Genomic DNA, 250695 nt, shown 5'->3' with positions numbered 1-250695 from the left:
GGGCACGCAGCAAGATGTATGCAATGCTGCAGACAGGAGGGATTGAGTAGTTTTAATCTCCCAACTGGCCATAAAGGGGGAAAGCTCAGGGAGGGCCAGGGAGGAGCTGGAGAGTGGGGGCGAGGTGCCCCTCGCTCTGGGGCAGGAGTCGGCGCTCCGGGAGGGGCAGTAGAGATGGATAATGACACCTGGATGATGCCCGCTGATGCTCCCTCCCTCTCTCGCTGTCCCTGCCCACTCAGACCGTGCCCCGGGCTGAGACGGCCTCCAGAGGCTTCCCAGCGAGTCGCTTGCCCCGGTACCTGGTACCCGACGATCGCCCCTTTGCAGGGCGGCAGCGGCTCTGACCCAGCCCTGATTGAGGGCTCTGGGCAAAACCCCAGGCTGCAGGCCTAGATAAAGGCCTACAAAAGGTACTCGGGCTGCAGAGGGGCAGCCCAGAGATAGGCAGAGGCAGCTGGTCCAACCCCCCTTGCCGATGATGCGTGGTTTATATACTGCAGTCCGCCCCAGTGAGCGGGGGCTAGACAGTGACTGGCAGTAGCCACTGAGGCAAGGTGTGGTTAGAGGGTTGGGGGTTCCCCTGGGCCCCTGGACACCCAGATAGTGGGTTACTGCCGGGGGCAGGAGCCTGACGTAGAGGGGCACCGGGGTCTGGGAGGTACACCGGGACCAGCGGCAGGCGAGACACCAGCCTGTAGAGGGCACTTAGAGGCCGGAAGAGATCATCCCTCACCGGTGAATCGTTGCCCTGCGACACAGACTCTCTGTCTTTGCTGGGTCTGACTGCAGGCCTGAACCATTAACACTGAGCTAATTTTCCCCTGAACCAAGGTATCCCAGAAGTATCATAGCGAGGGGCGTTGTCTCCCGCCCAGACGGACGGGGAGGGAGCTGCAAACCCCTTACAGCCTCTCTTTCTAGTCTTTCATACTTTTTCTCTAAATATGTCAAAACACAAGCACGCAACCTTACCCCGGCCAAACACAGAAAAATGGGGACGGTGCCGGCAATGGGGACGGGGCGTGGAAACCTGTCAAAAACTATATGGTGATGAAAGCTATCGAGCGGTTACCTACTCACATGGGGTTGTCAGGGAGGGGTAGTACCTCTGATGGGGGAGCAGTCGTACTCCTAGGAGTAGCTCATCCACTTTGGTCCCCACTTGACAACACCCAGCTCCCACCTGTGGCTCCAAGTAGCTGTCAGGATGCGACAGCGGCCACACCCCGGAGACCGTCTCGACTGGCGGGCTAAACCAGGTGAGGGTAGCTGATGAGTATGAGACTCTCGGTGAGTTAGGGCCTGTCTACCCATTGCATGTGAAGGCTGGATCCGGCTGACTGAGGCAACCTGGTTCAACCTGGTTCAATGGTCAGGAAGGCGATGACAGCAAGCGTTGTGGAACGCTTAAGAGCACGACAAGACACGTAGGCGTCCTGGTCATCCACTGCGCCCTGCCCTATCTCCAGCCGTCTCGACTTCTGTCCTGCCACTGGATACAGATAGGAACTGGGAAGAGAGAGTGAGGCTGACGTCGCGCAACTCTCCCTCACTTTAATCCAATTCACGCGCAAGTCTCGACATCATATCATATCATATTACATCATATCAAGTCCTGTGGCGATGGGCGAGCGACGAAGCAGCAGGTGTGGATACACTGGGAGCTGTAGCCGCGGACCTGCACATAGGCGGCTCAGGCATAATGGTCGTTCCTCACTGACCGAAGCAGCAGTGGAGCTCGGCATCTTCTTGAGCGACTGAGCAGCCCTATTCAGGATTGCACTGCTCACCTCCGTAGAATGAGGAGGGGGCTAGAAAAGGTGCCCTAAACATTGCCTGCTTCACCAGGGCCGGCTTTAGGAAGTGCGGGGCCCAATTTGAACAGTTTCGACGGGACCCCAGCAGGGATGACTAAAAAAAAAGCCACTTAAAAAGAACCCTTTCATTTCTTCCATGTATTATTTATTTTCCATGACTATATAAATAATAACAAAATTATATATTACATACATTGCATCATATATTAATTAGCTGATTTTCACTTTCATATTAGGAAAATAATTTATATTTTGATAGTTGTACAACTGATTTTATTCAATAATGTTTATTTTATTAAAATTTATAAAATATTTCCTTATTAATATAAAATTGTGCCCTCCTCCCCCCCACCTCCCAGCGCCTCCTGGCCCGCGGAAACAAACCCTGCTTCCCCAGCGCCGCCCCGTCGAAACAGCTGTGGGCCGAAAAGGAAGGTTGGCGTGGGGGGGGAGGGGGGCGGGGAAGAAACGGCACACATAGGGTGACCAGATCACAGCAGTAAAATAGGACCTGACCCCTCCCCGCTCGGCCCCACCATCACACCCCTCTTCACCCCCTAGCCCCCCGCTGGCTTGCTGCATCCCTCCTAGTCAGTCCCCCACCCACCACTTGCCTCCTTTCACCTTCTCCCTCCCCTGCCAGAAACCCCCATGCCCGCCCCTAGAACCCCTGCTGGCTCACTGCTTGCCTCTTTACCCACCCGCCGCTTGCCCACCCGCTCGCCCCCTGTTAAGGCTGTATCCCTACTTTGAACTTTAGGGTACAAATGTAGGGGCCTGCATGAAAACTGCTAAGCTTATCTACCAGCTTAGCTCTGGTCCGCCGCTGCCACCATCTTAAGAATTCCCTCCCTGGGAAGCCTTGAGAAACCTTTTACCAATTCCCTGGTGAATACAGATCCAAACTGCTTGGATTTTAAACAAGGGGAAATTGACCCTTCCCCCCTCCTTCCTTTCACCAACTCCTGGTGAATACAGATCCAAACCCCCTTTGGATCTTAAAAACAAGGAGAAATTAATCAGGTTCTTAAAAAGGAGGCTTTTAATTAAAGCAAAAGGTAAAAATTATTTCTGCAAAATTAGTATGGAAAATAACTTTACAGGGTAATCAAACTTAAAGAGCTCAGAGGAATCCCCTCTGTCTTAGGTTTAAAGTATAGCAAACAAGGAAAGCACTCTAGTAAAAGGTACATTTACAAGCTGAGAAAACAAAGTAAATCTAAGACGCCTTGCCTGGCTTTTACTTACAATTTTGAAATAAGAGAGACTTGTTGAGAAAGATGGGGAGAACCTGGATTGATGTCTGGTCCCTCTCAGTCCCAAGAGCGAACAACCCCTTAAACAAAGGACACACACAAAAGCCTTTCCCCCCCAAGATTTGAAAGTATCTTGTCCCCTTATTGGTCCTCTGGGTCAGGTGTCAGCCAGGTTACCCGAGCTTCTTAACCCTTTACAGGTAAAAGGATTTTAGAGTCTCTGACCAGGAGGGACTTTAGTACTGTACACAGTATGGCTGTCACCCTTCCCTTTATAGTTATGACACGCCCCCCAAATTACAGATAGTGTTGGACGTTCGGTTCCACACTGGCTGTGATTTCTTCCTGGAGTTCTAGGAGAAAACAGAGTTAACAAGACACATGTACCTTTAGACATACTACTGATTATATAAAAACTAACAATATGTTTTATTACAAGAACAATTGTTAACCAGTTAACTCTGGGAAACTTTTCCGGGAGAGTGCATTAGCCACTTTGTTAGAAGCTCCCGAAATGTGTTGTATTTCAAAATTAAAATTTTGGAGAGCTAAACTCCACCGAAGAAGTTTTTTGTTATTCCCCTTGGCGGTATGAAGCCACTGTAGCGCAGCATGGTCTGTTTGTAGTTGGAAGCGCCGTCCCCAAACATATGGGCGTAGCTTTTCCAGCGCGTACACAATGGCGTAGCATTCCTTTTTGCTGATTGACCAGTGGCTTTCCCTCTCAGACAGTTTCTTGCTGAGAAACACGACAGGATGGAATTCTTGATCTGGTCCTTCCTGCATTAAAACTGCTCCCACGCCTCGCTCGGAAGCATCTGTGGTTACTAGGAACGGTTTGTTAAAGTTTGGGGCCCTTAGTACAGGGTCAGACATGAGTGTTGCCTTAAGCTGGTTAAAGGCCTTTTGACACTTATCAGTTCACTGAACTGCATTTGGCTGTTTTTTTCTGGTTAGGTCTGTCAGCGGGGCGGCGATTTGGCTGTAGTGTGGTACAAATCGCCTATAATATCCGGCCAAGCCTAAGAAGGATTGGACCTGTTTCTTTGACTTTGGAACCGGCCACTTTTGGATAGCATCCACTTTGGCCTGTAGGGGATTTATAGTTTCTTGACCCACCTGGTGCCCCAGGTACGTTACTTTGTTTTGGCCTATTTGACACTTTTTAGCCTTAACAGTTAGTCCTGCCTGCCGGATGCGCTCGAAGACTTTTTTTAGGTGCTCCAGGTGTTTTGTCCATGAATCAGAAAAAATGGCCACATCATCGAGGTAGGCAACTGCAGATTTTTCCAATTCTGCTAGGAGACCATCTACAAGTCTTTGGAAGGTGGCGGGTGCATTTCGCAACCCGAAAGGGAGTACATTGAATTTATACACCCCTGCCTGGGTGACGAAGGCTGACCTTTCCTTAGCGGGTTTATTTAGTGGTACTTGCCAGTACCCTTTGGTTAAGTTTAAAGTAGAGATGAATTGGGCATGTCCCAATTTTTCCAATAGCTTATCTGTGCGTGGCATTGGATAGTTGTCAGGACGAGTTACAGCATTTAGCTTACGGTAGTTTACGCAAAAGCGTATTTCCCCATCTGGTTTGGGAACTAGAACCACTGGAGATGCCCATGCACTGGTAGAGGGGCGGATTATACCCATCTGTAGCATGTCCTGGATCTCCCTTTGTATAGCCGCTTGGGCATGAGGTGACTCCCGGTAGGGTGGGGTTCTAATTGGGTGAGCATTACCTGTGTCAATGGAGTGGTATGCCCGTTCGGTCCGCCCTGGAGTGGCTGAGAAAATCGGTGCAAAGCTTGTGCACAGCTCCTTTATCTGCTGTCGCTGCAGACATCCCAGGGTCGTGGAGAGGTTTACCTCTTCCACGCCACCATTCCTTTTTCCTTCATAGTAGACACCTGCAGGCCACTTCGCGTCATCAGTTTTCTGGGCTGTAAACTGGCAAACATTTAATTCTCTAGAATAAAAGGGCTTAAGAGAATTAACATGGTATACCTTAGGCTTTATGTTGGAGGTGGGGGAGGCTATGAGATAGTTAACAGCTCCTAGGCGCTCCTGGACCGTAAATGGTCCTTCCCACGACGCTTCCATTTTATGGGCCTGGAGCGCCTTTAAGACCATGACTTGGTCTCCTACTTTGAAGGACCGTTCTCTGGAATGTTTATTATACCAGGCCTTTTGCTCTTTCTGAGCATCCTTTAGGTTTTCTTTAGCAAGGGCTAAAGAGTGTCGGAGGGTGTTTTGTAGGTTGCTTACAAAGTCTAGAATGTTAGTTCCTGGAGAAGGCGTAAACCCCTCCCATTGCTGCTTTACCAACTGTAATGGCCCCTTAACCTCGCGGCCATACACAAGTTCAAATGGTGAAAACCCTAAACTGGGATGTGGTACAGCCCTGTAGGCAAAAAGCAACTGCTGCAACACTAGGTCCCAATCATTGGAGTGTTCATTTACGAATTTACGTATCATGGCCCCCAAAGTTCCATTAAACCTCTCCACCAGACCATTGGTTTGATGGTGATGAGGGGTGGCAACCAAGTGATTCACCCCATGAGCTTCCCACAGGTTTTTCATGTTCCCTGCCAGGAAATTAGTTCCCGAATCTGTAAGGATGTCGGAGGGCCAACCTACCCTGGCAAAAATGTCTGCTAATGCCTGGCACACACTTTTAGTCTTGGTGTTGCTTAAGGGTACAGCTTCCGGCCATCGGGTAGCAAAATCCATGAAAGTCAGTACGTACTGCTTTCCTCTGGGTGTCTTCTTTGGGAAAGGACCCAGAATATCCACAGCTACTCGCTGAAATGGGACCTCAATTATGGGTAGTGGCTGGAGAGGGGCTTTAACCTGGTCTTGGGGCTTTTCCACTCGTTGGCACACCTCACAAGACCGGACATAATTAGCAACGTCCTTGCCCATTCCCTCCCAGTGGAAGGACTTCCCCAACCGGTCTTTGGTTTTGTTCACCCCAGAATGGCCACTGGGATGATCATGGGCTAAGCTCAAGAATTTTACCCGATACTTAGTGGGAACTACCAGCTGTCTTTGAGGATGCCAGTCTTCTTGGTGCCCACCAGAAAGAGTCTTCTTGTATAAAAGTCCTTTTTCTACAACAAACCGGGATCGGTTAGAAGAGCTGGGAGGCGGTGGGGTGCTCCGTGCCGCTGCCCAAGCTTTTTGAAGGCTGTCATCTGCTTCCTGCTCGGCCTGGAACTGTTCCCTGGATGCTGGAGACATCAGTTCCTCCTTGGACTGTGGACTGGGGCTTGGTCCCTCTGGAAGCGATGCAGGTGCTGGGGCTTTTTTCATTGACTGTGAACCGCTGTCCGCTGGTGCACTATGTGGTATTTCAGGCTCTGGCTGAGCCTCTTGGGTAGGGTTATCTGCTGCTTCCGCCAGTTTAGGCTCGCTGGTGCCCTCTGGCATTGGAGTTGTAGACGGGGTTGCAAGCGCTGGACTCAGTGCTGGCAATGGTTCTGGTGCTGGTTGCGTTGCCAGTTCCGGTTCTGGGACTGGGACTGGCTTTGGCTGGGTCTCTGGGATTGGATCCACTACGGCTGTTGCAGTCGTTGGCAGGGGATCCGGTTCCACCACCTGGTTTTGGGTCTCCGGTAACACAGACGGGGCCCTGGTGAACGGCTCAGGAACAGGGATGGGGGTGAAAGCTTGCTTAGCCTGGCTGCGGGTGACTATTCCCACCCTCTTGGCTAGCTTCACATGGTTGGCCAAGTCTTCCCCCAGCAGCATGGGAATGGGATAATTGTTATAGACTGCAAAAGTCCACATTCCTGACCAGCCCTTGTACTGGACATGCAACTGGGCTGTAGGCAAGGTTACAGACTGTGACACGAAGGGTTGAATTGTCACTGTAGCCTCAGGGTTGATGAGTTTGGGGTCCACTAGGGATTGGTGGATAGTTGACACTTGTGCCCCAGTGTCCCTCCAAGCGATAACCTTCTTTCCGCCCACTCTCAAGGTTTCCCTTCGCTCCGAGGGTATGAGAGAGGCATCTGGGTCTGGGGTTTTTTGGTGTGATTGGGGTGTAATGAACTGTAATCGGTTGGGGTTTTTGGGGCAGTGAGCCTTTATATGCCCCAGTTCATTACATTTAAAACATCGCCCTGCTAAGGTATCACCGGGGCGATGTTGGTTGATGGAGACTGGTGTGGTGGGGTGAGAAGGCGTCTGGGGTTTCCCTTGGGATGTGGGTGGGGCCTTGGGTTGTCCCCGGTGATAAGGTTTTGTTTCGGCTTGCCCCTTCTGATATTCGCTCCAACTGCTACTAGCTTTTTTCTTTTCTGTCACCTCCACCCATTTGGCTCCAATCTCCCCCGCCTCGGTTACAGTTTTGGGCTTCCCATCTAGGATGTACCTTTCTATTTCCTCAGGAACACCCTCTAAAAACTGCTCCATTTGCAATAGGAAGGGCAACTCTTCCGTAGATTTAACATTTGCTCCTGATATCCAGGCATCCCAATTTTTCCCAATGTGGTAGGCATGTCGGGTAAATGACACATCAGGTTTCCACCTTAGGGCTCTGAACCGCCGACGGGCATGCTTAGGTGTTAGCCCCATTCTGATTCTGGCCTTGTTTTTAAAAAGTTCATAACTGTTCATGTGTTCCTTAGGCATTTCAGCCGCCACCTCTGCTAAGGGTCCACTGAGCTGCGGCCTCAGCTCTACCATGTACTGGATTGAAGGGATGTTGTATCCAAGGCAGGCCCTTTCAAAATTTTCTAAGAAGGCCTCAGTATCATCGCCTGCCTTGTAGGTGGGGAATTTCCTGGGATGGGAAGTGGTACCTGGAGAGGAGTTGTTAGGATGGTCTGATGCACCCTGCCTAGTCCTTGCTGCTTCCAGTTCCATCTCTTTTTCTTTCAGCTCCATTTCTCTTTTATGGGCCTCCTGTTTGGCTTTTTCTTCTCTTTCTCTCAGCTCCATCTCTCTTTTATGGGCCTCCTCTTGGGCTTTCTCTTCTCTGTCTCTCAGCTCCATCTCTCTTTTGTGGGCCCCCTCTTTGGCTTTCTCTTCTTTGTCTTTCAGCTCTATCTCCTTTTCTTTCAGCTCCATAGCTCTCTTGTGGGCCTCCTCTTTAGCTTTTTCTTCTTTGGTAGTCATTTTCCTGGTTTTCTTGTGCTGGGTCACACCCCTCTGCAGTTGACTGAAACTGGGATGTACTTAGCTCAGGCTCCTGCTGAGTGCTGCTGAGTTAACAGAGACTTTCTAACAAGCTACTCCCGAGGATGTAACAAGAAAAAAAACACAATTCAGATTGTAAATTACCTTTACCAGATCAAAGTTTGCTCACTGATTGAACCGTTCTCTTAACAAAGGACCTTGTTAAAAAAAACTTAACACCTCTGCCTTCAGGCAAGGAGAGATAAGATATGCATCTACCTTTAGCTCTGCTTTCCAAGCAGCTAGAAGGAAAAAAAAATCTTACTGGCTTTTGGGTTTAAAACGATCCCACCGCTGCCACCATGTCAAGGCTGTATCCCTACTTTGAACTTTAGGGTACAAATGTAGGGGCCTGCATGAAAACTGCTAAGCTTATCTACCAGCTTAGCTCTGGTCCGCCGCTGCCACCATCTTAAGAATTCCCTCCCTGGGAAGCCTTGAGAAACCTTTCACCAATTCCCTGGTGAATACAGATCCAAACTGCTTGGATCTTAAACAAGGAGAAATTGACCCTTCCCCCCTCCTTCCTTTCACCAACTCCTGGTGAATACAGATCCAAACCCCCTTTGGATCTTAAAAACAAGGAGAAATCAATCAGGTTCTTAAAAAGGAGGCTTTTAATTAAAGCAAAAGGTAAAAATTATTTCTGCAAAATTAGTATGGAAAATAACTTTACAGGGTAATCAAACTTAAAGAGCTCAGAGGAATCCCCTCTGTCTTAGGTTCAAAGTATAGCAAACAAGGAAAGCACTCTAGTAAAAGGTACATTTACAAGCTGAGAAAACAAAGTAAATCTAAGACGCCTTGCCTGGCTTTTACTTACAATTTTGAAATAAGAGAGACTTGTTGAGAAAGATGGGGAGAACCTGGATTGATGTCTGGTCCCTCTCAGTCCCAAGAGCGAACAACCCCTTAAACAAAGGACACACACAAAAGCCTTTCCCCCCCCAAGATTTGAAAGTATCTTGTCCCCTTATTGGTCCTCTGGGTCAGGTGTCAGCCAGGTTACCCGAGCTTCTTAACCCTTTACAGGTAAAAGGATTTTAGAGTCTCTGACCAGGAGGGACTTTAGTACTGTACACAGTATGGCTGTCACCCTTCCCTTTATAGTTATGACACCCCCCCCAAAGTATAAAGCCTCATTCAAAGTCCCAGGGGTCACTATATTACTGCACACAGCAGTCAATCAGTGCAGTTGTAGATAAATCGCTGCATTATGCATTTTTGTATAACTTTTATATGACTTTGTATTGAACCTTGGTAATGTTATAGCTGGCCCCTAAGGTAGTATAATTAAGGTAAAAGAAAAATGTCTTTTTGCTAGAAGTAGAATAAAATCTTCCCCCCACTTTGTAATCAATTGACCTGAATGAATGAGGTGTGAATGAGGAAGGTGTGGAAGGCAGGCACTTCCAGACAGCTGCAACCCTTGGAGAGGGGCTGAGAGCCAGCCAAGGAGAGCTTTGCCCAGGGCTGAATGGGACAGAGTTTGGGTGCAGGGTCCGGGCTGGGGCATGGTGTGGGGTGCAGGATGGGTGGAGGGGTGCAGGCTCTGGGAGGGAGTGCGGAGGGGTGGATGCAGGCTCTGGGACAGAGTTTGAGGGCCGGAGAGGGGGGGGGGGGTGCCGGGGGGGAGGGGACTGCCATCACATGTGGCTTCCTTCCTCCCCTGCTGCCCCTCACCATAGCCTCGGTGGGGGATGGGGCTGCCCCTTGCCCAGTGTTTGCAGGAGTGGTGGCTGGGGGGAAACCCAGTCAAACTCTGGTTTTACTCTTTCGTTGATGGGTCACTTTAACCCCTTACAAACCCCTTCCCGCCTCTCTCACCCCCCTTTTCTACTGGGCTTATTTGATCTTTCTGGTGGAGCCAGATGAAAACCACAAACCCCAGCGAGAGCAACAGGCTGGAAGACTAGACTGAACCCACCACCCACCCAGCCTAGTCCATCCCAGAGCCCAGGACTGAGGGCAAATGTCCCCCCACCCCCGGGCCACCTGCTTCCACTCCTGGCCTCTCCTAGCGCCACCAGCGATTCTGTGTGCCTGCATCGGGTGGGATTTCAACCGGACCCCCCTCTCACTAAATTCACCCCTGTTTTGCGACCACTCTGCACCAAGAGCACCTTCCTTCCCTGCCCTAGAGCTGCTGGATGGCTAGAAAGCTGAGCTGGGTGTTTGATCGATCCGGAATATTATCGTGGCCCCCCCCCAAAAAAACTTAATGTCCACACAGCTTTGGGGGGGGATATTCCTCCCCCCCAAAACCGGTCTATTTTATTGTTGCAGGGCAAATGAAGAAGCCAGAGTAATGGAAATATTCAGCCCCTACAGTGGTCTTGCAGCAGGGGAAGCAGAGTTGATGGGAAGGGAACTGGTTTGGATAGGAGCCCCCGTCCCCCTCCTTTGCAAAATAATTTGGGGAGGGGAATCAGATCACTCCGTGCCTCAGTTTCCCTCTCTCGGGGGAGGGGGGAGAGATAAAAGTCTCAGCCTGCCGTGTTGCAGACCTTTTGCATTCTCCCCTCTGGATGTATTTGATTTCCTCCTCCAAACCTCCCTCTCTCTCTCACCTGGAATTCACAGCACTAAGTACTGGCTCGGGGCTTTCTTCCTGGGTTACATGATCCTGAGTTTAGTTTTGAAACAGACACAGGCAGGCACAAACTCACCCTCAAACAGCAACACCACCGAAAACCACAAAACCAACCCAATATTACAAACCTATGGGGAATCACGGGGTCAAACACTCACCGACAAACAGTCGGTTCAAACTGAGCAGTGAGTCCCCAGTAACACAGAGCTGCGCTAGTGATGGAAGATCTATTTTGTCTTCCCTACTTAGCACAGTTCAAAACTTAGCACTGACCAGCTGCAAGGATCCTGGCGGGCCCTGGTATGCTTGTAGCAGCAGACTCAATGTTTGGGAAAAGCGAGATATGTGCAATAGGCAATGTAGTTCCATCTGGGCACCAGCCAGCTCCTGTGCCCCAGAGAGCTCTCACAGCTCACACTGAACCAGGGACTTGGGGTATGTCTACACTACAGGATTAATTCGAATTTATATAATTCGAATTTAGGAAACCGATTTTATAAATTCGAATGTATTCGGCCACACTAGGCACCATTAATTCGGTGGTTTGCGTCCAAGCTACCATAGTAGCATCGATTTCCAGAGCGTTGCATTGTGGGTAGCTTTTACATAGCTATCCCATAGTTCCCGCAGTCTCCACCCCCCTTGGAATTCTGGGTTGAGACCCCAGTGCATGATGGGGCAAAAAACATTGTCGCAGGTAGTTCTGGGTACAGCCTCCCCCTCCCTCCCTGAAAGCAACGGCAGACAACCATTTCGCGCCTTTTTTCCTGAGTGAACTCTGCAGACTCCATTCTGCATCAAGCATGGATCCCGTTGTGCTCCAGAACGCAGTCTTGAACATTATAAACACCTCGCGCTTTCTCGTGGAGTTTATGCTTACACAGGACCAGAAAAAAGAGGCGAGGAGGAGGAGGCGGCGATTGCAGCGCAGCGACCAGCGTGATGAGGACATGGACACGGACACAGAATTCTCTGAGACCGCGGGCCCCGGTGCTTTGGAGATTATGATGTTAATGGGCCAGGTTATAGGCTTTGAACGCCGATTCTGGGCCCGGGAAACAAGCACAGACTGGTGGGACCGCATAGTGTTGCAGGTGTGGGATGATTCCCAGTGGCTGAGAAACTTTCGCATGCGTAAGGGCACTTTCCTGGAACTTTGTGACTTGCTTTCCCCTGCCCTGAAGCGCCAGAATACCAAGATGAGAGCAGCCCTCACAGTTGAGAAGCGAGTGGCGATAGCCCTGTGGAAGCTTGCAACGCCAGACAGCTACCGGTCAGTCGGGAATCAATTTGGAGTGGGCAAATCTACTGTGGGGGCTGCTGTGATGCAAGTAGCCAAAGCAATCACGGAGGTGCTGCTACGAAAGGTAGTGACTCTGGGAAATGTGCAGGTCATAGTGGATGGCTTTGCTGCAATGGGATTCCCTAACTGTGGTGGGGCAATAGATGGAACCCATATTCCTATCTTGGCACCGGAGCACCAGGGTACCCAGTACATAAACCGCAAGGGGTACTTCTCAATGGTGCTGCAAGCACTTGTGGATCACAAGGGACGTTTCACCAACATCCATGTGGGCTGGCCGGGAAGGGTTCATGACGCTCGCGTCTTCAGGAACACCAATCTGTTTAAACGGCTGCAGCAAGGGACTTACTTTCCGGACCAGAAAATAACCGTGGGGGATGTTGAAATGCCAATTGTTATTCTTGGGGACCCAGCCTACCCCTTAATGCCATGGCTCATGAAGCCATACACAGGCAGCCTGGACAGGAGTCAGGAGTTGTTCAACTACAGGCTGAGCAAGTGCAGAATGGTGGTAGAATGTGCATTTGGCCGTTTAAAAGGTCGCTGGCGATCCTTATTGACTCGCTCAGACCTCAGCCAAACCAATATCCCCATTGTTATTACTGCTTGCTGTGTGCTTCACAATCTCTGTGAGAGCAAGGGGGAGACCTTTATGGCAGGGTGGGAGGCTAAGGCAAATCGCCTGGCTGCTGATTACTCGCAGCCAGACACCAGGGCGATTAGAAGAGCACACGATGAAGCGCTGCGCATTAGGGAAGCTTTGAAAACCAGTTTCATGACTGGCCAGGCTACAGTGTGAAATTTATGTTTGTTTATCCTTCCTGAAAACCCGCTCCCTTTATTGACTCATTCTCTGTAAGGAACCCACCCTCCCCCTTCCCCCAGCTTGCTTTCAAAGGAAATAAAGTCACCATTGTTTAAAAATCATTTATTCTTTATTAATTGATTATAAAAAGAGGGAGAGAACCTGAGTGGGGTTTGGGAGGAGGATCAGCGGGAAGGAAAAGCCCAGTAAAAAAAGGTTAAGAAAATGGCAGCCTTTTGCTTGGGCTGTCCACTGGGGTGGAATGGGAGGGTGTACGGAGCCTCCCCCCCGTGTTCTTACACATCTGGGTGTGGAGGCTATGGAACATGGTGAGGAGGTAGGGGGGTTATACAGGGGCTGTAGCGGCACAGAACCTGAGTGGGGTTTGGGAGGAGGATCTGCGGGAAGGAAAAGCCCAGTAAAAAAAGGTTAAAAAAATGGCAGCCTTTTGCTTGGGCTGTCCACTGGGGTGGAATGGGAGGGTGTACGGAGCCTCCCCCCCCGTGTTCTTACACGTCTGGGTGTGGAGGCTATGGGACATGGTGAGGAGGTAGGGGGGTTATACAGGGGCTGTAGCGGCACTCTGTTCTCCAGCAGCCATTCCTGAAGCTCCACCAGACGCCGGAGCATGTCTGTTTGCTCACGCAGCAGCCCCAGCGTTGCTTCCCGACTCCTCTGATCTTCCTGCCGCCACCTCTCATCTCGAGCGTCTCTCCTCTCCTCACGTTGGTCCCTTCTGTCCTCACGTTGGTCCCTCATGTCCTCACGTAGGTCCCTCCTGTCCTCACGGTCACTGGCTTCTTTCCTATACTTGCAAACCGTCTCCTTCCACTCATTCAGATGAGCTCTTTCATTCCTGGTGGATTGCATGATTTCGGAAAACATCTCTTCTCTCGTCTTTTTTTTACGACGCCTTATCTGGGATAGCCTTCGGGAAGGAGGAGGGAGGCTTGAAACATTTGCACCTGCTGGAGGGAGTGAAAAAAGGAGAGAATTTTTTTAAAAGATACATTTTTCAGAACAATGCTTATACTCTTTCACGGTGTATACTATTCACATTACATAGCACATGTGATTTCTGTGCAAGGTCGCATTTTGCCTCTTAATATTGAGTGCCTGTGGCTTTGCTGCTAGAGATCACAGACGCAGGTCGGGGCAACAGAATTCACCTTGCATGCTGCCATGGTAAGCCACTGTCTTTAGGCTTCTGCGCCCTGCTTTCCCACATACCAAGCAAAGCCCGTTGTGCTGCAGTTTTCCTGTTAGCTTGTTTTCTGCTGCTGAAGGTTAACACCCCCCCCCCTCCAATTCTCTGGGATGAGTGCTTTCTCCCTCCCCCCACCGCGTGGCTGGTATCAGGGAAGATCCCTGCAGGAACCAAACTAACACCCCCCCCCCACCCGCCATGAATTCTCTGGGATGAGTGCTTTCTCCCTCCCCCCACCGCGTGGCTGGTATCAGGGAAGATCCCTGCAGGAACCAAACTAACACCCCCCCGCCACCCGCCATGAATTCTCTGGGATGAGTGCTTTCTCCCTCCCCCCACCGCGTGGCTGGTATCAGGGAAGATCCCTGCAGGAACCAAACTAACACCCCACCCCCCCACCCGCCATGAATTCTCTGGGATGAGTGCTTTTTCCCTCCCCCCACCGCGTGGCTGGTATCAGGGAAGATCCCTGCAGGAACCAAACTAACACCCCCCCCCCCACACCCGCCATGAATTCTCTGGGATGAGTGCTTTCTCCCTCCCCCCACCGCGTGGCTGGTATCAGGGAAGATCCCTGCTAGCAAAACGCGAAAAGCTGTGGGCCAATCCTCCCCCCCCCCTTTGCACTTGGCTAAATGCAGGGAAGGATTTCTTTTCAGCCACAGGCAAACAGCCCAGTAGGAACGGCCACCTCAGTCCCCTTAATTAAATTCCCTTATTTCAACCAGGTTACCCTAAGCGATATCACTCTCCTGAGGATTACACAGCAAGATAAAGAACGGATGTTGCTTGAATGCCAGCAAACACCGGGACCATACGCTGCCAGGCTCTGTCAGGCAATGATACCAGATTACTTGCTACTAGCATGGCGTGGTCAAGTGTCCTACCATGGAGGACGGAATAAGGCTGCACTGCCCAGAAACCTTGTGGCAAGGCTTTTGGAGTACCTCCAGGAGAGCTTCATGGAGATGTCCCTGGAGGATTTCCGCTCCATCCCCAGACATGTTAACAGACTTTTCCAGTAGCTGTACTGGCTGCGAATGCATCCCAAGTGCTCAGGGCAAATTAATCATTAAAAATGCTTGCTTTTAAACCATGTTTTCTATTTTAAAAGGTAAACTCACCTGAGGTCCCTTCCATGGGGTCATGGTCTTGGGTGCTGGCTTGGGAGGCTTGGGAGGGTACTTCAGTCAGGGTGAGAAACAGTTCCTGGCTGTTGGGGAGAACGGAGAGCTGGGTGCTCTCTGCCAGCTCGTCCTCCTCCTCCTCCTCTTCCCCTTCCACGGAATCATCAGGTGTACCTGATGAGATTATCCCCAGCTCGGAATCCACAGTCAGAGGTGGGGTAGTGGTGGCGGCCCCCCCTAGAAATGCATTTAGCTCAGCGTAGAAGCGGCATGTCCGCGGCTCTGACCCGGAGCGACCGTTTGCCTCCTTTGCTTTTTGATAGGCTTGTCTGAGCTCCTTGACTTTCACGCGGCACTGATCTGTGTCCCTATTGTGGCCTCTCTCCATCATGCCCTTGGAAATTTTTTCATAAGTTTTGGCATTTCGTCTTTTCGAACGCAGTTCAGCTAGCACTGAATCCTCTCCCCATATAGAGATCAAATCCAGTACCTCCTGTACGGTCCATGCTGGTGCTCTTTTTCGATTATCAGCCTGCATGGTTACCTGTGCTGATGAGCTCTCTGTGGTCACCTGTGCTCTCCACGCTGTGCAAACAGGAAATGAAATTCAAATGTTCCCGGGGCTTTTCCTGTCCACCTGGCCAGTGCATGCGAGTTCAGATTGCTGGCCAGAGCGGTCACAATGGTGCACTGTGGGATAGCTCCTGGAGGCCAATAACATCGAATTGCGGCCACACTAACGCTAATTCGAATTGACAAATTCGATTTTGGCGCTACTCCGCTCGTCGGGGTGGAGTACAGAAATCGAATTAAAGGGCCCTTTAATTCGAATTAAATGGCTTCGTTGTGTGGACGGGTCAAGCGTTAATTCGAATTAAGGCAGCTAAATCCGAATTAAAGTCGTAGTGAAAGGGGGCAGGAGATTGGAAGAGAAGGTGCCATCCTGGGACCCAGGAGACCCATAGTCAATTCCCAGCTCTGCCACAGATGCTCTGCGTGGCCTCGGGCAAATCCCTTATTCCCTCTGTGCTGCAGTTCCCTGTCTGTTCAGTGGGGGTAGCAGCCAGGCCCTGCCCTGCAGGGGGCGGTTAGAATAAATGCAATCGAGGTTGGACAGTGCTCTGATGCCACGAGGATGAGGGCCAGGATGGTGCCTAAGACAGACAAAAAGCAAGGGGGAGCTACAGAACCGGTGGTGAGAGGGGTTTGGCCTTTGACAGTCTGCTCTGGGTGCCTGGGCTGTCAGACCCCAGCCAGCCACTGGCATTGCCAGCCTCCCTGATCTCTGGTGCTGCTGCTCTCCCTGCTTCTAGGAGTCACTGCCTCCCCCTGGGCCGAGACTCCCGCAGCAATCATCTCCTGGGGCTGCCGTGGCACTGAGCGGCTAGCAAGGCCTGAGACTCAGCTGGGGTGGGGGGCTGCTCTTAAAGCAGCTTTTGTGTTGTTGCCGCGGTGGGAAGCAGAGATGGGGCCATTTTACATCCTATGGCCAAGGCGCCCAGCAGCTTGGGCAGGCGCAAAGAGCCGCCCGCGTGGGCTGGGAGCTGGGGGAGGGGAGCGTTCGGGATCCCCTGTTCTGCGCTGTCACAAGGAGGAGGAACCGGGATGGAACTGATTCTCCCACTCGGGGATCCGGAGACCCTCCCCCCCCCGGCTCCAGCTGTATGGATGCGGGGAGGGGCTCTGGCCTGGGGTCTGCAGGAGCTGGGACTAGATGAGCCCAGCGGTCCCTTCCGGCCTAAAGTCTGTGACTGTGGGGAGCGGAAGGTCCCTCCCATGACCTCGGTGGGGAAGGAGAGGCTCTAAAGCCCTGGCGAGGCCAGAACTAGTCTGGGCTGGGGCATCCCATGGCTGGGCAGTCACACATTGAGTGGCTTGTGACTCGCCTGCCCATTGTGACACGCCCCCTGCTGGCTGCCAAAGCCTGGGAGCTGGGGGAGGGGAGCGTTCGGGAACCCCTGTTCTGCGCTGTCACAAGGAGGAGGAACCGGGATGGAACTGATTCTCCCACTCGGGGATCCGGAGACACCTCCCCCCCCCCCCCCGGCTTGGGACAGTCCTCCTGAGTCTGCCGCTGGCCCCAGCAGTCCCAGACTGTGGGCAACTCCTCCCGCTCAGCCCTGCATCCCCCTCACTGCATCCCTCCCCGTCCCAAACCCCCCGCACCTCCATCCCCCTCACTGCATCCCTACACCGTCCCATCCTGTCCTGCCTCCCATACCTACCCATCCCTGTACACCTTACGGCGCTCTCCCACACATCCTCTCCACCTCCCAGTGCCGCCACCCCCATGTCCCTCACCCCCCAGAGCCCTGCACTCCATTCACCTCCATACACTGCTGCACTCCCGTTATGTCCCTATACACCCCTGTGCCCCCCCACATCCTCATGTACCTGTAGCCTTCTGCCTTCCGCTGTATACGCATCCACCCCACATACCTCCTCTCCTTCACTGCCCCCCCTCACCCCATCCTGCTCTCGTCCTTGGCCTCTTTCCCTCCCTATCCTCTCTCCTCCACACACACACCCCCGCATCTTTTCCCCTCCAGCCCACCCTCCTCCCTTCCCAGCTGGGTGATTTAGGCAGCCCCTGGAAGAGTGGAGTCCCCCCAGGCACCATCTTAATCAGAAAGAGAAAATAAAAAGGCACTAAAACCAGACAATAAATCTCAGCCAGCAGCCCGGGGCCCAGGCAGAGCAGAGTCCCCTCAGTGCCAGGCAGCCAGCCTCCGGCCCCTTCGCTTTGGGGCCCAACCTTCATGCCGGGCACGGCCGCACTGCAGGCCCCTGGGTGAGGGGCCCGTGGGCACTGGAAGTCTCCTGCAGCTAGTGTGACCAAGCGACAGAGGGAAGGGGGATGGAGTGAGCGGGTGCAGGGCCTCAGGAAGGGGCGTGGCAGTGGGCGGGGCAAGATTGTTCCGTTTTCTGGAATTAGAAAGTTGGCAACCCTACTTTCCTTCCCCGGATCCTACCTTCCTGTTCCATAAAACCCCTGCCCCTCCTTTGTTATGCAGTTATTTGGGGTATGTCAGTCCTTTACTGAGCTTTGTTTTATTTACTTTGTTGTCCCTTGGGTACTGGGCTTGCTAGCTGCAGTATTATTGATTTTTCTTACAAGACAGCATGCCTGTGTATCTGGCACAGTGAGGAGTCACTTTGAATGGTGGCACCAGGGAAAGAATCCAGGACCAGCCCATGCACAAGGGGAGCAAAGTTGCTCCAAATATTAGCAATAGCAAGCACCAGTGAGAGGACAGGGAAGAGGCTACACAGACAGTACAGGGATGCTAAATACACCAGGACATCGACTTTAAGTCACCAACAAAGGAGTTTTGCTCTAAGTCATCTTTGTTTTTTTTAATTCAGCTGATTGTAATCACTTCCAATTTAAAAATTAAAAGCTCCTTCCCATGCAGGATTCTCATTTGACTTTCAGCTGTGGATAGTCAGATGGTCTGTGAAGGAAATCTCATTTTGCATGTTGGGAAGATAGATGGAAATTATTGATTGACAGTTAGTGGGCTAGGGTTCTAATAAAACTTCAACCTTTTTTCTTAGTCCTACTCACTCCTATACAGTGGAGGGCAAGAGGCTGAGGGAAGCATATATAAGTACCCACCCAGTTTTTCCCTCCCTTCCTCATCAGTGTACTGACTCAGACACTATCCTTTTCTCCTAGAATCGGCCAGCCTGGAACTATGGGCCTATCCAGTTGGGGGCCCTGTATCTGATGGTGGCCATTGGCTCATGCTTCAGAGGAAGTAGTAGGTAGCTAATCCCCGTCTGCCTGGATAACTGCACTGCTGTTTGGTTCTGCTTTGCACTAGCTGAATTTAGCAAGAGTATTACACTGCTTTCCTTCCTCCTTGGCACTGATCTAATGCTCTGTAGTTCAGAGGGATGAAAGGAGTAGAAGAGGAGGAAGAGATGCTGCTGGCTCTTGCTCGTTAGAAGCTCTACGGCCCTTTATGTTCATTATCCTGGACAAATTCTGATTTCCTGGGCCAGTTTTAGGGCACTGTAAAGTCTGTGGCTAGGAGCCGCCTGATTTCTAGGGGATGAGGCCCAACGCAAACTCAGTTTACAAAGGAATGAGGAACAATGTTCTAACTCGCCTTCCAGACACGCCGCAGAATAGCTTACACCCAAACATTTAACTTCTATTTTGAGTTATGTATTGGTTATTCAGTTTAAATAAAGATCTTATAAAGGCTTTAGGTGTACTAACAGGGCATTAATATTACAACATGGCCCCGCTGGGATTTTACAGAAATCTGCATAGCTCGAAATCATTTCTAAAAACCGAGGGGTTTTTAAAGAAATTATGGTTTGGGGGATTTTAACCCTTTCCCTTCCCAAATGCAACATTCCTACTGCTCGTCAATTAGCACAAGTAATAGTGATTGTAAACAGAAAGTGACAGTGTCACTGTACCAGCTGAGTGAAGTGCAAAAAAATACATGTGGCATCAGTGGCAAAACATACATGAAAAAGGGAAGCCTGTATCTTGACTGATAGGCATAGTAAATTGTTTCATTACTGTGCCACTAGATGGCATCATGAGAGAAGACTGACAGTAGAGGCCATATGCAAGTAGAACTAGGAGACTTTATTTCTGGACAAATAGTTTATTTGCCAAAAAAAATGCTACTTTGGATTGACCATAACTATTTGCAAATTCAGGTTGAAGTGAATGAATAGTTTTGGCTGAAAAACATGAAGCAGAAATTGTGAAAATGTTTTGTTTTGATAATTGTCAATACAAAATGTTTTGACATTTTGTTTTGAAATTTAGCTAGATTTGTTTTGTTTTTTTATTTTATTTTTTAAAAAGGTAAAAACACCCCAAATCAAAACAAAAATAATTTCAACCGGAATGGAAAATCTTTTTTCCAGGTCTGTCACCCAACTGAAAAGTCAATTATTCTCTTAGCTCTGCATATAGGTGATGTGACGATACTACACAGCATGCAACAAAATATGCATCATATGGGAATTACACCCCTTCCTTCATGATAAGGCTGGTAACCATCTCCAAAGTAGCATTTCTCTCTCCTTGGGATCTCTGGGTTCTACGCAGGGAGGGAGAGGATGGGCAGTAAGGGGCCAGTGGGGATGTGCATTGTCCCCTCCACCTGCCTATGCAAAGGGTCTTCCAGTGTCACTTCCCCCCCTCCAGAGATCCCCATTTGATGGCCAGTGCGGGGGCAGCCACCAAAGGAGCAGGAGGAGAGGAGCTGTTCCTCCAGAGCCCCTGTGATCTGTAGAGTGCACAAATTGGACCTCTGGCCTGTTCTGCTGGGGTGGGTGGGAAAGTAAACCCCATCTTCCCCTGAAGGAGTAATGTGATGGGAAAATCAGATTTTTCTCTCTTCTCCAGATTTTGACTTGGTAGGTGCGAGTCTTACAACTGCACCCTTCACTTACCCTCTAAGAACGTCTGACCCACAGCTCTCCTCCAGGTTCTGCTTAATTATATATACCTCTGACTGCCTCCATTTCTTAGCCCTATGGAATTCCCCCATGAATTCCCACTCACCATGTAGAGAGCCAGAGCACTCCCTTGAGCACTATTTCTGCAGTGTCTGCATTTAGACAGAAGTTGGATCGAAAGAACAAACAAACCTTTCCCCATTTTTGGGTAGTGAATAGACAGCTGCTCTCACTGTTGTGGCAAATACAGCATTAAAATGTTCAGAGACTTAATCAGCCGAGCAGCAGTAACCTAGAGCTGTGGACAACAGCTGGGGCCTTGTGCTCTGCCTGTACCAAAGACAGATGGAACTGGCTCACCGTGACCCTTTTCTGAATAGCATAAGAAGCATCGATTGCCATGCCCAGTTCTCCCTGCTCCTCACAGAGAGAGACTGTCATGTGACCTTTCCACACCAGTGAGGGATAATCCACTCTGACAGTGATGGAAGTGCTACAGGCTGCTGTCAAAACGCTTTCGTTTTCTACCAAGATCATCTTAATCTAGTATATCAATCTGAGGTGTATTCCGTCTTCTGCTTCCTCATGATTTTTTAAAAGGGTGGGGAAGGAATCAGTTGAGGGCTGATCCCACAAGAAAATGTGGATTAGGGTTGTTTGTTTCAGAAATGTACCTGTAGTCTCTACAGAGTATCATTAAAGCATGCAGCACCCTGACACCTTTAAAAAGTAATTAAAGTTCAAATAAAGACACGATCTGTGCTCCTCAGTGGTTAGAATATACTCTTAAAGAGGATCTGATGAGCAGAGTTACACAGTAGGGATGGGATAGCATGTGAGGGAGAAGTGTCTCCTAGAGTCAATACAACTAATCCCAATATTAAAAAGGAGAAAATTTAACATCCCATAGCAATGGACCAGAAGCACATCACAACTGGAGTTACACGCATGTATCCATTAGAGTGGGGAGGGACACTGTAGTGAAACCTCAGATCCAGCCCACATCTCCATACAGGGGGCACGTTTCAGCTGCAGAGCCCAGGTTTGTAGAAATTAACCAGATAAATGGACTGAACCAAAACTCCAGCCAGTTCTACCCGCTCAGGGCTGTTCAGCTTTTGAAATCTGGATCCTGTCTTTGTGAGATCCCTATCTCCGCAGAAGGAAAAAACAGAGCCCCAGATCCAACTCCCACAAACTCTGGGGAAGTTCAGATGTGAATGCTGCAGCTCACATACACACTGATCCATTAGAGCAGCAGCAAGCTCAGCTTTTGAATATTAGCAGTTACCCTGTAAGAGGAAGCAGAGCTAGCAAGGGAAGGATATCCAGCTACAGCACCAGTCTGCCTGACTTTCTAGAGCTGACTTGAAAATTTTAAGTGTTTAGAAATAATTTTGATGCAATTTTTAATGACCCACTCCCCATTTGACAACCCGTTTGTAGCTGGTTAGATGTTCTTGAAAAATCTGAAATGTCAATGCAAACATTCACAATCCCCCCCTCCAATTTTCCGTTTTACCAGCTCTTGTATTATTTATACTACTGTGAGATTAAAAGCAGCCTTTCACCTGGAAGTGTCAATAGGGCTTACTCCCCTGCTATCATTTGGAGATAATTAGCAGCAACAGCACCTTCTACTACAGCTGAGTGAGGTGTGAAGTGTTGCTCTTACCTCAACAGCACTCTTCAGAGGAGCAGAGGTAAATGCTACAACTAGACCCTCACTGGGATTTTTTTTTAAAACACTGTTGAATTTCTCTCTTAATCCCCCTCTGGCTCCAGGCAGAGATAGCAGCTGCCCTGTTGATAGCTGAGAGATGGACTGCTTTAAGACCAAGATCTTAAAATAAACAACTGATGGCTAAAACTGGCTCCAAAATCCATATTTAGATGCCTGAAGTCCCATTGACTTAAAAGGGACTGGAGATCTGGCATAGACGCCAAGGTTGGGGAGAATTTAATGAGCCAAAACCCCAGTCCTTGGAGTGTTGTGCATCAATTCTGGTGGGTTTCAGATTCTGAAATAATTATGGATCAAAACAAATGCCAACTACTAACTTGGCTTTGTGGTACTGCAAGAATACCTGAATACTAGTGATGGAAACCCTCAAAGAGAGGCCAATGGTAGATAAGCATCCAAAGTCTGATACTGATGGGAACCAACAAAGGATGGGCAAGGCACTACCACCCTCTCTGGACACAGCTGCTCTCCCCAACTATGGTCCCCTTTACATGGAATGGTTGACCTGCTGCCCTTCCCTCTTCACTGTGAACAGAAAACATCGAGCCTGTTTGCACTCCCTCTAGCAATTCCAGGGACTCTCCGCTACTTTCTTTCCCAGCTGGGTGTTGCTTATCGCTCTTCCCTACCCCCAGCTGATTCCATACTTTCCCCATTACTCCTCCAATCCTGGAAGGGTTGGGGAAAGAAATCTCCCTCTCTGTCACTCACCTCTGAATTCAGGAGTGGCTGGGTGAATGGTGGAGGCACTGCTAGGTAGATGTACCACTCCACCCACTCTGCACTGAACTCCAGGGAGAGGAGAACCAAGGAGCAGCTGAGACAAACAGAGGGAAAACAGGTACCTGCCAGCCCCACACCTACTCAGCACAGCAGCCTCTATCTTCAGGAGAACCTCATTCCAGCCCTTTGCCCCTCAGCTAGCAGATATAACACTCCAATGGCTGGAATTGGGAACAGCTAGGGTTATAAAACCTGGGCCCAAGCATACCTATGAACATGACTAGGAGGCTATTCTATATAAGTTTTTATATCACGCTCAGCACTGTAGTATTTGAACACCTTCCAGTAGTGTATTCAGTAACATGACTCCACCTCTGTCACATGTTCTCTTATCCTTTCCCCATGGGGAGAAATGTGTACAGTGGAGTGTTTTGGAATTTTCTATTATATATACACATACAGTTATGTCTGTATTAGAGAAGGCCAGCTCAAAGAAATGCTTCTTGGACTTAGAGCAGAAGGTGGTGAGGTTTGTGATGGTCCTTCGTTCCTAGGGGAGTTCATTCTACAGTCGTGGGCCATCCCAAGAAAGCTCTGTCTCCTAGAGAACTCAAATTAAGCTGTAGGCTAACTGATGCCTGCTTATATATACAGAAATGTCTGTGCTTCTGAAAACACTGCCTGGTGTGCAGACCAGTTTGGTAGAAATGCAAATTCTCAGCCAGTCTGACATAATCTACTAATCCACTATGCCACTTAGATAGTCACGATGAAGTTTCAGGCAGTTTCCCCAATTTCAGACTATTAGTTCGGGATATCATTCTCCTCACTGAAATCTCTTTACCTGCCAAATCTTCTACATTGAGATGTTTTTGAGCTATCTATGGGGAAAGAATTATTCAAGATTTTAGAGTGGGAAAATTCATTACTTCAAACCTCCCTTCCCCCTGCCACTCAAATGGCTGAGTTGATTTTGTTCAGCTTTTCCAAAACTTTCATCTTTTGGGGAAAAAGTTAATCTGAAAATGTGAATAATTCAGACACTAGAGTATGTGAATATGATTTATAGCTGAACCAGTTTTGTGTCTGTTGCTATAATATTCGCTGCTAAACGAATGTTACAAAACAGGTTCCCAAACGATGGTCCATGGACCACTGGTGCACTTTAAAGCACTTATTGATGGCTACTGAGGTGGTATTGGCTTCTCACTTCCAGCTACTACACTGTCTTCAAAGAACTAGAAGTACCCAGTGTATTTTTCGAGCGTTGCTTTTTCTACATGAGCAATTGCCATAGTTGCAACGGGGATGTTATAAGATTGCTAATGGGAGGGGAGGTGTCCATGAGACACTCTCTGTTAAAAGGTAACCCACACTATGCCAAATTTTGTGAACCTCTACTATAAAATTAAAGCTTAGATCCTGAGGTACTTGTTCATCATTTCATAAGCAAAACTCCCATTTAAGCCAATTGGAGTTTTTCTGAGGAAGGACTGTAGGATTTGGGAGATAGTTTAAAGCATTTTGGGACAGACTGTAAGAAATATCCCCAGAGCTCAGACATTTTGTGATGGTGGGGCTGCCCTGATCCCTAGCATTGGGAAGACCCAGAGGGAAATTTTGCCCTAAGATGCACCGCCACAGATTCCACTTACTTCAGTGGGAATTGATCTGTGTATCTGAGAACAGAATTTTGCCCTGAAAGCATAGTGAGTCTGAAGGGGTCTGTTGCCAGCATGTAGATAATATACACAAAGGAGACATTGTGGGTCCCAGTTCCCTTTTGGTTCATCAGTAGTTAACTAGCTTTCTGAATTCCCACCATTCCTCCTTTCCCTTCAACTTTAAGCTGCTCTACACCAGCCTCGCATAGTGTTTGAACTGATGCCTGGCTGTCAGATCCTGCTGTCTTCCCTTTGCCCTTTAAGGGCCCAGTCCTGCAAGGTGCTGACTATCCTCAACTCCCATGGCTTTCAAATGGAGCTGAGGGCTCTCAGCACCTCACAGAATTAGGCCCTTTGAAGACAGAAGTGACTTTGCCTAGTTGGGCATGTGTTCCAATCCCAGCTGTTTCAAAGGAGAATGCTACCATCAGTTAGTAAATGCTGTTCACCACTGAGGCTGTTGGGGTTACATTTTGCTCCTCATCTGAGACAGTGGCTCTAGACAGGTCAATCTCGCTTTCTTGTTCCCATGCACTAACCTAGTGCTGTAGGATTTGGGACGAATTCACAACTCAGCAGAGGAATGTTTAAATCTTATTAAAAAAACTAATGAAACCATTTCTGTGCATGACAGAGTGTGTGTGTCTGCACCATTCTCTACACAGTCCTCAATGTTAGGCCTAAACTGCTCAGCCTTGTGTCCCTTTGATGCATGGGGCATTGGCAGAGGCCATCTCAGTGGCTAAGGACCAGGAGGCACAAAACTCAGTCTGGAATTTATCTGTGAGCTCCCATAGGCTGAGAGCTTTGGTTATTTGGATTTTTCGCACACACAGTGACAGAGCAGGCTTGACACGGATGCAAGTTTCCTTCTTGAAATGTGTTTCACAAAGAACAGTGATGAGTGGACATTAGCATGGATTTTTGTGTATCCCATTCCCCACCCTCACCCCTTATGCCCAATGAATGTTAGGAACACAACTGGGTGATGGTTAGGGACCTTTGAATCTTCCTTTAAAATGGGCCTACCAAAATTAAAAGGGAAACCAGTTTAGGCCCCATGTTTAGATTTTGTTAAATAAAAAAGGTGTTTACTGACTGTATATTGTTTGTACTTAGCCCCATAGCTGTTCAGGGCTTTTACAGACAAACGTACAGATTTGATGGCCCTTTATGGTCCCTGTGCTGAGGCATTTCCAACTGTCCTGGTCATAAAAAGTAGTCCACTTGGTGGGAAGTATTTTTGCTGGGCCTAGCCCCGCTGAGGTTATAACTTTAACAAGGGTTCTTGCAAGCCCCTGGTACGCCCAGGAGCAGCGCCAGGGTTTTTGGCGCCCAAATCCTGGTGCCCTAGGCGACCGCCTAGGTCGCTTAAATGGAAGCGCCGGCCCTGGGTACGCCCCTCCAGCACCTCACTGGGAGAAAGGGGGGGGGGGGAGAGAGAGAGAGAGACTAATAAATTGTTAATACCAAGTAGATCTAGTTGGGATATGACCAGGGATTGGTTATTGTAAACAGGAAAGAGCAGAGGTCTCATAAACTATAAACACCATGAAGACAATTTTAAATGCAACCCTTACACTATTGTTAGGCAAATGCAGATGAACAAATACAGTAATTGAATATTGTGACACTTGGAAGGAAGCTTTGAATTCCACTGATGCAGCACTCTGCAGTAACGGAGACTGTTCTGCCCTTAATCAGGGTCTTTGGGATTTTTGCAAGATTTTTTTTTTTTTTTTGCACTCTATTGCACCAGGAAACCCCCAGAATCTCTAAAGCCCAGCTCTCTGTAGCTTTCTCCATATTCTCACTTGTTTAACTTGGTTTGTGTTTTGGTACCAGGTGTTATAGGTTTTGTCTGTTTTCTTAATTATTATTCAGATGTTTTTAAATTCTGCAGCTGTCACCCACAGATGGATCTAGATCCCAGCAAGCAAAAGGTTATGTGGTGAATCTTATTATGAAGTCACAGCAGAGATTCTGTAGTTAAAGTTGACAGTTCCATATACAAGTCCTAGTTTTGGCCTCATTTCAGCCTGGGACTTCTCCTGCTTTGTGCCAGCCCAGAGAAGGGATGTTTTTGAAAAGTTTGCAGTTAATTGTATAAGCTGTTTTGAGCTACAGAATTTCAAAAAAATTACTTTTACTTTTAGAAAAGTTAAACCAGCTTTTTTTAAATGCACTCAACTACGGAGTCTGTACGCCAACCTTACAGTATGTATGAAGTCATGAATAAGTTTCAAAGCAAATTAGCTTCCAGATTTTAACTTTTTCAGGGTGAACTTCCTTATTGGAAGGAGCTCCATCAGATTGCCTGATGAAACTTTCAAGCTTTAACTGCTGTGTGGACGAGAACTCTAGTAAGCACAAAACTGTAGCTATGCTCCCCAGAGGCTTATAGCTTCTGTGAAGAATGAAATGGGATTCTTGCAACTGTAAGAGCTGTGGTGGACTAGCAGTCTAGGACCCCAAGTGGGGGAGAAAGGAAGACGAAAGTTACAGTACAGATCACGTGATTACTTTGGTTGGTTGTGAGGAAGTCTTGGTAGTTTAACAATTTATATTCACACAATTTAAAAAAAATCCCTGTTCTATTTCCATTTAAATAAAGCATCTGTCATGTTGGGACCACCATTGTTAGAGTGGGGCTTTTTTATACTGCTGCTCTTTCACCCCCAACTTTTCCCACTACAGGTTCCATCTCATGTTTTTCCTCCATTTCTCAACCATTCATTCACTGCTTCCTAACACCCTGACTCCACTACTGATTTAGCCCTTGCTAAATGCAACCCATTAGCTAACCCCTTCTCCCACAACAGCTCTCAGGTCCAAAAGTGCAGTCCTTCTCCTGTATAAAGGAATTAATCACAAAGGCTAATCCCCTCCCATGGTGCTCCTAACAGTTGCAACTACTGAGGTCTCTCCTCCAAGAAGAAATAAGGGCTGTTTTACAGAGTCACTCCCCTGGGAGCTGCTACAGTGCAGCTCCTGGGTGGGAGGGAGGCATTTGTTCTCTCCAAATCCTAAATCTGCAGGGAGCTCAGCTAGCAAATCCCCTGCTACTTCTGGTTGCTACTGGTCTGTTCTTGATTTGAACTAGCATTTTAGCATTTCTAATCCAGGATTGGCCTGGAGTCTCCAGAAATTATAGATTAATCTTTAATTAAAGATCATGTCATGTGATGACATCTCCAGGAATTCGTCCAACCAAAGTTGGCAACCCTACTTAGAAGTGAAAGGCTCTATCGCCCAGCCCCAGTCCCCTGAGCTGCCAATCTCTTTATCTCTTTGTTCATTTCTGTCGTTCATACACATGACACGACCAGCCAAACAATCAGAAAAGATTCATGTCAAGAAATAGCATGAAAACTACAGCTCTCAAAGGGGGAATGAAAAGATAATTCACCAAGGGAAGAGAGAAGAAATTCAGAAAAGAGTGACAATGGATATGTAACAATGTTATCTTAGTTAACACTGCATCCATTTCAGGCTCAGTACAATGGGGTAATGTTGGATTGAGTGTACAGCTCACAGAGGTTAATGGTACTGCCTTATGGAGGGAGTTATTCTGAATCACTGCTAATTATCTCTGGTAGCCCTCTTCTGGCTCCTACAGACTGTTAAAGGAGAATCATCTTGCCACTTTTAGCTTTTCGGCAGCTGGTTTTCTTTTCATACTTTGAGATCAGAAGCATAGTGTGGAACTGTTAATTATTGTTTATTTGTGCTATGTTCTTTCCTTTTGAATAATTCCCAGAGAAAAATGTTCGTGAAGATATTTTTAGGGCTAAAAATATAAATTAATAGAACACTATAGTTTAATAAAAAAAGTAACCTTAACCCTTGAAAAGCCAGGAATTCCACAGTTAAGGATCCAACACTCACCTTAACTCTCTCCTCTGTCCTCAGTCACTGTCCACAAACAGGCTAGAGACCTAAACCAGTTGCCACACAAAGCTTATGGTATGTCTAGCCTGTTGAGTATATACACCATACTAGTATAGCTTATCTCCTATTGCATGTGGATATAACCAGCATTCTCCCTCCTAACTGATATCAGTTACAGAGTGACTCCATCATGCATCTGGAGGGTGTCAGGCTGGACTACGTGCAGACACTAAGGATCCAGTGTGGGGAGGCCCCCACATTTTTCTGTCTATTGGCATTTTTAAAATGTCCATCACCAGTATCTCGCCTCTGGCAGTAGGTGGGTGAGGGGTCTCAGCTGATTGCTGCCAGTACAGCATGCAGACCCAGACTAAGGTAGCAGGAGGAGCAAGATAGGCACAAGGGGTGGGATTCACAAGGGGAAACTTAGAGTGCATGTTGCAGCACCCAACTTTTAGGAGCTCTGCTGCCAAGTGGAATTCACAACCAACTTAGGCACCAAGACTCCCTATACAAAGAAGAGAGAGGCACCTAAAAAGGGAGTCGCAGAAGCCAGCACATTGAAATTCACAGATTCCAAGGCCAGAAGGGACCATTGTGATCATCTAGTCTGACCTCCTTTATAACACAAGCCATAGAACTTCCCCACAATAATCCCTAGAGCAGCGTTTCTCAAACTTTAGCAACCCGAGGACCCCTATTTTGATTTAAAATTTATCAGGGACCCCCCAAGCCCTCCCCCCTCTCAGCCCTTGCCCCACCCCCTTCCAAGAGGCCATGCCCTGCCATGCCCCTTCTCTGAGGCCCTGCTCCTGCTCACTCCATCCACCCTCCCTCCATTGCTCGCTCTCCCCCACCCTTACTCACTTTCACCAGTCTGGGGCAGGTGGTTGGGGTGCAGGAGGGGGTGCGGGGTGCGGGCTCTGGGAAGGAGTTTGGGTGCGGGAAGGGGTGAGGGGTGCAGGCTCTGCGAGGGAGTTTGGGTGCAGGAGGGGGTGAGGGGTGTGGGCTCTGCGAGGGAGTTTGGGTGTGGGAGGGGGTACAGGGTCTGAGGGAGTTTGGGTGCAGGCTCTGGGCTGGGGCAGGGAGTTGGGGTGGGGGAGGGAGTGAGGGGTGCAGATTCTGGGAGGGAGTTTGGGTGCGGGCTCTGGGCTGGGGCAGCAGGTTGGGGTACGGGAGGGGGTGAGGGCTCCGGCCAGGCAGCTCCCGAAAGCGACTGGCACATTGCTCTGGCAGTGACTCCTAGGCGGGGGGGAGGGGGGTCTCTGCGTGTTGCCCCTGTCCGCAGGCACCGCCCCCACACCTCCCATTGGCCACAGTTCCCAACCAATGGGAGCAGCAAGTCAGCGCTTGGAGCGGGGACAGCGCCCAGAGACCCCCTGCAGCCCCCTCCGTCCCCCCCCGGCCTCAGGGATGAGAAACGCTGCCCTAGAACATAGCTTTTAGAGAAACATCCAATCTTGATTTAAAAATGGCCAGGGATGGAGAATCCACCTGACCCTTGGTAAATTGTTCCAATGGTGAATTACTCTGACTGTTAAAAATGTACACTTTATTTCCAGTCTGAATTTGTCTAGCTTCAACTTCCAGCCATTGTATTGTGTTATACCTTCCTCTGCTAGATTGAAGAGCCCATTATTAAATATTTGTTCCCCATGTAGATACTTATGAACTGTAATCAAGTCACCCCTTTTCTTTGTTAGACTCAAAGAGCTCACTCTGTTTAGCTTATCACTATAAGGCGGGTTTTCTAATCCTTTTATCATTTTTGTGGCTTTTCTCTGAACCCTTTCCAATTTATCAACATCCTTCTTGAATTGTAGGCACCAGAACTGGACACAGTATGCATGGGGCTGTTGACCAGTGAGTGCCTAAGCTAGCCAATAGGAAGTGCTGAGGAGAAGGTTGTGGCCTGAACTGCCCCTCAAAGGGCGTTAGGTCCCTAAATCCAGGCCAGAGGGAGGTTCTGCCCTCCACTTGGGATTCAGAGCTGTGAACCCTCTCTAAGCACCTAAGCTAGGTCAACTCTGTTTCAAGAAAAGCAGAGGAGGGGTGCCCCTGTTATGCCCTGTAGCCCACTGGTTGGAGCACTCACCCAGGAGGTGGGAGACACAAGTGTGTGGGCATGCAACTGTTCCTTTAACATGCCATTGTGTAGGAGCCTCTGCAAACACCTTTTTGGAAGTTACACATCAATCCCAGGGCTTGGTATATTTTTTAAATTCCATCTTGTAAACTACTTGTGTACATTCAAATCCCTGCCCCACCTCAGGCAGAGTGGGGATTTAAACCCCAGTTTCTCAGCTCCCAAGTGAGTAGTCCATGGCCCAGTGGTTAGGGGCAGTCTTTCTCATTGGGTTCTGTTGAAGCTGTTCTACTTTGTATGAAATACTTAAATCATCATTGGAGCAGGGAACCTGACCTGCCCATCTCCTAGGTAAGTGCCTAACCACTCTCATACACACTCTCTCTCTGTCTGTCTGTCTGCATTATAAGGAGACAGCACACTTGAGCCTAGATTATGCCGTGGGCTGAATTAGAGCACCCATCCACTTGGGTGAAGACGTTTGGTGTCACTTCATGCAGTGAATGGAGTAAAGATGAATTTCTGATTAAATCTGTGATGAACCAGAAGAGCATGTGAACTCCTTAGACAGGAATATTGACTTCAGTGGTAGCAGAGTTAGGTCAAAACAAGGTGCTTTTGAAAATCTCATCCATGAAGACTAAACTGGCCTCTCAATCCTACACTTGGGTTCCTCTAGGGTTGAGGTACATCAATTAGAGGCGGACTATGGTTTTGTGGGGCCCTTGGCCAGAGCAAGTGGGGGCCCCTCCCCATCCCTTCCGCCTGCAGTCCCCCTGCCCCGCCCCCGGCGCTCCTGCCAGGGAGCAGGCTCAGGGCACGGGGGCTTGCCCTGCTTTGCCCATTCAGTGCTCCTGCCATGGAGCGGGGTTGGGGTCCAGGGCATGGGGGCTTCCCATGCTCCCCAGCCGGAGCGCTGAGCAGGCAGAATGGGTCAGGGCATGGGGGTGCCCATTTTTCTGGGGCCTGCCCAACTGGCCGGGACACCTGGGCATGGGTCCCGTTGGCCTAGTGGCTAATCCGCCACCGCATTGGGTGGAACAGCTGTTCTGTGAATAAATAAAGGACTTCATGGCCGCGGATATCCACCTGACATTTTCACCAGCAGGGAGCTTACACAAGCAATTTACGAGATGGAATTTAAAAAACACACCAAACCTGGTGTTGGTTGGAGTAACTTCCATACAGATGTTTTCACAGGCTCATACACAATGGCATATGAAAAGAACACATGTATGCGCGCACGCACACACGCACACACACACTAGAAAAGCATGAGAAGGTGCTTTTAGCTAATGAAGGTGTTGAAGACAGTGTGGAATCTGCATGATTTTTTTTTTAAAATCCCCTATTTTTCCTTATGAAGCAACTAAGACACACTCCGGGGGAAATTATATAGATCTTGCCAAACCACTATTATAATGTAGTAACCAATGTTTAGGAACATTTCCATGTGTGTAGTTTAGAACTGATTAAAGACCCCAGACTGGAAGGAAGGCAATCTGTTTTGGTCACTGCCAGCAGAGCAGATGCTGTTCATGATAGCTGACTCCTCTGTTTCCAGCACATCCTTAGGGACACTGCTAGTGTATGTTGTGGTGTGCCGACACAGGTCAAGGACTGACTGTTAGGGGGGAGGAGAGAGAGGGTAATGCAGTTGATATTAGTGTCAGGAAGGCAGAGGACTCCCATTAGTCTTGTCACTCATTGGAATGAATTCAGGGGGCTGATCCCTTTTACACTAGTGTACCTCACTGATTTCATTGGAGTCACACTGGTACGAGATCAGAATCATGCACAGAGTCTTCTCCCTGTGACAGTTGCAATTCTCCCCCAGCAGCACCTTGATCCCCTCCTTAATCTTATAAGCACGCCTGGAAACAAGCTACAGTTCAGGAAGCGATCAAGAATTTCATTGATCAGAAGAAGCATGTCAATTACTGAGCGTAAGTGGAGCAGAAGGAAGAAACCACATGGTGGTAGCATCCTCAGAGGAAAGCATCCCATTGTTACCATCCAAAATCTTTATTTATCCCTCTAGTACAGTTCACACTGCAGTGGCACTGTGAGAGATTCCAACGTTATAGGGGCAGTGTGGATCTTTTTTTGAGACTTTGCCTTAACTAGGAAAAGGGGTTGAGTCTAGGCTGGGCTTAGCTAACACGTATTAGATAAACCTGATCGAAACTCAACCACTTTTCCTAGTCAAAACAAACCTGGAGTCTGCTCAAACCACATATATGGACCGGGCTTTAGTCTCCAGGGCCGGCTCCAAGTACCAGGCAACCAAGCACATGCTTGGGGCGGCACCTGGTAAGGGGCGGCCAATCTTGGGGTGGAGGGGGGCAGCGCGGCACGGCATTCCGCGGGGGGGGGGGGCGCTCCGGTGGCGCGGCGCTTGGCGGGGGGCGCTCCGGAGGCGCGGCGCTCGGCGGGGGGGGCGGGCTCCGGCGGTGCGGCGCTTGGCGGGGGGGTGGCGCGGGGCGCGGCGCTCGGGGGGGGGGGCCCTCCGGCGGCGTGGCGCTAGGTGGGGGGGGGGCTCAGCGGGGCGGCGCTTTTTTTTGCTGCTTGGGGCAGCAAAAAACTTAGAGCCGGCCCTGTTAGTCTCTGTTGCATATAGTGAACAGGCAGGTGCATCACCGTAACTGCAAAGTTCTCTGATACAAATTGAAGCTGTCCCAGTTCCCATCAGGGAGAATACCAGCAGGAGTTCCCTTGCCACCTCTTCCCCTTTGAGGATTCTCTCTACTTACCCAGCTAGTTCTCAGGCAGCTTATTTTGTTTTATGTTTCTTTTCAATATGGGAAAAGTAAATCAGAGAAGCAGAAGAATAGATCCTGCAAGTTCCTCCTTTCATGGTAGTATTGGCACCCCAGCACTGTGGGGGTCTCACTCTGTTTCTTGGTCACAGGGCTTCAAACCATTGTTTGCAGCTATCTCAGTCTGCTGAACACAAATGGAGCAGTCCCAGTGGTGCAAATATCTCTGACCCAGGTAGGTTGACATGTCACTGTCTTCAGTTTCTCTCTCTGAATCATTCCACTGTCCTTCTCCTTCTGCGCTCCCTCATTGACAAGGTGCTCACTGAGTCATGCATCCCCGTGGAGTCTAACAAGTCACTCCTGCCAGCTAAAATAATAATAATAAAAAACCACCCCAGCTGAATGGGAACAAGAAAGAGGCCTGTTAAGCCACTGCCAGCCCTGCCTGTCAAGACTAGGACAGCTCCAGCCCCTTTGTCTTAAGGATAAGGGTGCTTTAAAATTTTTTGAGTAAACTCTGCAGGACTTGGTTCAAACTGTTTCCAGAGCTCTAGACAGATTCTCCTATGTTAGTGTGGATGGTACTTCCATCCCCACAAGCCATGAATACTGCTGGCCCTGATTTTTCATATCAGAAGAGTGTTAGGAAAAAACTCTTGGATCCCTCCAAATGTTTGACAGTCAGAGACTCGGCCATTTTATACCAGAATACGGCAACAACACTTAAACTGTCTGTCCACGACTAAAGGCGGTGAGGCCCAATCTTTTGTCATGGAGAAAGCAAAGCCACAGGATGCCATTCCTTTCTTGCGCTCCTTAACGCCACCTGGACAGCTCTGGACGTCTGATCTGCACTTCCAGTCACACCAGTGCCTATGTTGTACTGTCACTGCCAGCCAACAAGACACAACTGCTCCCAAAGTGCACTCTCCTGTAGTTAACCATTCTAGGAAATCTGTCCCCATTAGTAGTGCTGCTGCTTGAGACCCCAGTGACAGTCAAGAAGATGGTGCTCTAAAAAGCTCCTACACATTTTCCTCCATACAGCTGGTCATATCCATCCATTCTCTCGCTGTGACTAGATTGTTTACTGAATGGTTACCTTAGGCTCCTAATTCATCCTAAAGAAACAGCCATCAGGGTTTATGGACACTTATTATTTGAGTACCTAGCGATGTGCTAGATGCTTCACAAACCAGGAAGAAACATGGTCCCTCTTCTGTAGTGTTTACAAATTAAACTCACCATGACAGACCAGTGCTCACCAAAAGTGCTCCAAAAAGGAAATAGGAAAAGGACAAAAGTGACAATAAGATCAAATGATTATGCAGCAAGGTTTATATACATCTTGATCTGATTTTTATTTTATTATATTCCCTTCCTCCACTTGTTTCTTGCAGGCAGAAGGGAGTTTATAGGAGGGTTTGAATAATAGGAGCCAGTTTGGGATTGTGGGATTAGCTGATGTTTCTAAAATGATTAGTTATCAGTGTCAACAATTGAAATGACTATTTAGGTTTCCGTTAAACTTTAGAGATGAATGGGGCAGCTCACACCTCTCAGAGCTGTTTTTCAGGCTGTCTGCAGATCCAGGAGGACATTAATATCTCAGTTACATCAAAAAGTTTTCAAGATTCTCTTTGCAACCATGAGGCTGGAAACATACGATCTTTAAATGAGAGGTGAGATTCTGGAGCACAGTTCTGCAGCAAGGAGTGAATTGATTGCAAATTCTGTGACCACTGAATCTCAGAATACAAAGGGTCTTGGCTGTAACTCCCATTCAGTGGGAGTTAGTCATCCGGTGGTGAGAGCATTATGCCCAGGAAGATTAATCACAATTGAGGATATGGTTTCCAGAGTCTATTGTACACAATGAAGCCTGAGACTCTCAGCTTGCAATACTGTTATATCCTTCGCTGGAATAGAACTTCATTAAAATACAAGTTCATGGACCCAGATCCTCAAAGGTATTTAGGGGTCTAATTCCAATTGATTTCCCATTGGGCCAGAGAGAGAGATTGAAAATGACTCTCTAGCCTGGTGATTAGGGAACCCAGTGGGAGACCCTAGATCCAATCCCCCTGCTCCATGACTCTAATTATTTATACAGAGTAGAACAGCTTCGAGACGAGAGACTGAGGGCACCCCACAGCAGACTGTCCTATTGCTCTCTGGTTAGCAGAGACCCCCATTCAAATCTTTTCTCCTCATCAAGCAGGGGGGAATTGAACCTGGGTCTCCCACAACCTAGGTGAATGCGCTAACTATTGGGCTAAAAGTTATAAGGTGGGACCTGATCTGGTAGGCAGCCGCTGAGCACACCTGCTGGATCAGGCGCCAGATGAGAGAGAGGTGGTCGAATGCCTGTCTCCCCCTGGTTTGTGAATTGCTCTGGGGTTAGGCAGGAGGTAGGTGTCTAGACGCCAAGAGGGAGGCAGCAGTGTGCATGCGGTGCAAAGGGAACTCTTGCCCTGAAAACTGAGGTGCTGAGTTAGTTTAGGCACCTAGAGGCTTCAGAGGGAGTTTTGTGGATCGCAGTGGAGCCTAAAACTGAAAGTGAGGGTCCTAAACTCAGATGTAGGCACCTGAGTACCTTTGTGAATCCTGGCTTTGTTGATTGATAATATCACTCACTGAGCTCTTCAGCAGCTAGCACATCCCGTCTGCTGCAGGTCCCTGTGCGACAGATATTACAACCCCATGCAGTAGCTTTGGGGAACACTGTATTAAATCGATTAATGGATTCTGCACGATTGTGTTCTACTCTATGGGGGACGGTTATCACAGCTCCTCCAGGAACAAATTGTGTGTGGTGATTACCTGTTGGGATTGTAAATGACTCCAGAGAAGCACCACCCCCTGGGGTGCTTGCATTTGCTGGCTCAGCCTGGGTTTTCCAGAGTCTCAGACAAAGAAAGGGCTTTTGATATAAAAAGACTGAATTTGAACTGGCTCAGGGCCTTCTTTCTGATGCAACAAACAGACAGGGCCTTCTGTCCAGACCTGGGGAGGGGGTGGGTTCTTGTAGAAGGTTTGGAAAGACTTTGGTCTACTAGGGGCCCATAAGACTGGTCAGTGACTCCTAGTACGTTTAGTGCATGTCTGTCTGTTTTATTTATTTATTTTTCTAGTTTTTTTCTGTAATGCTTTTATCTTATGAATAAATGTGCTTATTTAGAAAGAGCTGAGTGGTGACTTGTAATGCTGGCAATGCACTGGCCATAGCGCATGGAGAGAAAACAACATACAGGCACTGGCCATTAGGCAGACTGACTTGCTGGGGATATCACAGTGTGAGATAGGGAGCTGTGCAGCCTTTACGCCCCTGGTCAGAAGGGATTGGCACAAGGGTCCCTGCCCAGAGACAGGTGATGGCTGGAGACCTGAGATCTGACTGGGAACTATTGCAGTGGACCACTGAGGGGCAATACACATGTAGTTACCCTGAAACTGTTACAGTCCTGATGGAATCTTCATCTCCTTCGTGTCATTCACTGAAATGATCTATGCTGGAGACTGTCTGGCGAATCTCATGATGTGATCAAGGCCGAGTAACAAATGGGACCTGGGTGTGTCCATTTCAGGTTTTTTATCGCTGCTGCCCTCCTGCCTGCAACTGGAGAGAGTCCCTTTAATAAAAGGAACTCATTAGTAACCAATAATGTGTGCTGGCAACACAATCAGATTTCCAGACTTTGTGCAAAGTGCAGTTGTTTCCAAAGATAACTCTATAGTGATCTCAAACCAGCTGCAGCTTTAGCCGGATGGCCCGAACCCTGCTGTCAGTAATACCAACTCATTACATTATTGTGCAATTGTTAATTCTCAATAAAAACAGGTCTAGTTCTCCACTCTCTTTTTCCCTTCTGTAATCACTCACAGCTGTATAAAACAACCAAATTAGAATTCTCTACTCACTTACACAGTGGGTAGCAGTTTACATTCACTTAGCACAGGTATAGATGGCTATATAAGGCAGTGGAGAGTCAGACCCAATTTGTGGGATTAAAAAAAAAAACACTAATTGGTATTTTAATAACAAACAAGGTACTCGATTTTATTGGCAGATGGCAAATTGACAGATGGCAAACTGCTAGGGTGTACTAGCAAAATATAAGTGGTGAAACTGCAACTGAATACGGCCTTAGTAGATCCTCTCTTGCATATGGAATACAGTGCAGGGTATCTTTCCCAGGAGGAGATTATTGCCATGGAAAGGGGATTAGTGTTATTAAGATGATACTGTCACTGAAGAATCTAAATTATGGAGAGATTCAGGAAGTTGGGTTTATTCTGGGTGGAAAATAAGAGACGTCGGGATGACCTAATGTAAGGTTTTGCGATTATGAAAGAGATGGATAAGGCAGAGAGGTCACCTTATGGAGAGGGTCAGAATCAGGAGATGTGAAAGTGATGAATGAGGAGTGTAGCGGTAATCTGATGGAGCCATTCAATTTAAGTGATAATCGGCGTAAGAAACCAGTTACTGGGGAAGCTGACTGAGGAATCTACATTATTTGCTTCCAGGGAGAGGATAAGCAGTGTGCTGTGAAAAAGCAGGATGGTTGATTGAACTTAAATTAAACCAGGGCAGGCATATTGGGTTGGATGGCTTTCTCTGGTTCCAAACATTCCTCCCTGTCAGTATTGGGATGGCTGGCCTTTCTCTAGAGATGCTCCCAGCTAGAAGAGCAAAAGCTAAGATGGAATTGGGCAAAGGCTGGTATTATCTGCACAACCTCCACACCAGCATATACTAGTGCAGGGAGGGCAGTGTGTTTTGCTATCTGTACAGCACTGTCCTCCCCTCTTATGCCCTGTGGATGCCCCTTTTCTGCCTCTTAATACAACCTGGAGCTATATTACTGATCTCTGGGCCTCCTCTGTCAAATACCACAGTGAGTATTGTATGAGTGTGGTATAAAAGTCTGTATGGCATAGACTAGCCACCCATCGATAGACATGGTTAGAGAGACTAGCAGCCTTTCCTGCAAAATGGCTTTTGTTTACTATGCAAAGGGGATCTCTGGGGGCTTGAAGGAGGGATTCACGGTCTGCTCAAATGTCTCCCAGCAGAACTCAGGAAAACTCTACAAAGCTCATCCTCTATGCTCTTTCTATGGGAGAAGGGATCTGGCCTGTAGTTTGGAGCATGCTGTGTATTCATTAATCCCTCTGAGGAAATAAACGTTCCTGTCTCATCTCTGTGTTGAAGAGTTCACCTTACAATCCATAAAGGTTACTCCAGAAGGGCTCAGAGAATTGGCGGTTATTAACTGGCTGCCAAAGAAGACTATCTAGTACCTTCCACAGAGGCTTAAGAATGTTCTTCCATATTATAAAAACAGTGTGAATAGCACAATCCCTGGTAAGATCCCTAAACTCATTTCTGATCATCAGTCTGTTACCTGAAACTGCAACTAGCAATAAGAAAATCTGTCAAAGATGGTCCAGCAGTTGATGTTCAACAGGGCACAGAAACACCACCCAACGCTTTAGTACACAGACTGAAGACGAATATTGGAGCCAGCTGAAACTGAAAGAGGAATGTAAGAAGGCAAAGTGTAATTGGAACCTGACCAGGACGCAAGGACTGAATCCCTACTATTGCGAAAGGGACAATGGAACTCTTAAGACCACAAGTTCTCAAGACCATGGCTTCATGTCTCGCCAGAAAGCCTGCACATCCAACCGTGTAGCATCCCCTATCGTCATGCTGGGCATGTGCTCAGACAGCGCTGACTCAGAGAGAGGAGTCTGAGTCACTGACGGCACAATTACTTGCCAAAGGCATGTAGGGCAGAGGTATTCCACCATCTGTAACCACTGGTCAGCTTCAGGTCCCTTTAGAAACCTATTTGACATTAGGTTAGTTCTCTTCTCTTTTCAGCTGGACTCACAGACCAGGAGAGACAGAGTCCTCTGCGCTACAGACCCTTCATTTGTGATGGTTCCAGGTAAATGTCTTGATGTATGTTGAAATGGATCCCAGGCACTTTCTCTCCGGCCGATTGTTACCTGAAATGAATGTTGTGCAAATCGTAGGGCACGACCTAGTACCCCTAAATGCAAAAATACCCCCCCCCCACAAACACACTCCCGCTTCTGCAGTTGATAATTAACCCTTAGCTCTCATGTCCCCTAGAACACCAGCACTAAAATAAAACCTTAGACTCCCGCCCACTCCAAGAGCTCCAGAGGGGCCGCTGAGAGATCATCTGAACTCGGGATGGAAACGCCCCATTAGCGCGTTCGGTCCATTCCCGCCACAAGGGTCCAATGCTAGGCTGGCACCGTTAGGGGTCCGGCTCCCGGCGTGCGTCTGATCACATCTGTGGGCTTTAGAGGAAAGGGCATTAGGACCCTGAGGATCTCGCTCTCTTTTTCTGCTCTGCAGGACTGAGCCGTGAGAGCAGAGCTAAAACAAACAGCTGTGACTGTACGAGCCAGCCAAACCGAGAGAGGGAGAATCCTGTCACCAGCACCCTCCTCTCCCCCACCCCCCTTACACAGACCTGACCCGTCTCTCGCCTGAGCCCCAACCTCTTCTCCAGTTTATCAGGCTCCCACGCTCCACTGGGGCTTTCGGGATGAGGAGGATCAGGGCTAATGCCATTGCAATCCTGACTGTAGCCTGGATCCTGGGCACTTTCTATTACTTATGGCAGGACAACAAGCCTCATTCAGCAGCATCCAGCAGATCCCCTAGCAGCAGCGGCAGAAATGGGCAGAGATCAGCTGCGAGGCTGGAGAGCCACAGGGAAGATGGGACCATCCCCCTCACTGTAAGTGAGACGCGCTCGCAGAGCGGATCACATTTTAATCCTTCAGCAGCGATTGTTGCAGGGAAATTGCATTGCATGTTGGTGCTGCTGCCGGGTGAGGTGTTGGCAGGAACATTAATCTAGTTTGTCAGAGATTGGTGGGGGCTGGTGAATGAATGGGGAGGGGGGGGATACATTAGAGGAGGTGTTAGGTTTTCATGGGTTTCTTTATATTTATTTTAGCATTCTGGCTTGTAACCATGACAGCACTTACAATTGGGGAGCACTATCCAAAGGCTTGGAGAAATAGACTACCGCTGAATGTAAAGTGTTTGCAAGTCGTGTCCACTGGATGGCCAGGGTCTGTTTCTCTGACTGGGAGCTGGATTTCCTTTTTGGCTAAGAAAGGGGTGGATGAAACAGCCGTGAAGGCTTTTTGGGTTGTGTTCAAGCTGCATGTTTTAAATGAGGCCAGAAGGATTTGCATTTGCAGAAAACAGTTTCTTCGGTCCTGGGCTCCATGATCCTTGCTCTGGAAGGATTGTGTGGGTCAGGGCCCGGGGGAGTAATATTGCAACACCCACACTGCCATGTGGCGGGTTTGGTGGTCTCAGCTGCATCATCCATTAGTTGTTGTACATCCTAGTGTGAGAGCACAGCACAGCGTGCGAGCCTGGAAGTTAAAACTGAATTAAGCCAGAGGAAGCTCTCTGCTGTTAGACTCATGTTTCGGTTGAGCTCAGAGCGAGACAGGAGGGGTAGGCAGCCCTGGTTTATCCCTGCTGACATCCAGACTGGCTCCCTGCTTCCCACCTATTTGATTTCTGACCCCCGGGCCCCATTTGAGGCACTGTATCAAAAAGACCTGCACTCTGCTTTTCCTGGGGATGTCCAGGAGTTTGGCAGTGGGGTCAAATAGAGCTTCTGCTCTCCCTGTATTAGGGGAGATAAGAACCATTACGGTCTTTCGGTTTTTCCTCTTTCAGGCTACAAGGTAATAATAAAAAGCCACTATTTACTGTAAGAAATAATACAAATAACCAAATAAAAAATTCATTGAGTCCATTCTCAGTGGTAACCTGGGTAAGACCGCTCAGAAATTGGAAGATGTCATTGTTTATGTTTGTCTATGAATCATCTGGTTACACAGACATGGAAAGGAACAGAAACAGCATGGTCTAATAGTTAGAGCAGGAGCCTCGACACCAGGATTCTTGTCTTTTCTTAGTGACTTGCTTTGTAACTTTGGCCAATATCCCAGTTTCTCCATCTTTAAATTAGGGCTAATGTGTAACCATCACATGGGGGTCATAAGGCTTAATTTATTAATGTGTATAAAACACTATGAGATCCTACAATGAGAGATGCTTTAACAATTGGTGCATATGTGTATATATATATATATAATATAGAACATAAGAACGGCCATACTGGGTCAGACCAAAGGTCCATCTAGCCCAGTAGCCTGTCTTCCAACAGTGACTGTTGCCAGGTGCCCCAGAGAGAATGAACAGAACAGGCAATCCTCAAGTGATCCATCCCCTGTCACCCACTTCCAGCTTCTGGCAAACAGAGGCTAGGGACACCATCCCTGCCCATCCTGGCTAATAGCCATTGATGGACCTATCCTCCGTGAACTTATCTAATTCTCTTTTGACTCCTGTTATAGTCCTGGCCTTCACAACATCCTCTGGCAAAGAGTTCCACAGGTTGGCTTCCGTATGTTGCCTTATAACCAAGGAACTCTACAGGAAAGGTCATGTGGTGAAGGTGTAGGGCTAGAGTCAGGAGACCTGGGGTCTGTTCCTAGCTGGGCCCCAGAGATCCCAATTTCCAGTGTGCTCTTGGACAAGTCACTTTGCCTGTTTCATAGTTTTTCCATCTGTAAAATGAGGGAAATCATAAACTTAGCTACCTCTCCGAGGGGTTGTGTGACTTCATGCCTTCATGTTTGCAAAACCTCTTGAAATCCTCAGAGGGAAGATGCTGTAGAAGTGCCAAGTCTTATTATATTACTAATGTGTGGTATGTATGTGCGCATGCTCATAGACATACATAAATGGTGTGATGATAAACTGTAGTCATTATTATTAAAATATGGCATTATTGGTGGAGTACCATAAAAATTGTCATTAAAAAAAATAGGGATGGGTCAGCCTGACCTGGGCTTCCGTCCCAAACCCATTAATACAGAGGGATAATGCTGCTCTCTGCCTCCCCATTCCTCTCTGTAATTGGAGTCATAAGATTTGCTACCATACTGGTCTATCTACTCCAGATTCCTGTCTCCAGTAGAGGCCAATAGGTAATGGGAGAAAGGAAGGTGAAACCCCCCTGTAATGCACCTGACTAACTGTGCAGTGCTGTACATGGAATACTCCTTCCTGACCCCTGCAATGATCAGTTTGTACAAGAAGCAGGAGAATGGAAGCAGTCAGATCTTCTGAGTGACCATGTTTCTCAAATATATTATATACACAATGTACTTTCCTAAATGTTCTGTCTGCTGCTGTGAGAGTCAAGCCAATCAAATTCCGTATTCTTGCTGATGTGACCCCCTGCGGTGGCATTACTGTTGATTTGGCACCACAGTGAGAGAGTAACGGGACTTTACTGTGATGGAATGTGAATAACAAGCAGTCAGTCCCATTTGTAGCAGTCTCATTGGATTGCTAGAGACAGCTCTGGGAGGAGGTGAGGCAGAGGAATAACCGAGGAGCCAGTCTGGGGTGGGAGGGGGAAGATCTGTTGGCAGAGAAGCTGGAGAGCAGGGTGGTTGACATGCATTCCTGCAGGCTCTCTCCTAGGCACACTTGGCGTAGGTTGTGATTTTTCAAGGCATATAAAATGTGACGGTTTAGTTGCTTTTATACAGGAACAGAAGCTATTAATATATAGAGAAACAGGTGCTCCTGGCTCTGTAGTGCCTTCATCTCTGGTCTCCTTAAGGAGTTAATTACTTTGCATAATAAACAATGTCAACACTATTTGTTTACTAGGTGTATCTATTGGCTGTTAACTTTTCCAAAGTTCCAGGGTGTTTAGATCTACAGTTTTGGTTTGGCCGACTATAGAATTGTTAAGGTAAGCCACACAGTTTGGCTCCAGATTCAGATGTATCTCTGGTTTTTGTGGTTGGCATCTGGGGATTTGTTTGAGGCTCGTCCTAATGTGATTAAGATCCTTTGGAAACACATTGTTTTGTAATTTTAAAACCCTCTTTTTACTGCTTTTGTCTGCAAATCTCTTCTTCGGCCAAGTGAGTCGAGAAGTTCTGCTCTGTGCCGTTGCAAATCCCAGGTGAATGACATGTTTAAAAAATGGAAATGCCTTTGGGGACTCTTTTTATCCCCTCTTGAGATGGAAAATAAAAATATCTCCAGGTAAAACCTGCAGCTGACTAAATGGAGAATGAGCACGTAGCAAGGCCACTAAATAACTGCCTGACTTCTGATAGCCAATGTGAGCCTGAATTTCAAACTTGGGTGCCTAAAATTTTGAGTCTGCTATGGAAATCTCTATATCAACCCTAATCATTAGTGGGAGGTCAGGTGCTACAGTGATGGGTCTCCAAGAAATACCTTAGACTAGATAATGTTGGACACTCAAATCCCTGTTCTAGGCACAGAAGTTTTAAAATTTGGCCTCTCTGGGACAAAAGTCATCCTTGGTTTCATCCCACTGAAATCCAGGGCTTTGGAGCGGAGCCTGGAGCTGGAGCACAGACCGGTAGGTTTTTGCCCGGAGCTGGAGCGGAGCCGGAGCGGAGCAATTCAAAAATTTGATTGCTTCAAATCCCCGCTGAAATCAACAGATTTAGCTCCTCAGGTTTAAAAAAATAAATGAACATACTGACTAGGTCAGCTTTGGAAATCATCTGCAAAGCTGTTGTCCCTTTTGAAATAAACATGTAGATGGACTAGTAAAAATCTGCTATAGGCTATGTCTACACTACGCAGCTTTTAGTGACACAGCTGTGCCGCTACAGCCATGCCTCTAAAAGACGCACAGTTTAGCAGCTGTTTGTCAGTGCTCCTGCCAACAAAAAACTTCCACCTGCAACGAGCGGCGTTAGCGTTCTCCTGCAGACAAAGCACTGTTCACATCGGTGCTTATCGTCGACAAAACTTTTGTCTTTCACGGGGATGTTTTTTTTTTAACACCTCTTAACGACAAAAGTTTTGTCTTTCACTTGCCATTGTAGACATAGCCATAGTTACAGGCAAAGCTCAACTCCTGTGTGTCTGGCTCTCCAAATTCCCTCGCCAAAGACCACAAATGATCTGCAAATAGCTGGTGGTTGTTCCTGTAGGATGGGGGACCCAAAATACAGCCCAAGAGCCAAAGGCAAATGCTCAGTGCTGAGTTGCTGTTATTATTTAATATTAAATACAGCCCACAGAATGCAAAGGGGCAAGCTCACTCACATGCAGTTATCACAAAGTTATCTGCACCGCTGTGTAGTGATGAGGCGTGTGAAAATGAAACAGTTGCATGAAGGGGATCATGGCATCCCTAGAGAGGCTGTAGAGGGGGCCCAGCACCAATCCCAAACAGGCTAGCACAGAATAGTTATTGGGGTAACCGTGGGAATCCAGCCTTACCTGGCATCAGTGGTCCAGAAGGGCAGTGGATGCTATTGACTCGTAGGCGGAAAGAGCAGCAGTGAAAGGAGTGAGGTGCAGCCCTGCAGCCTGGGTACAGGTTGGGGGTGAATTCCAACCCTTCTTGGAGTAACCCACCCACAGCTTGATTAACCCAGACTAGTATGGGAAGGATTAAAAATTCACCCAAAATACATTCTCTCTGGCCACTCTTTGTTTTTAATAAACTGCAGGCTGAGAACAAATCAGAATCTGATCAGCTGAGCTGCAGGACTTGGTTGCTGGTGAATTGGGCCAACAAGCACTCCCTGTTCATCTCTCAAGGAAGGAGCAAATACCACAGTCCTGGATATTTATTTTTTATGTTTAACAACATGGTACTTTTCTTAGGAGTAGCCCTGAGGCTCCTGCACGTTGCTCACATGGCTCTCTCTGTTGCAGCGTTTGGGCTTTTCTGAAAAACAGCATTCCAATAAATGTGCCCTCCTTTCTCTTTCTCCCCAGTGGGATGATGTCTTCAGCTCCCCATAGGTTTCCCTTACACAGAAACTTTAAAATGGGTGATCAAAGGGTTCTTGGCAATACTTACACACTGAATTTCAATGGGTTAATCATTCGCCTCTTTTCTTCCATCTCTGTTAGCACAGATGTGATGGACGCTTGCTTCCCTTCCCAAAAGACTGAGAAAGCTGCCCAGTACATTTATGCCCTGTAAAATCCGTGGTCCTAAACGTGAGCCTTTTGAGGAGAGTAAAGCCACTGTTGTCACACAGCGAATGCCTGCATGTCAGGTACATGGGTGATGCACAGTTTTGAAAATGGAGCCTCGCTGCTGTCTCTCCATGTAGTGGTGGTGATGATGCAAAAGGCATAGTAATAATTTGCATTTCCCCAATAATCAAAGGCTGGGCATCTGGCCACCTTTACTTCCCCAGCTCGTGTAAAGTTTCTGGAGCATTAAAAGAACAGCTCAGCTAGACCACTGACTAGAGAATTACTGATGATTGAGTCGGGTGATCTTGTCCAGTGACGCTGGAACAATTTGTATAGTGGGGATGCTGAGAGCCTTTGAACCAAGCTGTGAACCCTGTATATGATGGAAACCACTTCAAGCCATGGGTGCAGCAGCACCCCTAGTTCCAGCATCTATGATCTTGTCTGTCCTGTAGGGCTGGTACAGGATTGTTCCCTATGGTTTATTCTCCCATACTCTTGTCCTATCCAGTTTTATACATCCCAAGCAATGTCCCTCACATCTCTTAGGAGACTATTCTACAGCTGATAGATCTCACTGTCTAATATTCTGTCTACATTTCCTTCCATAAAATCCCATTACTCTTTGGTGTGGTAGAAAGAGAGCCTGAGACATAAGGCCTTGTATCCATTTCTATTTTGTATCAATATCCATTTTGACCAGCCTAAATAATACATCTCCCCTGTTGGTGTTTAACAAATCCTTTACCCTTCTCTCCTTCCGTCTGAAGATTTCAAAATACTCTGCAAACATTAGTGGATTAAGCTTCACCACCTACTGTGAGATAGGGAGCAGTATTATCTCCATTTTACAGATGGGGAAAGCGAGGCATAGGGGTTAAGAGACTTGCCCGAGGTCACATAGTGAGTCAGTGGAAGAGTCAGGTAAAGGACACAGATCTTCTTACTCCCAGTCCTGCGTTTTAGCTGTAAGGCCATTCTCCCTGCTCCCCCTTTTACTATCCTCTTACACCCTTTAGATCCTGATAGATTTAACTGCAATTTAGCACTCTACCGATAATCAGTTCTATTTATTTTTAACAAACTATTGGGGAAATAGAGAGTGCGTGTGTGCATTTTAAAAAGCCCCCTGCTAGATCTGATACCCTCAAACTCTGATACCCTTACTCTTCACACGTCTGAACCAGCTATTTCTAGCTGACATTTACTGGTGCTCCTGAGCTCCCTAATAGTCCTGTGGAATGGTTATGTCGTCCCTCCCCCCCCTTCCCATTTGCTACTGTCAAAACCAGATATGATATTTCACTCACAACTGGGATAAACTGCATCTTTCATGGTTCAATAGGCGATCTCTTTTATTCTGCAGAGGTTTCTATCCCACTGGGCTCCCTAGGCTTGTGTGCCTGCCTGGAGGCAGTTCTTGTCAGTTTCAGTGCTGTAGCTATGGGAATACAGATGGCTCCCAAATAAATAAATAAAATAACTGCAAGAGAAAGAACTCCCTGTAGTGGCACTTTACCATGCTCATGAAATACAGGTTTTATTTCACGTCCTGCTGTGCTGCTGAGGAGGTAGAACCTAATAATTAAAAATATATCACAGCTCATAAAAGCGTCCTCTTGAGCTGGGGGAAATCTGGTTTCTGTAGAATTTTACTCTTCCTAGTTAATTTGTGCCTGACCGTCCCATAGTCAATAATTTGCCTTGTTGTCCCGGTTTAAGAATTTAACCAAGTTTCTTCTTCTACCACGCTGGGTCGATGAAAATTGATTTGCATCAGTACGTGATCATAAAGTGGCAGTCCCCGCCAGCCTGTTTGATCTCTTTAAGGCTGCTCATTGAATTTGCATTTTTGTATAAGATGTGCTCTACAAAGTAGGTGATCAGACTCTGGATTCGGAGAGAATCCAAAGCAGTTCAGGCTTTTGTGCAAACCTTTGAATGCCTCATAATATTCAGTGTCTTGTGAAATATTGATGTTTTTCTTAAAATGACCTTTTCCCCCACAGGAAACTATTTCTTCTCCTGCATCATTAAAGGAAAGAGGAATGTTGCAGAGTTCTTGGGCTCTTCCTCATGCTAGAATGCAGGACTGTCTTGAAGGAGGGTCTTGCTAAAACTAGCTTGCAGGAGGGGTTGTTCGGCCATTACCTGCATGCCTTCACAGATTCCACATTCTAGAACCTGGCCTGCTTTGATGGAGACCTATGGTTCGGATCTCAAATTCTTTCCTTCTTATAGCTGATTCACCAGAAGTCATAGGACTCTATGAGAACCATCCCTAGAGTCCAAGTCCTGGGTGAACGTAAACTGATCTGTCCATAGTGTGGCTAACTCTCCTGCCCATAGTTCTGCTAGTGTCCTTCACAGAATGCCTGTATCATCTGGATATGAAGAAGGGGGTTCTTCCCTGGATACTAGTAGGCTCACAAGAGCATTTTCCCCTTCTTTGGGTTTATTCCAGTAGTATAGTTGAGGATAAGCGTGTGTAAACAGAGTTTACCAACTTCTCATTTTAGGAATATGGCATTTACCACGGTCCAGTCTGGAGCACCAAAAAGTTTAGTTCACCTTCACCCACTTCTTTTTTTTTTTTTACCACTATACCGCTGGTCTGTCCTGTTTAATACTTGTTTGGGAGACCCCTCTGGGAAAGCAAAATGCTGATGGGAAACCCTCATGAAAAATCCAGATGCCACAAGAAGTTGCGTTGGTGATTCAGTAGGTTTTGCTCTTCCCTTGCATACTGGATGGGTGCATACATGTCCCAGTGCGTGAAGAAGCATTGTGCTGCTGGTGGAGGTACTGTCACATTCTGGGGTGCAATCCAGACCTGTGAGAGGTTGTGTCACCGCCTGCCCTATAGCCCTGAGTGCCTCCAAATGCTGTGCTGCCAAAGCTCTCTTGTCTGGACATTTCCCGCCAGCATACAAGCCTGCACTGAGTGTGGGTGAGTTAAGCAGCCCTGGTTCAGCGCTCTGACCCCAGCAGCCTGCCTACAATACCACAGTCCCTCTGGTTACCCGGGCAAGATGGACCCCACTGCCCCCCAATAGCAAATTTTCCCAAATCCATGTGCTCTGCAGTGTCCAGCCCTTTCCTGGAACACTCAGAGAAATAATAAGGTCCGTTTGCACCTTTAAAAAGACAAAAGAACATCACAGCTTATTAAATTAACTGGGGTAAATACACCCTTCCCTTCAAGTACAGCATTGACCTGGTTTATTGTAAAAAACAAGCAAACAAGTTTATTAACAAAAGGACATAGGTTAACTGATACCAAGTAGAAGAACTAAAGTTAGAAAGGATTACAAATAGATAAAATCAAATACACTTTCTAATGGCTAAGACCTGACTTAACAAGCTACAGTTTTTGGTCAAGGTAGTTTCCTTACCAGTCTTCCATTCCCAGAACTTTGACTCCCTTGGCTGAAGGATCCATTTTTCTAAGCTTGCAGAGCTCAGTCCAGTGATGTTGGTGAGATGTGAAAACGTGTACCCGAGCAGGCCTAGTCATTAATGTTTCTATGGCATCTTTTGCAAGAGTAGAGGTACTAGAAATTTCTGCAGAACACTAAATCGATCTGTGTAATTAAATTCTCCTTGTGGTTTCAACTGGATAAAGTATGCTACATTTTCTGTCCTGCAGATCTATGAGAGTTGCATTTCATCCCAAAGGTGGCTGGCTGCTTTTCAGAGGTGGTTGAAAATTTTTACCTCATGTGAAGGCCCATGAAGTCTGTGGTTTATTGTAGGCAGATATTCACTTCAGGGGACAAGGCCTCTAACACTTAAGGTTTGTTGTACATATTCCTGTTGTGGCAAGGCCCACGATGCTTGTGGTTTCTGCTGTCCTTTGGATGTTTCTCACAAACCACAGGTGAGTGAGCTATGCCAGCTCTGTAGAATAAGAATGGTTGATAAATGCGTCTCTGGGAGTGTTACTGCACAAGCAAGATTCTGTAAGAGTTTGACAGCTTTATATTTTATTTACAGTGTTTACATTTTGGAACTGTAGGAATGCTATTTGCCTAAATGGCAGAAAATGATTTCATATTTAATTTGTTTCAGTGGCACACATGGGGCTTAAAAAAATTAAAGTAAAATAAACAAAACAAACCCATCACAATAATTAAAAAAAATCCTGTCAGCTGTGTCTGAGGGCTTCCCTCAGTACCTTAATTCTGAATTCAAGTGGCTAGGTGGTTCTACCAATATTCTGTTCTTGGAGAGCATGCTGCTCTGCCTGTGGCATGATTTTTTGGTGAGGCCGAAGGTGAGGTGCTCCTTAAGTTAACCCCACAGTCTACTTATTATTTATATTTTGGCAACGCCTAGGAGCGCTAACCATGGACCAGGACCCGTTCATGCTAAGTGCTGTACAAACACAGAACAAAAGGATGATCCCTGCTCTGACCCTTTCCACCAAAGTGGGTGGGAGCGTATGGGTTAGGGAACACATCCATCACTTGCTCCAAGGTTTAGGCAGCTAGTGCTTCAGTAATCCACAGCCACTTCCCACGTGAGGCTCTCCCGATAGTCTTTGCCTCAGTCTGCAAAATGGCCCCCATCAGAGATCACAGTACTAAAACCTGGTAATACACATGCACACACTGGAGTCCGGAGCTTTCCAGTTTGCCCTACAATCCTGATTGGCTGGAGCATAGGTGAAGGGGAGGATTCTCAAATCCTTGGCTCTTTTAAAGGGCTACACCCTGCAATAGCATAGTCATTACATGTAATAACACTGAAATACCAGATCTGCTTGCAGGCACTGCAAAGTGAAGCATGGATCCTGTCTCTTGATGCTCACCTGAGGAGGATATGAACTGCCATATGCCTGAAGATGAAGTCAGGACAGGGAAAAAAAATCATTCTTTCCATTTTAACTGAGCTGTATTGTGGTTGTCAGTGTTGAAATATGACTTAATTATCCTTGCTGGAAAAACACAGCACAGCAGAAAGGGAGTAAAAGAAACAGAGTCACTTGTGCTGAGGATGAAAAAATATTCTGGCCATTTGCTTACTGTTCTTATTTGTGTCCGTGTCTTTCTCTACTGAGCTTCCATACCAGATAGGAAGTAATTCAGTGGTTGGAACTAGCATCTTCCTTCGTAATGGATAAAATAACTTTCTAAAGGAGAGGCTGACTAGGCCTGTTTCTGTTTGTCCTGGGAACTGCTGCAAAACACCTTTCACACCACAGGAGCCTCTCTAGATCCCATCTTCTAAGAAGTTCTACATGTCCCAGGGTCTAGCTGGTTCTAACTTGGTAACCCTTTCCCTCTTCTCTGACTGGCTTTATTCTCTTGCATTTTCCTTCCTTTCACTGCTTCAATCATATCTTCCAGTTTTTTCCTCCGTCTTGGGTTTCATGCCATAAAGTGTGATAAGGTGTGAATTGATCATTCTTAACCTGTACCTCAGTTAGGTAGAAATGAAGGATAAGAACATAAGAACATAAGAAAGGCCGTACTGGGTCAGACCAAAGGTCCATCTAGCCCAGTATCTGTCTACCGACAGTGGCCAATGCCAGGTGCCCCAGAGGGAGTGAACCTAACAGGCAATGATCAAGTGATCTCTCTCCTGCCATCCATCTCCATCCTCTGACGAACAGAGGCTAGGGACACCATTCTTACCCATCCTGGCTAATAGCCATTTATGGACTTAGCCACCATGAATTTATCCAGTCCCCTTTTAAACATGGGATGGTTTTGTGGTTAAGGCACGGGACTGGGAATCAGGAGACCTTGCTTCTGTTCCTGGTTGAACCGCAGTCTCAGTCTGTGACAATGGGTACGTCACTTAAACTATTCTATGCCTCAGTTTCCCCATCTGTAAAATGGAGCTGTTGTGAGGCTTAGTTCATGAATGTTTTTTAAGTGCTTCGGGTGACAGGAGCTATACAGGGCTGGCTAATAGGTGAACTTGTGTTGGATGGCATGAGAGCGGCTCAGCTGTATATGCTGTCATCCTAGATGCTATCTGTCTGAGCATTTCCCGTGCACGCTCCAGCAGGGTTAGAGCTGGTCCACATTTTTCCAGCAGGATGTTTTTGCATTGAAAAATACTGTTTCATTGAAATCAAAACTTTCCGTGGGAACGTGTTTATTTTGACTAAATTTCCTTTTGAAAAACAAGAGCTGGAAAAGTATTTTGATATAGTCGAAACATTTCAACCGTCTCAGAATGGAACATTTTGATTTTTTGTTTAGAAATGACTTTTTGTGTCAATATTTATTTTATATTATAAATTGTAATGTAAAAAGAGACAAAGTAGGAATGAAATGTTTGTTTTCTCAAAATGGAACGTTGCGATTGACCTGAAATGAATTGTTTTCAAAAAAATTCATTTCATGAGAATTTTTTTTGTTCTGATTTGAATGAAAACAAATTTTGAAATGCCGGAATTTCCTGTTGAACAGAAATTCCAAATTTTGAGCAGCTCTTACCAGGTTATTGGTGTGTTCACATCCCAAAGCACGACACCATCTAGTATGATTGTTGTAAGCCTGAGTGACTATAATATTGGAAACGGCTGCAAATCAGAACTGAGGTGCACTAGCAAAGCTGGGGGTGGGGCGGCAGATGGTGTCTCAGCAGCAGACTAGCAGAGGCTGCTGCAGGTCAGGAATGAAGTGCTTTGACAGAGCTGTGTGAAAAGCCAAGGACTGCATTCAAGAGGACTGACCGTTGCGGATTGACTGGTAAAGCTTACACACTGCCTGCTGGTCTCTACCATTCACTACTATAGATCACACTTTCACTTTTCTGAGCACCTTTATTTATTTATTTATTTATTTATTATCCAAAAACGGAAAAGAGGGACTAGAGCCTGGCCATTCCCCACTGATGCTCATGAGGCAAGATTGTGCTTGTAGTTGTATGCTGTTATTTAGACAGTGAGATGTGTGTGCACGCGCACGTATGTGTATACATAAAAATGAGAGAGAGAGAGAGAGAGAGAGAGAGAGAGAGAGAGAGAGAGAGAGGTCTTCAGGGCCCCATTTATGCAGAGAAATTGCCCATGTTGTGAAATATGGTTTCAGAGCATGGGCAATTTTCCAGTGCTGATTGAACCTAGCCGTTTGATAGGCAGCTGTGTGTTCCCTTTGGAATTGCCTTCTCTTGACTGCTTATAGAGGGATCCTTTCTGCTCTGACTTCTGCCATGTTCTTTTGAATTGGGTAATGCAAATCTGGCAGATGTGTCTGTTTCTAAGACCTGATCTACACTAAGAGTTTATGTCGAATTTAGCACCGTTACATCGAATTAACTCTGCACCCGTCCACACAACGAAGCTATTTAGTTCGACATAGAGGTCTCTTAAATTCGACTTCTGTACTCCTCCCCAACGAGGGGAGTAGCGCTAAATTCGACATGGCCATGTCGAATTAGGCTAGGTGTGGATGGAAATTGACGGTAATAGCTCCGGGAGCTATCCCACAGTGCACCACTCTGTTGACGCTCTGGACAGCAGTCCGAGCTCGGATGCTCTGACCAGCCACACAGGAAAAGCCCCGGGAAAATTTGAATTCCTTTTCCTGTCTGGGCAGTTTGAATCTCATTTCCTGTTTGGACATTGTGGCGAGCTCAGCTGCACTGGCAACGATGCAGAGCTCTCCAGCAGAGATTGCCATGCAATCTCAGAATAGAAAGAGGGCCCCAGCATGGACTGATCGGGAAGTCTTGGATCTGATCGCTGTGTGGGGCGATGAGTCCTCCTGGGACATCTCCACGAAGATCTCCTGGAGGTAATTGGAAAGCCTTTGCATCAGGTTCCTGGGGAGAGCGGCCTTATTGGGTCCTCCGTGGTAGGAAACGTTTCCGCGCCAGGAGACAATCAAGTACTCGGGTATCATTGCCTTGCAGAGCATGGCGGCATACGGCCCTGGTCTTTGCAGGCTTTCCCGAAGCATCCTTTCTTTTTCCGTCTCTGAAATCCTCATCAGAGTGATGTCGCTCATGGTGATCTGCTTTGAATTAGGTAGGGGAATGTTAGTATTGGGACTGCTTGCCTGTTCCTTTACAGAACTGTAACCGGTGGTTTACAGCCACGCGGTGGAGGCGGGAGAGGAGCAGCATACAGGGATCTTTCCCTGGGACAGCCGCGAGGGGGTGGGACAGGGGCAGAGTTCATGCTTGCCGGATTGCTGGCAGCAGGGACTGGCATTGCTTTGAACGTGAAAGGAGGCCAGTGCTATTATTAAAGTTTTAATCAGCCACAAGTCTACGGCTTACCATGTCAGCCTGTTACCCAAATTCTGCTGTCCTGTCCCGCTTGTCTGATCTGCACTGCAAGACCCCAGGCACTGAATGCGAATGCCGAAAATTCGACCTTGTCCTGAGTGCGCATGTGATAGGTGCTGTGCATGGTCTTGTTCACAGAGAAAGACTATGTTCTTTGTTCACAAAAAATTTTATCTTTCTGAGGAATTCACTCACTTTTTCCCATCCCACAGCTGCGACTGTCTCCCGACCAACCCTGGCATCACACTCCCAGAGGCTAGCGCAGATTAGGCGTAGGAAGAAGAGGACACGGGAGGACATGTTCTCGGAACTTATGGGCTGCTTCCGAGCCCAGGCAGCCCAGTAGACCCAGTGGAGGGAGAACTTGTCCCAAATCCACCGATCACACATTGAACGGGAGGAGAGGTGGCGGCAGGAAGACCAGCAGGAGACTCAAACGCTGCTTGGACTAATGAGGGAGCAAACGGACACGCTCCGGCGCCTTGTGGATGTTCTGCAGGACCGGAGGCAGGAGGACAGAGCCCCGCTGCAGTGTATCTCTAACCGCCCTCCCCCGCCACAAAGTCCCATACCCCCCTCACCCAAAGTCTCAAGAAGGAGGGGCGGCAGAGTCCGTGAAAACTCTCACTCCACCCCTGCAGACTGCTCAAGTACCAGAAGGCTCTCATTCCCCAAAATTTGATAAGTCCTTTCCTTCCCGCCTCACCCAAGCCCCCGTCCCAGTTTCATCCCCCAGTTTCATGTGTAGTTGCTAATAAAAAATAAGTTTCTGTTAATTACTGTTTCCATCATGTTCTTTTAGAGGAGAGTCTGTTTGAAGGGGGGGGAAGGGGGTTGGTAATTGGACAGGACAGTCACCTTTACCAGGGTACAGACGCGGGGGCAGGTTCAGCAGCAGGGCACACACACATTGCAGTCACTAGTTACCCTGGTCAGTCTGGGAGGTGGTTTTCATGTTCTGTGTGTGGGGGGGGGGGGCTATGTGACTTTGTGGTGGGAGAGGGCGGCTAGAGATCTTATGCAGCGGTCCTTATCCTGGATCACAGAGCCATGCAGCAGGGGATCTGTAACCGTCCTCCCCCTGCCACAAAGTCACATAGCCCCCACACACAGAGTCCCGAACAGGAGGGGTGGCAGGCTCCGTTGAAACAACCAGTCCACCAGTGCGGAGCCTGTCATTCCTGGAGTTTAGAAGCGTCCTTTGCATCACTACACTACACCCGCTCCCCACCACAGTCTGCGTCCCAGGTTCAACACTTTACCGCGAAAACAGTAGTAAAGAAAACGGTGTTCATTAACAAATTTCAAGTGATTTTATTTTTAAACGTGTGTTGGAAGGGGGGTGATGGGGTGAATGGGGTATGTAGCGGCAGAGGATAGTCAACATAAACTGGGTAAAGAAACGGGGGCAGGTTCAGCTTCTCTGTAAACAAACTTAATAGTCACAGGTTACCCTGCTCACTCAGGAACCTAGCTTTCAAAGCCTCCCGGATGCACAGCGCGTCCCGCTGGGCTCTTCTAATTGCCCGGCTGTCTGGCTGGGCGTAATCAGCAGCCAGGCTATTCGCCTCAACCTCCCACCCCTCCATAAAGGTCTCCCCCTTGCTCTCACACAGATTGTGGAGCACACAGCAAGCTGCAATAACAATGGGGATATTGGTTTCGCTGAGATCAGAGCGAGTCAGTAAGGTTCTCCATCTCCCCTTGAGACGTCCAAAAGCACACTCCACCACCATTCTGCACTTGCTCAGCCGGTAGTTGAAGAGTTCTTTTTCAGTGTCCAGGGCGCCTGTATAGGGCTTCATGAGCCAGGGCATTAGCGGGTAGGCTGGGTCCCCGAGGATGACTATAGGCATCTCCACATCTCCAAGAATTATTTTGTGGTCCGGGAAGTAAATACCTTCCTGCAGCCGTCTAAACAGACCAGAGTTCCTGAAAACACGAGCGTCATGAACCTTGCCCGGCCATCCGACGTTGATGTTGGTAAAACGTCCCCTATGGTCCACCAGTGCTTGCAGCACCATTGAAAAGTAGCCCTTTCGGTTAATGTACTGGCTGGCCTGGTGGTCCGGTCCCAGGATAGGGATGTGAGTTCCATCTATAGCCCCACCACAGTTTGGGAATCCCATCGTGGCGAAGCCATCTATGATGACCTCCACGTTTCCCAGGGTCACTACCTTTGAGAGCAGTAGCTCAACGATTGCGTTGGCTACTTGCATCACAACAACCCCCATGGTAGATTTGCCCACGCCAAAGTGGTTCGCGACTGACCGGTAGCTGTCTGGCGTTGCAAGCTTCCAGAGGGCTATGGCCACTCACTTCTGGACAGTCAGGGCTGCTCGCATCCGGGTGTCCTTGCGCTTCAGGGCAGGGGACAGCAACTCACAAAGTTCCAGGAAAGTCCCCTTCCGCATGCGAAAGTTTCGCAGCCACTGTGATTCATCCCAGACCTGCAGCACTATGCGGTCCCACCAGTCCGTGCTTGTTTCCCGGGCCCAGAATCGCCGTTCCACAACATCAACATGACCCATTGCCACCATGATGTCCTCGGCGCGGGGTCCCGTGCTTTGTGACAGGTCTGTGCCACTCTCACACTTCAGGTCCTCACCGCGCTGTCGTAGCCTCCTCGCCCGATTTCTCAGCATCTGCCTCTGGGAAAGGTGGATGATAAGGTGCGAGGTGTTGACAACGGCCATAACTGCAGCGATGGTCGCAGCGGGCTCCATGCTCGCAGTGCTGTGGCGTCCGCGCTGTCACTGACCAGAACAGTGCGCGAACTGATTTCCCGCCGGCGCTTTCAGGGAGGGAGGGCGGGAGTGACGGTTGGATGATGACAGTTACCCAAAACCACCCTCGACACATTTTTTTCCCCAGAAGGCATTGGGGGCTCGACCCAGAATTCCAATGGGCAGCGGGGACTGCGGGAACTGTGGGATAGCTGCCCACAGTGCACCGCTTCCAATGTCGACGCTTGCCCCGTTAGTGTGGACTCACAAAGTCGAATTACTGTCCTTAGTGTGGACACACACGTTCGACTTTGTAATATCGATTCCACATATTCGATTTAAGTAAAATCGAACTACTCTCGTAGTGTAGACATACCCTTAGCTACGTTCTACTTTCTGACTTGAAAGAAAAGAGGAGAGGGCTCGCTGTCTGCAGGGAAACGGTTCTAGTCAACCTGAAGAGGCAATGTTAAGACTTTCCTGGTGTGTTGTGGCAGGGCTCATGGTTATAAGATTTGACTCTCTGGATATTTGGCCTCCAAAAAGTCTCTGAGTGGTTTGGGTTAAAGCCGTACTTTCTCATTTAATTATATGAGGGCCAATAGTGACCACTCTGTTAAGGCTGCCTGAAGTTTTCCATTACCAGTCCCTTGTTTTCAATCTCTTATAACTTCCCAAATTTGTCACCTTTTGAGCTGAACGTTTCCAGTCTTGGTCTCTCCGTGCAGGTGACTATTTTTTTAAATAATAATAATAATGGTAATAATAATTAATAAGTTAATAATAATTTAAATAAAAGTTTAAACAGTTATTTTGGGGCACTGGGAAAATGGGGGAATATATTTTCCTCACTATTAAAGCAATACAAATTAAATCTTTTTTTGAACAGGCCTTGTGTCGAAACAGCTGTGGGCTGAAGCTTGGCTGGGGAAAGAGCTCTTATTGTGGAGAGGTGTCTTTGAGTGTTCCCATAAAAGTTCTTTTTGATAGACTCAATTATGAATCATTGAAAATCGCACTTTGTCCATGTGCAGAATGTTCTGAATGGATTTTCTCACTCACCTCAAAGTGCCTGGCTAACTTAAGTGCACGGTGAAAAATCTAGTGAATGGCACAATGAATGCGGTAAGCCTTGTGCGTTTTGTAAAGAGACGAGTGCATGGCTCCTAAGGCTTAGCTTACAGGAGAGGGGCTTTCTGGAAAGTGAATGGGATGGGGTGTTCCAGTGGAATTTAGCTAACTAATTCCATATAATAGAGTTTCTTTTTTACATCTATTTTTCTTAAGAAATTTCATTAGAGAACTGTAAAGATGGTAAAGCACTCCAATTAGGAATGTTGAAGTTATATGTGTAACCTTGTCTAACTCACGGCATATATATATATATAGCACAACAACATGGTAATTAATTACATGATCACATATTATTTCTCAAACAATATAATACAGGCTTTTGTACTGTCTTAGAGTATGTCTTTGCTGCAGAGTTAATTCAAGTTATCTGCATTTGAGTTACGTCTCTTACATTAGCCTAGCTTGCATGAGAGTGGCCACATTGAAATAACACTTGAGCTGCCGGGGCCTCCTTGGTGCTGCACTCACTTATGTGGCAGGCAGTAATACTTTCAGGGCCATATCCTATGGTTCCTTGCGCTGCGGTAAAATGATCTGCTCTAGGAATTCTTTCCAAGTGCATTATGGGAGAAGCTGCTTGTCTTTTCTGGGAACACGTGGGGAATTGTGGGAAGGCAGTGGTGCACTAGCAGCACTCCAGGGGCGCTAGTCTGTGTCCACCCTGCAGTGCAGTTCTTTTAGCATCTGCTGAGTTGTGTTAACTGAGGCTTTAGGCTATACCCCTCCTCCCCCCACCCCTACAAGCCACCACACTTGAGTTAAGGGGTTTTGTGTGTGGATGGGACTCAAGTTAGGGGCAACAATCAAATTATAACTTGAGTTAACTTTGCAAAAAACAATCCCCTGGATGCATGTGTGTTGCATCTGACAGTACTGTGTATGCTAGAGAGAGTCCATTTAAAGTAATTTTAAATGAAAATAAATTTAAACTACATACTATAGATTAAACACAGCCACATAGAGTAGTAGTGAAAACTTGCTGGTCTACTTAGGTCACCTAAGCTTGTCATTAAACTAGTTTTGTAGCTAACTTCCTCATGCTCCAAACTGCATCCAAAGAAATCTGTGCAGTTAGCTGAAAAGGAAAACTGTAGGCTGCAATGAGTGGCTGTGCTTAGGGCGTGCCTGCTGGGACGCAGCTGTGCTGGGACGGCTTCCTGCTTTTCCCCTCTGGTAAAGTCATCAGTGCAGCAGGTGTTAAGAGCTCTCCACCATAGAACTTGCTGGGACAACATGCTGAGTGGACATCTTTTGAGGCATAGGATATCCCTGGACTCCTTTAGATGAATCCTCTTACCATTTTGAATCTTTGTGTCTTAGTTAATGGGGATTTAGGCCTCTCAATTTGTCCCAACTCATCTCAATTTCCCCCCTTTCTTGTTAGATAAAGAATTATACTGTCACATTAAGCTTTAAAGGGGATTGGATTGTTGTATATCTTTTCTCTCTTCTAAATGTCTGCTAGGAGACCAAATGAATTAGGGGCAGGAATGGATAAAAAGATATGATCACTGTCTGCTGAAGGAGAAGAGGGCAATTAGATTCTCTAACCTTTTCTTCTCCTTTGCATTCTCCTTGCAGCTACTGCATTGGATACTCTTTGAGCTGCTAACCAGTGACAACACCATGTCAAATTTCCTATAAGTCACCCTCCACAATTACATTACACAATGGGAAGGATTCCTTGCAGTCAGCTGGGGGAGAATTCTTCAGCACAGGCACTGCATGGGCTACTGTAGGTGGCCCAATGCAAACCACCTCACCAGCCTCAGTATAAAAATGTGCTGGGGACATGACTGTGTGTTGGAATGGATTTCCCAAACTGCATGCTGTTACAGAGATTCTGGGATGCAGATTTTCCCAGAAGAGTCTGACATAATATAGAGTAGCCGACCCATGAGTGTCAAGCTGACCCCTCACCAGCCCAGAATCCAGAGGGCACAAAGGTAACCTAAACCACCCTGTGCCTTCCATCTCCCGGGCTTCTCCCATGCGTGCTGCAACTCCTAGAGACACAGCATGCAATCTTACTTAGTATTTATTGCTCAGTTTCTTCAGTTTGGTTCAGTGGAATTTTAACATTGAATCATTTCATTTAAAATGTAGAGATCTGAATTAAAAAGAAAATCTGTGGAAGAATCTTCACCAGTATTGGAAAACAGAATCCCAGGACTGCAGAATGACAGTTTAAAAACTCCCTAACTAGTGTAACAGCAAAATTGAGCTCTTGGAACATAATGCTACCATGTGCAATATTCATTTATTAGGTGCACCAGCATATCCTGAAATTGAATCTTGTGACAGATTAAGTGTTTGGAATCCACATTACATCATCACGTTTCTTATCTTGCTCTCCTGTAGTACTTCAGAATTCCACTAAATTATGTCTCACACTGCTATGCCTAACTCTCCAAAGTGGTGTGTAGAGCTTTCGTTGTGGCTTTTACAACTCTCTGGGACAAGGACAGAATTATGAAGCATGGAAGCAGAAGGGTATTTTGAAATATAAGCGCAAAAGATTCACATCTTTCCAGACCTGACTATGGCAGCTGAGTCTCAGTGGAAAAGATTTTAAAATCTTGGATCAGAATTTTCTTTTATCTAAAGGTATCAATTGTTCAGTATTTTTCTTCCAGGTAAACTCCAGGTCATCATCACTGGAAACATTGTTGTATATAAAAAAAGTTTGGATTGATGGTGTGAAAAATAAATCTTAGAAATAAAAATGACAAAGTAGATGATCTGTAAGCAAATTTATATATTCATATTTCCCACATACTTGTGTGGCTTATTTGTTTATAGTCTTCATGTTCAGTTGTGTTTTTTGTGTACCTGGGAATCTCACTTGGATCCCTTTTTAATAGAGATTTTTTTTAAGCATCGAGACTGGGGACCCCCTTGTACTAGGCGCTGTATGTGCAAAAGAGAGCCTCTGCCCTCCCATGGCCCCCACCAAATTTACAATCTACATGGACAAAGCAGACAAAGAGTAGAGGAAAGGAAGTGTTCACCTCCTCACCTTACAGATGAGGAGCGGCGGTTAAGTGGCTTGCCTGAGTTAGCACTGGAATTCAGTGCTGTTGCAGAACCAGCAATAGGACTCAAATTGCCTGAGGCTCAGTCCAGTGCCTGAAATGCAAAGCTATCCTTCCTTTCTAAGGCCGTGGCTAGGCTAGGAAAATAGGTCATGCTTAAAAACATGTTACCTAATATGTTTTAATTAACATTTTAAAATACTTCCTATTCAAGAGGAATCTCCACTGGCCTGCTACCATTGGAATCTGTTCCATTTGTGCTGGACCAGACCAGAAAATCTAGCCCCATGTATGCCATTGGCCTACAAGTATTTTCTCAGGCATCAGGGGTTGTGGTGTGGCTTACTCAAGGAGAATGTAAATGTCAGCTTCTCTACAATGCCAAAGGGAATGTTCTATCCACATTGCTGCACGGACAAATTTCTATCTGAAAGATCACGTGGCCACTAATCAGAAAGCAATAGTTTATGCGTCAGAAATGTGAAAATAGGTGGCTGTAGCTTCTGATTTCTATATCACGTTAGCTGGAACTAATTGGCATTCAACAGAGCATTAAACCAGGGACTTAAGGGTATGTCTACACAGCAAGTAGACACCTGTGGCTGGCCCATGCCAGCTGACTTGGGCTGGGGCTGTGGGGCTGTTTCACTGCAGTGTAGACATCCGGCCTTGGGCTGGAGCCTGAGCTCTAGGACCCTCCCACACATTATAGGGTCCTAGAGCCTGGAGCCCTGGACATATAGCAATGGAACAGCCCCGCATCCTAAGCCCTGCGAGCCCAAGTCAGCTGGCCTGGGCCAGCCGTGGGTGTCTAGTTGCTGTGTAGACATACTCTTACTGTCTCAGGATGTATCAGTTGAAGTTCTATCTGTAATTTTATTGTTATCTGATCATGGTGGATTATTATTGGCACTGTGCAGTGGTTAGTGGAGGAATAATTCCAGAAGGCAGTAAGTTTTAGATGCTTCAGTATTTGCTTATTGCTAACATAATGATGCTTTGCACTTACATATGTGCATGAAGATCTCAAAAAATGCTTTACAAAGATGGTAAGTATCATTCATTTTACAGTTGAGAAACTGGGGGCACAGAAAGGTTAAGGACCTGATTTACAAAGGTGACGAGCACTCGCCATTGATTTCATTTTCACATGTCTGTCCTGCAAATGATTTGATTGGCATCTCCCAGCTGGAATTTAGGCATAGTTTTGATTATCCATAGTTCTATGAAAAAACATGAGATAATATATCCCACTTGTGGCACGAAGGATTTCAGTGTTTCATATAAAAGGATGCTATTTCTCCAGATTTGATGGCTTTTGGATCTGGCATTCCAAATCCATTGCCTCTCCTGTATGTGTTACAAGGTGAAAGTTCTTCACTCTTGACTGGAACAAGATGAGCAATAGTAAGTCGTTTCAGGTATGTTTCACTGGCATCTACATAAAAAGACAAAAGTGTCAATGAGAGGCTTATTTACATAAATGTACAACTGTATTTATCTTTGAGCCAGTTTCCAGATTAGAGTAAAATCCCTCAGGTGAGCCATATGCCATTTGCACTGAGTTTTTAATAAGAAAAATGCAGCATAAGCACAGTTCTATCTCTCTCTCTCTTTAATATGGTGTGGGATAGGGATTCTGTACATCAGCAGAAGTGTGTATTTCACCCTGTTGTTGTTATTTACTACTTATACATATTGTGGAAGAGCCTAGAGGTCCCAGTCAGGGATAGGGGCTCCATGTGATCTCTCTGTGCTGACACCATTCGTTTTTCATTATTTTATGAATGTATTGAATAGCTGTCTTTGAGCTGGGATAGTTCCACGAGACTGTTCTTTGTTGAGGAGATTTTTAAAATTTGCACATTGAAAAACTTCTTCATCCCAAAAGTTAAAAATGTAAACTGTAGGGAGCAGTGGAATCTTAACAGCAACTCTTTTACAAAACAGATTTGCCCCTTCCCCAAGCCTTGCCCAGGGGGAAAAAATAGACTACCAAAGGAAAATCTTCCTCAAATGTAGTAGTTTAGCTTTGGTGCTAAGGTACCTACCAAATTTAATTGTATTGGACAAGGACTTTCAGTATTATGACACCCTAAACACAGAGCTGTTCACCAGAGTTTAAAAAGTCTAATTTCTTTTACCACTTTATAGCAAAAGAAGAAGAAGGGAAGAAGGAAAGAGATTAAATGTAGCTTACTGGACTCATCTAGTTGAAATCTAGTGCACAGCACTGAGCAGTAATTGATTAGACTTCTAATTTGAAAAGTTATTACAATTTTAAAGAGTAGTGTAAAAATGGCTCACTGACTCCAGGGAACTTAAAACAGGACTCCACATGGCTACCGGAGCTGTCGGGTGAGATTGTCAGAAGCACTCCACATTGGCCTAACTTTGCTCTCATTGAAGTCAGTGGGAGTTCTATCCCTGACATCAGTGGGAGGAGAGCACATTTGCAATCCTACCCTTAAGCGCTTATATTTATTATTTTAGTGGAAGTTTTTAGCCCTTTCCCTTGCAGAGACAGACATCAAAGTATAAACCAATTGCTAAGGAGACTTGCCAAGGGTCAAAAGAGAATTTTTCCAACAAAATTGGATCAGACAAGCTGAGTTTATTAAGACATTTTCAAAAATAAAAGGTTACCACATTTAAACACTGCAAGATTTATTTTTCCCCAGATCCTACCTGAGAGTTTGGGATGTGCCTGGACATGCCTCCCTGCTGTTCAGTGTCCCCCTACCTCCCTGCACCCAAGATGGTCTTCTAACCCCGGTGGCCCCATTTTTTGGACTTCTTAAGGTGTTCACTTTCTAGGTGACTCTTAAGAGATATATGTGGTGGTGGGACTGGTGAGAACACATAGGTTAGGGCAGGGCCGGCTCCAGGGTTTTGGCCGCCCCACGCAGACAAACAAACAAAACAAAACAAAACAAAAGCCGCGATCGCGATCTGCGGCGGCAATTCGGCGGGAGGTCCTTCGCTCTGAGCAGGAGTGAGGGACCGTCCGCCGAATTGCCGCCGAACAGCTGGACGTGCTGCCCCTCTCCGAAGTGGCCGCCCCAAGCACCTGCTTGGTAAGCTGGTGCCTGGAGCCGGCCCTGGGTTAGGGGAACAGGGGGACATGAATGGTGTCGGCAGAATAAAGGGCAATGGAAAAGAGAGGAAGCGGTGTGCAGCAGAGAGAGGGGAAATGGAGAAGGGTAGCATGGGAGACAGCAGAATGGGAGGCATTTCTCCCCTCCTACAGCCCGTAAGAGGCTCATTCGCACTCCAAACTGATACCCCCTGCAGCTTTGGAATGCTTGTTGGAGTCTTACAACTATTCTGCAAGCCTTTGCTGACTTGTCAGGGGACTTAACCTGCCCCTGGAGCCTTGTGGACAAACTCAAGATAGGGGTGCTGGATGCATAAGGGATGGTATACAAGAAGTACAGAGATTGTTGTGGGAGTAGTGGACAAACGGTGTTTCAATGCTGGCTTTGTTGGTGGAGTGAATATGGGGGAAAATCCCTTTGGCCTTGAGTCCTGTGAGCTGGACTAGGGCCATCACCAGAGTTAAACATTGGAATTATTATCAGCCTGAGCTTGTGTGCTAAGGAATGGATACGTGATACATATTACTAATGGAGCGGGAGAGACCACCTCTTCCTTACAGTGACAGAATGTTTCACCATATGCTTTAATTCAAGTTGAAGTAGTGATTGAAAAGTATATCCTAAGAGGTTTGTAGGAGCTTTTCCTCTCCTGATTTGGGATTAAAGGCTTGAGAGCAATTTTCTCTTACCTAAGATAAAAGTTAAGAGAGGGTAAGAGTAAAAGTCCCTTCTCCACCAGACTTGATATTCAGTAGGTCTTGGCTTTGAGGTCTTGGGAAAATAACTTGAGCACAAGTTATTTGACTCCAGTGGATAAGTAATTGGAACCTGTTTGATTTGGGAATATCTCTTCAGCTCTTTATTCTCCAGGAGAGTGGCTCTGTTACAACTCTTATCACTTGGAGAAATGAAATGGGAATTCCCAATAACTTGTTCTCAGAAGACGTGTAGTTATAACAATGCTGTATTCAGCCACCTGCCTTCCCAAGAGAGGAGTGGATTGTTGTGTGGTTTTTACGTCGCTTGAAAAGGAGCTGCCATTTGGGATCTGGTGCATTCTCTCTCTGCTCTGGAGTGGCCTAAGTATGGCTTTGCTGTGGGTTCTAATTTTGTAGCTTGCAAGTCAAGGGGCATGGACATAGCATTGTGGTGGATCTAGATATACCTTGTGAGAACAGGAGATACAGGTCAGTAATTAGAAGTAAATAGGAACTTATTTATACTGAATAGTCATTTGTTGTGAGGCAGGGGAGCACCACAATTTCTTTTTAAGTATAGGACATTAAAGGACAAGGCTGTCCTTAGAAAACTGGATAAGCCAAAACTCTCATATCTTAAAGGTAAACTGTATCAACTAATTAAAATAAATCTGCATGGGTTTTATATTTGCAGGGTCTCTTGTGCTGAAGGACCCAGGTGAATCTGAAGAGGGGTGTTGCACAAAGCTGAATCCTGGCCTTTCCCATAACTGAGAGTGGAATGAGAGTGCTGATTGTTAATCAGCATCGCCTCTCCAGTTAAGTGGAGAGAGCTGCAGCTATGATGTCAGCCTTGTTCAACATCCCTGATCAAGTTCTCCAAAGTTCTGGTCAAGGTCCTCCAGCTAAGAGAAGAGAAGGAGGACTCTGATATATTTAACATCAGAAGGAAGAAGAGTTTTAAAAAAAGTTAAGACCACTGTGTGGTGAAAAAGGACCAAAAAACTAGCACTGTTCTTGTTTTTGCTTCACAGTTCAACACTGAGAATTAGCCAGTTCTACAAGGTTGCCTGTGGCTACTGGTTGAGGTGGTCATGCTTCTGGAAGATGTGACAGGTCAGGACTTACGGGAGAAGCTGGTTTTGACCAGCATCCTCTTTGGACACCCCTGCCTGCCTGGTTTGTATGAGATGTGCCCTGCTTTCCCTGCCACTGGGTACTCCCAGGTGGAGATATCTGATTGGGGACCTATTGCCCCAGATTAATTCCTCTCATGCCAGTCAAATCCAGCCACAGTGCCAGCTCCAAGCATTGCTTGGTTTGTGGAGGGGAAGAGTCTATAGCTTGCCCAGTCCCATGAGAGTGCCCAGCAAAGGATGAACTTAAATTGCAAACAAGTAAAGGAACGAAAAGGGCTCTCTTGCCTCTTGGTTTAAAATTCTTTTCTTGGTCTAGGCGACTGCTTTATTCTGGGAAGAGGTGGAATTGGGGTGTGGAATGTGCACAGGGAGATGGTGGAATGATGTTTCACTGCTTTCCATGACAGAACATATCAGTCATTTGGGGATTGGTTCTGGTACATTGGTTTTTACGTTATAGCTGAGAAAAGCTCTTAAAGCCACAGCTCTGGTGGGTGATGAAAGACCCTCATAAGCTTGCTTTTTTAAAAGACATGATCAATTTTAAGATTTGGAACTGCTCTGGAATGGTAATTGTCCTGAGATGGGTTTTCACTCAGTGTCGGGTGGAGGATTTGGAGGCAAGAGGCTGCTTTTCAGCTCCAAGATCTCAGTTCAGTTCCAAATGCTGAATGGATAGCCTTGGATGAAATGACCTTGTTGCTTGAACAGCTACCGTGAAGACTTACAGTCCCATAGCACAGCCTTCAATGTGCAATGGGCAGGGTGCAAATAGAGGAGTGCCATTTATGACAAACAGAGGAATCTCCTGGATGAACCTTACTGAATTAAGTTTAATATCTTTGGAGTCTATTGTATTAAATGAATGGTTTACCTAACCTTGTGGGCTGAGGAAGTTATGTATTTCAATGGGATTGGTAAATACAGCTCCTCCAGGAACTGAGAACAGTCAGGGGTGATTAGTCAAAGTCACCCAGGTTGTAACATCTCCAGGGAAGCACCACCTCATGGAGAAATTCACATAAACTAGTTCAAACTGGATTCTCAGGGACCAACAGACCCAGAAAGCATTTTTGAATCAATAGCCTGGCGGTAAACTAATTGACTGTCCTCCTTTCTGATCCAGCAAATAGACAGGACCGTTAGTCCTGGGAGGGCCCCAATCTTTAGGGACGGCTTGGAAGGACTTTGGCCTGCTGAGGCCCCATAGGACTGTGTGCTTGTTCTTTTCTGAGCAAAGAGTGTTACAAATTTGAAACCACAAGAAAATCTCTGTGTGGGGTTTGAAGGCCTACTGACCTGCCAGAGCCCATGGTGGAGTCGGGATGATCTCTGGTAAGCTCATTAGCATGCATGTTCTTTTATTGTTTTTAATGTGTTTTCTCTGTATTGCTTTTACCTTAAGATTAAAATGTGCTTGCTTAGCAAGAGCTGTGTGGTAGATTAACTGTGGTGTTTACACTGTTAACAATCTCTGAAGAGAAGGCAAAAGAAGCCTGCTTAGGCAGCCTGTCTTTGGCTGGGATATCACAATTAAGACAGAGATCTGTTCAGCCTGGAAATACCCTACTCAGAAGAGAGAGAGAGGCAGGTCTCCATCCTTGAGAGGCAAGGACTGGGGAGCCAGAAGCCTGAAGTGGGTGCCCTTGCTGGATCATCGAAGGGGAAATACCTGTGTAGTTGCCCTGCAGTGTGAAACCAGTCATGAGCATCAGAGCTGGAGAAGACTGAATGGCCACAGGTTCTCCTACCCTGACCTCAGTTGCAGCTCTACTGTGTACGACTCCACTGTCCGCCAAGGAACACAGCCAGGCAGAACTCTAAGTTTAGCTGGTGCTGCAATGCTTAGGAAGGCTGTAGGCCGGGGTTGTCCAGCACTTTCCTACCCTATCTTCACTGTCACCGTTGCATGTAGCACAGTTCTCTCTGGGTGGTGCATGGAGACTTCAGCTGCAGGGGAAGGAGTGAAGCTCAGAGTACAAAACAGAGGAACATTACAGCATCACCACCATAGCAGGAGGCTTAATTAGTGGTGTTTCCCCCAGGAGAACATTTATATCTCTTTTAACTTAGGTCTGAGTTGGTAGTAGCATTGCCAGGCATCTGGTTTTCAACCGGAATGCCTGGTCAAAAAGGGACCCTGGAGGCTCAAGACAGCACTGCCATTAAAAGTCCGGTCAGCGGTGCAGAGGGGCCAAGGCAGACTCCCTGCCTTCCCGGGCTCTGCATGGCTCCCGGAAGTGGCCAGCATTTCCCTGTAGCCCCTACGCGCAGGGGCGATCAGGGAAGCTCCGCACGCTGCCCCGAGCGCCGGTTCTGCAGCTCCCATTGGCCGAGAACCTCAGCAAATGGGAGCTGCGGGGGTGGTGCCTGCAGGCATGACGCCGCCTGGCCGCCCCTGTGCCTAGGAGCCAGGCCGGACATGCCGGTTTCTTCCAGGAGCCTTAGCCCCCTGTGCTGCTGACTGGGAGCGCCTGAGGTAAGTGCCGCCTGGCTGGAGCCTGCACCCTGAACCCCTTCCCGTACCCCAACCTCCAGCCCCAGGTCGGAACCCCATCCTGTACCTTAACTCCCTCCCAGAGTCTGCACCCCAACCTCCCACCCCGCCCTGAGCCCCCTCCCACACCCAACTCCCTCCTGGAGCCCGGATCCTGCACCCCCACCCCAGCCCCAGCCCTGTGTCCCCTCCCACACCCAACTCCCTCCTGGAGCCCAGATCCCGCACCCCCTTCTGCACCCCAACCCCTACCCCAGCCCTGAGCTCCATCCTGCACCCTAAACTGCTCATCCCCTGCCCCACCCCAGAGCCCACACCCCTAGCTGGAGTCCACACCCCCACCCCCTGCCCCAGCCCTCAGCCTGCTCCCGGACTCCGAACCTCTTGGCTCCAGCCCAGAGCCCCCTCCTGCACCCTGAACCCCTCATTTCTGGCCCCACCCTGGAGCCCACACTCCCAGCCGGAGCCCTCACCCCCTCCCGCACCCCAACCCCCTACCCCAGCCCAGTGAAAGTGAATGAGGGTGGGGAAGAGTGAGTGACGGAGGGAGAGGGGATGGAGTGAGTGGGGCCTCGGAGAAAAGGCAGGGTATGGGTGGGGCCTTGGGGAAGGGGCGGGATAGGGGTTGGGGCAAGGGTGTTCGGTTTTGTGCAATTAGAATAAATGTTTTGCAAATGCAGCTACCAGGGGCTTTTCTTGCGGCCACAGCCTCCTTGGTGGTGATTGGGGGGGGGGGGAAGGGAGGAGAGGGGAGGGGAGGGCAAAGCAGCATCCCCTCCCTTGGGGCAGCCAGCAGGAGTTCCCCGTCTCGAGCCAGCTGGTGTGAGTTCCCCATCTTCCCGGGGGCAATAGGGCTCAGGCTTCCGGCTTCAGCCCTGGAGTGGCAGGCGGCATGCTCTGACTGTGCGGTAGCAGGCTCTGGGCTTTGTGCTCCAGCACCGGCCCTGGGCTCACCACCCCCCTATCACCCCTGTCCCCTGCTGCCTCCCTAGCCACCTCCCCCTCCAAGGCTTAATTTGTCCCTTTCTTGCTAGGACTGAGTAAGTCTGCTGAGAAAAGTGATATTTGTAAGTTTGTTAATATCACTTTTCATTGCCTCCCTGCTAGCTAACAAGTCTGCTGCTGTGAAAAGTGATATTAACAAACATACAAATGTCACTTTTCATAGAAGCAGACTTACTAGCTAGCAAGTCAGAAAAGAATATGCAACCAAAAAAGCAAAAGAAACAATAACAAAAAAAGACAAGAACATGAAAAGTACCTTAATTGTGTTTCTATTCTGCATAGGTCCAGTAAAGAAATAGAGACAGCTGTATGTTATTTTTATTATTGAGTCTGCAAAAAACCCTACATAAATAAATTACTGTGGTTTTGGACATGTATATGTGCATATTTATTTGTTTTTCCCAAAGTTAATTAAGTATTTTAGGAAAAATTGTCATAACGGCCACCAGCAAGAGTAGATGGCCGCACTCTGAGGCCACCAAAAATTTTTTTGTGAGAACCCTAACTAGCTTAACCTCTAAAGAGCAAAGGACTTGCCTACATAAAAGACTTCACCCAGTTCAGCTCTTGTGCCTTTTTTCTTACCTATCTCGGGGTGGAATTATGTGATTCTTCTAGTCCTAAACTGGGACACGGCGATAGCACCAGGTGTATACCAGCCTGTTACCACCTTGCAAGTCTAACTGGGTTTCACACACCTGCATTTCTTCCCTTCAGTAGCCTGTGACCAGTGATATAGTGACCAACAGCCTTATTCAAACAAAGAATGTTTTCATTTAGCAGTTGGAACAAAGCATTAGAGAAAAAAGGATTTTAAAACAATAAGCCCTCCCACATATTTAGTCTCATCTAAACTTGTACTTCACTACAAACTAAGCTAGATGGGCTGTCCTGTTAGGTTACAAGAAGTGCAGAACAGAACCAACTTTTATTTGCAGTGTTCTAGCCATGTTGGTCCCAGGATGGTAGAAAGACTAGGTGGATGAGGTAATATCTTTTATTGGACCAACTACCGTTGGTGGAAGAGACAAGCTTTTGAGCCATGGAAAGAGTGAGAGTGACTCTACAGCCTGGTGGTTGGGTCTCTCACCTCGGACATACGAGATTGAAGTCCATGCTCCAGTGACTAGTTATTTATAAAAAGTGGAACAGCTTCAACAAGAGGGACTGAGAGAGCCTCTTTCCAGAGAATCTCATAGCCCAGTTCTTAGGGCACTCACCTGCACTGTGGAAGACCCAAGTTCAGAGCCCTTCTCGACCTGATGGGGGAAGGGGACGAGGGAGAGTGAAACTCTGCTTCCCACATACCAGGTGCGTGCTCTAACCGCTGGGCTCAAGGTTCTAAGGATGGCTGCTTCTCCTTTGGTTGTCCTGTGAAGGGCACGTAAATTCTTCCCCAAAACAATCTGACAAATTTGTGTCAAATCTGCAGATAGTTTTGGGTTGACCCAAACTGCATTTTTGGGGGGACAAATAAAACTATTTTTCAGAAAAATTTCACCTATCTCTAGACGAGAGACCTGCAGCATCCCATCTACACAGAAGGCCCGGGGAATGGTAAGTAGGCCTCATCTACCTCCCCGAGCCCCATGTTGAATGCAGCTCCATGGCATGCAGAGGGGCTGTTCTCAGAGACCTCTGTGTTCAGGGAATCAGGACTAGGATTTGGCTTAGGATGTGCCAAACAGGCACATAGATTTAAAGAAGGGAAGGGTGCTGGGGAAGGAAGAGTGATTGTGTCTGGGGGATGGAGTTACTGTTTAATACACTTTCTACCTTCAGCTTTGGCTCACCCCCTTCTTGTTTTGGGTCCCCTAGTGCATCACGCAGGGGCCAATGCAGGGTTGTTCTCTAGTGCTGTTTCCAATCTAGAATCCTATGTCTCAGGCAATGGAGCTTCCTTCACGAGATTAGCCCACAGTCCAGTGAATTTCACTGTCAGGAACATTTTCCTGAGCTTTAGCCAAAATTGTCCTTTGCTCAATTTAATCTCATTAATCTGAGAATGCTCTTCTGTGTTTACACAGAACTGACGAGCAGGAGACTCAACAGGAGCAAACTGAACTGTTTGACGGTTCGCTAACCTTCCCCAGTGCTGCTGCTTGCTGCTTGGATAAATGGGGCGTCTTTGGTTTCCCTCACTCACACGAGCACACAGCTGTTGACCAAAACTGGGCTGGGTGTGAGATGTGAGAAGGAGGAGAATTGAATGAAAAGTTGGTATAGCAGTGTATTTAGAGAGAGAGAAGTTGGTTAAAATAAAGAGAATAGGAGGAGGATTTGCTATTGAATAAGTTTATACTTTGTTAGTGCTTTCCATCTGAAGATCTCAAAGGGCGCAATTTAAGAAAACATCTCCCTTCAGGGCGGCATGTGCTGAGGTGTTTTCCTGAATGGGGCCAAAGTGCTGGGCAAACATTAACGATTTAAGCCCTCGCACCCCAGCCTCAGGGGCAGGTCAATATTACTGCTTCTGGAGGTGAAGAAAATTGTCCAAAGTGAAACCAGGAATGCTGTAGCAGAACTGGGAATGCAGCTCAGATCTGCCTTCTAGTTCTGTACCTATGCGACAAGACCATCCTTCCTGTAACAAAGGGCTCCTTTCTGACTGGAATTTGAAGTGCTTTCTTGACTAAACCATGTGACATCTTTGAGCCTTTTAACCCTCAGCTCTGTGGAAAAAGGTTTAAGAAGGCCTGTTGGCACCATGCCAGCAGAACGTGTACCTTCCAGGAACCCCGTGGCTATGTTGGTAAAGTTTATAGCTTTAGTGAGGCCTGAAATGTGAAGTTCGTAGTAGAAACAAACTCCGTGGGTTATGCTGGTGAAGCATGCATCTTCCATAAGGCCTCAAATATGGTTTTGCTTATGCTGAGTGTGCCCTCAGAACCACAGCTGAGGCTTTAGGGAAGTTACAAATTTTGGTATTTTAACCTGCCCAGCTCGTAATCCACATGACTGCTAGTGATAAAATAAAGACCTCACTGTAATTTATAAGTAAAATTCATTTGGCTAACTTTGTTATGTGACCACGACAAATGGTCTTCTTCACTTTAATAAAATCTAAGGAAATTCCCAGACAAAAAACTTTAAGGTAGTTATGTTTAAGAATATATTGCCTTTTACAGCAACAACGTATTATGTTCACTGCAAAAACCGTTAGAAATGCAAGAAATTCATATATAAACTCACACCAACCATACACGCTAAAAAGCTTAGAGGAAACTTAAATTACAATATATATTGTTATAGTACAATGATGTTTTCATGGCAATCACTTCCTGGATCCTTTCATCTGCTTCCTCATATGTATTTAAATAAAACAAGAAATGTGTTTGTAAAGCTTGTTCCCCAAGTGATGATTCACAGAGACCTGGTTTCACTGCTGGAGTGTTGCTGCTGTATTGAGTGATACATAGAACAGATTAAAAACACTGCAGGTCAAAGGGCTGCTTCCTCCTTAGCTACCGAGAGGACATAGCTACTGACATAACTAATGAAATGGGATTGGTTTGGGTGGTGTGGGGTGTGTGCCATACAACTTGTTGTCCATTAAAAGCTGCTGTCATTCTGTTCTCATGGCCTGTTTGAAATAGGTCTTTGGCCAGAATGTTCTTGCTGGGATCTGACAGACAGGGTAATAGTTGTGTTGGTGTGTGCTTTTGTGATAAGGATAATTGTCTACTAGGAACATGACTGAGCCCAACAACTCCTCTACATTGGCCACTGGATGACAACAGCTTTGGCTCACTATCACCTTGGAGCCAGTTTTGAACTTGCTGCCTAGTGTGTAAGGCATTATAGCCCATTGTCAGTCTCCTGAACCCTCTTCCCCACCCCCCAGCCTGCCTTTTAAATCTGTTATCTGTTTAAGAGTCTGTGGAGTTCTGACAGTGCAGAGAGGACTCAGTCCTGAAAAAGGTGACATAGCTGGCAGACCTACCCTGCAATACTGAACCCCAGAATGTTGCTGCACCTGGCAGAGAAGCCCCCTGTAATGCTGGGAGGGGGACTCCCTAGAATGTTGATGAACCTGGCAGGGGTAACCTCCCACACCTCACAAAACATGGGCAGTAGAATAAAGGGCTGTCTGTAGCAGACCCCAAGCTCTATCCCAGTGGAGACTCTGTTACCTTTCTTCCGCAAAATAATTCTGTTTTATCCATTCCATCACTTTTAATTTCTTTGTAGGCTACTTCATCGTTAACATACAATGCTACTCCACCACCTTTACCTTTTATTTCTATCTTTCCTGAACAGCACATACCCTTCAATATCTGTTGTGATGGAGTAGGGAGTATTACCCTCAGGGCCGGCGCAACCCATTAGGCGACCTAGGCGGTCGTCTAGGGCACTACAATTTGGGGGGCAGCGACCGTGGCGATATTTCAGCAGCGGGACCTTCCACCGCCTAGGGCGGCAGAAAAGCTGGCGGCGCTCCTGATTACCCTGGTAATGTTGCATGGGAGTTTTACTAGCTTACTGTCTGCATCAATACTAGATGGTGGTGGGATATAAGGGAGTTACTTCGCTTGAGGGATGATACTTGAGCACGTAACCTGAGCCCAGGAGGAGGTTGGGGCCAGGTGACACCTTCTGCCCGGGAAACGGGACAAAGGCTGGAGGAGGGCTGGGGCGTGTGGCTGGGTGAGACTGCTGGAGGGGGTTTCAGTTTGGAGCTGGCTGGGGAAATGGAGGGAGGCTCAGAAGCGGGGTCTGGGCTCCCTACCCCCCCAAGATGGACCTGACTGAGGGGTCCTATTGTCTGTACCTACAAGCTCTGTTTTAGACTGTGTTCCTGTCATCTAATAAACCTTCTGTTTTACTGTCTGGCTGAGAGTCACGGTGAATCGCAGGAAGTGGGAGGTGCAGGGCCCTGACTCCCCCACACTCCGTGACACCTGTACTCCAGTCATGACTACTATTTCACTATGTTTCTGCTATCCCTATACTATCTTGTTTCACTTTCTGCACCAGTAGTTCTAGTTCCTCCATTTTGTTACCTAGGTTCCTTGTATTGGTGTATAGACATCTTAGTTGTTTCTTTTCGGCTTTGCCCAGATTTCTCACTCAATTAGGTACAATCATTCTTCTTCCAGTATTGCCTACCTGACTGTTAATGTCACTGGTATTAGCCTTGTCTTTCCTCTTGATGTCCATTCTCTTACCCTCTGTTGTTCCTTTCTCTATTGCTGTTTCCTCTTACTTGATTTTCCTCCTGCTCAGTGTTAGAATCAGGTATGGAGATTACACAAGCATCTCCCAACCATCTCCCCCAAATTCCTAGTTTAAAGCTTTTTTAATCAGTTGTGGCAATCTCCGTCCCAGAAGTCTATTTCCCTCTCTACTCAAGTGGAGTCCATCTCATGAGAACAGTCCTCTGTCTGTGAATGCCTCCCAGTTGTTGAACATCCCAAAGCCCTCCTTATAGCACCAATGCCTGAGCCATCTGTTGATCATCATAATCTTGTCTCCCCTTCTCCTCTAGGGGCAGGTAGAATCCCACTGAAGATCACTTGAGCCTCCATTTCTTTATCTGTCTTCCCCAGCCTGGCATAGTCTTCCTTGATGCATTCCAGTGGGAATCTAGCTGTATTATTTGTTCCCACATGAAGGACAATCAGTGGATTCTTTCCAGCTTCCATTAGGATCCTCTTCAGTCTCAGGTCCACATCCCATATCTTAGTTCCCGGCAGACAGCACAGAACCCTTCTGTTCTCTAAATCTGCTCTCGTGACAGGCCTGTCTGTCGTTCTTAGTAGGGAGTCCCCAATCATGCAGACCTGCCTCTTCCTGGTGTTGGTGCGATTCTCCAGCCTTGCCCCTTCTGTGCTTTCTGGCTGCAATTCCTCTTGTCTTTTGTTCTCACTTGCAATCTTCTGCAATTCATCCTCTATCCTCCTGGGGCTCCAAACTCTGATGATCTCCATTGACTCTTTCCCTCTTCTTGTAAGACTAGCTGCTCTTCTCTTCTTCCTTGCCCTCCCACCTTCCATCACTCCTGCCTCTCCCTTTCCTTTTCCAACTCAGCAAACCAGTTCCTCAGTTCTATTTCTCCTTTGCTAGTCAGTCTTTTCCTCTGCCTGGTTCTTGTACTCACATGCTTCCACTGACCACTTTCCTTACCCACCAGTCTACCCTCACAATTCTCCAGCCCAGCTTGCATCTGCAAGTCTTGAGTTTTCCCTTCCACCTCCTCTCGCCTTCCCTTCATCATCTGCTCGACTCCCCTTCGAAACTCAACCATAGTTTCTACCTGCATCTCCAAACCTCGGATCTTCTCTTCCATCAGCTCTATCAGGCCGCACGTCATACACATGAAGGACTTTTCAGGACCCATTCCAGGATAAAGTATGTGCTACAGCGTCCACAGTCAGTCATCTTCATTGTCTCTTCCATTCCTTGGGTCACTACTATGGCTGCCTCTGTAGCTGTCCTCGCCTTCCCGCCTAAGCTCCTGACAAGGAGAGAGAATAAACACACACACAAAACAGAAACACAGAACCCCATACAGCACCTCCTCTAAACTCTCCTTACAAACTCCCACTCAAACTCCCCTGTTCCCATCCCTGTTTAGTGGTTCCTAGGATTGCCAATTCTGGTCGGCTGTATTCCTGGAGGTTTCATCACATGACATAATATTTAATTGAATATTAATCTTTAATTCCTGGAGACCCCAGGACAATCTTGGAGGGTTGGCAACCCTACCAGTGGTTCCTGTGACACTGCTTCCATTGACCTACTTGTCTTGCCCCAAAGGAAGTCCCCAATCTCTCATCCATGCTCTCTCAGTGCCTGTGTGTCTGGTGGTGCAGCAGGTACGCATACAGCAGCATGACTCTCAGATACTGTTGTTCAGGTGTTTTTTGTTTTTGAATAAAGCTCTGTAGACCTTCACAAGAGGCCTATCTTTTCCCCCTAGGCCTGCCTATGAATGCTATTTCATCTATTGACAAAAAAATAGCTGATGTGGAGGAGGATGTTGACTCATTTCTAACCCCTGGCTGGCAGTCAACACCATCCTGGAAATATTTACCTTACCAGCCGTAGGAACTCCCCTGGCTATTCTGAAGAAACAGTTCTCTGCATAAAGCTATTGGGAAGGAGTGTTTTCTGCTTTCTTCAGTTCCCTTGCTGGTGTTGAGAGCATGTGGGGCTCCATCACGCTGTGTGAAAGAAAGAAGCTGCAGCGCAGCATGTTTTTTAGGACCTCCAAAGTGGGGAGAATTTCCCCTGGGGTCTGGGGGTTTGAGGGTGTGGTGTCTGTTGGGGATGGGCAAGGTTACAGCCACATTCTCTACACATGTATTTGTCCATGAGGGCACTGTTGAGTTGTTTGTGTTTTCTAATACAGCCATTGGAGTAGCAATACTGGGTTATATATGCAGGTCCCAAACTATTCTGAGGCAGTGCTCTGTGCTGGCAGGAGTGCACAATGGCCGACCAGGGTCTCTCGACTGATCAAAACTTGTAAAGCACTTTAAAATGTGTGGATTAAAGGTGGCTACAGATGGGCATATTTTTGGTTGTTGTTATTACTGCACTATGATAGAGGGACAGATGAAGATGCAGCACCTCAGCATGTGAGATTTTGTTAGTTGTTTCAGCTCTCCAGGGTAATGAGTCTACTTGAGCTAGCCAGCAATTTTGCTCAACACCCGCCATCAAGTTTCAAGGCTTCTTGGGTGGGAACTGTATAAATGAGGTTAATGCTTGTGATATAAAATTGCTATTACATTGCCTTCTTCACAGTGCATGGACTATGTCAGTTCAGGTCACCATGCTTTGGGAGTCTTAAATGCAGCTGTTTTTATGAGCAGTCCATTGTGCTGTGCAAATACATTTTTGCTGAGGAAGATCTCTTGTTGCCTCTGCAGAGAAAAATGTGGTCCGAGCACAGCACTGGGAACCAGGAAAGTAGGGTTTTAAAAATGTAATCTCCTAGTTTTCTTTTAAAGAAAATACAAATGCTATCATGTGCCAGCAGTAGGGCAACCAGACAGCAAGTGTGAAAAAGCAGGACGGGGGTGGGGGGGTAATAGGAGCTTATATAAGAAAAAGACCCAAAAATCAAGACTGTCCCTATAAAATCGGGACATCTGGTCACCCTAGCCAGCTGGGTCATTAGCAAGGTTTGAGCCCTAGGCCTTCAGCATTGCAGTACAAACCTCTACCACTTGCACTTAAGGACTGACTATGTTACTGAGCAGCAGCAGTAGCTATTATCCTCTGTGAGTGAGGCATGACGGTGGGGGTAGGAGAGGTAATGGATGCAGGAGTAGCCCCATTTTACAGAGCGTATATGTAACATTGGCCCATACTAGACAGTTAATTTTCTGTTCTATCCTTTGGGTTACTTATTAGCTTGTGACTTTGAGAGCATCTTGCTGGCATCTTCTTCTGGCCCATTGAATTGAGGGGTGCTTTGGGAAAGTGGTGGGTTTTGGAGTGCACTGAATATGGCAATGGTTTGGCTCTATCTGATCTCTTTTCAGGGAGACCTCTAGGGCCTTGGTTCGGTTGTTGAGGCAGTTCTACTCACGGGTCCCTCAAGTCTGAACCTGATCTCTGTCAGCTGTAATGTGCTAGATGCCCATAGCTTACATAGCAGTTCCGGAAGAAGAGCCCTGCCTTGAGATAGCATGGATCTGTCCTATTAAGTGCTTTGTAGATCATGCACTACTAGATGCACCTCAAGGTTCTGGTATTGAAGAGCCAGTGAAGGTTGTGGAGACCCATGTGGCATGCCTTTTCTGGCTGGTCCTGCTTGGGAGAGAGGCTGCTAATAGGTGTATTAGCTGCAACCTTGTGATCTTCCCTTGTAGTCCTCGGATGAGTGACTTGCAATAGCCCAGTGGGGAGGTGATGGACATGTGAACCACAGTAGTCAGATACTCGTCAGAGAGGAAGAGGTAGAGTGCTTTTGCTAATGGTAGATGGGAGAAGTGCTTCTGATGAACAGGTTCAGTGCGACCCCACGGTTGTGCTTTACCTTGCCTACCAGTGGGCATGTACTCTCTGAAGGTGAGGTAGTAAAGTTGGACATGAGGGTGAGGACATGCATCCGACGAAGTGGGCATTCACCCACGAAAGCTTATGCTCCAATACATCTGTTAGGCTTAAAGGTGCCACAGGACTCTCTGTTGCTTTTTACAGATCCAGACTAACACGGCTACCCCTCTGATACTTGGTAGTAAAGTTTGCCACCTCCTCAAAGTATTCCTCTCTTCCATCTAATATCACTTCATGCTTTCCCAGATTTAGCAGGAGCCAGGTCTTCTTTATCCAGGTGTCAATTTCCTTCATGCACTGGCATAGCTCTGGCTGCACTGTAAGAGAATCTAGATAACCCCCACCCCAGGTGCTTATCGCTATGGTAACTAAGCACCTAAAAAAGAACACCAAGCTCTGCGTCATCTGCAGACTGCTGGCTTTGCAGCCCAGGCCCTAGCAATTGCACATTGATGTTAAATAATATCAGCAACAGGACTGGGTGTGGGGGGAGGAGCCGCTAGCCATCATGACTCTTTGGGATTTTTCTGAAGGAATGAGTTTAACCATTACCATTGACTCCCAGAAAGTCTTGTAGGTGGGACAGCAGCTTCTCCTGCTTGATGGTGTCAAAAACAGCTGAAATATCAAGCAATGTGGGAAGTGTTTTCCTTCTGTCAATCATCGTGGAGAGACCCTACATTAGGCTAGCAACATCCTTTCAGTGCTCTACTCTGGCCTGAAGCCAGACCAGGATGGGTCTTAAGATATTAATAAAAGTTTGCTACCACCTTCTCAGTAATCATGCCCAGGATTGTGAGATTTGAGACTGAATTCTAATTAACAAGATTGCTACGCCTGAGCAGTTGTGTGTGTGTGGAGGAGACTGTGGGTTATTGTGATGTTTTAATAGAACGGGGGATCACATTTTTAAAGGTAGTTGGTAGAATGGCTGCTCAGAGGGAGGCACAGTTGATCTTTGTCAGCATTTGCCAAGGCATCCCCTGCTGGTTTTGATTAGCCAGGGAAGGCATGAGCACTGTTTGCATGTGGTGTGTCTTTTGCAGCTTCCAGCACCTCCACCAGTGGGACTGTGCCAAGTTCCAACAAGGTGGGCAGTGTGAGTGCTCTGGTGTGGTTTTTGCAGGGACTGTCACTGAGTGTGGTTGGTGGGGTGTTTTTGTTTGTCGATGAAGTGGGAGAAGAGCTCCTAGCAGCTGGAGGTGATGAGGTCTGTGGGTGAGAGGAGGCAGGATATTTCAAAGTACTTCAGACTGTCCATAGAATCACTGAATTCATCACTGAAATGCAGGCATCTCTGGAGTGGAGTAGGGGAGTTGTGTTCAAGAGCCCACGGCAACAGTGCATAACACTGTTGGAGAGGACGTGAAGAATTCCATATCCAATGAAATTGCAGTGGTGTCTGGAAGGCAAAATGTAATTACTGAGGTAGGAATTGAGTTGGGACACTGACACTACCAGAAAGGAGAGAAGCTGTCCTGGAAAGGGCTGCCATTGCAAAAGAGGAAAGAACTAGTGATTGTTAACAAAATTGGTGCCATTTTCAAATGCTTTCCAGTGAAAGGATTTATGTTTCTCTGAAACATTTCCTCTTGGGATGATTCTGACAGGAGCACAACTCTGTGTGTGTGTGTTGTGTAAACGACACTGTCTCTCCTTTGAGTGCCAAGGGTTCTCTGGCCTGATAGATCTGGGACTGTCTCTAGGGCCCCAGTGGCAGGGTGATTCTTCCTCATTACAACTTCTGGCATCTAAGTAAGTTGAAGATTCCCAGTCAGATGTCACTTGGGGATTTGATTTGGATATATTGGCTCTCCACAGCTTTCTGTTGTATTTTGCAGGAGATGGGAAGAATCCATGATAGGAGAGCTCTATAGGGAATACAGTCTCATGGCGCAGGGAACGTGTTGGCATGTAACTGCATGTGATCATGATGCATGGACATAAGGGGGCTGAATTAAGGTTGCATGGAGAGTCTGAATTCTGGCCTTTCCTTACTTCTGAGTGCTCAACTCTGCAGCCTAAATAACATTCTTGGGGGGGATTGTATGTAATTATACATTGACTGATAAGACCCTCAGCACCCCTACGCTCTGACTGGGAGAGGTCCAAGACTCCTGATTGGGCTGCAGCCCCAATTTAATCCAGAGGAGGAAACAAGAAGTTCTTGGTACAACTGGATTTCATCTTGCCATGAATTGTTGGTCTGGTGTTTACCTGGTCCTGCCTTCTGATCCTGACCTCTTGGTATGCTGACTTAGCCTGACTGTTGGTAACTGCCTCCTGGTTTCTGTCCTCTGGTTCCTTTGCCTGAACCTGACCTCCTGATGTCCTGGCTTGGCCTGACTCTGGGTAACTGACTCTTGATCCCTGTCCTCTGGTTTGTCTCTTGTTTTTGATCTCCTGGCATTCTAATTCAGCCTGATTCCAGGTAATTGGATCCTGGATTCTGGACTTGTGCCTGATGCTAACTCCTAGGCCAAGCAGCCCATGGTCTGGTCCTGATAGCGTTACATGAAATTCACCCCACCACATTGAAAATGTAATCCTGAATGGGGCATTCCAACAGGAATTTAGTATGCCACTCCTTATTGGCTTGTGAAATTTGGTGAAACCCATTGCATTGCTTGGGCCTCTGGTTGTTGCTTTTTCCGAAGGATCCTAGAACACTTTACTTTCAGACAGAGACATCCCTTAGAATCATAGAATCATAGAATATCAGGGTTGGAAGGGACCTCAGGAGGTCATCTTGTTCAGCCCCCTACTCAAAGCAGGACCAGTCCCCAACTAAATCATCCCAGCCAGGGCTTTGTCAAGCCTGACCTTAAAAACCTCTAAGGAAGGAGATTCCACCACCTCCCTAGGTAACCCATTCCAGTGCTTCACCACCCTCCTTGTGAAAAAGTTTTTCCTAATATCCAAGCTAAACCTCCCCCACTGCAACTTGAGACCATTACTCCTTGTTCTGTCATCTGGTACCACTGAGAACAGTCTAGATCCATCCTCTTTGGAACCCCCTTTCAGGTAGTTGAAAGCAGCTATCAAATCCCCTCTCATTCTTCTCTTCTGCAGACTAAACAATCCCAGTTCCCTCAGCTTCTCCTCATATAAGTCATGTGCTCCACCCCCCTAATCATTTCTGTTGCTCTCCGCTGGACTCTTTCCAATTTTTCCACATCCTTCTCGTAGTGTGGGGCCCAAAACTGGACACAGTACTCCAGATGAGGCCTCACCAGTGTCGAATAGAGGGGAATGATCACGTCCCTCGATCTGCTGGCAGTGCCTCTACTTATACAGCCCAAAATGCCGTTAGCCTTCTTGGCAACAAGGGCACACTGTTGACTCATATCCAGCTTCTCGTCCACTGTGACCCCTAGGTCCTTTTCTGCAGAACTGCTGCCTAGTCACTCGGTCCCTAGTCTGTAGCAGTGCATGGGATTCTTCCATCCTAAGTGCAGGACTCTGCACTTGTCCTTGGCGAACCTCATCAGATTTCTTTTGGCCCAATCCTCTAATTTGTCTAGGTCCGTTTGTATCCTATCGCTACACTCCACCGTATCTACCACTCCTCCCAGTTTAGTGTCATCTGCAAACGTGCTGAGGGTGCAGTCCACGCCATCCTCCAGATCATTAATGGGGAGGATCTACTGGTTCGGACAGAGAAATCCCTTAGAGGAGGATCTACTAATGGAGATTCTCTATGTCCTAGTAAGAAGGAGAGTATGGAAGATGATAAAATACAGGTAGGATTTGATGAGAAACAGTCAAATGAAAAAAAATCTCATTCAATTACATCATGTAATGGGAGACAGCTAAAAAGTGACAAGTTTTTAAAGTGCTTATATACCAATGCTAGAAGTCCAAATAACAAAATGGGTGAACTAGAGTGCCTCGTATTAAATGAGGATATTGATATAATAGGCATCACAGAAGCTTGGTGGAATGAGGATAATCAATGGGACACAGTAATACCAGGGTACAAAATATATCGGAAGGCAGAACAGGTTGTGCTGGTGGGAGAGTGGCACTATACGTGAAAGAAAGCGTAGAATCAAATGAAGTAAAAATCTTAAATGAACCAAACTGTACCATAGAATTTCTATGGATAGTAATTCCATGCTCGAATAATAAGAATATAGCAGTAGGAATATATTACCGACCACCTGACCAGGATGGTGATAGTGACTGTGAAATGCTCAGGGAGATTGGAGAGGCTATTAAAATAAAAATCTCAATAATAATAGGGGATTTCAACTATCCCCATAATGACTGGGTACATGTCACCTCAGGATGGGATGCAAAGATAAAGTTTCTTGACACCTTAAATGACTGCTTCTTGGAGCAGCTAGTCCTGGAACCCACAAGAAGAGAGACAATTCTGATCTATTCCTAAGTGGAGCACAGGATCAGATCCAAGAGGGGAATATAGCTGGACCCTTGGTAATAGTGACCATAATATAATTAAATTTAACATCCCTGTGGTGGGGAAAACCGCACAGTGGCCCAACACTGTAGCATTTAATTTCAGAAAGGGGAACTACACAAAAATGAGGAGGTTAGTTAAACAGATATTAAAAGGTACAGCACCAAAAGTAAAATCCCTGCAAGCTGCATGGAAACTTTTTAAAGACACCATAATAGAGGCTCAGCTTAAATGTATACCCCAAATTAAAAAACATAGTAAGAGAACCAAAAAAGAGCCACCGTGGCTAAACAACAAAGTAAGAGAAGCAGTGAGAGTTAAAAAGGCATCCTTTAAAAAGTGGAAGTTAAATCCTAGTGAAGAAAATAGAAAGGAGCATAAATTCTGGCAAATGAAGTGTAAAAATATACAGTAATTAGGAAGGCCAAAAAAGAATTTGAAGAACAGCTAGCCAGAGACTCAAAAAGTAATAGCAAAATTTTTTTAAGTACATCAGAAGCGGGAAGCCTGCTAACAGCCAGTGGGGCCACTGGATGATCGAGATGCTTACGGAGCACTCAAGGACAATACAGGCAAGTCGCATCTTAGGCGCATTTAACATGCGCGAATTCAGCTTTGCGCGGTCGGCAAAAACGGGGAAAAAAAAGAAAAACAACAATATAAAAACTGCATCTGTAGTGCGGGCGATTCTGCCCGCCATTGAACTCAATGAGTGTTTCACTATACGCGGTTTTCCCTTTACGCGCTAACCGCGGAACGGAACCCCCGCGTAAGATGAGACTTGCCTGTAAGGCCATTGCGGAGAAACTAAATGAATTCTTTGTATTGGTCTTCACGGTTGAGGATATGAGGGAGATTCCAAAACCTGAGCCATTCTTTTTAGGTGACAAATCTGAGGAACTGTCCCAGACTGAGGTGTCATTAGAGGAGGTTTTGGAACAAATTGATAAACTAAACAGTAATAAGTCACCAGGACCAGATGGTATTCACCCAAGAGTTCTGAAGGAAATCAAATGTGAAATTGCAGGACTACTAACTGTAGTGTGTAACATATCATTTAAATCTGTACCAAATGACTGGAGGATAGCTAATGTGATGCCAATTTTTAAAAAGGGCTCCAGAGGTGACCCCGGCAATTACAGGCCAATAAGCCTGACTTCAGTACCGGCAAACTGGTTGAAACTATAGTAAAGAATAAAATTGTCAGACACATAGATGAACATAATTTGTTGGGGAAGAGTCAACATGGTTTTTGTAAAGGGAAATCATGCTTCACCAATCTACTAGAATTCTTTGAGGTGGTCAACAAGCACATGGTGTGACGAACTGAGACTGTTCTTAAAGTGGTCTGTGAATGCTGACAGGGGAGTGTGGCTAGGATGGTCTGCATTGGGGGATGGGAGAATGACTGAAGGGAAATACCTGAGCCTGTAACATGAGAACCCAGGAGGGGGCTGGGGCGAGGTGACACCTTTGCCCGGGAAACTGAACAAAGGCTGTGGGAGGGGTCGCTGAAGGCAGAGTCTGGGAAGCTGGCTGGTGAGGTGGCTGGCAGGCAGGGAGGGCTCTGACCTCTGGAGGGGGGCTGGGGTGCCCGAGGACCCCAAGATGGACCTAACTGAGGGGTATCCTGTTGTCTGTGCCTGCAAGACCTGTCTCGGACTGTATTCCCGTCGTCTAAATAAACCTTCTGCTTTACTGGCTGGCTGAGAGTCATGGTGAATCGCAGGAAGCCGGGGGTGCAGGGCCCTGAGTCCCCCCTTACTCCGTGACACATGGACAAGGGGGATCCAGTGGATATAGTGTACTTAAATTTTCAGAACGCCTTTGACAAGGCCCCTCACCAAAGGCTCTTAAGCAAAGTAAGCAGTCATGGGCTAAGAGGGAAGGTCCTCTCATGGATCGGTAACTGGTTAAAAGATAGGAAACAAAGGGTATGAATAAATGGTCAGCTTTCAGAATGGAGAGAGGTAAATCGTGGTGTCCCCCAGGGGTCTGTACTGGGCCGAGTCCTATTCAACATATTCATAAATGATTTGGAAAAGGGGGTAAACAGTGAAGTGGCAAAATTTGCAGATGATACAAAACTACTCAAGATAATTAAGTCCCAGGCAGACTGCGAAGAGCTACAGAAGGATCTCTCAAAACTGGGTGACTGGGCAACAAAATGGCAGATTAAATTCAATATAGATAAATGCAAAGTAATGCACATTGGAAAACATAATCCCAACTGTATGTATAAAATGATGGGGTCTAAATGTTACTACTCAAGAAAGAAATCTTGCAGTCATTGTGGATAGTTCTCTGAAAACAACCACTCAACGTGCAGTGGCAGTCAAAAAAGCGAACAGAATTTTGGGAATCATTAAGAAAGGGATAGATAATAAGACAGAAAATATCATATTGTCTCTATATAAATCCATGGTACGCCCACACCTTGAATACTGTGTGCAGATGTGGTCGCCCCATCTCAAAAAAGATATATTGGAATTGGAAAAGGTTCAGAAAAGGGCAACAAAATTGATTAGGGGTATGGAACGGCTGCCATATCAGGAGAGATTAATAAAACTGGGAATTTTCAGCTTGGATAAGAGATGACTAAGGGGGGATATGATAGAGGTCTATAAAATAATGACTGGTGTGGAGAAAGTAAATAAGGAAGTGTTATTTACTCCTTCTCATAACACAAGAACTAGGGTTCACCAAATGAAATTAATAGGCAGCAGGTTTAAAACAAACAAAAGGAAGTATTTTTTCACACAACGCACAGCCAACCTGTGGAACTCCTTGCCAGTAGATGTTGTGAAGGCCAAGACTATAACAGGGTTCAAAAAAGAACTAGATAAATTCATGGAGGATAAGTCCATCAATGGCTATTAGCCAGGGTGGGCAGCGATGATGTCCCTAGCCTCTGTTTACCAGAAGCTGGGAATGGGCAACAGGGATGGATCACTTGATGATTACCTGTTCTGTTCATTCCCTCTGGAGCACCTGGCATTGGCCACTGTTGGCAGACAGGATACTGGGCTAGATGGACCTTTGGTCTGACCCAGTAGGGCCGCTCTTATGTTCTTACAAATTATTGACTGAATCCTGAGAGGTGCACTGTAGTCAATAGGCATTGGAGATGTGCCACATCTTCAGGATCAGGCCCAAAATATACAAGAATTGTGGCAGCTATTTTAATGTTAAGTTAATATGGTGTACAGTAACTGTTCGTTTTGTTTTAGTTTCTTAAGAAAGTCCCTTCAGGTGCAGTCTGGTCCCATTGACCTCAGTGGGAGTTTTGCCTTTGAGACAAGACTTCACCCTTAATCTGCAACATAATTCAATTTTACATTGTATTCATGTGAGTAAAAACAAGGTTTGTGTTTTTTGCCCCATTCAACTCCATCTGAGGAGTTGGAACAAAAGAATGCGATGAGCCAAATTCATCCTGGAGACGACCCCACTGAATTCTGTGGAGTTCTAGCCAGGATGAATATTTCATTTCCTTCTTGGGATTTTGGAGGAGTCATGAAGGCCCCCCCACGTCAGATTCAGGCTTCAAATCCCTACTCTGACCCTCCCAACACCAGTCACTTTTAAGGGCTGGTCAGTCTCCTCAGTGAAATAAGAGTGTTTTTAAAAATATCCTGACAAACTCACCAAAGAAGGAAAAACCCTGTTCATCAGCAGCAGAATTGGCTGGATAATGCAGCCTTCACCCACCCACCCCCCTCTTGGGAGATCAGAATTTGGAGTTGCAGCCTCAAATAACTGGAATAAGTTACCCCTCTTGAAACAGGCATTCATGTTGTTTGATTTTAAAAAATGAATAATCTTTTATTTGAGGAAGCTACTGCAGAGAAAAATGAATGGAAACGGCCATTGCTTAGTGGTGATGTCTTCTGTTTTAGATGGTGGGTCCTGCATTAAATAATATGGTGATAGGCACGTTAGAAATGCTTCTAGACTATAGTGTTTGTATTGTACTAAAGGCGGCTGCAGTAAAACAGTAAGATTATTGTCCTCCTGGGACCCTTATGAAAATGTGATTTGTACAGGAATTCATTAGCTATACTAGTGAGCAAAATTTTAACTCCATTTCCTTTGATGCCCAAAACTAAGGGCTCCCAAACCTAGCATGACCAAAAGCCTCACTGACAGCTAGCCAGGAGCCCAAGGACTGCCTGCATCTACAGTACTGTTGACCCCAAGCTTTCAAACATCATGATGAGTCAGGCACCTAATGGTGATGCACAAAGGATATAATGCCTAACGGTGAGAGTCCAAGGGCTGCTTTGCCTAGTGGCATATCACAGGGGTAGTGTGTTGCCCACTGCCGAGAGAGGGGAGGGGAGGGGAACCCGGGCCCACCCTACTCCACTGGGTTCTGACCTAGGGCCTTTCAAAACAAAGGGTTCAAGTCCTGATTTCCCCAAGCACGTTCCCTGGGACACTTCCTACCCTCGTTCCAGTCCCTCTGGCATCATGCCAGGGTAGGATGTGGGGTCCCTTTTGTGTTCCCTCTGAGTTGTCTCCGGAGTCTCCTCCACTGGCAACAGCGAGTCATTCCTGTGGTCGACTGGCTTCCCACAACGCAGCTAGGAGAATCAACCCGAGCAGTTTGGAGTCGTGGTGGCTTCCCAGCAGGAGGCTGCTGCACACAAATGCTCTCCTCCTCAGTCCATCCAGACTGAGCTGAGCTGCTCCCTTTTGAATGCTCCCTCCACCATAGGCTGACCAGATAGCAAGTGTCAAAAATCGGGACAGGAGCTGGGGGGGGGGTAATAGGTGCCTATGTGAGAAAAAGACCCCAAAATCGGGACTGTCCCTATAAAATTGGGACATCTGGTCTCCCTACTCCACCAAGAGCATGCCCAGCAGTGGTGAGGGGGACATGGCCTCTTGGGCCCAGAGCAGTCCATTAATCCTCGCCTCTCCAGTGTGGGGTTGGTACAATCCGTCAAAGGCCCCCAAAACCATTGGCTTCAAAATAATGAGAGTTTCAAAATAAAAAATTTAGGATCTTTATATTTGTCTTCTGTTTTTTTGAACCTTTAGCTTTCACCTTTCCCAGCTTTCTTCTGCAACACAGAGGGCTAGACACTTACTTTTTTAAAATGAAAGCTGAGATTCTCACATAATCATGTGACTCCAGGAGCTGAGGTTTTAAGAAAGACACCAAATATTGCAAGACTCACAGTTAAAATTGCAAGAGGTGACAACACTGTGACTTGTGTATACTCAAGTAGATTACTCAAGTAAATCTCCTCATGTTGAATGGGGGTTAATAGATTTTTAAGGCTGAAAGAGGCCGTTCTGATCATCTACTCCAGTGGTTCTCAACCTGCAGCCTGTGGGCCGCCTGTGGCCCAATCAGCACACAGCTGTGGTTCTTGTGACATCCTCAGGGCCATATGGGTAGTATATATAATGCGTGGATGTCACCCACATAACACATAGAGAACTGCATATGTGGCCCACAATGGTAAATAGGTTGAGAACCATTGATCTAGTCTGATCTTCTACATACCACTGACCACAGAATTCCTCCAATGATAGCTTGTGGCTCTACAGTTCTTAACATGCAGTGTTCCTTCTTGAGCTGAGATTATTGTAGAATTCAATTACTGATATTTTGGCCACACCAAAATATCTCAGAACTCTGCCAAATTCTTGACTTTGCTGTTAACACCAACTCAATAGTTCTACCCAGACAATGGGTTTAGGAAAGTACCAAACTCTTTCTTAGTTGACAGTGATTAAAATGCAGAGCAGGAATGCAGTTATGGGCCTTTGCTAATAGTGCAACTGAAATCTGCTGTGGCAAAGGCCTGAGTAGCGTAACAGGGTTTTTTTTTAATCTTAGACAGGCATATATGAGCCCATTGCTCTGCTTCTCATTGGTATGCACTGTCCTTGATTAAATTTGCAATGGGGTTGGGTGAATTTAATGCCATTGCAAATGGAGACCCAGGCAAGCAAAGAGTGCAGCACCAAGGGTCTTGTCAGTTCAAATTGATTGCCTGGAATTGAAGCAGCACAGTAAGTGAAAAATTCAATCAATTCCATTGAATTTCATTTGGCTTCTAAACAAAATGCCAACAGCCTGATATTCTCAAATCTCTGCTGACAAATGGACAATGAGCTTTTCACCAGTGGAAAAATATGCTGCATATTACAAACCTAAGCGCATGTGAGCTAATGCATGTCAGAGCACATATGGAATATCTTGCACCAGAGTGTTCATTGTGTAATAAATCCATGGCTGCATATGCCATGGATTTATCACCATCGTCATCAGGATAAATAGCATCTACGCAGCATTGAGGATGAAACCCAGGGCTTTTGGCTCCCAGAATGCAGGCATTTACCACTTGAGTTAAAGGATAGCCAAGGGCTTGTCTTCACTAGAAAATCAGGTTGTGTTAGAACACAACTTTAAGGAGTTACAAGGTTTTTTTTCAGTATAGACCAGGACAAGTTGTGTTTACCATTGTCAGCTTCTTGTGCATAAGCCTGTGGTCCAAGCAGGTTGACCCACAGCCAGCTGACATGATGTTAAAAATCTCCTGGCCCTGTCTACACTTACTGCCAAAGTTGTGTTTAACATCATGTTAGTTAACATGACTTCTTCAGGTCATGTTCTAACATGACCTAATTTTCTAGTGAAGACAATCCCATTGCTGGTAGTAGTGGCAGATTGGCCTGTGGGGCAGCCTGTAGAGAAACAATTGTGATCTCTCTCACTGAGCCAGGACATTACAATGGCTCCTGGAAGTCAGTTGCCACTGTTCCCCATGCTCAGAGCATGTCATATTGCATGCTGCATAGAGGGGTCAGAGGGATTATCTATGGTGGGCCAGATCAGTATTTCTCTGGTGACCCCAGCAATTAATTAAAAGGGGTGGGGGAGTAGTTTCTAGCCCTTATGATTTTGAATGTAACCTGATGCTGCTCTCTCTGGCTGAATTTACAAAACCCTCAGACAGAAACAAAGCAGTAAGGGCCAAATTGTGGTCCCACTGAAATTAGGGTTGCCAGGCGTCTGGTTTTCTACTGAAACGCCCAGTCGAAAAAGGACCCTGGTGGCTCCAGTCAGCACTGCTGCCCAGGACACTAAAAGTCTGATTGGCGACACAGCAGGGCTAAGGCAGGCTCCCTGCCTGCCCTGGCTCCGCACGGCTCCCAGAAGTGGCAGCATGTCCCCCCCTCCAGCTCCTAGGCACAGGGTCAGCTAGGGTGCTCTGTGCGCTGCCCTCGCCCCGAGGGCCGGCTCCGTAGCTCCCACTGGCCGAGAACCATGGCCGATAGAACTATGGGGGCGGCGCCTACGGTTGGGGCAGGTCGCGGAGCCAGAGGGACATGCTGGCCACTTCTGGGAGCTGCTTGAGGTAAACGCCATCCAGAGCCCACATCCCGCACCTCCTCCCGCACCCCGACCCCATGGCTCAGCCCAGAGCCCCCTCCCACACCCAAACTCGCTCCCAGAGCCTATACCCTGCACCCCCTGCTGCACCTCCACCCCCTGCCTCAGCCCTGAGCCTCCTCCTGCACTCTGAACCCTTCTGCCCCAGCCTGGAGCCCCCTCCTGTACCCCAAACACCTCATTTCCAGCCCCACACCAGAGCCTGCACCCCCAGCTGGAGCCCTCACCCCCTCACACACGCACCTACCTCCTTGCCCCAGCCTGAAGCCCCCTCCCACACTCCGAACCCTCGGCCCCACCCTCCAGCCCATAGCCCCTTCCTATACCTCAAACCCCACATACCCAGCCTCACCTCAGAGCCCACACCCCCAGCCGGAGCCCTCACCCCCTCCTTCACCCCTGCCCCAGCCTGGTGAAAATGAGCAAGTGAGTCAGGGTGGAGGATGAAGTGAGCAGGGGCATGACCTTGGAGAAGGGGTGAGGCTTCAGAGCAGGGGCAGAGGGCGGGGCAAGGGTGTTCGATTTTCTGCAATCAAAAAGTTCGCAACCCTAACTGAAATCCATAGCAAACCCCCCTAATTTCAGTGGGAGCAGTCCTGTCCCTAAGGGTATGTCCACACTGCAGTCAGGGTGTGTAACTGCAGCATGTACCCGAGATAAACATACTTTAGCTAGCTGGTGTGCCAATAGCTGTGAAATAACGGCACAGGCTTCAGTGTGGGCTGTACAAGCCCTCCTGGAACACTCTGTAGTTCTTCGGGCAGCTTGCCTGCACTGAAGTCCGTACTGCCGCGGTTTTACTGCCATTGCTATGTTAGTTAGCTGAATTGGGTATGTCTACCTGTGATGCAATTGCACGCCCCTTCCCAACTGCAGTGCAGACATATCTGAAGAGAGACATGAGTTGGCCTGCCCTCTCCCCCTGCCAACCACGTCCACACATCTCTGAGAGGTGTGATCCATGTTATGAACTCTTGCTGTGCTACTGTGAATCTTTCAATATTGAGTGCTTTTCTTAAGGCCTCAGCTGCTGGAGATAAGTAATCAAGGGAATATCTCAGCTTACTTTTCTAACATCACAGTTTCTAGCCCTCACAGTTGCAGAGAAAAACTTCAAAATGTGACCCCAGTGCACCCTAAAGGAACAGAAAGAAAGCTCCAATCTTATTCGTTTTAAATCTCCTCATTTTTGAACACTTGGGGTTGGCCTGGCCCGTTCACCCCAACTGGTATTAACTTAACCCTAATGAGGATACAGGTCTGTCGCATCTTACGCGCATTTAACATGCGCGATTTCAACTTTACGCGGTCTGCAAAAAAAAACAAAAAAAGAGAAAAATAACAATTTTAATACTATACCTGTAGTGCGGGCGATTTCGCCCGCCATTGAACTCAATGGAATTTTGGCTATACGCGGTTTTCGCTTTACGTGCTAACTGCGGAACGGAACCCCCGTGTAAGATGAGACAGACCTGTAATTTTAAATGCATATATGATTAACTATTTCACTGCTGATTATTTTAGCACAAAGTGTCCAGCTACTCTGGGACTATAGACAGATAGTTAGCAGAAAAGCAACACAATATTTTTTTTTCAATTACTCCCTGGGATTCACAGTCTAGGGCCTTGTCTACACTACGAGAGTACTTCGATTTTAGTTAATTCGACTATGTGGAATCGATATTACTAAGTCGAACGTGTGTGTCCACACTAAGGACAGTAATTCGACTTTGTGAGACTTTGTGAGTCCACACTAACGGGGCAAGCGTCGACATTGGAAGCGGTGCACTGTGGGCAGCTATCCCACAGTTCCCGCAGTCCCCCCCTGCCCATTAGAATTCTGGGTCGAGCCCCAAATGCCTTCTGGGTAAAAAAATGTGTCGAGGGTGCTTTTGGGCGCCTGTCGTCATCCGTCCGTCACTCAAGCCCTCCCTCCCTCCCTCCCTGAAAGCGCCGGCGGGAAATCAGTTAGCGCGCTTTTCTGATTACTGACAGCGCGGACGCCACAGCAGTGCGAGCATGGATCCCGCTGCGACCATCGCTGCAGTTGTGGCCGTTCTCAACGCCTCGCAGCTTCTCATCCACCTTTACCAGAGGCAGCTGCAGATCAATCATGAGAGGAGGCTACGGCACTACCGTGACGGCATGAAGTCGGACACTAGCTCCGACCTCACTGAGAACATGAGACCCAGCGCCCAGGACATCTCGCTGTCACTGGGTCTTGTTGATACTGTTGAACGGCGATTCTGGGCCCGTGAAACCAGCACGGAATGGTGGGACCGCATAGTGCTGCAGGTCTGGGATGAATCCCAGTGGCTGCGCAACTTTCGCATGCGGAAGGGGACTTTCCTCGAACTGTGTGAGTTGCTGTCCCCTGCCCTGAAGCGAAAGGACACCCGGATGCGGGCAGCCCTGACTGTCCAGAAGCGAGTGGCCATAGCCCTCTGGAAGCTCGCAACGCCAGACAGCTACCGGTCCGTCGCTAACCAGTTTGGCGTGGGCAAGTCTACCGTGGGGGTTGCTGTTATGCAAGTAGCCAGGGCAATCGTCAAGCTACTGCTATCTAAGGTAGTGACCCTGGGAAACGTGGAGCTCATCAGAGATGGCTTTGCCGAGATGGGATTCCCAAACTGCGGTGGGGCTATAGATGGGACTCACATCCCTATCCTGGCACCGGACCACCAGGCTAGCCAGTACATCAACCGGAAGGGCTACTTTTCCATGGTGCTGCAAGCACTGGTGGACCATCGGGGACGTTTTACCAATATCTACGTTGGATGGCCTGGCAAGGTTCATGACGCTAGGGTGTTCAGGAACTCTGGTCTGTGTAGACGGCTGCAGGAAGGTATTTACTTCCCGGACCACAAAGTAACTGTTGGGGATGTGGAGATGCCTACAGTCATCCTCGGGGACCCTGCATACCCGCTAATGCCCTGGCTCATGAAGCCCTACACTGGCGCACTGGACTCAGGGAAAGAACTATTCAACTACCGGCTCAGCAAGTGCAGAATGGTGGTGGAGTGTGCTTTTGGCCGTCTCAAGGGCAGATGGAGAAGCCTACTCACTCGCTGTGATCTCAGCGAGACCAATATCCCCATTGTGATAGCTGCTTGCTGTGTGCTCCACAATTTGTGTGAGAGCAAGGGGGAGACCTATATGTCGGGGTGGGAGGTTGAGGCAAATAGCCTGGCTTCTGATTACGTCCAGCCAGACAGCAGGGCGATTAGAAGATCACAGCGGGACGCACTGTGCATCAGGGAGGCTTTGAAAGCCAGGTTCCTGACTGAACAGGGTCTCCAGTGACTTTTTACTTTGTGGACAGAGATGCTGAACCTGCCCCCGTTTCTTTACCCAGTTACTGTTGACTATCCTTCCAAGTTACATACCCCCTTCCCCACCTTCCCAACAAATAAAATCTGTTCTGTTCTGTTAATGAAGAAGGTTCTCTTTTTTACTGTTTTCGCGGGAATGTTTTAAACCGGGGACGCAGACTGTGGCGGGGGGCGGGCTTACTGTTTTGATGCAAATGATGCTTCTAAAGTCCGGGAATGACAGGCTCCGCAGTGCTGCATTGGTTGTTTCAACGCAGCCTGCCAGCAGTCCTGGGCGGGACTGGATGTATGTGTCGGCCAAGTGACTTTCTGGCAGGGGGCGGAGGGTAACAGATCCCCTGCTGCGTGGCTCTGTGATCCAGGATAAGGACCGCGGCATAGGATCTCTAACTGCCCTCCCCCGACACAAAGTCACAGATCAATCCCCCTCGCACCCCAGAACAAGAAAACCGCCTCCCAGACTGACCAGGGTAACTGGTGACTGTGCTGTGTATGTGTCCTGATGCTGGACCTGCCCCCGCCTCTGTAGCCTGCTACAGGTGACTGTCCTGTCCAAGTAACAAACCCCTTCCCCCCCTTCAGACAGAATCCCCTCCAAAAGACACTCTCGGAAACAGTACTTAACAGAAACCGATGTTTTATTACGAACCGCACATGAAAAGGGGGGGGGGGGAAAGAAACTTGGACATGGGCTAGTGTGAGATGGGTAGGAAAGGACTTTTCAAACTTTGTGGAACGAGAGCCTTCCAGTGCTGCAGCAGTGTGCAGGGGCCGACTGAAAGTTTTAACGGCCCTTGCCGCCCCTCCTTCTTTGTACTTTTGGTGAGGGGGGTGTGGGACTTGGTGGCGGGGGAGGGCGGTTAGAGATAGACAGCAGCAGTGCTCTGTCCTCCTGCCTCCGGTCTTGCAGAACATCCACTAGGCGCCGGAGCGTCTCCGTTTGCTCCCTCATTAGTCCAAGCAGGGTTTGAGTAGCCTGCTGGTCCTCCTGGCGCCACCTCTCCTCCCGTTCCATGACTGCTCTGTGCATTTGTGACAAGTTCTCCCTCCACTGTGTCGTCTGGGCTGCCTGCTCTCGTGAGCACTCCATAAGTTCATAAAACATGTCTTCACGAGTTTTTCTCTTCCTTCTTCTAATCTGCGCTAGCCTCTGGGAGTGTGATGCCAGGCTGGGTTGGGAGACAGTCGCAGATGTGTCTGTTGGAATGGGAAAAAGGGAGTAAATTCCTGAGACAGATAAATGAAGTTGCTAACAAAGAGCATAGTCTTTCTCTGTGAACAACACCATGCACTGCACCTTTCACATGCGCACTCAGGACAAGGTCGAATTTTCGGCCCTCGCCTTATGTGTCTGGGGTCCTGCAGTTGCGATCAGAGAAGCGTTGCAGGACACCTCTACTTCTGCTGCGGGAAAACATGGTAAGCCGTAGACTTGTGGCAGCTTAAACATGTAATAGTAGCACTGGGCTCCTTTCGCACTGAATGCAAGGCCACTCTCTGCTGGCAGCAATCAGGGAAGCATGAGCTCTGCCCCTGTCCCACCACCTCGCGGCTGTCCCCGGGAAAGATCCCTGTATGCTGCCCCTCTGCCGCCTCCACCGCGTGGCTGTAAAGCAGTCCAAATACTAACATTCCCCTCCCTAATTTAAAGCAGGGCGTCATGTGTGACATAACCCTCATGAGGATCTCGGAGACCGAGAGGGGAAGGATGCTGCGTGAATGCATGCAGAGGCCTGGGCCATATGCCGCCATGCTGTGCCGCGCACTGATCCCCGACTACCTCATGGACTCATGGCGTGGGAACGTGTGCTACCACGGGGGACCAAACAAGATTGCCCTGCCGTTGAACCTCGTGCGCATGCTGGAGCGGTACCTCCAGGAGAGCTATGCGGAGCTATCACAGGAGGACTGTCTGTCCATTCCCGGGCACATTGACCGCCTTTTCCTTTAAGTTGAGCATAACGGACTACAGAGTGGAGGGGCCGTGTTGTGGACTAATCATGAATATCCGGACAGTACTTGATTTTCTATACATAGTTAGTAGAAAAAAGTTTACTAAGCCAACCAAATCATGAACAACAAATTACTGATATAGTTATTATTCCTGTTTTGTTATTAATAAAAGTTTCTATGTTTAACTGAGTGACTGAAAAGCCCATTCTTAACAATATAAATATTCCACTTATGTTAAAATGAAATGTTTAGATGTTTAAAGCACTCACTGCTTGATCCTTCCCCTGATTCGGTGTCCGGGGTAAGGGCTGTGGACGGTTGGTAGGGGATCTCGGTAAGGGTGATGAAGAGCTCCTGGCTGTCGTTGAAATCAGCGGTGCAAGCGCTGTCGACTGCCTTGTCCTCCTCATCTCCTTCCTCATCTTCCCCGTCACCTAACATTTCCGAGGAGGAACCGGCCGTGGACAATATCCCATCCTCGGAGTCCACGGTCAGTGGTGGGGTAGTGGTGGCGGCCGCACCTAGGATGGAATGCAGTGCCTCGTAGAAACGTGATGTGTGGGGCTGGGATCCGGAGCGTCGGTTTGCCTCTTTGGTTTTTTGGTAGCCTTGTCTCAGCTCCTTGATTTTCACGCGGCACTGCGTTGCATCCCGGCTGTATCCTCTCTCTGCCATGGCTTTAGAGATCTTCTCATAGATCTTTGCATTCCTTCTTTTGGAGCGCAGCTCTGAAAGCACGGACTCATCGCCCCACACAGCGATGAGATCCAAGACCTCCCGATCAGTCCATGCTGGGGCCCTCTTTCTATTAGATTGCACGGCCAACTCTGCTGGAGAGCTCTGCATCGTTGCTAGTGCTGCTGAGCTCTCCACGCTGTCCAAACAGAAAATGAGATTCAAAGTGGCCAGACAGGAAAAGGAATTCAAATTTTCCCGGGGCTTTTCCTGTGTGGCTGGTCAGAGCATCCGAGCTCAGACTGCTGTCCAGAGCGTCAACAGAGTGGTGCACTGTGGGATAGCTCCCGGAGCTATTACCGTCGATTTCCATCCACACCTAGCCTAATTCGATATTGCCATTTCGAATTTAGCGCTACTCCTCTCGTTTTCGAGGATTACAGAAGTCGAATTTAAAAGAGCTCTATTTCGAACTAAGTAGCTTCCTGGTGTGGACGGGTGCAGGGTTAATTCGATGTAACGGCGCTAAATTCGATATAAGCTCCTAGTGTAGACCAGGCCTAGGAGCCCTCACCAGAGAGCTTTCATGGACCTGTAGTATGAAGAATGCTTTTGGGTTATTTTATTCTGAATTAAAATAAAATCATAAAATATCTTTAAAACATGAACATATGTTTGGTTTTTTTACTGCACTTCCACTGCAGTCCTAGGACAACGTGATGTGGCTATTAAATTCCAGCTAGTGCATTTGCAGTGCTATAGCTATATTACACTCCCTAACTCGGCCTATTTTATCCATTTGAATTTCTGTGTAAAAAGAAACCAGAGGCTATTAAGCTTTGTCTCCCTTCTTGAGTCAAGGCTTATAAAAATGCATGCAAAACCTACTCTGATTCAGTGACTGCAGCCAGGTCTACCCTACAAACTTACATCAGTATAATAATGTTGCTCAGGGGTGTGAAAAATCCACGCCCCTGAGCGACGCAGCTATACTGACATGACCCCCGCTGTAGGCAGCAGTATGGCGATGGGTGGGCTTCTCTCGTCAACATAGCTACCGCCTCTCACAGAGGTGGCACAACTGCGCCGGTGCAGCATTTAAATGTAGACCTGCCCAAAGGTGTGCTTATTTCCCTCTAGGCGACTGTTTGATTCTCTCTCGCTGTCCCCTGTTACACCCATCTCTGGTCAGTCAGTCATTCAGACTGACTTTTACCCTCGTCTGCCAGAAGAACACAAGTTAACCTGAATGATCTTGCAACTTGACAGGTCTGAAGTAGCTTCCACCTTTTCTGTGAACCAATACCTCCGGGGACACCTGTCACTCTAGACAGTCATGATTCAAGCCATTTGAGTTCAAAGGGACTAGATTAGTAAAACAGCATGGGAGATACGTACATATGCTGTGTCTGTGCAAGCAGTGTGGGTGGGGATGTGAACATACATCTTACATGACTGATGCTTTTAATTGTTGTCTGCAGTGTTGTTGTAGCTGGGTTGGTCCCAAGATATTAGAGAGACAAGGTGGGTGAGGTAATATCTTTTATTGGACCAACTTCTGTGGGTGAGAGAGACAAGCTTTCGAGCTTACCCAGAGCTTACACAGGGCTCAAAAGCTTGTCTCTCTCACCCACAGAAGTTGGTCCAATAAAAGATATTACCTCACCCATCTTGTCTTTCTGATATTTTTAATAAAGTCCTAGCCCTCGTTCATGTGAGTTGCCTTATTGACTTCAATGGACTACTGACATGATCATGCCGTCCTCATTCAGGTGGCAATAGTGGATCAAATCCTACCACCCTTATTTAGCTCCTTACTCAGGCAAAACTCTGGCTTGGATGGGACTGCAGGATTTTGTCCATGATGTACATTTTGAAATGGGGGCACCCAAGTCTGGGTTGAGGAGCTCAGGTCCAGCATATGGGTGCTTAATGGCCATTTGAGTGTCAACAGGGCCGGCTCTGGCTTTTTTGCCGCCCCAGGCAAAAAAGCCTCCGGCCGCCCCCCCCCCCCCCTGTGGGGGGGGGGGAGGGCGGCGAGCCTCGGCGGGAGCTCCGCTCTCCCCCCGGCGGCCGGGGGGAGGGCGCCGGGGGGGGGAGGGCGGCCGGAGCCCTGGGAGGAGGGCAGCGAGCCCCGGCCGGGGCTCGGCTCTCCCCCCAGCGGCCAGAGCGCCGGGGGCAGGGCGGCGAGCCCCGGCCGGGGCTCCGCTCTCCCCCCGGCGGCCAGAGCGCAGGGGGCAGGGCGGCGAGAGGGCGGCGAGCCCCGGCTGGGGCTCGCCGCTCTCCGGAGGGCGTCGGGGGGGAGGGCGGCCAGAGCACCGGGGGGAGGGCGGCGAGCCCGGCCGTGGCCCCCCTCTCCCCGGCGGCCGGAGCGCCGCGCCGCCCCCCTCCAGGTGCCGCCCCAAGCACAAGCTTGGTGGGCTGGTGCCTGGAGCCGGCCCTGAGTGTCAAACATCTGGAAAACCTCTCCCCTGCTTACAAATACATTTTGAAAGAACCCACCCTGTCTGGAAAAACCATGTGGATGTCTCACATTTAAAAATGAGATGCACATTCTGTGTGTGTATGTAAAACATACAAGATTGATAGATTATCCCAGAAATAACTTCCCTTTCTATGTGGCCTTTTGTTCCCAGGACCCAACACCACTTTACAGATTTTATATATAAAATACAGATAAACATTAAATAAAACATCTCTATACCATAAAACACATTAGTACTTCATAGGTTCTGGCAGTGTTGTTAGACTTTGATAAAGGGCTTGCCATGTGATGCTTAACAGATGTCTGAACTCAGACAGTTCTCTGGCTAAAACCTTCATCTTTGAAGCTTGTACTCAGCTTGTTCCCACTGGGATCTCATTTTGATGGTGCTGGCAGGGGTCTTGCTGAAAGTTTTGTTCTGTGTCCAGTGTGGGTGCTCTAATCCCTTAGTAATTCCATGTGTGCACTTTCACCTCAGTCTTGCCTCACTGTGGCCAGATGTCATCAAGGAAATATGCAGTCTAGAGAGGTGTCCTCAGAAACAGGAGCGACTTCAGACAAAAACAAAAGAAGAACCATGACACATGCTTCCTTTTCATGCTGTTACTCAGCATTTTTGAAGAATCACCCCTGCTCTGTTGTTCAGTGTCTTTCCATGTTTCTATTTTTTTCCACTAGTTTAAAAAAAAATCCTTTAAACTATAAGAAATGAACAGGAATGGCAACCTTTGTATAGGAGCAAGAATTTACCAAAACCAAAAGTGCCCATCCCCATCAGTAGGATCAAAATCAAATATGTATGAACCATATTTGTGTGTGCGTATATATGAAATACACATGCACTTTTTACATAATTAAATTAAAAACTCAAACACTGGAATATATACAACATGTCAATGTGTGCATTGGAGAAAGGTGCAAAGACTGAAATAGATCTTGGGCAGTCACTTAACCTCACCTGGGCCCTGAACCTGTGAGGTTCTGAGCACTCTCATTTCCCACAGAAGACATTTGTAGGTGAAGGCACTAAACTATCTTGCAAGTTCTAGCCCTTGCTCACCACCCAGGCCGAGGTGGTGATTAAGCAGCTAATGACATAAGATAGCAATGGTTAATAATGTTGTTTTAAAATAGGTGAGGAACAGAGAGATGCACTTCCGTTGTATTTTTCATCTCCTAAATTGTTTTGAGCTTAAGGAGTCTGTATCATTGAGCAGTAAAGCATGGCATAGACAGTACAGTGTGTTTACTGCATGTAAGACTCCCTTTTGATCTTATACAACTTCAGCTGGTGTAACTTACAAACCGAGGAGCTAGAAGAGCAAGGTTGTAACAGGAAATCAGATAACGGGAGGATGGAGGAGAGCAGGCCCTGCTTTATTTTCTTCTGACTCTTCGGAGTGCAAGCCAACCCATTCTTAAAAGGTGACTTGATCATGGTCTATAAGTACACCTCTATAACGTGACCCGATATAACACAAATTTGGATATAACGCGGTAAAGCAGTGCTCCGGGGGGGTGGGGCTGTGCACTCCGGTGGATCAAAGCAAGTTCGATATAACGCGGTTTCACCTATAAGGCGGTAAGATTTTTTGGCTCCCGAGGACAGCGTTATATCGGGGTAGAGGTGTATCTAGATGGGGAGAAGTTTTCTGATAGTAGAGGGCACTTTAGTCAAGCAAAGATATAACAAAATCCCGTAGCTGGGAGCTGAAGCTAGACAAATTCAAACTGGAGATAACAAATTTTTAAGAGTGAGGTTAATTAACCATTGGAACAACTTACCTAGGGACATGGTGGATTCTCCATCACTTGAAGTCTTTAAATCAAGACTGGATGTTTTTCTAAAAGATAACTTCTAGTTAAACTAGGACATATGGGCTGCATGCAGGAGTCATTGACTGGTGAAATTCTATGGTCTGTGGGAAATCAGACTGGATCATCACGAGAGTCCCTTTGTCCTTAAAAATCTGTGAAACTTGTGACTCCCTTACACCCACCTGTCGGCATAGACTGCCACACATATCACTTCTCAATTTGGTCCTTTAGTTTTAGTCCTGTGCATGAGGCCTTGGAATTAAGGTTGAATATTAACTGCATTTCCTTGTTTTGAGTGCATGCTTTCTCTCGACCTGAATGCTGTATTGACCTTAGGGGTGAAATCCTGGCTCCATTGGAGTCAAGGGGAGTTTTGTCACTGATTATAGTGGAGCCAGGATTTTACTCTAGACTTGTGCGTTTGCAATTTTCTTGACTTGTTTTTCTTTTCTATATAAAAATTCATGTAAAACGTTACTGTCACACTGTCTGGAGTGGCTCTCAGCCGTGAATGCCAGCCTCAGGGCAGACTGTCAAAAAAGCAGAGCTGAGACCCCAAACTGATTGTGTGTTCTGTAATTAGATTTAACCAACCAAGTAGCAAGTGTGAACTCCTAAAGCACTATAACAGTCTTACCATGGAGTCACAGACAGTCCCCTTGGGCTCTCCAGTCTGTCTTGCCACCCAGGCAAGCTGGAATTAGTGATAGATGGTTGATTTACACCAAAAATCACAATAATATTCAGGGCACTCCCAATCCCAAAGGACCAGTCGTTTACCCCAGGTCAATTTGCATCTTAGATCTTACTGCAAAGACAATGCTTGAAGCCAATCCTATAGTAAACTACCTAAAGATTTATTAACTAAGAAAAGAAATGAGAGAGTTATTACAAGGTTAAAGCAGGAAAGCATATATATGCAAATGAGTTACAGTCTGTGGTTCCAAAAGGTGACAGAGTTGTAGTAATCTCTCAGCTGTGAATGTCTTTTAGGGTTAAAAGACAGATTGACTCTAGGGATCTCTGCTTCTGTTTCATAGCTTCAGCTCTGGGAGAGTCCAAGCAGCAAAAGAAGTGAAACATTTTCTTATTGGCTATTTTTATTTCCTTCTTCCAGAATTCAAGCTGATGGCATGAGCCCCTTTGCACGCATCCTCTTCATGGGTGTGAGGGGGCAATTTAAAAAGTCTTTGTATTGCGATGTCCCACAATGGACCATTTAGTTTTGATGGGCCTTCTTGATGGCAGGAGATATTCTTCCTGACTGGATTCACAGCTTCAGAGCAAACATTTTTACCGTTACAAAGCAAAACTTAAATATGACTTTATAGCATGTGAGAAAGATATAAATGAGATTAATGCATGCAGCAGCCTACTCATATTTCATAACGTCTAAACACATTGTTATAAGTCCAATACACATCATGACCATAGTAAGACACAGGTGAAACAGACTGGTTTCCAGTAATGAATTTGTCAGTGCTCAGTGGAGGCCTAAAGCCTTGACAAGAGCTGGCATCTGGTCTGCCGGCCTCATCCTTCTGGCACCAGTTAAAGCTACCTGAAGGGTGGCCAAAGGGCCATTGCAGCTGTGCCTGTGCCACGGCCTGCATTTTTCTGTGCCACATCCTCTACAAAAAGAACAGGAGTACTTGTGGCACCTTAGAGACTAACACATTTATTTGAGCATAAGCTTTCGTGGGCTAGCCTCTAAGGTGCCACAAGTACTCCTGTTCTTTTCGCGGATACAGACTAACACGGCTGCTACTCTGAAACCTATCTTCTACAAAGTGGGCTGGGACGGGAGAGGGAATGGTGCAGATTCCAGCCTGACATTCTGTGCTCCAGCAGAATCCTCCCAGGGCCAGCTCTGCCTGGTTTAGCCCTGCTTTGCTGTATTCTCTGTGTAAGGGTGCAAGCAGACGTGTGCACATGCACCAAAGAGAGAAATGGAAAAGCATAACCCCTCCCCACAATGTGGTGTGCTGGCAGTTTGCAAAAATTGAATGCAAGTTTAAACAGCTAGCACCCTTCACAAGCATTCTCTGCTCCCATTCCTGCTGTACCATGCAGATAATCATTTACAAGAAACTGCTAGCAGGGGGCCTGTAGCTTAGCTGAACAGCTGGCTGTCCTCTTGGTCACCATAGCAACATCTGTCTAAGTGAGGTTGGCAGGTTCTCTAGTCTGAGGTAATTTATTAAATCAAGTAGTTTGTCGGGGTTGCAGAGCCGGCGGATGTTTGGAAGGATTATTATTTCTGGTTTTGTTTGTGTGTATATGTTCATTTGTAGGGGAAGGATGTAAGGTAGGCCTGTCCCTTTCTTCCTGGCAAAGCGTGTTTATTGGGGCAGACGCACAGCGAATCCATTTCATGTTCTCTGGTCCAGCAGACCTGCTGCAAGCATGACAATGAGCTTGGGAAGAAAAAAAAGCTTTCATTTGTTAGCTTAGAAAATGTAGGGTTGCCAACTGTCTATTTGCAGAAGACCGAACATCCTTTTGCTGCCACCTGCCCCGCCCCTTCTCTGAGGCTCCACCCCATCCCTTCTCCAAGGCTCCACCCCCACTCCCTCCCTCCCCCATCCCTCCATTGCTCGCTCTCTCCCACCCTTGCTCACTCGCTCATTTTCACTGGGCTGGGGCAGGGGGTTGGGGTGCGAGGGGGGGGTGAGGGCTCCGACTGGGGGTGCAGGCTCTGGGGTGGGGCCAGAGATGAGGGGTTGGAGGAGGGGGCTCTGGGCTGGGAGTGTGTGGCAGGGGGTACGGGCTCTGGATTGGGGGTGTGAGCTCCAGATTGGGGCCAGAAATGAGGGGTTCAGAGTGCAGGAGGGGGCTCTGAGCTGGGGCTGAGGGGTTCAGAGTGCAGGAGGGGGCTCAGGGATGGGGCAGGGGGTTGCGGTACGGGAAGGGGTGCGGGAACCGCGGCCAATGGGAGCTGCGGAGCCGGTGCTGGGGTGGGGAGCAACGCTCAGAGCCCCCATTGCCATCCCTAAGCCTAGGAGCCAGAGCAAGATGCCGGCAGCTTTCTGGGAGCTGCGCGAAACCAGGCAGGCACCCTGCCTGCCCTGCTGCAGGCGGCCAACCGGACTTTTTATGGCCCGGTCAGCGGTGCTGACCGGAGCAGCCAGGGTCCCTTTTCTACCAGGCGTTCCGGTTGAAAACTGGACACCTGGCAACCCTAGACAAATGCCTACCAGGAGGATGGCTAAGAATTCCAAAGGATGTATCCTGTCAGAAGTGTCCACTAGAATCAGGTTGGAACTGAAATGTTCGGGGCATGGGGGGAGCAGGGTGTTGGTGGTGGGGAGACAAAGCAGCAAGGTGGTAATTAAAATGTTGTACACTTAAAGTCTGAAATCTTACCAACTACCAGGACTAGAATATCTATACACTGTTAAAAAACTGGGGTTGTGCTTGGCACTATTCATTTCTAACTCTCTATCTGCGATGGTTCATGAGATAATTGTACCTTAAAATGGCCAATGGTCTCTTGGACCAATCAAAAATACGGTTTGTTTTCCATAGAGGATAGGATGCTTTTAGCAACCTTAACAGCCTGCACCATTTACCCACTGCTCTTCCAGTACTGGCTGGAACCAGGAAGGGGAAAATCCATGTAAAAATGAGAAATGATGAAGAGGGAAGGGGGAAGGGAATATTATGCACATTTTTCTAATCTCAAAGTTCAGAATTTGAATTCATTTGGAGGTTTGGGTCAGATCTGACTTTATCCAAATTACTTTGCTAATCCCTAGTTTAGACACTCAGATTTCAAGCACCTGGTGATCTGTACTGCTATTCTCTAGCACATTTCCTTTGTCATGGAGAATGTTCTACCCATCAGTCAGAAGGAGCTGCTCCCCTTCTATTGCCATGTATCCCATTAATAGTTCCAGATTTGTGGCCATGGATACAGGTCTTTTGGATGGAGACAGACCTTTAGGGTATTTCACAAGTGTTGGCTGCACTGTCAGTTTGCTAACAAACTTATTTGTACATAAGTGCACATATTGTGCCCTTTAAACATCAATATAAATGCACCCAACGCCAATATGTGCTTGTACTGACTTCTTCCTTGATCAACAAATAGAAATTTCTGGTTGTTTGAATTCACAGCTCTCATCAACCAGCTTTACAGGAAGTAGTTAGACTGTCATGTAGAGAAGAACGGGGTCTCAAAAAATTATAAATAGAAAGTCCCCAAGGCATGCACACAGCCTCACAGGAACAACAAAATAGCAGGGTCTGGCCTGTTGTCCTTAATCTTTGTGGATCCATGACTAAAACAGAACAAAATTTGAGGGCAGTTGCAGGCCACATTTTTGGGCCTCAGTGAGCTCTAGCGAACTATCTAATTAATACTCACGTTGTGGCATGCTGGACTGGGTTATCCCTAAACGGGTATGTCTACACTGGAGCTGGGGGTGTAAATTCTAGCTTGAGGTGACATATCCGTGCTAGCTCTTATTGAATGAACATGCTACAAATAGAAGTGGGAGGGACTAGCTGCCATGAGTACAGTCCCCTCGGAGACCATAGGTACGTACTCAGCGTGGTTAGCTCCTCCCATCGCTTGCACCACCACAGCAACAATCCTGTTTTTAGCACGCTAACTCGTATGTCTCCTCAAGCTGGAATTACATCTTCCAGCTCTAGTGTCTTTCTGGCATACCTAGGAAGCCTTGTCACATGAATCCATGCAGGTACTGCCTCCGAGCTTATGTGTCTTTTGAATTCACAACGATACCTGTGGTGATATGTGCTGTAGTAAAACATCTGCATTCCAGGGACGCTGTTCGATAAATCAGTTTCTCTTTGTTATAGCTGCATTTTGGATCATGCTTTATTCTCTTTGCTGTCCCTGTCTACTGCACTTTGGTCACAGGGTATTCAGGTTTATGAAGATCCTGCTGTCTTGGAGAGTCTCATACGTCATTGAGTAAGCCAGTGCTCTGGGTGTGTTTTGGTAGGATTTTCCAAGAGGAACGTTTCAGGATTAACACAGCCTCAGTTCTGAGGAAGCTTCAGTTTTCAGAGATCAGGAGAACTGGGTAAAATAAGAACCAACCGGAACCTTTACCCAGTGCTGAAATCCAACCCAAACCCTTAATGAGGGTCTGAAAAGATCAGAGAACTTTTTTTAACAAACATGAAATGTTATAGTTTCACCTGCCTCTACACTTCATGGACAGGATCAGAAGTGGTGACCCACTGCAAGGGGTGACTGGTCAGGACTCAGGTATGTTGGCAAAGCTGTAATGGATGGTTTGGGATTGGAATAGCAGTAGGTGCTGATAGCAGAACTATTGGTAAAGAGGTTGTGGTAAGTATGTAGAGCACATGCCTGATTATTCTTGTCTCCAGCACTGTAACAGGGACAATAGTAAAAAAAAAGTGTACTCCTTCCTGACACCTTGTTTGCAGTCTTATCAAATGCCAAGAACTGCGTAAGCAATGGTTACTGAGTTTCCCTCCCTGCTCTGGAAGTGACTCTCTTAGGAGAGGATGTTGGTGTAGGAAGCGGGATGGAATGGGGAGTCTTGCAATGCTGTTGCCCATGTTGTAATTGTAATAAATGAGATTTCAAGGTCCAATCCTGCTTCCAATGGAAGCTTTGCCATTGACTTCAGGATCCTGACACATGGAAGAAAGGAGAGCAGCAGAATACGGACCCTGGACTTCAGAAAAGCAGACTTTGACTCCCTCAGAGAACAGATGGGCAGGATCCCCTAGGAGAATAACATGAAGGGCAAAGGGGTCCAGGAGAGCTGGCTGTAATTTAAAGAATCCTTATTGCGGTTGCAGGAACAAACTATCCCGATGTGTAGAAAGAATAGTAAATATGGCGGGCGACCAGCTTGGCTAAACAGTGAAATCCTTGCTGATCTTAAATGCAAAAAAGAAGCTTACAAGAAGTGGAAGTTTGGACAAATGACCAGGGAGGAGTATAAAAATATTGCTCAGGCATGCAGGAGTGAAATCAGGAAGGCCAAATCACACTTGGAGTTGCAGCTAGCAAGAGATGTTAAGAGTAACAAGAAGGGTTTCTTCAGGTATGTTAGCAACAAGAAGAAAGTCAAGGAAAGTGTGGGCCCCTTACTGAATGAGGGAGGCAACCTAGTGACTGAGGATGTGGAAAAAGCTAATGTACTCAATGATTTTTTTGCCTCTGTCTTCACGAACAAGGTCAGCTCCCAGACTGCTGCACTGGGCAGCACAGTAAGGGGAGAAGGCGAGCAGCCCTCTGTGGAGAAAGAAGTGGTTCGGGACTATTTAGAAAAACTGGACGTGCACAAGTCCATGGGGCCGGATGCGCTGCATCCGAGGGTGCTAAAGGAGTTGGCGGATGAGATTGCAGAGCCATTGGCCATTATTTTTGAAAACTCATGGCGATCGGGGGAGGTCCCGGATGACTGGAAAAAGGCTAATGTAGTGCCCATCTTTAAAAAAGGGAAGAAGGAGGATCCGGGGAACTACAGGCCAGTCAGCCTCACCTCAGTCCCTGGAAAAATCATGGAGCAGGTCCTCAAGGAATCAATTATGAAACACTTAGAGGAGAGGAAAGTGATCAGGAACAGTCAGCATGGATTCACCAAGGGGAAGTCATGCCTGACTAACCTAATTGCCTTCTATGATGAGATAACTGGCTCTGTGGATGAGGGGAAAGCAGTGGATGTGTTATTCCTTGACTTTAGCAAAGCTTTTGATACGGTCTCCCACAGTATTCTTGCCGCCAAGTTAAAGAAGTATGGGCTGGATGAATGGACTGTAAGGTGGATAGAAAGCTGGCTAGATAATTGGGCTCAACAGGTAGTGATTAATGGCTCCATGTCTAGTTGGCAGCCAGTATCAAGCGAAGTGCCCCAAGGATGGCGTGGACTGCACCCTCAGCAAGTTTGCGGATGACACTAAACTGGGAGGAGTGGTAGATACATTGGAGGGTAGGGATCGGATACAGAGGGACCTAGACAAATTAGAGGATTGGGCCAAAAAAAACCTGATGAGGTTCAACAAGGACAAGTGCAGAGTCCTGCACTTAGGACGGAAGAATCCTATGCACTGCTACAGACTAGGGACCGAATGGCTAGGTAGCAGTTCTGCAGAAAAGGACCTAGGAGTCACAGTGGACGAGAAGCTGGATGTGAGTCAACAGTGTGCTCTTGTTGCCAAGAAGGCTTACGGCATTTTGGGCTGTATAAGTAGGGGCATTGCCAGCAGATCGAGGGACGTCATCCTTCCCCTCTATTCGACATTGGTGAGGCCTCATCTGGAGTACTGTGTCCAGTTTTGGGCCCCACACTACAAGAAGGATGTGGAAAAATTGGAAAGAGTCCAGCGGAGGGCAACAAAAATGATTAGGGGTCTGGAGTACATGACTTATGAGGAGAGGCTGAGGGAACTGGGATTGTTTAGTCTCCAGAAGAGAAGAATGAGGGGGGATTTGATAGCTGCTTTCAACTACCTGAAGGGGGGTTCCAAAGAGGATGGAGCTCGGCTGTTCTCAGTGGTGGCAGATGACAGAACAAGGAGCAATGGTCTCAAGTTGCAGTGGGGGAGGTCTAGGTTGGATATTAGGAAACACTATTTCACTAGGAGGGTGGTGAAGCACTGGAATGGGTTACCTAGGGAGGTGGTGGAATCTCCTTCTTTGGAGGTTTTTAAGGCCCGGCTTGACAAAGCCCTGGCTGGGATGATTTAGTTGGGAATTGGTCCTGCTTTGAGCAGGGGGTTGGACTAGATGACCTCCTGAGGTCCCTTCCAACCCTGGTATTCTATGATTCTATGATTCTGGAGGCTCAGGCCTTTTTGGGTATGTCTACACTGCACACTAAGCCTGGGCTCAGACTCAGGTTTGAGCCCAAGCCTCCTTTCCAACCACACAGAAATTAGTCTGACTCAGGCCTGTGGGCCCTGGTAGGGGGCTGGGTCAGATCCCATGTCTGTGACATGGGTCAGAGTCCAGGCCCACTGCAGTGTGAAAGCAGCTCAAGTCCGGGTTGTCAGACTTGGGCCTGGAGAGTCCGCCAACACTATCCCACAATCCCCTGGGACTGGGATACCCATTCAATTCCAAAGCTTGTCACTTGCTTCCCAGGAACCCGAAGCAATCTCCTGGTTAAAAACAGCTGCTCCGCGATTAACCCTTTATTGCCACACAGACTGCTCAATAGAAACAACAAACACAGTCAACGCTAGTGTTTATTATCTATGGCCAGCAACAAGGCCTGCCTCAGGTGCACTGCTAGCTGACCAGGCAACCCAGCTGGATTCTGGTTAACCTCTGGCAGGAGGCAAGCAAGGCGTTGGACTGCAGCGAGAGCGTGAGAAATGAACATGCGTATAAAAACGATATCCAAGGGGCTGGCAGCATTGAGGATCGACCAGACAGCCGAACAGTGCCAACAGCAGATCACGCAGTAGAAGACAAACGACTGGAAAATCAAGGATGCTAATGGCATCTCTGGGAACTTCCTATCTTCCAGCCTCTTCTGAGGAATTTGACTGGGCGGAATGGCACCAAGCACTGTGCCCTACACGATGCATGACCCTCTGCTGAGCGACGATGGTGACCTTATATCCCTCCTATCACTGGCGCCACCAGAGGAGAGCTAGGCCCTGGATGAGGCCAGTAACCGAAGAGGCTGTGTTGCTGGAATAGATACTGCACAGCCTGGGCACGTATTTGGAGGACCTTTTTGGGCATGGCCCTGGGGAGCAGCCCACTGCAAAACTGGCATCAGAATCCGCTCTGGAGCTGGAGTCGAAGGCTGGTAAGTTTCAATCACTATGTTTGTTTTTATTAATGGATGGATGAGAGAGATTTACAGCTTATGGGCCTATTTAATTTTTAATACAAACCGGGATTTTGATGCACTTCTGTTCAGGCAGACCCATGTCATTCTCCTATCTCCCTCCACACGCCCACTACCACATGGGATTCAAAACGGACACCACAGAAAGATGAAATAATTATACAGGCAGTTATCATGACATTTTTACTAGTTACTTGCAGATTGGTTTATGTATGGGTTGGTGTGCCACAACTCATTGCCTGACGTACCTCTCCCATGTAATACAGCGCACCGTACCAATCTGCCACACACTCACTATTCCCAACTGCCTGTTGAGACGGGCAGAGACAGAGGCTGCACAGCGTGAGGGGAGATTGGCAGACAGATTCACGGAGCGTGACTGCCAGTTGAGGGAGAAAGACAGCTCAGCAGCAGGAGCTGTTCAAGCACTTACTGTGGGTGTGGCTACCAGACTGCAGGCTCCAGTGCAACCAGTATCTCCTTCTCCAGATCCACGGCCCAAGTCCCCTCAGCACTATTGCACCCTGCAGAGCATCCATCTTTTGGACAATTTAGGGGGTGGGTGGGCCATGTCACAGGCAAACAGTGGGCCATGGAACGGACAAGTGCACCCTGTACACTCATCAATTCCCATCCAAGTGTGCCCACACGCGCAAAACGTGCCAGAAAGGGCAAAGAAATCCTTTGACTGTTTTTAAACAAATGTTGTTACACTATTGCACTGCATGTCATAATGGCAGCTGGTTTGATTGTTGCAGCCTGTCTGTACCCATGAGAAAGAAAATCTTAGATTTGCACAGAAGGCAACCATAAAAAAACTTATTGTGTGTAATGGTAAAAGTGGCACAAATGTTAATGAAGGTCATCGGATACCCAATGTCAAGTTTCATAATAAAAATTTACAATCTGGGTCACAGTTATCCACAAATTGTGAATGGCAGTACATTACCAGTATGGACAGAATGCATAACATGGAAGTGTTTATGGAATTCATCATGACACACAATACCTACATATGTATAAGAAATACCACACACACAACCACCTCAGATACCACTTCATTCCCCCTCATGGATGGGACCGTGTATACCCATTATGTAGGCACACAAAACATCCCTGATTTCCATTGCTTGCCAGGAATTCAGGACTGGCACCAGCCTTGACAGGCACACTGTCTGGGTGTGTGTACCAGTTCAGGAATCTAGCAGTGTCCTGAATCCACTCCTGGCGAAAAGAGTCCCCCTTCTCCTCACAAGCAGTGTGTAGGGTGCAGCAAGCCACAATAATGCAGACTGTGTGACACTGGCATCCAAACAGTTTGGAAGGCAGTGCCAACAGGATTTAATCTGCCAAATGCATCATCATCCTATAGCTACTGAGTGTGTAGCTGAACCTTCTTTTGCCAGGTCTTCTGAACTCAGGATATGGTTTCATAATGGTGGGGATAGTTACTCCATTTATAACCATGTCATTTGGTGGGAATAATGTCCCAGCTTCTCCCTGAAGGTAAAGTGCCCATACACCCTACCAGTGCATCCAACGTGAGGGTCCATGAATCTGCCCCTGTGGTCAACCAGGGCCTGCATAATGATGGAGTAGCACCCTTTGTGGTTTATGTGCTCCTTGTAGTGGGCAGACTATGGGCACATGAGTCCCATCAGTGGCCCCAGTGCAGTTTGGAAAGCCCCAGTCTCAAAAAGCCAGCAATTATTTCAGGAATGTTTGTAATGCCTGCCCCCTTTTGGTAAATCTCAGTCCTGATCACCTCACAAACTTCTGCCAACAAGAAACCCACAGCTGATTTGCCAGCTCCAAACTTGTTAGCCACATACCTGTAGCTGTCTGGGGCAACCAGCTTCCAGGTGGCTCTCAGCGACCCGCTTCTGGATGGGCATAGCAGCCTCATGTGGGTGTCCTGACACGGGAGGGTAGTGACAAGCTGATCAGAAACCTCCAGGAACATCCACTTCTTCATGCGAAAATTCTGACCATGCTATTGGTCATCCCAGGGCTACATGACGATGTGACCCCCCCAGTCTGTGCTGGTGGCCCTGCTCTAGCCTCTAGAAGTGCTGGTTGACAGAGGGGGAATCTGCAGCTAAGGCTACAACAGGCATGAGCAGTAGCACCACTTGGTTTACAGCCGGCATTCCCCTCCAGCGGTGTCTCTGGCAGTTCAAAAAATGCTGCCAAAATGCTCACCAGCATGTTGCATATGCTCCGCTTTTGTCCTGAAGTAGGACTGAGAGCATGAGGTGGAGCTGTTCTTCCAGCAGGGCAGGATCCATGTTGGCTCTGGCTGCAGGGAGTGTGTGACACAAAATGGCTCAGCTGGATGTGATTGTGGTCAAACACCACCCAAAACTCTTCCAACCAGCTCCCACTGGCAAGTTCTCTGATGACTCACTGGGGAGGGTTTGCAGCAGAGGGCCTTAGGAACCTTGGGATAAGATAGTAAATGCCCACAGAAGCTGGAGTTCTGATTCAGGTCTGTGGAGTGCAGTATGGACACACCAGCATGGTTGTGAGGCCTGAGTTTCCACTACAGTGCGGATGTTCTAGCGCAGGCTTGAAAACACAAGTTCACAAACCCGGGCCCCGCAGACTCGGACTGTGTGTGCAGTGCAGACATACTCTCAGTCTTCAGAGCTGACAATTATCAGCACTAAATTGACTTAAAAATGTTTATAATAAAAACAGAGTAGGCAGAGAGCATGTCTGTTTCAAAGCCAAGATAAGATCTGGGAAGGGGACACCTGAACCTTCTACTTTGCACACCCTCTCTATGTGATAATGAGTGGGTGAACCTCAGTAGGTATGATGTGAAGGGCATCTGAAACAATGTAAAATATTATGCAAACAATATTGGAACCTCAGGGTTTTGGTTCAGTGTTCAGTTGAAGTTCTGGGTGAAGGACAAAGTCAGATTTCATTATATTTCAATAGGTTTTCCTGGCCTTACTAATTTAGGATCTGCTTCTGCTCCTACTGAAGTTAGTGGGAGATGAGAACGCCTATTTATTTTCCTAGACATTTTAGTTGTGCAAAGAATACATAATCAGGCTCTTAATGTTACAAAGGGGATAAAAGGATACTGACTGAGGATGAAAAACTAGAAACAATTTTGGCTAAAAAACATTCCAAATGTTTTTATTTATACAACAGATTTAAAAAGTAATAATGTGAGACTCATAATCTCTAGATGACTTACTTGTAGCCATTTATCCTTAAATTAAATGGCTCTTAAGGGGTTGTTACCACTGCCCGAACCATGTGCAATGTTCATGCATCTATAATGCTAGAGAATGAAAGCAGCTGTTACCCTCCCAGGGCCTGGAAGTGCAAAACTAACTATTGGAGGGACATTGAGTGATTGCGGAACATTTAAAGAGACATGCTCAAATGGCTTGTGCCTGGAATTTAAGCTGTGTTTTTGGGGAGTATGTCAGTTTTACCAAACCTAAAAGGAATGGAAATTTAAAAAGAAAAAAGAAGTTTCAAAGTTTGTTATGACTAGTGAAAATTTCCCCTCCAGTGTTTGAAATTCAAGAGCATGAGGTTGTTTGAAAACCAGGATGTGAAACTGACTGTATACATCTCTAATATTTTTTTGAATCACACTACGCCCTTGGAATCAATTATATCTTTTGGCAATGAGTTCCACCAGTTACTTTTTCAATATAATGCATAGTTATTTCCTTTTATTGATAAGTTTGTTGCCTTTCAATTTTATCGAACATCCACTTGCTCTTGTAGTATGAGAGAAAGTAATCTGAGCACCTGACTGACGTTCACTATAGCATTCGTTGTCTTCTGGACCTTTATTATGTCCCCTCTTCTATTCATCTCCTTTCCAAACTAAGCAATCTTAATCTTTTTAACTTCTCCTCAACCCTGTAATAATTTTTGTCATCCACCGCTGAAAGTTTTCTATTGCTGCTATATCATTTTGGAGATTGGTTTGACAAAACTTACACTCTCACCATGAAAAAATTATTTATATAATGGCATTGCAGTAGTTTCAGTATTCTCTGTCTCTTTCTTCATGTATTCCAATATGTCGCTTACTGTTTTCCCACCTCTGCACATCAAGTGCGGGATTTCCTTGATCTGTCCACGGGGATGTTCAGGTACTTACTCTGAGTGGTTATAGTCAATTTAGAATCCATCAGTGTGCATGAGTAATTCAGTTCCTTCCAGGGTTTATTCCAGGGTTTATTACCGTGTACTTGTCCACACTGAATTTCATAGATTCATAGATTCATAGATTCTAGGACTGGAAGGGACCTCGAGAGGTCATCGAGTCCAGTCCCCTGCCCGCATGGCAGGACCAAATACTGTCTAGACCATCCCTGATAGACATTTATCTAACCTACTCTTAAATATCTCCAGAGATGGAGATTCCACAACCTCCCTAGGCAATTTATTCCAGTGTTTAACCACCCTGACAGTTAGGAACTTTTTCCTAATGTCCAACCTAGACCTCCCTTGCTGCAGTTTAAGCCCATTGCTTCTTGTTCTATCCTCAGAGGCTAAGGTGAACAAGTTTTCTCCCTCCTCCTTATGACACCCTTTTAGATACCTGAAAACTGCTATCATGTCCCCTCTCAGTCTTCTCTTTTCCAAACTAAACAAACCCAATTCTTTCAGCCTTCCTTCATAGGTCATGTTCTCAAGACCTGTAATCATTCTTGTTGCTCTTCTCTGGACCCTTTCCAATTTCTCCACATCTTTCTTGAAATGCGGTGCCCAGAACTGGACACAATACTCCAGCTGAGGCCTAACCAGAGCAGAGTAGAGCGGAAGAATGACTTCTCGTGTCTTGCTCACAACACACCTGTTAATACATCCCAGAATCATGTTTGCTTTTGCCTTCAAGTTGCCCAGTTATCTAGCTCTTTCACAGTTCTCTCTGAAGTCTTGGGGTTGCTTCCTTTTGGAAATGGCAGGAAATTTGGCACCCTAAATCTTCAGAATCCTCCAGGATCTGCAGAGGCTTTAGGTCTCTGTGTTGCTTCCCATCCCACCTGTATGACAGTACAACTCCTGCAATAGCTGTGCTACTAGGGACTACTCCATAGGCTGTTGACCTCAGGCACCCTCTAAAGGGGAGTCCCATTGCAGAAACAGAAACCTGATCAAGACTAACACTGAGGAAATCAGAATTAATGTACACAGGGGATCACCCACCTCTGTGGGGTTAGGAGAAGGTGGGAATGATGCCATAGAATCCACCCTTCTGTGTTTTCCCACAGAGCTGGGATCCTACAGATTTCCATCGCTTCTTCGCACAGAAGTAGAGAAAACTATTTGGCCATTATATCCAGCTGTGCATGGCATGGCTTGTGCCATCAGACTCTGCTGCTGCATATAATTTGTTCTGGTTTTTAAACTCCTAATGTTGCACAGACACCAATAGTCCCTTTGTGTTTTTAAGCAAATAGTTACCACTGTTTTTTCTCTGCAACCAAAACCTCTGTCTGCTCCAATGTTTTTCAGTGGGGGCTGAAGCTATGTCCTTGTCTTGCTCCACTCCTAGTGTCTGTATTGATAGTTGTCAAATGTCGGCATTATGCTGTGTTGGACATGTAATTGTGCAATCTGCATTCTTGGAAAAGCAAGCTAATACCTAAGATTGCTACATGGACAGAGGCGGTGAAATCTGTACCTGTTCTGTGAACAGAGAATGTAATTCAGGTTCCAGGACTGTCATGCTGGCACCTGAAGCCCAGCATTAAATTCACTCCATGTGACTGTGGGAGCCATTATTGACAACTGGCTCATCAATGGCTTTTCTCAACCACTTTAAAATTATTTTTCTTTGACCATATCAGCTGGAATCTGCTGGCAAAACCACATCCCCTGTGAGCTGGGAGAGCGTTCAGGCAGATGGAGTCTAGCCCACTCTGTGTAATAGGTGCTAAACATGATTTGGCCCTGTCTACACTGGCAGCCAAACTATTTTCAACCCAAGTGGGAAGTGGGATGTGTTGATGACATGTCAACGCTGAGTCATAGTGTTGACAGGACTTCTGTTCGGGTTCTTACACAGCCCTCATCACCATTGTATCTGCGCATCTGCCAGAGTGCACTAGGGGTATGTGCACTTGGAGATGAGTCTCAGCTCGAGGAGACATACTTGTGCGTGCTCTGATCGAGCCAGAACGCTAAAAATAAATGTAGCTGCCGCAGTGCGACTGGTGGGAGGGTCTAGCTGCCCCGAGTACGTACGCATCTGAAACGCTAGGCACATACTCAGGGCGGTTAGCCTAGGCTGACCAGACAGCAAGTGTGAAAAATTGGGACGGGGGTGGGGGGTAATAGGAGCCTATATAAGAAAAAGCCCCAATTATCGGGACTGTCCCCATAAAATCGGGACAGCTGGTCACCCTAGGTTAGCCTCTCCAGCCGGTCATGCTACGCTCTGCTTTTTTGGCATGCTAGCTGGATGAGAGCGCAGGTCTGTCTCCTCATGCTGGGAATCACACTGCCAGCTCCAAGTATAGGAAAGCCCTCAGTGACGTGGCTGTGTGTGTCATTGTGTGTCACGCTGAATTTACTTCCGACAAGTTAGTATGCCCCTCTCCCATGTGCTCTGACACGCGTGTCTGTTCTAGGTGACCAGAGTCCCCCAAGCAGAGAAGAGCAGCCTGAGGGGTTTGGATGAAAAGGCTTACCTGTCCTCCAAGCTGCTGAAGGCCGGAGAAGACCCATATCGACAACATGCTTTTAACCAGATGGAGAGCGACAAACTCAGCAGCGACCGGCCCATTCGGGACACAAGGCATTACAGGTACCACACTACCCTTGTTCAAAGCCAGGGCCACCTTCTTGTGCTGAGGACCCTCGGTTCCCGTTACCCCTGACATCCCTGTGTTGTCATGCCCCCTGTTAGTGAAGAACAGTTTGTGTGCATTGGCAGGGTCTCCCTTTCACCTAGCTTTCTGTCTCTCCAGCAGGATATTGGGGGTCTTGAATGAAAACACAAAGACTTCTGCTATTCCAGCCCTGCACTACCCCCCATTGCTGTGCTGTGCCAATAGCCTTAACCCAGACCTCCAGCTCCATCTTGTTATTTCAGCCCTGCATAGCCCTGTCATTGCAACTCGAACCGCCCAACCTGCACCTGTCCTTCTTGACTCCTCCCACAGATTTCCCAGTGAACATCCATCCCGACCTGCAACACACTCTGTTAGTCCAGACCTGCCCTTCTTACCGAACACGCCTCACCTCTCATGCCCTCAGCCTCTCTGGCCTGCAGTGTTTTGGAGCAGCGAGAGCCAGTCTTTCCACACTGTGTGGTGGGTTTGGGATGTGTGCAGATGGGGTTCAGATGAGACCAACACATTTATTTACTATTCACACCAGACATTTTTCATACATTTTGCAAAACACCCACACTCCTGGCTTTATTTCACGGTGGGGAAATTCATTCTGCTGACTAACATTCTCCTTAAGCCATTAATATCTTCACTGTGTTAACTGGTACAATGAACTTCCATTTCTATAGTACCTTTCACTAGAACATGTAACACGGAGCTTTGATGACTGTATGTTTGATGATGGCAGGTGTGGTATAAGGGCCTGAATAGAAATAGGCCCACTCTACTCACTTCTGAAATGAACCTTTGGGGTGGAATGCAGACGCTGCCTGACACTGCACAGCAACGGTACCCAACAGATTAGGGCAAGAAGGGAAACTGCATAGGAAATGTATGGAGCAAGGGAGTAATTACCTAAACTAGAATCAGCACTCCAGGGTTAACAGCCACAGTCTTACCCTTGGCGCTGTTGGACCTTTTGTGACTGCAGGTGGTCAGGATCTTGGCTACATACCTCCTCTGAAAGATGGCTCCTCCAGCAGCACAGAACTCCGCTCCAAGCACCGTGCTAGGGATTGGTTCATTAATGACACAAAGGCAACAGTGCCACATATGGAATTAACAACATACCACTTCCTGCTCTGTTCTCTGTTAATCAGCTTTTGTGCTCTGTCATAGAAATGGGTGCAGTTCACTGGTGAATTATTGTTTATCTATTCTGATTGCTGTAGCACCCAACATGTAGTAGGTGTTTCTAAAACAGAGGAAAACAGTCTCTGGGTTTAACAGCAAACAGTCTAAGGAAGAGAATACACAGTGATTCCTGTAAACCTAAGGCCAGATCCAAGGCCCCTTCTTCATCCACTTTGTGCTGCTCTCACAGCTCTAACAGGGCAGCTGGGGATAACTCTTGCAGAGGGGAATCCCTGGGGCTAGGTCCACACTGCAGGTGGGAGCTGTGATTCCCAGCATAGTTGCTGCAGCTCAGCTCGAACTAGCACCTAAATATAGCAGGGTGGATATTGCAGCACTGGTGACAGCTTGGGCTAGCCATCCAACCAGCCCCCTGGGTCCAAGCTTGGGCGGCTATCCCGAGCTACCACCCGTGCCACAACATCCACACTGCTATTTTTAGGCACTACCTTGAATTGAGCTAGTGCAAGTCTGTCTACCTGAGCTGGGAACCGCAACTCCTAGCTGCAGTATAGACACATCCTGAGTGACATCAAGTCAGTGTAGGTGGCTGGCCCTCCCCTCCAGTGCAGTGGTTATTCTGGAGGCATGTTGGGGCAGAATGGGGCATGTCAGGTTACACTGTGCTGTGGCAATCCTAGGCTAATGGAACACCCCCGGAGAGCCATTCCAGATTGTACAAGTTAGAAAATCCCTAAGGCTGCTCTTGCTTGTGCCAGGAGATGAACTGGCCCCTGGCTGCCTTAAAGATCACAGGTCAAAAGGCCATCTATGACTCTTCTCTTTCCTCAGGCCCACAAGTAGAGCTGAGACATGCCTGAACTTGTGGCCCATAGTTCATACAGTTTTTCAATCACTTAGGGATCCTTTGGATAAAAGAGACTAATGTTATTCTACCCAGCACAAAGAGAGGCCGAACCTTTTCATATCGGCTTCTTCCTCCCCTGTTGTGACTCTGAAATTTGCTGAGGAGCTGGGAACCCCTTTCCAAAGAAGCATAGACAAATCTCTATACTTGCCCACATCTTGTCACCTTAAATAGCCTTAAAAAAAACAACCCACCTGAGTTATTTTAAAGCAATAATAAATACAGTATGTCTCCTGCCTGGTCACAAGTCTTCCACTTTGTCTTGATCAGGGCTTCTTTATATGCCTGAAAATTGTTGTAATAAGCCACTGTCACAGTAGTAAAATTCGGTGAGGAAAAAAATAGTCAGCGCTTAGAATAGTCGTAAACAATAGCAATAAACTTGAGGGGAAAGAATGGCAACAGTTTAGTAATAGCCATAAAACAATGGTAATAAATGCTGTAATAAAAATAGAGCTAATAAGTCATGGGAAGAAGTCAGTTATTTCCCCTAGGTCCTGGGGTGGATTCAGTCTAAATGTGGCCTTGCTTAGCCAAAAATGTCAGGCCCCAATCCTGAGGATGGGAATTTGATCCGAAATGTGAGAGTCTGAATTGGCCAATGTTTGTCATTGCCACAAACTTGGGTGGCAGGGGCTATGGAGGAGCAGATCAGCCCAAATCTATCATTCCCAGAACATGGCAGAGGCTGGATCTAGAATTCGTGGGCTCATGCTGGATGGGTGGGGCGGATCTCACAGTCTTTGCTGCGGTAGCAAAGAAAATTCAAAGTCTTGGATGGAGGAGATAGTGCCCTGACCTAATGGTTTTATGAAATCTTGATGCATTATCTCATAAGAAGAAGGTCTGGGAGAGTAGCCTATTGCTACTAAATTATCAGTGGCCGGGAATACTGTGGCTGCAGCATTCTCAGACCCGGGAAGGAAGGGGGAGCACCCCATTTCACTTAACAGAGACTCCTCTGGCTTAATGAGCTTGGAAAAAATGGTTGTTGCAAGGGCCTTCATGAGGAGGGAAGTTGCTGGGGGGAATCCATAAGGCTTTGTTAAATCACCCCCTCCACAAGGGAAGAGCTCATACAGAGTACATTATTATTGCTTTGCATTAGTAGTGCTGTTGGTATATAATTCAGCTTTTCAGGTTCCCTTCTTTTCTCATCTCAACGTTTTGTTTGTAACTACTATAAATAGCCACACATTCCACATCAGAACACCAAACTGGAATTCTGGCACAAACCAAGCTGAGTTCAAAGGTCACAAGCAAAACATATATGGTGTGCTGCAGGAGAAAACAGATACTCGGAGTTGTGGGAATGAATCCTTGTTCTCCTGGGGTGTAAGAAACCCTGGTACAAACTCACCCTAGGCTAAATCTTGGCTCTTAGTGAGTGAATAGATTTGTGTGTCTGTCATGTCAGTAAAGTCAGATGAGAGCGTGTTTTTCATTCAAAGAAATTTAAACCTCCTCATCCCCTAGCATTTTTGTGTGGTTTCAGATTTTATGCTGGCTTCTAGTGAAGCAAATTCCAATTTTGATACAACCTTCCATTTGGCAACACTGTAATATCTTGATCCTGATATTTTCCTGGTAGTGTAGAGGAATCATTTTCCATTGCCAAGCAGAGATGTTAGTGGTTGAAAGAGAAGCCATTGCCCGTGGGCAGAACTTTAACAAATAATGACAGTGCTTTCCCTTCTCTAGGGCCTGGTATCCGAGGATCTCAAAGTGCTTTACAAACCCTAACCACTGAAACCTCCCAACTATGCGATGTAGATACTGTGACATACTAGGGTACAATCCAAACTAATGAGTAGCTGTGTCACCCCTACTCTCTAACCTGAGGTGCCCTTTACAATGCTTTGGTGCTGTAGCCTCCAGCCTTGACTGCTCACAAACAGCCTCCAGCCTGCAAGTCACTCCCAGCTATGTCTGTGTGTGTGCTGCAGCCAGCCAGCCGCACCTTGGCATTTACCAGCCTTAGTTATACTGCAAGGTGACCCCAACACACTCCAGGCCCTAGATTTCCCCCCGGAAGTGTATGTCCTATACTGTCAAGCACAGCCTTCTTCTGGACAATCCAAATTTATCTAAAGTCTGTTATTTCTTTAATAGAAATAATATGCACATAACTTGAAACCCTAAATGGAGTTTCCCAATCACTTCAGTTTAAACACTGCATTAGATAAAACAATAAAACAAGTTTATTAACGACAAAGAGACACATTTTAAGTGAGTACAACTAAGGAGGTATAAAAATCAGAAATGTTTACAAGAAAATAAAGTTAAAACACTATTGGTGCCTAGCTTAAAAGCTATATCAGATTCAAGCAGTTTCTCAGCATATGCTTTCAGCAGTCTTATTGACCAAACTTCATAGGTCAGGACCCCTTCTCCCATAGTTCAACGAATGCTTCCTTTGTTGCTTCTGGTGCTGTGAATGTAATGGGCAGGGAAAGAGAGGGAGGGTGCCTTGGGATGTTTGTCCTTTTATTGTCAGTCCTTCTTTTGGAAAATATTTCCAGCTGGGTATCAGGAGAAAAAAAGTCTACATGGCAGGATGTTCCCTGCTGCTTTTTTTCCACCTGTTTGAGCTTCCTTTGCCCCCCCCCTTCCTGCTTGATGACTGTTTACTGCTTAAATGCAAATTAAGCAGAGCACACATTCCTTTGTTTGAGACAGACCAGTTTGCCAACCAGAGGCTTGGTCTATCCTATAAAGTTAGGTCGACGTAAGGCAGCTTACATCGACCTAACTCTGTAAGCGTCTACACTAAAATGCAGCTCCCACTGAAGTAACTTGCCTGCTAAACTGCCTTAATAACTCCATCTCCGTGAGAGGCATAGCACTTAGGTTGATGTAGTTAGGTCAAGGCAGTGTCAGTGTAGACACTGCATTGCCCCCATCGACTGTTGCTGCCTTTCAGAAGCTATTCCACAATGCCCAACCTGACAGTTAAATTCCTGGTGAGGACATGCACCGCTGACACAAAGAGCCTACTATGGACATGCAAAAGGGATTTAATTACTGCAATGGCTGTACGTCGACATAACTTAGGTCCACTTAATTTTATAGTGTAGACTTGCCCTCAGTTTGGAACATGTGTTAATAACACCATACAGTGGAATCTTATAACTTCAAAAACAGTGTTGCCACACATATTTTATCAGGACAATAATGAACAACGAATTATGAGTTTTCAAATGATACCTTACATGACCTATTTTGTACAAAGATGATTACAATAGTGTGTAGCGTGTGGATGCAGGGGTACATTCTGTCACAGATACTTATTATCCCTGTTCTACACAGGGGGAAACAGACTTTAATCAACTCGCTCAAGATCACACAGCAAGTCAGTGGCAAATCCAGTACTCCTGAGACCCAGTCCCTTGCTTGAACCACTAGACCTCACTCACTCCCAGTATTGTAGGTCAGGCTGCAGTACAGTCAGTGTCTTTTTCTTTTTAGTACTGAACTTTTATCCTATTGTCCTTCTTAACCCCATTGAGCTCAGCAGAGGCTCCCGCGGTAGGCTGGCAGTGTGGTGTTTGCAACCCCTGTGCCACACTCGGCTGTTTTTCTTGGGAAATTCCAGGCATCTCGCGCAAAGGGCTGCTGTGTATTGTATCTGGTTTGAATGTTTGCCCTCCCATGTTTCAGATGTGCCTCTGTGCGCTATGACGCAGACCTGCCAGCAACCAGCATCATCATCACCTTTCACAACGAGGCTCGCTCCACCCTGCTCCGCACAGTGAAGAGGTAGGTACCAGTGGGAGAAATGGCTCTTAACCCTCAGGGAACTGTTTGGTTGCTGGTCTAGGGATCTGAGATGGCTCCTGGCAGTAAAGAGTAAGGCGGAAAAGTCCCCAAATGCAATGGGCCCCCCCTCCAGGTGGTTTCTGATCTGACCATGAGGTCAGCATCCGGCAAGAGGACAGGAGGTTGGCCAGGTGTATGTGTCTGCAAGGGTCATGCAGGGAACTGTGTGTGTCGGGGGGCAGTTAGACAGGGAGTTTGAGGGAACTGTTAGCAGCAGGGAGGAGGCTGTTTGGGTTAGGCCCACAAACACTTTCAAGGGGCAGCCAGGCAGGGAGTGTGAGGGAAGCTGAAGGGAAGACAGACTATTGGAGGTGTTTTCAGGAGGGAGATAAAGGAGTTGGGGGGGCAGTCTCAGGGAAGAATCAGCAGCTAGGTCCTAGCTGGGTCATATATTGTAGTAATGCTTCACACTGGGGTGCAGCAGGAGTCTGTTTCATGGGAGGAGGGAGGGGCACAGACGGCATGTCTGAGTGTTTGGAGTGAAAGGTGATGGCATTGAAGTCTGATGGAGACTAGGCCCCTGTCACCTGATACAACACTTGGAATTGCTCACTGATGGAACAGCACTTGACTCCATGGCAAATCCCTGGCTAGGCTTGTGTACAGCCCCTGCCAACCAGAAGCCCCCCAGTCCAACAATGTATGGGGCTCTCTCCCCTCAGCCACAGTGGTAGCCAAAAGCAAACAGGTGCATCAGGTGGGGCGGCTCTGAGTGTGGGAGTAGCCCCTAGCAGGTGGGAGCATGAAAATATCTGCTGCTATTCATACAGCAAAGAAATATTTCCACCAGCTCCTTTCCTTCCCCCAAATCCCTTTCCCTACTGCAGAGCCCAGTATTTAGTAATAAAGGTTCTCTACCTTTATTTTTCCAGAGACTGTGCCCTCTGCCCTCTCTGAGATATCAAATACTCACTCAAAAGCTCCCTGAAGCAGAGAACCAGCCCAGGGAAAAGCCTCCCTCTCCTGTGGAGACTGGCCGAAGAGAAAGAACAGCTCAGCTGGAAAGTTCAGCTGAGGGTACCTTTAGTAGGAATGCAGCGTTCATTGGCACTGGTTCTCTCACTGAGTCCCGAGGGCTTGCAGGGGTTTGCTTTGTGAATAAATAACAGACTCTTTCAAGTGTGCTGGAGCTGGACTCATGGATAGAAGTCTGGCTTTCTAAGTCTCTTCCCAGTTTGGGGCCACCTGGTTTCCAGAGGTCTGAATGTGCCACGCTGGGCATGAGTTATTGCTGTGCGTATAATTGCTGCTGAGTTGCCTACCCAGGCAGTGCACCCACCACTGTGTCATTATAGTAAAGCACGTATGATATATCAAGTATGAAAGGGACTCTTCTAGTCTATTTATCACTTGTGAGTCTGCAGAGGACCACAGTGATATTAAGCAAGGGGAGGCATAAAATTGCACCAGCTACTTTTTTTATGGCATCTGGTCAGGCTTCCAGAACAGCTTTAGGTCTAAAATTGCAGCAGGTATTTTGGGCCCTGTATGATAATAGGGCTTGATTGGTTAGATAACTAATCAAAATTAACCATTCAAGGAGCACCTGTTGAAAGTTCTATGTAATTAAATGTTTATAACAGAGTACTTATTTTTTCCTAAACAGAACTTAAGTGATTTTAGTTGCACGTTGGGGATGATGAATGAGGAATTGGGGCTGAAGGAGAATAATTGATGAAAATAAATGACAATAAGGACAACATTTTCAAAAGCAGCCATTGGTTTGGGTACCCAACTTGCCATTTTGGGCCTGATTTTCAGAGGTGCTGAGAACCTGCACTTACAGTTGATGTCCATGAGAGCTGTGGATGCTCAAAACCTCTGAAAACAGGACCCAGATATCTCAAGTTGGGCATCCAAAATGGTGGCTGCTTTTGAAAATTTCAGCTTTACACTAGGTAATTTTAAGAAGAACTACACAAGGGTGGTACCACTAGTTCAGCTGAGCCTGTGTGAGACTGGTGGGAGCCCTCCTCTAGACAAGGCTCCCAGAGCCAGATGCATTTTTACCACATTGGTTAAAATTGTCTACACAGGGGATCCCATCAGGGCTAACACAGATTCATGTGAATTGGTGGCACTGCTGGAGGGAATTTTTTCCTAAAGTTCCCTAGCATAGAGAAGACTGTTCTGTGCATGGCCTTGTGATTTGTTTAGCAAGCAAATGCTGCTGGTTCAAGGCATACAAGCTGTTTAGGCCACAAGGATTTGTTTTCAGCTTAGAGGTAGCTGTGGAGGAAGAAACAGAGTCTGATGCCTGGATAAAGAGACCAAACGAGAGACTAATTAGATAGGGAATGCAGAAAAGAATTAGAAATAGTCTGGATGCCAGCAGGTATTAAAGTGGCATCTCAAACAGTTTGCCTGCTGGCATCCTTTGATGTGCAGAAGATATCTGTGCTGGTCTGCTTGACATCTGTTGCTCTGCAGGAGACAGCTGTCACTCATGAACTGTTTTCTCACTTGACATGCCCTGCTCTGCAGGAGATGGCTGTCATTCATGGACTGCTCGCCTGCTTGGTATCTCTGCCTTGCTAGTCATTAAGTGAAATTACCAGTTTCTGCCATGCTGGCCAGTACCGCTGACACAATGAGGCCTTATATGGATGGAAAACAACAGCTGTGTTGTCTATTTTTTATTTACTGATTTTTAGGGTGTGTGGATGCCAATTGTCTGTGAATACAAATGTATTGGGTGTATATTTGTTGTATAAGATAACAGGGCTGTCAGTAGTTCAGTGCCCATGCTAAGTGATTGTGTAAATTCTGGTGGAAACAATGCCGTAGAATACAAATGTATTTTGTGCAACACCTTTCATACAAGCTGCATCCCAATATGCTTTGGCAAGTTCAATAAATAAGGGCAGATAAAGAGAGAAATTCAGAGTAAAAGAGGAAAGGGATGTATTTTCTGGTGAGATTTGAAATGAAATGGAGAGTCTGTGAGCCAGAGAGAGATAAGAAGGAGGATTATATAGATGGTCAGATCTGCAGAGGAGAAGACTCACACGTCAGCATTGCTGATACATCCATGATGAGGCAGCGAGAGGACACTGATGCTGAATAAACAGAGGGAGCAATGAGAGGAGTAGAGAGACATGAAGTGCATTGGGGTGGGGATGGGGGGTGGAACAGACTGAAGTTGGTCCATGTTTCAGACACGAGGAAATTTCAAACTGGATTTTGAATAGTAGTAATGCTTAGCTCTTTTATAGCACCTTACATCTGAATTAACATTAACTCATTTTCATGGCACTCTTGTGAGGAAGAGAAATATTATTCCCTGTTATCTACACAGGGGAAATATTGGAAGTGTTATAATCCCCATTTTGGAGATGGAGAAAATTAGACACAGAGAAGTTAAGTGTCTTGCCGGGGGGCACACAATAGGTTAGTTGCAGAACTGAAATTAGAATTGAGGAATTCCTGACTCCCAGCCCTATTTGCAGTCCACTAGATCATAGTACTGCTAATGAGGAAATCAGTGGAAGTGTTGATGAAAAGGGTGTGATGTGTTTGTTTCCTTTTGCACATGTTGGAGTCTGGAGATCTGGAACTTGTGGATAAAACCGTTGTGGAAGTTGTAGTCATAAAGGTGAGGGGAGAAGAATGCCAAGACAAGGGTTTCAGCAGAGGTAGGATCAGGGAATACACAGGCAATACTGTAGAGGAGGCAGGAAAATTTAGATGATAGGTGGGGCTAGACCAGTCTTGTTAAATATTTTCTCTAACAAAGTGATAAACTGCCTGGGCCTGGTTCTCCACTGCCTTTCGGCTTGTGGTCACTGACACCTATGAAGAGAGGGTACAAAATGGTACCATTTTGATTTGGGTGCATTTTACACTTACTTTACACAGGTGCGAATTACTACCCAAAGCACAAGGTAGTCCTGCACGTGAAACTTGCAAATGACAGTGATTTGGGAGAAATTGCAATCATCAGAGAAAACAGAAAAGTAATGCTAAGGGATCCAGAGAGGGTTGAAATGTGAACCAGATGTAGCAAATGAGATCTGGCTTGGAAAAATGCAGGCTGAGACATCTAGGGAAATATAAGCTGAAACACAAATATTCATGGGCAGGCATGTGGAAACATAACTCTGAAATAGAGTGGGATGAGATAGTGAACAGCAAAGCAGTTATGTGTTTGCAGGGTGAGATAGCAGTAAAAAAGCCAATGCAACATTAGGCTCTGTTAACCTAGGTGTGTTGGTTTTTAAATAATAATCTCACACTCCTCTCCTCTTTATGGTCCTGATCCAGCAAGGTACTTGAGTAGGTACTTAACTTTAAGCACGTGATTAGTCCCATTGAAGACTGGGAATTTGTTCCATGCTTAGGGGGCATTATGGAAGAAGGCCTGAGTGGGCAGAGGAAGCAAAGTGGTTGGTGAGGCCCACATTGTTGACAGTGAAAAGCAGGTAAAGGGAGACATAAGGAACGAGACTCACAATGTAGATCTGATTGGAGCTGCACAGGGGCTTGAAGGTGAGGATGAGAAGTTTGAACTGGCTGTGGGGAGTGACGAGGTGCTAGGGGAGGGATTTGAAGAGGCGAGGGAGGTGGTTGAATTGACAGGTGTGGAAGATAATTTTAGCAGTTGCATTTTGGACAGGTGGTGGGGACTTGAGAAAGCCAGAAAATTCTCAACACCTCCCTACCAGAAAGATACTGACAAGTTAGAGAGTGATCAAAGAACTGCAGAAATCATTATTAGGGCTTGAGAGGATGGCTTATGAGGACAGATTAAAAGAACTTTGGTAAATTCGTACATCTGAACAATGATGACTAACCCTGATCCCCAAGCGTGGTAGAGCCCCTCATTCCTCCATCTGCAGGGGGTTGGCAATCCTCCCTAGGACAATGGGGCCTGAGTGCCTTGTGCACAGTGCTTCCATCTAGTGGCTGGATGGGGTCCTGGTCCATGACTGGGTCTCCTATGTGCCATGACAATACAAATAATAAATAATAACCACCACCCATGGAATATTATAATATATAACAGGACCACAAAGAAAGATAAACAACACTTTATTTCCAGAAAGGATGGGTAAACTAAACGAAGGGCAATGGAACAGGCAAAGGAGACAAGGATATCAAATAAACAAATAACTAATCAATCCTGCAACACTGAAATCTCACAAACTAAGGGAATCTTTGGAGAGAGCCCTCCAAATTCTCCCCACAGCCTTATTTGGGTGCTGGAGTCAGAGCTCGGCGTAAGGGGTTAGTATCAGCGACGTAGCTACAATGGTGCAAGTGGTGCAGTCGCACCAGGGCCCACAAGGTTATGGAGGCCCAACCAGGCAGACTGTTGCTCCAGCACTTCATCTGGCACATGGGGTTGCAACGCCACTTGCTTAAATTTGGCCCCACTGCCCCTCCAGCACTGCTCAGGTTTAGTCAGGACAAGGGTTGGCCGGGCCAAATTCGAGTGAGTGATGTTGCCACTTGACAATGGGATCACAGAACCACGCAGGTGTAGTCCAGCTGCATCTCCATCATGATACTCCAAACCTGAGTAATGTTATGACCCTGTGTGCCTGGTCACATCATTACTCATCACTCAAATTTGACCCGTACCATGTGAATGCCAGGCGGATGATGGGAGCGGAGTGCTGAGTCAGCGGGGAGGGGAAGGGGGATAGTGAGTGGCCAGGAAGGTCCTGGGGGCGGTGGGTGAGGGGCAGGGGCAAGTGGTTGAGGGATGTTGGGGGGCGGTGGTGAAATTGAGAATGGGAACGTTTTGGCTGAATATCAGGAAAAGCTGAGTGACAGTTAAAGCTATAGGGCTGTGGAACTGTCTCACCCAAGTGATGTGAAGGAAGTCCCATCGTGTGGGAGTTTGGATACACAGTACATTGGGCAAAGCACTAGAAAATGTACTGCTGGGAGCAATCCTGCCCAGGTCACTATATGACTGAATAACAAACCCTTAGTTAAAGGGTTCTTTACCTCTTAGGGGTATGGAAGGAGAGAGGCAATGCAGTATCTAGTGAGATGCCCAGTATCATGTGTACTGGGCTGACTGCACCTCTGACCCCTCCTGACCTTGTTGAGTGCATCCCTCCTGGTCCCAGGCCTCTAGCCATCACCTAGCTCTGAGTGGAATCGTGATTTTCACATTCTCAGACCGGGCCCTGGCTTGCGGTCCCCTGATACTATCTGTGATTACCTCAGCAGGTCTGACTTGTCCAGACCCAGCAATTCTCATCCCTTCTCTGGAGCAATGGCAATAATCAGTGACCAAACAGCCTCCTTAAAGCAAAGTATTAGCTGTTTAGAACTAAAGCTTTTCAGAGGAAAAGAGATTTTAAAGCAATAAAACCAGGGCCGGCTCTGGCTTTTTTGCCGCCCCAGGCAAAAAAGCCTCCTGGCGGGGAGCACAGCAGGGGAAGGCGCTGAGCCCGGCCGCGGCCCCGCTCTCCCCGGCCGGCCGGAGCGCCGGGAGGAGGGCGGAGAGCCCGGCCACGGCCCCGCTCTCCCTGACTGGCCAGAGCGCCGGGGGAGGGCAGCCCCACTCTCCCCGGCCGGCCGGAGTGCCGGGGGAGGGCAGCGAGCCCGCCACAGCTCCGCTCTCCCCTACTGGCCGGAGCGCTGGGAGGAGGGCGGAGAGCCCGGCCGCGGCCCCGCTCTCCCCGGCCGGCCGGAGCGCCGGGGGAGGGCAGCGAGCCCGCTGTGGCTCCGCTCTCCCCGGGTGAGTGCCGCCCCCCTCCAGGTGCCGCCCCAAGCACATGCTTGGTAGGCTGGTGCCTGGAGCCGGCCCTGAATAAAACTAAGCTTATTTTTCCTAAGGCTTACCGTTCCCTGGATATGGGGAGCCCTATGTCAGCCTGTCTCCCTAGGCAGCTGTTGACAAGTGACCCCCTCTTCTCTCCCTGAGAAGCGCTGCTTAACTCTTTAGAGTTCTGTTGATCTCCAGGCAAAACAAGCTTGCATCTTCCTTCTAGACAGGATCCTTGAAGCTACCAGCTTGCCCTGTAGTTTTTCAAGTATATGCTGGGGTGTCTTTATCTAGAGCTATTGTGTTTCTTTGTGGTTTGCTGTTCCCACAGCCGCCTATTAAGTTAGATCAATAAAGTCATATAAGAAATTCTAATAACCCACTATCTTCTACAGTAAGTTTACTTCACTGAACAGGTCATGGACAGTATTCATACCATTATCACATATCAGTATTCATAGAATAAATAAAAATCAGCTTCTTGTCCATCACACCCAGATTTAGGGCGACCAGACAGCAAGTGTGAAAAATCAGGATGGAGGTGGGGGGTAATAGGTGCCGATATAAGACAAAGCCCTGAATATTGGGAATGTCCCTGTAAAACTGGGACATCTGGTCACCCTACTCAGGTTATAAACAGCCTTTGTTTAATAATGGTGAGGTCCTTCTTTCCTTCTTGGATTCCTGCAGTGTTATGAACCGCACCCCTGCCAATCTCATTCAGGAGATCATTCTAGTGGATGACTTCAGCTCAGATCGTAAGTATCAATCCTCAGTCTCCTTCTTTTGCTTTTCTCTCTTTGATTTTCTCCTTCACTCACTCTGTTCTCTTTCCCTCCCTCTCAAAGATTCTCTCTCTTGCTCACTTGCCAGTTGGCAAAAGAAGAAAGAACAGGGAAAGGAGAGAGGCTTTTCTGCACCTAGTTTAGCTTTCACCCATGGCAAAGAGGCCGTGTTTTCCTCTTTCCTATTCTCCTTGTGTGAGGTTGGTAATTCTGGCCAGGTTGCCAGAGTACCCAGTCTGGTCTCATTACCACCTTTTTATGTGTTGTTTAACCCAAATATGGTGAGTGGTGTAGGCCAGCAGTGTCTGATTACATGGGTTAGAGCAGTGGTTCTCAACCTATTTATTATTACTTGGGCCACAGGTTGAAAACCACAGTGCCCCCCTCCCCCACCACCCCGACTCCTATGCCCAGCGCCCCAGCCCATACCCAGAGACTCCTCCACAGAGTGGGGCCAGGAGCGTACCCTGCTGCAGGGCTGAGTGGCAGGGCGGCCCCGGACCCTGCCATCGCACAGGGCAGCCTGGCAGCCCAGACCGTGCCATGCGGGCCCTGAGGCCTTTAGCACACAGCTAGGCCGCAGCTATGTGCTAGTTGGGTCGCATGCAACCCACGGGCAGTGGGTTGAGAACCACTGTGTTATAGAGAGAGACCACAGAGAACTGTTGCAAACTCTCATGTTCTACATACAGACTGGCTTTGCCCTGGGCCCTGGCTGGGATTGTCATGTACCTAGTGCATCCCTGGAGGTAGTTCTGGGTGAGATTTTGCTTCAAGAGGTACCCGACCTCCTCCAGCAACCTGGTGCAAAGCAGGAGTGTATGCTGCACGATCCTGGCTAGCTCCACAGACCAGTGGCTGTGCCCTGACTCCTCCATTCCACCTTTTGGGTAATTTATTCCCCTAAAGGTACTAGGGGATAGTAATCTATGCACTCCCCTGAGCACAGGGCTTGCATTTGATCCTGGCTATTGTATGATGGGGTTGGGGTACAAGGGGCTTCCACAAGGACCCAGGACAATCTAGCACCATGTTTATTATAATAATTAATTATGTCTTCAGACTATTATTATAGTGCTTTATAGCATTTTGTAGTGAATGTCTGCAGTACCCCTGTGAGTTAAGGAAGTGATACTGGCTGCATTTACAGATAAATAGCTTTGCCCAAAATTTTCAAAAAGTGGCCACTGAGTTTGGGTGTCTGAATTCCTGGGTGCCAGCTTGAGACTCCAAGAGCCTGATTTTGAGAAGTGCTGAGCACCCACAACTCCAGTTTGAGGCAATGGGAGCTGTGGGGCTCAGCACCTCTGAAAAGCAGATCCTAAGTGTCTCAAGTTGAGCACCTGACAATTCAAACTCAGACTCAGTTGCCACTTTTGCAAATGTTGGCCTTGAACAGCTTGAGGCCAGATTTTCAAAAGAGCTCAGCCAGAAACTCCCATTTAGGCCTCTAAATAAATGGCAAGATTATCAAAAGTGTCCATCTCCCAGATGCTCCCATTGGTCTCAATGGTAGCCCTTGGGTACTGAGCACTTCTGCAGATCTGGCCCTTGGTTCCTGGGTTTCCCCAAGGACACAGAGAGGTTAGGGTCAGAGCTAGGAGGTGGATTTCTGGGCCCACTCTTGTTACATTCCTGGCGGGTGAATAACCTGAAAAGAGATTCTTGCATTCACCTGAAATGGACCTGTCCATTGCTGGGACACAGTCTTCCCTTGTGACAGATGTCCAGCAATATCTCAATAGTTTTTTACTCAAGAGCTCCTGCCACTACATTTGAATGATACAGCAGCTGCCAAGCTGCCCACAGAAGAGCAATATTTCAGATTGTGTGTCCTTGAAAATGGAAAAAGAGATGCCAAGAGAAGCACTTTGGCTGGTGGCCTTAGCGTATCTCTCCAGAGCACCGAGGCTGTGGGAGGATGATGACAAGAAAAGGGCTCTGCAAGATGCAGAAAAGTGCATGGGATAAAAGAGCTGCTTGTGGGGGGAGGGAGGTGGAGAGGGCTCAGGGGAAATGGGCTTGTGATGGAAACTTTTGCCCCAGTGATATCTGTTAGAGCAGGACTTAGAATCATAGAATATCAGGGTTGGAAGGGACCTCAGGAGGTCATCTAGTCCAACCCCCTGATCAAAGCAGGACCAATCCCCAACTAAATCATCCCAGCCAGGGCTTTGTCAAGCCTGACCTTAAAAACCTCTAAGGAAGGAGATTCCATCACCTCCCTAGGTAACCCATTCCAGTGCTTCACCACCCTCCTAGTGAAAAAGTTTTTCCTAATATCTCAACCTAAACTTCCCCCACTGCAACTTGAGACCATTACTCCTTGTTCTGTCATCTGGTACCACTGAGAACAGTCTAGATCCATCCCCTTTGCAACCCCCTTTCAGGTAGTTGAAAGCAGCTATCAAATCCCCCATCATTCTTCTCTTCTGCAGAGTAAACAATACCAGTTCCCTCAGCCTCTCCTCATAAGTCATGTGCTCCAGCCCCCTAATCATTTCTGTTGCCCGCCGCTGGACTCTTTCCAATTTTTCCACATCCTTCTTGTAGTGTGGGGCCCAAAACTGGACACAGTACTCCAGATGAGGCCTCACCAATGTCGAATAGAGGGGAATGATCACGTCCCTCGGTCTGCTGGCAATGCCCCTAGTTATACAGCCCAAAATGCTGTTAGCCTTCTTGGCAATAAGGGCACACTGTTGACTCATATCCAGCTTCTCGTCCACTGTAACCCCAGGTCCTTTTCTGCAGAACTGCTGCCTAGTCACTCGGTCCCTAGTCTGTAGCAGTGCATGGGATTCTTCTGTCCTAAGTGCAGGACTCTGCACTTGTCCTTGTTGAACCTTGTTGACTTGCCAAAGTGTAGCCTGTGGACCAAATGTATCCCACAGAATTGTAGAGGGACCCCTGTGCCTTATCTCCTCTTTCATGTGGAGATGTGGCCTTCTGAGCCTACATGGCCCAGCATGCATTGCTCCACCGTGAGCTGAGCGAAAGGTCACTCTTACCAGATGCAGTCTGGGATGTGCAACCTTGGTGTTCTGTAATATACTTCATTTAATGCAAATTAGGTGTGACTTGGTCTCCCAGCAAGTTGCCAGTCGGACATCCCTATATTAGACAATGGAAAAGTGTCCCCAAGGAAGATGGTTGAATCACCATGGCTTGGATTAAATAAAACTAAGCTGAAAACTATCCCAGAGAACAGATTGTAGGGAACAACCTTGCATGATCTAGTGGGTGGAGGAAATGGACTAGATCACCTAATAGAGTAGATCTCTTTCCTCCCTAGCTTCTTGGATTCTCTGCACTTGCTCCCTGATGTCCCTCAGTTTCTCCTGCTCCCAATTCTACACCTACAGCATATGCCCCTTTGTTCTTCTGCAGTGCTGAACTCGAACTGGCTGCAGCCTCAGCCCTTCAGCGCAGCTGGGGAGCTTTGGCTCAGCAGCCATGGAGGAGGACTGTCAAGCAAGCCGAGCTCTCTTGGGTACACTTTAGACAATGGGATTAAGGCTATCAGGTTGATTAAAGTGATAGTAAGTGAAAGCAGTGCTTTCCCTGCATGGAGACACATGAGAGCAGTTAATTGGAGCTCTCCACTGAAGCCAAATAATTCATGCATTTGTGCCAAATGTTTTCTCCTTTCCTAAGCTGAGGACTGCCAGCTCCTTACCAAGATCCCAAAGGTCAAGTGTCTACGCAACAGTCGGCGAGAAGGTGAGTGTGGAAAACTTTGCAGGTACCATCTGCTCGCAAAGTCACCCCTTCTGCCCTCCACTCCCCTAGATGCTATTTCTCATGGTTACAATTCATACTTGCAATAAAGGTGAAGCTTTTATTTCCCAATCTGGAGGCTCTGGCAGAGAGAACCTGGGTTATCAATCCTCATGCTTCAGGGCATCTGTTGTTATTTTAAATATTTACGTTATAGTAGTGTCCACAGTCCCCAGTCAGGATCAGGACCCCATTGTGCTAGGAACATATAGGTAGACATGGTTCCTGACCTGAGAGAAGAAGACAATCAAATATTATACATTATATATATACACAGAGAGTTGGGGAAAGCTAATATTTCATATATATAATACATCTACAAATCAAAATGTTGACTTTCCCTAGCTGTCCTAACAGTCCTTCCGCCCAGCCATTTTGTGCTGTCTGATTTCTTATAGCCATTGCAGCACAAGTGGGTCTTGAGAAGAGATTTGACGGAAGTGAGGGTAGCGGCCTTACATGGCATCCCAAGCATCGGGGGGGGGGTGTGTGGAAGATGGGGAGGCATTTTTGGGAGAGACTGGCATCATAAAAGAGAAGAGTGAAAAGCAGTGAGGGGCCCTGAAAGTCAGGACAAGAAGCTGGAGCTCAAAACACTGGAAGGGGTGAGAGAGCTAGGTGAGAGATTGAGAGACGGGGGTGGTTGAGCAGAGTGACAGGCAAGGAAGCTGATTGTAGCAGCTGTGTTTTGCATGGACTGGAGAGAAGTGATGTGGGTGTCAGGGAGGCTGAAGAGGAGGAGGTTCCAGTAATCAAGACTGGAGGTTTAGAGGTGTGGACAGAAAAAATAAAAAAGCCCATGCCCCTAGCATGTCTCCGACTCCTGTGGTGGCATGGACCTGGCTAAGGCAGCTCTATGCCATCTGGGGAGGCCCCTCTAGTAGGGGCATTCCCTGCTCCAGTGGGCAGATCCGCTGCGTTTATGGCCCATTTACACTGTTAGAGCAGTGTAAAGAGTCCGGCTTGTCCTGGAGAATCAGGCCCCCTGCACCAGTGTAAATGGCTACACAAGGTGCAAGGCAGTGGAGAATTTGTATTTTCTCTAAGTTGTAGAAGTTCAGGGCTTTCCCTCCCTAATCTCCCCTTCCTTTTACTCTCTGTCCTTTCCACTGTCTTCCCCTCCTCTGCCTGTTCCTCCTCTTAGGGCTGATTCGCTCTCGAGTGCGAGGGGCTGAGATGGCGATGGCTGAGGTTCTCACCTTCCTGGACAGTCACTGTGAGGTGAACAGTGAGTGGCTGCAGCCGATGCTTCAGAGAGTGAAAGAGGTGAGACCCCCCCCCCCATCATCTTTCTCATCTCACACAACCCCCGCCAGGATTTAGCTTCTTTTTTCCTGGCCCTGCCAGGCAGCTGATAGACAGCACCATGCACATTGTGAGCTTCAGCATCGAGGGCAAGCATCCAAATGCCTCCCTGTCAAACTCAGATGTTTTTAAGAGGAGTACGGAGCCTAAAATATCCAGTGCAACTGGCACCTGCTGTGTATTACTGAGACTCTTACTGCAGGGCCCCAGCACTCTCCTGTTGTGGGGACGGGGATGTTAATAGATGGGAGGGGAGATTTGTGAAAATCCTTGTGCCGCTGACTGCTACTTTAATCTTCCTGGATACTTCTTCCACATCCCCTCACATGTAGACAACACACACAACCTCTGCACGCACTGCTGCTCCCTTTCCACAGCCCCCTTCCAACTGCTGAACCTCCCCCATCCCCTAAACCCTCCTGCTTTTAACACCCTCTGCAACAAGCACCGGGCCCACAAAACCACTTCTCAACACAAAGTGCCCCCAGGGACGTTCTTTCTGAGGTTCATTGGAGAAAGGATTAACCCCAGGGCAGAGAGAGTGGAATATCAGACAGCAGCGTTGGCAGCTCTCGCCCTGAATTCGCCATGGGGTCGAAGGGAGGATGTGACAATGCTGCTGAAAAACCTGCAGTGAAAGAGCAGGGGGGTGCAGAGGGGGACTGATCTCTCTGCCACCTGCAAGTGCCGCATTCGCCTTCTCTGAAGAAAGGAGCCCATGAAGTAATGGGGCCCAGGAGAGGAGTGGGAGGCACTTGCGCTGCTGCACATTTCATATGTCTGCTCAGTTTAGTATCAAGGGGAGGAAGAAGGTGAAACCTTAGAACTTCTTTTTAAGCCTGTTCAATAAATCCTCCATCTCAGTAGCCCATAAATGTCTACTTTACTTCTGCTCGTAAAGTCAAGCTCCTGGCAGGAGCAGCAGCAGCAGCACAGTGATGGTGTCTCTGCAGATGGGACTGAGTAGTTATTAGCAGGGATGGATCTGAGCTGCAAAGTTTTTGGACCCTGATCCAATCTGTTTAGAGTTCTGGGCTAGGATTTTGGTTCAGCCCATTATAGATATAGGCGTCAGTTGCCATGTTCAGATCTAGGTCCAGGTTCAGATTCCAAACTTGCCCCAAATTTTGTAGCTGTTTCTGTCCGGGGGTTTGGTTCACACCTATCTCTAGCTGTGAGGAGGCTGGAATGTCAGGCCGCCTGGATAGATGGTAACAGAACACAGACCATAGAAGGGCTGTACTCCGACACTGCTGTTGACAGCGCTCATGCGCTGGCAGAATTAACTCATGCCCGCCCTGTCACTGTCGATGAAAAACCAAACAGCACACCCAGGCTCAAGGCCTGAGTACAGGCCACAGCAGAAAAAACTTGTTCTGAGAACAAGTGGCTGTGTGATCAGAAGGCTAGAGATAGTAGTGACAGACAGATGGCTAGGTACCTCCATCATTACCAACTCTCTCAATTTTATCGTGAGGGTGGAGATAGCTGGTGTTTTTCTTAAAGCCTCAGCTCCTGGAGTCAAGAATCTCAGCTTTCTTTTAATACAAAGTAAATTTCTAGCCCCCATGGTTGCAGAGAATAGCTTGAAAATGTGACTGGAGTGCTCCCTAAAGGTTCAAAAACCAGAAGGCAAATAAAAAGCACCCAATATTTCTTTATTTATTTTAAAAATCTCATGATTTCTAAGTCTGTCTCATTATTCTCAGAGACTGGTCAATCATCATGAGTAAATACTGTGTCTCCCTTTGTGGTTTATTAGTTGGCTATGTGGCTGTTTTGGGTTGGTAATGAGAATTTTTTTATTTTATTGGCCTTTTTGTTTTAAAAAAAATTGAAAGAATCCTGGATACCGATTCCTGCCTTTGTGACAGGGATATTAACCTTTGAAACTGGGATCCATGTCATGTGATTGGGGCCAGGAAATAAAGAGCTATCACTTACCAGTGCTCCTGTGTGCTAAACCCATATTACAAGAGGGCCCTTAGTTCCATTTCCCTGTGTCATAGATATGAAGTTGAGCTGACAGTTTCCCTATCTGTAGACATGTGCAGCAGCCATGGATCTGTTACCCACATGGGAGGTAATGAAGAGTTGCAATGTAATATGCTGATGTATTTTTCCCCGTTGCGGTGTGCATAGCCTCATGTTTCTGATATCCTGTTCTTTTGCCAGCCCCCCAAGAGAGGCCTGATTGTTCTCCCACTCTTCTGTTCTCACAGGATTATACCCGAGTGGTGAGTCCAATCATCGATGTGATCAGCCTGGATAATTTTGCCTACCTGGCAGCCTCAGCCGATCTGAGGGGAGGTGGGTAAGGCTAATGGCTGGGATAAGTTAGACCTGAGGGGAAGGTGGACAAGGACCAGCTAGTGAGTGGCAGCAATAACAGTGCTCTGCTCTTTCTGTCCAATGTGTTTTGCTGCTTGGAAGGAACAGCTCCAGTGGAGAAGAGGCCATGGAGCAACTTGGGGGTATGCAGAGAGGCTCTCCCCTCACTCTGTGTAACTGGCCCTGCATGTGGATGCTTCAGACACAAGACAGTAGTTTTTTAGGACTGAAGGTGGCTCTCTAGGAAAGGTCTGCAGGCAGATCGCAGGCCAGGCAGGTATTCAGGAGAGGTGCCAGAGGCTGACCCTTACAATGCTCCAGACCAGAATTCCCAGCTCCCAGTGACACCCACAGGCACCCAACCCAGCCCCTCCTGCTATTGTTGAGCCCTCCAGTAACCCTGCAGATGAGCGATCAGAATGCACCCTGCTTGCTCTCCAAAACTCACCGCACACACACCTGCCCATCCCAAAGCATGCAGGCCAACCCCCCTCACAACCACTAACATCACCCATCACCTGATGGATAAGTGATGCAGGCAACCCCCCTCCAGTTGATTAGCGCTCCTTCTACTCAGCAGTGCCTAAACCCACCAATAGGTCCCTCAGGTTAGGCCCCTAACCCCCTCCCCCGGCTGTCAAAACTGCCTGCACCCTCTCCATGATTCCCCCAGTCAAATGCCACCATCAGCTTTTGAAACCCACTAGTATCACAGATAGACTCCTGTCAGATGCAGAGCCCTCCTGCCAGCGCACTGTGCTAAGCAGACGTCAGAGCTTCCTTCTATCCCTTGAAGAGCATCCCAAGGCCACACCTCCCAGCCGCCAAATCCTCCCACACTAGCCCCTGAAAAACATTCTCAACTCTCTTCCTAGCTGTGAAACCCTTCCACTACCATCCCTTGCCCCTCCAACGTCGTCTGGCTCAACTCTCTCTCCCTTTCAATAGTGAATCCCACTAGCCAACACCTCCTCTCACCACCCTCCCTGCCTTTAAAACCCACCCAATTCATGGGTGTCCATTACCTGGCAGCATTTTAAGGATTACCCATAGCTCAATTCAGAAATGTGGGACAACTCAACAAGTGATAGACTTGGGAAAACCAATGGCAATGCACTGGAGCCTTTGTTCCCAGAAATACACCGTCATCCCACCAAGAGTGCTGATTAAACTTTGTCACCCAAAGAGGCGTAAGACGAACTGACCAGACTGCAGCAGCCCTGATTATCGCCTCTCACCCTGACAACACACTCCAGAAGATCTGGAAAGTAGTTGAGCACAGACAAGTATTGCTAAGGGAGGGGAGCGCCTGGAGGGACTCCAAATGGTCCAGCAACATTTGCAATGTTGAAGGCTCTTGCTACTTTGGGGCACGTGTGGGGTAACCTTGGGAACTTCTGCTCACTTGGGTCACTGGTGGCCTCATGCATTTGCAGGTCCAGTGTGCCCGGCTGCCTCCTGCTGGTTGATGTGAAGGGTAGTACTTGCAAATCTGGTGTGGCACCTGCCACAGGCAGATGGGGCTGAGGGGGCAAAACAGGCACCCTCTTAATGAAGGCATGGATCTGTTTCCAAGGCTAGTGGAAACCTGTGTGTGCAAAACAGTCACCAGGACCAACCAAAAAAAAAAGGAGGTTTGCAACATCCTGTTAGTTTAATTTGTTGTTCCCCTGATGCCCTTGCTGCAGATTTCCTGAGTATTCTAGTGGCCGGCATTGTCTTACTCTATTGGCATCCCTAGTGTTTCTTTTCTTCTCAGGGTTTGACTGGAGCCTTCACTTTAAGTGGGAGCAGATCCCTATAGAGCAGAAGATGTCCAGAACGGACCCAACCCAGTCCATAAGGTACCAGTCTCTGTTGGGGTTGTGCAGCCCTCTCTTTGAATGCCATTGTTAAGACTTCATCTTTGCATCAGGAGTGCACAAGAACTTGCCTTGTGAGGACAAGATACCATCGCAGTCGCTGCAGATGCTGTGTGAGGCATTTGTCCTGTGAGATGTTTGAAGCAGTCATGTGACACGTGTGAAAGCTGTAATTTATCAATTCACTACTCCTTGAACAATGTAAGAAGTAATGATTTTAAGTTAAACGCATTTACAGACCGTTGCAGCCCCTTCAATCTGTCTACTCACGTGGCCGCTATCTCTCTAGTATCTGAGTGCCTCACAGACTAATGAATTTATCCTCTCGACAGCGTGTGAGGTCTGGTTGTGCTATTATCCCCTCTTATGGATAAAGAATTAAGGCACAGAGGCTGAACAACTTGCCCAAGGTCACACAGGAAGTCAGTGGCAGAGTCGGGAACCAAACCCAGTCCAAGGGCTGAACTACAGGATCATCCTTCTTTCCCAGCTTTGAATGTTCAAGTTTTTGACTGAGATGGGGTGGGGCACATAATGGCTTCTCTGTTGGCCAGTGTCGTCACTAGCTGGTTCACTACTGTGTACAGAGCTTTGAGAAAACTAAAGTGTGAAAAACGCTGACAAAACCCCCAAATTCTTGTCTATTTAGACAGCAAGATTCTTTAACTATAGCACCTAGGAATTGGAAAGCATCTCTGTAAATAGTTTGTGAGCCCTGTAGTGGTCCTCACTGTGTCTCATGTTTCCGAAACCACCAGACCCCTGACAGAACAGCAGTGGGTATCTGCAGCTGAGCCTTAGTAACAGTCCAGCAGTTGTTTGGATCCCACTGTGCCCGTGTGGTTCCTTCGTATTGAGTATGTTGTGCAAAGAGCAAAAGACACAAGACTAACCTTCTAAATACTGTGATAGAATCTAACAAGGGGAGGAAGGTGGGTCTATTGGTGAAAGCACAAGACTTGGAGTCAGGAGATTTGTGTTGTATTCCCACCTCTGCTGCAATTTCATCATGTGATTGAGGTGAGGAACTATGTCTGGCCAAATTTTCCTCATCTGTAAAATGGAGATAAGGATAATGGCGGTGGCGCAGGGTTACGAGGCTTAATTAATGAATGTTTCTAAAGTGCCTTGTGAACTTCAGATGAAAGATCCTGTGCAAGGACAAATTATTATTATTGTTTTGTTATGTATTTGCCCTTTCTTCCTTCTCTCCAGAACACCTGTCATAGCGGGAGGCATCTTTGTGATCGATAAGTCCTGGTTTAACCATCTGGGAAAATATGACACTCAGATGGACATCTGGGGAGGAGAGAATTTTGGTGAGTTGTGAAATTAGTCATTGCCCTCTCTTTCCCCCCACCATCTCCCTCCTCACACAGAAAGTGACGCCAGGAAATCTTTGTCAGACAAAATATGCTTTCCTGTGGGCATTTCATGTAATTAATATATTACTTGCAATCCACAAAAACACCCCGCTCCAAAGATCTGTGTATCAATGTAAGGTTCTAGACATCAGACAACCACAGTGTCAGTCAGATCTATATTACTGGCTCATGTGTATATCAAAGATATAAGCTCTTTAAGGTAGGGACCATCTTTTTGTTGTATGTGTGCACAGTACCTAACAGGACAGGGCCTTGATCCTTGAGTGGGGCCTTCTAGGTGCTACAGAAATACACATAAATAACAATAATATCTGTGGTACTTAACATCAGATCTTTGGGAGAGATTCTCTTTCCTGACCCACTCCATAGTCATACAAGTCTTCAAGTGGAACATCACCACCATTCAACCTTTCTATAGACATCCCTTCTTCCCCTAATAAAGGTGAGTTCTTATCCCATGACAATGGCTTTGAAATGTAGTGTTCCTAGTATGTCAGGCCTCTTTGGGAGTGGAAGCTGGGTACAGATACTCATAATGAAGACTCTTAAACTGGGACCGAGCTCTAAACCCTCTGAGGAATATCTTCCCAGGTACTGTTATTTCACATAGCAAAGCTCTGAAACCTGCTTCCCCAATACTACCAGAGGTGACAATTCGAGGCATCTTTTTATCCCAAACGAGATGATGCCTTGTGCTGTAGAATCATCACATGTAAGTGAGGGTTAGAGAGAGCAGCAGAACTGAAAAGAGGAGCACAGAGAAATCAAGTATTTGGGGCTCGATTAAAATGAATTGCTGGTGAGGGAGAGTGGAATTAAAATAATTAATTTATTTGTCTTTCCTGTTAACTGAAATGAATCTGTACATATCTCTTTCTGTGTTTCAATACCTCTTGTAGTAATAAAACCGCTCCCTCTGGCCTGACTCTCTGGAACTAGAAAGTGATTTTGCTCACTATTTGAGCAGTTCCAAGCATGGCTTGTCTGCAGTACATATTACTTGGGATTACCTAAGGAGCTTAGAAGAGTATTTTCCATTAGACGGAGGGAACCCTCTCTAAGACACATCGGAAATGATGATCTGTCAGAATTCAGACATGTGGCAGTAGGAGAATCATTAAGAATATGATAAAGCTGCCACAAATTTATTCTGTTTGCATTATTAATTAAGTTGCAGATAAATCCCCTTTAAAAGAATAATGCATCCCGTGCTTTCGGCTTCTGAAAGGATAAACTAGGAACGGGGAAAACAAAGTTGCAAGGTGGAATCTTTGTTGTAAAGATCTGATGTCGGGTTACTCAATACTATATTTCTTCAGATTTCCATAAGCCTCTGTTGATGCTCATCTCGTAAATTAAAATACAATATAAAGCTCATTCCACCTTGACACATAAATTATATGTCCATTAGATAATAGGAGGATAATAAAATAGAAAATGGTAATGGATATTTTTCATTTTTGTTTTGTTTATTGAAAACCAGGTTTTTGGTATAAGAAAAATCTTGATAATGTTTTTTATAAAATTTTTATTAAAAATGCCACATTTTTTCATGAAAAACAAAATATTTTAATGTCAACCATTTTTTTGTGGATTTTTTTTTACTTGCGAGTGAGCAGGGTTAAAAAGGAGGCAGAGTATGGGAGGCAAGTGCATATCCGAAGGGATATGGTAAAAGGATGCTTCGCTACACACTCCCCTACAAAATCTTGCTCCAACTAGGAGACAGGAGTAACTTGGTAGCTGGATGCAAGCACTCCAAGCCGAGGAGGTCGATTTGCCGCTGTCCTCACAGCGGGGTAAGTCGGCTCGGATACGTCGAATTCAGCTACGCTATTTGCGTAGCTGAATTTGCGTATCTTAAATCGACCTCCCCCTCCCCCCCCCGTAGTGAGGACGTAGCCTTAGAGGAAGTGGAGAAACTCACAGTGCTTGAGTGATCTAAAACTGCAAAGCACTTGGAAACATACAGTACATAACAATCCAACATATGCCCCAGGGGATGGGCTAAATCACCTAGTAGATCTTCTCCGTCTCCAATTTCTATTCCATATTTGAAGGAAATAAGTCAGAATAAAATGATGTATTGTTGTGTGAACTGCATAATCTTTTTGTCCTTTTTGCCTACTTTCAAGGATCCTGCTGCTTTATGGATATGGAATAGATACACTCTCTCTCTGCGTGCGTATGCGTGTGTGTGTGTGCGTTTGTGTCCGTCCGCGTCCACCTAGAATTGAGAACTGTCTTGGTTAACTGAACAAACTGGCTTCAGGATTTCACGATGGATACGTTTGATATAGTTATTAGGATGCAACCTGGCCCAGAATGAGTCAGAACCTAGTTCCAGGAGTGAAAAAAACAGTTGGATACAATCCCAGAAGAAACGTATAGCTTGGCTTTTTTCAAAGACCTTCCCTGCCTATGAGGCTGGGGAGCTTTCTTCTGCTGCTTGTCTCTCAACTGATCCCTGTTGGGCACAGACTGTCTGGGATGTATGAGAGGAATCAAAAGATAGCAGTGAAAATGTGACTTATTAACATTTTCTCCGTTACTCAGAGGCAGAAGTAGAAGCCATTTTAAAAACAAATAACCCACTCGTGTTAAACAACCCTGCCCACTCCTTCCAAAGGAGCTGGACTGGCAATCTGGGGGTGGGAGGCCTGAAGTATGGCAGCCATGGGGCCTGCATGGCAGATTTCAGGCTGAAAGGAATTTTTTTTTAACTTCTTAATGTTGTATCTCCTGCCCCATGGCCTGAGGAAGACCCCAGCAGGAGCGGTGCCAGGGTTTTTGCCGCCCTAGGCGGCATCGCTCCTCCTCTTAGGATTCGGTGGGGGGGGTCCTTCCACTCCGCGTCTTCGGGGCACTTTGGCGGTGGGTCCCGGAGCGAGTGAAGGACCCGCCACCAAATTTCCACCAAAGACCCGGAGCGGAAGGACCCCCCGCCGCCGAATTTCCTTCGAGGACGGCAAAATGCCACCCCCCAAATCCTGCTGACCTAGGCGACCACCTAGGCTCGCCTAGTGGAAGCACCGGCCCTGGACCCCAGGCGAGTAAAGTTTTTGAAGGAGAATCTATATGATCTGAAGTCTCTGGAGGGCCCCATTGTTGTAGGGAATCTTATGTAAATCTCTCCAACTCCCCAGTTGACTTTTTTGCCTATTACCCTTCCTCTTTCGTTGCTTTCACCTCCATATGAAGCGCAAGTGGGGAACCCATCCAGTGTGGCACAGTGATTAAACTCGGAGGGGGGGACAATGACGGACAGACTCATAATCCTTAACAAGGGCCTGTCTCTTCTGTGATGCAAATGAGCTTCTGCACATCAAAGCCCCTGTGTTCCTACAATTCTTAACAAAATGTTGAAATTGACTTCAGGATCAGCTAGGTTTCTGTAAGCAGTGTGTGTGTGTGTGTGTGTGTGTGTGTTTCTCTCAAATAAACTGGACTGAATTCTGCTCTTGGGAGAGGTAACTTTGAGCTGCAGCCCAGTGTTTTCACTCCTCTACCATTTTTGGCAGAGCCAAGTGAGTTGGGAGCATTATAATGAGATGGTGTGATACAACTGAAACATTAATGTGAGATGTACCGCAGCTTCTGGGATTCCAGGGGCCAGGAGAGGAGAAGGGCAGGGGAGATACAGTGTTTAGATGGGCAGTGGTGGCCAAACTTTGCCATGCCGAGGGGCCACAAGCACCTGAGCTAAGCAGACATATTTAATTGGATATAAATAAACCTGATCAGCTGGGTTGTTGCCCTGAAATTAGAGGGAGAGAGCAACCATGGCCCACACTTGGCAACTGTGTATGATATGCTCTGCTTTGAAACTGTACTCCAGGGTGATGTCAGTGGGGGTCTGGCAAAGGAAGCAGGACTCCAGGCATGGACCGCTTAAGTAAACCAAAGCACCTCCCTGACTCCTCTTCTCACTGTCATTTCCTATTCTCTCTCACATATCCACCCTTTTCCTAAATCTGTTCCTTTCTCCCACGCACCTACTCTTCCCTGTAGACTTGGCACCCATTCTGACTTCTTCAGGGGTGTCTGTTTTCCTGGGGCAGCCCCATCTCTTGTAGACAGGGCTTGTGGGCCACTGAAGTCTAGTGTAATGTCAGCAACATCTGTTGCCAGAAGCCATTCTAAGTGTCTGGCAGCCACAAGGCCCAGGATAAATGAGTAGGTCTCTTGCTAAAGGGATGGTCTCAGAGAAAGGAGAGGGACAGGAGGAAGGTTGAGAAGTCTGAGAAGGATCAACTCAATTTTAACAGAGAGACAGGTTCTCTTTCCATCAATTCATCCTTCCTGGTTTTACTGTGGACTGTGTCTATGGCATCTACGCAGAGAAAGGAGGCAAAGCCATTCAGGTGCAGTGTATGAGGTGACATTTTTTGTTGGTATTCTAGGAAGTTTTACTTGTATTGCTTGTCTGGCTGTACCTTCTGATGCTTGGGATCTCTTCCAGAGCTCTCCTTCCGAGTGTGGATGTGTGGTGGCAGCTTGGAGATTGTTCCCTGCAGTCGAGTTGGCCATGTGTTCAGGAAACGCCATCCCTATGACTTTCCAGAGGGCAATGCACTGACCTATATCAAGTAGGTGTTGGGATATCGCAATGGCAGATGGATCATCTTGATATTTAGCATGTCTAAATAATCCTATATCTTTCTTTCCCCCTTTCCCTTTTTTTTTGCCTGGGGATTCAGGGAGGATGGCACGTGATTGAACATTTAACAAGATTCAGCCTGAAACCTCCTGCCTAGGCAAAGAAATGGTGTAGGTGCCCACTGCATAAAGCGTATCCCCTTCCTCTGGAATGCTAACCCAGAAGGACATATCCTCAAGCTATGGCTACACTGGCGCTTTACAGCGCTGCAACTTTCTCACTCAGGGGTGTGAAAAAACACCCTCCTGAGCGCAGCAAGTTACAGTGCTGTAAAGCGCCAGTGTAAACAGGGCTCCCAGCGCTGTAAGCTAATCCCCTCGTGAAGGTGGAGTACCTGCAGCGCTGGGAGAGAGCTCTCTCCCAGCGCTGGCGCGCGACCACACTTGCACTTCAAAGCGCTGCCGTGGGAGCGTCCACACAAGCTTAATGCATTTTAACACTCTTTAACTTCACACCTTTAGACTTGGTCTGTGCTTAAAATTTAGGTCAATATAGGTACATCAGTCAGAGGTGTGAAAAATCCACACCCCTGACCAATACAGCTATGCTGACCTAACCTCCAGGGTAGGCACAACTAGGTAGACAGAAGAATGCTTCCGTCGACTTAGCTACAATTGCTCGGGGAGGTGGATTACCTACAGCGATGGAAAAACCCCTTTCGTCACTGTAGGTTGCGTCTACACTGTGAGGTTATGCTGGCATAGCTGTGGCGATGAGTTAACTTTCCCAAGACCTGGTCTACACTTAAAAGTTAGGTTAATATAGCCACGCCCCTGACTGATGCAGCTATACCAATCTAACCCCCAGTGTAGGTGCAGCTGTGTGGACAGAAAGGATTTTCCATTGACAAAGCTACTGTCATTTGGGAAGGTACTTTTCCTACACAGCCAGAAAAACCTCTTCCATCATCTTGGGCTGCATCTAGGCTGCACGGGCAGAGCTACGGTGCCACAGCTATGTCAGTATACTCTCCATAGCGTAGACATACCCTAAATGTCTCCATGAGCACGTTCCTAAGTTGCCAATGTTCCTTTATCTCCAGCTCTTGGGGGAGCTGCCGCAAGCTACTAGCACTCAGCATAGCTTCTCCTTGCCCACCTGCAGGAACACCAAACGCACGGCAGAGGTGTGGATGGATGAGTACAAACAGTACTACTACGAGGCCCGGCCTTCTGCCATCGGGAAGTCATTTGGAAGGTAAGCAGTCCCTGAGCCTGGCTAGCAGCCTTCCTGCTAATCGGTTTGTTCACTGGAAATTGCTTTCGCACTTTCACTGGGAGAGGGTAGAGAAAGGCTAAGGGCAAAGATGCCCTGCCCAGCACTATCTCAGAACCACAGCTCAAATGGCTGGTTAACAAGATTTACTTTTAATTTACTTTATTTTAAATGGCAACATATGTCCTTCCTCCCCTGCAGTGCCCTACTTAACTTGCTCTAGAATACAAGGCCAGAGGGACCCTTAATGAAATTAAAAGGCAACACATTAAGTAGATAGAAGAAAATACATTTTTTTACGCAGCATGTAACCAGTCTATGGAGGTCTGAGCTGAGCAGGTAACTGATCAGACCTTCCTATGCTTATGCTGCATCCAGAGCCAATGGGACTGGCTTTTACTGGTATGAATGGCCATTAGGCGTTAGGGTTAGGCAGGCTGGCTGCCCCACAAAAACCAACTATAGGTCAGGTTCACATAGGTGTGGGCACAGGGGAAGTTGCAACAAGAACAGTGAACTTCCCAAAGAAATTTAAAAACCTAAAGCATATTTATTAACTAGGAGAGTACCATGAAGCCAAACACACCTCTGTGTGTATCAGTCTATGGACAGCACATTGATATTACTGCATTGGCTTAGGAGATCCCTGTTTATGGTTGTCTCTCGGACACATGTATGTTCGATACTGATGTATCTCCTATATGCACTGAGCGCTGTAGATTCAATATGATGTAAGTGCCACTCTGTTTTACATCATGTTTTATTTCTCATGAATTGATAAATGATCTTTTAAAAATGTCTTTGCCTGCCTAACATTTATCCGTCTGTGGTCTGGCCTGAGTGTGGCCCTTGGGCCAGAGCCCAAACACAATTCCAATCCCAGGTCCTCTGCTGCCTGTCTGTTTGTGATGGAGAGCTTTCTGTTACATGGGGTACATGAGCCTCCGTGAGCCCTCTGGGGCCAAAGCCTGCAGCACTGTTCATGCAGATCTCTTAGTGGCTTCAGTAGCAGCTTTGTGTGAATAAAAGCTGAGTCAGGGCTGCAGGATTTGGCCCTCAGTAATTACATAACGTATAGTACTGGCTCTGTAACGCTAACATGAAATGTACTTTTAGAAGGCTTATGTCACTGGTTAAAGGAACACCGTCAAGGTTAATTGGGCCCCAAATGTGACCTGCTTCCTTACCAGTTATATCAGTTTATAAGATCTGTGTAGTTCTTTATAAGGTATTATGTATTATGGCTGCTCCCAGTTGGGTCCCTGAGGATGGCAGGAGAAAGAGGATGCATAAAAACAGACTCTTTCCCCTCCACTCACCACACCCACAGAGGGTGAGTATATTGATGAGGGGGAACCACTAGCTCTGCCAGCAGGATCGCACGCCCCACGGGAGGAATATTTGACTGGGCTGGATGTGGGGCCAGAGCCCAGTTCCCCCCCATTCCTGCACACCAGCTAGAGCCAAGAGAATCGTCTGTGGCGGGGCGTGCACTGAACACCTTTAGTACAGGGCTATGGGGTGCAGCATCAGAGCACAGTCCCTTCCCTCCCCCACCAACCGTATGGAGACATTATGCCCCCAGTGCTTTGTGCCTTCTCCACTACTCAAGCACTATGGCTGCTCATCTGCCCCATGCCAATCGAGCACCCTGGTCTGTAAGAGCCATAATTTAACCCTTGATGTATTCTTTCCTTTAGAACAAAAGCTTCACTACTCCTCTTCCAGGAAAAACAAAATCAGTGCCAAATGCCAACTCCTGAGCTACTGGACACTGACAAGCCAGTGCGTGCAGCACAGCCATAAGGAGCCCTAGAGTGACAATGCAGTTGTTTTTTTAAGTGACCATTTACATTTAAAGTTTCCAAGGAGTCATTGTAAACACAGGAAAAAAATCTATTACAAAAATGATTAAACACACCCTTGATCAGTGGTAGTGACCTGTTTAGTTTCCCAAGCCTGTCCAGCGGTTGTCTGAGTCTCTCTCTTAAAATAGAGCCCCACAAGGACACTCAACAATGAAGACACCTTCTCAGCTCTCCAGTGGTGCCACTGTGCTGTGTTGTTTTTCCCTGAGCTAGAGGAAGTGCAAGAAATTGCCAGAGTGTGTGTTCATTTCTTCAGTCCCACATCGGGAGGCCCCTGCATTCACCCGTCCTTGTCTCCCACTTACTTCAATGTCCCTGCTCTGCCTCCATCACATTGGCCAGGAGGCCAAGGGCAAGGGGGCGACGTTATACAGCTTCACACATCCCTAAAACTAGCCCTGCCCTCCCTGCTACCCCTCATCATCTCCATTCACGGTATCATTCTGAACAACATGCTTTTGTTTCCAGTATTGCAGACCGCATGGAGCAACGCAGGAAACTAAACTGTAAATCCTTCCAGTGGTACCTGGAGAATGTCTACCCAGAGCTCAAGTGAGTTAATCCTCAACTCTTAGAAAGCTGGAAACCAGCTCTCTGAAAGGATGCGGAAGGTAGGCCAGGGAGGACAAAGCCCTGGCTGGGATGATTTAGTTGGGAATTGGTCCTGCTTTGAGCAGGGGGTTGGACTAGATGACCTCCTGAGGTCCCTTCCAACCCTGATATTCTATGATTCTATGAAAGCACTAGCCTCAGAATTGGGGAAGATCTGTGGCAGCTGGGAAGTAGGAAGTCAGGACTCCCATGTTCAGAGTAAATCCTGCTCACCCCTCTCTTTTTGGTGAGAAACCCTCCTTGATTTCCTGGCCTGCACTTCCACTTGACCCACCATCAGTTCTAGCTTGGACATTTGAGCTGGGAACAGGGAGGTGGAAAAGGATCTCTAGGAGGGAAGTGGGGAGAGGTGCAGCCAGCAGGTGGGCAGGTTGGATAGAGCACATTTTTGGGAGAGGGAGTGGCAATTAGGAGACCTTCAGGAAGCCAGGTGGGGCAGCACCCATTGTTCATAGGAAGAGAGGACATGCAGTCAAAGGAAGTCAGGATGTGTGTTGATGGGAGAAGAGCTGCAGACTAACATGCCTCTGGAAATGAGTCTGTTAAGATCTTAAAGCTCTGTTGTGTGAATGCCTGTTTCTGAATTTCCGGTGCCTCAGGGATCTGAAATAAAGCGGCTTGTTAAGGTATGGTTTGTATATGAGCTTATGGCATTGCTGGAAGCGTGGAGTACAGCTCCCTCTAATCTAAGGCTCCAGCATTTTTGCAGCCCACTGTACTGAAGTCCAGGGCCAGATAAACCAATAGACCCAATAGGCCCAAGCCTAGGGCCTCTGACTCTGGAATCCCAGTGGCATAATCACATACAGCCTGGAGCCCCCAAGGAACAAACTACATGGAATTGGGTCTGCCCCAGGGCTTAGATGTGAGATTTTCAAGGAAAACCCCAGATTCTGTAGCAACTGGCCTTTGTGAACTGGTAGCTGGCACTCCTCCTTCTGAGTCAGTACTGAATCAGTGCCCTAGCCCCGTGTTAGTGAGCAGCCATGTCTACACTAGGGCTGTGTTATTAGAACGTGTTAGCTAACACATTCTACCAACACCCCTTTAAATCCTAGTCTAGACAAAGCCTACGACTCAGTAGGGTTAGATGACGGTGGTTAAAAAGTAGGTAGCCGGCTGGAGCCCTGTCTACACTAGCGAAGTGCTAGTTGCTACTACAGTGGAGATGAACTGGTGGTAGAAATGGGGAAATTTGGGGCAGCGGAGGCTAGCATAGACACAGCTTTTTGCTGGAGGTGCTGTCTGTCAGAGGAGATGCAACACTGAAGTCCTACCTTCTTGGGGATATTAAGGATCCCCCAGCACTTTTTGAAAGTAAGGGATACTAACTCAGCGTTCTGGCCAAATCCTAACTCACATTCTGCCTCCTCAAATTCCCTCAGACATTTCTACTGGATATAATATTCTTCATTTGCTGGCCCCAACTATTGTGCTGTGTTCCACTCTAGAGGCAGACGCATTTCAGTGGTGGTTGGAGTAATCTCGATATAAATACGTACAGTGCATCGAGACACTTCTGGCTATAAAGTGCCATGCAAATCTTGTCGTTTTTCTCCCAGGGTTCCTGAAAAGGAGCTGGTTCCTGGGATTATCAGACAAGGAGGACATTGCTTGGAGTCTTGGGGCCAGGACACAGCAGGAAATTCTGTGGCTGGTGTGGGAGGCTGCAAAGGGACAGTGAGCAATCCCCCTGTCAGCCAGGTGAGGCAGGCTTGAATTTGGCTCTTTACTCCTGCTTGCTGCATTTTAGCAGCTTTGACACAGTGGTACCGGGTGGATAAATGTTTAGGAAAGGTGTGTATGTGATCTTCAACATATCAGAGACCCTCGGCAGTGTGTCCTGACAGTCGACAGTAGCCGCTTCTGCACAGCCTTATAATAAGTTACAGTCTCTCTGCTGTAAGGGGTGGACAACATGTGAGTCAGAGTTTGACAATGTGGCCCATAATGAAACCACTCAGATTAAGCTGAAGCATTGCATGCTGGGACTTGTGTTCTCCACTGGCCACATTTCTGTTTCCAAACTGGGGTGTTCTCAGGTGTCTCCATTTTATGCAAATTCGATGTGGGCCTTGGGCTTTGTGGCAAATTGTTACCATGGCCCTCAGTTTGACAAAGATCTACTGTGTTAGATATAGATTCATATAATACAGTGAGATGGACATTAATGGACATATACAGATTCACAGGCAATACTCCATTAACCCTTGAGTGCTACAGTGTGCACTCAGGAGTTGAGCTACTTCTCATTTTCTCTGCCTATCTCATCCCTATAGTGCAAAATACAGTAAAGAAGGGGCACATTATTCCCGCTAAAGGTGAGCTGCACTAGGGTTCATGCATTACACTGGAGCATTTGGCCTGGGTCCATAGGAACTTACAGACACCACTTTCTGGGCACAGTACAAACATTCATAGGATTTTGAAGTGGTTAATATACTCTTAACTGGCACAGATGCTGGTGGAAATTGAAATCTTTGCTATAATTACTGGAAGAATATACACCTCTACCCCAATATAACGCGACCCGATATAACACGAATTTGGATAGAACACGGTAAAGCCATGCTCCGGGGGGGCGGGACTGCGCACTCCGGCGGATCAAAGCAAGTTCGACATAACGCGGTTTCACCTATAACGCAGTAAGATTTTTTTGGCTCCTAAGGACAGCGTTATATTGGGGTAGAGGTGTATTTAAATACCAAGTCAGGAATGTTAGTCTGCACTTAAATAAAAATGTTTAAAGTACTTTTTAAAACAGTGTTTGTAAGGGGCAGTGTCTGGTTAAAAAGCAGTTTTTAAATAAACCTCATTTCTTTATGTTACTAATAACACTGAAGATGAATGAAATGTAAATAATTTTCCAGTGCTAGCAATTACAGCCCTGCTACCAGGTGGCATGCTACCAGAGCCATCCTAGATCCTCCCCGGCTACCCCAGAATCCGTGTGGATCTGCAGGGTGTGCATTTGCAGGCCCCACAGCTTGTTCCATGGAAGGGGACAAACCAAAAAAAAGACTTTTCCAAAAGCTACATTCTGGATCAAATTTGACCCAACACTGTCTTCTTTAAATAAAATCATACCAAAGCGCAATTCTAATCTGAGAAGTGATTTAGTAAACCAGCATTCTGGGAGACAGTTTGTCTCTCACTGTCTCCAGAGCAAACACACCCAGGTTATGAGAAAAAGATGTGTGGGTTTTTTCCTAGCTGCCAGCCCTGCAAACTCCACTTGCGGTCTGAAAGTCATGCACGTCACCACGAGTAACAGAGATTCTCTAAGCCAGAATCTGTCCTTGATGGACTTGCTCAGGTGTAACTGAGGGGAGAATTTGGCTCTGCAGTTGGAGTTTAGCTAATAACTCTGTTGATGATGGGCGAGCCAGAATAGAACTCAGGTCCCGCTCCTGAAGTTGTGTTGGCTCCACAGGGCTAACAAAATGTAAGATATAGAGGAAGAGAATATTTGTCACTAAAAGTCAGCAAATAATACTTAGAGGGAAAAGATCTGTTAAGTAAGAAGATGCCATTTTTACAGTGGTTTTCAGAGTAAAGCCACACTTTATGGTAAGCAGCCAGGACCCCAGCTGCTGTAAATTGGCATAGTCCCCATAACTTCAATGGGGGACTACATTACACCAGCCCAAGATCTTCTCATTTGACAGCCTTGCTACAGCAGGGAAGTAGCCTGAGTAAACAAAGGGTCCCAGTATGCTATTTCATGCCAGCAAATGCTCATTCACATCTGTTATCTGTTCGGAAGAAGTTTGCAGCTAGCATCCAACATGCCATTTAATCAGACTCACTGTGCCATTTCACTATTGTTTGAAGTCACTGAAATGTATTGCACTCGGTCCCTCTGCTGGGCCACCGTCCCAGTGAATAATAACCTTAATACTTGATGGGGTGGGTGTCTATCAAGTGGCAGGAGGGATCACTGCAATGGCTTATTTTCTATGGATGTGTGTGTGCTGTATGGAAGTGTGTGGGTTTAAATGTATGTGTTTTGCCTAACTTGATAAACTGTCTGTTATCCACATTGGACAATCGCTGTTGACTTCTGGGAGAAGTAGGCAGTGAATTTGCCTATTATGTAAAATAATCAGAAACTGTTGCCCGTTACCTCAATTAGGAGACAGGGTCCTACCTGCTTTGCAGGCCAGTAGAACCCTGGTTATGTAAGGGTGCTGCGCAGGGAGACACTTGGAACCCATGGATAATCTGACTATTGGAAGCCAGCCAGGCAGGTTTTGAAGTTCACATGTCAGGGTTCCCCAAACCTGAACACAGACTTCAAAGCCTGGTGCCAGACCTGCCCAGGACCTGCCAGCTCAGTCCATGGGAGTCTCTTCTCTAGTAAGGACTGAGTGAGGACTCCAGGATTTGGCTCATTTTTTCTGTGATATCATCGCTACCTTAATGATGGAATCTGTATCTTTTTGTTTTCTCCTCCATAGGAGTGGGTCTTCAGTGACCCTTTAATTAGACAGCAGGACAAGTGTCTCTCCATCACCTCCTTCTCCACCGGATCTCAGATTACACTGGAAGCATGCAATCAGAAAGATGGCAGACAGGTATTGTACTGCCTTCATCATGCTGTCACTGTCCCATGTTGGTATTAGTGCCGCCTAAAGACAAGAATTGGCACTGGCAAGGTGACCATATAAACTAAAAGGTCTCTTCCATCTCTAGATTCTAGGATTCATCCCCCACATGTACATTTCTTGTCTTTCATAAACTCTGATGTGACCCTTCCCCTTACCAGGGATGGGATACAGATCACAGTGCTCTGAGATACCCAAGGGAAGTGGTGAACGCGTCATCATTTACTTATTTAGGGATATGTAAAATGTGCTTTTCACTCAAAGCTGAGCTTGCCTCTTGGGGTGGGGAGACAGGTGCCTCACACATCCAGGACCAAATTGGGTTCGAGGCCTGAGTTGTTAACTGGACTGGACAAAGCACAATAGGGGAACAATCCTGCACTGCTAGAAAATGAATGGGCTTGATGACTTATTAGGGCTCTTCTATTCCTGACTTCTGTGCTTCCCTCAGCAGTAAGGGAGAACAAGCATTGCATTGTCCAGGGCTGTGCTGGCATCTTTGCTAAGGTACCTATTGCCTTGGTAGCCCAGAGATATGAAGCTGCATAGCCTATGACCAGTCCCCAGCACCATCTGCTCTAAAGTACTACACGTGTCTGAATTTAGCCCTTGCCAAAAGGAAAGTGATTTTAAAAGCATCTGAAATTCAGCCAGGCCAGGAGCATAGATGTCTCCAGAGAGTTGGTTAATGCAAGAGTCTCTCGAAGAGCGGTCACTGGGAATATGCTGGGACAACTCTCACTGTTGAAATTAACCCTGCAAGAATAACCCAAGAGGGCTGTACTTTCCTGGGTCTTTCCCCCTCTGGGCGACTACAGGCACCCCTAGCTGTGTAATTAGGTCACTCAGCTCTCCATAAGTGCATTACTGAGTCCTCCTCCCAGTAGCAGAGAGGATCCTGGCAGCTGCCAAGATCATCAACCGCCCCCTCCTCCAGGGAGGGCAGAACTGGGGGAGTAGTGGGGCCTAGCACCTTCACAATGGCAATATTGTGGGGGCTGATCTATGTTTCCCTCCCCAGAGTATTTCCTCTGTACCTAGGGAGAGTGCAAGACAGGGCAGCCCAGGCCTTTCTCCTCCTCTGGCTCACCCCCCCTCTCCTTGGCTCCAAGAAGAGGGAACCGGAGCTGGGCTGAGTGGAGAAGGGCAGCAGGGTGGAGCTGCATCATTTCTGGGGTGGGGGGGGGGGAGAAAGGGGACAGGCTGTTTCCCCACCAGGGTTAAAGCTGGGGCAAGGAGCAGGATGTTGGGTGTTCTGGGTGCCTGGGATGAGGAAGCAGGGACACCATGCTGCCACAGCCACCCTAACCACCTGCTTCCTGTGCCACACGTCTCCAAGGCCAAGATGAGTGCCTGCCCTGCCACCCTCTCCCGCCCCTTCAGCTGCCTTTGAACCACTTGTCTGCAGTTGCAAAGTCCAGATCCTGAAAAGTCCAAATCTCTTCCTCCCCATTCACCACAGCCCTCTGCTGAGGGCACTAACAGAGAACATGTTCCTTGAGACTCACCCTCAGACACCTTCAGTGGTGACCATCTCCCTGTTCCTGCCATCTTCTTCCAAGACATTATCGGTGTTGTCTAGGACCACCCCCGTCAACTCTAGAGGGCAACTGTTCTCTTGCTTTGCTCCTTCTCCTTCCCCTCTCACAATTCTCTTTCCTCTACTCTGCCCCTTTCAGCTCTCCCCCCTTACAGGGGGTCAGAGTGCCGCTGCTGAGCCTGGGGCCACACCACCCACCCCCAGCTCTCCTCCTTGTTTGGCTGGCAGGACACTTGATGCCCAGGTTGCACCCTTCTTGTCCTGGACTTCTGGGCAACAGGATTTTTTCCAGCCTTCTGGGAACTATATTTGAACCTAGTGGTGACCAATACAATGCATACCTTTCAACACAGCCCCCAGCCTTGAGTATGTTAGAGGACATGGGAGTGCAGTAGGGTGACTTTGCTCAGTGCATCTTTCCCATCTCATTCTGCTCTTTAGTGCTTACAGCACTGAAAAGTTATCGGGTAGCTGACAGCTGGAAACTGGGTTAGGAAGGTGAGGAGAGAAGCCCACTCTGCCGTATCTCTGGTCCCAAACACTCTCCTTGTTAGCCCAGACTTGCACTGACACAGGAATCACCTGGTAGCTGCCAGCTTCAGTTTCCACTTGATCTGGGAGCTGGCAGAGAAAATCTCAGTCCCCAAAATGAAGTTGAGGCGTTATCTCAAATGCAATGCTAGGAAAAGGGGGGGTGGGCAGAGAGGGTGTGTGAAAGGGAGGACCCCTACTAGTTAAAGATCAACATCAAAATTAATAGCAGTGGTTGCCAGACTTATGGGTGCGGTTACACAATACCCTTTGTCAGCCCAGGACATGCAGCCAGCTTGAACACTGCTAGTAGAGAGAGCTCCAGCTGCAAGAAACCGAATTTGGAATTTGAATCCCAAAAGTTCAGAGCTGTTTGGATCCAGGGTTTACCATTAGCCCATTCTATAGAGATGGGCCCAGATTCAAAATCCAGATCCAGGGTTGGATTCAAGCCCATGTATCCCATCCCATCCCATCCCATCCCCACAAAGTTCAGGAGTGTTTGGAACTTGAGCTTTGGTTCATCCCCGTCTCTAATTATTTGAAGCATTTAAACAAAATCCTTGTTAACAGACTGTCAGCAAAATCATCTGCTAGGTCAAGTCCTTGATTTGAGTCCAGCTCATCCACATAAGGTAATGGAAAACAATGACTCACATCCTTAGTAGTTCTGGCTCCAAATTTTTAGTGTGTGCATCTTTGTAATGAGACCAGTATAAAACTGTCACATCAATGCTCTGTAAATCACTCCAATGGTGCAGTGAATCCACGTGTGTTAGTGTGCAATGATTTTTCACTTCTGGCTAGAGGAGCCCACATGCATCTCTGGCGCACAGAGGACGCTGGCCCTGCTGGGCTAGAGAAGCAGGCAGAGGTGGCAGAAGCTCGCTTTGAATGGGGGAGGGGAGCCTGAAGTTTGGGACAGAGAGTGTGCACTGAGGAGCCTGTGGTCAAGGTGCAGACGGAGCTTGGGCAGTGCCAAGTGCTCTGGCAGCTGCAGAAAGGCAGAACAGAAAGGTGAGCAACTGTTTCGTTCTGTAGCCAAGCCAGAGTAGACTGTGTCACAACACCGGGAGCCTTGCTCTGTTACTGAAAGACAGTTTGATTTGATGTTCAGAAAGAGAATAAAGACTTGCAAGCTGTAGGCCAGTCAGGTCATTCAAAGATTAGGGGGGAGGGATAGCTCAGTGGTTTGAGTATTAGCCTGCTAAACCCAGGGTTGTGAGTTCAATCCTTGAGGGGGCCACTTAGGGATCTGGGGCAAAATCAGTACTTGGTCCTGCTAGTGAAGGCAGGGGGCTGGACTCGATGACCTTTCAAGGTCCCTTCCAGTTCTAGGAGATAGGATATCTCCATTATTATTACTGTTGTTTTTGCCAGAAAGGCAAGCAACAGTTTAATTTGCGAGCCATATCAAAGTAGTCGTTGTAACAACAAAGTACTGAGTCAGAATAAGTCCATTTACATATATGCAGGAAAGCACTTGATGGAGAGATCAGAGAATGACCCAAGTCTAGAAGCATTCCAGCCCCATCACGCTATTCTGTAATGGGCTAAAGGGGACCAGGAACAAAATATATTTGGCAAAACCATGAGCACTCAACAGGAACAGCTGGTAGCTGGCAGCACTGGTGGAGACCTAGCCAAGTGCTATTCTGTATGATCAGAACTAGATTTCAAACCAGATGGACATTAATTCATAATAATATTTAGATGTTAGCATTTCTGCTTGAATGTCAGATACATTATTGCATCGTCTCAGACTGGTGGTGGGTGCGGCATTTTAATTTGTAATAAAGTGAGAACAAATATAAGACCAAGTGAGAGTCAGACACTAAAAACAAGAGAATAGAATTGAGAAACCCTGGCATAATATTCCAAGACAGAACAAAGTCAATGCAGAGAAATCCCATTAGACAAAAGTATTTCATTGTAATTTACCTGAGAGAATGAGACCCCAGCCAAATCTGAAGTCATAGCTGTCTGCCTTTTTTCGCAGCTTGCTGCTCAGTGATGCATATTATCTGAGATACAGACAAATGGAACTATGTGCAGACAATCAAAACTCAGAGAAAACTTTACAGTTTTGTAAGTGCCTGAGTCAGTATCTTGACAGTAATAGCCAGGTAAAATGTTCCTTTCAGTATACCACAGCTTGAAAGCAATTTTCAGGAGACATGAGATTTTCTCAGCTCTGATTTCCTTTTTGTTTCAGTTTTGTGAATTTCAGCGCTCACAGGGAGAGTGACAGCACTTGTTAGATTCTGGCCTAGTGCACCAACTGCCATACAAGCTTTCCTATCAAACACCTCTGTTTACGCACAATCTTCTGTGAAACATCTCCTGTGATTCCAGTCCTAGGCTCCCTGCAGCTCTGCAAATGCACCTCAGTCATGACCTGCAGTACCCTCTGTGTCAGAGCTGGGGCGCGGGTAGCCATGCCTAGTAGTCAGAGTCAGAGCCCACAGTCATAAGATAGGAGTCTAGAGTCAGCCGAGTCAGGACACTGGGAGGTCAGAAGCAGGAGACAAACTGGAGGTCAGGAGCCACAAGTCAGATGCCAGGAAATCCAAGTCAGGGGAGCAGGAGCAGGTGGTAGGTAACAGGAGTGGGTAGTACAAGACTCACAGAGCAGAGGGGAGCCCAGTTGTTCAGACAGCTTCCTGTTCTTGCTGCTGGCTTAAGTAGGGCCAGCAGGCCAATCAGTCACTCTGGGACTCTGCCAATCGAGCATCAGGGGTGGAGCCTGACAGTGGGACTGGGCTTCCTGGGTCTCAGGTAAGCTGCTGCCAGGTGGATGGTTGGAGCATGGCTGCTTCCATGAACCTTGCAGGCCCAGGTTTGAGACCTGTGGCTCATAACACCCTGCTATTCCAATTGTCAGCTTCACCCAGTGTACCTATGTCTGGTCTACACCTTAAGTTAACCTAGCTATGTCACTCAGGGATGTGAACAATTCAGTCCCCTAAGAGCTGAGGTCAAGCTGACCTAAGCTCCAGTGTAGACACTACTAGGTCAACACCTGTGCTGCCATCCTAGTGTAAACATACCCCTAATTATATACAACACCCTGCTCTTCTACTCTTACTTCTTACCTGACCTTGGCTGCCGCCAGTAGCTTCCTGGGTTTACTGAGCTATTTTTAGTCACTTGCAAAAATTCTAGACCTGCTAAGACCCATGATTGCCTGTAAAATTATTTGGACTGACAGAAGTTAAAAACCAACTTGTGCTCACACTGAAATATTACAGTACTCTTATACCTTGGGCTATATTTTACACTATCAGAGTGGAAGGACTGAATGGCTTTTCCTTCAATAATATAGTAATAATATTTGCGAGACAAGGTGGGTGAGGTAATATCTTTTATTAGACCTACTTCTGTTGGTGAAAGAGACAAGCTTTTGAACTCTGTGTGGCTCAAAAGCTTGTCTCTCTCAACAACAGAAGTGGGTCTAATAAAAGATATTACCTCGCCCATCTTGTCTCTCTAATATCCTGGGGGGACCTACTTAGCTACAACAACACTGCAAAGGGTAATGATATTTGGCACTTACAGCACTTTCATTCATATATTGCAAAGCACTTTAGTGCACAGTAGGGCTAGTTGGACAGTTTCAAAATTTTGATGACATTTTGATGGGAAAAAGAGACAATTTTTTTGTGAAAATCATGACTTATTATCCAACCAGTTCTAGTAGGTAATCTGTATTATCTCCTTTTGACGGAAAGGGAGGCAGAGGTACAGAGAGATTCAGGCCAAAACTTGTGAACAGTTGGCAAGCCCAAGGAGTCTTTTCAGAACTGGGAACCCAAAATCTTGAGCTGGCACAAAGTATCCAGCCAGTAGTTTGTTTCACTGCATTTTCACCCAGCACAGGGAAGTGTGCCTTCTACTGGGTCATCAATATCACTTCCCACAATACATAGGTGTTCCTCAGAGGCTCCCATCCAAGTGCTAACCAGGCCAAATGGTGCTTGGTGGGTGAGAGTTGGGAAGATCACAGCCTGAGGCTGCATGACTGCAGGTAGTTTCCTGTGAAGATTTTTGTGATTCCCCCCAAACACTCAGTTTCCACCCTCACCCTGTACCTTTACTCATCTGTCTATCTGAGATATCACGCCCAACTGTGCTGCCCCAACACAAGGTTGTTCTCAGGGTCTGTGGAGCACCATTTAAAGTGTGCCGGGGACATAGATTTGTCCCTGTGCCTGACCCTCCTCTTCCCCTCTCAGGCTCTCTCTTTCCCTACCAGCAGCCTAACCCCTGAGGTCCATGAGCCCCTAAACATACACCCTCCAAATTTGAAAGAGTGGCATTGCACCACTCAGGTTTGGCCCAGCTGCCCCTCCATCAGATGGAGGGGAGGCCGAGCCAAATTTGAGTGAGTGGCATTGTGACCTATTGCAGGGGATGGCAGTGCCAGTCAGGTTTGGCTCAGCCAAAAAGCAATCAGGCCACCGCTGGGCAGCCCACTCAAACTCCACAGCCTGTGATTGTTCTTATAACTCCTGTGGGCCCTCGAGTGAACCATAGTGAGTCTCTAGCCACTTTACTGCTTCCTCCTGAATACTGAGGGGAGGAGAAGGGCATAACAACTCCATGCCTGGATGGGGGGAAATTAATGAGATCAAAACCACTGCTTTCACCTAAGGAGAAGAACCAACAACTTCAGCTTGTACGGTCAACACACAAACTGCTACCTGCATAAAATTCCTACAGCCAAATCCCAAGCCTGTACTTCCTCCCCCACAACCCACCTACCACTTTCTACTGCACTGAGAGATTCAGGATGACTCTGAAAGAGCTGCTAGGCTTTCAGGTTGTGCAATTAACTGAGAAGTTCATTTGTTTGGTGTAGTTCATTAGCAGGAGGAAATGTGTGGTGCTGAATGCTCCCTGTGTGTCCTCCTGCTGCTGCTGTCGCTGCAGGCCATTCCTGGAGACTGAGCGGCTGGCACCTGCTCAGCGCACAGAGGCTCATAGATCAGTGGGTCTCTAATCTGGAGAAATCACATGACACAGAATCTCCCATTGGGGCCAGGTTTCTCCTGGGGGGAAAAGGAAAGGAAATATCCCTTGCTAATTGCCATGGTCACAGATATCTAATATCTGGTAAACTGCAGCCTTCTCCTTGACAGCAGCGATTCCTAATACAGGAAGCCATAGCACATACAAGGAAAGGCATCCATAGGGCAGATGCAGGGTGGAGAGAAGGCCTTCACATGCAGAGGTATTACCGAAATGAGGGAAGGCACAGTAAGTTCTCTTGGGGATTCCCAGGAGTGGGTGTGCCCTTCTCCCAGTCCTTCATAACGGTGTCTGCTGCTCTGTGGTTTACTTCCTCCCTGGCTCTCTACACAGTGGGCCTCTGCCAAGTGATAGCCAGTCGAACCTGGAACCTGGATTTTGGGTCCTAGGAGGCAGCAGGTGTTGATGGCACTGTAAGCTCCATCTTGCGCTTCAGGAAGGGTTATAATTCCACCTCCACAATATTTCTGGCCCTCCTCCTAGCACCCTCCCTGAACACGTTGATTTCTTCCCGGTGAAGCAAAGGCCAGTCCCCCAGCAAGAGCCCCCTTAGTCAGAGCTGATAACAGTGGCAAGCTGAGGGTTAATATTTGTAAAATCACCTCCAGGACTAACTGGACTGAGCGGAGAAGACCCTACGTTGCACAATTGCTGTGTCATGCGAGAATAATAACCAGCGTATAGATAAGCAAGAGGACAAGGAGGAGCACCCGGACACTGCTGCAGCAGGAATTATAAATAGTGCCGTAATTAAATGCTATGTTAGCAAGTTGATATAAACTTTAACCACTGGATTTTCACTGAATGTGGCTGGGAGCCTAATACCTGCAATATGTGGCAGCCTAAACTGTTCACTGGGTCAGTTACCCATGAATGACAAGGCATATAGAGTTCTAACATTAATCTAAAAGGGGAGGCAAGTCTGACAGTTCCTCTAGGGATATTTATTCCCTGCATATGGCGTCTGAAATTGCTCCAGACCTTTCAAGCCAGCCTGACGGGCTGTCCCCCTTTTCTCGCATCAATCAGGCAGTCAGGCCAAACATCCTCTTCATATCCCCAGGCTGTCAACTTACTGAGCACTCAAACCTTGTGTCCTAACTGGGCCATCTGCTTGACTGAGAAGAGGGAGACAGGAAAATCCCAACAGTCTGGAGTGCTCCGTCCAGTGTAGCTGCTGAAATCAGCCATCTCTGAGTAAATGAATGGCAGAGAACCCTGATGGAGATCTCAAACCCATGTTATTACTATTATTTATTTATGGTAGCAACCACTACATGTTAGGCACTTTCCAGCCAGACAGGAAGACCCCTGTCCCAAAGAACTCACCATTTAAGCAAAGAGGCAAGTAATGAGAGATTGGGGCTAAGGGGAAACAATACATACTTTGTCCTTTCACTGTAAGCATCACAACCACAATGGCCACTAAGAGAATTCTTTGTGGGTGGAGGCCTTGCGGATGAGCCCAGGGATGTTGCTCCATGCGTAGCGGGCAGCATGGCAGAAGGCATAGAGGCATTTATTGAGATGCTGACAATGGGGCAGTCAGCATAGGCGCCGACTCCGTGGGTGCTCTGGGGCTGGAGCACCCACGGGGAAAAATTAGTGGGTGCTCTGCACCCATTGGCAGCCAAGCTCCCCTCACCCCCCGCCCCACCTCCTCCTCCCTCGAGCATGCTGCGTCCTCCCGCTCCTCCGCTTACCTCCCAGCGCTTCCTGCCCGGCTGCTGTTTGGCGGTGTTAACACACTCCGGGAGGGAGGGGGGAGGAACGGGAACATGGCGCGCTCAGGGGAGGAGGCGGGGCAAGGGTGGGGATTTGGGGAAGGAGTTGTAATAGGGGCAGGGAGGGGTGGAGTTGGGGCAGGGTCTTTAGGGAAGGGGTTGGAATAGGGGCGGGGCCTCATGGAAGGGGTGGAGTGGGGGCGGGGGGGGCAGGGGTGGGGGTCGAGCACCCATGGCAAAGAGGGGAAGTTGTCGCCTATGGCAGTCAGGGTGGAAATGTTGGCAGAGTGGAGGAGTGTTGGGCAGCTTGAAGTGAGATCAGCTTGGATAAGAAGGGAGGGCAGAGTTATAAAGAGCTTTCTAGGTGGTGATAAAAAGTTTGAATTTGATGTGCTAGCGGGTGAGGAGCCAGTGGAGGGCTTTAAAGAGGGCAGCGACATGATCAGATCAATGGGCAAGGAGATGACGACTTGCTGTGGCATTTTATATGGAGTGGAGAAAGGCAAAGTAAGCTTTGGGGAGGGCAGAGACAGAGATGTTGCTGTAACTAAGATGAGATATAATGAAGGCCTGGACCAGAGAATTAGCTGTGTGGATGGAAAGAAAATGAGGGGTCTTGGCAGTACCGAGGAGGAGGAAGCAACATGATTTGGACGTAACCTAGATGCATGGGACAAGGGAAAGGGAGCAGCCAAAAATACCCCAGGTCATAGGCTGGAGTCGGAGGGTGGTGGTGTTGCAACAGTGACAGATGGGATGGGATGGAAGGGGCCTGGCTAGGACTGGAGAGCTAGATTTGTGAATTGTCTGCAGAAATTAGACTGAGGAAAGAAAGGCTCTTACTTCGAAGTGGCAGTTTGATTTTAAGGCAGCTCCATTGGCTTTTAAAGCCCTTAATGGAGAAGGGACTTGGCTACATCTGAGACTTCCTCCTTGAGCTGCTGCTTGATGGCAATGTGCATTGTTCGAACCCCACTCACCTTTCAGCTTTCCCCATCCCGCCTTGGCTCAGCAGGTGAAGGGCCATTTGCAGAGGTGGTTCTGAGGGTGTGGAATTCCTGCCCTCGCTGCCTCTGCCTGGGCCTGTCCTTCCCGACGACACTAACCAGTGATAGAACAAACACTCCTCTGCAAAACAAAGTGTTCAAGTGTAGGTCCAGGTTGCAGCCAGCCCCCTTTTAATGCCACCTTGGCTTTCTAATATCATAGTTGGTTTTATATGGTATGTTTTATGCCATTGTAATTATTATTCATGCCAGATTCTGCTGTGTTACGCCAGTGTAATCTCAGAGCAGCCCAGGTTTACACTAAGCTAAGCGTGAGCAGGATTTGGCATGCACCCTGAGGCAGGGGGATTCTCTGTGGGCCAGCAGGTGCCTAAAGATGCAGATAAGGAAGTTACGCACATAACCTGCTTAGATTTTCTTGAAAATCCCACTAGGTGCCTATGTGCATCGTTAGGCTCCTAAATACCTGTGAAAACCTGGCCCTATAAGTCCAGGGGAACTCCTATCAGCCAAACCCTGATTATGGAAAATACAGAGGATCCCAGATTTTGGAAATGTCACCCCAAACCAGAATTCCAATTTCCTGAATTTCCACTATGTCCCCCCGCCAATTGGGTTTCACCTGTTCCAAACCTTGCCTCCTGTTTCAAGCTGGGAGGGGCTGCCTCCATGGTGAAAGTAGGGGGAACCTTTCATCTCACTACATTGTTTCTTCTCTCTCCTCCCTTCTTCCCACCCCTTCTCCCAGAAATGGAAGATGAAAGGCAGTTTCATTCAGCATTTTGTCAGCGGCCTCTGCCTGGAAAACCAGTCCAGCAGGGTGGTGACCAACCCATGCCAATCGGATATACCCGGCCAACAGTGGGAGCTGCTACAAGCCACATGATGGTAGCCCGGAAACCTCTCTGTTTCTTTTTGCATGAGACTTTGGGAATGGAAGGGGTTAGGATGGGGAGTAAAGGTTTATTATTTCTAACCCTAATGTTTCGATTGTGATCATCAGCAAGTCACCATTTCAGCTGAACATTCACTGCTTTTGAACTTTTAAGGAAGAAGTCAGGGGAGGGGGAATAAGAAGTGGCACGGAAATTGATCCATCCGTTTCTTCTCCGCTGTAACTGACATCCTCATACAACAGCAATCAGAGGTAGGAGAGGGCACAACCCAATAGCCGAATAGAGCTCAGAGCGACAAGTACTGACTAACAGCTCTCTCCTTTCTTTGCATTGAAATTTATGATCTTCAGTCCTGTGAATTCCGTGTAACCAGTGCTCTTGACAATGCTTCTACAAACTCTTGGTGGCTCCTGGGCTGCACTGGCTTTCCTCTGTAACATCTTGTGTTATTTTTGTGTGTTGTCTCGAACTGCTGCAATGAGGTTGCTTTGTGGGAAATGCAACATAACTAATGCATGGGCTGGGAGATGGGCAGTGGATCTTAGGGGCAGGGACTGTATTGGGACAAGGCCTAGCACACTGGGGCATCATTCGTAGTTGGTCTGCAGGCACTGCCATTGTACACATAATTTGTAAAATGGATGGAGAATGGACAGGGGGGCAACGGGGGAAGGTTTGTAGTTGTGCAGTGTTCCACTGGATCATGTCAAAGTCATTCCTTCCAGAGATTCTTTGTACAGCTTCCCATTTCCTATGGCAAATAGCCATGATGGTCAGGAAGGCTTCTGTGGTGAGATCTTAAAGAGGCCAATACCATGGCAGTAGGTGGTCATCCAAACCCAACTCTCATTAACCGGTCAGATTGGTGTGCTTCATATGACTGAGTCCTAGGATAGGATGCAAGCTTATTATGAAATGCCAGTATCTGTGTAACAGCCCCTGCTCTTGTACCCTACACCCAGGGAACCGATGAAATAGCCAGGCTCTTGCCTGTGCATGTCCTTCCTCCCCCAGTGTTATTCTGCTATGAGTTGACCTGACATTCAGAAAATGATTGGCTAAACTCGGGGATATAGGAGGTTGCTGGAGGTTACTCTGAGACTGATAGATCTGATGCTACAACTGCTAGGAAATGTCCGTTAAACCCCACCCTAAAGGCATTCCATGGCACTGCACTGACAGTGTGTGTTGGTGTATTCTGTGATGACAGGCCAAGCAATGTTGGGAGGGAGGGGTTGGAGGGAACCCGTATCGCTTCCTTCTGCCTTTCCTCGGCTGGGATGCACTAACAAAGAGAGAACGCAACCCCCTGGGTAATTACCGTGGTCTAACTGTAGGTTATGCCAAAGGAGCGCAGTGAAATAGCAACCTGTGCGTGCATGTGCTGCCCACGTGAATGCAGCCTGGGGTAACAGCTCTCCCTTTACTAACCTTCACCCTCTCTCAAAGACAGGCAGCTAAAAGATTTGAGGATTTTGCTACTCTTCTTTCGTTAGCTCTTCCCAGCTGAGAAGACCAACTTTTTCACCCACCCACCTTCCCTTTTCTGAACCCACTCCCCATTCCATTAGTGCTCACACTAAGGCATTTCCTTGTGCTCTCGCTCACTTCTAAATGGGGATGCATACACTCCAAGTGTTTGGTGACTTACACCCCAACCCTTTCCATTTTCATCGATCATGCATAGGTGGAGAGGGAGCGCAAGAATTCACCCCTCTGCTATTGGCACAAAGGGGCTCTGATCACCACAATCTGCCATGCCTAACCCCTTCACTGCCAGACAGACAAAGTGTGCTCATAAAGGCCTCCAGTTCTTTTACTTAACTAAATATGGTGCGGAAAGACCTGGTACTGGGAATACTTGTGTATCCCAAGTTGTGAAGGAGTTAGCAGAGCTGAGCCTTTCCCTTCTTCATCCAGGAGACCAAATGTCTCCTAAAGAAATAGCATCAGGATACAAATCCGTACATTGAGAACCATCTGTCTGTGTTACATACCTGAGGTTATCAAAATAGGGGAAACATTAAAAATCTAGTAGATTTTTCTTACTTATGCTGTTTGCTTTCTACAAATAGAACAGCCCGTTTCACTTTCTGTTTCTAGCTAGTCCCTTTTTGTTTTCTGGGAACCCCCCAGTTGTGCATCGTGTTTGAGTTCCCAGAGTTGCAGGAGGTGGGTTAATTCTGGAAAAAAAACCAAAATTGTTTTATTTGACAAGCCTATTAAACCCTTTGTATTGCTGTTGGATTTTGTAATCCTCACAACCACCACTAGAACCGGGCAAATATAGCAAAACAATGAGTGTGTTTCTTTAAATTCTAAACAGCTGTTTGCTTTGACCATATCTGTGTCTTCTTATTAATTCTCTATTCACAAATGATTTATTTGCACACTGTTTGGAAAATGGTAGCTCTTTGTACCTGTATCTGCATGTGAATAAGAGTGCTCAGGTGAAAACAAGAGGATTCATCATTTACTGTTATTCTTCGGTTTAAAAAAAGGAGTTTGTCATCCAGACAGGTGGCAGAATCCGTACCTGAGCAGTAGAGTCTGAACTTTTGGGTTCTTTTCTGGCTCTGCCAAAGTGTGTGACTTTGAGCAAGTCACTTAATATCTCTACACTTCAGTTTCCATATTTTAAAAATGGGGAAGAAATACAGAACCTATTTCATATGGGTGCCATGTGAATGAATTCATTAGTGTTCATAAAGTGCTTTAAGATTCTCAGATGACAGGTGCTCAAGAGGTGCAAAGTGTTTATCCTTCATTAGCTTTTGTTTTGTTTTTCCAGCATATTGAAAACTGGAAGTCCTTGCTGGTTCAGGATAACATTCATTGGCTGATATTTCATTTCAGTGTAGCTAGCCATCTTGGTAATGTCCTTGGATGAATCTGGTGAGTGACATGTGTGGCGAATGAAAACTCAGGCGGCCATTCCCCACTCCCAGACGGGGCAAGTTCCATTTGGTGCAGCACTACCTGTATGGGAGGAGGGAGTGCTGGGCGGAGTCCAGGTGTAGTGCTACCTTCTCCTCCTGTGTCCTGCAGAGATGCTTCAGTGCCATGCAAGTGCACATCAGAAGGATGAAGAAGAGCAAGGGCGAGGTCTTAGGGACAGAGAAAGAGAGAACGAATACAGGGAGAAAGAGGAAGAGGCAGAGCCATCCTTAGGATTTATGGGGCCCTACGCTCCACTGAAAGTGGTCCCCAGCTGGTGCTGCTGACCCCAGTGTGTTGAGGGGGCACAGCCACCACCCCCACCCGCAGACCCCCAGAAACTTCCTCCCCCGCCCTCCCATTGCTGACACACACCGAGCTTCATATGCAGCAGACGCTGCGGCAGTGGCTCAAGGCAGGTTTCACGCTGTCACGTGGGGGTTGCATCTTGCCATAGCCCTCGGCTCTCCTGCAGCCCCTCACCACTCCTGGCTCACCAGCTGCATTTTGACAGGAAGTACCAAGCAGTAATAACAACAACAATAATACAAGTGTATGTGTGTGCACGTGTGTGTGTGCATGACAGTGTGTGTATGAGAGAGAGCCAGTGCGTGTGAGAGAGACAGTGTGTGTAACTGTGTGTTGGGGGACTGTGTGACAGAATGTGTGTGTGGGCAGTGTGAGACTGTGTGTGTGTGTGTGTGTGTGTGTGAGAGAGAGAGAGACAGACAGACTGTATTGGGGGACTGTGACGTGTGTGTGTGTGTGTGTGTGTGTGTGTGTGTGTGTGTGTGTTAGGAAAGCTTCTCCTGTCCTGTCCCCAGCCCGGCCCCCACCAGAGACCAAGCGGCACAGGCAGGCAGGGTCCAGGGAGGGACTCCGCTCCGGGCAGCGGTGGGCTGCGCCGCTCTGAGCTCCCTGGGGCTGGGGTGGCAGAGCCGGAGGCTGGATCCCTCAGCCAGTCGGCTGAGAAGCGAGTGAGGGAGAGGGCGGGGAGAAGCCCACCGGCTCAGCGTGGGGGAGGGGCTGGAGAAGAGAGGATTCCAGCCGCGGCCAGCGAGGGAAATGGTGCCCCAAGTTTTTTAGTGCCCGACGCAGCTGCGTATGCTGCGTATGCCTAAGGATGGCCCTGGGAAGAGGCAGCATGGGGAGAGGAGGCAGAGAGAACAGAAGGAGAGGAAATGATAGCAAATGAGAGGGGAAAACAAAGAGAGAGCGAGCGAGAGAACATGGAACAGACAGGCACTCTGAAAAAGAGATAAAGTCCTTCGCATCCCATCCCAGTCACAGGCAGGAGGCGCTACTTCCACAACAGCCAGTGGGGAGCAGGAGGAAGGGCAGAGAAATCTAACTTACCTGGCTGACAAAACTAAAATGAAGAAAGATTGAGAGGAAGAAGAGCAGGAAGTGGCTGGTAATTTCTGTGTGTGTTCAAATGCTTCCAGACTGCAGCTTTTTGTCAAAATATTTCCTAGGGGGACCCCCCTGAGCTTCCCTATTTTCCCACCCTGCAGGTTAAGATTCCTTGCTAGCAGCTTATTCACACCCCTGAGTGACATGTGTTATGCCAACATAAGTGTTAGTCTGTCCATAGCCTTACGTGTGAGAAAGAGAGAGAAGCGCTGTTTTCCTTGCAGTTCCCTTTTAAGAATTTGTCTGGTAACTCCATTGGGGGCTAAAGCCAGCTCTAACTTCACCTCCTCAAACAAAACAATTGCATAGGGTTCCTCTTTGTGATGAGACCCTCTGAAGAAATGTTGCTACTGGCTCTGTGTACTGAGCCCTGTGCAGGGCCGGCACCAGCTTAACAAGCAGGTGCTTGGGGCGGCCAAGGGAGAGGGGCGGCACCTGCGGCAATTCGGGGGCGGCAGGTCCCTCACTCCCTCTAGGAGCGAAGGACCTGCCACTGAACTGCCACCGCCGATCGCGGCTTTCCCCCCCCCCCCAATTGCCGCCGCCGATTGCGACTTCCCCCCCCCCCCCAATTGCGATCACGGCTTTTTTTTTTCCCCCCCCCAATTGCCACCGCCGATTGCGATCGCGGCTTCCCCCCCCCCCAATTGCCGCCACCGATTGCGATCGCGGCTCCCCCCCCCCCCAATTGCCGCCGCCGATCGCGGCTTTTTTTTTCTCCCCCCCCCCCAATTGCCGCCGCCGATTGCGATCGCGGCTTCCCCCCCCCCCAATTGCGATCGTGGCTCCCCCCCCCAATTGCCGCCGCCGATCGCGATCGCGGCTCCCCCCCCCAATTGCTGCCGCCGATCGCAATCACGGCTTTTTTTTTTTTCCCCCAGTTGCCGCCACCGATCGCGACTTTTTTTTTTTTTGCTTGGGGTGGCAGAAATGCTGGAGCCAGCCCTGGGCCTGTGTGTACGGAGCCTGCACGTTCTGAATCATCCAAGGTTGCTGTTTGACTAAAGGTCAGTCCTGGTTCAAGAGCTCCATTTACCAATAAATATTCCATGGAAAAATCAACCCCAGGTAATTTCCTCATTGCCTGCTCTGGGTTTCAGGCCACGGAGTACCTGCAGCACTGCATGCTAACAGAAGGCTGAATTCCAAAACACAACCCCCTCGCACAACTTTAGTGATTTACTTTAGAAGTAATCAATAGTTTGCAGATCTCCTGTTTGATTTTCATGATCCTTGATAAGGAACCAGCACAGAGTGCTACTTCTTTCCCTTTCAAACGAACCAGCCATCTTCCCAAAGCAGTTGAGGACTTCTCTAAATCTGTTATAAATGTATTCCCTGATAGATCTTACATGAGGGATATGATCAGCACCCTTTCCACACAGGGTGCTGCTTCTGCTAGTCCAATTCCATTAGTGCCATATCTTGAAGCCCTTTCTCAGTCAAAGCTCCCCCTGACTTCAATGGGAGCTTTGGCTGGTAAAAACTGAGTAAAGACCTCACAGTTTGGCCCTCACTTTGTAAAAACAAACAATCAGAACAAGTAGTGACTGGTTGTTGTTTTGCCTATTGACTTTGGACAGACATCTAGACTATGAGGAAGAGCTTTCAGATTAATAGAAGAGAATGTCCTTAAGAAAGCTCTTATTAAATCAGATCATCCAGTTTAATTTCATGTGTGGGGTGATTAGAGTTTATTTAACAGGAGCTGAAACCACAGCTGTACAGAAATCAATTTCTTTCACTTGGTTAAAAAGTTTTCTTTGCCAAATGTAGTTTATGTGAAACACAGGTTTGTTTTTCCTTTTCTTAACCAAAGCATGTGCCAGAACTTGTCTATTTAAATGCCTGGAATAAAATCCTCTTTGAAACAAGCGTTCAGCCTCTTTATTTTCTTTGCTTTCCGTAAAGCAGGGGTTCCTTCTCTGCTCCCCTTGTTTTTAGCTACGTTCTGGCACTTTTAACTGCTCCTCCGCAGATGCATCCCAGAATCCTTTGCCCGGAGTCCCAGGGCACTTCAAAAGAAACACTGTAGAAGCTGACTTAGCGATTTATAGGGTGCTCCTGGCAACTAAAGAGAACTAGGAGTACTTGTGGCACCTTAGAGACTAACAAATTTATTTGAGCATAAGCTTTCATGGGCTAAAACCCACTTCATCAGATGCATGCAGTGGAAAATACTTATTTTTCTCCTGCTGATAATAGCTCGCCTAATAGCTACCTTAATCAATTACTCTTGTTACAATTGGTATGGCAACACCCATTTTTTCATATTCTCTGTGTGTATATATATATAGCTTCCTACTGTATTTTCCACTGCATGCATCTGATGAAGTGGGTTTTAGCCCACAAAAGCTTATGCTCAAATAAATTTGTTAGTCTCTAAGGTGCCACAAGTACTCCTGTTCTTTTTGCTGATACAGACTAACACGGCTACCACTCTAAAGAAAACTAGTCACAAATAGCGTAGCAAGTCCCTTTTAACAGGCTAGGAAAGAGAGAGAGCATCCTTTCTTTCCTGTAGCACAGAAGAAGTTGTGGAGAGCAGTTAACATTAAGATACTACATCAGCAAAAACCTTCCATGTACCGTATTTTTGCAGAGCCTCTCCTCCTTAGACTGTCTCCCCTTACCACCCAGATCCTCCCACCTAAGGCTATGAGCCTCCCCTTACCAGGCCATCCTTCTGCCCCTGGTTTGGGGGAGGGGAAGACATCACTTACCCCTGTGGATCTGCTTAGAGACATACATTAGCTGCTCAGGCCTTTTCATGCAGTTTGATTCCCCAGTTTCTTACAGAAGTAATTTTACGGGATTCCTCTTCCCATCACCAGCTTCCCTGAATGGCTCAGCCAGAGCTTCCATTTTGAAATTTTGGGTTTAGAATCAGGGCTTAATCAGAGCTGCCTGTTGCTACACCTGGGTGGTTCTGGCCCTATGTCAATGGTGGAAGTGACTGCCTGAAAGAGGGAACTGGTCTCATGCTTCCCTGGAACTCAGCAGAGGTGAGAAGACCCAGCAGTCCCTTCTCAGGCTGGCAGGTATTACATCTTGTATTTGATATTACACAGGTGTGTTGAACAGGAAATGAAGGTGTTTTGAAATGCAATGGGAACTCCAGGATATTAGCCCAACTCCTCCACATGTGTCCTGAGCTCTGCAAGCTCCTTAGAACCCAGGAAGCTGAGCAAACATTCACTGAGCCTGAAGGGTTTTAACAGGCCCTATCCAAGGAAACAGGCATGGCTTTCCCAAGGGCCAAACTGGCTGTGTCTGAGCTGGGGAATGAGGGAGGATGGTTCTCTCCTCCTTGTAGAGAAGGGTTAGGCACATAGACCACTGTAGCACAGGCACTGCTGGCAATGGAGTATTGCTCCTGTACCAGCTTCCCCACCCCAGGGTGGGAGGGTTCTGCTCCACTCCACTTTTGTAAGGCCCCTTAGGGATGTTATACCTGTGACCCAAGTTAGAACATGCTGGGGCTGGGCAGGCAGAGAATCAAGGGGCTGTACCTGGTTCCCTGGCAGCCTTCACCCTACTGCTGCACTGAGTGGAGTCTGGGCACAGGAGAGAATCAAGCTCATTGTCACTTTTCTGACAAATTAATCCATAGGTATCTGTATCTTACCAGCAAGTAAGCAGTGTGGCCACAACAGCTGAGAAACTAAGAGCGAGACAACCTCCTTCCTACACTGGAAATCACTCTGGGAAACATTCAAAGTAGCACTTGGTAACCGGCAAATCTTTGGGTCAGAACTGTCCCTTTGAATGGCATCTGTGATTTCTGCTTGGGATATGCTTGGTACTGTATAATGCAAAAAAGCAGAATAAACCGAACTCCGTCAATATCCCTCTGTGCAGTCACCATGGGAGAAAAGACAACAAAATAATCCACCCGGGGAGGGGGGGGGGGAACTGTTTAATAACTATTTCAATGGATACCAGCTGCTATGGTTAACATTTCCATGGAAACCAGTGCAAAACACTTACTGCCATCTGACACTGAGCTAAGCCAGTATAAATACAGACTGTATCTACTTGCACATGAGCTGACCTGGGAATAAAGGGATCCTCTCATAAAATTAACAAAAATGAGTGACCAGGGCATAATTTTTCCTCCAACCTAAAAACACATACACACAAATCCCTCTCACCTTTTTGCTGCCTCCAGTCCCTAGGGCTTTCTCTCCACTTGCTCTTCCCAAGGCCTCTTTTCCCCACCACCACATGGAGGCTGGTTTCTCCAGCCACCAGGGTTCCCTCAGGTCCCCACACCCTTCTCATTAGGCTCCTGAGTCTTTTCCAACCTCAGTTTGGCAGCAGGATCTCAGTGAGGGCCCTCTTGCTAAGTGCCCGAGGCTTTCCTCCACCTCACTTCGACTGCTGGCTGGCCCATGACTTCTCTTGTTCTTAGTGCTGTCTTGTGCTCTCACAGCCTTTGTTCCAACCTCCTGATATTCTCACTCTTCAGATCAGCTGCTGGCACATTGATTCATTTGTCCTCCATGCTGTCTTAGGCTACGACAGGTGTCTCTCCAGCCTCATGAGTCTTTCCTGACTTCGCACAGCTTTTCCCTAGTCCTGCTTCTCTCTTCTATCTGTCCCACTCATCTGTTCCTTCAATAGCTGGGTTACCAAAATTGGTCATCTTATAAACCAACCCTACTTGCAATGAATGACTTAAAATGTGAGCATAAATCTATCGGTGTAATATTGGGGAATCCTCTTAAGTTTCAAGAAAATAGGACAATTGCATAAGAAGTACAGAGGACCAGATAACTTGTATCACAGTGCTTGATCTTTTGCAAGATTATTGCTCAAATACAAGATAAAGTGTTTCCTATCTAGTCTTGACTCCAGGTGTACGGCAGGCGGTTAGACACCCTGCTGCATACACAAGCATTTACTGTAAGCCTCAATTATGTTTTCCCTATTTTTGAAGGGGTTTTTTTAAATTTTGCCCTAGATAAAAGCATGTTGCAAGTGAGCAATCTAGTGTGGGGGGCTCCCACTTTGTGGGCTAGTAAAGAAAACATGTACCAGAGTCCCAGGTGATATGGATGAAGGAGGATGCTGACCACAGAGAAACTGACTCTTGAGGGTAGTTGCTTGTTGGCATCATTTGATTAAAGGGGAAACCCCTAAGAGGAAGTCATTGAATGGATCGATTTATGGATAATACAGAGATCTGCACATAGCCCTTTAAGAGAGCAATATGCACTCTGCGCAGTATAGGGAGGGCCTTGATTTTTATTGTATTTCTGTTCCTGAGGTAACTTTAAAATGTGAATGGTTTTTCTGTGGCAGCCTCGGGGACTTGCAGCACCGTAAATCACATGGCTAATGATTGTCCTGTTGTCTGCTGTCGCAGAAAAATACATGGCCCACAGGCTTTAGCTTGTCTGTGTCTATAGTGCTGACCACAGTGCTTCCAGCACCTGCTATAAAGCCTGCTTGCTGTAGAAGGCAAATACCAGTGGTTGTCTCAAACAAGGCTGCAGGAGAAAGTGCTGACCTCTGGCATTAGAAAATGAGTGAAGGGCAAGGTGGGGGAGGTAATACCTTTTTAGTGGACCAACTTCTGTTAGGGAAAGAGACAAGCAAGCTTACACAGAGCTCTACTTCAACGAAAAGTGACAGATTTTGTATTCTCTTCACGTGGGCATCTGGGACAAAGGCTATTTTTCTTCCTGCTTTGGGTGAAGCTTTGGGGAGAATGCAGGTCTGCCCCCAGTGGTCATTAGTCAGTCTCCGGTGGACTAAAACCACAGCACTAATAAATATACCTTGGGGAACAACCAAGCTTTTGCAGGGCAACAGACTGCTGGACTTGCTCAGCTTGACAGTTGGCTACTTGGCTTTGCCTCTCCATCTGACACTGAACAGTTTTAAGATGGTCTCCTGGAGCAGATCCCAGCATGCTGCTGCATCATAGCCCTCTGAGATGCAAGACATGCTGCTCCCAGTTGTTCATCAAGGTTATCTGCCTGGCGTACCTAAGAATCTTTTTAAATTGGGTTTGGAACCATATTATTAAGCCAAAGTAGGTGTGTGTGTTAGAGCTGGGGTTAAATATTTTGGTTGAAAAATGCAGATTTGTGTTGACTGAACCAGTTCTTGAATTTTTGTCAATTTTTAGTGAATTGTTTTGGTTGAAATGAAAAAAGTGGGAAATGTCAACGTGAATAGCTTTGGAAACGTTTTGATTTTTCAGGCTAGATTCACAAGGGGATTAAGGTGCCCTTCACAAAACAGAGGAGGCAGTGACGGTAGTGTGCCTCCCCCTTCCCCTGCCCCCTTAAGAGAATAGACCAGTGGTTAGACCTCTCACCTGGGGTGTGGAGATTCAAATTCCAATTCAGGAGCAGATACTGGAACCAGGTCTCCTCCCTGCCCACCCAAGTGCCTGAATCACCAGGTTACTCTGGAGAAGGGGGTCGCCACCATCTCCTCCCCTCTGGCTAGTCATTCTAGCTCTGCTTTCCCTTGGCTTTTGTCAAGAAGGTTTAAAATGCCAAAAATAAAACGTTTCATTTTGCAGTAGAAAAAAAATATTTTGGTTTGACCTGAAACAAAAATTTTCTGACTTTTTTGATTAGCCAAAAATTTCAAAAAAGATCGTTTTTGGTTCCACCTGAACTCTAGGCTAACAGAAAAATCAGTTATTCACCCAGCTGTAGTGTGTATGTGTAGTGTGTATGTACACACACTCATCCATACAAACTCCCACCTATACAGCCTTGGAAAATTCTACTCACTTGCTTTTGATTATTATAGATTATCATGGAAAAGGGCAGGCATGTAAATCTTGTTCCTGGGCTGGTAAATGTTCTTGGCAATTTTGTACAGCTATATAGGTGCACACAGAGTCCACACTGAAAGATAACTGTGCTACAGCAGAATCTGTCATAGAAATGAAACAGCACCTAGCATATGTCTGGCATTGTACAAATAGTAAATAGAGAAGCAGCTTATGCAACCCTCACAATGGTGTCTGAGTGCCTTAGAACCAGCAATTAACAGCAGAGGTACCAACCAGTAGAGACAGATTTACATTTATTATTTGTATTGCTGTAGTGGCTGGGACCCCATTGTGCTAGGTGCTGTGCAGACAGAACAAGAAGACAGTGTCTGTCCCAAAGAGCTCACAAACTAAGCATAAGACGAGACAACAGATCAAAAATACATTTATTTCTATGGTATGAATCACTTTGTGAGGCTCTGAAACAAAGCAATGGTCAAGTGAGTGCATGCATGTCATTTTTATATAGTGGTCAAGACCTTTGTCTTCTATCTCATTGGAAAGACTGCATCTTGACTAGCACGGCACCCCCTAACACCAGGCTGGGACACAAGAGCTTCCCCTACTGACTAGCCGGTACCACTTCTTGGAGCACCTGGGGTTTGCCTTTGAGGTCTCCCATCCGAGTACTGGCTTGTGCAATCTGAGAGTATCAATCCAGAAATATTAATGGCTGAAAAGGATGTTAAAAATTTGACAGCTGTAGCTGTGTACAAAACCATGCTGAAGCGTTTACCCTTTGCGTAAAATTACAAAGTACGAGCATTCAAGTTGGTTCTTTCAGAGCCCCTCTCAAATGACTTAAAGTGTTTAATGCAGGAATTATTAGCTTGCTTAAACACACTATTGCATGGTTTTGGTTGTTTATTTTAAATGTAGCAGCTGTATGTTATAAATGCCATTGACAAAGACAACCCAACTATGTCCTTCTAATTATCTCAAGTTAAAGTGTCATCTCTGTTTTCTGTTTAGGTAGAGAAAAGCAATGTTCAGGGAGATCCATTTATTACCAGAGCATTTTTCAAGGCAAGCAGTTGCTGGAAGCTTTTTCCCTCCTAAGCAATCTAAATGCTAAATAGATCTTTAAAATAATTACTATACATAAGACAAGGAGTCATTTTCCCCTGCAAAACACCTGATGCTCATTAGCAACATTTAATGTGTCACACATCACCTCTGTGTAAACGAAACTTTCTTGGCTTGGGTTTGCCAGGCATCTGTGAAATTCTGAACCTTTCTTGAATTGCTAGGAAAGTCACTTGGGCACCAACCTTTACTCTTTAAAGAAAGGCTGTTTGAAAATGTTCATTTCCTCCAAATTGTCTTGTATTTTGTCTCCCAGCCCTGCTCTTATTCATCAAAGTTAATTATTTTTAGTGAAAGGTGCCAGATTAAGTTGGAGCCCAATTCATCCTGGTGCCAGAGATGAACTCAGTGCAAGGGGGTGGATCTCCCCTTTCATAGGCCAGTATAGACACAGGTTTGGGCACTGGGGGCTGCCCTAATATGCACCTGGCTGCCTGTGGCCACCATGGGCCGTTGTGGCTGCCAGGAATAGCCAGAGTGCAGCAATACTTTGATCATGTCTCCTTTCCTCGGGAATGCCTCTAACACACTCCCTGCAGGTGGGACTACTGTGGAGTTGAGGCAGAGCTGTTATTTGGCTCTATCCCAGCCAGGCAGCCCCCTATATCAGGGAACATCCCCAGGAGATGGCTCTGCTGGCTGCGCCGTGAGATCATAGGGCAATTAAATTCAGGCCCCCTGTTGTAATAATGGAATCCATTAATAGGGAAAAGGGCTCTCTGAGGAATTCAGGAATCTCATCCTGTAAAACAGACATGGCACAAGTAGCACCAATGCAAACTTCCTCGTGCTGCCCTGCAAGTTACCCCAGCCCTGATCCAATGGTGGGAGAGTAATTTGATGTCTGTGCTAAGATGACCAAGAATTATGTCAGTTAGCCCTGGTGGCACCTGTTCATCAGGAACAAGGACTAAAACTACCACCAAACAGGTATCAGCCTATACCAGATTTGAACTGGATACCTAAAGGTAAAAGAAACTATGTTCTGTTAGCAACCCCTCCAGCTATGCAGTGCCACTTCCAAATAGGAGGAGAATTCATTTCCACTGTAGGCTCTCTGCAAAACAAAATCTGACTGTCAAAACCCACATCCACACCCCCTTTCTGTTTACATGTCAGCAACTCAAAATGCTTCTCTAAACGGGAAGAACTGGTGTGATGTGAAGAACAGTCTGTGACTGACATTGCAACACCTCATCAAAAATTAGAGCTGCAGTTGCCCTAGATCTTCTCCTTTTGCAGATTGTAACATTCATCAGGGCTCGTAACCAGTCCTCCTCAGGTGCACCCAGAATCCCTTAGACATGTTCTCTGAGTATTTCCAGGGACACCACAGAGAATAAATGTATTGGCTCAAGGAGCACTTCTCAGGAAGACCAGGTTGTAAGTGGCTGAGGCAGTTGCTCCAGCAGAAGACCAGAGACAAGGAATGGGGTTGAGATTGTGAACTTCCTACCATGGCTACTATTGATGACCTACATGGCTGGGGAGCATGATCCGAGGTTCAGGACCACAGCTGTAGATAAATTACAGTAAGGCCCCCTTAGGGACACACTATGTTGCAATAAATATATACCCACACCCTTTTCAATAATTGGACATAAAACTTAGAGGAAAACATCTACACTGACCTGTGCATTACCTGAATAACCCATATTGGGGTGAATTCACAACTGGTGTGAGATTTTGATGGCGCTTTGCCACCAATGGAGGACCAATTTTTTTCAAAGGGATCACACAGTTCTGCCTCCGGTTGTACGAATGCAGCTTTTCACACACAAAGTCTTGTACACACATTTTTAAAGCATAAGTACTTACACACTCAAGTGACAGAATTTACATGTGCAAAACCCATAACTTGCATGTACCATCATCCTCAACTTGCACAGGCAGGTGTTCATGTACAAAATTGTCCACTATACAAGCAAAGGGCAGAGTTTCAAAATATGGGCTTCCAGAAGTTCCATCCTAATATGTATATCCTAAAGCCCCTGCATGCAGCACACTGAAGTTCAGTTGTGGTAGCCTGGAAGTACAAATCACCAAAGCTTCATTAAACTGAAGAGGCTTTTCATTCCTCTGTGTTTACCAGGGACAAAGAAAGGGTGCCCTGGGTGGATCAAAAATAGAGTCTTGACTGCTCCTGCTAAAAAGTAATGCTTTGCACTTCTAGACCATCTTGTGTCTAACGCTCTCAAAGGGCATTACTAATCAAGTCTCCACTCCCCCTGTGACATAGGACATTATTTTTATCCCCTCCTATGGATAGGAAAACTGAAAAACGGAGTTTGTGACTTGCCTGAGGTCACATAGCATGTCTGTGGAAGAACTGGGAATAGAACCTAGATCATTGGGCTTCGAGTCATATCACTAGCCATGCTCCTTCCATATATCTTCATGTACCACTCTCCAAAGGTTTATTTAGTTGAGTAAAGTGTGCTTGATTACCCGGGGGCAAGGCATTGAAACAAAGTAGTTGTGGTTTTCATCCTAGTCTAGATACTCCATGAGATGGCTGAAGCTTTTATCTGAATCAGTTGAGTTCATGGGACACTTCTGTTATCTTGCATTCCCATAACTGTGTTTGTAATGCTATCATCTGTAACCTTCAAACAAGTTCAGAATCTCCACATATTACTGTCTCAATAATAAAAACTCAGAGCTCCAGTGCTTGCTCACATGGGGGTGGGGAGGAACTGCTGGAGAAAGATGTAGGAAGGTGGAGTGGGTACTGACAAAAACAACGCAAAAGATGTATGTATGTATGTGTGTGTGTGTGTGTGTGTGGTGGCGGGGTGTATATTCAGGGCTTCTTTCATAGGCCAGGGCCCATGTCAGCTGATCTGTTAAATCATGTCTTAATCTACCCCTACTTCTAGCAGTATAAAGAAAGGGAAACAGCAGTAGAGGTGCAATGTGTTTCCTAGCAATGAGCAAATGATCAAACAGACTCAGAAAGCTGGAAATCTTTAAAAGGTTTTAAGATGCAGATCAATTTTCTCTGTGCTTTCACTTCTAAGTGGGCAAGATGCATATCTCTGAGTCTCACCATTCATTACATGGACCCAGATGATGTTTCCATAACAGAGTTTAAATTCCCTAGACATAGGAGTCAAAATATTAGCAACAAGCAACTGCCAAAGCCCAGCCAATTCCAGCTGGAGAGAACTTGAGAGAGTGCAAGTATTAAACTTCAAAGAGCCATGAATTCCTTTTAATTAATTGCCTTTAGTTTGCTGGACAGAAAACGGAGCTGCCACATTAATAGCGCAGACACTTTAAAAACCACTTAATGCCACTTATCTGTGGTACCACTTACAGTACTATTGAAGACTTGAGGGAGGGAGGGATTATTTTTTGTCTTTCTCCGGCCTATTAGCAAATGCTACTTGATCTCTAACTGCACCCACTCAATTAGTGATCACATTGGCCCCAATGCTCCCTTTCACCACCTGATGCAGAAAGAAATCAAACCAGTGGAAAAACTATGAGGAAAATGAGCAGAGAAGAGGCAGCTACATCGTGTGCAATAATTCTGCTTTACTCCCACCAAACCTATCTATGCACTTTATTGCCTCTGTGAAACATCTGTGGAAGCCATCAGTCTAGTGAAAAATGGAGGAACGGCCAGGGAGTGTCAGGCAGGAAAAGTCACTTTAAGGGCTATGTCCCCACCTAAGTGGCTCATGTGAAGTAACAAGGATTAGTTAATGCACGGGTGGCCAACCGGAGCCTGAGAAGGAGCCAGAATTTACCCATGTACATTGCCAAAGAGCCACAGTAATACGTCAGCAGCCCCCCATCAGCTTCCCCGCTCCCAGCGCCTCCCGCCCTCTAGCAGCCCTGCCAATCAGCACCTCCCCACACCTCCTGATCAGCTGTTTTGGGGCCTGCAGGAGGCTGGGAGGAGCGAGGTCATGGCAGGCTCAGGGGAGGGTGCGGGAAGGGGTGGAGTGGGGGCAGGGCCTGTGGCAAAGCCAGGGGTTGAGCAGTGAGCACCCTCCTGGCACGTTGGAAAGTTGACACCTGTAGCTCCAGCCCCGGAGTCAATGCCTATACAAGGAGCCACATATTAACTTCTGAAGAGCCCCATGTGGCTCCGGAGCCACAGGGTGGCCACTCCTGAGTTAATGCTACTCAGGCCTGGTGGTGGCCTGCTAATCAACAGCAGTGATGCCATTCTGTGTGTGATAGGAATTGAACCAAACCCAAAGAACAGTCCTGGGTGCTTAGAGTTTGGGGCAAGGTTTCTTGGCCATTCCTATTTCTTCCCTGCTTGCACTGCAGAGCTCAGTGCACACAGCAGCCACACACACACACACATGGGGAAGTGCTGTGTTTGTTCTCCAGGTGTTTTTGCTTTGGATAGAAACATAAGGACCACGGCATAGAATAGCGGGTTTACTTTAGATTATGCGGATAGTGCAGGAGGTGGCATGATGGGACTGACTAGCATATGTACTAACTTCATATTGCTAGGTAAACCCCTGCTGATGCTCTAGCAATGAGCTGGGATATTAAGTATAGCTTGTTGTATTTGTATGTGTCAGACTCAAACTGAGCACGATTAAAAAGAAGAAAGAGCGCCTATAAACTGGAGTAGTGCCCAAAACTTAGCCAGCTAACCTGGTCACACAAGCATACGAAAGCTTATGCTCCCAGTACTTCTGTTAGTCTTAAAGGTGCCACAGGACCCTCTGTTACTTTTTACAGATTCAGACTAACACGGCTACCCCTCTGATACTTTATAGGACTGGTAGCAATACTTTAAAATCAATTTCTATTTCAAGTGATCATTCTTAGACTAGCTGTAGGAAGTAAAAATATGTATTTTATAAAGATGCACTGAGGTCAAAATTTTCATATCTTGCTTAAAGTTAGGCATCTGAATAAGTGGATTTTCCGAGAGGATAAGCACCCACAGTTCCCACTGTTACTAGTCTCAGCAGAAGTGAACGTGCTCTTACATTAGTTAGTGACACTGCAGGAAAAGATCCTGCAAAAACAGCAAGATTGAGAAACCAGATATCTTTATGCTTCCACCATTCTACTGGGTCAGCAGACCCGGCAATCGTGGGCTCCAACAGATACAACAATGGCTCTGTAATGGTTGAGGAAACTAGAGCCTGAAATTACATTACATTTGTATCCCAGCAACCACTGCCTTTCATTGTCTATTAGAGTTTTCTTGATGGGCTATTAGATTGCATTTATTTGTCCAGCAAGGCTCTGAGTGTGATTGTACTGCAGAGATTTGTGCTGGACCTGAAAAGTTATAATTTAATGTGGATTATAAGCAAGGCCCTTCATTTTCATTTTGTTTAAAATGTCTAGGGAATTTCAGTGAAAAATTAAATGGATGAAAATTGGTGCAAAAAATTAACCAGCATTTTTGGGTAAATATTGAGGGGGGAGGACCAAAAAAAAAAAAAAAAGAAGTAACAAATAGAGAAAAAATAAATGTTTAGTACTGTGGTTTATTTATTTAACTGTATTTAGCTGCCTAATACACAGCACCACTAGATGGTACCCAAACATATTGGAGTCCTGTGATACTGTAACAAATAATTTAATGTGGTTTGCTGTTGGAACTTAAATTGAACATACAAACACTGCATGCTCCCTATGAGTTCATGAAACATTATCTCTAAGCCCCCTTACAAATAAAACTTTTCTTTTTTAATATACCAACAGTAAACTGTTGACTTGATATAAGGTGCTTCAGTATAAATTCCACAAGTCCTAGGTAGCATAGGCTCCAAACTTCGGGTGAAAAGCAGTAACAGCTAATAGCTTGCACCATACCAGGGACATTTTTGGTGAAAATCAGTAATAACTGAAAACAAAGGTCTTGATTATAAGTAACTGATATACTTTATTCTAATTCAAAATGGCTGAAGACAGAAGTATTAATTTTTTCTGGTTTCACAGTAATTTTGCTTGTCATTAGATTCCATGTTCAGTGCCCATGTTGCTAGTAGCATTATAGAAATGGTCTCTGTGTAGCTCTAGTTAATGAGGTGATGCAAGTGCTGTTTATAAAATTAGGTTGTGCCTTTTTTGCTTCCTTGTGATGTGTAAAGAAGGTTGGAAAGCTATTTTTAATTTTTCTGCCCCCCCCTCAACCTTAGAACTGTCAGGAATGGTCCAGCATGATGTTGCTGGAGGTTTTTTTGAGGTGCATGTATTACAAGCTCTCTCCTTGGAAGATGTAATGTTGAATCTTTAACGAAGGCTTCCTTTCTCCAAATGTTAGGCATTGGAGTTAAAAGTAAAGCAGACTGGCAACAACTCCCTTCGCCTCAGTTGCTCTGCTTTCAGTCTCGTGAAACTTGTGATGGCAATTTCACAACCTCTTCACTTACTATAAAGTCTTCCACGATATTCCAAATTTAAATTTTTTTATTTCTAGTTTTCTTTATCCCCTCACAAAAAGGGGACAAACCCAATTTTATTTTCTTTGCAGGTCATCTTTACCTCTTCAAAAGACTGTGGTATGTTGCCTACACTCTGCACTACTGCAATGTGAAGGGGAAGCTAGGTGGCATTTAACTCTTTAGTAGAAGACATTCAAAGCCCGTTTATTACTGAGAAATTTTAGCATATAGTAACTTGAGTTCTATGTTGAATGACCTGGTTTATGGGCAGGCTTAGGGCTTTCTGCAGGCAGCAAAATTTGGAACTATGGCAACGATGTAGCTAAAGTGACTGACAATATTCTGTCCCCTATTGATCAAAGTGATCAATGGATTGCTGATTAAGTAAAGCATCATTAATACAGCACTGAAAGGTGTGCGCAATCTACCACTTCTTGGGCATTCTGTAAAGCATCTGAAGCAGCCATACCAGTACACGCTTACTCTTTAGAAGTAGAAATACCCAGTCTATTAAACTTGCTGTCAGTGAAGTAAATGATCATGCTAAAGAGGGACTGAGTTTTACTGCTGAGTCTACATTTCACCCACGAAGAGCATAAGTATTGCATTTCATGTAATTACACAAACAATTTCAAGGACCATAGTCTGCATAACATACAGGCTGGTGGGAAGTTGATAAAACTATTCTCAAATGTGTGAACCTTTGTCCTCCACTACAGATGATTAGGAGATGCAACATGGTAAATGGATCTCAGAGCCATCTTATCCCTGCCACAGATTTCCATCTGATTTTATTAACTAGCTCTTCAACCATGGATAAGGTGCTTTATGAAAGCACGTATCATTATCCCCATTTTACAGATGGGGAAACAGAGGCACAGAGGTGAAGTGACTTGTCCAAGGTCACCCAGCAGGCCAGTGACAGAGCTGGGAATAGAACCCAGGTCTCAAGTCCCACTCCTGTGCTTTAGCCACTAGTCAACACTACCCTTCCCTGGACAAACAACTTCCCCACTCTGTGCCTCAGGTTTCCTCACCTATAAAAACAAATTAGCCCTTATCTTACAAGACTGAGGAAAGGCTTGTTTACTTAGTACTCCCTTGTTTAAATCAATGAGAGCATTATGTTAGCATGTCATTCTTTGTGTTGCAGATCTTGTAGGCCTCCAGACTATCCATTCTCCACACTCCTTTAGGGCAGCACACCATTCTCAGGTAAATGGATGTTTACTTTCCTGTCACTGGAATCAGCAATATACTGTAGAAAACGTGACAAACATTGATTTGTACTCAAATCAAATGATTTTAAAAGTAGTTTTGTCAAATAAGCAGAAAAATCAATTGCAAGATAGTTGAATTGAGTACAAATCAAATTTGTCCCATCTTCATAAAATTTATGTGATATGCAACAGTGATCTTTAAGGTTATGGTTGCTACAGTCAAACATTAAAGATACTGAACACCTATTCAGAATTGCCCACTGAAAGCTAATTAATGAAGCAAAATCCAGGACTACAGTACTTATTCCTTTTTGAAGCTTGAGACAGTAACAGAATCCTTGAGGCAGCACACCTGAATGAGGACATAACATTAGAGGTAACAAGTTGTGCTTTTTCCAGATCTCAGACTAGCAATTCAGGCAAGGCAAAATTACTGGCTGTGCTTTGAAAAGCATTTGTGAATACAGAAGTTCCTCTACAACTTTAGTTAAGCATGCAGTACTGTACAATGACAAAATGAGTTTTTGGAATAATATAGCTGTAAAATGCAGACAAGACTAGAGAGCCCATGTGAGGAAGACACTGACAAGGAACAAATATGATTTCTGGAGATCAATCAAGAGGACACACTAAATATAGACAAACATGCAAGAGCAATGTTTACTAATTATGGTGACCAATCCTCTCAGTGCACTTTCTTAGTCAGATGCTGCTGTAGCCTCTGCAGCAGGACTGATGACAAAACTTGCAACAGTTCCTGATCTACAAAATGTCTACTTGGGTCAATACAAAAATCTGAGCTGAATTTTCCACAAAAACATGATGTAAACTACATGAATCAAGAGGGTATTGCACGGTGGCAGGAGATGGGAGACTGCATCACTAGTTTACATTCTACCCTTAAACAGAGTATGGTAAGAATATTGATATCAGAAGTTAAGGCATCACCTGCTAGAAAGCATTAATTAATGATTTGAAGAGTCTCCCCAGAGGATCTTCCCAATATTAGTACAGATAGGGTGTTAGTTGTCAGTTTAGACTGCTCTGGGCACTGATCCCTCAAACCATGCAGAGTAGCAGTGGAGTTCTTCCACCCCCATCACGTGCACAACTGTAGTGGTAGGGTCTGAACTGATACAAAAATATTGTTGCTATGGGGAAAAGAACAAAGAGCTGCAGAACAACTTCCCAATGCTGTTAAGTGTATGGGAGAAAAAACAAAGTGGCTTTTTTGCAAATTGTGCAGACTATACAGCACCTGAGCTTCCTGCATCTCCAAGAGCCTAGAGACCTTATTTCTCCCATCATAGCCTTGAAGCAGCAATCAGTTTTATGTAGTTGGAAGAAGACTTTCTCGATAATCCTTTTAGCAATTCATAGCAGAAGTTGTAGCAGTAGTTTTTCAACTCCAAAGATGTTCTCCAGTCAGCTGTACGGTTAAGCAGTTGAAGTGTTAATAGGACAAAGATTTAAAATGTTTTGTTTTGTGAACAGATGATTGTAGGAGGCAGCTCTGAGATTACATTGAGAATACTATTACGATATCATAATAGCATAAAACTTGCTCTTCGGCTTCCCAAGCCAGCAGCTTGTTTCAAGAGCAAGGGACTCAAGAGAATTTTAGATCAATCAGAGAAAGCTGGGACTTGGGGAGAGAATTCACCCCCGTTCTGCAGCCACGTTGCTATCTACAGTGGCTCAATGACCCCCAGGGAATACTCCTGGCACAAGGGGTCTCTGGCTCTGCATCCCCCTGTTCCCACAGTTGTCCCTGGCTCAGAGGATGTTCTAGAGTAGAAATGGTCATGGAGTTGTTACAGCAGCCCTAGCCAGCCTCTGAGCCCAAACCAGCCCTAGCAAACCCAGGATCTGGGAGGCACAAACCACTTCCCATTGTCTGGCTCTGCACCAGCACAGGGATGAATCTAGCATCAAGAGAGCAAGAATGTAGAGAAGAGCAGAGCAGGAACTATTTTATTGTTTGATTTTTATCTCTGCATCTGACTCCTCATGCTGAAGAAGCCATAGTCTTTGGAAAGGATAGAAAAAAAGTTGTGTGTGAATTAACTTTATTTTGTTTCTCCGGTGAGCAATCACTCTTTAGCTATCAGTTAGGCCCCAATATGTGTGTTCTCAAAGTGACCTGCAAAAGGAAAAAGGGCATTTTTTTTTTTTGCACTTATTCATTGTGTATATGGGCCTAAAAGGTTTTCCTTCCAACTTTTTCACATTAGACATTCAAGTCCTATCTATGCTGGAAGAAATGACTTCAAAACTAGTGCAATGTTGCCCTCATGAGAGCAAAGACTGAAAGCTAAACAACTGAGAGGGGAAGGGATTTATAGTCACTATTTAGCAAAAATGCCTTTTCTCTAAAATGTTACAGACCCAACACCTTCACCCCTTCAGTTGAAGTGTTAGAGCTCCCACTGGTCCAACAAGATCAAGGAAGACCAGACTTGACTTTCCTGATTATTCTAAGTTTAAAGAAAACTGTAGGAAAAAAAGCCACCTTAAAAAAAGATTTCACGCTCTTTACCCATAAAGTAGCAAGAAAGGACAAGCCCAATTTAAAAAAAAAAAAAAATCCACTGGAATCACCTTAAAGAAAGCTACATTCTATGCAGCATCCCTGAAGAACAGTCTTCCAAAACACCATGTGTTGCAGAACTCTTAAAATACATTTTTGGGGCCTCAAAAGAACACTTATCCTTCTAACTACATTAGTACACTGAGCAGAATGTTCAAGCCCTGTTTGTTTCCTAGATAGTTTACTTTGCTTATAAACACATTAAATGTGCACCTTTCAACAGATAAAGGTGAGCCCATTCATGGCAATCAGAGCCCCACGATCTTAAAGAACTCCCAGTTCTAGTATAAATGTAAGAGTGGCTCTGGCAACACCACTATAAACCTGATGTTCTTTGTCACCACATGACTCACTAAGTAAAGTATTTAAGAATTTTAGTTGTCCTTTTAAATTGTGCATTACTTTAACCAGAATGCACTCCTTCCAGATTGTTCAGCCCTAGGTGTTTCAAAGATTTTCTCTTGCATACCACATAGCTTCATACTAACAAACCTTTTCCTTTTATACTCCGTAAGTGGAAAGATTTTCACCAGCAATAAGTATAAATCCCGGGCTCTCACTCAAAGCCATAAGCACTCAGTCCAAGAGACACATCAGCTTTGTTTACCGACCTTGTTGTTTTGCAGCACTTAGGAAAAAGTTTGCTCATATGAAGCTATACACTATGCAACAGAAAATCTTTCATAGTTCAGTCCACGTACGCTTTCCAATCCCTGTTATACAGCACACTGACCAGTAGATTTAAATTACTCTAAAGTGCTTTAGGAGTCGGATAAGAAGTCCAGCACACACATGATTTAACTAAAGAGTATTCATTTTATTTTCCACTAAGTCTTTTGTCTCAATGACATAACTAATAATTGGATATCCCGCGGAAGGGCACATACAGTGAATCTGGCAAAGCATATGAACAGCCCTAGGGGGTTGAACAAAAGTAGGATTGTTAGCTAACCAGAGAGAAACAAAGTTAAATCCCTGCCAAAGAAGTTACATTTTCTTCTTCATTTACACTAAAAAGAGGGTTTCAAACTGAACAAAATCCTTGCGTCGCTAACAATACATTCAGTCCTGACTAGAATTTAACAAGATGACAACAGGATGACTATAATACAAAACTTCTACTACTGTACACACCTGTTGTCCAAGCCCTCCCCAAACCCCATAATGAGGCTGCCCCATTATTTGCTTGCTTGCTGAGCCTGCCTGCGGAGGAGGACGTAGATCTTCTCCTTTATCCAGTCTTTATTGTAGGGTTGGTATGTCTGAGTGTCAGCACGGTAACTAGGGAAAGAAAAAAACCAAACGGTTAATGTAACATTGCTTTGTCCTTCAGTTTTACATTTCAGAAGAGGCTTAACAACTGTTTGTAAAGCTCACCAAGTGTGTCAGATAGCAAAGTAATTATCCATGTTTTACAGACAGATATAGCTGAAGCCTGATCATGCTTCCATTTGACTGAGTGGAAATTTTACCTAAAGTGACCTTGATCAAGTTACACAGTAAATCAGTGGAAAAGCGTGGAACAGAACCCAGATGTTTCAAGCACCAGTAACTACTAGGTCACATTCTCTCTCTCTCTCTTTTACATTAAAATTCAGGAAAATGATTTTCCTCCATCTACAGAAAGTGGAAAGTGAACAGAGAAAGCCTTTAAAAAGGGTTTTAAAGCGCCTCAGAATTTGAAAATTTTACACAAGTCGTGAAACATTTTTTAAAAATTGAAATGCTGGTCCTCCTTGAATTTAAGAAACAGCAGGCAAGGTATTAATTTTCAAATATTTAAATAAGTGAGAAATTTGGAATTTAAGACCACAGATTTTCTACTTGTGCTTAGGATCTTTAAAGAAGTTTTTTAAAAAACAAAGATCTTCCAGTCACGTGAGGCTTTATAGCGCTCTTAAGTGTTCTCTTCATTCTCCCTAACAAAAGATCAAAGCCAAAAGAATAAGGAAGCAGCTTCAGCCAGCAACCCATTCACATATCAACTGGCAGTGAGAGTCTACATCACACTCCCCCAAAGAGAAGGCTACGAATTAAGCTCTCACACATTCATTCTCTCTTTACAAGTCAGGGATTACAAATTTATTTGAGCTCATTTATTGTATAAAGTAACTCAGGACACTGTAGTTCATCACCAAGCTCTTGACAGACGCAGGAAACAATTATATTAAAACACTGCTTCCACTTCTGCCAGTCTTACCTACTTATAGCAAAAGCAACTCAACAAGCTGATACATCAAGTTAGCTATTTGTGTAGATGTAGTACTAAGATTTGTCCCCTCATGCCCAGTTTTAATTCTTAAATCTGGCATGTGCCTTTTGAAATATACAGTGCCTGACCTGGATAATTGTGGTGTAACAGGATTAACAGAACATCTTTGAACACAATCCTTTCTACCCATATGACAAGGACAAGAAAGGGATCATTAGCATTAAGCCTTGGATGGGCCAAAAATTAAGATCTGTAATGCCATTTGATTCAGTCCAAGATACTTTTTTATTAATTCTCAGAGAGCACTAAATGTATCTTTAAGAATCAGTAACTAAAGCTGCATTGAAAGATCAGATATCGAGCCGCATAGGGATTTGTGCAGCCACAAACTGTGCATAGTACATTACATGCTAAGTATGCCATCTGGTGGGAAACTACAAGCTAAAACAGAATTTGGCTCAAACACACTTTGGCTTTACTAGGTTTGACTAGGCTCCTGATTAAAAAACGTAATATTGTATTAGAAAACAGAGGCTCCTTTTTAAAAACAAGGATCCTATCATTAATCTGTCAGAGGGGAAAACAAAACATAGCATGATTGGTCAACCCTGCACCACCCAAATACTGCTGTAGCTGGGGATCAAGCATGGCAGGGGGAGAACTCAAGGACAAGATAAAACTTCAGAAACTAGTATTAAGTGATCTTTTCATCCTTCTCATCAATGACTTTGGCTAATGAATCTGAAGGGGTAAGGAATCCCCTGCAGGCTCTTTTCTGACTTCTCAAAATAATACATCGCAAAAACAAGTAATTGTATGAGAGAGGTAGTCACTTATTAAAAATAGCTTCACTGCTGCTGGATCAAGTTTTATAGAAGACTTACAGACCTGCACACAGGTGCAACTTCCTACAGCAGTCATCCAGTACTTTGACAACTCTTTTACAGTTAACTTCTACTCTGATTATGAAGAGCAGTTGTGCCCATGTCAGCTGAATAAACAGAAAAAGATTGTATAACTGAATATTAGACTTCTTGTCTTATTTCTATAAAAATTTAAGGATGCAAGTCAAAAATTAGCTGAATATTTATGGTATGAAGACCAGTTGTGAATTGCTAGAAGTGCTGAGATTTAAATTGTATTTTCCAGAGCAGAACAGTAGGGGAAATGGGTCTAGTCACCTATTCAGGTGTAGGAAAGCATGCAGAACTTCCAATGCCATCTTGAGCTGCCCTCATCTTTTATATACAGATGAGAACCCTGGAGACTACAGGAGAGATTTTCTAGGTGACTTAAGAGCACAACTGTTACTAAGAGTCAATGGGACTTGTGCTCCTAAGTCCCTTAGGTGATTTTTTTTTTTTTTGTTAAATCCCACCCTGCATTTCTAACATGCAATGTTCTGTCTTGATCCATATGAACTGACTACAGCGTATTCCACTTTAGGAAAGTTAGGTGCAGCCTGTAGGCTCCCTAGCATGTTGCCAATATGGTCCTCAGTGGAGTAAGATTTGTGTTTGGGTACAAATACCTAAACTGTTATAAACATTATTGTGAATAAGATCTGAAATGGAACTGTCAACTTCAAAGCTATGTGTACTTACTCTCAAACAAATGTTATATCCCAATGCAACTCTTGCTAAGGGTGATATGGAAAGTCAGTCTGTTTTATGGAACATCGTTGCCTCACCAACACAGCTCGTTATACCACACAGAACATAAAGGGCATTTTAAACAGAAATAACACACATTTCTCATCAGCAACTGATAGGTACGGGGGAGAATGGACAATACTACAATACTGTAAAGTATTACATCACTGATTTTGTACATAAGCTTGTAAGTAATTCCTTGTAACCTTTAAAACACCTGTTTTCCCAAAATGGGAGGGAAGCCATCCCTTCATTCGCAAAATAGGATGGGTGTTTGAAGTACTACCTTCCATACAGCAGAACAGTACTTACACAAGACAGCTGAGGTCTGCCAGGTCATCAATAAAATCAAACAACTGGCTGATGTCATACGTAATGGATGGGCTGTTGGGATTCATTCTCTTCAGATGTTCTTCATACATTTTACAAACTCCTGCAGAGAGATAAGAACTTTCAGTACCATCAATAATGGCATTAAAAGGCTATTGGTTTCAGTTTGCCATAAGTTCCTTCTGGTATTAAAGTTACAGGCAACAGTAAAGTTTATAGCAGCACATTTGGAATGGGAACATGCAGATGCTATAGAATTGTTTTAATCAACAATACCACTCAGCTTTAATATTTTATTTCAATTTTACAATGTTGATTAGTTCTCATAATTGTTTGTATAGCACCCAGAACACATTGATGTGGGAAATGGGTCACTATTATTTACACCTTTTTAAGGTATCACACTTAAGGAAGCACTGTCAAATAGTTCAAGACCATGACTTATGAAGTAGTGAGAACAGTCTTCTGGATTTTAAATCTACACTTGGTTCAAGGCATAATTTTACAAAAATGTACAATATACTTATTTTTTTACTGAGTATATAGGGCAAAAGTTTAGAATTATCTCATTGCTGGTTCTAAACCAGCAGTTAAGTTGACAAATCCTAGCAACAGAGCTGTACGCGTGCCTGCTGTGCAACAGGATCAGACATCAAGCAAGGAAGTATATATTCTCAAATGGAGCAATGGACTTTCATGCATTACAACAGGCAGAAAGTCACTCTTTTCCAAATGTAAAGAGATCAGATTACAGCAGGGATGAAAATGTGATTATTGCACTTTCATAAAAACCCACATGAGTTAAATATTTTATAAGTTAATTTAAGATTCCTCTAAGCAGCAAATCAACATTTCCCATCTTGGAAGAAAAAGTCTTTCAGAATTTTTTTTGGTGAGTAAAGAATTGTCTAGCTGCAGAAAACTTTAATGCAGTTGGTACAATAAGATATTCTTGATGTTAGAGAGTATAAGAACTAACGTGATATACCACATTTTTTAAATGTTAACCCACAATCAGATCTTCTTTGCATTGTGCTAAAGTGTAATGCTAAATTAAACACCCAAATTGCTTCATGTGTGGTTATGGAGTCTGAACAGTGAGGGTCTATGTCTCTCAGAACCTGGTCCTGAAGTGCTGAACACTCATTCTATTGACTTGAATGAGAGATGAATGTGCTTAGCACCTCTCATGATGAGGCCACCAGTGAATCCATATAAAATCAGGCCAATTTACAAATGAAAACATTTTTTTCCATCTAGCCTGCAAACTAGTGTGTGTCTGAAAGTCAAACTGGTTTCTTTCTGGCTCACACATTCCTAGTAGCAGAGTTTGCAATTAGTATTTATCCAGTTGATTATGTGCAGAACAATGGGATATAGATTACCGCTCATATATGAGCTGAGGGGTGAAAACATTATCTACTATTTGCTTTGGAGGGATAACAAATTAGTAGTTAGAAAATTGGGATCTGATCCTGCAATGAGATGCACACAGGCAGACCACTTGCACAGTGCACCTCTCATTGCAGTTTCAGGGCCTTAGTCAGTAAAGTCAGAATAGGACTCTGAATAAATACAGGAAGAAGATTTGTGAAGTAATGAGGAGTCTTTTGGAAATAACTCTTTCGCCCCATGTGAACTTGAGTCTTGCAGCAAACTGTTACACCAATAGGGCACTTTTGGGTAAGTTATTTTTATACCTTTTCAATTTAAGGAAATGTGTTGAGAATGGATTCTCTCAGCAGGTGAAAGTCTGGAAAAAATAATCAAACTAAACTGCCCTTAACAAGAAGAGATCGTCTAAAGCATCTTCATCCCAGAGGCAACAATACTTACCCTCCATGCACTCATTCACCGATTCATAGTCAGCATATGTTCTCCCTTCTGGCCTCTTGGTAGGCTGAACAAGCAAAATTGTGTGAGACTGCACAAAAATAAGACAGGGACTTAGACTTAGAAATACACATTAAAACCCATGAAGACTAAACTGAAGTTTAGAAGACCAACCCATGAGAGACAAATTCAGCTGTATTTCTAGTAATCAGATCTTATATACTTGTAACATATAAATCTTACTGTCTAAAGGAGAATCAGAGTAACAGGCTTAAAATGGCTTTGCATTTCTCTCTTAAAAAAATCCTATGAGGCCTGTAGTACAGAAAACAAATGTCCCATTATACCATGAATTAGAAACTGAAAAGAGGGCTGCCTTGTGGCACTGTTTTGGCCAGCAATTTTTTCTTCCAATCAAAGTTACATTAATCCTGAGACATATCAATGCACATGTGTTTTTCTCTTGAATAACAATCTTGTATTATTTCACACTCAAAAACATTGACTGCATTCAAGAAATAGTATGCAAGGCCCAGGCTCTTCCCTTGTAAATACAACACCAGCATAACAAAAGAAATGAGAACTAAAAAAAAAAAAAAACTACTATATTGGAGATTATATTGATTTGCTTATTCCATTGTAAATGCTGGCCGTTATTGGTTTTAATACCCTACATGATGGAAAACCAGGGTGGAATCAAACTTTCATTTCACTAACATTGCAACTCTCACCTCAAGGTGAAAAGCCAGTACACGAAACTGGAGACTGAGTATTCACTATCAGTTACAAGTGAACACAAAGTTCCACAATTATAGTCTGCAGTTAGCTATTCAAGGATGGATGTATTTTAATTTCTAGGACTTTCTAGCTCCTGGCACCTTTCTCCAAAGCACCGGATACTGTCAGCTTTCAGACACGGTATTGGACAAGATAGAACTTTCATCTGATCTGTTATAGCAAGTACAACTATGTTCTTGTCAGGTCTTTTAAAAATGGCTTTAATTACCACCTATGGATATTACCATGCAAAACATGTTTAACGAAGTGCAGAAAGCCAAAGTACTAAGGCTCAGACCTCAGCATCTACTCAGTACCCATGCAGAAAGACTTCTACCAACTGCATATTAGCTCTCAGCAACATGACTAAGATGCTGCACCCATAGTAAACAGTGGACATCGGGGAGCTGGGGATGGAAAAAGGGCAGGGCCTGGGCACCGATATAAGTACAATCAAGTGAATGCAGGTGGTATGTAGCAGATATTTTTAGGATTTTAAGTTACTCCTACTGCCAGCCAGAAGTAGTGGTTTGCTTGAATTGACTCAAGAACTTCACTTAAAAGAATGTCATAGTAGCATTAGCCCTTACAGAAGTGCTTCAACTATTTCCTCTTCACAGGCAGCTGTTAACCAGCTATCAAAGCATTGATATCAGTAGGCTTCCTTCAGTGTAGTTCAGTTTCGCATGAAAGTAACAAAGCACTAGGATTATCATCTCTTTTTGCATTTCACTCAGTTTAACCAGTGAAGCCATATATATCAATTTCACTTTCATTTCCTAACATATAAAGAGGGCTCTGGATTCCAAGTGCTACAAGGAAACATTTCCATAAAAAAACCCACACCTGTTTAATGGCATTATGTTCCACAAATTCAAGGAAGCAGCTCTTTGAATAAGAGATTAAAAAGTGACCTGTAGAGGATTTTCTAAAAGTTGGACTTGACTCCCCACCCCACGCGTGTGATGTATACAGGCCTTTCACTCCCTTTGGGGATTTCATTTACACTAGTTCTTCCATCATGACAGACTTTTCCAGCCTAAACAGACCTAGAATTTCTGGTGTAGAAACAAGCTGAAAACGCATCGCGAAGAAACCCGCCTAGGCCCCACGTGTGCAGCAGAGAGAACCAGACAAAGCCACAAGCCCAGTCACTGAGCGTGCAGCCCGGTCACCCCTAAGGCTAAACCCCCTGCCCCAGTGGCAGCTGCCAGGGCAGACACGTGCTGTGGGAAAGGAATCTACCCGCGTGGATAAGCACGGGCCCCGCACGGGCCTTCGCCCCTCCCTGCGCAAGGCGCAGCCGAGGACTGGAGATGCCCGTTGGGGAATCAGGGCCCCTCCTCCACCGCGGATGGGAAAAAACCGCAGCCCTCGGGGCCCGCGCGAGGGTCCCCCGTGATCCTGCCCCGCGCGAGCCAGACTCGTCCCCGCCCCTCTCCCCGCGGAGCTCGTGCGGTAGGCAAGGGGCGGGGTCTGTATCCCGCTCGGTCCCCAGCCCTGGAGAGGGGGGCGGGAGGAGACACGCGGCTGGGGACTCCGCCAGGCCGCAGCGCTACGTCACCCTCAGCAGACTCATTCCCGCCGCCACTATGGCGCGGCCCGACCGACCCGGTTCCTCCCCGCACGCCGGGAACTCCCCCTCCTCACCATGGCGACTCGTTCTCCACAGCCCCGCTGACTGTGACGGTCCCGAACTAACAGTTCCCAACGGTCACCCGCAATCCCCCGCGCTAACCGGAAACACTCCACCAACCGCCAACCAGCCCCTAGCTCCCTACCATAGACATCACGGAACCCGACCAGAGCGCCGCCAGTGCTATAGAGAAACTCTCGCGAGAAAACCACATGGCAAAGCGTTCGCCGGCGTTGCGTAGGCTGGGAGGGGCATAATGGCGCCGTTCTTTGAGACTTTAGCAGTCATCTTTGATAGGGGCACCGTATCCTATCAGCGTCTTTGTGCCTCTTGCCCCTTCCAAGATGGCCTCTTAGTGATTATTTGTCCGCCATCTTGGAATCGGGCGGGAAGTGGCGACAGAAAGTGAGTCACGTGAGAAAGACGCTGCGTCCCGCCCCAGCCCCCAGGGGAGGCTCAGGCCGCTAACCCGGAAGCTGCTCTCGGGAAGGGGAAGTGTCTGACTGCGGAGCTGCCACTTGGCCTCCATGGCAGCCGCGGGGGATGCCGGGCGCAAAGGGGAGCCTGAAGCCTGAGCTCCTCGCTGAACCGCTCCCCTCCTAGTCCGCCGAGACCAGGGGCCAGCAGGGGAAGGCGAAGGCGCTGCCGGCGTCTCCCTGGGGCTGGTAGGAAGGGCCAGGCTCCCTCCAGGGAGCTGCTGACTGGCCCTGTGTCTCGGGGCGAGTGGCCTTTCTGTTGCACCTGGGGCTGGTATCGTCTGTGAGCGGGGTGGGCCCTTCTCTCACCCGGGCGGAAAGGTGCTCCCTGCCCCCAGGCTGTGGGAGAGAAAGGGCCTTTCCGCTCCCCCGGGGGTGGCTTAATCCCCTGTGGCCCTTGACAGGGGAGGCGGCGAGAGGGAGAGAATCGTGGTATCTCAGTTGCTGTTGACAGATCCAGGGATCAGGACCAGGAAAGTGGGGTGTCTCTCTCACACGTAGCTCTTGGGGGAGGGTGGGAGTTTGTGGCACCACTGGGGAAGAGACGCCTCTGACCTTCATGATTCTGCTGGAGCCGCAACACCTGCACAAGTTGAAAAACTACATGCAGTAAAAGCTGGAAAAGTTGAATTTCACTTTAAGCGAGTGGACAAAAAGCAACAACATGGATGATTTCATCTCCATCAGTCTGCTGTCTCTGGCTATGCTGGTTGGCTGTTATGTGGCGGGGATTATCCCCTTGGCAGTTAATTTTTCAGAGGTAAGCAGGTTCCACCAGACTGTCCATCCCTTGTCATGCAAGAATTTTGTGAATGAGAGAGACAGACACCTATCAAATCGTCTAGCTCGTCCCCTTGGGACTACTGCTGTCTAGTTACCAGTGACAGTTTAAATTAGGGAGCTTTCAAAAGAAACATTGAGTGAAATATTAAATTTTATTCAACAGCACAGAATCTGTAATGAGTGTAAAATGTATTTTAAAGTTGCTTTAAAATGAATCCTACAATTAATTCGGAACTGCAGATCCTCTCATTGCCGAAGTAGAACAAAGACTCTGCATCAGTAGGAAGGCGGTGGCAGAAGCTTAATGTTTCTTTTTCAGAATGGTTTTAGATTATAAACTCTTGAAGGCAGTGACTGGTTTTTACTATATGTCTGCACAGTGTCTGGGTTGAGGCGTCTAAAAACAATACAAATAATAAGAAAAATTATCTACAAAACTCAATGTTTCCCTCTTTAATTTTCCACAATAATATTCCAAAACCACCATCATGGTTGCTTTCCCTGTGCCCAAAGAAAATTGGGTGTGACTCCTAGAGCTCACAAAAATCTTCTAAGCATTATGTAATCTATTTGGATACTTATATGGTCCACATCACTGTAGTATTTGAGGGAGATGGGGTGACTTAATAACCCACTGTTCTCTCACCTCTTACGAGCTGAGCCTCATATCTTCACAGTTCCGCACTGTTCAACAGTGACGCTACCTCTCCCAGTCCCCCAAATAGTTGTTTTTATATTGGGGTAGCACCCAGAACCCCCAGTTAGGACTGGGGCCCCATTGTGTTAAGTGTTTTACAAACAGTAAAAGTTCCTGCCACAAAGAGTTTACAATATAAGTATAATATAGTGTTAGGAGTCTTATCCTTGATTAGGCACATTAAGGACACAATGTTGATGTGGGGGTGTACATGAATGAAGACTGTCATAGAGACATAAAGATGAAGGAGTATCTTCTGGAGGAGGGGGAGAAACTTATTTTATTAAATAAAACACACTTTAGGCCCTAACAGATTTCTTCCTGTAATTAAATATTTAATGCTTGGCTCCTAGTTCCCTTTTTGCTTTAGATATGTATATCAGTGACATTACACTTTTTTGTTTGTGATTGTAATAATGGAATCAGTAAATGAAAAGGGGAGTTTAGAATGAATGTGATATTGAAAGTTTGTTGAGAAAATGTCTCAATGGGAATTATGGCCATCTCATAGTCTCATTAGCAAGATTGCATCTTATGCATTAGCAATAATGGTTTAACTAGTAAACCCTTTTCCAATTTTTCTTGCTTTGCTTGTTACAAGAACTTGGCGTTTCTGGAATATGCACTAACCTGGTGTGCAAAAATAGTGAGTTTATTTACCTTTGTTCAAGGTTTAATTCCAAATTGTAATCCTAGGGTTCTAAACTAGATTAGTTTAGGAGTGAAATTACCTTTGCTTAGAATGTTGTGAGATCTGGGTGCAGACAGTCTCAAAAGAAGGTTCCAAAGTCTGTATAACTACGGAGTTTGAATGAAGCAGTTTGTTTCAGGGATGACTTAGTGAATTGTTTTCCTAACTGAAAATCTGTTTACCTAATTAATTTTCAAATAAGGACAAGTCAATTTAGACCCAAGTTCTTTTTAACTTGGCTGACATGAAGAGACCCTTGTGACTGTGCAAGAAAACAGTGTGGATTTTATGGTTCTCTTGTTCTATGCAGGTTTTGGACTGGTGTATTTCATATTGGATTATATTAGGGTTTAACGCTCAAACAGTTCTTTCTGTACAGTATCTGATATTGGCTCCCATCACCATAGTGTCTAAGCACAGTTAAATCAACGTAATCTTGTTAAAAATTTTAACCATGTAGAAAACACTTTAATTGTCATAATATTAATCCTAAGGCTTGTCTATATGTAAAGTCGCACCAGTTTATCTTAAGGTGTGTTTAAAAAAAACTGATTTAGGTGAAACTCATGCAAAAGGCTGTGTGGACATTATTTCATTTTACACCCATCTTATTTCAGTTTAGTTTAAGTCAATTAGGCCATGTCTCAGCTACTGGTGCTATAGCTCTCCCACTGTAGCACCATACTGGACCCTTGCTACAGCAATGGAAAGGTTTTTTCTGTTGTTGTAGGTAATCCACTGCCCGCAGTGGTGGTAGGTAGGTCCACAGAAGCAGTCTGCTGTCGAACTAGCCGTGCATCCACACAAGGGCTTGGGTTAGCATAGCTATGTCATTATCCCCCGAGGGAGCGACGTAACCATCTATGCCTATCAGAATTTTAAGTGTAGACTAGGCCTCAGAAACATGTTTAAGCTAAATTATATAAGTCACTCTTAAAATGTGTGTCCACACAGAGGTTTCCATTAGTTTATCTAAACCAGTGTAAATTAGTGTGTGTAGATAAGCCCCTAATGTGGCTAATCTAATGATTCTGATTGAAGCATGTTTGTGTTGTGAGGTGTCACTATAATTACATTATTAATTTTCATGAAATTACTTGTTCTCTGTTATTTTTTTTCACTTTGACCTCTGACTAGCTGATGAGTATATTTTAAACAAATAAGTTAATAGTTTCATCATAAACTAGCACTTGGCCTTGTTATATATCAAATTAGGATGATGGTGACTGCTTTTTCACTGCAGTTTGCTAATTGTTTAAGAAAAACTAAACTTTTGCAGCGACATCTTTGTAGTTGTGTAGAGAGTAGAATACCTTTTAATATTCCATTGAAATTTTTATTTAATCCTTCTAATCAGACTTTCAGATCAGTATAAATGCCATGGTAAATCTTAGAAGAAGTAGCATAAAACAGTTGGCGACATTCTGCATTTATGCATCTCCTGATCAAACAATTTTTTTTTTTTTTTTTTTAAATCAAGCTGACATAAATTGTGAACTGGTGATTTTGAGAGCTCAGTTGTTATCTTTGACTAATACAGCTCCATAATTCAAGCTTTCCTTTAAATAAACCCTTTTAATGATTTACATGACTTCTGTTTAAACCTACCTTGGGGATTGAATCCCTTCTGTAATGTGAAACGTTAGATGCTTGTAAAACAGGAATTTCACTACTTACTCCAGTTTTAATCCTTCAGTAGAGTTCATATTCATTTTTTTAATATGAAAAGTTTAAGCCCTGGCAAGGTTTTAGGTTTTTTTTATATGGGTCCATCAATAGTAATTTTCACTTGTTCCATTTTTTTAAAATCCAGTCAGTTTGTCTGATGGAATGTTGCTGGAGAGGGGCCTTTAAAGCACAGTTGTAGTCAGGAAAGTGTAGTAAGGACAACTTCTTGCTCAACACACAAGAACGGCCATATTGGTTTGGACCAATGGTCCATCTAGCCCACTAGCCTGTCTTCCGACAGTGGCTAATGCCAGGTGCTTCAGAGGGAATAAACAACAGGTAATCATCAAGTGATCCATCCCGTCCGTCGTCCACTCCCAGCTTATGACAAACAGAGGCTAGGGCTCACTCAGAACATACTGTTGCATCCCTACCATCCTGGCTAATAGCTATTGATGGATCTATGTTCCATTAATTTATCTAGTTCTTTTTTGAACCCTAATATTATTTTGGCCTTCACAATATCCTCTGGTAATGAGTTCCACAGGTTGACTGTGCACTGTGTGAGGAAGTACTTCCTTTTGTTTGTTTTAAACCTGTTGCCTATTGATTTCATTGGATGATCCCTGGTTCTTGTGTTACATGAAGGAGTAAATAACATTTCCTTATTCACTTTCTCCACACCAGTCAAGATTTTATAGACCTCTATATTCCCTCTTAGTCATCTCTTTTTCAAGCTGAAAAGTCACGGTCTTTTTAATCTCTCTTTATACGGAAGCTGTTCCATACCCCTAATCATTTTTGTTGCCCTTCTCTGTACTTTTTCCATTTCTAATATATATTTTTTTGAGATGGGGCAATCAGGTCTGCACAAAGTATTAAAGATATGGGGCTTACCATGGATGTATATAGAGCAGGGGTCGGCAACCTTTCAGAGGTGGTGTGCCGAGTCTTCATTTATTCACTCTAATTTAGGGTTTCGCATGCCAGTAATACATTTTAATGTTTTTAGAAGGTCTCTTTCTATAAGTCTATAATATATAACTAAACTTTTGTTGTATGTAAAGTAAATAAGGTTTTTAAAATGTTTAAGAAGCTTCATTTAAAATTAAATTAAAATGCAAGCCCCCCGGACTGGTGGCCAGGACCCGGGCAGTGTGAGTGCCACTGAAAATCAGCTCGCGTGCTGCCTTTGGCACGCGTGCCATAGGTTGCCTACCCCTGATATAGAGGCATTATGATATTTACTGTCTTATTAACTATCCCTTTCCTAATGGTTCCTAACATTGTTAGCTTTTTTGGCTGCTGCTGCACTCCCTATATATCTGAGTTACATACATTTGTTTTTGTTACTGTTACCACTGCTATTCAGAACCAGTATCATCTATGGGTGAACAAACTATATTGCATATTGGTTTATTCACCAGCAACAGTCCTACAACCTAGGTGACATCTTCATCTCCATCGTCTCTAAACCTGCACATGTAGGCAGTGTTCAAATCCTGACTTATCTCCCTCTATAAAATCTCTAAAATCCTACCCTTTTCTCTCTGCCCATGCTGCTAAAACTTCCATCCAAGCCCTATTCATCTACTGCCTTGGCTATAGAAACCACCCTCTCTCTGGCTTTCCTTATACCCACTTTGCTCCCCTCAGCGCCATTTAAAATGTAGCTACTAATCTTCCTGGGTCATCATTCTGTTCATGTGGCTCCCTTCTCTGAAATCACCCACTGATTTCCCTCTTCGCTGCCCATCAAATATTGACTTCAGATTCTTAGTCTTACCCTTCACAATTTAACACCTCCTAATTTATCCTCTCTTGATTTGTATGGTGTCCGGTTGACTGTCAATGTCAGCTTTGGTTATCCATTTGTCCACTTCTCCCATGAAGACTTTTGGGCTTTTTTTTTAATATGCTGCCACTCATGCATGGAATACATTCTGAATTAGTTCATAAAGACACTACTCTGTCCTCATTCAAATATGTCCTCAGGACTTCTCTTTAGCACAGTGTCTGGGGAAGCTGCTAGCGAAGTTGTTGATAAGCTAGGTAGATGGCCAGAAGGTGCCTCTGAGATGTCTTTCTTTTCTTTTCTTTTTTTTAATATAACTATCAGCCATTTAGCCGTGCCTGTGTCTGGGCTATATAATAACTATTTCCCTCGTCTACCTTCCCCATTCTTTCTATTTGCCTCACTTGTTGCCCTTCTCGTCATTTAGATTGGAAGTTTTTTGGTGTTAGGACCATTTTTTACTCTTTGTACTGTGGTTAGCACAAGGTGTGAAACTCATTTGGAGATGAGGAGGGCAAATCCCCTTACACAGCTATGATCAATGGGCAGAGAGAAATGCTGGGCTACATATTCCTAATAATTCACAGCACAATGCCCACCCTTGTCCATGGGAGGTTTGCACAGAGTTCAAAGGGAGCATGTGGCCTTCATGTAGTAATTAAACAAATGATTATTTTTATTAGCTGTTTAGTGCCTTGTTGTTACATTCATCACACATTGGTGCTCCCTTTTAGGCCCGCTGCTATTCCTGAGCTTCGGTTGTTTCCTTCCTTATCCTCCATCCTCTCTTTCTCTCCCTCTTCCTTGTTTTTGAGAGTCTTCTCTGTTCTTTCCTCTGCATTTCCTTGCCTATAGCAACCTCCAGTTGCCTCCACCATGGCTTTCAATCCCAGCTCCTTCCCCAATCCATCTATTAAAATGATCAGCAATTAATAGTTAATGTTGACACTCCAGATTAATAGAGAACAGAGGACTTTCCCCTACATTGTTGTTTCAAACTGTGGATTCAGGCAGATATCACTTTATCAGTTACACTCTGTTTATGTTTAGAAAGTTATCTCTGCAGCCATGAAGTCTAGAAATTTCCTTTGTTTTTTAAATGAAAGCTGAGTTTCTGCACAGTCTGGATATATCCTGCAGGCTTCATAAATACACCTTGCTGGCCAGGTGTTATTTGACACCCTGGTCTACTACAGTTGGGCTCCCGATCCTGATCAGGGATTCTAAGTGCTACTATAATTCAAAAAATAATTTACAAAGGGAATTTTTGACTCCGTTTCTATAATCTAGCCTCATTAAAGAGCAATGATCAACAAGTTGTACACTGTATTAATACTGCATTATTATTTATTGGTTTTAACATTGCAGAGTAGATTTTGGCTTCATAGGACAAACATTTGGATTTTTACAGTGGACGAAAATAAGGATTACCATTTGTAGGGGGACACCTCAAAATGGCCTTGTTTGAATGGCTCTGAAAGTATAAACCTGAATCTGTCAAAATTGGGCTGCTGGTGGGCATCCTTCAAAACTCATGTATGCTTAAACAGTATTCACCTCAGTGGATCTGGCAGCTGAGGTTCAGAGTAATCTTCACTGTCAAGTAAAATAGTCCTTTCTACTGCAGGTATTTCCCACTTCATTGATTCTTAGCTGCCCTTATTTATCGAAGAAGAGGACATCTTTCATTTTCATTTCCTGCTCAAAATTGTCTGAGTTAGAGATGCTGACAATACACATTCCTATTCCAACTGTTTATTATCCTTTAGGAATGTAAAGTTAAGAAATTCAGTTTCTGGAATGAAAACCTATATTGTAAAGTTTTGTGGATCATTTTTTCCCTTCTTTTTTATAATCTCTCTTTTTGTACTACTTTGGAATCTATCAGGCATTACATGAAAAACAGTGAACTTTTTCTAAATCAACCATAGAAATTAGAGAAGGGATAGTAACCTATTAATCTGTCACCACTATCTTGGGGGACTGTACTGTAGTCTAATAGACCTCACTTTTGGGAAGGGGGTGGGGGGGAATCCTAAATGATGATTGGCAAATTTTAACCCATTGTGTATTTCTGACAGGGTAGATTGATATCAATCACTGCTTCTAATCATGATTTAAATCAGCAAGCAGGAAATTTTGATTTAAATAATCGATTTTAATCTTGATTTGCATTTGTACTTTTTATGATTTTCCTAAAGAAAGGTTGATTCTCATTGATTGGTAAGCATTAAAACATGTTGGTTTGCAACTAAATATAACCTTCACACTAAATTTGGTCCTCTCTTTTGCTATACAGGAGGATACAGTATATCTCTGCATGCTTATTTAACCAATTACATAGCTTAGCATACATTTATTCAGATTTTTAATTTTTATATTTTTATTACATTAGAAAATAGTGAAAGTTACATTTCTTCTTTACTAGATGATTAATTTTGTACTTGTGATTTGTGTCAATCTGCATTTGGATGGAAATTGGAATTCAGTTAAAATGCACAAAACCAGCATTTTGATTTTGTTTTTATTAAATAAAACTACTGTAAATATGATGAATACATACAAAACATTTTGATAAACTTTTTTATTTAAAACAAACTGATTTGTTAAACTAAATTATCTGTAGTTAGTGAATTGAAATGATTATTTCTGGTCATCACATCCTTCAAGATTTTAGAACTAGTAGATCTCACCCTCTTGCATCTCATTTGTATTCACAAGTTCTCTTGCTTTTCAACTCCCAGTTATGTTCTTAACATTGAATGAATTAGCCATTGAACTGAGCTTTTAGTTTAATAAGCTGATATGATGAAAATACTCTCTCTGCACCTGCAGAAGAGGCTAGTTCTGTCAAAAGTTGGTTTAACACTTCAACAGACTGGTTCCAGGTGCTTAGCCAATGACTTCAACCAGTTCAGTGGTTTGACTTTCTTTAATACTTCAGCAGCAAACATACTTCTTGAATATTATTTTTTTTATTTAATCTAAATTATTTTAACAGATTATGGTAAAAATTAGGCCTTAATATCAGCTATCGTAATTTCAAATTTAATTTTAAATAGGTTTAGTTTTAAAGAGAAAAATGTATTTAAATAAAATAATCCAATTATATATTTTTTAAAAAGCATGGTCTTCTATCCACCCTACTTTGTAATTCAAAGTAACAAATCTTATCAAGCACTGAGTTGTTGAGCAGGACTGCATGAAGTAAGTTTACTCCAGCGTAAAGTAAGTAGTGTGTGTTAAATAGTGTTTGGCAGTGTGTGCAGAAAAAGCTCAGAAGTGAGTCTGTGGACGACAGATCTCACTTAACACTGGGTTAAAGTAATCTCTAAAACATTGCAAGGGAAACATGCATTGCATCCATCCTACTTTGATCTGTGGATCAGGAGCTGTAATTTCTCATGCTACTGGTCTTTTCAACACTCTTGAGCAAAAATATTGATTCCAAATGTTACAGTTTCTGGTTTTTGTTGGGGGATAGGAGAGTTTTTTGTTCATTACTAAAGAGTGTTACTTGTTTTATGCTTGCTTGCAGGAAAGGTTAAAGCTGGTGACAGTTCTGGGTGCTGGGCTCCTCTGCGGAACTGCCTTGGCGGTAATTGTGCCTGAAGGAGTACATGCACTTTATGAAGACATTTTGGAGGGTGAGGAAGAAAAAAAAAAAAGCCTGATATATGTCCTTGTGCAAGACAGTTGATAAACCAGAAAGGCACAAGAAGAGTATCTTACTCTGAGAATAATTAAAATTAATCTCTTGCTGAAACCTCAAACAATGGGAATTGCCTTTGAAAGAGATTTAATTTGTGTTTATAAGCTGCTGTTTTCTGTGGTTTAGTTCCCTTTTGGTTATTGCAATCACTATCAGTGGTGTTTTATAGAGCTCCGTATATTTTATCTTGCAAAAGAATCTCACTCCCTTGTAGCTGAAGAACTTTCTACGCTCAGTTGGCGTCAAACAATTTTACTAATTAGTTTAACAGGCCAAAATTGCCTGTTAAACTAATTAGCAAAATTGTTTGACGCCAACTGATTTTTTTTGTTAAGTGAAAGTACATGTCTTAGAGAGACATAGGTATAGGGTATACCTGAAGCCCAAAAGTCTTGGATAACTGTACCAATTATACCATCCCTTAGTTATATCAGGTAATGCCCATCATCTCTCATTCGAGTGCATTCTAATCCTCATTGGAGCTTCAGGTGCTTTTCCAATGGTACGACACAGGTTTTGAGTAGATTTAAGATCAGTAATTCAGTCAAAGGTGGGTGGCAGCAACGCACTGGGTCCTAATACAAAGAAATGTCAAGATGGGGGAGAGGGGACTCTAGAGGGCTTTTCAAACATGTTTGAAGTACTAGTACTGCTACTGCATATCAGTGGGTGGGAACCACTGCTATATGCCACTATAGTAAGTTTGGGTTTTTTTCTTTATATATCTGTGCTTTCCTTTTACATGCTTTGGAGGAGAATATATTTTTCATTTTTACTATTTGCACTTATTTAACCTACTTTATAGTCTGTCTCTGTGTATTTTAGGCTTGTCTAGTGTCTTTCATGTAATTTAAAATTATTCATATTTAAGAAACATAGTTTTATGTTATTGCAAGGTTCTATTTATTCATGTGTTCATAGACTTTCCAATCTGTATGTTTATTGTAGCATCTCACTATACTGCACTTCAGTTGAGGGTTTGTGATCCATTCCATTTAAATCTTTGTTATGATTAGCATAGCATCAGACAATGTTATTGGGAGCACTTATACTTTTCTCATTAAATTTTTGGTCGGTTTATTGCCCAGGCTTGACACCTTCAGTGAGATGATCTGACCCATTAAACTATCATGTAAATAAGAGGCATTTGAAAAATTCTGTCTCTTCCTATTTACACAGCAGTTCATGCCTATTATCCATCCATATTGAAGTAAAATACATAACTGGGAAACTTACAGTATGCATTAATGGTAGCTTAAACTAAATTTCTAACACGAAATACCCTGAACAAAGCCAATCTAGCTGTAAAGAAATTATTTAAGTAACATTGAGAGTTATTTTTTTCAGATAGTGATTTTGGCCCAGAATTTAGGTCCCTTCAGTATAACTCAAACTTTGATCCTTTGCCTACCTTTGTAGGGCAAGTCGAAGAGAACTAGAACTAATAAATCAAGGAAAAATGAGTTAATCCTAATATTACCGCATAAAATGTGTGTATTATATGTGAAGATAAAGTTGTAGAGAGCTGCACCCACTTACATAGACTCAGCCATGAAGGTTGTTTATAAAAGATAAAGGGTCCACTTACAAAATAAGACATTCAGAATTAAGCATAAGAATCTGATCTGACTTGTTTTCCTTCACTCATTGATGTCTAGCAGGCCTAAAATTTAATTGTTTTGCTTTTGTCCTCTATCTAAAACTTATTGAAGTGCTAGATTAAGAAATGGACTGTCTTCTCTTCTCTTCTTTATTCCAGTTGTCTGTTCATACCTAAGACTATTTTTAAAGAGACACAGTCACGTTATATTTGGCCCTAATGAAGCTTTTGTAAAAGCCTGAGAGGCTTACAGAACCAAAGCAAATAACATGTTTTCCATTACATCTTTTAAAATTCCAATGGAAAGTTTGCTTAATCAATACACTTTCCTCTGCAGTGTTGCAACACAAACTTTGCTACCTTGTGCTAGTATATAAGTACCAGAAAGTTAAACTTAGTCTGTTTTCCCTTAAAGCTGGTTTAAATTTTGTTTTTGGGTTATTGTTTGAAGGCCTTCTGGAAACAGTGCTTAGAAGGAAGATTGAAAGAAGAAAGGGTGTTTTAGTGGCATGCAAAATCAGGGAGACAGTTCCAAGCTTAGGGGACAGCATAAGAGAAGGCACAAAGACAAAAGTGAGAGACTCATACAAGAGTAGTGCCTGAGCAGTGCAAAAGGACCAGACGGAGATGTAGGAAGAGTGTAAAAAACAGCCATAAATTGGACAGTGTCCCTTTAATTGCAAATTAAATGATCTGTTCACAGAGTATAACTGAACATTTGCACATAGTGTTCCACTCCCTCCCCCTGAAGTGATCTGTTGAAAGGTCCATTTAATTCATAAAAAGAGTAGCAGTGAGACATCATTATATTTTGCTAGGGTTGTCCCAGATGTCTCTAACAGTGGCTGCTGTCCTCAAGAGGCCATTAGTGTTTAATTAAGCCAGAAGTCCTCATAATAGAAAACAATATTCAGTATTACTCAAGCGTTTGAACCAAAAAAAAAAAAAAACCCACCCCAGACTTACCCAGCAATTTCATCATCCACAGCTAACTGTTTCTTCAGGAGTCTGTAGAATGGCTTGCGTGCCACAGACACCTCTTTGTTCAAAGTCACCATGCCTACATTTTGTAGGGCATTGAAGCATTGCAAAATGCTTCATTTAAATTCATTTTAAAATAAATTCCCCCTAAGAGTTTTCATGAAAATATGGAGTCACCCCTCTGAATATACATTAATTATGTCTTCGGGGGGGAAAAAACCTTACAAAATAATTATAATAATGTTAAAAGAGACAAAGGTTGGGTCCAGCTCAATATCATACTTAGCACTTCTGTTGCACCTTTTCCTACGAGGATCTTGAAGTGCTTTACAAATACTAAGTAAACCTAGCAAACACTCTCATAAGTAGTAACCCTCTTTTGTGATGGAGGCAGCAAGTTCTGTCTAGAGGCTAGAATGGGGACTGGGAGTCAGGAATATATCTCAGGGCTTCTGACTCAGTCACTGATTTGGCAAGATAGCTGCACCTGTTTTGCTATCTGTAAAGTACTTTTTAGAGATTCAGGTGTGTACAGTATTTTTATAGATGAGTTAGCTGAGGCGCAAAGAGGTTAAATGACATGCCTGAGGTCACGTTGTAGTCAGGAACAAAACCCAGAACTTCCGACCCCCCCCCCCCCCCCCAACTTTGCTCAAACTAGTCACCATGCTTCCGTTATTGTTTTTTTTCCCTCCTAAACAACGAAAGGGCAGCTGAGATGACTGGGGTCATATTATCGAGAAACTGAAACAGCTTAATTTTTCTGAATATACTTGGGGCTTTTAAGTATGGTTAAATGCATGTTTTAGTAAAGTCTGACTTCCATACTTGGGGTTATACTATAACTTGAAATGTTGTGACGGGGTCCCCGGGGTGCAACCTGGATTGAGGGACCACTCAGCCCTTCAAACCCACCAACCTGGGCAGCTTCTCACACTGATGCTGAAGTCATGCTCTGGTAAGCACTGCACTTGCACGGACATCCACAGGTGGGGACACACTCAACTGTGTTACATGAATGATCTCCCAGCCACTCATGAACCATCAATAGGGAGGGTCCAGCCAATTCCCCTCAGCTCCCCAGCTTTGCACCCCAGAACTAAATTGTCTTGCACTGGTCAGAAGTCTGGCCAGTGTAAGTTCGTTAAGTAGTTTGCCACTCCCTCAATGTGGAATGGACTCACACTAGCCTTTTGTAAACTGAGCTGAGATTTCCCAAGCACTTCAACCAAAACACACTTTTTTTAGGTACAATATAAAACAGGTTTACTAACTACAGAAAGATAGATTTTAAGTAGGGCTGTCAAGCGATTAAAAAAATTTATCGCGCAATTAAAAAAATACAATTTAAATATGTTTGGATGTTTTCTACATTTTCAAATATACTGATTTCAATTACAACAGTAGTAGTGTTGGTCCCCAAAGTGGGATAAACTAGGACATTAAAAACAAAACAACAAAATCTAAATCTATTTTTCTTTCCTGCTTTATATTGTTAAGACCAGGTATGAAGAAAGCTTTCCGTCAAGGATTAGAAAATATTAGAACATCACCTTTGGGATCTTCCTAATCAACCTGTTTATCTGCTTTAGGGAAGCACCATCAGGCCAGTGAGACTCAAAATGTGATTGAATCTGAGAAAGCAGCCGAAATAACAGCTGAGCATGAGCATGGCCACGACCATTCAAAATTACACGCGTACATTGGTGTTTCCCTTGTCCTTGGTTTTGTCTTCATGCTTTTGGTGGACCAGATAGGCAGCTCCCACGTGCACTCTACAGATGGTAAGTAAAGCCTCTCCTGCCTTACTGGCACTTGCCTTGGAGCTAGTGCAGCAACCAGAATGAATTAACAAGGTGTATTTTCAGAATATGATTATTTATTATGTATTTTTAATACAGTAGTGCCCAGTCAGGATGAGGGCTCTATTTAGCTTGGTATTCTACAAACATAAAGGTAAGCATGGTCTGTTATGTGAAATAATAAAGCAGTGTTACTGTCAGTGCTGGAAGCCAGCATAATGTGAATATTTGCTTCATAATGCTCAAGTGTGTGGACTGTGCCATGCTGACAGAGAAAGTCTACTTAGAAATAATAGATGACCAACAGCATTGTGTGTTAAGGCTTTAAGCAGTGTTGGTTTTAATATATGACAAATAGAGTAGTCCACTGACATAGCAAAAATCCAAAACTGAAGAGCCAGAGCCTTAACTTCATTAGTTACTTTATTGTCTTGCTTAGAATTAAACATTTAAAAGAACAAAATATTGGCCTAGTTCAGGCTGTAAATTTTCATGGAAGAAAGGCCCCAGTCCTGCATTGTGATCTGCACAGATTGACTGTTGCAACCACATAGAGCCCTGTTGACTTCAGTGGACTTCACATGGACCACCAAGCATGATAAGGGCTATGGTGACTTTCACTGGTAATCTTCCTCAGTAGTTTCCCGGTAAGTGCATGCTGGTTTTCTGTGTACAGCAGAACAAAATGTAGGTAATCTTTCCTGAAAACTAAGCCAATAAATATTTATACTTTTAATGTGAAATTTCATTCCCCTGTAAAAACCTTTTGAATAAAATGTAGTTCAAAATACTGTTGAAATGACCATTCTATCATACTTCACTTACATCCTTATTTCTTGTCAGTGTTCAGCAATGTGCTTATGTTTAGATTTTGTTAATGTAAGTATTTTATATTCTTTATCACATTCTCTCGCTTTTCTGTCTTTCCCCTCCTCTACACATAGACTTCTCACCTTGATTGAAAGTCTTCCCCGCAGATGCTCATGTCTGTGTACTGACTCTGTTATCTTATTCGCTTAGCTTCTGAAATGGAGGCTTGGCAAATAGGTTAGCAAGAAACTCAGTAGAGCAACTTGTATTAAAATCCTTGTTTCTACATTTTACAACACCTTTTTTTTTCTCTTTCCTGGTTAGGAGAAAATGGGCTTCCTTGTATCTTTGACCTATTAAGATGCACAGACTCAAAAACTGAACAATATAGGGAACAATTTTTCTGAGCCTTTGGTTTATCTCCCACATGAAATATAACAGAGTAACTGCATGTGTTGCCGGAATAGTTAGGGATTTATAAAATGCCTTTTCCTGACTTGAACCTTGAACCAGTGGTATTAATTACCCATTAATGTTATCTCAGTTGACTGGATTTTCTATTCCCTTAAACTAGGATAGATATAGAGGTTAGAATGGGGTATAACCTTTAAATGTGATCATCTGTTTGGGTTTCGTGGATAGTCCAGAACTAAGGACATAGGTTTAAATTAAGAGGAATTAAATGACAGAAGAACTTGAAGGGGTGTTGTAGCCGTGTTGGTCCCAGGGCTTTAGAGAGACGGGTTAGATAATATCTTTTATTGGACCAACATCTGTTGGTGAAAGACAAGCTTTAGAAAACGTCTACTTTCACCAACCGAAGTTGGTCCAATAAAAGATATTACCTCATCCACTTTGTCTCTTGAACTTGAAGGGTGAGAGTTAACTTGAGAGTGTGAATAGATGGAATAAGCTTCCAGTTCAGGTAGCAGAGTCAAGTAGCAATATAGTTAAAGTTGTCTGACCACTTGAAATTTAAAGGATTAGATATTTTTATGTTTGTAACAGTAGTTGACAGCCCACTGGAAAAAAATTTCACTGATCAATTCCCCTTCTGTATAGGAGTGGTTTTTTTATTTCTCCAGAAGAAGTTAGTTTACAAATAGATGGTGAGATAAAAGTAGTTATCAAACAATTACAGACATGAATGGCCCATCGTCTGCCTTCAATCCTAAGCAGTTATGCATGATGTTCTCTTTCTACATTAAAGAGTATGGGAGGATTCTGCCATCTGCTTCAGTCCATATGATAGCATATAGAGTTCATAAACAGCTCACAAGGAGCCAGCAAGGAGTTGCCCATAGTCCAGTCACTGCCATAGCTGGCCCTTCCTATAAGCCCCAGCTCAGGGGGCATAGTGGGAGGGAGGAGGCCTGGATAGCACATGATAGTGTGGGCATTCTGTGCTGCATCAGACTGTGGAGTAGCCCAGAGGCAGCATTTGGGAGGCTGACGTAAATTAGAGCAACTCTTGGCTGCTCTTATTTAGTCTGGGAGATGCACTAGCCCTTGGAGTAGCCCAGAATCCTGAGTACAAAGGTGGCTTAAAGCTACCTTTCTGGGCTGAGCTGGGGAAGGTAAAGAATCTCAAACTATAGTTTAGTTTCAAAAAGATGAGGGAAGATGACTGTTGCATCCCCTTGTCAATGTTCCCTTAAATTCTGAAGGATAGTATATGATATCTTGACTAGTTTGCCTGGGAAACCTATGGTAATTGCTTAACTGTTTAAAAATGGGTCACAGCTGAGAAATTATGTCTCGGTGTTTGTAATATGTTTTCTTCCAGCATGATTCATATGTTTGTTGTTATCTTATATTGTCTAATGCTTAATTTCCTGATGATTATTTCAGACCCAGAAGCGGCAAGGTCAGGCAATTCCAAAATCACTACTACACTGGGACTAGTGGTCCATGCTGCAGGTAGGCTGAATAACTGTAAGATCTGTAAGGGGCAATCTTCTGTCACTGTCATTTTTCCTGTCTAACTTAAATAAACCTTTTGAATTTTAAATTGCAATAATTATTGTATAGTCACCAAAAAAAGCTTGCACTGTGGGGATTTTTTATGTATTTAGAAGCACATTTTCCATCTTTTCCTAAGTAAGCTAACTGAACATTGTTTAAAAATGGTTTGAAAAAATCCACACAGGGACTGGGATATATGTCTAGATATGATTCAGATGAAAAGGATTTAGGGAGGTTTTTAGAAATCTTAATCACAGTAAACCTGATTTTTAACTTTGTAGGAGAGAAACTACTCTAGATGCTAAGAAACAACATAGAGAATTTTTAAAATGTATAAATAGTTGGGGGGTAAGTGTTAGCAATGCAAAATAACACTTCATCCAAAATTTTTAAGGGGCAGGGGACACCAATTTGTCTATTATAACTGCAGCTGTAACAGTATTATAGTATGTTTGATCAGTCATTTAGGATCTGGTGAGTCCCCATTTGATGTATTTAGTAAATTACTTTTACTGTAAAATGAAGGCTATTTTGAAAGCCTTGGATTTTTTGCATCTTCTGTTTTTTTTTAAAAACAAAAGGAGAGTGATTGGCTTGATTAAATCCTAATATGAAAATAGTATTCTGCCTCCCGAAAATGTTCCTGGGAGTCTTAATTAGATACAATATTTTTCTTCGTTTCTTTTTCTGAAGACTTGTGGTGCATTGTTAACCATCTGCTGCTCCAACTCCAGTGGTGGCTGCTGATCAGTGATGGATGAAGCAATACATACAAATATTTGTTATGTTATACATGTGGGGTTGAAATCTTTGTAATGAATTATTTATTCATTTATTTGGATTTCAATAGTGCACAACGGGCTAGGCACTGTAAACACATTTAATAAAAAAGATACTTCTTGTTCCAGGGATTTTACCACTTAAATGCAAGTTAGATTTAGCAATTTGTTTATATTGAACCTTTGGCTGCCTCATCTTCAATCTGCCCCATCTTCAATCTGCCCACTAATCCGTCTCCGCTGGGACCACTTCTAAAATTCCAAACCTCTGAGAAACTTTCATAGAGGAGTCACTTTGGGGGGAGTGGGAAGAAAGGTGTAATTTTGTGGGGGGGAAATCCATATTTGGTGGAGGGGAATGACTTGCATGCAGGATGGGCAATATTCAGTGCTGGACCCATGACTGGTTCTAGGTCCAATATCTTGCAGGCCACTGGGGCTAGAAAATGGTGCATTTAACCACTGGAAATGTAGGTATGTTCTCATTCAACAAACACTCCTTGCCAATGAAATGGCAACACTTAATTCTACTCCTAGTAGATTGGAAGATATTGGTCATCATTATACATTTATATATAGAAAAGCTACTTAAGTAACTTTTAGAAGTTTCTAAAATGTATTGGTTAATACTTTCCCCCGGTCTTGCCAAGACCTTTACAGTTTGGATTCATGGTCTTAAGATAAGCCACTTTTACAGATGGGAGAGGGGAATGTTGTGAAAAATAGTATCAATTTTAAATTTCTCTAAAACTTCTTTAAAGCAGTTTTTCCTCTAAAAATATGTTCTATAAACAAAATATTTGTCTGTGTCATACAGTGTTAAGGTTTTGATTCACACTCATTTGGGATGATCTGTTTAACTCATTCATTTACTTTATTGTTTATATATAATTTGTGTAGCTCAAACTATCATGAAGTAATCCTCTACACTTCACTCTGTGTGTGTGTGTGTGTGTGTGTGTGTGTGTGTGTGTGTGTGTGTGTGTAATATAAATGCATACATATACACAAATGTTTTTGGATCTACCATGATAAAAGGCACTGTGTAAATGTACGTCATGAAACAGATTTTAACCAAAAAATGTTGTTTCATTAATGCATGTGTTTTATATAAAAAGAGAGAATTTTTTTATGAACAGCCAATTAACTGATTTGTATGTTTTTCTTTTGATTTTTTTCACAGTAAAACAATGTTTATGTAACATTTAGGCATTTCACAATTCCAAAAGTAATAACTAGAATTCTTTGTAAATTTGTAAAGATTAAAACTGATTTTCAGCTTTAAGTTTAGATACGAAACACATTCCATAACTTTTGAAATTAGTTACTAAATCTGTTCCCTGAATTATTCCAGTTTTATATTAGGACATACCAAAGACTGAGCAGACTCCGTGTGAAATCCTTGCGCTATTGAAGTCAGTGGCAAAACTCCCCTTGGCTTCACTAGGGCTAGGATTTTGCCCTCAAACCTCAGAGTGGCTCAGGAAAGGAAGGGGGAAGCAAGTCAGAGAGCAGCTGGGTCAGTATTAAGGGTTTTGTAAGTAAGGGAAATTATTTTTAAAGCAATATACAATTTTATATTGGTAGCCAATGGAAAAATAAGTAAACCTTGTGGTGTGTATGAATAATCAGTGAACTCTTATGCGCTCTTTTGGCTTTCTACCCATTAAGCTGATGGTGTTGCATTGGGTGCAGCAGCTTCCACTTCTCAGACCAGTGTCCAGTTAATAGTGTTTGTTGCAATTATGTTACACAAGGTAAGTCCAGATCATAAATTCATACTTTTTTTTTGTTTTTAAAGAAAAGTCAGTTTCTACTGCATGTAGGAGGAGTTAATTATTTGGGTTTCTTGCTTGAGTTAACCTCAGTATGTGGAGTTGCAGTGAAGTGATCAGGTGGTAATACAAAATAAGGGATTGGAGAACACAAGTATAATATTGGGTGGCTATGGGTATCAAAGGAAGCTATATCCAGTCAGTTTGGGTGGGGGAGGATGCATTTCAGCTGTTCATTGACAAACCCAACCCCCTGCTGCCCAAACTATCTGACTATGACCTACAAAAATGGGGGAGAGAGAGAAAGGAGAACAATATATTCACTGGAGGAAATGTAGCAGCCACAATGATGCAGCTGCGCTGCTGCAGCATGTCTGGTGAAGATGCTCTATGCTGACGGGAGAGTGCTCTCCTGTTGGCATAATTACTGCACCTCAAGGAGAGGCAGAAGCTAGGGTTACCATTTGTCCCCCCGCCCCCCTCCCTCCCCCCCATGCAGAGTGCGCGCGACTAACAGGGCAGCCGGCCGGATGGTGCCACTTACATGGGGCTCCGACAGCCAGAGAGAGCCCCTCCTCCTCCCCCCTGCAGCAGAGATCACTCCCTCCCTCCCTCCCTGCATTCGCAGATCGACTCCGGCAGTCTGGAGCTCCTCCTCCCCTGCCAGCCAGCCTGCCGGGACGAAGGGCTCAGGCCGTTAATGAGCAAGCTCACAGAGACATTAGGCGAAGGCCAACAACAAGGGGGCCAGGGGGTCGGAGAAGGGGCAGGGAGGTTTTGGATAGGGCAGTCAAGAGACGGGGGCGGGGGGGCGGGAGTTCGGGGAGGGGGCTTTCTGGGGGAGGGTGTGGATAAGGATTTGGGCAGTCAGGGTACAGGTAGGGGGTAGGGTCCTGGGGGGCAGTTGGGGGGGGTCTTAGGAGGGGGCAGTTAGGGGATAAGGAACAGGGAGGCTTAGGTAGGGGGTGGGGTTCTGGAGGGCAGTTAGGAGCAGGGGTCCCAGGAGGGGGCAGTCAGGGGACAAGGAGCGAGGGGGGGGGTTGGGAGTTCTGGGGGGGGCTGTCAGGGGGCAGGAGTGGGGAGAGGGATCGGAGCAGTCAATGGGACAGGGAGCAGAGGGGTTTAGATGGGTCAGGAGTTCTGGGGGGGCTGTCAGGGGGTGGGGAGTGGTTGGATGGGGCGTGGGAGTCCCAGGGGTCTGTCTGGGGGTGTGGGTGTGGATAAGGGTTGGAGCAGTCAGGGTACAGGTAGGGGGTAGGGTCCTAGGGGGCCAGTTAGGATGGGGGGAGGGTCTCAGGAGGGGGCAGTCAGGGGACAAGAGGCAGGGAGGCTTAGGTAGGGGGTGGAGTCCTGGGGGGCAGTTAGGGGCAGGGGTCCCAGGAGGGGGCAGTCAGGGGACAAGGAGCGGGGGGGAGGGTTGGGGGTTCTGAGGGGGGCGGGAAGTGGGAGGGGCAGGGGTGGGGCTAGGTCAGGACGGGGGCGGGGCTAGGGCGGGGCTCCTCCCGTCCTCTTTTTTGCTTGCTGAAATATGGTAACCCTACAGAAGCTATGTCAGCGTCTCCCGCCAACATAGTGCAGTGTGGACACTGCTTTAAGTCAATGTAACTTGCATGGCTTTTTCACACTCCTGAGCGACGTAAATTACATTGACTTAAGCGGTAGTGTAGACCAGCCCCTAGGGATACTTGAAGAAGCCCTGGGGATATGGCAAGGGGTACTTATGTATGTTATGTTAAAGTACGGAAAACTGTTTCCTCCTGCTAGGATTCATTTCTATCTGTATGTGTGGTTCTCAGCACTATGGGAACAATATATACATTACTCCTGGGGAAATTCTGTACCAAAAAATAAAAAATTCTGTGCACAATATTTTAAAATGCTGCACATTTTATTTGTCAAAATATCATAATATTATCATACTATTTTCAATTATTTTGGTAATTTATTTCATAATACCTGTCAGCAAGTGTGTCTGTAACAATACAGACAACAAAAAAGATCCAGAAAATGTTTTTTGACAAATAGATTCCTTACTAGGTGTATTAGCACATCTATATGGCTCCACAGAACAGACAGCAATAATATTTCCATGTATGTCAAGCACAGAAGACTTTAAGGGTATGTCCACACAGCAAAGAAAAACCCACGGCTGGCCCATGCCAGCCAACTCAGGCTCACGGAGCTCAGGTTTGGGGGCTGTTTAATTGCTGTGCAGACTTCTGGGCTCGGACTAGAGCCAGAGCTCTGGGACCCTTCCATTGGGTTGCCAGGTGTCTGGTTTTCGACCAGAACACCCGCTCGAAAAGGGACCCTGGCAGCTTCGGTCAGCACCGCTGACCAGGCCGTTAAAAGTCTGGTTGGTGGTGCAGCAGGGCAGGCAGGCTCTCTGTCTGGCTCCCAGCAAGAGGCTGGCATGTCAGTCCAGCTCCTAGGCGAAGGGGCGGCCACGGGGGCTCCGCGTGCAGCCCCCACCGTGAGCGCCAGCTCTGCAGCTCCCATTGGCCAGGAACTGCAGCCAATGGGAGGTGCAGGGGCGGTGCCTACGGGCAGGGGCAGCACGCGGAGCCCCCTGGCCCCTCCACCTAGGAGCTGGAGGGACATGCTGGCCACTTCCTGGGAGCCACCTGAGGTCAGTGCCGCCCAGAGCCTGCATGCTAAAACCTCTCCTGCATTCCGAACCCCTTGGCCCCAGCCTGGAGCCCCCTCCCACACCCAAACTCCCTCTCGGAGCCCGCACCCCATCTTCCTGCTCCAGCCCGGAGCCCCCTCCCGCACACTGAACCCCTCATTTCTTGCCTCACCCAGGAGCCCATACCCCCTCCCACACTTCAACTCCCTGCCTCAGCCCGGAGCCCCCTCCCACACTCCAGATCCCTCATCCCTGGCCCCATCCCAGAGCCTGCACCCCCAGCCGGAGCCCTCACCACCCCAGCCTGGTGAAAATGAGTGAGTGAGCGAGGGTGGGGGAGAGCAAGCGACGGGGGGGGGGGAGAGGGGATAGAGTGAGTGGGGGCGTGACCTCAGAGAAGGGGCAGGGCCTTGGGGCAGGGAGCGGGGCAATTAGAAAGTTGGCAACCCTACCCTCCCACCCTGCAGGGTCCTAGAGCCCGGGCTCCAGCCCCAGCCCAGAAGTCTACACAGCAATGAAACAGCTCCACCACGCCCAAGACCTGTGAGCCCAAGTTGGTTGGCATGGACCAGCTGCGGGTTTTTCTTTGCTGTGTAAACATATCCTAAAGGGCAGTACATCCTTAGGAGTGAAGTTAGGCCATGATTTGGCACAGCACTTAAATATGTCCATAAAGTTCAGCGCCTGAGTATCCCCAGTGAAACTAATGCTTTGCCAGATTGGGGCCTTAGTGAGTGGCATGGTTAAGTAGTACTCAGCATGTCACCATATAGTCACTGGACTAGAATTGAAATTGTTGCAGACAATAGATTAGAAGGGCAATGGGTGTGAAGGCTCCAGCATTGCAGTGGCGAGCGCAGGCTACTGGCTACATGGAGCTGGGGGATCCTGCTGCCCCCACCTCCTCCCCGGGACACGGATGCAGTGGTAAGGCTGCACTCCACCCTGACACAGCAAAAGGGCTGGGCCTGCCGCAGAAACACCATGCAGCACTGCCCCTCCATGCCGGCACACCGTGATAGTGAGCGAGAGGGACAGAGTCTCACTCGCACACATGCCCAGCGCAGCTGCCTGATCCGGGTGTGGGGGGAAGCAGGCTCTGTCCGGCAGGATCTAAGTGTGGAAGGGCTTAGTGTGGGGGGGATATAGGTGAGAGGGTTCTGTGTGGGACAGTCCGGGTGCAGGCAGCTCAGTGGGGGATCCAGGTGTGTGGAGGATCTGGAATCACAGGGACTCCTTGGGGGGATTCCTGGTGCAGGGGGAATTGGACTCTGCGGGGTGTCCAGGTGAAGGTGGTTGGGGCTCAGTAGGGGGGGTCTGGGTGTCGTGGGGATAGGGCTCGGCCGGGAGGTCTGGGTGCAGGGTGGGGGTCCAGGTGTAGCTGGTTGGGGCTTAGTGGGGTGGGGGTCTGGGTGCTGGGGACTTGGCAGGATGGTTCAGGTGCAGGGGGGGGTGGGGCTTGAGTGCAGGTTGCTCAGGGGTGGTGTAGGTGCAGGCGTGGGGGTCAGGATGCAGAGGGGTGGGGGGGCATCTGGGGTTGAGTGGATGGGGGCAACTATCTGTATAGTGATCCCTCCCCCTCCATGGCTGGGGAGCCATGGGGGCAGGAAGCGCATGTGTATGTGTGTGTGTAGCCGTCTGCAGCTTGGGGCGGTTCCTAGGAGTGGGCTGACCCATCCCCAGCCACTCCATGCAGGGGAAGAGGAAATCCTTTCATGTCCCCCCCGCAGCCTAGCCGGGACTAGCAACTGGAGCCCAGCACAGGGTAGGAGCCACCGGCCAGGGCATCCCCCGCTCTGCCCATTTCCGGCTCTGGGCACACCATGATAGCGAACAAGAGGGACAGAGTCTTGCATGCACGCCCAGCCTCGCCCCCCAAGGCATTGATTTATGTCTCCCCCGGCTGTTCCTGATGCCCAAATCAGACGCACCTGCTCGGGACTGCTGCCTGGAAGGGGCGCGTGAATCAATTATTCTGCGGGGGACATTAATTCTGTGCAGTATTCTCCCAGGAGTAAAGTATTAAGAGGTCTGCAGTCATTTTTCATCATTACAGGGTAACGCTGAGGTTGATAGGGTTACAGCATCGCAGACATCTGAAGCAAAATTGAATTGAGTTCCTTACACTGTAATAAGTGTTTTGATATGTCTTCTGCAATAAAGAAGAAACACCAAACTCCAAAGTTGGGGCAATAGCCTTTCAATTTCCCATTAATACTAAATTAAACATGTATTTGTTCAGACCTTATTTGTACATGGTATGGAAAAGATTTATTGGATCTAGTTTTCAAATACCTCAAGCACACAGTTGCACACCTAATTTGTATGTGCAGTTATTGCAACCTACTGCCATTCAAAGTAATTAGTCATGCAGTTTGTTCAGACCTTTTGCCTGTGTAGATGCATGCCTAAAGTGTTTGAAAAATCAGGTCTGCTGTGTTTTCACTTGTATAATAAGTGATATACATGGTAACCATGTTCTGGGATGACAACATTGAGGCCAAAGGCCACGGTGTTTTATAGGTCAGGATCTGGTTATTACCAAGTAAAGGGGAAGCGAACACTTATTATTCTAACATTTTAAATTATTATTAACAATATTTTAAAAGTGTACAGTAAATATTTTTTAAATGAAAGAAGAAAACTTTTTTAAAAGTGGGTTGTCAATGAGATGCTGAAAGAATTTTTTTTTAAAATTGAATTTTTTTCTCTTCCTTATCCCTTCCACAATTACTGCTACTTTTCCCCCTACATATCTTCTTTCCCCACCTGTATTTCCCTTCCTAAAGATCAGCAAGCTTCTCCTGCAGGCAGGCAGCTGCAATATATTTTAATTTACATTGTGTTTCAAAACTAAATTGGGAAGGGAAGATTGGGATTGTCCCTATGTAACCACGAATCTGATAGTTCTTGTGGCATGTACGGAAGGGACTGGATTGATGGGAGAGGGGAAGAAGTGTCTGGTCTTGCTTCCACTGAGGTCAGTAGCAAAGCTCTCATTGATTTTAGTTGGATCAGAATTGGGCCTGAAGGAGGGAAATAAATCAAAAAGATTGTTAATCTTTTACTGACAGTTTGACAGCCCCTTTTTCTTTGTTTTGATGGCATTTTTTCTTCTTTCATGTAAATGCTGGAATTTTTCCTCCCTTAGTTGAAGAAAAGTCACTTAGGAGGCATATTTGTTTCTTGCAGGTAGCCTAAAAATTCTGATTACAAAAGTTGATCAGAACAAATTTTGATTACCAAAGCGAGTCAGAACAAAAGGGTTATAGTTACCAATCAAATCAGTACAGTAATGAAAATCCTGGCATTCAATAATAGTACGTGGATTCATATGCTGTATTGTTATTATGAAATAACCATCCAGTGATTATGGAAATAAGATAACCAGAACCAAAAAGAATGCAGAGAGTGGCATAACTGTTCTAGGTCAGTAACTGTAGAGCATCCCTGCACTCTGGTTGGGAATATTCCACTTCAATATAGTTAGTAGGAATAATACATATTTACCACAACTTTTTTTTGTCTTTGGACATCTTAAATTACAGGGAATCCTAGCCAAGCTGATATTGCACTGACTATTGTTCTTTTACAGGCACCAGCTGCCTTTGGCCTGGTTTCCTTTCTAATGCATGCTGGGCTGGAACGGAATCGAATCAGAAAGCACTTGCTGGTCTTTGCATTGGCAGCACCTGTTTTGTCAATGGTGACATACTTAGGGCTAAGCAAGGTAAATGTTTGGGATTTAATTTTGCTGGGAGCTTAGCAATTGGGCTTGAGGGGCATGGAACTCCTTACTGGGCTTGTAGAACTCCAAACTGCTTCACCCACCGCCAATACATTTTTCCATACTATCCGCTGTAGCTGGGACTTTCCCGCCATGTAGTTGCAAGTTTATGAACAAAATTCTCAAAAAAGGAAGCTTCTGTTTGTTTTAACTAAACAAATAATACTTTCCCACAATTCTGTGGCAGTTGAATCTGCCAGACAATTGTGCTGGGGAATCTAAGCTTTCATTTTAAGAAGCTAAGTTGCCCTGTAAGTTTCACTTTAAGAAACTAACCTGACAAATATAAATGGATGCTTTGTTGACCTCCTGAGTCTGCAAGCTGAAACAGTAGCTCTGACATGTGGGGATGTCTCCGTTCTCCTTGAAGGGGTTTTACCTCGGAAACATGATGATAATTTAAATCTTAACATTAAGGGTTACAGTGCTGATAATTTTAGTGGAAATATTTAGTTGTTGTGCGTATCCATCCGTACTGGATTCAGTGGAAGATATTGGGGCAGTGGTGTGGCTATCACTGTCAAGGGGTCGGGAGTTCAAGCCCCAGCTCCTTGAGGGACAAACTGTTACCTCAGTCTTTAGGAAGAGGGAAAGAAGAGATGCATCCCCTCCTTGGTGCCCAAAGGCTCAAACAGTTCCTGGGAGCTCAAACTCAAGTCCTCTCCCTTTCCTTCTGCGGTGACAAAAGCCCCAAATGCTGCCCAAAGCTTCCAGCTTTCCCCCTTGACAACTTCTTATATTGTCAGTACAAAATCTGCAGCACATCAAAACTTTAGGTGAAGCATACAATATACAGTATTTAATATTAAAATATAATATCACAAGGGACACTGTACTTCTAGTAAGATTTTAAAAAAAATATCTCAGGTTTTGAACACGCACTGTAAATGTTGCAGCATTATCAAGTATCACTTAATTCAGCATTGGCGTGCCATTCAAAGTAAAGGCCTTGCTGCAGAACTTGGGACCAGATCATGAGAGAATCCCTGGGACTTTGCTATTGCTTCACATTTACATGGTGCTTTTCATCCAAGACAATCCATGTCCTTTAAAAACATAAGTCATTAAATCTCACAACTGTCCTGTAAATCAAGCATAGGAAAACAGGCTGAGTTGCTAGTAAAGCCAGGAACAGGAAAACTAGGAATCACAACTCCCAAGTGCACTGGTACGACCATTAGACAACTTGCCCACCCTCAAGGTTTGGATTCTTGACTATAGCAGTCCAAACATTCAAAGTGATCTGTACCTAAACATTTCTAAAAACATTTCATATTTATTTACATAAGAAAATCCTGATTGTAGAGTTGTGTATATGCAGGATGTACTGTGTGTGTAGTGTGAACTCTGATTGAGACAGACCAGATGTTCCTTTGAAAAATCAAAAGGTTTTCCAAGAAAACAGACTTAAATTAAATTAATGGAGATTTCCTATCTCCTAGAACTGGAAGGGACCTTGAAAGGTCATCGAGTCCAGCCCCCTGCCTTCACTAGCAGGACCAAGTACTGATTTTTGCCCCAGATCCCCAAGTGGCCCCCTCAAGGATTGAACTCACAACCCTGGGTTTAGCAGGCCAATGCTCAAACCGCTGAGCTATCCGTCCCCCTCCTTGCAACACCAACAATAAATGCAACAATAAATGATGCACTGTTAGTGATCATACATCCTCCCCTAGGAAAACCTCAACATCTGCCTAGAATGAACACCAAATAAGATACTCATTAGGCTAAGCCTCATTTGTTCATCTTAACTAGTTTGTAGTAAATATATTTAAATGTACTAGTGCAGCGGCTCTCAACCTTTCCAGACGACTGTACTCCTTTCAGGAGTCTGATTTATCTTGTGTACCCCCAAGTATCATCTCACTTACTTGCTTACAAAATCAGACATAAAAATACAAAACTGTCACAGCACACTATTACTGAAAAAAGTGTACTTATTTTTACAATAATTTAAAATAAATCAATTAGAATATAAACTGAAGCTTTCAGTGTATAGTATATAGAGCAGTATAAACAAGTCATTGTATGAAATTTTAGTTTGTTGTGACTTTGCTGGTGTTTTTTATGTAGCCCGTTTAAACTAGGCAAATACCTAGATTAGTTGATTTTCCCCCCGGAAGACCTCTGTGTACCCCCAGGGGTGCGCCTACCCCTGGTTGAGAACCACTGCACTAGTGTACACATGTGTGACACAGTCTTTATATAAGTGCCTGTTAACTTATCTATAGAGGGTTGGATGTGGGAGGCTGTATTGTACTGTGTTAGTGTATTGTATTTGTCTTCAGAGATCTGTCACCAAGCCCAGCCTAAAATATAGCTCAATATGCAGGGCCTAAGTGGAGACTCAAAATGCACCAAGTGTAGAACCTTCTGCAAAGTTCTTAGCGCTATAGATATTTCAGAACTTCCATCCTCCAGTTGTTCAGTATAGTTGATATAATGACCTAAGAAACTGGCCTAATACAGAGCCTGACATTTCTTGCAGTGAGTAAAAAGGTAAAGACTGTGCAATTTGGAATTGAAGTCTCTGTTGAAGAGATGTGAAGGAAACACTTGGTGATCCAATCTCTGGCTAAAATAGAAGGGTTAGGATGCATAAATCTGTTCCCTAATCCAGTGTTAAAATTGTAATGAGAACTAATCAGAAATCAAGGGATAAAAATGGTAGTGCTATCCGTATGTGAGATGTGAAAGGAGACTGTCATGTTCTGTGCATACCACAAAGTGACACGTCTATTTAGGATGATATGCTGTTTCTCACCAAGATTTTTTTCCTAAGCGTTTGGTATATTTTTCTGTCATGTCATGCCTAGGTGATTTCATATTCAGGTCCATTCAGAACATTGTGGCATGCCTTCTTGCCTGTATGTGTGCCATCGCATCATCTCTAATTCTGAAAGGTCTCCACTTGTTCCCCTTCCACTACAGTTTTCGTTCTCCTCATGTTCAAGGGCTCCTTCACTTTTCAATCTTTGCTCTGTCAGTTTTGATCATCCCTCCTGTGTCAGGTGCTGAATTTTATACTCTCTCTCTAAAATAGCCTTTTTGCCTTATTGATTTCCCATCTATCTTTGTAAAAAGCACAGCTTAAAACCCACCTCATCTAGGTTGTCTACAAACAGTGAGCTGTCAACCAGGTCATTGCACATGTGCTTATCACACCTGTCCCAATCTGAATGTTCCTATCTACTGTCACCTTTCTGTAACAAATCCACTGCTGTAAGTGCTGTAGGTTGCATAGATGATGCGCTATGAAGTTGTAGAAAAGGATTCTAGAAAAAAGGACAGGGAGAGACTTTGAGTAAATAGCCTGGGAGAGAGACACTAGAAAGGAACCATGCTAGCGACAACACCATTTACACAGTAGATGGTGAGAGGTTTGATGGGTTTGTTAATAAAAAACACCAGTGAGGGATTTTTGTTGATGGGTCATTGGTTTTAGGCAGGCTAAGAGCTGAGTTTTGAGCAACATTTTAGAAGAATGGGGAATTGGGGAGGCAGAAATAATTATGGAGCTAGTGCAGTTGCAGATGCAAAAAATCAACCTCTACTTGGACAACGTTGACTTCCTCTCCTATGTCAGAGGGATAGGTTGAGACTATACCAGGAAATAAGATCACAGAGATAAATGGGAACTTGACCAAAGAAGGACCTTAAAAATGAATGGACAGATTTTGCATTTTATTCCCTATGGTTATGTGTAGTGTGATCCTAATCATGGTGTGGCAGAACCTCTTCTATAAATGGAGAGACATACTGAAATAAAATGAATAGAAGGATTCTTGATCATTCTTAACATGTTAGATACATCCCAGGTTTGTAATAATTTTGTATAGAACCCCTGGAACATGCACAGTGCTCGCTGTGCTTACAATGTAAATACAGCTGGGTGGGCATCTATGACCTGAAATCTGATCTCATTGAAATGAGTAGCAAAACTCACATTGACCCAGTGGGAAGAGAACCAGGCCTTTAAAGACTTGAGGTCATCTTGAAATCTAGTCATTTAAAAACAAACAAACAAAAAATTAACTTCACTGTGTGTGCGCCAAATTTTGTGGGTTTACAATTTAATTTTCCTATTTTAAGAAGTATATTTTGCTCCTCTGTTGCTGTGTGAAAGACTCACACAAACGGGGTAACTGACTATACATGAGAAACAGTTCAGTTTACTATACACACAGTACTGCCAAATGCACAAAGTAAACTGGAAAAAAGATATTTAATTCCTCTAATCTTATAATGTCAGATGCTACTTGAAAGTATAAGTCGTTAAAACATTTTCACACAAGTGTGGTATCTTTTTTTTTTTTTTTTTTTTTTTTTTTAAAGATTGTCACTTTGAAAGAATGATTGTTGACCAAATCATAATAAAGCTGGAATGTTAAGGGGTTTTTATTTATTTGTTGAATCTGTTGTAGTTTGGATTCATTTTCACTCTTCCCCCCCTCCTTTTTCTCTTCCACAGAGCAGCAAAGAAGCCCTTTCAGAAGTCAACGCCACTGGAGTTGCCATGCTTTTCTCTGCAGGGACTTTCCTTTATGTTGCCACAGTGCACGTCCTCCCAGAGGTGGGAGGAATGGGGCATAGCCACAAACCTGAATCAACAGGTGGGAAAGGACTCAGCCGCCTGGAGGTGGCAGCCCTGGTCCTTGGCTGCCTTATTCCTCTAGTTTTGTCCATTGGGCACCAGCACTAAAGGTTCAAAGTCACTGTTCTTCTCCTTGATCTGGTGTGAGCAGTAAATGTCAGCTGCTCTTTTCATCGTTGTCTCTCTTACCCCATCATCCACCCCATCTGCGCTGTGGAGTTCAGAGGGAAGCTTGATTCCAACGTGAAGAATTCTGGAAAAGCTTTTAGTGTAGCAAAATGTACTTTGGCAGCCGGACATAAATTCTGTGTAATTTTCTTTTCTGAAGACATTTGATATTTTAATTTTGATTTCTGGCCCCTATTCTCAGGGAAGATGGACTCTGAATTTTAAGAAAGGTGAGTGGGGAAGAATTTAATGGCTCATCATGAAATTGCAATCACCAAAGTATTCTGCAACTCAGCGTTCACAGCTGAGAATAAAACAATGGATGGATGCCTTTTAATATGTGGAAATCTTCTTACCAGTAGAATAGGGGAACCTCCCCTACAATTTTTTAATGTTGTCCTGACATATGTGACTGATCCATGTAATATCAATGCCATAAACCTTGCTGTAAAGATGCAGTACTCAAAATTCTGGTTAATGCACTTGTTGCAAAAGACAAGAACTGTGGATTGGAAGAAACATTATTGGACAAAGATTAGAGGAAGTCTAGGATGTCAGAATTCAGCTAGTTAAGTAAGTGGAGATGACTTTTGCATTGCATTCCCTGGATTAACACAAAGGAAACAAGAAAGTCCTAGAAACAAGGAAATATTCTGTTTTTACTTGGTTTATGCAATGGCTTGTTACATTATTTAACAAAAAACAGAAACAAAGCACACATTGGAAGCAGATCTCCCATCATGTCCGTAAAGAGTAGCAACCAAAACTGTAGAGGCAGTTAGGAATCTGGCACCAGGGCTGCACTGCTACTATCCTTGAGAGACAAATACACAGTGTCTTTTTAAATCAAACTGTTCAGGGCTCTGAGTGGAGATCTGATGGAAATGGATTTTGAGGGACCAGAGAACTATACTAGCTCATTTACAAAGGGCTGAAACTAGTGGTTAGTTTTTTTTCTTTCATTAAATAAAAAATATTAAGGTTAACAAAACAAGATCTCTGGTTAAATCCTCATACTCTGTGCATATTGGCAGGTGCACAGTGTGTCTAAACTAGTTAACTGCTCTGCTAAATCTTCATACCAACAAGCAAGAAGCATTTTGTTTTTGTTGAGAACCTATTAAAATCGTACCTTTCTCCTTTGGGAATTTTGCAATCCATCATCTCTTGATTATGGTTGGTTGTAGTGATGCTCTTCTGGGACTCAGTGCCATTGCAGCTGGATGATAAAAGATTCTCTCCTTATCAAGACATGCCTTCTCTTGTCAGGCAGCGTTTTTGTTTAATTATGCAAGAAGTGGTACATTTTAATAACTGTAGTGCATACAAATTCAGAACAGTTGACATGTACAGATTGAAAACACAACTCTTGTTTTACAAAAATTGCTTTTATGCTGCATCCATTTTAAGCCCTAGTCTGAATCTATCTGCACTTCTTGTATATAATATTGCCAAAATGTTGTTTTTGTTTAGTCATTTTCATTGTTTGAAACAAATCTTCAAAGCTTGAAATCACTGCCTTCTCAAGGAACTTATTGTCTCCTTGTGAAAGAGAGAGCCTCCTTCTTCCCTCGCCATCTGTTTCTTATGGTACACAGGCCATCATGGCTGTGACTTCTTTACTTCATTACATCCTCATTATCTTCTAGCTCAGCAGTGGGTATCAGCATGGCTCTTGGAACAGGATTTGTTAGTTTAATTAGTGATCACTCTGTTCAGTGGCTTTGTAGCAGCACAAAAACAGTAATCCACTATCAGATTTTAACAGTGGTGACTGCTTTTTTGTTTTTTACCGTTAGAAAGGTGGATTTGAAAATCAATGCAGAAGTATTAGAATGTAGAAGACCTTCCCACAAGACTAATTATTTTAAGGTAGATAAAATATTAGACCTAAACCATGGTACATGAAACTAGGCCTTTAAAAAGCTGTTGTGTTCTGAAAAGCAATAGCAAAAATAGCACCACCTAACTGACTAGATCTATTCCCTCTATGTATTTAGTCATGCCTAGTTTCTCAAGAGACAAATACAAATCTACTTTTATACCGTTAACTCTGAAAAACAAACACAGCTCAACTAGAGAGCTGGATTCTGTTCTCTGTGTACCACCACAGTTATGGAACTGTTTGCAACGGACAAACCTGTGTAAATCCACTGAAGGCAGTGATGGTGCACAAGTGTCACTGAGGGCATAATTGAGCTTGTAGAACCTTTTTGACAAGTGGTGGTGACAGGCAACATATAATGTACAAAGAATCCTGCTCTTAGACCTCTTGGTAAATTTGCAGGGCTGGCAGTTATGAAAAAACACCAATTCTATTTGTAAACTGAGCAAATCTGATCTGTAGTCATTGGCTGAAAATGGAACCTCCCTGGTGACACTTCTGCAGTTACATTTTGGGGTAGAAGCACACTTTAAGTTTACTTCCATTTTTCCCCAGCACGTGCTTATGGTTATCTTTCAACATCTGTGGTTCAGCTTCAGCCATCATTTCATGTCAAGTCACTGTAATGGTCAGAAACCTATACATCCACTTTTACCGTCCCATTTACCATCTTTTCCTGCCAGGCTGCAATATTCAGCCAGAACCTTTCTCTATGGACCATTGCTTATTGAGGAGGAGACATTTGACCAAATCTCTCTCCCCTGCTGACCTAGATTCTGGCAGGTTTACCATAGTGATAATCATCTTCCTGTTGGCATTGCTAAGAGGGTTTTGTCAGACTTCTTGCCATGGGCACGTCATACGATCAAGTCTCCAACTTCTGGGGCAATTGCCAGTGATGATAATGCTTGGTTTAGTATTGTACAAACTAAGCTTGAGAGGCCAGAGCATTAAGCATTATTGGCCAAGATATAATAGTGCAAGAATCAGAAAAGGGTTCACAAATTAAAATGTCTACAAACAAAATGGGGACAGAAGGCCCAGTAATGTGCAATTTTCACTTTGCAGTTTGACTAAGTGGCATAAGATTTATGTTTTTTCCTGTCCACTTAGAACTAGTTTTGTTTTTTTGGCTGCCTTAATGATGTATATCTGTTGAACTGTTGTTTAAACTTATATGGCTGAGACTGCCGCAGTTAACAAGGGAATTGGGGGTTATCAGAGAGATGCATAGCAGAATGTAAAGTTTACATTCTTCTACATTCACAACGAAAGTTTTCAGTGCTTGTTCATGTCCATTCCAATCAGGCGTATAATGGCCACGGGGGTTGTAATGAGCCACAGGCAATGCCGGTACCGCTGGCAGCAGCCACTGCCACAGAAGCACCAGCACTGCTGTTGCCCCTTACAGCTCTAGCACCAACCCTCCTGTCAGTGGTACCGCCGATGGCTACAGCTTCAATTCCACCGGCGTCGACGATATCGGCACTGCCGGAACCAGCAACTTCAGAACCTGCCTCGGCACTGATATTTCCGCCTCCAGCGGGCCCGGCACCGCATGCTGTGGAATACTGCGTGTCGCGAGACCCACGGGGCGCTGAAGGGAGTGAGCAGGGTCTGCTGCCAGGCCTTTCCTCATCCTCTCTGGATGAAGCGGTGGCAGGGACGTAGACGACCCCAGCTCTGGAAGATAACAGGGCACTCCAGCAGCTCTTAAGCCATGCTGCCCAGAACCTGGGCCTACAGGCGGAGGCGGTGGTGGAGGAATCAGACCTTGTTGTTGAAGCGGGGGTCTGCCACAGGGTTTTGGTCGTCTCTACAATCGTCTTTATTAAAGGCAAGGCAACACAAGATGGACCGGGGGGTGCAAGGATGTCGGGCTTGCTGGAGGTGGAAATATTGGTGCCGAGGCAGGTGCTGAAGTTGCTGGTTCCGGCGGTGCCAATATCGTCGACTCCAGTGGAATCGAAGCTGTAGTTGTCGGCGGTGCTGCTAACAGGAGGGTCGGTGCCGGAGCTGTAGGGAGCAACGGCAGTGCCGGCGCTTCTGTCGGCGGTGCCACTGCCGGCGGTGCCTTCAGCTCATTACAACCCCCGTGACCATTGTACACCTGATTGGAATAGATATGAACAACACATCTCAAAGAACAACAGTTACGAGAAGATGAGTAACCGTTTTTTGCCTCAAGTGACCAAATCTATCCTAATTGTAATTCCCCATAGCAGATTATTTTCTTTCAACATAAGATTTCAGTTAAATACGAGTTCGGGTGAAAACATCTCTGATCATACCTCTATCCTCCCTCTTTATCTGCCACAATAAAATCAATTATCACATGTAGTCAGGGCCATCTCTTGTCAGTTTCCATTCCTCAGAAAACTTAATTGCAAATAAATTCTTCATTACTCTTCCATTTTTGTCTGTAATGTCCATTCTTATATAGGCTTTCAGTTGTAATGGGGGTGGAAAATAGGTATACCCAGACAACACTGTAACTGATTGGCTTGCATTTTTCCCTTCTTTTTCCAAATCCTACCCCCAAACCAGAACTCTCCACATTAGCCAATTTATCATTTCTGATGGTTGAGTTGATACTAAGAATCAATTAAGGTTACATCTGTGTTAGTCCCAATGAGTTCAGCTATTTCATTGACTGTTCTGATTTCATTCTTGTTCCTCATAATAAAGGCAAAATATTTTTTCAGTACCTGATGACAACTGAGATACACGAGCCTCATTTATATTTACAGATGTGAGGAATGGCAGGGCAGTCACACCAGGATAAAGATGTTTTGATGGCTATTCCATGTATTGTAAGTTGGCCATGTATTAAGCACGAGAACCTAGTGTCTACATCTGAGCTTCAAAGAGCGCTCCTGCGTGGAATTTCTTAAAACCTTAACATTATCCAAGAGACCCAGGAGAACAACAATATTTGTTCAGGAACTACTGTAGAGGCTGGTGATTGTCTTATAGGATTTCTTGGCAGTGGCTGACTTGTGCCCTTATTGTCAACTATACTCAGAATAACATGGAAAGGCTACAGAATAACTATGTTGCTGTTGCTGTCTTCTGCGTTGTCTCCTTGATCATCCTCAGGAAATCTGGGAGGAGAAGTTTGGTTTCTTTTGTCTGTGGACTTGTGGGGAACCCGTCCCATGAATTTCAGATTTGAACTTTTTAAAATATCAGCTTTTCTCATTTTCCTTTGGTTACATCTTCCAGCAGCTCAGGCTTTCCAGGGATTAAAATTGCCTGGTTCCTGCAGTTGAAGTGACTCAGCATACTGAGCTGTAATTTTAATGTCTTTTCAAAACCATTTGTACACATGAAATCATTCCATGAATGGCTGCCTTATAATTTTTTGTTTTTTTCCACTTTAATTGTGAATGGTTAAAAAAAATGTTGTTGGTTTTTTGATTTGTTTTATTATATTAAATTTTTATTAGGTGCAGTGCTTAAGAGTTGGCTTCTCATTTATCATATGAGGTTTTCTTAGAGACCATGTGAAGAGCAGTGGCACTTCAAGATAGTGCTGCTGAAGACTAGTGCATTTTATTTTTATGTACAGTAGAACCTCGGAGTTACAAACTGATCAGTCAACCACACACCTCATTTGGAACTGGAAGTACACATTTAGGCAGCAGCAGAGACAAAAAAAAAGGGGGGGGGGCAAATAAATTACAGTGCTGTGATAAACGTAAACTACTAAAAAAAGGGAAAGTTTTTAAAAAAAGATTTGACAAGGTAAGAAAACTGTTTCATTTAAATTAAGATGGTTAAAAGCAGCATTTTTCTTCTGCATAGTAAAGTTTCAAAGCTGTATTGAGTCAATGTTCAGTTGTAAACTTTTAGAACCATAACATTCTGTTCAGAGTTACAAACAATTCAGAGTTACAAACAACCTCCATTCCCAACGTGCTCATAATTATGAGGTTCTATTGTATAGGCATTTCTGTGGGGCTCATAGCCACAGAAATTAAAGCTACAAGAGAAAGCTGGTGAGAGGCAGACTGTCTGAGCTCTGTTACTGGGCAGCCCCAGAGAGCGTCTTCGCCCAAGATTCCCACTAGCCAGAAAGAAGTTGGGATTACAGTGAGGGGAATGAGAGTGGGTGTCAGGAGCAGTATTACCAACCACAAGTATTCAATAGTCATGAATTAGACACCTCTGAAATCATGATTGGCTTAAAACTGACTTAAATATTAATAATCACATTGGCTTTTTCCTGTTTCTGATTTTTTTGAGCCTCAAGAGAGAAATAGCGAGCCCCCAATTTGCATGTGAGCATTGCAGATTTAAAAACTCAACAATAAATGCACAAACAAAATGTAAGCCTCTCTGCTGACTTTTGGAGGGGACTCTACTTAGCCTCTCCTCACCTTTGAGCTGTGGAGAAGCTGCCATTCTAATCTTCTCCATCTCTCTGTGTACACCACATTCCCCTGCAGCCTGGTTTTCCATCTATCCTCCACATGCTCTTTCCCCCAGCACACATGCCTTCACAGCTCCTCCGTATCCCTCTCTGGCTCCTGGCATCATTCCCACTAGCAACAATGGAAGGCAGTGGCCATCTCTGCTAAGGGCAGCCTAAACTTCCTCTTTTCAATACTGTAGAGAAACAGGAGCCCTCTTAAGTGAGGGCAGATTGTGACCATTTTGAAAAAGACTCCTTCCTGGGGTTTCTCTTGACTATATTTGCTGATGCACATATTTTCAGTTATAAAGGCGAACAGAAAATAACCTGTGGACCTACAGCCAAGAGGTTGTCAGAAGTTTGAAGTGGTGTCAGAGAAGTTTTGGCATATGGTTTTTGAGCAAAAAGGTACAAAAAAGATGATTTACCAGGACATACTTCTTATAGATTTGCAGATTTAATGGGAGACCCTCAGAAAATTCAGTCCTTTCTCAGATTGTCTGCTATGAACTTGGGGGAGGAGACACTATATTCGTCATACAAAACAGGTTGAATCCTTGCTTTAAGTGAAAAACTTAGTGCAACCTTAACTGTGGAGTCACAACCAACACGTCCAGGCTAACAGCTTGTTTATATCAAACTTCAGTTTGGGGCCAGATTTGACCCGAGTGACCCTTTGAAAAGGTAACAAAATTAAAATGAAATGTTTGTATGCTGTGTACAACTAATCTGTATAATGTTAATATTTGTTTTACAGTACCCTGAGTGGGTTAGCCTCTCTAGAAGACATTTTCCCTGCCCCGAAGACTTTACAATCTGCAGCCTGCAATTTGCAATGCAGGATCCATACATGAGGACCCTTACATCTGTGCAACATCCCATAGAAGTCTAAGGGACTTTGTGCATAAGGTCTGAAGGTCCACATGCCGGGATCCAAATAAAGACATGACTTTCTATTACAGGATGTTACTGAGGCAACATTTCAGTGTTTCTCCAGAGTTGTACATGGATATATATCTAAATTTTTATATTGCATTTGTCACCAGCCAGAGAGAACCTTCAGTCCTTATGACTCTTCCCAACCAGTAGGGTGATATTATATTATTCCTGCTGCCAACAATGCACACTCCCCCCTTCACAATCTTTGTTCTGCTGCTATTCTCCTCTTGCTCAAGCTGAGACTTGACGTGTTTTGCATAGTAGCTGCTCCTGTGTCCATAGCCAAGAATCTGTCAGTGTTTCTTTTCGAAAAGTGAAACCTATCCCTGAAGAGATTTTATAATGTTTGTTCTGAATGTTATTTGTGTATTGGTTTTTAGTACATCACCCATTGCGGCAGCTCTGTAACAGTTAAAACCCACAAGCATAAGTCTCCATCTTAACTGTCTGCTGTTGTGCTTAAAAGTCCCATGTAAACAAATACGCTTTGCATTGTTCCTTAAAGCTCACCATACTTGGCTCTGAGAGGTGGAGAGAGAATGGAGTGTGTTCCACCAGCAAGGGGTCCTCAACCAAAAATATGCCACTGCTGGCCTTAGACAATAAAACTCCAGAAATCATCATCATGAAGAACAACCCAGTAGATCTTAACTGCTGTAATGCAACCAAGTTAGGTGGCCTCTTAGGTAGTTGACTCCTAGACTATTCAGGACTAAAAGAGCCTAGTCAGTACCTTGAATTGCACCTAGAAACATCCAAGTCCATGTCTAAGGTAACTGCACTTAACCTGCATTGCAGTGATACAGATTAGGAGCATTGTACGGAGATCAGTAGTGAGAGGACGGGGCTGCATTCACTTGACCTGATGATAGGAGTCACTGCCAACTTGAATCCCATCCTACAGAGTCAAACTTGATAAGCCTTTTTTTTTTTTTAAGTGTTCGAGGGGTGAGTGTTTTGTGGGTTACTTCACTAGTTTTATAAACCCCTTTTCTATTTCATGCACCTAGCCACCATTGGGATAGGTGTAATATAAATACATACATTTCCAGAAGAATTGGGGGGAAATTAAGCTCTTGTAGGAGGTTCAGGCATAGCCTCCATTGTGAAAATGCCTTGAAAGCACCTCCCATTATATGCATTCCAAAGGCAAAGCATCTGCTCTTCAAAATTATTTTCATGAATTGGGTTAAAAAAAAAAAATCATCCTAGGCAGAGAAAGTTTAGCAGTAACTAGACAAAAGAGGGATTTCTTTCCTCCCATATCCCCTTCAGTTCAATCGCTGCACACAACCTTATCTGAGATCCTGTAACTTCAAAACTTACCATATTTTAAAACCATTTTCCACTCCCCGCTCCACCGCAAGCAATAAACCCATAGTACTCTGAACTAATTGTTTGAGATGGTTGATTTTTCTGCTAGTTCAGCATAAAATTTAAAGCTGACTCATTCAGTTAGAAAAATGGCATTTCTCCATGCAAACTTAAGTACAATAATGTATACTAATAATTTATTGCTATTGTATACTCACCAGTGGGAGATCCAAGGTGAATTACTGATTTTTGCAAATTAGCTAGTGAACAAATAGAAAGGGGACTCCAGGCTAAATGCTTGACAAAATGTACTTTGTTCTTTTAATTAACCATTGTAGCTCAGGTTTAATTATTTATGATGCTTCATCATATAGTAGTAAATGTACTGTTAGAGTATTTTGTAAAAATGATGTCTGAGGAATGCAAGACCTAACCACTTGTTGAAATCATTACAGAGAGATGAGCAAGAAGAGACCACCTTTTTGTTACCATAGTTACCACTAACAAGTTAACATTCACTACCCCATCGTAGTTTAACTTATTGCCGTGTTTTCTGTAAATACCACAGTCAATGTTGCATTTGTTTTGGGGGCAATCCCTGTACAAGGTGTGTATATTCATGCAACGGCTGTATTTTCATCCGCGTTTTTTCAGCTGCTGTTAGGGCATGTGCACAGCAGGAAGAATGAGCAGAGCTGTTAGTTTGTGTCAATGTGCAAATTAAAACGGATTCCTGATGTGTGCAGGTCTTAACAAAATATCCCGCCAGCCAGAATTACAGCAGGTGCTACCTTTCTTTTCGGAGCATTTTCTCTGTTGCCTAAGGCGTCTATACGTTAACTATCAGCTATATTAGAAGGCATGATAAAAAAATCCCGATTGCCTAAGGCTTGCGGGGACTACATAAACAATGAAAAGTGAGATAACAATGGCTAAAATCTAAAATATAAAGAATTTAAAAATAAACCTAAAAAGCCAAACAATGTGAAATAAGGGAGAAGTGTTAAGATATACAGTAGGTGTTTTGCACAATATGTTAATCCAGTGACTCAAGTGATTATTTCAATGTGAACACAGTCTAAATTGGAGTCCACGGAACGCCTGTGATTTGCCTACTGGAATTTGGGGACAGAAAAAGGAGATACTGTTGCAATTAATGTGCTAGCCAACACCATTGCCACTAATCTGGTTTGTCTGTTATACTTGAGAGTTATTAGGAGTTGACTTGAGAGCACCATTCCCAAATTGGTGGGAGTGACTGGAGAATAGCTAATTTGCCTGTGTTTAAGAAAGGGGAAGACAGTGATCTGGGCAATTGCAGGCCTGTTAATCTGACTTCAGGAGTATGTAAGGATTTAGAAGAAATAGTGAAGGAAGGAATAATTAAATTCATGGAAGTAAATGGTAAAGGGGATGTAATGCAACATGGGTTTACCAAAGGTACATCATGTCAGTGTAACCTGATTTCCTTCTTTGAGAAGGATTTTTTTAATTTTAGATAAGAGAAATGCAGTAGATCTAATATGCTTGGACTTCAGGAAAACAGTTTGCGCGGTACCCCACATGGTACTAGGGAAATTATTTGTTACATATGGGAAGATACAGATCAGTACAAGAGTTATAAGGCAATTAAGGAACTGGCTAAAGGGGAGAAGGCAATGGATTGTGCTGAAAGGTGAATTATTGGACTGGAAGGACGTTACTAGTGGAGTTCCTCAAGGATCAATCTTGGGATCAATCTCATTCAGTATTTTTATTATTTATATTGGCACATAACATAGGAGCACGCTAATGAAATGTGCTGATGGTACAAAGTTGGGTGGCATCATCAATGCAGAGGAGGATCAGAATATTACACAGAAAAATCGGGATGCCCTTGAAGACGGGAGTGACAGAAATGGGATGAAATTCAGTAGTACACAGCACAAGGTCATGCACTTAGGCTCTAATCAGAAGAATTTCTGCAACAAGCTGGGGTCTCATAAGTTGGAAGCAACGGAGGAGGAGAGAGACCTGGGTGTGCAGATCCATCACAGGATGACTATAAGCCAACAATGTGATGTGGCTGTGAAAAAGGCAAATACATCCTAGGATCGCATCAGGTGAGGCATTTCCAGTAGAGAGAGAGAAATCTGTGCCTTGCCCAATGGCATTAATATAAGACCTCATTTGGAATATTCTGTACAGTTCCAGTCACCCACGTTCAAAAAAGATGGATTTAAATTGTAACAGGTGCAGGGAAGAGCTACTAGGATGATCAGGGGACTGGAGGGCCTATCTTATGAGAGGAGACTTAAGGAGCTTGGCTTGTTTAGCCTAACCAAAAGAAGGCTGAGAAGGGATATGATTGCTCTTTATAAATACATTGGGGGTGGGGGTGTTTAAATACCAGGGAGGGTGAAGAGCTTTTGAGCTACAGGACAACGTTGGCATAAGAACAAATGGATAAAAATTTGCCATGAACAAATTCAGGCTAGAAATTACAAAACGGCTTCTAACCATCAGAGGGATGAGGTTCTGGAACAGCCTCCTAATAGGAGATGTGGGAGCAAACAACTTAATTAGTTTCAAGAGAGAGCTGGACACATTTGAGTGCAATTGCATGACAGGATTGCTTGTGATGGTAGGGGGCAGGGCTTCCAAGCTCGCCCCGTGTTCATGTCTTATGTTTGTAAAGCTCATGCATCAGGGTTGCAGCCAGCCAGGGATCTTTCCTCACCCAGTACATTGTTGTTTGTTTGTTTGTTTTTTCTTTAAATCTCCTTCCTCTGAAGCATCAGGGATGGCCACGGCTGGAGATGGGACAGTGGGTGGGGAGGGCCAGTGCTCCGAGGTGGCACCAAGCATTCTCTCTCTCTCTGTTACTTGCCTGACTGGTTCTTGCTTGCAAGCTCGCAGTCTAACTTATCACCATATGTGGGGTCAAGAAGGAATTTCCCCCCAGGTCAGATCAGCAGAGACCTTAGGGAATTTTCGCCTTTCTCTGTAGTGTGGAGGAGCAGGTCACTTGCTGGGATTATCTGGGTATATTACTATCATTTTCCTGCCATTACGGGGGCCGCAAGTGCTGGTTCACCTCAAGCTTTCCTATTCTGTGCGTCTGGTACAGAATAGACGAGTCTCCTGTGAGCTGTATAACTTTAGTCTAATTTTGGTTGCTGAGTTTAGTGTGCGGGGGTGCTGGTGGCCTGTGATACACAGGAGGTCAGACTAAATCTAGTGCAGTGGTTCTCAAACTGTGGGTAGGGACCCCAAAGTGGGTCGTTACCCTGTTTTAAGCGTTAGACTTGCTGGGGCCAGGGGCTGAAGCCAAAAGTCCAAGCCCCACCACTCAGGGCTGAGGCCAAAGCCTGAGAGCTTCAGCCCTGGCGGCGGGGCTCAGGTTACAGCCCCCACGGGCTGAAGCTCTCAAGCTTCAGCTTCACCCCCCTCTCAGAGTGGTGGGGCTCGGGCTTCGGCTTTCTCCCCCCTGCCCAGGATGGAGGGGCTCGGGCTTCGGTCCCCCTTCCCGGGGTCACGTAGTAATTTTTGTTGTCAGAAGGGGATCGCGGTGCAGTGAAGTTTGAGAACCCCTGATCTAGTAGTCTCTTTTGGCCTTCAGCTCTATGACTCTGACTGTTTCAATCTCTTCCCATAATGTTCGTTCTGTTTTTAATAGATTTCCCTAACAAAATGCTAACCTTAAGTTGGTGCCTTATGATTTTGCAACACATAGTGAGGAAAATCTGCAGGGGCTGGCAATTACTCTGTTTGGTTTTTAACTAGAAGTGTTTCAAATGTTTTGGGTATTTTGTGTTTCTAAGTGAGGAAGAGGGAGCTGAGGTAGATGTCAGAGGGGGAAGATATCCTCACCCTAGAGGCCATTGTCATAGCAAAGACACTGGTGCCGGCTGACCTGAAATGCAGGAATGAAACCCCTAAGAGATGGGTGGAACCACAGAATGCAGGTGGAGGTCAGCATGGGGTTCAGGGAACAAGCCTTCAATATAGTTAAGTTCCTCATTGTTAAATGCGACCAGGCAGCCTTATGCTCCCTTTTTTGCTTCTTTATGATGGTTAAGGAAGGCTTGAAAGTTTTTTTTTTCCACTGACTTAGGAATCTCATTACGTATATTCCACTCTTGTCCTCCCTCTTTCTGGAGGTCTACTTGGAAGCTCCAGAGATGTGGACTTGGGAGGGTTTTCAGCCCTAACTGAAGGGAATGGAATATTGAAACTTTAACAAGGAAACATTTTCTTCCAAGTGCTTGACAGATGCTTGATCTAAATCAGCATTAATAGAGACAAAATATTTGAAACAGTCTGACTGAAAGTCTCTCTCCCTCGCAATCAGATTTCACTTTGTAGTTGTGATGTCATTAACCGTCTAGTTCTCTAGTCTTCCAGGAAAAACAGGGTAGATGAGAATCAAATTTATGACTATAAAATGCAACCACTTAAATGTAGGCCTTTTTATTCAATAAAATAGTTTTTACTTTTTTTAAAAAGCCCAAACTCAAATTTGTTTCTTTGCAGGTCACCCTGAAGAGCTAACGTGTCACTCTGGCACTTCACCGTGTTAGATGGAAATAATACAATCTCCATCAGTCACTGAGCTGAGTAAGTGAATTGCTGCATCCTGCTCAGCTGCAAGGGTTCTAGGAGCCCTGTGAAGAGGGGGTTAGGCTAATCCTAATGACCTTTGTTCTAACAACTTTTTATAAGCTTTCCCTTGCTTGCATCCCCAGGGTCAGGCTAGGACAAGGGTGCAGCCAACTTCACAACTGCAGCAGGTTTATTTCCCTCTCTCCTTCCCGGCACTTTATAATTTGCTCATCTATAGAGGAGCTGAGGGACTAATGTTCTTGGATAAATCATCATACTCTGTTACCTCTCCTCCTGTAAGCATTTAATGTGGCAAAGCTCTGGCAAGACGTGGCTGCTGAGCAATGAGGATTCCACTGAGAATTGCTGCTATGCACAATAGCAAACCATATTTTTAAACCAGCGGGTTCTGTCAGTGATGGGCCAGTGCCAGGCTACAGTGATGATGAATAAGCCCCATCCCCAATTACCACCTGCAAAGGAGGTTTGCGGTTGTGTGAATAGAGCAGCCAGAAGAGAGAAAATGGATCAGTTGCAGTGGGGTGCATGTGACCAGGTGCCTGTGCTGTGAACCATGTCATCTATTTTCTGCACAGTCAGACACAGTCTTAGCCTTTCACTTGGCAGCGCATTCTTCAAATGGGGTATGAGCAGGGGTGGATTTCACTATTGGCCATTGGTAGATAGGGTTTCGTATTGGTGAGGCCTTTGCTCCATCTGAGAGCTGAAAAAAGACAAACAGACTTTGGATGGGAAGCAGGTCTTTCCAGTACGTGAAAAGGAGTTTGCTTTTGTCCCTATCCAATGTATCTATAGCACAAAACCAGCCTATGAGATGGTCAGCAGGGAGGTGCACGCTGATCTGAATAGCGTGGGAGTGAGGAACCAGGGCTCAAATAGTAGGGGCTGCTGCAGATCAAGATTGAGGGGTGTGGGAGGAGTGGGGAGGGTTGGGTGAGTGGAGTGGAGAGTAGGAGGTGTCCAGGACTTGAAACAGAAGGAGTCAAAACACCTCAGTCCTGTTTTTCAAGCCCTTACCTTCAACCAGTCTAAAAGTAAACCTTTTAAAGGGATACTGTCAACTCAATAATCTTGTTTATCACATTTCTTTACAGATGTTATTACTAATAAAACCTTAGATCACTAATGATGCTTTTTAAAATTACTTTTCACTACTTTATGCTTTGTTTAACTCTGCCTCCATAATGAAAATCCATGAAGTCACTTCCACTGTTGTTTATAGTCTATTTATTATTTATAGTCTGTCAGATTCTATGATGCAAGGTTTGAGTTGCAAACACTGTAGGGAAATGTTTTTGTAAAAACAATTATTTATATTTGAATTGTTCTGGGGGGGGAAAAAGGAAAGATTTCTATGGGGTTTGAATTTTGAAAAAGCATGTTTTAACATACCCTACTTTCCTGGTCTCCATCTAGTATATTAAAACTCCAAGCATGCACCTATTTTCTGTCCATACAATGGAAGACTTTATTGCTCTCAATGTCAGCGCAGGAGAGAGAAAATAGAATGGAATCAGGGATCATGGTCAGCTTCTAAACTAATCAAAGCACTTCTGTTGTATAACTGGCCTCCAGATTTGAAATCAGTGATTGACCAAGATTTAGTAATTTAGAAACAGAACTCAGTTCTACTGACTCCAGCTATAACTACTGAATAAAGTGTTTCCCATCGCAGTTTCACAGGATAGTTGTTATCTGTCCTGTCATGGATCTAGCACTAGCCCTGTCTACACTGGCAAGTTTCTGTGCAGTAAAACAGCTTTCTGCGCTGTAACTCCGGAGGTGTACACACCGCCAAGCCACTTAGTGCGCAGAAACTGCGCAGTTGCAGTGCTGTCAAAAACCACCTCAACAAGAGGCGTAGAGCTTTCTGTGCCAGTGCTACAGTGCTGCGGTGCCAGTGTAGACACAGTGGTCGATTACAGCGCTGCGGTTGGCCTCTGGGAGGTGTCCCACAATGCCTGTTCTCACCTCTCTGGTCATCGGTTTGAACTCTACTGCCTTGCCCTCAGGTGACCAACCGTCATCCCCACCCTGTAAATTCCTTTGGAGTTTTGAAAGTCCCATTCCTGTTTGCTTGGTGATGCATGTAGTGGTCTCAGCGCATCTTTCCAGGTGGCCATGCCCTGCTTGGAGCAATGCCGAGCTGCTGGACCTCATCAGCATTTGGGGAGAGGAGGCTGTGCAGTCCCAGTTGCACTCCAGCCATAGGAATTATGATACCTGCGAACAGATTTCGCGATGCATGACAGAAAGGGGCCATGACCGGGACACACTGCAGTGCAGGGTCAAAGTGAAGGAGCTGCGGAACACCTACCACAAGGCGCGGGAGGCAAACCGCCGCTCCGGTGTTGTGCCCACAAGTTGCCGATTCTACAAAGAGCTGGACGTGATACTCGGCAGCGACCCCACCTCCACTGTGAAGACCACTGTGGATACTTTGTTGGCTCGCTTGCCAGTCGAGAGTGGACCAAGCCAGGAGGAGGAAATCTTGGATGAGGATGTGGAGGGGAGGGGGACCCAGAGGCAGAGGATGACTTGGAGGTCAGAGATGCATGCAGTCAGGAGCTCTTTTCTCCTCTGAGATGGCTAGCCAGTCATAGCTGTTGGATGTTGGTGAAGTGCAAACAGGAGAGGAGGCCCCTGGTAAGTGGATTTGATTTTTGGGAATCACTGAAGAGAGTTGTTGGGGGCAGGAGGGTTGCAGAAAGCAGGTTTGTCTCCCCCGCACATGCCTAGTCTGAGCGGCGGAACAGGCTGTTGATTGACTCCCTCACTTCACGGGAATCTCCCTCAGATCTTCAGGAAACTCTTGTGGAGATACTGGGCAATCGGCTGCTGCAGGTTCTTCGGCAGAGCTGCTTTGTTTCTTGTCCCATTAATGGTAACTTTCCCACGCCACTCTGCCATCATGGAGGGGAAGGGGGCGTACCATTGCTGCACACAGGTGAGCCGCATAGGGGCCAGGGTGGAAGCCCCCGGCTTGGAGAAGACCCTCCCTTGATTCCCTGCTCACCCTCAACAGCGCGATATCTTCCATAATGATCACACCATGTGGAAAGTGTGGGGACAGGAATGATTATCAGGCCCCCCCTACAGTGCTGACTCTCCCCAAGAGCCACATGCCCAGTGTACAGCAGGGTCCAGGAAGAGTGATTTACCCTGCCTCTCTATGGCTACTCACCATTTTGGAGGTCTTGTGGCTCATGTGTGCTTGCCTGGGGTCCGCTAGTTAGTGACAGGTGTGTGAGTACTGGCTGTGTTTTAAATCACTGAATCAGTGTTCTGTGTGTAGCAAACAATACTGCTTCTGTCAAATGTTGCGTTTAATCTTCACAGATATGACCTTGGGAGCCCAGCCTCCCTCTTTGTTATCAGCGGCTGAACAGCTGCGCAGAATTAGAAAGTGTCCAAGAAGAACTAAGGAGGACTTTCTGCGTGATGTTATGATGCACTCCGCCGCCGAGAAACAGGAATTAAAGGAGTGGTGGGACAGCCAGAATGAAGCCACAGAGCGGCTCTTAAAGGTTATGGAGCACCAACCAGACACGCTCCAGGTGACACTAGCACTGCAAACTGAGCAGCTCCGCGCCCACCCTCCCCTGCAGCCGCTGTCGTAAAACTCTTTCCCATGCTCCCCCCAGACACCGCCAACACGCTGTTATCACCCTCCTGGCTCCGGTCTGTACCCGCGGCATTCCACACCTCCCCCCTCACAGTCCAGCACTGCGGACTCCAACTACCCACTGCACTCAACACCTGGCCCTCTGCAGTTTGGCCCTGCTGAAGTACAGTACCCGCTGCATTGTACTCCAAAGGAGAAGGTTGGATATGATCCCTGGACATACACAAATCTTTAGCCATCCTGGGACTCCACCTCTTCCTGGGACCTTCCCTTCCCCCATCCCCCTCACTGCTGATGTTTTTTTGTTTTTGTTTGACTCTCTCCCCTGGTGGTTGTTTTTTTAATAACACAATTGTGTGGGTTTGAAAGCAATCTTTATTCTATTAATGGAAAGCAAACAGAGCCCTGCAAAGCAACAGATAATTATGTTAAACCTTCATATTGCTTTGTCTGCACCAATCACCTCCTAGTATTATAAGCACTGCACTCCCAAGCATAGCAACAAATATTAGTGGCTTTCAGCTTCAAATTGCTGCCTCAAGGCATCCCGGATCCTTATGGCCCCATGCTGTGCCGACAGAGGCAGCGCCAGTGGACCTTTAAATGGTCTAAAGCACACTCAACAGCCATTCTGCACTTGCTCAGCCTGTTGTTGAACCACTCCTTGCTGCTGTCAAGTTGCCCCATGTATGGCTTCATAAGCCACAGCATTAAGGGGTAGGCGGGGTCTCCCAGGATCACAATAGGCATTTCGACTTCCCCTACAGTGACCTGGTCCGGGAAGAAAGTCCCTGCTTGCAGCTTCCTGAACAGGCCAGTGTTCCGAAAGATGTGTGCGTCATGCACCTTTCCGGACCAGCTTGTGTTAATGTCTGTGAAACGCCCACGGTGATCCACAAGGGCCTGGAGAACCATTGAGAAATACCCCTTGCGATTAATATACTTGGTGGCTAGGTGGTCTGGTGCCAGAATTGGAATGTGCGTGCCATCTATCGCCCCTCCGCAGTTAGGGAAGCCCATTTGTGCAAAGCCATCCACAATCTCACACACGTTGCCCAGAGTCATGGTCTTTCACAGCAGGATGCAATTAATGGCCCTACACACTTCTGTCAACACAAGTCCAACGGTCAACTTTCCCATTCCAAACTGGTTAGTGACTGATCAGTAGCAGTCTGGAGTAGCCAGCTTCCACAGTGCAATTGCCACAGGTTTCTCCAACAGCAGGCAGCTCTCATTTTCGTGTCCTTGCGCCACAGGGCTGGGGCGAGCTCATCACACAGTCCCATGAATGTGGCTTTCCTCATCCAGAAGTTCTGCAGCCACTGCTCGTCATCCCAGATGTGTATCACGATGTGATCCCACCACTGACTGCTTGTTTCCTGAGCCCAAAAGCGGCGTTCCATTGTGGTCAGCACATCCGCGAATGCCACAAGCAATCTCATGTCGTAGCTAGTATGTGTGACGAGATCAATGTCACACTCCTCTTGCCTTTGTAGTTTAAGGAATAACTCCACTACCACCCGTGACGTGTTGGTCAGAGCGAGCAGCATACTGGTCAACAGTGCGGGATCCATTCCTGCAGCCTGAAAGAGGCAGAGCGCGCAGTACACAAACCATTGAAAGATGGCGCCAAATGCGGACGGAAGCACAGGGACTGCTGGGATGCGAAGCAACACATCATGGGGCATTGGGACAGGACTCAGGATGCCCCTGACCCCCCTCCGCCTTTCCATAAGTCTTAGCAGCAGAAGAGGAAGAGATGCTCTGTGGGATAGCTGCCCAGAGTGCACCGCTCCGAATAGCTCTGCAAGTGCCACAAGTGTGAACACGCTATTGCGCAGGTACCTGACAGTGTGAACACACAACAGCAGTTTCACTTCAGCGCTCTCTGAGCGGCGCTGTAACTCTGCCAGTGTAGACATGCCTCAGATGCTGCAAGACTAACTTGTCAGATGTTTAAAAAAATCCCAAATGGAATCTGATGACATACTTGTCACAGTGTGACATCATGTAATTATGTAATGACATTCACTATCAAAAACCTCATGATCTAGCAGTTGTCCTGCAAGAAAACCCTGGAAGGTGGAAGCCCCGACATTTGCAAAACCTGTCTTTTGCAAAACAGTGTCTGAAGTAATCCAACACACTGATGAATTTATTCGCACAGCACTCCTGGGGACTAGGGAAGTATTTTAATTCCCATTGTATAGATGGGGAACTGAGGCACAGCGAGATTAAGTGACTTGCTGTAGGTCACACACACAGTCTCTATGGTAAAGCTGGGAATTGAATCCAGATTTACTGAGCCCTGAGTTAGTGCCTTCACTGCAAGGCCGTCCATCTTCTGACAGGAAAGCTGGACTGGAAATGAACAACAGGCTTGAATCAGCAGTAGATGCCTCTAATACTCATGCTCTTCCAAATAAATGGCTGCTATGAATAGCAAGTTGCCTTTATGGTTTATTCATTCGATCCTGGAGCGTTCTGGTCTCCAAGACAGCATGGGATATGAAAGCCTCTGGCAGTTCGTTGCTGGGCTCCAGATAGCTTTTGGAACATTATGACTTGTGTATTCTTTCTATAGAAAGCTTCCACTGGTGTTCACTAAAGTTATTACCCCAGTTCTGTTTATCCTGTTCAATCCGTTTCCTTTTGTACCTGCCACTGTTCTTGATGCTGCTGTAATGCCTGGAGGAGGGTGGAATAGCATTAACAGCAAGCATAGGAAGTTTGGGTAAGATTAAGGAAAGAAAAATACAATTTACATGGTGTGCTTGCTAGGTAGAAAATGTAACAGTCATGATCATCATTTTAAAGATTTGTCCTTGGGATTTTTTTTCTTTTGCATGCTGTTGTTCACTACTCATCCCCAAGATGGAGTGCTTGGATTACTGGAACACATTTCCCAAGAATTTAAAAAATCTGCTGACCAGATCATGCCCTCCCCACCTTGAATTGTGCATGATGGAGCAGACCCTTTGCACAAAGATCTCCTCACTTTCCACAGCACCATCCTCCCCTGTGGCCACTGGAGAGGGCTCTCCACTAGTCCAGAGTCCATACTGAGGGGGAGACATGAGAAGGGAGAGCTGGGCTCCAGGCTGTGTTGTCATTTCCACAGTGTTCCTCTGCCTTCCTCCCTCCCAGCCTAGGGAAGTTGCAGACAGTGTTGTTTGGAGTGGTGTTTCCAGGGAGTGGGGGGAAGGCCTTTCTGCCGATGGCCCTAGCTTCCCACAGATCTCAGGGGATCCACCAGGTTTTTGGATGTGGACAGAGCCCACAGCCTTTTCTTTGGGGGCGGGGGAGAAGAAAGCGTTTTGCTAATCAGCAGGACAAAATTGGAATCTCTAGGAGGGGATTTTCACTGAGATTTCCTATCAGAGTTCCCAGCTGAGGATTTTACTGTAGGAGGAGAAGATGACCCAGGCCTATCTGTTTACATGGTGCCTTAATGGTTTTTTTGTAGGGTAGGATGTTCTGTGGCATCAGGGCCAAAGGGACTGTAAGACAAAGCCGAACAGATGCTATTGCGAATGAGCTGTGAATAAGAGCCCCTGTCATGAGCAAGGGGACTAGTCTCTGGCTATTTGATACGTGTACTCTAAAGAAGTGATTGGCAAGCATTAGTCCTCCAGGCTTCTGTCACTGGTATGCTGGACTCCACTACCGTAAAGGTGACATGAAGAGAGAACAGTGAGTCGACCAGCTAACATTTTAGAACATGTCCACATGAAGGGAAAAACCATGTTTAACAGTGTGCTTGTTAGAAAGCCTGGTAGTCTAGATACAGTTCATTTTGTGGCATTTGAAACGCGATGGGGAAAAGCCTCTTATGAGAATTTGGGGGTATCTTCCACAGAGCAATTTTTTTCAATCCTTGACTCTGGGAGCCAGCCTTACCCTGCTCTGCTGAGAGAACCCACGCTCCTGCGCTGTTCACACACAGCCTCTGGCATGTAAGCTGCTCCTTGGATTGTGCAACTGAATGACACTAGCCAATATCTCTGGTCCCAGACCCAACCTTAGGAACCTCCGTCTTGCAGTGTCCAGTTATGCCCGCTGTGTACGGGGAGATTTTGGCAAACCAGTAAATTGCCTGAAACCACTATTGCTTATTGCTAAAAGCAGCCAAGTCAGCAGGCCGTAAATTGGCCATGCAGTAGCCTTAGCTTAACCAAGGCAGGAGGGGAGGGGGGCTTGGGGTGTCACAGAAAGGGCAGCTTGACCCCGCATCCTTCCTGATAAGAATTGTGTTGAAGTTGCTGATACATGCATTTTAGGGGCCTCAAGGCTGCAAACTCTGAAAAAACCACACCTGGTTAATCGATGACCAGAAGGAAACCTCTTGCTTGACCTTTGAAACTGCTTGCTTAACAAGTTTTCTTTAAATGACATGTCATTGTGTTACTAATGGATAAATAAGGGGGAAAAGTTTGAGGTAGGGGGACTCTCCCTCTGGATGCATCTTGTGTTCCCCACTGGCAGATGGAAGATTTGGCCCCCGGAAGGCTGCCGCTGTGCCACTCGAGAACCACACTCAGCTTCGGTAATTATCGAGGGTTAGGAGTGTTTTACTAACTTGTTGCGGACGTGTGTAAGTGCTTGAGACTAAATAAAGTTTAGCTTTAAGTGAAAGCACTCTTGTGTTGCCCTGTTTGTGCCAGCCATCTATCAGTCGGATGACCGTGTCTCCCTTGATTTATTTCCTGACACCACCTCGCACAGTGTAAAAGTTACCAAGAGCTTTGGGTTGAAAGAACCCCAGGTAACAGCTAGACGCTGCAAACTTATATGAATTCTTCAATTTAACAAAGAAATTGATATGTACCAGGCGTGTTATCCCAAGGGGAGTCTCTGATACACTTTAAACCAAACGCACGGCTTCAGGTAGAATAAACAAACAAATTTATTAACTACAAAGATAGATTTTAAGTGATTATAAGTCAAAGCATAACAAGTCGGATTTGGTCAAATGAAACAAAAGCAAAAACACATTCTAAGCTAATCTTAACACTTCCAGTGCCCTTACAAACTTAGATGCTTCTCACTACAGGCTGGCTGGTTGCCCATTAGCCAGGCTCTCCCCTTTGATCAGCGCTTCAGTCGCTTAGTGGTGGTGTCTGTAGATGGCGGTGGAAGAGAGAGGAAGAGCATGGCAAATCTCTCCCTTTTATTGTGTCCTTTCTTCCCTCTTGGCTTTACTCCCCCCCCCCCCCCCCGAGTCAGGTGAGCATTACCTCATCGCAGTCCCAGACTGACCAAAGGAAGGGGGGTGACTCACTCGAGAGTCCAGCAGATCCTTTGTTGTTGCCTAGGCCAGTGTCCTTTGTTCCTGTGAGGCTGGGCTGGGTTTGTCCCATACCTGCCCTGATGAGGTGTGAACTGCCCCTCTGCCCTTGGAGAGTTTTTGTCTGGGTTTGTTTAGCCATGAGGACACATTTTCTGCCTCATACCTATATACATGAAATTACAACCTATAACATTACTATAACAACAATGCTCAGTGCATCATGAGCCTTCTGAAGACACCCGACATGACAAACTTTGCATTGGATACCACACAATCATTTTATAAGGATGAACATGGGGTGCAGGGTGTTCTCATGAGGTACAAAGTGTCACACAGACCATATGTTCTCACCAGAGGAAGATGTCAGATGAGGCTGTAAATTTGCCAGTCTGTGTGTGTTGGGTCCAGAATGCATTGCCAAAGGCATTTTATTTTTATGACTATTTGCTGAATAACCTTCCTCTCTGAGCTCTGCAGGGCAGCTGTTTTTTTCCTTCCCATCCAAGGTATTAAAAATTAATAATGGTGTGCAGAACAAACTCCATCTATCCATGTGTCACATGGGAGTGGATGGATTGGCAGCATGCTGCCTTCCTCCATTTTAAAACATCCTCGGCGCAGAGCTAAACACTTGGAAGGCTGGAAAGTAACTTTCAGAAATAAATAGGCAACTTTTGCATCAAATGGGGACTGGGCTGCTGCTGCTTCTATTTTTTTTAAACTATATTTGTAGCACCAAATATATGGTAGGTGTCTCCGTTTATTTCATTAAGCTGGTTCAATTGCTAATGGTTCCCTAGTGAGGAAACAGCCACAACATCCAGTTGAAACTAGTAAGACGAATCCAAACTGAAACACCAGATCTGAACCCTTTTAGACTTTGGGGTGGCTCAGATCCAGATCTAAAGTTTGTGGCACAAGCCCAAAGATCAGTAGAATACAGTTTCCTCTATAAGTAATGCACCTTTGCAACATTGGGCAGAACAATGGAGGTAACACCCTGTCTCCTACAGAGAGTGTTGTGGAATCTTTACTGACTACAGTTAGTGAAAGATTTTAGCTTTATCTTTCATCTGAAAGACAGCTCCTCTGGCAGAGGAGTGGCCCCATCATGACAGGATATTAGGCCTGAGTCAGTGCAGAATTAATCTGCTCTTAAAAGTTTTGCCAGCATAGAAGTGTGGGGGGGAAATCATCCTCTAAGAAACTTTACTATGCCAGCAAAAGCCATAGTGTAGACACAATTATATTGGCAAAAGTGGTGTAAGCTGTGTCCCCACTAGGAGGGTTTGCCAGTATAGCTATACTAGCAAACCCTTTCTAGTGTAGACAAGGCCTCAGATGGATGAGTACCACCTACTAAATCTTGAAATGAGTGTTGTTTCTGAGACTTGAAAAAGTTTGGTTAATGTTTTCAATTTTTCCTTTTCCCTGTGCTGTCTCCTCCGCTAGATGCAGGGAGCAGAAATGTGGAAGTGCTAGGTGACATGTGGCTCTCATATTACTTCTTGCACACAAGGGAACAGGAATTATTTGTTTCAAGCCCAAACATTCATGGGGTCTTATCTGAATCCAACTCCCAACCTTTCACAGTTCCGTTTTCATTAGCTGGTCATGCCAGTGAAAATACACACATACACCATGTCAAATGGTCTCTGACTTGCCAAAATGATTTGTTATTCGAATCCATGCCTAGTTCACAGGGTTTGCAGTTTCCCGTTGCCCTAGATTTCAATCTGATCACCAAGCCAGTGACTTCACCCTACAGCAGACATACTCAGTGCCCACTGTTGACTTGCAAAAATACATATCTGTGACAGCATACAGCCTGCTAACTTCTCTCAGTATTGCTAGGAGTTAAGAAAGGAAGTCAGACCTCTCTTCCAGAGAGATCGCACAGTAAGTTGAAAATGCTGAAGTTCTCAGACCTCAGCTAGTAATACAAGAGAAGAGAGCAATTATGAAGAATATTGTTGTGCTTTGGAGCCTGAACCAGTCCTACCATGTAGAGCCTCATCAATACTAATCTCTGTGTGTAGGGAGATCTAGTATCCAAAACCACAGTCACAGTGATCTGGGCCAGCAAAGAACCTAGACAGATAGATTGGACAGACTACTTTCCCCCCATGTCTGCCTGGGGTTTAGTTTGCACTTTCAGACACCTGGAGTCTGTGGAATTCTGACAAGATCAAATGCATGTGTGGATCATATTTTATTTTGTTTGTTATTTTTACACTACCTGATTGGTTAGTAATAATCACTGATACACTTTATAGCACAGGAAAGTGTGCGTTTATTTTCAAGTGCATTTCACCAGCAAGAATACAATATTCTAATTAACGTAACAAACATGACACAATGTATTGCACCAGTCAAAATGCTGTATAGTTGACAGGTTTGGTAGCTATTACTACTTCTGTGTCGTACAAGCAGGATTGGGGTTGGGCAAAATTTGGATGGGAGAGCTCTAAGGCAAATGCCAGTACTGATGATTTGGTAGGTAATATTCTTCCCTCTGACACAATAGTGAAGTGTAGTGTAACTCAAGGGGAGGGGTTTATATATAGGAGGAGTGGGAGCCAGTATGGGAGACTCAGTGGTGGAGCAGCGCAAGGCCTGGAAGGGTCTGCTACAAGGGTTGTATTCCAGGGATCTTGCCAATTTGTTGGATTTAAACTGTAGGCTCCCTTCACCCCACTGGAGAAGAAGAGGACTAGAACTGCTGCAGACTGCAAATTAAGACTGCCATTGCAGAGCCACATAGGGAGTTTGAAGCAGAATGTGAGAGACCATAGCCTGTTTCCTGGACTTTAAGGAGGTTACAGTCCCTACAGAGGATCAGGACACCATCCTACAATGACTGAGAAGTGTAAATCCTCCCAGAGAAGAGCCCTAAGGGAATATATTTGTGTGTGTATATGTATGTGCATAATTATATTTTGTATTTGCAATTGTGACAGTACTAAAACTTGGGGAAACCCCCCTCGAAAGTGTTATCTTTAAAGAGTTGTTAGTGACCATATTCATAGTGGTTTCAAGGGGTATAAGTAAACATATGTATTCACAGATAGATATTTAGTAAATATTTTCCTTTAGAAATATTGTGTTACTCTCCTATCGGAGATTTAACTCTGCATAATGTATTAAGTCCTGATAAGGCTAAATACCACAGCAGAAAGGTACGCTGAGGTACTATCCGTGATGTTAGTGTATTGCTGTCTCCAAACCCATTACATATGCAGTCAGTGCTGTTGGATGTGCTATCAGCTGATGCTGAAGTATAAAGCCAAG

General features: G+C 45.8%; 3 protein-coding genes across 4 annotated transcripts; 2 read left to right on the top strand and 1 right to left on the bottom strand.

The window, feature by feature from the left end:
• The first annotated feature begins 40185 nt into the window (after positions 1–40185).
• Positions 40186–163742, top strand: GALNT16 (polypeptide N-acetylgalactosaminyltransferase 16). Its single transcript, XM_065403230.1, has 16 exons — positions 40186–40384; positions 92104–92119; positions 115843–115980; positions 121731–121829; positions 129304–129371; positions 133056–133121; positions 134323–134444; positions 136706–136793; positions 138574–138658; positions 139892–139995; positions 144524–144650; positions 145826–145918; positions 148273–148356; positions 149979–150120; positions 152877–152993; positions 163605–163742. Exons 1-16 carry the CDS (start codon positions 40186–40188, stop codon positions 163740–163742), a joined length of 1686 nt encoding a protein of 561 aa, XP_065259302.1.
• Positions 163743–186973: 23231 nt separating this feature from the next.
• On the bottom strand, positions 186974–194831 carry ERH (ERH mRNA splicing and mitosis factor). Of its 2 annotated transcripts, none has more exons than XM_065403235.1 (4): positions 194763–194831; positions 192208–192295; positions 190354–190474; positions 186974–187458 (listed from the first exon to the last, which is right to left on the bottom strand). In XM_065403235.1, exons 1-4 carry the CDS (start codon positions 194829–194831, stop codon positions 187356–187358), a joined length of 381 nt encoding a protein of 126 aa, XP_065259307.1. In that variant the 3' UTR covers positions 186974–187355. The 2 variants fall into 2 exon arrangements, with proteins under 2 accessions (XP_065259307.1, XP_065259308.1); XM_065403236.1 differs by lacking the exon at positions 194763–194831 and adding an exon at positions 194632–194756.
• Positions 194832–195420: 589 nt separating this feature from the next.
• Positions 195421–226548, top strand: SLC39A9 (solute carrier family 39 member 9). The gene is made up of 7 exons (XM_065403068.1): positions 195421–195853; positions 204266–204374; positions 208613–208804; positions 211484–211552; positions 214048–214133; positions 220376–220510; positions 225039–226548. The coding sequence occupies exons 1-7, from the start codon at positions 195758–195760 to the stop codon at positions 225267–225269; spliced, it is 918 nt and encodes a 305-aa protein (XP_065259140.1). The 5' UTR covers positions 195421–195757; the 3' UTR covers positions 225270–226548.
• Positions 226549–250695: the final 24147 nt, after the last annotated feature.

This window comes from Emys orbicularis, chromosome 4 (genome assembly GCF_028017835.1).
Source record: "Emys orbicularis isolate rEmyOrb1 chromosome 4, rEmyOrb1.hap1, whole genome shotgun sequence".
Lineage (NCBI taxonomy): Eukaryota > Metazoa > Chordata > Testudines > Emydidae > Emys > Emys orbicularis.
This window is presented reverse-complemented; position numbering and strand designations above follow the sequence as displayed.

Excerpts from the sequence above, each read along its gene's own strand:
- GALNT16 (XM_065403230.1), top strand. The coding sequence starts at position 40,186 with ATGAGGAGGATCAGGGCTAATGCCATTGCAATCCTGACTGTAGCCTGG. Across the intron at positions 139,996-144,523 it reads CTGGGGAGGAGAGAATTTTG|AGCTCTCCTTCCGAGTGTGG; the intron begins GTGAGTTGTGAA and ends GATCTCTTCCAG. Across the intron at positions 150,121-152,876 it reads GCAATCCCCCTGTCAGCCAG|GAGTGGGTCTTCAGTGACCC; the intron begins GTGAGGCAGGCT and ends TCTCCTCCATAG.
- ERH (XM_065403235.1), bottom strand. The coding sequence starts at position 194,831 with ATGTGGTTTTCTCGCGAGAGTTTCTCTATAGCACTGGCGGCGCTCTGG. Across the intron at positions 190,475-192,207 it reads GGTGAATGAGTGCATGGAGG|GAGTTTGTAAAATGTATGAA; the intron begins GTAAGTATTGTT and ends ATCTCTCTGCAG. Across the intron at positions 187,459-190,353 it reads GCAGACCTCAGCTGTCTTGT|TTACCGTGCTGACACTCAGA; the intron begins GTAAGTACTGTT and ends TTCTTTCCCTAG.
- SLC39A9 (XM_065403068.1), top strand. The coding sequence starts at position 195,758 with ATGGATGATTTCATCTCCATCAGTCTGCTGTCTCTGGCTATGCTGGTT. Across the intron at positions 195,854-204,265 it reads TGGCAGTTAATTTTTCAGAG|GAAAGGTTAAAGCTGGTGAC; the intron begins GTAAGCAGGTTC and ends GCTTGCTTGCAG. Across the intron at positions 204,375-208,612 it reads TTATGAAGACATTTTGGAGG|GGAAGCACCATCAGGCCAGT; the intron begins GTGAGGAAGAAA and ends TATCTGCTTTAG.